The 223,558-nt window shown below is 38.2% G+C and overlaps 6 protein-coding genes across 7 annotated transcripts; 3 read left to right on the top strand and 3 right to left on the bottom strand.

Annotated features, from left to right (window-relative positions):
• Positions 1 to 8,273: 8,273 nt before the first annotated feature.
• col24a1 (collagen type XXIV alpha 1) lies at positions 8,274 to 93,890 on the top strand. Its single transcript, XM_088426162.1, has 60 exons — positions 8,274 to 8,835; positions 15,428 to 15,498; positions 22,638 to 24,004; positions 27,378 to 27,431; positions 33,338 to 33,391; positions 37,601 to 37,654; positions 38,137 to 38,190; positions 41,044 to 41,088; positions 41,533 to 41,586; positions 42,470 to 42,514; positions 43,414 to 43,467; positions 43,793 to 43,837; positions 46,368 to 46,421; positions 46,962 to 47,006; positions 49,105 to 49,158; positions 49,641 to 49,685; positions 49,939 to 49,992; positions 50,131 to 50,184; positions 50,508 to 50,561; positions 51,237 to 51,290; positions 51,368 to 51,421; positions 52,147 to 52,191; positions 52,608 to 52,661; positions 53,445 to 53,489; positions 57,228 to 57,281; positions 58,225 to 58,278; positions 61,213 to 61,266; positions 62,307 to 62,360; positions 65,647 to 65,700; positions 65,767 to 65,811; positions 67,266 to 67,310; positions 68,641 to 68,694; positions 69,225 to 69,278; positions 69,361 to 69,414; positions 69,630 to 69,683; positions 71,071 to 71,124; positions 71,463 to 71,570; positions 72,537 to 72,590; positions 72,681 to 72,788; positions 73,989 to 74,042; positions 74,671 to 74,724; positions 74,876 to 74,932; positions 75,634 to 75,687; positions 77,537 to 77,590; positions 77,883 to 77,936; positions 80,494 to 80,547; positions 82,263 to 82,370; positions 83,781 to 83,888; positions 84,001 to 84,108; positions 85,986 to 86,039; positions 86,167 to 86,229; positions 86,418 to 86,471; positions 86,596 to 86,631; positions 88,179 to 88,214; positions 89,474 to 89,500; positions 89,765 to 89,830; positions 90,614 to 90,782; positions 90,880 to 90,989; positions 91,433 to 91,669; positions 92,640 to 93,890. Exons 1-60 carry the CDS (start codon positions 8,783 to 8,785, stop codon positions 92,784 to 92,786), a joined length of 5,166 nt encoding a protein of 1,721 aa, XP_088282288.1. The 5' UTR covers positions 8,274 to 8,782; the 3' UTR covers positions 92,787 to 93,890.
• Positions 93,891 to 94,567: 677 nt separating this feature from the next.
• znhit6 (zinc finger HIT-type containing 6) lies at positions 94,568 to 111,917 on the top strand. Its single transcript, XM_088426461.1, has 10 exons — positions 94,568 to 94,958; positions 96,825 to 96,890; positions 98,227 to 98,333; positions 99,262 to 99,347; positions 100,686 to 100,789; positions 106,685 to 106,753; positions 106,940 to 107,020; positions 107,099 to 107,179; positions 108,278 to 108,402; positions 111,209 to 111,917. Exons 1-10 carry the CDS (start codon positions 94,843 to 94,845, stop codon positions 111,442 to 111,444), a joined length of 1,071 nt encoding a protein of 356 aa, XP_088282587.1. The 5' UTR covers positions 94,568 to 94,842; the 3' UTR covers positions 111,445 to 111,917.
• A 4,467-nt stretch (positions 111,918 to 116,384) lies between these two features.
• Positions 116,385 to 118,797, bottom strand: ccn1 (cellular communication network factor 1). The gene is made up of 5 exons (XM_088426333.1): positions 118,576 to 118,797; positions 118,257 to 118,476; positions 117,800 to 118,144; positions 117,503 to 117,705; positions 116,385 to 117,384 (listed from the first exon to the last, which is right to left on the bottom strand). Exons 1-5 carry the CDS (start codon positions 118,621 to 118,623, stop codon positions 117,082 to 117,084), a joined length of 1,119 nt encoding a protein of 372 aa, XP_088282459.1. The 5' UTR covers positions 118,624 to 118,797; the 3' UTR covers positions 116,385 to 117,081.
• Positions 118,798 to 125,928: 7,131 nt separating this feature from the next.
• On the top strand, positions 125,929 to 182,963 carry ddah1 (dimethylarginine dimethylaminohydrolase 1). Its single transcript, XM_088426054.1, has 6 exons — positions 125,929 to 126,504; positions 169,360 to 169,459; positions 171,333 to 171,406; positions 175,105 to 175,224; positions 179,810 to 179,953; positions 182,543 to 182,963. The coding sequence occupies exons 1-6, from the start codon at positions 126,211 to 126,213 to the stop codon at positions 182,651 to 182,653; spliced, it is 843 nt and encodes a 280-aa protein (XP_088282180.1). The 5' UTR covers positions 125,929 to 126,210; the 3' UTR covers positions 182,654 to 182,963.
• Positions 182,964 to 185,705: 2,742 nt separating this feature from the next.
• mpl (MPL proto-oncogene, thrombopoietin receptor) lies at positions 185,706 to 193,340 on the bottom strand. Its single transcript, XM_088426053.1, has 12 exons — positions 193,189 to 193,340; positions 192,986 to 193,106; positions 192,510 to 192,685; positions 192,096 to 192,253; positions 191,407 to 191,557; positions 190,158 to 190,272; positions 189,857 to 190,026; positions 188,613 to 188,755; positions 187,790 to 187,949; positions 187,033 to 187,114; positions 186,822 to 186,909; positions 185,706 to 186,721 (listed from the first exon to the last, which is right to left on the bottom strand). Exons 1-12 carry the CDS (start codon positions 193,292 to 193,294, stop codon positions 186,257 to 186,259), a joined length of 1,935 nt encoding a protein of 644 aa, XP_088282179.1. The 5' UTR covers positions 193,295 to 193,340; the 3' UTR covers positions 185,706 to 186,256.
• Positions 193,341 to 195,495: 2,155 nt separating this feature from the next.
• Positions 195,496 to 213,795, bottom strand: tie1 (tyrosine kinase with immunoglobulin-like and EGF-like domains 1). Of its 2 annotated transcripts, XM_088426481.1 has the most exons (24): positions 213,502 to 213,795; positions 211,890 to 212,186; positions 211,688 to 211,798; positions 211,438 to 211,593; positions 209,382 to 209,513; positions 208,170 to 208,310; positions 207,938 to 208,066; positions 206,677 to 206,822; positions 206,433 to 206,577; positions 206,198 to 206,356; positions 205,939 to 206,079; positions 203,747 to 204,049; positions 203,101 to 203,391; positions 201,579 to 201,772; positions 201,314 to 201,460; positions 201,173 to 201,236; positions 200,958 to 201,068; positions 199,623 to 199,813; positions 199,328 to 199,441; positions 199,009 to 199,079; positions 197,863 to 197,903; positions 197,616 to 197,712; positions 197,441 to 197,540; positions 195,496 to 197,298 (listed from the first exon to the last, which is right to left on the bottom strand). In XM_088426481.1, the coding sequence occupies exons 1-24, from the start codon at positions 213,545 to 213,547 to the stop codon at positions 197,227 to 197,229; spliced, it is 3,399 nt and encodes a 1,132-aa protein (XP_088282607.1). In that variant the 5' UTR covers positions 213,548 to 213,795; the 3' UTR covers positions 195,496 to 197,226. The 2 variants fall into 2 exon arrangements, with proteins under 2 accessions (XP_088282607.1, XP_088282608.1); XM_088426482.1 differs by lacking the exon at positions 203,747 to 204,049.
• Positions 213,796 to 223,558: the final 9,763 nt, after the last annotated feature.

The following is a 223,558-nucleotide window of genomic DNA, read 5'->3' as shown; positions in this document are numbered from 1 at the left end:
CTGGGGGTGCCTGTGCCACTGGATCGCTTCGCGGGGTACCAGCAGCTAGCCGCGCGGATAAGTCCTCCACGTGAGTAGCTAGCGTGTTAATCGCACCCATAAGCTCTCGTAGGGACTGATCGTGCTGATCTACGAGCTCGCTTTGGCTGGCCAACGCGGCTCGAATGCGCTCCTGGTGTATGGGGTCCATGGTGGTCGGAGTATTCTGTTACGTCGTAACACCCAGCACTCGACAGTGGACCACCACAGACCAGACACCGACGAATACGAACTCAATAAAAGGGATTTATTAAACGAAGGTTGCACGCACAGCGTGAGAAGGGGATAACGTAAACAGGGAAAAGTAGCAACTCAAATACAGAAAACTCAACCCGTATGTAAAGTCCAACAAAAAGTGACATAGAAAAACCTATGCGAAAGACGGCGAGAAGCTAGTAGTCCGACCGAGGGGGAAGCCACCACCCGGAGGAAGCCGCGAAAATGTAAAGTAACAAACAAAAGCAGACACGGGCAAAAACGCACCAACAAAGTAGCAACAGAAACTCTTACTACACTGATACTCAAGCATACGCGGAAACTTGAACGCAGGACCGAGTTGCAATACTCCGACGGCTTCCTCCAGCTCCAGTCGCGTTTAAATAGTCCGGTGATTCTAGATGGAGGTCAGGTGCGCGGCTGGTGGCTCCGCCCTCCCGTCAAGGACCCACCTGCTCACGAAGAGAGAGAGTGAGGTGGAGGAGCAAGAACGTAACAGGAGATGGTTGATGCATTTAGTGTAATCCAATCAAAATTAAAGCCAGAAACTGAAGAAATCGTAAACATGAACACTGGTTATTCTAAATATTTTATTCTATCCCATATAACAGCCCCTTTTATAAATCTTTGAAGAAACAAAACCAACGGTGCAGATATCTTCTCTCATAGAATCTTTCTAGCTAGTCATTAAACATCAGCAAAAGATTTGGATATCTGTCCAACAATTTGTATCAGAAATTCCACTGTGCCAAAATGTATTTTAAACATTGAAGGTGTTCCATAAAAACCATCTGGCACATCATATGGAGGTGAGATGGGAAATTGCACAATAATTAATGGATTTCCGCGAATGGAAAACACTTTTGAAACATCTTTGGTGCATTAGAAGCACCTCAAGCTTTTGTTACTCATACATTGGAAAGATTTTGCAGAAGATGATAATGATCCTTTATCAACAAGCTCCCATGCTTGATGATCGTGTTACAACAGGTGTCATGTCTCTTTGAATGGTGTATGACACAACTGACATCCCTCCAGTTATCTTGCTCCTTTAAGCCATCATAATGTGGAGAATATTGACCCAACAAAGGGGCTTTTGCAGGGGTTGACCTGAAACGTGGTCAGAGCAAATGTGTGAAATATTTTAGCCCCTCTTAAAGTGCAGGAGAAGCAGCAGCAAAACAGTGTGAAGTTTTTTTCAGCTTGGGCACTTCCGTCCGTTTAGGAGAAAAATTACTGTTCTGAACTAATCGCAGAGTTTAAACTACGTCAGCCAGCACCTGCAAAGTCTCCTCTAACAGATACATTGTGTTTCAACTGGGATCCTCTACATTCAAAATCTTCGTCCCAACTCTTGTCTTGTGTTTCATTTTCTGTTCAATGCTTGTAAATTGCATTTCACACTTATCAAAATATAATGAATGATGTGCTTTCCACAGACAAAAAAGATAGAGCTTTTTCTAAGGGTCATAAACAAGACTGCAATAATTCTTACATGCTAGTTGCCCTATCAAATGTTGGCTTACACACAGCCTTGTGCTCTAGTCTGAAGAAACTATGTGAACTAGAACCCGGCCAGGTTGATTCCTGGCTAAGAGAATAGAACTAATATCTTGATTCACATTTAACATGTCCAACAATGGAAGTGTAATGATTCTTAAATTGGCATTTCTCAACCACTGTGACATGACGCCATGAGATTTGCCATACTAAACAGAGAATGCTCTCTGATCCAAACAAGCAGAAATTTTGGCTTTCCATGCTTTGAATTATTTGGTGTATATAGAGATAGAGTTTCAAAATGTCATTTTCTAAGTCAGGGATGTCAAAGCCATTTTAGCTCAGGGAGGAAAATCTATTCTCAGGTGGCCTGGACAGGTAAAATAATACTATGTGACTTAAAAAAGTAGTATTAGTTTTTAAGTTATCAGAATAAGTGGCAATTCTATGTAGATTTTTGCTATGCTGCTCCCAATTTGTTGCGAAAAGTGAGAGACAACTGTAAATATTTATAAAGCTGAATTAAGTAATATCCTCTTTGTCCTCTATATATCCCCAATAGCATTTTTCTTTGAATTGCATAAAAGTAATTCAAATATTCTATGATAATTTTTCCATTCCATCACAAAATACATATTTTGGAACACAGAATAAGATACGCCCAGCCTCTCTTACCACTACAACGCACCACTTCCGCCTCCCCAACACTTGAAAACGTGCCAATAACCATAATTAAGTGGTATCAACACAAAGCTGTGCTTCTCTGATTTCAAAATCCATTGGAATTACTTTGCTGGCGCAATTGGCTCAAGGGTTATAGGGTAGATTTCTAAATTGACACAAGTAATGAATTGTGTTACTGTAAATACACTCTAAACTACATAGACAAAACAAGTATCAACAAAGATTCATGCTGATGATCACGTTTTAATACAAGTTCTAATTTTCTACTCCCTAAAAGCAATTTACAATTTTTTGGCTGAATCAAAAACTTCTGACCATTGCAGAGAAATTACTCTGGCTAATATTTGCTATATTACTGAGGGAAAAATCACCACTGGGGAACACCAAGAGGCATCTATTTCATTGAAAAGGTGCCGAGAGCCAGGATACCCAAAGTCCTCTGGTTAGTGTGCGTGGGGGGAACATTTGGGTGACTCAGAAGCATAAACAATTTTTCAGTTTACTAACACAACAATTGGCAAAGTGTACTTAGTGCTTAATCGCCAGCTGAAGCCTGTCCTGGTAAATTTCCATCACAGATTAAAATGTTGAGTTTTGTTTTTCCTTCTTTCTCTTTTTCTTCTCCTTCCTCCTCTTCCTCTCCTTCACCCGATTGAATCTTTAATAGCATGTTTTTGGAATTGGATTTAGAAGATTTTCCTAGTGAGAGTAAAACCAATAACTTGTTTTCACTACTTTTAGTAATCCACACACAGATGTTTTCTGTTTGATTTTCTCAATTGTTCATGTAGTATTTAAATACGCTTATTTTTGGTGATGTAAGTCTTTGTCAATTCTGCTGTCAGAAGGGAAAAATATATATGATTTAACAAGAACAACTGCATCCAAAGGTGTTGGTTTTTGCTTAAAACAGTTCAAGAATTTTTTTAGTGGAGACTACGTACACACAACTATACATGTCAGGAAGGGGCAGAGGTTTTGCACAGTAATGCTTACAATCAATCCTCCTTTTCATTCATTTCTTGCTCCGCAATTAAGTTCCTCAACCTGTTTTATGCTTGTTTTGATATAACCAGCAAAATAAAAACACATTTGGGTGCTTAAAAAAAACAAAACAAAACACATACTTTACTGTAAATGTACACTGGGTACAGTTTAAGTCCCTTTACCAGGAGACAGGAAACCTGCTTTCTCATGTCTGATTCTATTGTAGAGCAGAATTTAATAGATAATATGGAAAAACATCATCCTGAACTTGATTTAGGATAATGATTTATCATGGGTACTGCACATTGATACCTGCAAGTCCTAAAACTTGATGGGTCGCCATGCTAGAGTTGATTTTTCTGACTGAGTCAACATATACCATAAATACCATATATAACATATACCATACCAACATACCAACATATACCATACCAACATATACAGTAAATCAATCATTTAGTTCAGCCTCATGTTGAGAATTGTCATGTCCTTATGGTTAAAGCACAATGCAATCAATACATAAAACATAGAGTATATGGGACTCCCATTCCCAAATGAACCATCAACTCGCTAACGAGGGAATGTTTCAAGTGTCAAAGCGAATGAATATGTCATGGCAAAACCAAAATGCAGAGCTAAACACCAGGCAGTGCCTCCCTGTGAAACGTGCGTTCCTTCCCCCTGCCTCTCCCCACGTGCTCCCCAAAGGGACTTTCACTTTCCACACACACACTCAAACTTCCTCTCAGCCCGAACACCCACTTCACCCTGGACTCCCCTGGCCCCTATCCCTGTTTTCCCATGGTTGCTTAAACTCTGCAAAAGCACCTCGCCACATAAACACTCTCAACACTCACAAGCTTGCACACACACAGTTGAACACACACGCACACACACACATACTCGAACAGGGAACATTGTTTCAGCTTTTGACTGCTCCGTATTCTACCATCTGTTGAGCGCTCTCCCAGCTGTTGCCCACTCTCTCCTCACTCAGCGAAATAACAGGCCTAAAAGCCAGTCACATGCACAGGAGAGAGATATTACAGTATATGAGGCACAGGCTAATTAGAGACAGAGGCTGCTCCTGCATGTAGCCGGTTTGCAGGTAGAGTCAGCTATTTACCTGTTCCTAACGACGTATGCCAACCTCCCTGAGTCATATTTAGGTCAAACTGCATGACAAATGAACAGTTTACAGAATGGGGACACCTAACCTAGCTTACTGTAGAAAAGAATGAACTCACATATGGCTTAATAAAACCTCCAAAATGTCAGGCTACTGGCCCCTTACAAGACATTAACTTTTATGTTCCACCAACTGAGGAGCCTTATTTCCTTTCACTTTGTTTTTTTTTCTTTGTCAGTATACCAGCCCGATTGACGTTGGCTTCACGTTGGTCAAGAGTGAAAGGAAGTTTCCACATTTCCACATTTGCAAGGTGGAAAATATTCACTTAATGACAATTTGCTGAAATGAGGGTTTAGATTTTACAAAATGCGTTAGGGAGAGAGTATCCAGGTAACAATTACATTACTCTCTGGAATAAGACCAATCACACTTCCAAGTCAAGTCACCAAGGACAGGCTAACAACATTCTGTAAGAAATCCCAAGAGTTAGTTCGAAGTGGAGGAATATTACGGGGCTGACTTTTGGCAGCTGACTTGAGATAAATTTCCACTTGAGGACCCATTCAAAAAAACTGCCCTTGATTGACTAGCACGATGTTCAGTGCGCAGTCTGCTTTTAGTTATTTGTGAGTTCTTAACCCATCAGTGAACCTGAAATTTAAACACGATTCAATCTCACGATGGTGGTTGACTTTCTCGTTGTTTTTCATTTCAAATTATTTTCACATGAATAAATGTGGAGTAAACATTTTTGACCTGCAATCTTTTTCAGACATATTCACAAATGTAAATTATAATGTTATGTTTTTAGCAATTAGCCTATAAGTTCATTTGAACATATTACCAAGTATGTTCAAACTCATTAAAAGTTACATTTGAATGCGTTTTCATATATCTTTGAACATACTTGTAAATACGTTTGAACTCTCAAGTTTGTGTGAATGACTTTACCAGTCCAAAAATAATGTCGTCCACATTGGCCGCTGCAGGCTTCCGTACGCATAGGAAATAATGCCAAGAGATTAATTAGTTCCAGACAGGCTCAAACTGTGGACATCATAACACTGTTATTATTTATCCAAGCAGGTATGAAGTAAAATATAAAATAAAGTAAAAATAAGCTAAAAACAGAGATGCCCATTAAAATATTTGGAATACTCACAACACAACTATGAATAATACAGAGTACAGATTGTGTATTATGCTTCATCATGTAAAAAAAATTGTGTTTAGCATTCAAAGGACAATCAATCACAATCCTGTCTTCCTTCATTTATTCACTACGGTCTATGTCTGAGAACAGCAAGCTATTGCATGTCATTGAGATTTTGGCTCAGTTACATAACATTTACTGGCTATCCCAGTGGCTAAATTCTGAAGCCTGCTAGACGGGAATACAGTATTATGTTACAGAAGGCAGTCAGTATACAACCATCTGCCCATTTCTCAAGAAAGAAAAAGAGAGCAGATTTTGATTGTTGGAAAGCAGTTGCTCTTAGGAGCTTAGTACTTGCTTAGTACTTGTAGAAAATGCTTGATTAAACTCATTTGACCCTTTACCGTCTTTAGTTTAGAAAAAGTAAGTAGCAAATCAACCACCACAACCTACAAATCTATGCAGCATTAACATCGTATTTATTATATTCTTGTATTTTTTGGATATCGTTCATAGTTTGTACCAAAAATGTACAGTAAACGATAATACAGACGTACCTCATGCAAATTACACAAAGGCTACCACAACCTTTTACATGCTCTCCGACACTCTAGTGTTGATTACATTTTATAAAACCATTTAATTTAGCTACATTTTATATTGTATTTTGTCAGGTCCAGGCAACAAAGAACATTTAATGAATGAAGACAAGCGGCTTTAGATTCGTTTTGCTTACAGTCTACAGTACAGTATTACAGTATTACAGTATTACAGTTACAGTCTTGTACCGCTTTCACCACACATCCTGTTGAGCCCTCTTTTATTCATTGGAGTTGCCCTTGTCCCAAAATGTCGCCTTCGTAAAGGTTTTGGGGAAAGCACATATGGCGGCGGCCCGGCAATCAACACACAATGGTAGTATGTGTGTGTTATACTATTATCAGTTCATACAGTAGCGACTCTTCTCTTCTCCAAGAACATAGCAGCCATCTACAGATCATGAAGTCGCGATGTCTCCTTTCTTTTTGTGCTTGCTGCTTCCAGACAACATTTTCATGATTCCAACAAGGCAATAGTGGTGAATAAATGCTTTACAAAACGATAAGAGTAAATATGGGATAGCTAATGTACATTTATTCTAACATATTTCAATAATGTTTTTACATTTGTTTTACAGTAAAGGTATTTATTAAACATGTAATAAAAAAAAGTGCTTTTTACAGAGGTTGACATTTTTGAATATAACTTTAACTCATTTCAATGTGCAACATTTTGGTTTGTTCTGCGTGATGGTTTGAATGCTGCTGTCTAGATAGAATATGTCGAAACCAAAACATCTTGTCTTTTTGATTCTGGAAAAGGGCAAAAACATCTGCTTGGATCATTACTATCCTGAGATGCTAGCTGATGGTAAAGCCAAAGTGAGGGAGCAACTCACTCACTTAGAACCTTCTGGACAAAATGTTTGTAAGCAACACAAAATGCAGGCCTATTGCTGTTTACAGTGCTTGGCAATCTTCACTTGGAGTTTCCATGTCCCTTTAACCTCTGGTATATCACTCCTTATTAATGCATCAAAGGCAATTACACACACTATCATTTTCCTGTGTAGTACTGAATTAAAGGCCGCTCTGTCTCCCAGTAGTGTCCCAGAATTTCTATGTGACCCATGTCTGTTCAGTGAGCTGGGGGAGGCTACAATTAATGGGAAAAGGGAAGTGGGGTGCGTAGGTGGAGTGGGATGGGCAGCTTAGGGATCCACAGAGCTCTGTTTGTTTTAAACTCATGTGTTCATCTGGAGATGGAACAGTGGAAGTGGGTCAAAGCTTGTTTGATTGAGACAAGGTGGTTATATCACGATGCTGTGTTCAGACTTGACTAAACAAAAAGGCTCATAAACTTTGAGTATATACAAACAAGTTTGACAGCTGATAACTAGTCAGTCAACAAAAAGAGGCAGATAACCATTCATATTTACATTCATTACTACAGGGACATTCAAATCAATGAAACAAAAACATTTGTTTTAGAAGTTTCCAGTTCTCTTACTTAAGCAATTGGGCATGTTTTGCGGGCTGTATATTCAATGCTTATGATCCCACATCTGGATCTACTGCATACCCTATTGTAGTGAAATACAGAGATGGACGTCTTGGAGCAGCGGCAATCGTTTTTAAAATTTACAATCATTTGATTTATTCCTTTTTAATAAAAACGGTCCAAAGCTTACACACTGTCCCTTTAAAGGATATCCATCAATATTTTTAGAGGCTTTGGTCAGCCCCAAAATTTGCAAAATCATAAACACAGAGAAACTAGAATAAGCTCTAAAGAGTAATTCTGGGGGGATTCCAATGCAATAAATTCAATTGATTCCCATCCCTGCTTGCTCGTCCTTCCATCCATAATTTATTTATTCTTAAACAAACAGTTACAAAGTAGTTATTTTTAGAAATCCATACTTTCACTCCGGTACGTGTCTTCCAATCAAAGTTGACGGGATGTGTGCACATGCTAAAATTCAGTCCATAGTGCGCACATGCCAAAATTCTATCCGTGATGTCACAAGGCAGATCTCGGTGAAATCCAACACCAGCAGCTGGTAGGTAGGAGTTGTGTCGGGCTGAATCCTGTCCCATCAGCGCAAGTCAAGGCACATAGCGCAAACCACCGCCTGGAGGTAAAGACGCAGCGCGCAGCCTGAACAGAAAAAGCCTCTCAAAGGCGTCGGATGCTTCTTGAATGCAAAGAAGACAGACACATCGACAATCGGACCTGATAAGTGCGCGCGTTAGCGCCTTTGTGCGTCTTTGGTTTTGGATTTAAAGGCAGTCAGCTTCAGTGCGCGCGGCAAGAGCGCTTCGGCGCACAAGGGAGCCGGCAAAGAGCAAGGAGAGCTTTCTTGTGGACTGTCACACGATGAGGAATCTCTGAGGTGGCAGTAACATTAGTCCGACCACTTGACGCTTCCTTTAGCTGCTTCCAAAGGGTTCGCCCATGAGCAGGTATCCCTTCGAGAGCGATTCTGTTTTCACCCAGATTTCTGCTGCCTGGACAAATGCATACAAATGCATTTAGGAGCTCAACGGACAAGGAGTGGACACGTTTCCGCGACAGCAACGTAAGTGTGCTTTTTAGCATGCAGATGTCAAATTATGTGCATTTGAAAGTGTTTACGCGACAGGCCAATGATTCGCGCCTGTGTAATTGGAAACATTTTCTGCTCGTTTGTTGGCGACTTTCCCTTGACAGGCTGCCAACTGACTGAACATAGTTCAACTTCATGCACTTACAAGACTCAGTGGAACCAGTTTAACACTACAACAGACTTAAGTCACGAAACCATTCATTCTTGTCAATACATTTTAGCTCCGTTTTTGGAAAACGGTGCACTATCAGTCATCTTATATGCTGCAAATGACCCCCACTTAATGATTTCCATTCACAGATATACAGTATAGGTAATTTGAAACACTTTCATGTTTACAGTATGGGATTTCCTTAACGCTTTCAAGAAAAAATGCATATTCAGCATGCCTGATAGAGGATGTAAAAAAAGAAAAAGAGGTGTAACAAAAGAAGAGCAGTAAAACGCTTTCTTGAACCGTCATCACAGGTGTTTGTTATTGATGTCCAAAATTGACCAAGCTGCCCCTTTTTATGATAAACCGAGAGTGAATCCTTGCAATGTCTGAAACGACATTGTTTTTGTATACCAAATGGTCAATGCTGTGATCAATTCTCTCCAGATGTGAGCAAAAGGTGGTTACAATGCTTCATCCACTCTCTCAGCTGAGAGATTACCTCTTGACTTTAAGGTGGATTTGAAACTTCTCCTTTTTGCTGCTTCTGAATACAAGTGAGAAGCATGTTGACTTAGCAGCCCCTTTTGAATTTAGTTTAGTGTCTGTGCATTAGTGGTTTACTGAGCTTTAGACAATCAACCGCTGTTGTGAGCATAGTTGCTACTTGCGCCAAGCACTGCTTGCCAGGACCTATTAGAACCATAAATTGACTTCATTGCAGGAGGTCAAGAGGAGCATTGGTACTTGATCCTGAATTGTTTGAAAATGTTAAACCTTTGCCTGTTTGGAACGGAATAAATCCTGAAGTTTATTCATCTATATGCATTTTGCGAGTTTTGGACTAAATGGTGCACGTAAAAAAGAATATAGGCTGCCTTTCATAAATTTAAATTTAACATGTAGCCAGTAATTTCACGTTTGTAGGACGAACGTTATTAAATCAAACTGAATTAGCATCAAATACTCACATTCAGTAGATTCATTCATGTTGAAATAACATTAAGCAATCACAGTTCTACTCTATGCTCTCGTGCAATGATGGAAGACTTGGCAAATGTGTTGTTTGCAATGGCAGCATCACTCATGGTACAGTATATGACATCTCTGCCTTACAGTTCTGAGGTTGTGTGTTTGAATCCTGGCACTGGCCTTCCTGTGTGATCCTCTTGTGTCTGTGTATGCCATCTTAGTTCCTACCACCATTAAAATACACTGTAGTCATGTCACTCACCACAGTAATAATGCTGGGTTCCTCCTCACTCCAAAAGTGTGGTTGCTTGCTGCATCTGAGTTTGTTTACCTCAACTTGTGTATTTCCGGTGAGTTGCTTGCAAGACACACAGATTTATATACACACTTTTGAGTCTGTTTATATACACAGTGTTATTTTCACCATTAGGACAGAAAATAACATGGGGAGTAAATCAATGCAATCGAACTAGGCTTGCTTCGCGATTGGCAACATAAACTAGCCGCCAGTGCCTTAACTTCTTGCTACAACGAGTTATCATGTACATGTAATTCCTGTACTCAAAGTATAAAGCATTAGCAGAATGCAAACCAATGTTCCTTTCAAAGGACATATTCCAATCACCTTTATATGCACAAATCTTTGGGTTAGAAAAGGGGTATCAGGACTCTTATTTGGGGTTTTAAAGACCCGAATGTGAGCATATTCAGATTTTGGAGCATTTTTGTGGTCTTTTCAAATCTGAATATTGCCAATTGAGTTTTGGAAGGATTTTCGACTCAATTTAAAGGTTTTCACCAAATTGTTGTTTGGTGTGTTTTATTAAACCAAATCTATAAATAAACTGCTCTACCTAAAATCAATTAAGTTCCTTGAATGATCTTGTCAACACAACCCAAGGATAAGGAATGATTTAAACACCCTATTTTTAGGCTGTTTTGAGGGGACAACCCAGTTGTAATAAAGTGAGCCATTGACCACTCTGCCCAAGGCACTGGAAGTCCAAATAGCGAGTTTGGATTTTGTCACGATAATGTATTGGTCCATAGCGTGGGGTTGCTGGGCTTGGAGAAAAAAGTCAAAAAAAGCAAGTGTGAAATGTGAGGGAGTCGCCACAAGGACAGTATGAATTGTACTTTCCTTGTGGAGTGACACTTCATCACCAAGCTGCCGAATTGCTCTTGTCAATTAGTGGACAGATACTTATCTGAATGTGGTATGTGCAGTGGGCACATGGGCAAACACAAATAACCCCCTATCTCCACTGAGTTGACAATTTCTCCAAGCAATCAAGTATATGACTCTTAATTTAAAGCAAACGTGGTTAAGCAGCATTTAACTGTTGTGCTGCATGCAAATGGAATAAGAAGCTGCCAACACAAATGAATATAGTCACAAGTGTGGGTGCATTTACACACAGATTAAAAGCAATATCAAGGGAAAAAAATGCATGACCAAAACAGTATATAATGCGCTTTTAGAGGTTCTCCATAAACCATGCTTTCAAAGACCACAGCTTTGGTACCTTTTCTGCATGTATGCTCACTTTCTGCGCACTGATGTCAGAGAAGATTTTGGCCTTTTTCTGATTGTATTTGAGGTTTCTACTTTCTAACATCTGCAAGTCTACACGCAAACGGAAAAGGGTAAACCAATAAAGACTCCTGTAAATTTACTCACAGCCCTTTCTCTGCTTGCCGTCTTGTAGACTGAGTAAATCTTTACTTTGGTCTGCACTGACCTCTTGACTTCAGACATCAATTTAAAGAGAGCCACCATACACTCAGCAGAGTGGATACATCATGTAACTACTCTATTAAAGATGACAGAAAACATCTCATAATTTTTAGTCCAATAGCAGATCGAAATTGGGAAACATGTTGACAGGACTGTTAATACTTTCATAATATAAAATCATAAAACAATCAGCATGAGGCATCAGCATTCTGGTGTCAAGTTGAAAACAAATTAACGGCATACGTACACATTGGCTACAGATCAGTTATTGGCTAGGCATGAGAAGATAACAATGCAGTACATGCTGCTTACACCAAAAGTATTGTTCTTTTGTCCATCAATTTTTGAGGGCTGCTTATCCTCACAAGGGGTGCAGGCTTGCTGGTGCCTATCCCAGCTGTCTTCGGGCAGTAGGTGAGTGACACCCTGGACTGGTTGTCTGCCAATTGCAGGGCACGCAGAGACGAACAGCCATTTATGCACCCAATCACACCTAAGAACAATTTAGTATGTCCAATACACCTGCCATGCATGCCTTTTTTTTTCTCATCTCTGTCTTGATTACCAAAAGTCTTAGTCTTGTCTCAGTCTCAACTCCAAAAAGTCATGACCACCAAAAAAACCCAAAACAAAACATGATTCATTTAAGTTGCTTAAACACTAAAATGAAGGCACTGCAGGAAACATGTAACATGAGTTAGTCACTGTACAGACGCTCCTCTACATAAGGACGGGTTACATTCCGGGCGCCCGTTGTTAGCTGAATGTGTTGTGAGTTGTTAATAATCAAGTATGCTGAAAAGAAAAATGTCAATCAGAACGTCAAACTGCCTGCATCAGTTTATTCTTTGTTTTGTGATGTCACTGCAAAAGAGTTGAGCTTTTTAGGGCATCAGGGGGGAAAGATGTACTGGGTAGAATGTATGTTTACAATGGCAGTTGGTATCATAGAAAATGCGGTTCATACAAAATATAACTTACAAGTAAATCTTTATCTCCAATTGTTCGTAAGTCGAATGTTTGTATGTAGAGGAGTGTCTATACTTAATTTTGCACTGCTAGTTAGCCTGTGGTGGCTTGTCATGGTATGTACGATTTAAGGCTAAACTTTTGTGTACAGTAAAGGCTAAATAAACTCGCTATTTTCCAAAATTTGACAAAGGGAAATAGTCAAAGCTTTTGCAGAACTCACACATCTTTTGTGTTGACTTTGAAGCACATGTGACAAAACTTAAACAAACCACACAATATCTGCTTTGGTTTTATCCAAATCAGAAATTCTTTGCAACAGAGGCTAAGTGGTAGGACATGTAGACATACAATAACTTCATTCTCCTGACAGATAAACTGAATAGAATTACTACCTTTTCATTCTGGTGGTTGTAAAGCGAACTTTGCTCATTTGCGAAGTCAATTCAAGCACTGTATCTTCTGTCTCTGGCTGAAATAAACATTGTTGTGGACCCAAGCACATTTGATGGGAGAAAGACACATTTCTGTCACTGAAGAAAGACACATGACTTTTACTGTGTAAGAATTCAGTGAAGTGAGCGAGTTCTAGGTTGTGATTATTTATAGTCTTGACATGATACCCACTCCCCACATAGTGGTATTTCCCTCAGTCAACAAAACCGTGTTTGGGGAGCTTTGTCTTTCAGTGCAAGGACTGGGAAGCATGTCACATACTTTTAATAATGACTCACTACCATCAATTCCTCATTGTTTTCAAATGACAGAATTACAGTGTATGTTGGAGGCGTCACTTTGTTTCCTGTCACTCTAAGACAGAAAGTTTGCCAGCACGGTTTGGTTGTGTGGATATTTCCACAACCTACTGTATGTCACTGTAGATGTGTTGGATCCTGTTTGGTGAGGTGGGGTCATGGGTGTTCAGGGTTTCCTTAAATAGCTCTAAAAGTGACGGCGGAAAAAAAGTCTGCCTGAATCAGCATCAGAAGGTCCCCCCCTGACAACCCAAAAGGGAATGTTAAATTATATTTAGCTTTTGTTCCCATTTGAAGTCTGGTTTTAATAACTGACAATTGAAGAACTTAGAGAAATGCCCCCCTTCATTCTCCTCTCAGCAGATAAATTATTGTAATACCACATATTGGTTTCTTCTGTTGTCTTTTCATACTTTGGATTAAATGTCTGTGTTCCTGCACATGGATGCCAGACTACATTCTTGATGGAGAACAGGTTATAGTGTGTTTTTCGCATTTACATGCATTTTCATTCTTATCCAACACTTTCCCTCTCCTCATCTTTTGCTTTTGCTTCTCTTTCCATCCCTTAAGTGTGGGAAAACAAACATGCTGGACTGTCTGAGGCTCTCTGCCGAATTGGGCCACACAAACTCTTGCATCTTCCGTGTTTGTAAGGCAGCGCCCATGCTGATTACCGCTGTCACAATCAAATAGCTGTTTGACTCACTGATACAGAGCAAAACTGACATTTTTGTCTCAGGGTTTCATCTCACAAACTGACAGAAGCCGTGACTGATTTAGTGTGAATGTAGAGTAGACTGACATATATTATAAATGCCTTGGTAAAGCATTCAAACTTCTTTTGAAAGCTATATTATAATTTGGCTCTTATTTCACTGAATATGATGAAATTGTACCCTTGCTCATTTACATTTTTGTTTCACATTTAAAATGTGGAGCCATGATTTGTTGTGTGGTTGCACCAGTTAGACATGACTTCATCAGGACATGAATATTGGAGCATGCTCAAATAACAAATTCAATCACAGCAGCCTTTTCGAATTATCAAATCATTTCATTGACGGTACATACGTGTTCTAAAGCTGTTTCCAAATTTTAGTCAACAGAGAGATTGACGATTTAAGAATCGTCCTCGCAACAGATTCTGTGATTGCGTTGCAGCATTAAGGTCAGCATCCTAAAGAAATATTTAATTTATGAAAAATATTAAATGAGGTGCCAATGTTTGCTATGGTGACTCTGTTTGAAGGTTTGACGTTCAAGAATAATGAACAATTTGATGCACCGCGCTGAGACATCTTTAACACAATGGAACTCTCCTGTTTGTGTACATTATACTTGAGGGACTAAGTGGTGAAATGAGGCCTGAGGGTAACCTATGTTGTCTCCCATATTTTCAACTACAAAGAAGTCCATAGATTAGTTAATTTTATAGGTGCTATGGATGGTGAATTATGATCTCACCTTGAAGTCATTGATGCAAAATGGAGTGCACTACTTTGCTACAACCAACAGGTGCACTTGAGTCAATCATTTGCATAGTGAGCCCCCCCCCCCAGGGACCCGACTGGCAAGCGAATAGAGAAAATCTGCATATAATTGAGATGCATTGGGGAAAAGCAAACATGCTGTTCTCAATATTTACAGTTGAACAAATATGTATGAACAAAACTGTATGAAGAAAGCTACAAAGATTGTGGCTCTAAAGAAACATATTATATATCTTGTCATTTCACTCATTTTGCTTGTAATTTAGTGAGGAATTGACTTGATTCACTTATGCCATGATAATTTGGGGCTTGCTGGAAACTCTTAAGTTTAAGACTTGAGACTTACTCATGACTTGACATGACACTAGCATGAGCCGCTACAAAAAAAAAACAAACAAAAAAAAACTGAGATGATTTTGCCAGTAAGCTTGCAATTTTAACTGTGATAGAAATGTTGTAATTATTGTTTCCATGTCCGTTTTAGGTGGAACATTCTCCTGCTCCTGTCAGTATGCTCTGCAGCACTATCTGGAGAAGAAGACTACTTTGCTCAAAGTACGTAGCATATAAATGGCATTTACATTGCATTTCCTGTCAATGCAATTTAGTCAAATCCATTGTCAGCGCCTATTCAATACAACATCTGAAGTGAATATTTTTTAACTACAGTAAATGGTTCAACGCCTAAAGCTGACAAGAAACTTGAGTTGTTTAACTTGGGATGATTGAATACATTAAATTTCACCCCCTCACAGTAGATGTTCTGATTTATGTTGTCCTTTGATTTTTAATGAACATAAGATATTTATGAACCGATGACTTAATCAGTTTCAAGTTTCATTTCCTCTTATGTAAGGTTGCTTGAATTTTTTTTTTTTTTAATCACCATAAAACACAAAATAAGAAGAAAATGATGAATAAACTCCAAATGAGAAAAAAAAAAGTTTCATAATACGCATTCATGCAAGATCAAACGTAATGGATTGAATAATTGATAGAATCATCGATACAAAAGATATTTGAGAGTGGCAGCCCTAATTTTGATATTGAACACAAATATTCTGCCCAGCCAACTGGCTAGCAGCGATTCTTAAGATTTACTATTTATAGTAAACTTTTACCTTTCAATTCACAGCTTCATAATGATATATGTGTAAATTAAAAATGAAGTATTGTAAAAATAAATAAATAAATAAAAATAGAAAAAAGGAAACAAAAGGTTTAAATGCCAATCATAAATTAATGAAGGGGTGGGGAACTCTGCTCCATGCAGTTCACGATGGTGCAGAATGATCGGTTTGAGTGTTAGGATGAGTAGTTATTCTACACATTTCAGTTCACTCACCAAACAAAAAATACCAGCAAAGACATAGCGATACAATAAGAATTTACTCTTGAAAGACTGGCCAAAAGGAGCAACTGCGGCTTCCTTGTACCGCGGACGGCTTGCTGCATGCGGCGTATTGTTGCCTGTTGTTAATCTTCGTGTGCCTGGATCGCTGTCCTGCATTCTAATTGGCTGGTAAGATTTGTCTTTGGGTTTAGAAAAGTTGGATATTTGCCATGGAGTCCGTACTGTGCAGTGCTTGTGTAAGTCGTCATGTTGGTGCCAATGGACTTCCCACCACTGACTGTAGCTTTCATGTATGTCCGTGGAAGCCCGGGGTAACCGACCCGTGTAGACACTACTATTTGCCCAAGTTTTGTAGATTCCGCACTATTGTGCCTTTAAAGCAATGGCGAATTGTATTTGTATTCACTCGCTCTCTCACTCCCTTAGCGTATGCTTTCAAAATATGGAACACTGTCGTGTTCATCATGCTGCCTTCACGTAACACCAGTTAACGGCAATTCTTAATTCTACACAATGCAGCTTTAAAGTCACTTACAGACTCTGCTTCAACAATATTCCATGAGTAGAGCTTTTTGTTCGATGCTTTGAGGTCAATAACTTTCTATTTGTCTTTTGATGCTGCTTCTTTTACTTGACAAGCAGACTGGGCATGTTTTGTGATTGACTGCACTCAATGGGCTAAACACATGGGAGGCAATATTGCTTATTCAAGTCATTTAAACAGGGCCACAAGGCAATCATGCTTTCCTCCCAGGGAGTGACAGGCGACATTCATGCATGTCAAAATTTACGCTTATGCACGTAAAAAAGAACATTTGTAAAATATTTAAACCGGCCTCTTAACAGACAACACTGATCTCTATGCATAGCAGGAGGTGAGTAAATGCGCAGGGACCTTCTGCAAACTGCAAGATGCGGGGTGAAAAAAACAATAGCACCATTATGTGTGACTACTAAATCAATGAACACATCAAATACCTCCCCATGATCACATTCCAACATCTTTTTGGATATATAAGCTTTTGTTTATTTTTGGGGAAGTTTTATTCTTATTTATCAGTAACAACCTGCAATTTGCAGACGTTCCCTGCGCACTTATACTCAGCTCCCGCTGTGCATAGAGATCAATGTTGTCTGTTCAGCAAAGAGACCGTTTTAAATATTTTGTTATTATATATTATGTTTTTTTTTTTTTTTTTTGTCATTGTAGCTAGTAGTTTGCATTGTTGTTGAGAGAGCCATCATTGTGCTTCAGATAACGATTTGACTGAGATGTATTGATCGCAAAAGTTTGAATCTGTCCTTCTATTTTTATTTAAGCGTTAGTAATGTAGCGTGTCCTTCGGGAGGTATTCCAACCACTTTTTGTTGGATGGGAAGGAAACACAATTTGTACTTCTTTGGGAGCGGAACAGCCAACAGGCGTTTAGTCTACACTCAGTCCAAACTCTTCCTCTTGTGGCCCCGCTCGTGCGTTGTCATCTCGGGACACCTATTTCCACTTCATCTTTTACAGTACATTGAGGGTACGGATTACTAAATTGAGGGTACAGATTAGTAAATTGAGGGTACAAATTAATGCACATTTTAGGGCTAGGGTTAGTTTTAGGTGAGGGTTTTTTTTTTTCATACCCTGGAAACTGAGGGGCTCTGTACTACTGCTTCAAAAAGTGATGTGCAATTTGGATGCACCTTTTTTTCTGTCCTTAAAAGGACAGTGTGTAAGATGTAGAGCATTTTTCATTAAAAAGGAATACATTAAATGATTGTAAATTTCAAAAACTCGCAAATGAATGTGTTCTAAATGACCATATATATATATAGACACGGAGACACTGGCGTACTTGTAAAAAATGCACCTATGCAGTGTGGTGTGGATGCATTTATTTGAACAAATGAGGCAGTGTAGACTGTTTCCCTTAAAAAGGGGGGAAATAATCACAGATGTGGGCATTTTACAAAACTTTCAGCCATTCAGTCATTTGTCATCATCCTAGACACTGTCAGTTGGTAATTTTTTTTTACGTTTCTCATCATTCGTCAGCGAAACGGCCAGATGCCCAGCAGAACCAAGAGACAGTCCCTCAGCCAGACGGAATGCCCAACTTTTCTTGCATCACACCTTAATAATCTTTTTATCTTCAGCCGCAGGTGACTCAGGGGCAGAGGCTAGATCATTTTCCTCTGTTCCTCCCTCAACATGTCAGCTCTTGCTCTCAGTGCCTCAGAATGCACATAAAAGCCACCTCAATAACTTCTCTATGATTACTGCCAATGAACTTACAAACCTTTTTCTTTTTCCAATGCACTTCTCAGTGCTGTCATCTGTTTTTTTTATCTTAGTCAAAGGCTCTAAATAGATTAAACAATCTTAATATTCGAGTACATTCAAGTTGAAGCACTCTGAGAAAACAAAGCAATCAGCGGAGATGAAAAGAAGTTGTATAGTCTGTTGGTCTCATCTGGTCACAGAGGTTAGAAATTGGAACACATTTATTTATGCCCTAAAAACAAGTGACAATCTATTTGTAAGTGAAAGAATTAGTGAGACTGCAGTGCAGAAGGGGGGGTTTGATGTTTTCACTTAAAAGCATATGAGCCAGAACAATGTGCCCATTCAGTTATAATCCTCACAAACTCTTGCACAGGCAATCCACTCTCAAATAAGTTTTTAGACAGATGTTAACAGGAATATTACTCTCTTAAAAAAACAACAAAAAAAGCCAGTTCTAATTTCTTTAAGCTTCATATTTGGAGCATGTTGGGCCCTATTTTCAAGCCCAGTGTAAGTTTCATGCAAAGTGCAGTCTCCGTTGTTTTTGTTGGTATTTTCAAAAGTGAATACAAGGAGAGAGGCATGTTTGTACTATTGTGGGAGTGAACACAGCCAGCATGTTTCTCGGCCAATTGGAGCAGCTCCCCGGATTCCTTTTAAATTCAGCGTAGTACACACAGTATTTGATATCGCAGGAGCAGAAATAAATTCTGTAGTCCATGTAGAAGTTTGAAGTGCTCAAAGTAGGGTAAGGCAATGGTTAAGGAACTGCCAAGCAGGCTTTCACATGTGTATAATGTAAAGCTGGCCAGCATGATCAATGTCCAGCACAGTAAATTAGATATTTGTAGATGCCCCTGCCCACCTCTCCATGCAGCTGTTCTGTGGCTCATGGGAGTGTTTTAATATAGTACAACAATAATCAGTTAAACTAATTTCTAAAATAATTTATATGATTTGATGCAAGGTTGTTTACATATTTATGAATGAAATACACTGACATCTGCCACACATATCACAAGAGAGCAGAATCGGTAAAAAATGGTAAAATTACCTTAATCTCGTTACAGAGCCACAGTTTAGACCTAAAGTCTAGTCTTTTTTTCTGTCACTGAATTGTCAAGTATACCGGGGGACGGTAAAAAACAAAAACATCCTTACACAAATGTCAGTTCCAGCATGGCACAGTGTGGTCTGCCAAATTTGCAGACACAATGTACTAGACTTGCCCCAGGATAAAGATAAAAAAGTGGGAATTTTTTTTTGCAAGTGCACATGTGCCTGTTCACGCAAATAGAGCCTTTGTGTTGAAAGTACTGAATGTGCATTTATGAAACAGATGAAAGCAAGGACACTTTGTGTCTCATATGAGGACTTCTAGCTACCAGCTGATCGAAACATTACACGCTCAGGGAAATCAAAATAGGCAGAAAACAAATAAACTGAGGACTTAGAGTGCCACAACAAAATATGTAAGTTAAAGTCTTAACATTGATAACTTGCATTTTCAATGGCCTGGTAACCCAGGTCAATTGTGCTCCACTTGAAGTTGCATTGAACACATTGTGTCAGGTGTGGGCTTAAGCAGAGCACAGTTAATACCCATTTGAATACTGTGTTTAAGCCACAGACTTTAAACCTAGTTAAAAAAACAAAAAACAAACATCTATTATATTGTCCAAACCTTTTGCAGATTGGGGATTTTAAACATTTTCAAAATGTCGTTGCAGCAAGAAATATCACAAAGGCTTTTGCCAAATTACAACCTTGAAAGAACCGTGACAAACTCTGACATTGTTAGAAATAACCCCGAGACACGAGTGGGTTGAGGACCCCGACACGACACGCTGGGTTCAGCTTGAAGGATTTTTTAACAAAAATCGCACGGCAAGCGTGGGGAAAAAGGTGCAACAAAAGGAGAGACCAAACGTGTCTAAACGATTAAGTAGTCTGGCACAAGGGGACGAGGTCAGCAGGAGGACAATCAAAAAACTAGGAACAACAAAAACATGATAAGCCAGGGATGTGACAGACGTGAATGTGCATTTTGCCTACAATCAAAAAATTTTGGCCGGTCAACAGGATAAGGGGCTTTACCTGGTTGGCCTGTGTTGAGGTAAAAAAAATGTATTAAGATGCTATTCCTGTTGTTTTGCCCCAGGATTATTGTAGGATTATTTTTTGGTATATCATTGTTGTAAGAATATATGTGTGAATGGATGAATGTGAGGCTTTGCAAAGTGCTTTGGTCACCGTATGGTGTAGATAAAGTGCCATTTAATTTTGTGGTAAAACAGACTTATGGACTGAAGTAGGCAATGTTTGAGAACCATCTCCAAATAAGCACTGAACAATGTTAGTCAGAAATGTTGCTCAGTATTACTGGATTACGTTTATATACTAAAGTGTATGTTTGCTTTTTTTATAATCTAGTTTTACTCAATTATCAACTAATCGAAATTCAATTTCAGCAGTTGTGTCTATGAGAAGACACTTTCAAAACCACAAAGAAACAATAACTAACTGGTTCTAGTTTGAAAAGTATGTGCATAAAATCTTTCACACAGTCAGAAACAGATTTGATTTGCCGTTTACTTGTCTGAACTTCACATTTCCTTTTTAGCGTCTCTCTGTTGCTCCATAAATCACTCGTGATATTACGACTGCCATCTGGTTTGAAAGATGGCGAACAGTCTCTAGCTAAGTGAATTTGTAGGTCTGCCATGTGTTTTAGCTTTTATTTTGAAATATGGACATATTTACCAGCTGCAACATTGTGACCACTTGACCACTTGCATAGTATAATAACCAGTAAAAGAGCTACATTGCATGCAACAGATCTTGTCGAATCTGCACAGCATTGTGCACAAAGAACATTTGACAATGTTTCCCTTTTACGTTACCACAGACATTAAAAAAGGGTCTTGGTCTTGTGCAAGGAGCTTCTTGAAAAAATTATGAAAAAGAGGGTTATAAATTAATCTATGCATGTATGCTTAGTCATTGATACCTATTATCATACATCATAATTGTATGGGTACCAGTAATGACAATGAGAGCATAACTTATCCATCCATCCATCCATCCATCCATCCATCCATCCATCCATCCATCCATCCATCCATCCATCCATCGCCACTTATCCTTAACTCATGGCTTTGTAAAACCCTGCAACACTTATCACCCTTCTGCCAAAAACAGTAGACTGTAATGTCTGTATTACCAATAAAAATACCTCATGTTGACCCTAAGATCTCTCCACCGGAACATGCACTCAAACTGACATACAAGTGCACACAAGTTCAACCAGTCAAAATTTGATCTATTCTAAGGTATGCACTGTGCTTCTACCCGAGTTTGCCTCTCTTGCATATACACATGGCCACCTCCGCCAGGGTACTTTTAAATATCTCCCTGACACATAGAAATGCGCTGGCAAACGCTCTCAATTCCCATTTTTCATGAGAATTTATTTCCCCACCTTCCTTCTTAAACTAGCAATTTATAATGAAAGTGTCAGATGACACATTTTTCTATTGATCCAACTAAAGGTCAATATTTATAGACTGCAAGAAACCCCCTTGACTTAAGAACAAAGTTGTGCTTGTATTGCTCCTTGTACCTTTCTCAGTAATGCAATGGAGCAAAGATTGAATTTAAATATTTTCTCTCTCCTTCTGTGTCTCTTTGTCCCCCCCCATCTTTCTCGTTCTCTTACTTCCCCCGCACCTCTCTCAGAGCCTATTTTTAAGTAGCACACTTTAAGTTATATTATTAAAAACAATGGAAACAAAAAAAAAAACAATTCTAACCACTCCTTTAAGTACATTTGATACTGATATTTCTTGATTTTTTGATGGAGTACAACAGATGTCAGATACTTCAAACTGACGTCTACAGGAGTTTCTTTTTGAGGTACTTTTATCTTGTTCCAGTATTTTATACAAGATTGTCTACCACAAGGGCCAAGTATATAATGTTTTTAACGTATGACCCTTTTCTGGGAAACTATTGAAACAAAGCATGTCTGCCAAATTCTAATGTATTCTTTTTTTTTTTTTTTAGGAGTGGATATCCTCTATCAACTTGGTCTCACAGTTCAGCAAACAACAGACAATCCATACGAACGAACTGCCAAACCTTCAACCACATATACCACTGTTCCCTCACGTATAAATCTCCCTTTTTCTGGACATGGGGTAACACTAGACTCCAACGCAATTTATGAGGCTCCTCTGAGCAGTCTTTTTCCTCCGCAGTTTGGTGAGGAGTTTTCGGTTGTCCTAAGTGTGAGCTCCTGGCGAGCAAACAACGCTTTTATTTTCAGTGTCAGAGATGGTAGGGACAGACTGCGTTTTGGCATTCAGCTCCTGCCACACAAAGTGGTCGTCTACACAGCAGAGAAAGCCGCCGTCTACTTTAGTCATGATTGGCATGATGGACACCAGTGCCCTTTTGCCATTGGTGTCCGAGCACGTTCTGTGTCCTTCTATTCAGATTGCGGAGCAGTGCACCAGCGGGAGCAAATCCTGGGGGGGTTTCAGAGACTAGAAAATCTTGGTGGTATCTTCAGTTTGGGGAGGATGAACCCCAAAGCCGCCTCATTCAATGGTCGAGTCTGCCAACTAGACGTATATCCCGCAGCCCAAGCTGCTGCTCACTATTGCAACTACCTTAGAAAACAGTGCCGGCTGGCCGACACGTACCGATCGTCTTTAGCACATCGTGGTTTAGCTATTGAGGCAAAGGATAACCCCACTAGTACCGAAGCAATGTCCTCTCTTGGAACAGCGGAAAGGTTGTTAAATCCCAAAGAAGAAGTGCTCTCAGACAGCGTGTCCAAACGGTATTCAATCTCAAGCCCTATAGCAGAAGCTCATCTGGAAGACCAGAGCCACATTTCAGCCACCTCTGAAACCCTTGCTAAATCTACACTATGGCCAGATCGGACCAATAGGACAAATTCAGCTACTCACAGTGGGCAATCAGCTGTGGATTTTGCTGTTACTGTCAGCACACCCCAAAACATGTTGGCAAATGGAGCGAGACCCCAAGGAAAGTTTGATCAGTTTAACAGCTCACAGAACAACAGCAACTCTGTGGGCCAACAGCCTACTAGTGCCAGTCCAAGACAGAATTCCCCAGTGAGAAAAAGTCATTTCAAAGAAGGACTCAGAACCACCTCCATAACCAACCCCGGGAACTCAAACGTTGGACCTCAAGAGGCTCTGCAGCAACTGGAGACTCATCCAATGGCTGGTGACACCACTTTGCATCATGACATACATGTAGACTCCTCAGAGCAACACAATATGGATGGCAGCTATGATGATACCGACATGGACAGATATGACTACGGTTATGAAGAGGCAGACCTCTTGTACGATTACGATGACAGCTTACGTGGCCCCAAAGGAGAGCCAGGTCTTCCGGTGAGTGACAAACTTAATTTAGCTCATTCAAGCTTCAAGTGTTGATGTGAGCAATTTCAAATATTTGAGACAGATTTGGGGAAGTTACATTACAGTGTTGAACACCTTTTATTTTAACGTTATGTCGAAATAGCATCATCGTGATGTTTTTTACTGTGGACATTTTAACTTCAGTAAACGCTTGTCTTTTTACCATTTTAAACTGGAATAAGGTATTTAAACTGAAGTTTAAGGCTTGAGTTGACCATGATGACATGATCATCATCATGATCGTTTTGGTACGTGTAATAGAATAATAATTTAAGACTATAACCCCTGAATATTGATAAAAACATACATGAGCTCTGAATGCAAATTGTCAAAATAATTTATTAGATCCTTGGACCATTTCTAAATTATTGGCTGACATTTTTGCTTTGGCTTCGATTTTTATGCGTACAAGAATAACTCCTCTGAAAGATGGAGGTATACACTGTACATGTTGCTCTCCATTCAGCCGCATGATTTACACCAAGTGGATTGTCAGGATAACTTTGCCTTTGAGCATGATTTTAAAACGCAGATCTTCAGGCAGTGTGTAATGTTTCCATGAGTGCACGGCATCCGATATTTCATCGTAACAATGTAAAACATTTTGACTTAGCTGTCACTTTCCTTTGTATTGCCTGCAGGCTTTTGGGTGGGGCATAGCTCAACTTGCCCTTTGTTGTTTCAGCTTCCACGTTTTAGAATTTGAGTAGTAATTTGAGCATAGTTATAAACATATTAGAAACAGTCTGAGTATTAGATTCAGCTCATGTGACAAGAAAGAGATTTTGCTGTCGTGGAAATACAGTATATATTTGGTGATTGTCAGTTCTGGTAAGTTCTTACACATTCCTGTATTTTTATCATTTAAAAACAGATTTAAAAAAAAAAGAAGAAAACACGATAGTCCATAATATAGCAATAATGGTCAATAATAGAGTAGAATAATTATGTTCAAATCAGTATGCATCATCGCAGATAAGTGATGTGATCCCATGGATGCCAGCTGAAACATCTGACGCATTCAAACTTACACACAGGTGGTCCTTGGTCCTTATTGCGTGTGGATTTTTATATATGAAGTCACGATTTGGCAGAAAAGATTGCTTAATTGGCTTAAGTACTTGGCCTTTCCAACTGTAATTTTTGATTGCATGTCTTGGCTACTGTAACCTTTTGCAGGCCTGTTTTGAAAGCACGGGCAGTTAAAGTTCTGTGGCTCTGTCTGTCATGACCTCTGCCGTTGAACTTTGAAACAAGCTGGTTTCCTTCCCAAGGGGAAGTATTTGACTGCCTTGCAGGCATGTTTCCAAGTAGACTGCGCAAGTTCAGCGGTGTATACACAAGCTGCTCCCAGCCTTTGTAAATCTTCCACAATCATGAAAGGCGTATTTGATTTTGTGTAATACTTTCTTTTTATGTGACATTAGTTCAAAATAACATTAGCTTGAAAACTTTGCTGCAATTTTTCAATAATACGGAGTAATTTATTAATGGTCATATAAACACCAAAAAGCCGGAACATTGATGGAAAGCAAAGCTTAGCAGCACTTATTTTCAGATCTACTGTACACTGATGTTGTAAAAGCAAAATTGTATTGACCTCTGTTCTTTTGCAATCCACAAATATCCTCAGTATTACAACTACTACGTATGAATTAATTATAAAATAGTAATAAATTCTGGAGCAAAAATGATGGTGAGTGAATATTTTCAGTTTATAACTCAATATTTAATGATGAGTTCTTCTGTTCATGATGCCTCAGCCTTCTACAACATAGCTGGTTCCAAAGTTTTCTGTCCATGATCTCACGCTTGATTTTGCAAGAAAAAAAGGAACATTTTATTCTCTACTTATGCTCTTCAGGGATGCAGTAGACTCTTTCCCAATTGACTATGTGAGACACGTTGGACACTGGAGTGGCTGCGCAAGATGCCTCCTATTGAATTTCAAGCTTTTATATGACTTTGACCAGTCCGATGCAACCTTTAAATCTTTTAAATAAATGATCTAGGAGCATTACTAATACAATTTTTTTTTAAGGTTTATAAAAAGATTTGACGTTATTACAATTACTTTGTTCATTACACACTCTAGATAGGCCACAGTGAGAGTAATACTGATTTAAAAAAATGTCTACATTCAATTGTTTTTTTTTTATTCTTTCATTCATTGTCATTTTACCTCAGTAAATAACTTTGGGACATGTAGAGTCCACTCACGAGACTGAAAGAGTATGTAGTGAGTAATCACTTGCATAATATATAATTAGCTGATATCAGTTGAAGCTATTTTGTATGCTTAATCAGATCATTAATGCTCCTTGTAATCAACGATTTCATTCTGCATCTTTCCTCTCTGTTTGCAAATACAGTAGTAGTATTATACTGTGACAACTACGATACACTATACAAAAAGTCTGAATTCACACAGTGTTTTCTAATATTTTGGATCTGCCATTTATTTACAGAGGGACAAAAAGTATGCTTAAATGTGCTATAGCTTAATGCAGTTTTGTAGCTACCTGGTTCTGACGTACACTTGTAAAAGCAATATCAAATAAAACTCCTCAAACCTTTGGAGCAAGGGGCCACTCACACTCTTTACAGGGACTTTTTTCCATGTGCCTCACTCATAATCTAAACACAATTAAACATAACTACCATACAAACCCATAAATGCCATTGGAAATAAATTGCTTTTATTGCCCATGCTGGGCCAAGGTCCCGGCTCACACTTTCGTGCGTCAACAGTTCTATCTAAGGACAGGGTCAAGATGAACTAGGATTGCATAAATGGGTAACAATGAACTAAGAACATAATGATAACAACCTAATATATGATTCCCTTCACACCATTCAATCTAAATATTGATAGTTGTTTAAAAGAAAAGAATGTCACCAATGTAAATGGCATTAAAAGGAATAACAATGTAAATATTGCTAGGTATAAATAATGCACACATGCTGAAATGTAAATTGAATGATAAGTCACAATGATATCAGAACTTGTCAATGGGCCAAAGATCACAAAATACCGATCACAGAACTGGCTTCGGGGAAAGTTGAAACATTTCAAAGTCTGATAAGAACAGCCTCTTCTGCAAATTGTAACTTAAACCGTACTGCTGAGAGTCTCAGAAAATTAGCTCTTAGGTGAACACAGGCTCCCGACTTTGAACATGATGGCGCTTACATAAATATTGCACGTATTCACTGTGGAGCCCAAGACAGTGAACAGCATGTTATTGCTTGCCATTACCATACTCTAACTCTATTTTCTTTTTCCCCGTCTTTCTCTGTCTCTCTCGCTCTCTCTGTTTCTCTCTCTCTCTCTCTTATCTAGGGTCCTCCCGGTCCCCCTGGTTTGCCTGGTCCTCAAGGTGCAAGAGGGTCTAGGGTGAGTATCATTTATAAATTCTGCATGTTTAACCTTATTGCTGCATGCCCAAGCCAGATAAAGAAGGAAGGTTACATTGTCATACCAGATTCACATCTGCGATGTACATGCGATCTGTCTGTTTACACTTGTTTTTATTACTACTCTCTTTTTGCCATTGGGTCACTTTTTCAATGTTACAGCCTCTACTCACATCCATTCTCACAGGTATCATTTGTGAAAATACCATACAGTGAAACCTAGATTCAAGAACATACCATAAACTCTGGACTGCAAAACATATCCGAATAAAAGCCCATCGGCTAAATGTAGCCGTGAAACTAATTCGTAGCTTTTTGGGCCGATTGTATATATCCGTTACAAGTCTTCAGGTTATAAGGGGGGTATTTGCAAAGAAAGAGCTCACACAGATGGATAAAAAATAAACTATTACCTTAAACACTATTAGACATTTTTTTTGACCCAAAGCAATGTGGAACACAGGTATACATAGTGTCACGCTACCTTTCTCTGACACACGAGGTCACACGAGGCACATTCGCTTATGAGTTTAAACCAGGGTTGCACTGCAGAGATGGCTGAATTTCTTGCTCTCAGTTGCTAAACACGCAATATGTATGCTTCTGTCTTATTGTCTCTTCTCTCTCTCTCTCTCTCTGTCCCTCTCTCTCTCTCTCTCTCTCTCTGTGTGTGTTCACTGTGATGTGTTAGGTAAATTCGGTGGTCAGATGTGATGAAACCGGGTAACTTAAAAATTCCAAAATAAAGCTCATCACATTCAAAAATGCAGGTTAAAAAACATGGGAAGAAAAAGTAGCAGCTTATACTGGAATTTATGGTAATTCGCTGTGTGCTCTAATGACTAACTTTACTGGATTGAAGTAGAATTAATCATTTGCAGGACCAGAAACAGCTACCAGAGAGCCAGCAAGGTGCTGACGATGTAACTTCAGGCACCTAAGCATGCCATATTGAGAGGCTAAGCTTGAAGTCTCTGATTTTCTACAGAATCTGACAGCTGATTTTTGAAAAGAAAAAAAGATTTAAAGGATCCCCTGACTGTTTGCAAACTGAAAGAATATGGTAATTTGCAGTGGCAGTCTATGACTTTCACACGTACACCTTCTGTGATGTCTCGAATAAATACACCTGATGCACACACGTACACATTACTGGGCTACACAGGCTATTTTCCTGAGCATTCAAACGTCAATAAACCCGCATCAGCAATAAAAACTTGTCATTATACGTGATGTTTTCAAAACTTAAAATAATGTCAACATTCTAATTTAAAATAAATATCCACAAAGTTTAATATAAGAACATCATTTTTAATGTTACTATTAATTGAATGGAAACAAAATAAAATAACGCAAACGATCAATCAGTGTTTTCAATACCTCCTGATTTTTCTTTCTCTCCCTCTTCATTGTGGAGCTCTCTCTTTCCCTTCGCACTGACATGTACAGTGTATCCACTCGGGTGTCCCCCAAAGTTTTTAAAAGCACAGTAGTGCACTGAGGAGCTCAGTTGACCTTCAAACTGAGATGTACAATACTGTATATCCACTCGGATGTCCCCGAAAGTTTTTAAAAGCACCCTAGCACGTGTGTTCAGCCGTGCTTTGATGTCTCATTGCTGCCTTGATTAAATAATTGAAGGCAGTGTAGCTCCAAACACCAAATCGATCCTTTGGAAACAAAAGGCATTCACAGCAGAATAATTTGACGGCACAGAAGCCGTAAGCCAGGGGTACAGCTGATTGTTCGTTGACCGGAAATGGCGGACAAACACCTTCCCTTCGTGGACAGGTTAGCTAATAGCTATGCTACGCCTTTAATGCAGATTAGTCACGCTAACACTATTGCGTAGCTTGGTTGCTGAGGATAGCACCGCCTTCCTGCAGTGGGCATTCTAGATGGTGATCTTATGACTCGATTGGCTATTGCAGCAATCTATTAAAAATATGGGCCCTAGCGCTTAGGGCGGCAGGCAGATTTCATACAGTCTCGCGACACAAGTTAGATGTTAGATGATTTCTAATTGGCTAAAAACTCCAATATAAGATTACAGCATTTGAAGGATCGTAACCAAATGGATAGAATATGAAATGAAAAGAACAGAATATGGAGAATAATTTTATATACAAACCATTTCAAATATATGTTTCGTAAAAAAAATCTGTTAAAACAAATTTAAAATTAAATGGACTTTTATTATCATTATTATAATTATTATAGTTTATTATATTTATGATAATGTCAGGTTATATTAGGCCAGCAGAGAAGGCCTTGACGGTCCACCACTGGAGCAATTTTCGCTTGAACATTGAACTGAGATTCCACTGCTCTGTATTGTTATCTGTCGGCCAGCACCACCTTTTAAGCCATATATTTTTCAGGCTTACGTCCTATTATGATAATTTAACTATGATCAGGATTACTTTGCAAAGACACATGATATTATGCCTGTTTTGCTTCTTTTCTCCTGCCCACTTACGCTGATGGACATGAGAGCAAGCTGGTCAAAAGTGCAACATGTCTACTCGTAAAATGTTGGGGAACACATGGAAAGCCTCTGAGTCATGAAGCAGAGACAGACTGAGGCTTGGAGTTATTATGTGGTCGGAAGCTTAGGGCAGCGTGCGGTTCTGTGGTTTTGTCCCAGCTGGCTCAGCATATTGTGACAGACTCTGTTCGGAAGCGTTATCAAAGCCTTTGTAGTGTGCCACAGCATATGGCAAAGGAATTCGTCATGGAAACAAACAAGTTGCTTTGAAGGTGCCATTAAGGCATAACAACAGCGTTCTTACATGCTGATAGTGATTGATTCTGTCATCAAGGCTTAAATGAAGTCTGTGGTCATTGTTTATATGGTTGTGGCTCCTATTTGAAACAAAATTGATTGCTCCGTCCTGAAATCATTTACCATACTTTACGGAAAACGGTAATAGTCGGGTCTAACATTATCAGTCTAAACCTTAGTATGATAAGCTCAAAATTCAATTTAAATGCATGTTATAAACCGTGCACAACAAGGTTTATACTATCGTTGCCCTAAAAGAACCTCAGTGGTAATTACAAATGTATGTTACTGTAATTGTTATGATTCCCTAAGAGGGCTGTTATGACTTGGAACCCATATACATGTATTTTTATTATGTTATATTACGACATACTGATTTTACAAAAAAAAAAAAAAAAAGATGAATAGTTGTGAAATCAGAAGTTAGGCAAAAAAAGTTATTTCTAAATTTACTTTAAAAACACAACTGTAAAAATGCTTGCAAATATCAGGTTATTGAAAGTGAAGACTAGAATTTAGGATTTGGACATCTGAGCAAGAATCACGATGTCAACAAATAAAATTTGTCTTAGCGGGCCATATACACATAAAATGGTGTGGCGGGCCAAATATGTTATTATGTTATATGTTATTAATTAAGATATCAAATTATAGTTATTTGTACTCACAATGTTGAACATAAAAAAAAAAATAAAATGTTTTCTCTTGGTGATGACAGGCGGTGCGGTAAATGTGTTAAACACCAAAAACAGTTTTTGACATTCTGGGCTGCACTATATTGTGGAAATACATAATGAAATACCCTCTTTTATAGGAAAACATTTACAAATACTGAAATTAACAAAATGAAAGAGAAAGAGCTTCCTTCCAGGCCCTTGGTTCTAGTGGAGAACAAGCCTGACAGGAGGGATACAGATGTGCAGGAATGTAGCGTATTTATAACATGTAGCTAGTGTGTCTTTCGATGTGTGTGTGTGTGATAGTGGGTTGGTGATTTTGTGTGTGTGTTTGAATTATTGCATACTTGAAGTTAAAGGAAAGAAATGCCTTAGGCATACCAAGAATATATGTGAAGGTAATACATTACCGGTAATTCGATTTGAATAAACATAATTTAGACAAAGAGTACTATAAAAATACAAATATTTAAATAAAATACTCCACACAACTTTATTTATAAATAACTTTAAATTGAAGTGCCATACATAATAATAATAATAATAATAATAATAATAATAATAATAATAACAATACATTAAAATACTTTTTACTTTAAAAACATCACATTATGAGCATGTGACAAGTTAGTGATGTGAAAACACTTTTCCAGAAAATGGTCTCTTTATCTTCTTTTACTTTAATGTATAGGACGTCCAGGTGCCATTGATTCACAATTTAACATATTCATAAAATTACTATTCAAAGAACATACAGTAACTGACGTGTCGACTGACCACTATGAGGGCGTCGTGGTGCTGGAATTGTTAACATCATCACCCTGGCTGCCGCTGATGGTTGAATATCAACAAACAATAGCATATTTGGCAAGTAACCTCACATTCCCCATAATTAGCAATTGAACGAACTGTTCAACTCTAGTATCGCATTAAAAGTTATTTACTTCAGCACTGGTTCCTCCATATCTCCCCCGGGATGCATTCTTCACCAAAGAGATTCCAGTAAAGCTGTGCAATACTTGAGATACTTGTGAGTAAATATTGGTGCCAGTAATGCAGATGCTGAGACCAGGTACATTTAGGTTAATTAAATATGGTATTTTAAATCATTTGTCCTATTAATAAGATGCTTTATTTTTCCAAGTCAAAGTTTCTTGTTGCATTTTTAACCATGCCATAATATTCTCAATGTTCTACAATAAGCATGCATACAAAATAAATAAATAAATAATTTAAAGAAAATGTGGGGACGGACATCAAGATTGGAATCAAAGCAGGACTACACTCAGGTACACATGAAACTGCAATTAAAAATGTGTAACAATCAAGCAAAGTGCCACAAAATATGGAGCAGGGAGGGTTGTCAATTATATGCTTGCACCAAGAAGGGATTATGTAAGGGATCCATGGGACTTTATTATTGAGTCTATCAATACTTGATTGATTGATCTACACAGCTCTAGCTACTGCCAGCTCCATTTTGGAAGCAAGGCTGATACTCTCTGAAAATACGTCTCGGACTGACAAAATTTAAAGCAGGGGAAATAATACAATGGAGACGGCAAACATAAAAGAGAATGTGAGTATACGTGTGCTGAAAAAAGCTGTTGGCTTTTAGAATCTGAAAGTGACCAAAGTACACTTAAAATATGTAAGTACAAACAATAATATGCTCAGAATGTAAGTCTATTCTTTTATTAGTGGTTCATTATTACTGCCCTTATTTCTCTATTACTGTTTTTGTTTTGTTTTATTGCCTACTTTATTATTTTCTCAATTATGGAATGTAGTCTACTCGCGGAAGTGAACAGAACAAGAATTACTTTGCATGTGACAGTAAACCTCTTGAAGAATCTAAAAGATTTATTCAGCCATCTATCCACTAGCTTCCGCTTTATCTAGGGTCATGTCGTTGGGGCAGCAGCTTGAGCAGGGAAGCCCAGACTTCTCTCTCCCTGGCCACTTGGTCCAGCTCCTCCGGGAGAATCCCTAGGTGTCTCCAGGCCAGCTGAGAGACATATTCTCTGACGCATGTCTTGGGTCAACTCCAATTTTGGACATGCCCAGAACACCTCCCCAGGGAGGCGTCCACGAGGCATCCTAACCGAATGCCCCAACCACCTCAATTGACTCCTCTGAATGCGGATTAATGAGGTTTATTTGAAGTAAATTGGTATCCATGTAACAGCACGTGCTGTAACCCCCTTCGCATACTTATAAAGAACAACGATAATTAAGTAGAAATGGTATATTATAATATAGGTGATATCATCCCATCAGGATCTCTCCAAAAACATGCCACAATCATGCCTTCATGTAGCAGCTGCTATTCATTACTGTATGTGAGTCTTTTACACTACTTGGCTGTGATCACTGACTCTGCATAACAGTGCGTTTACCTTGTTCTTGCTTGGACTGTTTCAGGGTCCCAATGGTCCACCTGGAAAGCCTGGACCAGCAGGACCACCTGGACCAAAGGTGAGCGTCCTTCTCTGATTGTTGTCAAATAGTGTCCTGACAGTGTGAGACATGTTTCCGCATAGTATTTGGAAGGGAGTCAGACAGATGGGCTTCCTCTGAGTCTGGAGAGACTAACCAGAAATGCTTCATGCCAGATTCAGTGTCAACAATGCAATCCACCCACATCCGATTTTTTTTTTTTTTTTTTTTTTTGCAAGAACATTTAAATGATGTTTACTTGAATTTAAATGTACTTTTCACATACACAATGAAATGATAAAGACTATGTTAATCATTACATACAAAAGAAAGGCGTACAGAGAAGTTTTGGAAAAGCAGTATCATTTGACAAATGACAAGACATTGAAACAGCCTGAGGATGTGCACTTGACTGCTTTGTAAAAATGTTTCTGTTGTGACATTGAGAGCATTGATCTCTGCTGAATGTACAAATTGCTTGACCTGATTGTTGAGTCTCAATCAGTTTTAATTTACGAGTTATGGGGTTACTTTGCATACATGTATACTATTGGTAATTAACTATTTTTCATGTCAGGATTAAACAACTGATCTTAGTAAAATTTAGCTTTCATGTTCTGCTCTTTTTCAATAATAATAAAAATATTACCCATTATTTAAGACCTCCAGGGAATGAAAAATGACAGGTACGGGACTTCTGTCAACACGTCGCAACAGTAACTCAACACAATAATTCAACACACCAATAAGCCTAACTACGAAACATTATTCACAAAGTTTCTAAATCCTGCATGTACACAAACAGAGGGTCCTGCACAGCACAGACATGCATACTGTACATATGTATCGGTAATTTTGAAGCAAAAATGGTTTGTTTTGTTCACAGTGTACATCATGATAAAGTTTAACAACTTATAGAAAGCCCATCCAATTATTGTGGCCTGACATTATCATTTGCCATATTTGTGAATGCATCCATTTGTTGTGCAGCCTTTGTGATGGGGTTGGGTGCTATGCTCGTCAAGTTTTCCACCCCTAATCTAGACACACATTAAGAAAAAGTGTCATGTGAGCAGGCAAGCTAGGGCCTGATTGCAGCTTAGTTTGTTTTTCCAAGAGCCAGAATAGAAGATGGTATTTGACTTCAAGAACTTTAAAGTAATTTTGAGACCATATTTTTGTTGAATTTTCTTTAATTTGGTATTCGTAGCATCCCAAAAACCTACAAAGATTCTTGAAATACAAGTTTTAGAGACATTTTTTGTGGCTGAATTTCCCTTACCTTTTTTATTCCTTGCTGTTACATTTAGCAGCAGTCTGCTGTTAGTCATCAGTAAGACTGAGCGTTTGATTCTTTATAGCAGGGGTTTCAAACTTAATATTATTGTGAGTCACATTGTAGTTATAGTTTCTGTTAGAAGTTATGTGACTGTGAAATCAAATACATTTTATGTGTGTTCATCACACTTGCAACTAGATGAAATAAGAGGACGGTAAAAAGTACTCAAAAGAGAGATCGGGAAAAAAAAATGCTTGTTTTCCGCCACTTCATTATTTTTAAAAGCTGATTACAACTTGCAAATTTGGTGTTTCAACCAGAAACCTGAAATCAAATCAGCATTTCGCAGGACACATACAATGAAATGACGGGCCTAGAGTTTGACATCTTGCCTTATAGGATTTATTTTCATTAGGGTCTTTTGTGAGCCTGAACCCTCTGTCTAACTGAGGTGGGGTACACCTTGTATTTCTCACCAGCCATTCGCAGGAAACAACATAATGAAGAAGCATTATTGACCTTTTATCAGCCATGAACTTTGCTAGCCATAGCTTTATTGAATTAACTTTAGAAACTCAGTCAAACTTGTATTAAATTAATTTACAATGAATACCTTGCTGTTGACTGAACGTGACGTCACGCGCTCAAGGTTCATGTAACAATCACGGTTCACTTGTTTTTTTTTTTTTGTTTTTTTTTTTGGGGGGGGGGTTGTCATACGATGTTGAGAAGCTAAGCTGTGATTGGTTGTTCCGTGAGTCCCGAGTGCATATGATGCCATTTTCAGCAAGTGGCAAAATACTAAATTGGGCCACAGACAGATGTGATCAAAAGGCATGATAAGAGGCCAGTCCAATAACATTTATGGGCACACCAGACATTCTTCATCAGCCAATTACACCAAACAAAGTAGCCATTTGGTAAGACTTCTCACCGTGATGGTAAATGTATGAAAATGACACAATCAAGCAAGCCAGCCAGGATGTGGTCAGGTTGCGGTGACTGTGGCTCATCCGACGTCAGCATCATTCCTCTCATTTTACTTGTAAAATGAATTGCTCCATCTGTCCCTCTTTTCATCCATTTAATGCTCCTTCTGTTCGGGGTTGTGAGACGGTACTAGAGCATAACCCTGATGAATTAGCAAACCCCTTTGAATTGTTTATCAATCAGCTACATAGCAATTAACTCATTCAATCACAAAAACACATTTTTATGTTTTTCAGAAGTTTAGACTCTTGGGGACTTCATATATTTTTCAATTTTTTTTAATTGAATACCGTACTTTCTGCACTATAAGGCGCATCGGATTATAAGGTATACCTTCAATGAATGGCCTATTTTTTGGGGGAAAAAAAAAAAATCGTATATAAGGCGCACCGAATCTTGAGGCGCATGGAATCAAAGCTACAGTAGTGGCTGGGGCTGCATTTGCATTCTGTTATGTATCCACTTGATGGCGCTGCGCTCAAGGGAATGTCAACTCAATGATCAGATAAGTCACTCAAACTTTATTCATAAAATATAAGCATTCTCACAGCTCTGTTCACACCAAAAATGAATGAACAGCAGTTTTATTTTTTTCCAGAAGTAACGTCAGTCAGTTGGTGTTTTCACGACACGATAGTTCTAAGGCTTTTAGGTGCGCATGGAATCAAAACTAAAGTGGTGGCTGGGGCTGCATTTGTATTCTGTTATGTATCCACTAGATGGAGCTGCGCTCAAAGGAATGTCAACTCAATGATCAGAGAAGTCAGCACATGATATGATCAATAAACCAGGCGCACTGGATTATAAGGCGCACCATCAACTTAAAAAAATGTGACTTTTAGGTGCGCCTTATAATGCGAACAAATATAGTACTTAGGTTGCTTTGTGCTTTAGAACAAAAAGTACTCAAGTACTTTAGGATTAAGGTACTTTAATACTAAAGTAATTCATTACTAAAAGTATTGGTTGATTATTGAATATTTGATTACTTTAGTACTTAATCATCTGAAGTAATTGATGATTTAATTCATTTAGTACCAGCCTTTACTTGACCTTTCTTTGGCCAACCACTTGAAAAAAAAAGTACCTAGGATTGAATATCTAGAGTAAAAAAGATGTCTTTGGAATTGAATGAGTTAAGAATGGAGCACTAAGTGGCAAATAATCCCACACCAGCTGCAATGGCCTACTTAAAGTTTTTAGACAGTATTTTTCACACAAGGCTGTAAAACGACCTGCCTTAACAGACAAATGCAATAATTGTTCATCTAATGCCCCAGTGTTTTTTTTTTTTTTGTGAATCATTCTCCGAGCCAAGCCTCCCTATCTGTGGGCGGAATGAGGGATTGTGACTCTCTATCCCAATGCAGGAAAATATATCCAGCTGACATGAGTAAGAGGTTCCTGAAATTTAACACTGCTCAGATGTTTTAAACACAGATTGAAATGTTTTGATATTGTGCTTGTAGCACTTAAAACATTTTATTCATGAACATGTTCAAAGACTTCAAATCTTATTGACCTCTGTACGCTGTGCTGGAATTCTACCACCCACATTTTTATATGCCTTAATTGCTGTCAGTCAAAAACGAGAATATCATGCTTGAAGGTATTCAGCCAAATGTAATGTGGGGTGTCAAACATGGTTTAGACAAATCTGAGCAAGATGGGAGTCTTCGACATTCAAGTCAGAAACAACTATGTAATGGAATGGTGTTCATCCCAGTTGATCATATTTTTGTAACATTAGCAGCATTAGTTGGCGGAAGTTTCATATGCACGGTATAATAATATTTATAATAATATCTAAAGCACAGGTGAATGACAAAGCATGCTGACACAATTTTGGAAAAATGGATACACAGATTGAAAAAAAACAATAGCAGAATTTTACTAGCAGCTATCAGAATAGCTCTGATAAATATAAAACAGGTTTTGGTTGCCAACCATGTCCTTACCCTGTGATCTTGTCAACCTAGGGTGCAAAAGGTGACCCAGGGCTATCTCCAGGTCAGGCTTCACCTGGAGAAAAGGTATGGAATTTGTCAGCGGTGTCTGTCTAGACTCTTCGATGTCTGTGGGAGGCCCTCTTGCATTTTCCTTTATACACTCCCATTTGTCATAGATCATAACGTGTCTTTTTTTTCTTCCAAATGCAATAAATACTTTCCAGTGCAACACAGCTACACGCCGTCATGTAATTAAGAATCCACAGCAACTTTCCAGTGCGTACAATAGATTGATATCTTTGTAGCCACAATTTAATTCTAAACTACCACATCCAAACTTTTCAGTTTTTTTTACTGGCCAAAAATTACGTCTGTCTTATTTCATCGGAAAGCCATGTTAAATTACATTCCCATGTTGAAGCAGAGTTTTCTTACATATTCATCAGTGCACCTTTGCTCGACTCTCCAAATTCATTCCCATATACATTACTTGAATATATAGTATTGTGTTTATTTTTTCTAAGTGGCACTTTCTCTCTATTTTTCTCTTTGATCTGTTCCAAAAGGGGGACAAAGGTCCACCTGGTCTGCCGGGTTCTGATGGATTTCCAGGTTTGCAGGTAAGATTCAGTCAGTTTTGAAATGCAGTAAATTAGTTCGTGCTAAATTCTGCAATGCCTCAAATGTCAGGCACACTTTCTTTTAAAAAAATGAAGGCCAAAAGTATGGGTGTGTCCAATGAATGTTAACACAGAAAAGGAAAAACCACTGTGCATTCAACGTTACACTGGCGTGGCATTCACTGACCGCTCACAATGTGGGAGATCTGATACACTCTTATCTTAACCCCCTACAAATATATAAATTACAAATATGAACACAAGAAAATATGAAGAATTTACAAAAAATGAGATTTATGCTGTTTTTGTTATAGTTTTTACATTGTCGCCAGACTCTTGGTGCGTCTTGATAACACGATAACAGAGAAAATTCCAGAACTTAAGCCCCAAATTAAGAGTGCGTCCCATACACATGTGCAACCTATATTTGGTGAATTGTGTTAAATGCTGTAATGCACAGCATCTACTCCCTAATGAAGTTAAGTAAATGAACAATTTCCTTATTTAAGGTATTGTTTTTTAGTTTGCATGAGCTGTTTTATCGGTTACAGTAATATTGCTCGTACTTTCTGTAGCCTTTGAGTTAAATACCAGGCTCTCTGTAAAACCTGATATGCTTGGAGATCATGGTCAAAGGTCATGTGAAAGAGGAAAGACACACACTCTGCTTAGGGTCAAGGGATCAATTACAAGCACAATATACCATAGAGTCCTAAGCCTACATGACAGTCAATGCGGTTGTAAGTGAAGACCAAGTTCAAAGTCTGGCACTGCTGTCTGCGCTTTTGGGGTGCTCATTGGAGAGAATTACTTTGCTTATTAAAAAAATGAAAAAATAAATAACAATAATGATGATGATAATTCATTCACTGCTTTTGACAGCTCATGATTTCAAAGATCCATTTTTATCAGGTATTGACAGCCATACAAGTCAAAGACATTAAGTTTATTATTGTCATCTTAGAGATGCTAATTAACTTATTGTCATATGTGATTCAATTGATATGGCCCACTGTTATTTGAGATTTGCCATACAAAATGTATTCATCATGGCTGTTGGTGAGCCGGATCTAAATTTAATTGAACTTTTTACATTTTTTTTTTAATGTATTTAAAAGGTTTTTCAATCCTACCGATCTGCTATTTGCTGCAGCTGTCTATATGTGTCTCTCCCTTTTTCTTCATCAACCATGACGAAGCGCAAACAGCTGGACAAGACTTTGAAATAACAGATTAGCAAAAAACGTGTAAGCTATGTCTTATGCTTGGGTGCTCCTTATGTTAAAAGGAAAGCGTTGTCAACCACTGTGACTTCAAAATTGAACACACACACGCACACACCTACTTTGCGTGATGTTGGAATGAATGGACTTATAGCCAAGTGATTTTTCAGTAGCGCTATTGTGTTAAGTACTGTGCTTAAATTTGAACAAAACTATTTCATGCTTACTGGTAATCTTGCATGACGCATTGTCAGGGTCAATATCTGTCTGATGCCGTGGGTCAGGGGAAACTTGCAGGATGTAATAATGGTTTGACTTGGCAGCTTGCCCTTGGCACTGCAGTAGATCTACATTAAGTAAAAGAGGAGGTTTAGGAGGAAGGAGGAGGAAGATGGAGGAAGAAGAAGGTGGGAGTCTTGTTAGTGACTCACAAGATCTTAAAAGAGTTTGCATGTGGGTGAGTTGGGGGGAGGGTAGTGACAGAAAGGGCCATTTTTATATTTTCCATCCACCTCAGCGTTCAGAAATCGTGCTGTGATCGATTTGTGCCCAGGTATTGGCTGGTGACCCCGCTTTTTGCCTTAAATCAGCTGAGATAGACTCCAGTACATCTGCAATCCCCATGAAGATAAAATATACTGAAGATAGATAGATGAATGCATGGGGTGAGTGCAGGGTTGTGGTGGGAGAGCTGGGGGCGTGGCACTGTTGTGGTTGCAAGGCGCTCTTAAAGGGATACAGAGGTTTAAACATGGACCATTGGATTATGCACTCAATAACAATAACAACAACAACAACAACAATAATAATAATAATAATAATAATAATAATAATAATAATAATAATAATAATAATAATAACAATAACATTCAAATGCATTCGTAAGCCCTGCATGAGTAAAAAAAAACAAAAAAACGGGTTCTTCATTTGATATAACATGTACAGTTACAGGGTTTTCAAGCTTGCATTGGTAGATCACATGACATCGCACACTAAGCAAACAAAAGAGCTAAAAAGCAAAATAGATATGCACTTATGACACAAGTTAAGTAGTTTCACTCAAAGAACGTCTATTGATAGGGAAGTTTAACAGTATTTTTTCTTTTTATACCTATTCATTTATGATGTGAGACCCGATATGCATGTTGCAGTGGACGATTATCAGGAGATGTCATTGCTCTTGCGGTTATTACCTTTGACGTGGTAACGTTGCTCTCCCTATGTTCTCAATGATTAAGGCAATAAAACTCAGTTACAGTAGTTGGTTATTCTATATGATTGCGAATTATTGCTATTATTACTATTGCTTATGGATGTTCACCGGTACAAGTATAAACCAAGCTAGACTTTTACTGCAGGCTTGTTTTCGCTGGAGTGAATTTCAGTGCAATGCAAATGCAGAAAGAAACATTTCATTTTATGCAACAGGGGGATTTTTCAATGAAATAATTTTTTTCACACTGGGGTTGTATTCTTGCACAGGCAGGTTTCAGTGTAGAGGAGTTTTACTGTAATCAACACATGTAATGCACAGAAGAACGACTTCACTTGATTCACAAAGACGATTTAGTATGAAGACTTTGGGTGTGAAAATACTCTCAAAATGCATTTGCTTTATTCCATTCTGAAGGGTCCAAAAGGTTATCCAGGACCACCTGGGCTGTCAGGAGAGCAAGTAAGTAATTAATTTATTCGGGTATACAAAGCTAAAGTTACAGTCAAAATGTAGTATAGTTTGGAGCTACCATAGTTCAACAGTTTATGAGTCAGACAAAACGTTAATGTTAAATTACTTGAGTGTTTCAATCATCTCTAATAATTTAGTCTTTCATACTTAGTGCCACCCATGTTCATTTTTGGTGAGTAAAAAATAAGTCGTTAAAAAAAAAAAAAAAAAAAAAAACGTCTTTAGCAGCAGAAGCTGATTATAAGCGTCGTGAAAAGGAAAATGTAGCTAATGTGATTGCCAAAATGGAGCCTGTCTAGAAAGAATGCTTGCTTTATCTCAGCATTGGCAACACTGGTTTAACTTTACGTTTCTCTTTCAATTAATCCAACGATCTAATCTACCATTTCACTGTTCATTCACACCATCCTTTACTATGTTTGTCTCCTGCAGGGCGTACCAGGACTTCCTGGGGAACCTGGGTCTGCAGGTTACCCTGGCAGGCAGGTGCAGTGAAAAATACCCCCCCCCCCCCCAAAAAAAAAAAAAAGAAAAAAAAAAGAAAATATATATATATATATATATATATATATATATATATATATATATATATATATATATATATATATATATATATGTATATATATATGTACACACACACACACATATATTTTTACACATATGCATTTAGATTCCTAGGTAAAAACATCAAAATTGTACATACATATTAAAAATTGGTACCAAAATAGTAAAGTAAGTGCTACGTATATATAATATACATGTAGACAATCAGAAAACATCATAAATAAAAAATAGGCTTATTTACCCTTGAGTGGCGCTTGTTATTCCCATATTCCCTAGTAGGGGTAGCCTAGGCTAGGCTAGCTTCGTATTTCATGATCATCTCCAAGTGTATCTCCAAGTAGTGACGAGTTGCATGAAGCCATTGGCGGAAACTGAAAATAAGTGCAATTACCTAAAAACGCCCGCAGATGGAGACATAACAACACAAACACAGCAACCCCCTAGGGTCATCATAGTTGTTTTTGTCGCAAAGCAGGGAAAATACTGTAAAGAGGGGATGAAAAAACTCAGTATTCCACATCACAACATGAAAAAGACGTTAGACAGGGACGCTGTAACCTGGGGCTCCACTGTACTTAAAATACGTAAAAAAGTCACAAACAGTACAAAATATGCATTATACTGTGAACAGTGGTTTATGAGTTTGCAAGTAAACCAGATGTTTGTTTTTTTTAATAATTTTGAGATGACTTTTTTTCCTCATTTTTCTCATGCAGATCAAACTGCAAATTGTTTACTTTTCACTCAACTTGTTTTTGCTTGTTTCCTTACAATATTCTCATCATGCGTCTTTTCGTTGTTACAGGGTGCTGCCGGCCCGGAAGGCAACCCGGGGCCTAAGGGAGTTCGTGTAAGTATTAGTAGCTCCTCATATTATGTCTTCAGAAACACTTAATACCTCATTTCCTGAAAGGATTAGCACAGTGTCAGACATTCAATCTTGTTCCAAAGAAAAAAATGGAAGCTGCAGTCTGCTTGTGGTTCTTCAGGCTGGAAGGCAATTTTCTTGATTCCCTCAAATATCATTTTAAAAATGCCTCCATAAGGCGGGAACACTAATTGGGGAAATGAAAAGAGTGTTAGTGTAAGCTACCAATGGCTCTTGGTACTGCCATACTTACTGTAAGCTACAAGACATGAAAAAAGGTGCCTGATGAAACATGCAACATCTAAAAGGAATAGAACGCACATTTGCAAAAGAAGTGATGTACAGATATTTAATGAAAAGAACTGGAGCGAAATCAGTTGGTCCCCAGTGAAATTGTTTACCTTTTAAAGAAAATGGACATCTCTAGTGACAATATCTCGAGTAACAATTACAGTTGTGTATGTGCATTTACTTAAGACAATGCATTGATCAATCATTGGCAGCGATTGATTTTCCCCTGCATTTATTCTGTGTACAGGTAACAGCATACATGGGTATCATGACTTTTTATTTTGTCTGTAGTGTAGATGTGCAAATTTTGTATGAAGACTATATGAAATCAATTTTAGTCGTGTTTCTTATAGATTAAGCACATCATTATTTAGCCATGCTTGTGAGCAAAGGTTAAATCCAAAGACTATATATGAATGCATAATAATGTGATAGATTGATTGATGGAGATATATTGATGGATATTGATAGATTAAATTGATATTTTTCAACTGATATTTTTCAATTCATTGTATAATAGTACAGATCCTGAACATGTATTTAATTTTTTCATTATCTGAAAGTTTTTTTTGCCTTCTGACAATTTCCAGGGTTTCATTGGGCTTCCTGGTGTAGCTGGGCCACCAGGACCGGAGGGAGAGAGAGTGAGTAAATAGTTTCTAAATAAGTGCATTTGACAAGTGTTTTTAAAGACAGACAAAAGTGAAGCTGAGCTTGTCAAATTTACCTTAACTTCTTAATAACGCTTAGAATACTTTGTTTCATGCCACTGCTCTCTAAATCACCCTTCAAAAGCAGTTTCTGGGGAGAGGTGTACACATGATTCTTTAAGCTCAAAAAAATATTCTTGAGAAACTGCAGTTAATTAAAGTTTGGGAGAGAATTAGAACAAAATAAAAAATGTCTTCTACTTTGATGATCAATTTTAAAAGTCATTGAATTATTGCATTTCTTCTTCTTACTTTCTAGGGCATACCTGGTCCTCCGGGAAAACCTGGTCCCAAAGGAAGACAAGTAATGCACATAGTGTTTTCTTCTCAAAATGGAGGTTGTCCACTCTATTAGGCTGCTTTCTCTGCGTAATGACAATTAACGATGCAAAGTCTCTGTCACCGCATGTTTGTTTTGCATTCACACAGTAATACAGCCAACCATACTAAAATGTGCTACATGATGTAGCTCTTTTTTTATTGGTCACAAGAATGTAAACAAAGAATGTTTTCTGTTCAGAGTAGCGAGTGAGGAGTGAACAAAGGCAGCACAAATAAACGCAAAATAGAGCAAAGTGGTGCTTGAAAATGACCGATAAATAACTAGATAATGTAAAATAGCAAATAAATACAATTAAAATAATGAATTCACAGGCTTCGCATATCAGCACTTTCGACTTCATTAGATTATCCATGTACTTGGGTGGTAAAATGAAGACTCGTCGCTATCAGACATCTGGTGGATGACAACAGGAAACAGAAAACCTTTACCAGCACAGCTACAAATTTTCTCGGGTATTTTTTTATAGGTGGACACACGGAGAAAAGAGTATTTGCGTTGTAGGAGTGAACATAGCCAACTTTTCCTTTGGCCAATGAAGGAAGCACCACTCATTTAGCACCTCAATTTAGCACCTAAGAGGCACACATAACATGCAGAATTAGATCCACTGGGGTCCATTTAGAAGGTTTGGAGTGTGTGAAGTAAATTCATAAGGATCTGCAAGCAGACTTTCAGTTGTGGATTATTTTTAAATTGGCCAGAATGGGCTAAATTCACTGCTGTAAACTTACTTAGAATGCCTAGTTTGTTGGTTTACGAGAAAAAATTTCAAAGTAAATTCGACACGCGGCAAAGCAGCCAGCAATGCCAGCGATGGTGGTAGTCGATCAGAAAACAAACAGCAGAGACACGGGGTTGCGCTGCAGGGACGACTGTTTATACTCGTATACTTTGTTCCTTAAACTCAATTCAAAATGCGTATATTTTCCTGCACGCAACCGAACACAGCTGCATGCACACGTCCGCATTACCCCAAAAGGCTCATGAATATTCAGCATGAAGATTTACTTGGACAGTTTCATTGGTCCACTGTGCTGGTTTCATTGATCAGATGTGACGAGACGAACACTGGTACTAGTGAGGCATCCATTTAATTGATTTCTATTATGATTCAGAGGTTTTCATGCATGCTTTTGCCAGATTTATAAAGAAAATACAATATCTACCACATGTACCAGTGTAGCGCTGAGTCTCAATCAAATTCAAATTCACATTGCACCACCTGCACCACAATTTAGATGACTTTCTGTCACCCAAATGCCAGGTATGCCATGCACAGGTGAAATAGAATGATTGGGGTCTTTGGAGCTCACATTAATAGCTCAATAGCTTTAATAGGTGAATATAAATATCACTATGAGTTTGTTTTATCGATACAAGCCATGTTGTTCAGTGACATTTTCAGTATGGCTTGAGTTATCGTGAAAGATTGTAGCCATTTTGCATTGAGATTTGACAGACTCAAAGAAAGAGCCCCGAATCAGTCCTTAAAACTGGAACGTCGATGGATTGTGAAGTCATTGGTCTAAACGGTATTGGTGCTGGATGTAATTATGTCACGTCAATGACATTCCATTTTGGTGGGAACATATAAATATTTATGTGTACTGATTGCTGCTGATGCTCACTCATGACTATCCTGCTAGAACGCACAATTAGAGAAGAATATTATAGAGAAGGATGTTAAATATCTCCCAAGGTGCCTTTAAACATTTCAAAAGATAAAATAAAATCTGCACTGGGCCAGTATGCGCTTTATTTAATGTTGGATGCCTCTCTCTCATATGTAGAAAATTTAACAAATGGACAGGATGTTGAGTATTTTTTTTTTTTTGTGCAGATTTTTTTGTCTGACTTTTTCCAGATCAGAGTTTGTGATCCAAGGCAGCCCACAAAATCAAAATGCATTGGCTAGTCTGGCTTCAATCAAACTAGCGGTGCTTTATTTAATTATTATTAAAATAATGCGTGCAAAATAAGTAAGGACAAGTAGGACTGGCTTACTGTTCTCAGTTTGGGATTCTAGCTTAGTTCCAAAGCTTTTGTGTGGAGTTTGCATGTTTTTTTTTTTTTTTCAAGCTATTCTTGTTTCCTTTTTGGCATGCTTCTTAGGTTAATTAACGATTCCAAATTGCCCAAAAATGTGATTGTGAGTATGAATGGATGTTTGTCGATACAGTATATGGCTGCTGCCCCCCACACCTTGCCCAAAGTCAGCTGGGAATGGCTGAGGCTCAACGCTGACCCCAGTGAGAAAAGATGAAAAAAATGGATGCAAGGAAAATGTTTTTTTTTCTTTTAACTTTGAATTTAAGTGTGTTATACTTATTTTACGCCATTGCCTATAGACTCATATTTTTATGAATCCAGTTTGATGATCAAAACAGAGGTACACCATGCCAAAGGTTATACCGACGGTATTGAGGCAACATTGTGTGGGTTATTTACACTCATGCATAATTCATACAATTTTGAATGTGTTTCGTCATAGGGTGTTGTGGGTGATGTTGGTGAACGTGGGCCAACTGGTCCTGACGGCATTGAGGTAAGAATCCCAGTACCTCTTGGCATGCTTTCTTTTGGCCACCCTCTTGTTTTCAGACACAACGGTAATCAAGTACATGGACATTGAACTGATAATGTCTGTAACAGGCTCATAATCTGTTCCATTGAATCCCAAAGATGTTTGATAAATTTGAGGAACTGTATGAGCTCTGTGTGGGCCACACAAGTTCTTTTGGAGCAGACTATAAATAACGCTTTAAGATCTTATACTGAGCACTATCGTGAAGTGAATTGGACATCAGATAAAAGTAAAAGATGGAAGTAGTCCAAGGGCAAAAGCTTAGCAGATAACCACTCAAATTAGATCAATAGAATATCAAGAAGTGGAGAAGAAAAGATTTAGTAGCCACATTAATTATTTAAAGCTAATGTACTATCCACTATATAATATTATTAGATGTTCAATACAATTCAATTAGTTAGATGTCCTAAACATTTTTTGAATCCCAGGAAGGTAGAATTTGCAATACTTTAAGTACACTGTCCTGTTTATTTAGGATGTTGCTGTGATGTTTCACAGGGGCCTGTTGGTGGGACTGGTATTGCCGGCTTTCCGGGCCTAAGAGTAAGAATGCGTTTTGCAATTTTGTGATATTTGAATGCAGTATTACATCACATTACATTGTATATTCTGTATTCACTTGTTCTCTTGGCAGATATATATGTATTGAATTGATGCTTGTCACAAATTTGTAGAATTACCTGTCATATTACATTCTTGCTCCATAATTGAAAAATGTTCAACGTTGCTTTTTCTTGGTTGGAATTGCCAATACATTCAAGCAGCATATTTTGCACCATTACAAACGCAGTTTGAGCGATTGTCAAGATTACACTCACGATACGCGCGTTGCCATCAGGGCTTGGCTCGTAAATAATTTAAAGGTACTCGAGGAGATATAATTTTGGTATGTATCCAAAATAAATCGTCAAGAAGAGAGAAAGAGAGAGTTTGTGGAGACCCACATAAGAGCGTAAGATATCAAATGACTTTTCCTGGAGAGGTGGACATCCATTTGCACCTGTAATGAGACAAACATTTTCCCCCTTTTTTTCCTCATGTTTAGCAGTGGCTCACCCTCTCTAAGGAAATGTGTTGTGTTCTGTATATTGGGGAGGCCACTTGATGCAACACCAGTCTGTGAAAAATCAAAGAAAAAAAGTTGGTCCATACACAAGGGATAGCATCTGCATCTTTTATGACGAACATTCAGAAAAATAAGCAAAGCGTTGACAACAGAGTTCAAGCCCACAGCCCCGAAGGAGTGTACTTGTTCGAACCCGACTGTAAAGAAAAATACAACTGCAAATACTGTATCTTTATTTATATGTTTGCTAGTTATCCAACCTATTTGCCTTTTGACTGACCGGCCAAGAAATACTTTTTTTCACTCTGTCCTTGACCACCATACTTAACACATTTTCAGAAGAAATTTTTAGACAAAATGCAAGTTTTTGCATACCCATTATCTGGGTAACTCAAAGACAACGTTGTAACATGACACTCAAACATGACAGCATAATTGTAATATTCTAATAACCGTCAGATTATTCTTGAAGATGAATCGGGTTCCGGTTTTTACATGGCCTTCACTTGGCCTCTAACTTAAACGGAGCCTATATTAATTCTCCATAATAGATGTTTATTTATGTTCTGCACCTCTTTTTTATAAACAAACTCTTACCTATAAGTAGTTTTTTGTAATCATGCTGTACATGTAACCCAAAATACTTCCATTTCCCTCTTCCCCAATTGTGATGTGATTTACAGTCGATCATCTTTACACTTGAGTGATCTTTGCACAAGTCTGAACTGAGAAAAAAAAAAAAAACAACAAAAAAATCTAGATGAAATCGGAGACACTTTTTCATTTTCCAATGTTAGTCACGCCCACACCGGTGTGGATTTAGTTTGTTTTCATTCATTAATTGAAACCCAATCATACGAAATGAAGTAATCAGAATGAAAGCAGAAACAGAACAGCAAGTGTTCCTTCTGGAATGTATTTGATGTCTCTGCCAGTGTGTGACGCTACACATTATGTAATCAGACACCAAGTTGTCAGAAACAAGAATTTTAATAAAGATAATGTTTTTGTTAAAAGGTCAGTTTGGTGACACACTTATATTTTTGCCCCTTGATCATGCAGCAATATAATTATAAAGTAGCTTTCTTGTCACTATTTACGAGAATCATCGTCATTTGTTATGTACACACATACTGTACATGAAATCTGACTAAATTATTTTACCCATCACACAAACAGTCCCAGCAAACACAATTTAAGTGGCACATACTGGAGCAGGGGTATACTTAAATGCCTAGAATCCCTAGATGGTAGTTAAAGTTATCAATGTCTTGCTCCAGGCCATCATTAGTCGGGTGTCCAGCAGATGGTCTTGAACTGAATCCCCACGGTGGCAAACAATAATCTTAGCCACTCGGCCACAGCAGAATCATGCTTAAACCCACAAAAGAACTGCATAAATTGTCAGCAGAACTTGGCCAAATAGTGAGAATGCAGTCAGTCACATAAGGGAACAGGAAGATGCCATCAAGAGATCTGGGAAATTTTAACAAGTTATTAGCTTTTAATACAAGTGAGTTGCAGAGGATCTGATTGGATTGAATGATACAATTTTGTACCGCCGTCTTTCTGTAGGGGGACCTGGGCCCAGAGGGTCTGCGGGGACTGCCTGGCATGGTCGGACCTAAGGTACACAATCATTATTCAGATGCTTCTAAATGTATTCAAATTGTTTGGCTAAAATTGCATGCACTTAATGTACAGTATATTACAATTATATGTAGTATATCATACAATTTATGGTATTCATTATAATTTTTAATCTAGATCACTATTTTTGATCACTGCATTTTTTACTAAAATCAATTTATACGTGAAATTTAATCACCTACATCCTAATATTAAACATGAAAGCACATCATCAATCTGCAATTTATTTATTGTGACTAAGAGCAATGAACCAGAGCCAATAATACCAGCTACTCCTTTAGAAGAATTTGGATGCTACCCACTTTCTCTCATTGTTGCAATATTTTGTATTGTTTTTTAATCATCATGCTTCTTTGAAAATACTTTTTTTTTTTAAAATTATTCATTGATCCTCATTCTAAATAGTTTGTTTTGATCTCCTACTATTCATTCATCCTTTTTTTGTCCTCCCTTTGTGGCAGGGACCAGCCGGACGAGCTGGCCTGCCTGGACTGAAAGGTGATCAGGTGATCTAAATATTAATATATTTGCAGTGTATTTGTATGTGTTGTGGCAAAGACAGTAAATGGGTTATAGTGTTTCCTTTTTTGCAATTCTTTTGGGGCCGACAAGGTGCAGCAACTTAAATCAATCGATATCAGTGGTAGAGCTGTATGGTAGCCAGGGGTGGTCAGGGAATAAATCACAATACCAGGGTTGATTTTCAGTGGTCTCTGTGTTAGGATTGTGTTGTTATACCTCTAATGCTGTGAAATTTAGGGTGAAGTGGGCCAGAGGGGTGAACCAGGAGAGATGGGTTTCCAAGGTGATAAGGTATGTGCAATATCAAATAATTTAGCTTTGGGAGTTTAGATTATGATGCTACAGCAGTCAGTGTGGACTGTGGTGCATATGTGATATGTCTGTGTGGTTGTGTGTGTGTGCATGTATGTATGTGTGTGTCTTTTTAAGGGTGTTCCTGGTTTGTCTGGTCCTCCTGGTCCAAGAGGAAAACCTGGACCGGCGGTATGTTTGAGCCTCTATGCCGGTGTATGTGTTTTCATGTTTAGTTCAGCTTTTTAGAGACAAAGCTATGTAAACACATGGGTTCTGGACAGCTTTTATCAGCGTGTAAACCAAAGTTACTATTCTACCAAAGTTAGTATTCAAGTTGTAATGTAAACATATCCGTATTTGGTGCCCTTCCCTAATGCCATGGTTGATGTACAAATGTCTTTGTTTGAAGGAGAGACACTTGTTGCCATTACAAGACCATCTTGAAAGATCTTGGAGTGTCAGAAACACAAAAATGCAATTTCAGGTTTACATGATCTCTGTCTTTTCAACAGGGTAGAGTTGGAGAACTTGGACCTCAAGGCCCACCAGGACCTCCAGGACCTGAGGTACTTTTAACTTTTTTGCGGGTGAGAATAGTTGGCAAGGATTTTGTGCAGGCATGTTTATAGACAAAAATTAATTCAGATTTGTAAATAATACTCATTGTCCTGGGAATACTGAATTATTTGTGTACAAAATTAGTTAAAACTATTTACAGTATATGTACATATACAGTAATTTCTACATTCCAGAGGTAAAGAAATTCAAACTACATCATAGTGCTGAATTATGGTGCATCATCAGGGAAATTCAAATAGTAAGATGAATGAATCAATCAATCAATCAATCAGACAGCCAACCAAACAGTCAATCAATCAACATCAAAGTGAAATTGTCTAAATTCCAGTCAAAAATGAAGTCAGTTTTCATCTAGATAATTTCATCACAGATTAGATATCAAGTACATGTATCTCACCATGTCATTTACATACCCTACACATGTTAGTGAGAGGTGGAAGTAACTTTGGCTGTGGAGCTGAGCTCTTTGCTGAATAGTTCGAGGAAATGCATACAGGTCCTGTTAGCTTCGCTGCATGGTTTTGCATGGATTTGTTCTTGCAGAGTTTTTTTTTTTTTTAAATCTCATTTTCTTTAATAAGCCCCGCCTACGTTTTGTGAAAGATGTACAACCTGTCTATCAAGAACCTAATTAGCTGGTCTCATGCTCTGCTCTGTTTCAGGGGTTTCCTGGAGACATTGGAGTGCCTGGGCCCAATGGACCACCTGGACCAAAGGTATGGTAACATCTTCTCTGTGTTTCTGATTTGAACTCAGATAAATCATATCATTCATTAAGTGTGTTCTATTTTAGGGTTTGCAAGGTACGAGGGGTATCCAAGGCCCGATTGGACCAAAAGGAACGCAGGTAACAAAACTCAATACCTTAACCTAATTATTTAATATTTTTACTGCAATGATAAGTGGATAACTCATCCCATCCAAAAAAAAATCTATTCAAGTACAGTGTGAAGAAAGATAAATATCAGATAAGAGACCCTGTCTCACAAAATGTCTCTTTTGGCTAAGCTGTCTTTTGGGACGGGTGCCACTGGATGAAGTCATGAATCACACTGGGTGCTTATCAAAACAAAGCTGAATGTTTTACAGTCCTTGGGGGGAAAAAAAGCTTTTGGCTGCTGTATTAGTGGTGAATATTCCAGCTTCCAGAACAGACTAAACACTTTCAGTGTCAATACCTAATAGCATCGGCGAAAAACATAGAAAAGAAAACACATCTGTTCTGGTTGTGTCCTAAACTGTCGACACACTGAAATACTATTCTGTTATGATGGTTGATCAAATGATCAGACTATTGTAAGACACCCACTCAGAAAGCAGTATGCAAGCCAGATTTCACTGTGTGAGTTCAGACCAAACGTTTGTACTGCAGAAAGAAAGTTGGTTGAAGTGATACTTCAAACATCCTTTATTTCAAGAAATATGATAGCAGGGTTGTGTTTTCTTTCTATACTAATTGAACAGAGCATAACTCTTTATTCTACCAGCCGAATTTGCTCCAGTGAATACTTTTGTGTGTGTATGTGTCTGTGTTTTTGCATATCTAAGTTACATTTTACTGTGTGTTTGCAGGGTGAAGAAGGACCCCTTGGCGCATCTGGCAATGCTGGTCCAAATGTAAGAACTGTCAGATGATTTCAAAATCCAAGGAATGCATTTTACACTTACAGTGACATTATTGCATTCAATTATCAGACAATTTTCTCCACACGATTAAATTCCTATAAGCCGAAAATAAGTTCCAAATTAAGACAAAAAAACAAAATATAAACCACAGAGCACAAGTAACAGAGCACAAATATGAACAGTGAGTGGGTATGTTGTGCACAGATACCTACAATAATGTGCAAGATACCTACAATAATGCGCAAGTGTGCATGGCAGGTAAAATAATAGAATAAACTATGATAAACCAATCAAGAGCTGAACAAGTGTGCATGGCAGGTAAAATAATAGAATAAACTGTGATAAACCATTTAAGAGCTGAGGCATCTTTTAATCATGACTTGAAACGATATGTTATGTAATTTTAGGGGCGACCGGGAAGGAAAGGCCACATAGGTGAACCTGGTCCAGATGGCCTGCCGGTGAGTCTGTTTGAATAATCTCTTGTTATCACAATATTTTCCAAGTAAAATTTGCTATTTCTAACTAGATCAAAGCCTCTTTTTAATGGGTGGTTGTGTCATAGAAATACCGTAATGAGGAGGTCATTTTCTAACCGCTATAAATCTGTTTTGATTGCTGTCTTAGAAATGCCATCAAATTGTTATTAATTATTAAAAATAATAATAATAACAACAACAATAATAATAATAATAATAATAATAATAATAATAATCGAATCAATATTAGTTAAAAAGTCTGCAAATAGGCAAATCCGTGGTGCTAAACGATGCATGTTCACTGTCGAGGGCTGCGTTCTCTATGCGCTTGACATTTACTGTGATTCTCAAATATTTATGCATGCTCTGTAAACACTGCATGATCCTATTTTTCCTAAATGATCCATTACGTATAGCATTATCTGAGGGTAAATGTGATATAAAAGTATGTCTGTTAGTTATGTTGATAGCATGTGATAGGAAAGAAAGGAGGATACTTTCATTCAATGTAATGTATATAGGTTTTATTTTGAGCTGTTTTTTGCTATTCCAAACCTTCTTTTGACTAGGTTTTTATATGTCATTAGTTTTCCTCTATTGACATGCTTTTAAAAAATACAAGCAACACACATTTCCGTCTTTTGTCAGACTTGGTTTGTCACTTTTGCCTTGAGCTATCGTAGCAGGCGGGATGGTTGCAATAAAAAGAACTGTTCTAATTGCAGGAAGCTAATCAGTATACTGTCGAATGTTTTCTTCTTCCAGGGAGAAAAAGGGGACATTGGAAATGTTGGAAAAGTTGGACCACAAGTGAGTTGCTTTCTCACTTGGAATATACAGGACTGACAGTAATTAACTCTTATCCTGTTGTACATTTTTATTAACACTGTCATGTGGATATAATGTGTAAAATATGTGGTGTGTTTAAACTTGAAAATGCTACAGTAAGTAGGCTACTTTTACTAAATGTGTCAACTAATAAAGGAGGGATGAATACACAATGGATGATTTTCCTTAACTTTTAGAGAGCATTCAATCCTTCAAGGAGGCCCCTTAATGTTAACGTTTGCGTTCTGCACATTGTAGGTAACCAAGCCCACCAAGTTTAACCATAGTCACTGGAGTACACATATGAAAGGTATTAAGTGGCTGGAAAAGAGAGAACACTTTGGAGCTCGAAACACATGGAGGCCCAGATGATGTGTTTACGTCACGTTACAAATAAAGTGGGTGCATAAGACCTGAGAACAACTGTAACTGGCTGTTGTAGGTTAGGAAGAGGCATGTACACATGGCCAAGTGTACCATAAAATGTTTCAAGGGAAATTTACCGAGACGATTTTTTATTTTTTTAAATTGAGTTAGCTGCTGTATTACAATTTTAGTCCCTCCTGCAGCATCTGACAATGGGTCAAAAAAGGTCAATGTCTTAAAGCAGGAGTGCACTGAAATCTAGTTAATGTCGCACTATACTTTCATTTTCCGTTCAGCAACTCATTTTGCACTTATGTAAATGTATGTGAAAACGTTAATGCTTATAAACTCTGGCAGAGTAAAATACTAGCTTTCAGTCAAGCTCAGATCTTAGAGATTCTGTCATCCAGGAACGCTTTAAAAACATCACCAAATAGTATTCTACAGTATATTCTACTGTGTCCCACTTCTTGTCTTAATTAAGGGATTTGTGGTCAATTTTAAGAAAGCATTCTGCTTCTTAATCCATCACTGTTTTTCCTACTTGCATTCAACAAGAAAATCCCCTTGCAATCGTGCTGCATAAATAACATTTGGTTGCTGTCAGTGGTTTTTGCTGAGCTTGGGAAGGCAAATTAATCTTTTTGTCCATATCTTCAGTTTTGTCTCTTTGCTTCTTACTCAATTAGTGTGTTTTGCTAAACGACCATTCAAGCCACTGTCTGGTTGACACATTAGCTCGTGTTCATTTGAGCACTAAAAGTGAAGCAGTTATTGAACCCAACAGTGGGTATAATAAAAAATTGCAGTATACTAGAGCTGCCAAATAAAGCGATAACTCTGGAGATGAATTTAAATTTTACAAAATGTTAAGAAAAAGCGGGCTTGGTGGATGAGTGGACAATAAAAGGACCTGAGATCAATTCCAGCTGGCTCGGGCCTTTCTGTGTGGAGTTTGTATGTTCTCCCGAGACTGTGCGGGTTCTCTCCAGGCACTGCGACTTCCTTCCACACTCCAAAACCTGCATGGCAGGTGCATTAGACATTGTAACTTGTCCTTAGGTTTGATTGGGTGCATGAATACTTTTTTGTCCCTTTGTGTCCTGCGATTGGCTGGTTCAGGGTGTCCCTTGCCTACTGTACATTTACAGCTGGGATAGGTATTAGCAAGCCTGTGATCCTTCTAAGGATAAGGACTGTACCTGGTTCTGGAGTGCTGGAGCCTATCCGAGCTAACGTCTGGTAAAAGTTGGACCACACCGTGAACTGGTTGCCAGTCAGCCCCAGGGCACATATACTGTAGATATGTTACACTATCTGTATTTTTATTTTAAGCAGTAGTAACAGTTGTAGATGCATTGCTGATCTGTGTCAAATTCAATACTTTAGCATGTATAGAAGTAAACCCCTTGCATCTATTGTACATACTATTATCATTGAAATTTGCTGGAAATGATAATAGGCCAAAAGTGCAGTATATTGCTATGTACAGAGATTTAATTAAAAATAACCTGGAGTTTTATCAACTTCTGCCCCTAAATACAGTTTATTTTCTACAAAAGTTGACAAAACTCTTGCACACTAAAATCAAACTGATGAAAACATACAGTAGAAAGTTCTTATACAAATCTTTTGCGATTTTATTTGGCAATGCAATTTCTTTCTTGCGAAAAGTAGACTGCATCCTTGATTGGTCACCAATCGATTAGGTATGAGTCTGACTTTGATTGTTTTTGGGCTCTTTTTTTTTTAAATAAAATTACCCGGAGAAAATAGATTCGTACACTATAGTGACATACATGTTTCTTTTTTTTTTGTTTTTGGTTTTTCAGGATACATTTGTTCACAGGTGCATCTGATTATACTCACAACAATTCATAGTGAGAAAATACAGTAAATTGGATTCATTTTGGCTGAATTAAAGAAGACAATATTCCAACTATTTTGGTTGGCCAATTTTGAGCCTGTGGGCTACAGCAGGGCAGTCACATGAGTTATTATGAAATCATATGGTTTTGTATTATGTACTTGGCTCTGTTATCCGACTATCGTTGCATGTTGAGCCTTGTCTGGGAGTTCAATTTATCTTTGAGGTATTCAGTGTAAATTCAGATTCTGCGAAATACGTAAAAACACTCAGGAGTCACCGTGTCATTTTCAGCACAAGAGTCTCTGGTGAACATGCTTACGCTGGTGCAACCACAGTCCACCTCTCAGATGTGATCTGGTAGTGATTAAGATCCTCTGATAACTTCTGTTAGAGTATTTTTTCCCCTCTCTAACACTACTTTTGCAGTAGTACTTATTTGCCACTAACCATGAGGACTATTGTATTGGCTAATTTTCCACGCTGTCACCACACATCCTCGTACCCGTTTGACAGTATTATGTTTAGTCTTTTATGCTTTCTATTCTCTATGGACGGTAATTTGAAGCCTGTACCACTTCCGTGGACTTCTACTATTTGGTTTGACATATAAAGTTCATTCGGCCTGGTGAATGCCTTTGGTCTTCAAGAAGAAGCTTGAGTACATCAGGATATAATGGTTATGTAGACACTATATTCCAGTACCAGATAAGTTGTGGAAAATTGATTAAAGGATGGAACACTGTCTGGTTTTGATTCATGTTTCTTTGGGGGACAAAAACCCAACACGGTGCATGCCAGGAAAATGCAGTTGTAAATATTGAGCAACAGAATCAGTTCTCTCAAAAAACTAATTATTCTTTCTTCTGCTTGTGGCAAAGTACTGGTAACTGGAAACAAACATTTATGTTGCTTTGAATGAATTTTTCTGTTGCAACCTGGTATGAACGTACTAGTGTCACAGTTAAATGTTGCCATTGTGAAAGTGGCAAATAAATCTGTGACCTGGTCAACAAGCAGCCACAGAGCTACAAGAATTGTTCTAGTTATGCTCTCCGTCCAGGACTTTTTCTTCGAGGTGTGTTGTATATAACCCTGAAAATTGTCCTTATTATGTATATAAATAGAATAAAGTATGTGTATAATCAGTCGTCATTTTGCATCTCATGAGTTTATTTTTGCTTGAATGTGTTCTTATTTCTAATTAATTGCGTCATTCATGAAATCATCATGAGCTTATTCCGATCTTAAAAATGAATTTGACTTGAATACTTCACACCTTATGGGTCAAATCACAGATTTATCCTTTAACGAGCAGCCCTACCATATTGCTTAGCAAAGCATTGCATTGCAATCTATGACCTCTTGCATTCCAAGTGTCATAACAGGTTGGGAAATAACTCTGAGATGAGGGAAGATCAAACTCACATTGGCATAGCCTACTTTCTCTGAATGTCTTGAAAAATGTTTTCTCTCTCTCTCCCCAGGGTCTCGTAGGCCTCGTAGGGATCGCTGGCGTGATCGGAGGGCCTGGTGAAAAGGTAAGGAGTGTTTTTAACAATCATTCTTGCTGTCAATCAACATCAGTGGGTTGCTTGTCAGTGGCAGGCCCTTGTAATTAGGGCCGTGTTAAGAAACCATAAATTGAGGCCCCAGAGGAACATGAAGACATGTCTTAGATAAACAGTCAACACTCTCACATCCACATAAAAAAAAACAATATTGTTGTGGGTGTGACACAATTATTGCCCCCCTCCCACGCACTTTGGTTTTAAGGTAATGTTAGAGGTAATGTGACAGGATAGTTAAGGATAATTCGTAAGGAGGAAGCGGGACTGGGTTACTTGCAGAGATGTATATTTTTCTCCCAAAAATGACTTTAAAGAGAATGGCTCAAGGACATTTTACCCAGACTGAGGTTTCTTCAAACTTTCTTTTTCTAACTCCTCTGTATTTTCTGCCTGTAAATCTTATCCACCCCTCCTTTCGATTCAGAAGCGCCCTGTGTGTCAGAACATGTTCTGAAGCCGCTCGGCTGTCAGTCAATTCTTCTCAAACATAAAACCTCCCCCTCGTTCGGTCTGTCAACGCCAATCACACCTTGACAGCGTGAAAATTCCTTTCATGTTATGCAATATGCATACATTTATTTCAGTAAGACCTCCTGGAGATTTTCAAATATTCCAGTCATTGTTTGACACAAAGTTGCTACGACGTTGCACGGCATTACATTTTCAAGGAGCAAACGGGTTTGAGCTCTGCGCATTTGTACTGCTTCTTGATGCCAAGTGTGGATGGTATTGACCTCACTGACCATGGTGTCACCATGCCTTTAAAAGTACATGCTTACGCTAAGCCAACCAGCTGTGTCTGTGACCCTCTGAACTCGTTTCTGGGAAAGGATGTAAATCAGTTTTCTTTATCAGTCCGGTCATCGTTTGATCATCCCCAGAGTTCTTTAGGAGTATTTGTTTCTTTTTCCAGGGTGACCGTGGCCCCACTGGTGCAACAGGTCCAGCCGGAGAGAAAGGGCCTCGAGTGAGTATCTTTACATTTGTCTGAACTTCTATTTTTCTGAGTATATGACCAAATACTGGTAATGGAATTATTAAGATCTTATCTGAAAGTGACACCATTTTGTGCATGTGTCTGTGGCTACCAGATCATGTAAGGCAAAAACATGTTATTTGCTGGTTTTTTTTTTTTTTTTAACCACCATATTTGCTCCAACATCTAAATGCAACCTTATTATGAGTCCTGCCTAAAATGACCTCCATTGCATGTGATCAGTAATTTGTGAATAACTTTTTCTCAGCTGCATATTGTAATAAAATACAATTTGTTTTTGAGTGCAATGCTTTGTGATGACGCTTTGTTACTTCTAACGCCAACCGTTTTTTTTTTTTCAACCAAAGATTGTCCACGAGCCAAAATAGTCACTTTGTAGCGAAGTCATTGACAGATCATCCCAATTTACTTCAGTGAACCTCATGCATAATTCTGTGGGGAGTAGGTTTCTTGCATTGTTCACGATCCAGGACCTTGAACTGACTTCATCATAGAGGCTCTGGGCACCAGTCCTGACCTACTTGGATGAAAGACTGGCTGAATGATCGCTGACTGCTAGTGGGAATGACTAATCTGTTGGCTGAACGACTTGCCAAATGATAGAAACATTACTTGCGTATGTGTTTTACTCTGAGTGTGAGCTTTGCGTCTTATGTAAGGATAAGTAGTAATGTTTTTTTTAAGGTAAAATGTGAAAGGGTAGGTTAATGTGAATGCTTTGAACAGTACCACCACCATTATCCCCTAAATTCCGTGAAAAACATTAGCCATGACAATACATAAGCATTTTTGCATGCTTCTGTATTTGTTGGCCAATGTTGTCTTTTGCTATGTTGCCTCTAAGATTGTGTATTATTGAATTTCAGTGCTTACTATACAATTTCAATGTTTTCTGCTCAGTAATAATTTCATGTCCTGATGTAGTTTACTCACACATAATATTTGGAATACTTATATCATGCAATTTTTTTTGTTGCAATTCACATTATGAGCTCCGATTTTGGGGACAGCTTACAAAAGTTATGCCACAAATGTTAGCATATCCAACTTATTAAAAATGGGTATCTTTGGGCAGGCCAGTCTCCACCAAGCTATGGACTCTGGTAGAATGAGGGCTTGTCCTTGGACAAATATTGGGACAAGTGATAAGTTTCAACAAAAAGACAGTCTAAACTTCTATTTAGACAACATATAAATACAAGTGCAGCTGTTTGTTCACTATTTAGGTGAATTTGTTCGGGGCACAGGCAGGCAGAATATGAGCTCTGTGGACATGTGTGGTGGATGTCAGATGTACTTCCTTCACACTATTTTCAGTGGTCATCAAATGCTCTTAAGTTGTTTAAATCATCCCTGGACGGCGCAACTCAATGGGAGGCACATGAATGATTGAGGGTAATGTCTGGTCTCCACGTACCCGTTTTATGGTCCATATGTTCTTCCGCCAACTAGACTAGTGCATCACTAGCTTGCTGGATTCAAAGGGAATAGAAAAAGCCTCTCTGATTAGCCCAAGATTGAAGATAGTTCTGACCATCACAATAGCGGTGTAGCCTATGCGCTCGCATGTCCATTAGACTTTGCTCATTTGAGAAATATTGGGTCTCTCTCACCTCCATGCAGAAATAAACCACATGGCTTGCAGAATTTGATTTATGTGTTCATCATCAAAATAGATGCACCCGTACATGGCCAAAACAGATAGAGTGCTAATTAAAATCACTATGAAGGACAGGGTCAATCCAAAATGTGTATTTTTATGACATTATGGCAGGGGTGTTGAAGTCAAATGGACATGGGGCCAAATGAAAAAATTAACTGCTGAGGGCCGGACTGATTGACTGTTCAGTAAGAAAAATTAAAAGGACCGCACAGTCTCGTGAACCTTATTGAATCTGCTGAAAACACGACAAATATTTTACTTTATGATTGCATTGGATAAATCAAGCAATGTTTTCGTATGCCTCTGTCAACTTACTTTATGTAAGAATCCCCATAACATGCACATTAAATGAATATTAGTCAGGGACCCATAAATATATTTTCTCAGGGAAACTGCAAAAAATAGGCTTAATTTTTCAAAGAAATGAATAAACTCAGCAATTTTCTTAAGTGAAATATTTTTTAAACCCTTTTTTTAATTGCTTTAATTTATTGATATCTAGGTGAATCAAGAATAACTTCAGGGATTCATTTTTCACCGGGGTACTCAAACACTGTCCATATAACCTACCTGACAGAATCACTTTTCGCCCACCATACGTTTTTTGTAAAATTCTCTTGTGTAAATGGCCGGGTTGATTTAGTGATATTGTACGCCACAATAAAACTGGCCCTGATAGCAGCCTTGCTTTTTTTCTGAGCAAAGCCTGCCGAGATTTTGATTCTTCCACCTTTTGTAGCTTGTCTTATCCGCGTGTTTCATTTCATGATGCCATCTAAGATTATACTTTCATCACCGACACGCTTTGTCAACACAGAAGACACACGGGTATTACAGCAACCTCTGTGAACATGTAATATGTAATCTGACTCCCACTGTTTGAAACCCTTGATTGTCAGTGTCCCCCTTCCATTTTGCCATTTTTGATGGGTATCTGAAAGTTGACTTTTTTGTTGTGTTAGCTAATGATTTCTGATGGGTAAAGAAATGAAGCCACCTACTGCTAGCCACCAGTGCATTGTGGTAAATGTAATATTGGTGTATGTAAAAAAAAACCTGCGGCCCGCAAACCACGGTAGGCCTGTGGGGAGGTTCTACTAATAAATCAATATCATCAGTGCCAAAGAAAACCTTCTTGCAGGCCGGGACTAAAATCACACATGGTCACCCAAGTTGAAATGTACAGTATTATGGAATATGTATGGAATGTGACATATAATTTTCATGTTTCCTTAATGTAGGGATATCCAGGGTTGCCTGGGAGTCCTGGCGACATCGGCATGCAAGGTACACCTGTAAGTGCCATATCTTCATTTCTACTAATTTATTTTTACCATTCACACAAGTGTGTGTGAAACAAATGCATGTGTTCCCCTGTTTCATTCCTTTTATAAACCATTTGGAGTGGCTTATACTAACAATAACAGTATTGTTTATATTGTGATTGGCTGACAACCAGTTCAGGGTGTCCCCAGCCTACTGCCCCAATCAGCTTTGGTAGGCACCAGCAAGCCTGTGACCTAGTGAGGATAAGTGGCTATAGAAAATGGATGCATGGTGGCTGGAGATATTGTTTACAAAAACAATAACTTAACCACAAATTGGAAAACTTAACTTGTTGAAGGTTTGTTTACAAATCATTGAACTAAAAAGGGTAATTTTACATTATGTATACATTTTGATGTAACCTACTTTTTAGTCCAGGTGGATATGTATAGATGATTTAGAAGATGATCAAATATGTTAATCTTTCCATTGCTTATTTCAAATGAACACAATATATAATTTATCGTTTACAGCCTAGGAAGAAGCCAAATTAATAGGGTCAGGTAACTCTCAAATGTTGCAGTTATAAGCTCTCTGTCTTAACACAATGTCAAGGAGTCAAAACACTCGTTTAACAATTCACAATAGTGAACAGTGTCCTTTGAATAGCCAAAAGTGGTACGTAATTGGGTCTTGCAACAGGCCGTTGCAATGGCCCTGTCGAAGCCCAGAGCCATGAATGAAATTCTGAGCGGAAACAAATGGTTGCAGACCTCAGCTAACTGAAACAACATTGTCGAGTACGATGAGCCAAAGTTCTGACTTCCGACTGCTGTTAAATGTTAATGTTGCTTCTAAAGCTGGCTATCATTAAATTACTGTATTAATTATATATCATGCTAGGTGCTTATGTATTATTCATCTTGTTTACCTAATTTTAATGTGGTATGTAAAATCGCTGAACTGAAATATTATGTACAGTAATTTATGTTTCTCGTTAAAACCTTTTCACCATTCTTGCAATTTTATGTGGGTCTTTTTGTTTGTTTGTTTGTTTTTTGCCTCACAGGGTCTACAGGGGCAGCCAGGGAGTCCCGGCAGTGCCGGTGCTAAGGGCCGTAGGGTAAGAACTGAAGTCTCTGGAACTTGCCAGTTTGATTATTTTAGGGGGGGGAACTTTAGTTATTTGTGGAAATTTTCACTTCTTTGATGATTTTGAGATCAGGTCAACGTCAGGTCTACTAAATATTGTTGTGATGCGGTCATTAACCATTTTGAGAAGAAAAAGAATGAGTGACGTTGAGTTGAGGCTCAGAGCTTCATTTAATGGGGCCATTACAGTGGGCCCCCATGTAACGACATTAATCTGTTCCTCGGTTGGGGTTGTAAGGCGAATTCGTCGTATGACGGGCAATCCAAACTATGTTAAATAGGTAATGCGTTTAGAACCCCAGGTAAAAACATCAAACTTGTACGTACATATTAAAAATTGGTACCAAAATAGTATACTAAGTGCTTCGTATATATAATACACATGTATACAATCAGAAAACATCATAAATAAAAAATATAGAAAGGATTTATTTACCTTTGCTGCTTGTTATGCCCATATTCCCTGATACGGGTTATCTTCAGCATCGTTTGCATATAAATCATCTTCTTACTTCTCTCTTTAACATCACTAGCAATCTTGGGACCCATGACTAACACTTTCAACTTTGAATTAAGCAGTAAAAGGCACTATAAATACAGTTTTGTGACCACTCACAATTGAACAAAGCTTTACCATTATGAAACAAGTGAGGCCAACCAATAGCAGACCACCATCTCTGTGAGGAGACGTCGACAAATAGCAGACCAGCACTGTGGTCATGCGTTGCATGGGAGCAGTTAGACGGCAATAGTAAATAAGTGCAATTACCTAAAAAAAACGCCAGCAGATGGAGGCAAAACAACACAAATACAGCCAAGCCCCTAGGGTTATGACAGTTGTTTTGGTCTCATAACTGGGAAAATGTCATAAAAAGGGGATGAAAAAACTCAGTATTATACGTTGTAACATGAAAATGTCGTAAATCAGGGAAGTTGTAACACAGGGTCCACTGTACTTTATCTAAATGAAAAAAGTATTTTGCCACCATCTTGTGGCACTTCTTGGCAAATACAAAGTTTATTTCTGCAATTCAAAGTAGGGCTCAGTCCCTATTTCTTGTGAAAAGTGGGTGAACACTGTGTGTCCGACGTTATCTTATGCGGGCCACATACCAAACCGCATACGTTAATTAAATGGCACTCTACAATTGCAAACAAATTATGACAATGAATCAACTAGTCCTCTCATATGTTCTTTATGCCATTTAAAAGATCATGTTAATGCCCTATATTTTTCTTGGCTATTAACATCTGTCCTGTAACATTGGGTCTTACAACTGTGATGCCACACACTTTTTACGTTTTACGTGTGAAATGAGATCACAGCCAAAAAACAAATGGTCAGCTTCAAATGAGAACTGGTTATGCCAGAAAAGATCAATTGCATTTGCTCTTATCATTTGCTGTTCAGCTGGCTTGAGTTTGTGTAGTCTGAACATTCCTCAAACCCAGCAAACGTCTTTCTTGGCCTCTTCACACCAAAAGATAATAAAATAGAGAAAGAAACAATCAAAACGGTGCTATTAAACTCAGTTTTAACTGAGAAAACACACTGTATTGAATTTAGGTCGAAAATTGCACACTCTAGAAACAAAGCATTCTCGCGATTGGGACTTTAAAAAAATACCACCAAAAAAAAAATATATATATATATATATATATATATATACAATATTGAATGAAATAATTAAATGTACTTTTTAGTAGTCATAGTCTCTTCTGATTCTATAACTTGATATTTGTTAACATCTCTTCCGAATTCCCTTGCAAATGGCTGGAGACCAGTCCAGGCTGTAATCTACGTCTTGCTCACAGCCAACTGATGAGGCAAGCAGTATGGAAAAATGGGTGGATGGCTAAACTGTACATTCTAACACATCTATTTACATATGTTATAGTTATTTTACAAATTGTAAATTTTGTTCTAACTCTATTCCAAACTGCACTGAATTCTGTGCTAAAGTTACTATCAAGGGTTTTGTGCAGTGTTTGTCTGAATAATCATATTAGACACAGAAATGTTTAAAACAAAAATTCTCAGTGTTTAACATGTATAAAAACAATATTAAACATTAAAGACACAATATTTTTTTTGCCTTCATTGAGAACCATTACCTCTCAATGGCCATGAAGAAACACATCGATAATGTATTTCCAGTGTGAATGCTTACTGCAAGCTTGCTAAAAATTGAATAACTCCAGTATCATCTTCTCCAAAAGTCAGTAGGTTCAAAGTGGTGTGACTACTTAATAGTAGTACCTCCTCAGAGTACACTTTCATTGGCCTTTTATACTCTTTATTTTGCTGTGAGTGACCTTTATAAGCTGTTTACTTTGTTACCTTTCGGTTAACATTTTGCCAAACAAAACATATGGCAGTACTTATCATGCTGGGGCTTTTGTTGTTTGTTGTTGTTGTATATTGTTACTGAGCTGCTCTACAGGAGCTCAGACTATCAGTGTGTGTGTGTGTGTGTGTGTGTGTGTGTGTGTGTGTGTGTGTGTGTGTGTGTATACATACATACACATATATATATATATATATATATATATATATATATATATATATATATATATATATATATATATATATATATATAAATTTCCAGTTGTAAAAGAGAATTTATTCATATGTTGTAATAATTTCTTTTTAGATAATTTTCTTGGAAATTTGAAAGCCTACAAAATTGACTGGATGTCTGAGCCTTCAGGAACATGCCGAGCTAACAGCACATCGCGATGTTTGGAGATTTGTAATCATGCAAACATGGTAGGGCACCATTGAAGGACGACACACTCAAGCTGATACCAAGACAATCAAAAATTGTCATGCAAAGTTCATCGCCACAGGATCAGTGGCTGATACTCAAGCAATTTGGGCATGTTTCTGTGGGGTCAGACGTCCAGCCACTTTTATCGGCGTTCAAATTTCAAACTAAATATTCCATCTGTAATATACACAAAAACTGAATGGAAGCAGGTCTTCTGAAGAAAGAGATTTAATGTACTGTAAATGACAGAAAACATTTTTTAAAAAAATCATACTGAGGAGATTCCTAAACTTGACAAAATATTGTGATTTTTTTTTATCTGTTGCTTTTACTGAGAGGCGATCAAACAATTTGAATGTTTTGGGGGATTATATTTCCAGTTGGGAGTTCTAGTTCTAGTATTTTATTTTGGGAATGTGTTTATGGACTTGAACGTCGCAGCTTGATGCAAAATGTTCATTCTCTGTGTCACTGTGTCATCCTCAGGGGCCCCGAGGTCCTGATGGCCCACCCGGAGAACCGGGTCCTGAGGGCACCAAGGTAAATACACACCAGCAAAATATGTTGGCTATCCTTATACAAATGATAAAAACATTTTCATTTCAGGGAGAAATTGGTGATATTGGGGTCAAAGGGGAACCAGGATTTATGGTAAGTAATCGTGATTTTGTTGCGACAGTTTAGTAAATTTACTAATATTAGTTAAGATTTCAAACATCTTAATTATTCTTTTAAATGTTGACGCTCCTAACGTAATGATGAAAAATAGAAGTGACTTCTGCAAAATACCAATAATAGTTCATGATGAAAGACTTGAAATACATGTCATACAATTAACACAACATGTTGCTCAGTGTTGCCTGGGGTTGTGATTGGCCATTGTTCTTTTTCAAGCCAAAATAATGGAGTTGAAAATATTTTTCAGATGACAATAATTATAATTTATTCAAAGAATTGATTATTATAATGATCCAGATGTAATTGCACATGCCTATTGATAATATTTAAGAATGAAATGCAGTAATATAAAATGTTTTCTAATTATGACCCAAAATTGCAAGATGTGCCATGAACGTGGAGTATATTTGCGCCAAAACACCTGTCAAGGCAAAGCAAGATCTGCCAAAATCTCAACAGGACACGACAGGTTGGATCGGCGCCCTCACGAAATTGGGGATGCGCTGCTTTTGACGCGTTCCACGCAGTCCACTCGTATTACCAAAATATAAGATGTTTGGAGTAGCGGCCTGTCTGTACCAGCAAGCCTAGAAATACACAAGGATGTGTTAAATCCTGCTAGAAGTTGCATTTTTCTCAGTTTTTTTTTTTTTTTTTTAATTAGCCATGATGATGTCTTAAAGTCAGAAACTGACCACCGTTGTGATTTTTGGAGCTTGAGACAGTTACATTACAATGTATATGTAATATGATTGAGCCTGCATGCAATTTTTATTATTGGAACTTGTTTTGTTCAGAAAACATTGTAAAAAGCTTGAATGGGTCACATAAAATAGAGAGTAGGGACGAATCTGTCCTGCAGGCCTTTATTTTGACACCTGTGAACTGAAGCCAAGAATAATAATAGTCATTTTAAAAAGGCATGATCCTGCAGCATCATGATTAACAAGTATGTTTCCTTTGAAGATGCATATTTACATCCAGGACATGTTTTAATACTGTTGGAAACCATCTTCCCAGCTCAGTATAACAGGCCTCTGTAAAAGCCAAGTGAGACTTAATTGTTTGTGTTTCCACTGCTGTTAGCTTTAACTCAGCAGGTTGCAGCACAGTATATCCAACTGCAACTAAAAACTTTAGCTACTAGTAATTGCCTGTTGTCACCTAAGGGTTTAGCCTCTTTTATGACTGGCTGCAACCTACACTAAACGGTGAAAACGTTATCATCAAAGTTGCTAATATATAGCCTACACACAATTATTACTCACTCATAACATGGCTTATACTTTGGAACACTTCAGGTAAATGAATGATTTAAGGATCACGATGTGCTTCGTTTTATGTATTGGTGTAACTTGTAACTACGCTTTCAGCATTTACTTACAATATGTCACATCTCTTTAAGCACATGTTTTTCCTCTCTGTAGGGCAAAATTGGTGTTCCAGGAGAGAGAGGCCTGCCTGGGAAGCCTGTGAGAAACATTTACTTATATTTACTCGCAGTGAACTTAATTACTGTATGTGTACTGCAACTCATTAGGAATCGCTAAATCAATATACATTTAAACTTGGGGTTCACAATTTATTGGCCAAACATCCATCAATCCATCCATCCTTTTTCAGACTTCTGCGGAGGGTAAAGAGATCAGTGGGCAAGATGGTTGTTTATTTTTAAGGGCTCACCCGATCACCGATCCCCTTTGAACCATAATTGTCCAGAATACATACGTTAACATATAGAAATGATCTAAGTGTGATTTGAGTTGCTGTATAATTGCTTTTTCGGGGTGTCTTTACTACTAATGAAGATAAAAAACACCTGAAACCAGTTCCATTAAAAATAATATAACTAAAGTTGTGGGACATTGTGGGACTATTTCATTTAGAAATACATTTTCAAAGTATGTTTTTACCTGTATCCACTCAGGTTCAGACACAACTGATTCAAATGATCAGGATTGAACAGGTTTCAAAAACAGGGTGGATTGTGGCTCTTGAATTGGATTTGGCACCCCTGACAATATGCAGTTGTTCTTGTTTTAATTTTGAACATTTAAAAAGAAAATGAATCAAAACACAAAACAAAACAAGTAATCGTGTATTGTTTTTTGTTTTTTTACTACAAAATGTTTCAGACCTCATATCTACAAATATGTAAATGAAAAACACATTTTTTTGATGAAAAAAAAAAAGAACGCCCAACAGTTCTACTGTCCCTGGTTAGATAGCGCCATCTAGTGATTGAAAAAAAACATCCCGTTTTCTGGATGTCTGGAATTCCTCCTATTCTACTAAATAATACAATAATATAGTTTTCAAATGGAGCTACAGAACCTTTAACTGGTTTTACATAGACGTTATGATGAATGTTGTGGTTCCCACTACCTCAGTCTCTTCCATTATCACCATTTACTCAAGCCAGCTAACCACAGCGTCTTTATCCTCTCACTCAACTCAATGAATGGAAACTACTGTTAATGTTTTTCAATAGATAGGGCTATGACTAATGCAGTGAGTTTATGAGTCTACTCAGTCAATATTAGAATCAAAACTGTTTCAAATTAGTACCCTGTCTCAGCTTGGCAACACAATGTCTAGACTTCAACAAAGAGCCCCTTACATTGCAAGAAGGCCCATATGGCATTAACATCCTGTGTGCGTATCAGGCAGAACTGAAATAACGAGTACATTCTTCGTGTTTGTATTTTGTATCTATAATTTTGATGAGCACGTGGAGAAGAAGAGTCTGCTTTCTTCTGTCTGAATGCACAAGTTAATGATTGATGCTGTGCGTGTCTCCAGGGTAAAGCAGGTATTCCAGGAAGTACAGGGGAAAGGGGACCCCACGGTGAGGCAGTAAGTATGCCTTCTTTCCCACTGGCACTAATTGAGAAAGGCATCTGGAAAGCATAATAACACGTTGTGTTGATGTGCAGCAAATAGTCAAAGCTTACGCATGTTTGTTTCATGCCACTTATGAGCTGCGGGGAAACAAAAAGCATCGTTTTACATTTGTCTTTCTTTTATACTCTGCATTGCTGACACATACGGACCTCATACCTCAGGCCTCCCGTCTTGAAGCGCTGCTCAAGTTTTTTAATATTCCTGGAAGTCAGCCGAGCCCTCGGGGAAATCAAGAATGTCAAACAATCAAATATTTGTTAGGGTGTGAGGTTTCCATAGCGCAAGGGGAGGTATTAGTTATGGGTCTCATCTTGCTTCTGTCGATGTTATCGTGTTCCTCTTCCACAGATGTATTCGTGACTGTTTGTGTTTGTTTGGCCGTTCCCTGTTAGACTTGTGTATTATGTCTGTTCCACTGATGTATCCCAGGTTTAGCTAGGAAGTCGAGCAATAGGTATTTTACAATGTTTATTTTCTTGTAGGGACCCAGAGGACCTCTTGGAGAGGCAGGACCTGATGGAGAGCAAGGGCCTGATGTAGTTGTCTTAGACTATTTTTCAATTGATTCATGATTTGTTGACATTCATTTTTAATGCCTCTGTTTCTCGGTTCCCTCAGGGTGGGCCTGGCGTAGAGGGGGAACCAGGTGTTGTCGGAGAGCCAGGGTTAAAGGTCTGTATAAACTCACTGTTATTGCAGGCACCTCTGCAAGCCTAAAAAATATTTGCAGATTCATTCTGTTGCACCCTCCAGCAATGGAGAACAACCTCGAACCTGCTCTTATGATTTGTACCTGCAGGGAATTAGTTGTAGCCTTATTGAGTATAACACACTGCTCATTGCAGGACTACATGCATGTAATTAAAGTTTGTGTTGTGCCTCCTTAGGGTGATGTTGGCCCTCCAGGAGATGAGGGAGAGCAGGGTCAAGAGGGAACTAGGGTGAGTACATTTTCAACTATCGAATGTGTTTGGTGTATAAATAACCTTCCCTTTCTAGTCAAGTTGCTATCGAGTACTTTGCTACTTTGCTTTCGCATGTCTTCACTTAATTTTTTTTGTTCTTTGTTTAAATGATGTACATTTAGTTATTTTAACCATGCCTTGCTTAATAATCTTAATGGACTGTCAGTATGATTCTTTTTTTGCTGGTAGTACTTTCCAAATAATTAGGCATTCTTATAATTTGCTCCAAAATCATACCTGCGGTTTGTTTATTTATAACATATGGACAAATGCAGTCATAGTCACCTAAAATTACATCAGTTCTTTTTGTATAATTTGCCATAAAATCAGATTTATATTTTGTTTGTTTAGTCATAATATATGGACAAATTTGCAATGAAATAAGTAAAAAGTAAATTGAGTAGATCAGGGGTCATGAATTTGGTGCTCACAGGTACCAGGTAGCCCGCAGGCCTGTTCTGCAAATAGCTTTACAAAAAGCGTATAGCATACAATTAGATATACAATATATTTACATTACATATCACCCATGATTTATATATTTGCTACAGTTTTTTGCTGCATATTCAAACTTCAAAACAGTCACTTTTCAGAAAACAAAAAAGTGCATGTTGCGCCACTATCATTGCATGTCAAAAATAAAAAGGAGGGGGGCTGAAAAGTTGTTGCAATTAATTGACCAAATTTAGAGTTAGAGGTTTCCGCCTGACGTCAGCAATATATGGCATCAAACAATAGGTGGGGGCAATCCATGTTATAAAATTGTTGGCACTACCACAAAGAAATCACGACGGTTTCATAGGTCTGCCATGCACTTGTTTTCACAGTAACTGTAACTGAATTACAACATGTTGCAAGTTATGCAACCTTGAAATCCTCTAGCAATTTTTGAGAAACACTGTAGAGCTGACACAAGTAATAATGCACCAGTCATTCTATATTGCTGATTCTTAAATGCTGGCTGATGCTTAATTTATTGCTCTCAATAAATAAAGAACAATTCATGACTTTTAGCATTTTTGACATCACATGGATCTTTGGTAACATCTACATATTGTGCATCTTTACATATATAGAAAATGACGACACCCAGCAGGTTGTTCTTTATTTCTTCCCTTAATATTTGCAGCCAAATAACAATTCGGTTACTCGGCATTGTTAAAAGTGGTAGTCACTTGATTATTACCTCGTTTTTGTAATTTGTCGACTACATATAGCTTAGACCTCTTAATAAATGTGGATTATTTTACAAAAAACAAAATGTGGGTACATTGCGGTTGTTTTAAAACCATGCATTTCTACTTTGAGTCGACTTTCCAACGTGTACAATTTTAATAGCATTTTATGAATAATGTCTTTGTAGGGCCCAACCGGTCCACCTGGCGAAGATGGTCCTCAAGGGAAAGATGGACCCAAGGTACAAAAAAAGTCTAATCATATGCACCCTCATTCTAGTCCTCTTTTTTATATATTACAGCTCAGAACTATTTTTACTAGACATGTTGTCCAAGTGTTTTTATTTGCCTTTTAATTTGTTTTTAATCATTGAAGGTAAATGTTAAGGTAAATGTTAAAATATACAAAATGCACAAGTAAAATACTCACTCCATGTCAGAACTTGAATTTTGGAAAGATGTTGACTGGATCAATTACAACATATAGCCAGACTTTTTATCTAATTAGAAGCCTATTAGTAATAATTAAAACAATACTGTCTCTCTGGATTCATTTGATTCATTCTGGTCTCTTTTTCAGGGTGAGCCTGGTGAGTGTGGGTCAGCAGGTGAGCCAGGGGACAAAGGAATAGAAGGAATCCCTGGACCTGCAGGGCCACCTGGACAACCAGGGAAACAGGGCTTTCGGGTAAGTTAAAGTTAAAAGTCTCTAACCATACTAGATGGCTAAAAACAAAACCCGCATACCCTATGAAATAAATACCAAAATAATATAATATAGTGTTCATTTAATGACTCAATGCGTGCACATTTGTTTTCATTCAGAAATTCATATTAGATTTTGTTATATTATAGCTAAAAAAAAAAAAATTAACATTTAACTGTTCAAGCCAAATAATGCCACTGTGCCCCAGCAGAGGTCGCCCTTCACCACGTTTATGCTTATACAACTGGAATGCGCAGTTCTTGCTGTCCATCAGAAGCACTGCAAATGATTGCTTTCAATGTATCAGGAATTTATATCAGGAATTTTTTAGATCCAGATGCCATCAAGAAGGTCAATGTTGTCAAGGAAAGATTATAGCTTCAGGACTTATACGCAAACCGACCATAACATTAAGACCATTTGCAAGGTTACATTACAAGAATTGTACCTAAAATGTTCCTTCGCAAAGGTCATTATGTTTATAGTTTTGTTTGACATGATCAAAGTGTAATTGGTTTTAAAATATTTTCATTTTTGCCAGTATTGTATAGTTTGCAGTCGTGCCGAACTGCATTGCATTGTAATGAGAACTGTGTAGTTCTCTGTGTAGTTTGGATTGCCTCAGTTTGGTAAAGTCTAACAGATCTTTCATCATAACTTGCTGTCATTTTGTTTTGTTCAAGTGTATTCCCACTCTATTCAATGCAGTTCCTTGGCACCAAGATACCACAAGACAGAGACAAAAAACGTTTTTTTAATGCTTTGGTCCTAGCACAAAAGCAAAAAAAATAACAAATAAATAAAGGTTTTCAGCTAATAACAAGAGGTGGGACCCCCCCCCCCCCCCCCCCTTTCTTCTTTGTACTGGGGAATTCACATATGTCCACTCATTAATTATGTTTGATCAATAACTCAACTTTGTATTCTGGTATTTATGTTGTATTACAGGGGCCTGAAGGAAAACCAGGATCCCCAGGACACAGAGGACGGAGCGGAAAGAAGGTAAAAAATTAGAAAGCATTACTAACAAGCACCATTTTCTGTGCTGATCAAATATGATTCTAACGAAACTAACAAAATGCCTTTCTCCAGGGTGAGAGAGGTCCCTCGGGTCTTGTTGGTGAACCTGGAGACCGGGGAGACATTGGCCCACCAGGCGAGACGGCGCCAAAAGGTGCCAGAGGAACTCGTGGGCCTCCAGTTAGTTCCTACTTTTCTCCATCTCACATGGTTTTCAGTTGTTTGGATATGTGAATAACTGAGTGAAGGACTCCTTAGGTATATTGTTTTTGATGTACACATCATAAAACAGTGATGTTAAACTCATTTTAGTTCAGGGGCTGCATGGAGGAAAATGTATCCTCAAGTGGGCTAGGCAGGTAAAAACATGCTATATACTGTAGCTTGAAAAGAGAGTCATGACATCATGTCAAATACATTGGTGTTATGTGCTAACTGTTGAGTTGTAAATATAGTAAAATTTAAAAGAAAAACAAGACTAATTGTTTATAATACAGCAGTGACCAAAGGTAAATGTCTGGTAATGGCTCAGATGGCGACCCATGCCCATTGTGAATCTCTTCGGGGCTATCAAAGGATTTTTTTGCCTGATGATCATTAGCACGACAAAGCTAGATGCTAATGCTAATGTTAATGCTTATTAATTGTTTATTTCTTTTTTCTATCAAGCAAAGAAGTGATAAGACAGAACCACGACTGAGTGAATTCTTTAACAAACTCAAAGGCATTGCAGTACGTATTATATACAGCGGACTAATGGCTCATCATTATTATTAATGCTTCATGAAATCCTCTCACATTAAACTTCCTTTCGGGTCAGACGTTTGACACCCCTCTCATAGTACATTATTATTACCGTACACCCATTTTGGCTAAAATTAACCATATACTGGACATGCTGTATCTTGATAAAACACTATAGGAACTAGAATTAAAATCATGTTTTATTGCACATTGTATAACAAAAACGCTCACAAGGAACATAATTATTCAATTTTACTAATATTTACCAATTTTACTTCAATTTTACCTCATTCCAACAAGCAAAGCTTTCTCATTAAAGTATCTCTCGCAAGTCTTGAGAGGTACAAATGCTCAACATTTGTTTAAGGCTTGAGAGAAGAAGAAAATAAGAGGAAATTCCAGGTGGAAGGAATCCATTCTTGAGAATCAATTTCTTGACATAAACAGTTTTTTTGTCCAAACCCATTTTGAACATGTTGTGATAGGTGCGGAGAAAAGATTTATCTGCCCATCGTAAAACCGCAGCATGTGCGCGTGATTGAAGCCAGGGTTATATTTAGCTAAACCGCAGTACAAAAAGACCATTAGCTCTAAGCCACAGTTTATTTTTGTGTGTTTCTTTCAAAATTTTTTAAGGGTCGGCCTGGCATCATGGGTATGGAAGGGGAACCGGGATTGGCAGGATACACGGTGAGTTGCTTTCCCTGTGGTTTTATAAGAACATATTTGCACAATGTGCAAAATCACACACATAACCTTGCATAAATCTCACGTCTCCGCAAAATTGTGGATATTGATGATGTGACTTGAGGAAAATGTAGTCTGTATTGTGGTCACAACATATTATGCATACCTTCTTGTTTCATGAGCAGAATTTATTTTCCAAATAACCTGATCGACCCTGGTTTTCATCAGTATGGTGGGGGTTGTCCTGGTTTGTCTCCCTATATCCAGACGTTTGGTGGCTTCCCTAGTTCATAGTTATTATGCTGATTAACTTAAGCTAACATGAATCCAAATGACAGGTTTTAGATCTACATTATGAATCTTTAACTCTTGTTTATTTTATTTTTTTTAATAATCCCCTATATATGTTTGTGTTAAATTTAGGACTCATTTTACTTAAATTTCACCTCTAGTGCTTTGATGACGTCTGTGAGTAAAATTGCAAACCGTTAAAAAAAGTCAAGCGTTATATGTAGCATAAATGATTTTTATGTTGTAAGGTACTAGATGGTACTAGACCTGAATGTTAGACAATTGATTTTTACTAAACACTTATTATTCAAATTCTGATTAATTGTATGTGCATGTCTAGGGTCATCCTGGTAAGCAGGGGCCCATTGGACCCCCAGGGCCTAAAGGTGAAAAGGTAACTTGGAATGAACACCTTCCATTTTTCTAATTTTAAGCTTTGGATAGACCAGGTCAGTGCTCTTCCAAACTCATGAATCCAGAAGTAAAAGTTTAAGTGTGTGTGCATGTGTGTGTGTGTGTGTGTGTGTGTGTGTATTATATTTTAGGGTTATCCAGGCGAGGACAATAAGACCCCAGGACCATCAGGGCCCTTAGGTGAACCAGTAGGTCTTGCTTTGCTTTCAAAATAATTTCTGATCTGTTAACATATTGCATTCCTTTAAAACATTTACAGTATAAGTTTACATCACAGATACAAAAAAACCCTTGCAACCCTTCAATTAAAAAAAGTGTCATGGTAATCAAAACAAGGCTTTTTGGTATGATAAGTAACTTGCATTTTTTATGCGACCTTCACTAAATGTACAATAATTGTATTGTGAATGCATTGTAAATTCTGCTTCACAATGACAGTAAAAGCCCAAATGCCCACCATGCCGAAATGCCAGTGTTTTAAGACCGATTCAAAAATTGCACAACACCGCCCGTGGCATTTCGAACCTAATTTATCTGGCAAAGCTAGTAAATGGACTGAATATGTAATTAGCTCGTCACCTTTAAAACAACTGCCACATCAGAGCTTTATGGTTAAAATGATGAGGCGTATAGTTTTCACATCTCTACATTCACTACCAAAAAAGAGCAATCTATATCGTAACATAACAATCAATTTATTTAATCAGTGTCATTATTGTGATCATTTACAAATCGAACCTTGAAGTGGGTTGCAAAGGGTCCATCGGTTGGACATCCATTAGTCATGGATCTAATTATTTAAGTGGTAATATGGTCCTTAGAATATTTTAAGCTTAATTAGTTCAATAAACATTTAAGACTTATTTTGAGTACATTTGTTTTTGAATAGGGGGCACCAGGTGAGAGGGGAGATCGTGGTGAACCAGGAGATGAAGGATATCAGGTAAGAAGAAAAAAAAAAAAAACAGCATTGACATGAATGCTTGACAAAAGGGATAGCCCCATATTGAATTAACAATTTCCCAGAGATGAAGAGTGGCAAAACCATGTACACTGTACCTCGTTTTTCCGGCCATTCAAAGACCTTTATCATAGTAAATTCAACGTTATTGTTCACACCTGTTCAGGGTGTCCACCGCCTACTGCCCGACGTCAGCTGGGCATGCGACCCTGATGAGTATAAGAAAATGGATGGATGGAGTTTTTTGGTACCGACACTTTTAACCAGGGATGTTAATTGTCTCGTTGACTGAAACCACGGCTCTCACCATGTGGCTGCCTGGCCACCTTCATGATGTCGTTCTAAATTCGACATAAACAGTAATTCATATCAAGAAATGTAAGAAGTTAGTAGCAGAAGAAAAATGCCCCATTGGGTAGCATAAATTCATCCAATGCACATGGTTAATTTCTTTAGAAGGAAGCTAACGTACTTACAGCTGTGGCCTCTCCACCGGTGAAATTGTTCCTAATTTTTGGGCAAATCCACTCTTGTATTGGAAAGTTGCATGGCGCAGTCCTCTGTGAAATGACGATCATTAGCACCTGCTGGTTGTCCGGCCGTGTGCTCATAGACGCTCATTTTCACCACTTCAACATCTTCTACAGATCTACAAAATAAGAATGAAATTCTTAGAAATGCAACCATGAAGGATGTGTTTAAAGTGTAGATAGTTCCAAACAGTTGAATTTCTATGATAGACCCTTTAAGTGCACTGTACCAATAGATGCATTGTTCTTGTGAAGACTTTGTATGTTAAATAACTTATTCTGCTTATATCGTATATTTATTTGATAATTATGGTGCTACTATGCCAGGTTCAGCTCGGACACAAAATATTGTGTAGCGCATCATGCCTCATTCCACTGGTAACCAGTTGTCCGGTGGTTATGATAAAATGCTGTCTTAGTCTTAGTTTCCTCCTATATTCCAGTAACTGTCAACAAATCAGTGCAAACATCATTATCCAAACTTTTTTTTTACTCTATCCCGACTGCTATTGGAAGATGGCTGTGTTGTTTTCCCTGTGCCGGTCCCACAGTGTAACTTTGGAAATGAGCCATTAGAAAAGCTCAGCCTCCATTCGGTCTGCCAGAAGTACTAATCTAGTAGGACTACATTTTCCATGATTTTTAAACAGAGAAGGAGGAAGTAGCTCTCGTCTTCCGGTAAGACAATAACGCAACATGTTAGCAATTAGACATGGAAGCGAAAGCTAAGATAGGGAGAAATGAAACAAACTGAAAAGCTGACATCTGTTCATACCTACATATATTTCAAGGCACACTGTCAATATTAGAGAAATGTAAAAGAGTGTTTTAATGGTTTGAACAAAAATCAGTACTGTAATTCCTTAAAAAGATGTCAATATTAGAGAAATGTAAAAGAGTGTTTTAATGGTTTGAACAAAAATCAGTACTGTAATTCCTTAAAAAGATGTCAATATTAGAGAAATGTAAAAGAGTGTTTTAATGGTTTGAAAAAAAAACAGTACTGTAATTCCTTAAAAAGATGTCAATACTAGAGAAATGTAAAAGAGTGTTTTAATGGTTTGAAAAAAAAAAACAGTACTGTAATTCCTTAAAAAGATGTACTTTGTGTATTTAATGGCAACGGACATTGTCATTGCACATATAGGGAAAATGCTTAATGACATTTTGAAAATGAATTCTGCAATGGACGGCAATGGTGCATGACTCAATACGATAAATCATAAGACAATTTTATCACTGGCACAAAGTAGCACAGCAGCCTTAGATAATCAAGGAAAATGTGTTATTTTATGTTTCAGGGACACATTGGTACCACTGGACCTCGTGGGGCTGTAGGGCCACCGGGCCAACCGGTAAGTCAGTAAACCTCTTGCAACACTATGTAGAGGAAAGTACAAAATAATTGAACTGATGTATGTAATTGCAATTTAAATAAATGTCTCTTTAAATTCACTTTAACAATTTACTTTTTAATTTTATTCAAAGCAGTTTTCCATATTATTATGAATTATGTCTGTAAGGGGTACTGGTAACTATTCTAGACTCACTTATAGAGTGTATATGTATCACTATTTATTTTATATGAATGTAAATATGCTTCTGTATGAAAATAAAGCATCCAATTATTTGTATCCCTTGACTCAGGGATCGCCAGGTATGCCAGGGAAACCAGGTCACAAAGGAGAGATGGGTGCTGCGGTGAGTTTGTTGAGATTCCTTGGATGTAGAACAGAATGGAGGAAAACAGAAATGTGTTGCAGAAATAAGCACCTTAAGGTGTGTAACACCTAAGGGTATGTAAAATCTAGTGAGATTTGTTTAAAAAAAAAAACAACAAGAAAAGCAATAGCAAGTTCAGTAACATGCAGATAAATGTGTTCTATCACATCAACACTTTTTAATATAATATTTCAGGTAGTTGATAATTATATTACATAGGGAGTGCTGTTCAGATGGAGGCCGTCATGTTTCAAATCATGTTTTGGATGTCGGTTTGCAACTTGTGTGTAGCCAAGCGGGTTTCTTGTTTGTGTGGCAATAGCAAATAAAAATGGAAACAAGAAGAGAGAAGAGAAAAAAAAGAACGTTTGTCTTCCAATCATAACTAAAAGAAGAAAAAAAGATGGGGATTGTTGTTGCCTGTTTTTAACCCTCGTTGTGCCTTCATTGCTGTACTTGATGTTACCCTCTTCTGCATTCTACTTGAGTGTGCAAAATGTTGGAACATTTTGTGGGATTTTCACTATGGAGCCGGCTATGTGAAGCACTTGTGGGATTCGTTATTCGTTGCCGCCCTTCCCGCCTTTAGTGCAGATAGATTGCCCACCTTTGGCTGTGGCGTCCTTGTTTATGTCCTCGGAGGCCCGGGGTAACTAATCGGTGTTGACATATATTTGTTATTTGAGTCTTGTTTGTGTACTGAAACCAATGGTGAATTGTTTTTATATTTTGTTTTGCTTTGTTCTGCTCGCTCTCTTGCTTGCTTGGTATAGGCTTGCAATTGTCCCCTCTGAGACACCAAAGTGTGTGTGCTGCACGCGTGTTGCAGCAAGCATCCCTATAAATATTACTTTATACACAACGGCTTTAAAGGAGGAGTTTGCATTAAAAAAAAAAACAAAAAAAACCCACTTTGTCATCTATATTAAAAATGCGTCAGTAGGATTTTCTTGAAATGATTGCTCTGGCCCAATCTATACCTTTATTTGCCTTGCCTTGACACCAAGCCTTGACAGAAATTGCCTAATGTTGAGACAGAAGACGTGACCGAGGGATGTTGTCTTTCCTTTGCCGTACAAAAATAGCCTATAAGAGAGTAAGTATGACTAAGGGATATTGCCAAACATCGACTGTGAAAGCAGCCTTGCGGGATGTGTAAAGTTCCCTCTTTTGGATTTTTTTTATGGAGTGCACATTCCATAAAATACATCAAACCGGTAACATTAAGTGCTGTATTTTCAGAGATAGAGCAGCTGCGCTCAATCATAAAAACGGGTGCTTCTTGGTTTGAATAAGTAATGTTCAAACGTTTTAATAATAAATGTACAAGCTCAAAGGAAAAGTGCCACAGAATCTTCTAAATTGCGTGTAACATCTAGATTCAAGTACCAGGTTTCATGATCACCTTGTGATGTCAAACCCAATTGTTTTGAGTTTAAAGGAGAAGTAGAGTAGCTGGCCTATCTGTTCTTGTATGTTTGGAAGTAGCTGTATGTTAGGAAGGGTTTAAACTTGATGCTGTAGATGAAGAAGAATCATTTTACTGCCTGGACAGAATATGCCGCTTGACTAAGTACCCAAATGTATTTTTACTATGTCACCTGACACTAGTCCATGTCAATTTCTTTTCTTTGATGCTTATTCTGTTGTGTTTCATGGCTTAGCTCAGTTTTGTGGGATTTTATTAAAAGGGAATGGGGCAGTCTACCCTCTAATATGAGACACCCGATGGAAATAGGTTTTAGCTGCAGAATGTGGAGTAAAAAGACAGAACAAATTAGAAAAGTACAGCCAATTTCATGGACATCCTGAATTCAAGGCTCTCCTCCTATTTACAGTGATCTGTATCTGGGAACTGTAGATGTTTTTTTCCACCTTTTCAATCTGTTTTCTGAACCTATTATTGTCCTAAAATGTCTGATTATATAACGTAATCTCGCTTTGAAATTACTAACCTCCTTCGCCCATTTTCACAACATATTGTTCATGTTAAATATGACTCAAAAAGTTCAAAACAATCCTAGTTTTCATCACAATTGTTTATCTAGTTCAAATACTTGGGAACTCTGGATTCAGTGTCGAGTAAGGTTTTCTTGTGTCAAAGAGAAACAATTGAAGACATTTCGAATTGAATTAATATTGTGTTGGTTAGCCAGAAAACAGGAACGATTGATTAGGTCCTGCAGTGTGGATTTTCTGTGTGTCTACAATATTTACTCCTATTTACAGTATATAATTACAAACTATAAGAGTGTATTTGATGGTTGCAACTTTGTTGAAGACTATTCTAGTATGTTACTTGCTATGTTGTTGTTTTTATTTGCAAATCAAACGTTATTGATGAATCCAATAAAAGTCATTGTCATGTTATATGGGTTCTGCACATGGGTCATATTAGACACAGTCTTAAACTCTTGAACATTTCCATTTTATCATTTTAGTATATGTGAGATACATAACCATGTGTTTTTCTTCATGTCTCGGTAAAGTATGTTTTATTTGCTGCTTGTGTGGGTGTGTGTGTGTGTTTCTTCAGGGCCCTGCAGGGAAGAAAGGGGCACGGGGATTGAATGGAGCTCCTGGAGTTGAAGTGAGTAGCACACCTCACTTTGTTCAGTGAGAAATCGCAGAAAGAGTAGAATGAAGGCCACTATTAGATTATTGGTTACCACTATATGCTTACATTGCTTACAGAGGGCACAGGTTTGCAACAATTAGAGTTTCACATAAAGGAAGAACTAACTATTCATACAATGAGTGTAATATCTATTGGCTAGAAGAAAAGTAAGTACAGTATATTATTGCGCACCTCTTCAGGTCTGAGCAAGGTTATTGTTGATTAGCGTATGTTGTTATGATCACCTCATGAAAAAAAACAAACCCAAATCAAACTACAAACACATCTGGCAAGAGTTTACCTCTTGTCATATAGTTGTGCTCATAAATCTACTACACATACCCTGGCAGAATTTGTGATTTGATTACCACTTTTCAAAAAACAAACATGAATGATCAGGCGAAACACATTTATCATGTGTCATGTGATTTAGTTTAAACTGTACCCTGGGGTGCGCAAATCAAGTTGATGTTCTCAAATTAGCACCACAGGTTCTTTTTTTCATGTCCCACTGACGTCATAGATGAACTAAAAGGCTTCGGATACCATCTCAGATTTTTGTTTTTCACCTTTATTTAACCAGGAAGAAATCCATTGAGATTTACATCTCTTTTGCCAGGATGTCCTGGAGAAGAGTTTACAGAAACCAAAATTTGACAAAGGTTCAGAGGGAGAAAAGGAGGAGAATATAAGAAAAGAAAAGAAAGAAAATAATAATAAGGAAATAACCAAAATGATTAATAACAGCAGCAATTCAGTAAATTATTTGCATGAACAACTAGTAACAAGGACTTTGGAGACAGCATGTTTAAAATGAGCAAAAGGTATGGGAGAGCTGAAATTCAAGTGGGCTTGCAAATCGTTCCATGCCCATGGACCAAGATAAGACAGACTTTTTCTCCCTATCTCAGTCATAATAGTGGGAACCTCAAAACGCAGCCAGCTGTTAGACCTGAAGTTTAAAGAAGAATGAACCTTAATAAATTTGCAGCAGATGTGTTGTGGAAGGGTACCAGAAGCAGCTTTATAAGTCATGCGATACTAGGCTTCGGTTGTTTAGGGATGACAGTCCTGTGAAGGATTATAGGGTGCAATGCTGGGTTCTGAAGGATGAATTTGTTATAAATATCAGTGCAGAATTCTAAATAGGATCCAATTTCATTTCTTTAAGAAAAAAAAGACATTTGCAGTGGCTTTATCTGATCAACGCAGCCAGCCTGTAAAGCCTCCAAACGCCCTTCAATGAAAAAGTCTTTATGATTGAGCCACAAAATTTTTGTGTGTAATATCCATTCGCAAATCATACTGTAAAAATACTAGCTTGACAAATCCACAATGGGATCTGTTTGGCAGTCAAAATCATGGCAGGTAAAACTGCTAATTGTAAGAGAACTTCTCTTGATACAAAAAAATGTCTGAACTGAAATTCAAATCAAATAGCATTGCAGATGTTACTTGACGTTTTGAGGTTGGATTCAGCACATCAGGATACGAGTACAGAGACAAAAATGCTTTTCAAGTGAGAATTTAGTAGTGTAGGTTGGAGTTGACCTTTCTACATACATTCTCCATAGTCCAGATATTACTGTAATTCAAATGTGATCCAAGTCTAGTTTACAGAAAACTGAAAATTCAGACAGGAAGTGGGTCAATTTTGTCTTTTTGATGTTTTTAATGACATTTTGCAGGGGCCATTTGGTTTACCTGGACCGAAAGGCATGAAGGGTTATCCTGGACCCGATGGTCCATCAGGACTCCATGGCTTACCAGGATTACCTGGAAAACAAGGAAGACAGGTACATATGGATATCAGTGTATGCTAATGGTAATGACTACTCGGAACCATAGAACAACAAGTTTATTCATGTAACATTGCTACAACAGTGGTGATGACAGCTACAATTCCTTCATAGAAATTCTGTTTAGTTCATTTAAGCATTCCTTCTGTGCATTATATAATATTACAATAGATCTTCTCAAGGACTGTTTTAGTGTTGCTTGAGCTTGATCTATAAAACAGACATGGTAAGCATTTGACAGTTGACAGTTGAGTTGACAGAAAAAGATTTGAAGCCAATAAATTAAAATCAAGCTGTAACTTTCAGTTGATGTTCTCCGATCTTTCTTTGTAATCCTTCTTGTACTTTACCCATGCATATACTAACTTCCTATCAACTTTGTGTGTGGATGTGGGGAGAGGGAGGGAGGGAGAGAGATTGAGAGAGAGAAAGAGAGATCAAATCATAGGTATAAGTTTAAATAAGCATGAGTGCATCGTTAAAATGGACAAAAAGGGACAGATAGGAAGACGTCCAATGCATGGGTTGAGAAACTTTCCACAGGGATTTATCAAACACTGTTAGGTCAACAGTTACGCAGCTAACACTTCTTGTTTCCTTATTGGAAACCAATTCACAGGATCTCCACTGCACCACTTAACATTCTGATGCCTCATCAATTCGCGGCAGCAAACCCATAGAGGTTTTGCTGTGTCACAGCGGCTTTATTACTATGTAATACGCCTGCTTGAATTTGGACGTGTCCTCGGCATACATTCCTGCGAGGACCTTGGTCAAGTTTAATTAAATCACATTGTCCAATTAAGATGAAAGACACTGTCTGGTTCTTATGCAAGAACGTGTCAAAGCACTTTTGGGTTTCACCTTACAAATTCCAAGCAGGTTCACTCAGGCTTATCCGTTTTCATCATGTTGATCAAGGAACAGAAGCCTTATGCGAAGCGACGAACCACTCAATCTGTTATTCTAATATCACTCGCTTTATTCTGCCTCACCACACTGCTGATGGAGCTGCCTTTGGTCTGCAGCGTGAGAAAACAGCTCTGGGATCAGGCAGACCATTTTATTGCTCACTTTGGAAGCTTGTTTTCAGGAAATATTATGACCAAGAGAGGAGACCAGCCGACATCAACACTAGTTTAAATTTAAGAGTCATGCACATCCTGAATGGAGAAACTGTGTTTGACTGTAGCATGTTTTAAGCATGTTGATAAATCAAACGAATATATCATTGTGACCTTTAAATTTCATTTTCCACTCAGTATACAACAATGCAACTTTTTTTCCTCTAACGTTTCCTTTTTGGGTTAATTGTATTCTGCTTAGTCATACTGTGCACTGTATATTATTTAGGACCTGGTAGTGTTTTCCTAGTTGAATATTTCTCCCACTGTTGACTGTTTTCAGGGCCAGCGAGGCTTGGTAGGACCAGTTGGTCCTGCTGGACGTCCAGGTCCTCGGGGTAGTGTTGGACTCCCAGGACTACCTGGAGAACTCGGACCACCGGGTCCAAAGGTGAAAATATCAGCATAAATATTTGACCTTCTATATTTTGATCATTTACAACCTGTGTTTAAAAAATTAATATGACATTTGACTGGCATTAGCAATTCTATTGTTTGTCCAGGGCGAGATTGGTCTACCAGGAGATCGGGGATTGGTAGGGTTCAGAGGGCTTGAAGGTGCTCCAGGTGACCAGGGATTGAAGGGTGAGACCGGACCCAAAGGGCAACCAGTGAGTACCTTTGTCACATGCTGCATGTTGTGCTACAGTGAAATGTAAGTGTCTATTATTTGATATAAAATGAAATTTACCACTGTATGAAAAAACATAATAAACAAACATAACAAACAAAACATAAAATCTATATTCAGTAGGATTAGACGTGTAAGTGAAAGCTAAGATAGGAAGAGATAAAAATGAAACAAACTGATGATCTTCATTGAAAGCAAAAATCTATGCGCGTACGGGGTAGTGGAATATGTGGCAGACATCAGAGCCAAGGTATGCTATACCATACTGAACATTTTTCATTTGAGACAGCTGTGCCACAGATTTTATACCAAGAGACTGAAAGAAAAGTCGCCAGAGCCTTGACCGGGTGTGGCATTGACATGTGATGCATGGACAACAGAGAGCAAAGATTTTGCAAACCTCTGTCACATGGCTGCGAATCTGAATGCAAAGTTAAACTCCGTTGCTAACAAATGGGCCTTGACCTGCATGGATCTGGTGATTGTCACTGATAGTGCTCTTGATAGGCTCTCAGGTACACAGATGAACAATTCGGCACTTGTTTCAGGCTTTGCCAATTTTTTCCATTTAGCTTCTCACTTGAATCAGTGTATTTTTATATCTTATTTGTCATGAACTTGCTGAGAAATATTCATCATTTTCATTTAGGCATCAGTTTTTCACATGATATTTTGGTACCACAAGTTCCTGTGAAATGACAATGTATCTTCTACCTTTTTTATTAAACAGATGAACTTTTTTTTCATCTTATTTCATACAATAAGAGCTACACAATTATATCCAGGCTTAAAAGTAGTGGTTTTCCACGTACTCTTTTTGAAGGAAAAGGCATGCTTTGACTGCTTTTGGTATTCTGTATTGTTAAGCGGGCTAAAGCAGTGTGATGATTCTTTGCACATCTGTAGATTGAAGTAGAAATAATTTTAAATTTAAACCAATCAAATTGTTTTGAAATGAAAATCAATTGTGCGTATTGTTCAATCAGTTGACAACTGCATAAGTATCTATATCTAGATTACGTTGTTTGATTTATACAACTATTGACATTACAGTATAAACTGATCATATACCTTTAAAAGTATTTTTCCCATATACGTGGTGTTAAAGGGTTCTCTAAATATAGCTTTTAGGCTCAAATAGCAGCGTGGCAAGAAATGTGTTTGAGACTTTTCCATTTTAAATGGAGTCAAAAAATTATCTTGCGAAGACCTCAGATGGAAACACTTCTCTTTGTAAGGCCAAGTTATGTAAGATCCTCACACACCAGAGACCCGGAAAAAGGTGCTCCACTTTACTTATGTAACTTTTCAAGAAAAACAACATTCAATCCATTGCTCTTCTCTGCTCTGCCTCGTTTTCGCCATTGATGTTCATGTAACAGAGAGCAGACTTCAGCCCTTGGGTCAGATCCTTTTACACTATTTAGTGAATAGAGTTGCTTGGCCGAAGTTGTTGGCTCGAAAATGGATCTGTCTAGAGGATGTGGATGACTGGCTGTCTAAACATTGTGGCTGCCACCCTGGACGACAGACAGGCCTCAGACAGAGTTGGGTACAGACACTGGACCCCTATACAAGTGTGTGTGTGTGTGCGTGTGTGTGCGCGCACACACATGAATGTTGGCTGGGACTACTGTTGATCCAGACATTCACCATTCTGCCGGTGCCCTACTTATTGTGAAATGCAGAGGGGTTGTTAAAAGGACACCATACTTTAATTCTTCTGGGTTGGCAGTGGCATTGGCAAAAAAAAATCAGGACGTACAAACATAAATTCATACATATGCACATTTTTGTGTTTGTTATTTGAATGTGTAAAACACCCCATTAAAAATATTCTGAATTGTATTTTGCCAGGGGGATCCAGGTCGTCCAGGCATGCTTGGTTTGCAGGGTTTTCCTGGCCCAAAGGTTAGTCTAAGGAAGCGTAATCTGCTCAACCATGAAAGTACAAGAGATATGGTCACCTTTTGCAGGCTATAAAATGATATGTATTGTAACTATAATATATGAAACCAAATATTCATTTTTGCATTAGGGTCCAAATGGTGATGTGGGATTGAAAGGTTTCCATGGTCCAAAGGGCCCCATGGGTACACTGGTAAGTTCTTGTTCAAATAACATGAAACTCAGACCAGATTTCATGCATATTATATCACCTTAAGGTTTGCTCGATGAAGAGTACTGTTCAAGAAACCTGTTTTGATCAAAAGTAGTGGGAAGATTCCCTTGCTAATCAATCTAACTTTCATTGCATAAAAAGACAAAAGCCTAAAAAATGTGTTTCAGGGATTTGCTGGACCAGTGGGGCCTGAAGGAAAGATGGGCCCTATGGGAAAACCTGTAGGTTTTTAATTATTTATTATATTCTTAATCAACCAAGTTTATGTTGTTGCAAGCAGATGGATTTGATGTTGAAGTTGGGTATGAGGTAGACGTAATATGTGTTTATTTTCCATTTCTACAGGGGCCACGAGGTCCGAGAGGAAGCAGCGGTGAAATGGTAGGATCTGATTCCAATCTGTAATCATAAAGTTAAAAAACTGAAAACTTTGATTACAATCGATACCATGTGTGATTATGTCATAATTACACTCTAGTAAAAGATCAAACATGATGTCGGCATGATGATCACTTTCTCATTGCAAAGTCAAATGGTGCAACCTCAAATCAGCTTAAGGCTGTAAATTGAACTTTGAATGATAAAGACTGATGCATCATTGTAGACTGCACTGCACTGGTAGCTCAAATTTATTTTGTGCACAATAAGAGTAATCGTGAAAGAAACTGGTCTCTACAGGCGCTTCTTGTCGGCCCTTGCTGTATTTGCAGACAGCTATGTGCAAGCACTGTTGCAAATCCTTGTCAAACGATTATCATAACAAACCAGTGTGTCCGCAGTTACTTTATCCCAGGGAATAGTAATGCAAGGATGAGTGCCCCTGTCCTGGTCTGTCAAAATATACATTATGTTGTATAACACTATACTTTGAGGTAATTGTATCTCTCTGAACTTGTAATTGATTGATAACATTTTAACTCAGAAGTTTTTTCATCACAATCAACAAAGGTTCAATTGTGGCAACAGCATTAGTTGTGTGTTTATTAGATATTCCACCTAAATTACAAAGGCTTTTTCAGAAAAAAAAATATTTAAATGTGGACTCTCCCTACTCCTTTAGGAGGTACACCCCATAGGTGTGCCTGTTATGGTTCGTCCTGCCTACCGTTCAGTCGATCACACACCCTTTGGTAAAACAGCTCATTAGTGCTATTCTTGCTGTGAAATGTAATTTACGGAGAAAAGGTCAGAACCATGTCAGAAATAGATGATGCCTCAAACATCATTCATACTGTGCAGACTCAGGTTTGTTTCGGGATAAATTAGGCAGCAACAAACTTGAATGTATTATGGACAAGGATTTATTCATAAAATCAAAGGGGGAATATTACTCATTTAACTATTGTCAGCTGTAAAAACATAATATTTTTTCTATCTTTGTGATAACTTCATTATTTTTTATGTTTACTTTAAACATTTGAAAACGCCTTTTGCCACTTGCTGCTCACTGAAAATGACATAAGCAGCATTCAATCGCTGTCAACTCTTGTCTGGGTTTTGTCATGTGATACTAGCAAGCTGAGACATGATTAGGTGTGACATGATCCCAAGTACATTTGATGTCATTTTCAAATTCTTATGTTTCTTTGACTAACCAGCATACTGTATAAGTATATACAGTAGGAGACCAGCACAATTTGCCTCCTTTTCTGTTTAGACCCGTGTATACGGTGGTGCTTATTCCTCTCCTACCAGATTTGCCAAAGGCACTGTTTGGACACCCACACAATTACATGACGAAAGAGACTCCCCTATATGTGTCCAATTTTGTCTGTCAAGTTTCTTCAAATTTTGTCAAAGCTTCATAAAGACTTTCAAGATACATTTCAGATTCACAACAAAACCTGGAATATTTGATTTGTGGAGTGGTAGTTTTACTATTTTTCACAGTTTTCATAGCATTTTCACTGCAATTTGCTATCTTTTAGGGACCCCAAGGACCACATGGAAGTCCAGGACCCAGGGTAAGTTGATTTATATGAATATGTCAGATGAATTGTCAGTTTGAGGGACCAAAACTTTGTGTGAAAAGTATAAAACTTGATTTGATAAATTTAATATAAATTATCTTCATTCTTTTTTTTTTTTTTTATGAAGCAATAGAAAGCACAGCTACATTGATTGAGTGAGAGGCAATGCTTTGCGCAAACTAACACTTTGAAACAAAAATATTCAATCAAATCATGGCGTCTTCTCAAAGAAAATAACATTGCAATTTAAAGTTGTTGCTCTTCTACATGCAAACTAAGTAACCCAGATAATGCACGTTGAAGAACTGTTGACAAGTATATCCACATTCACAATGAAATGCTTACGAAGCAACTCTTCTTTGTAGATAAGAGGATCCTAGCCCAGCTGTCAATTGGGCAACAGTTCCTGAACTGCTTGCCATCCAATCAAAGGGCACTATTGTTAATCTTTATATAATTTGAATGGAAAATAAACTATTTCAATAAATGGTACAATTCAGTTAAATGCAGTGATTACAGTCATGAAGCTGCTAGGAAGACATAAATGGAGACACTTCACGGTTCCCTCCTCCTGCCCCAAGTCTTTGTCGAAAAAAAAATGGCAGCAACACTGCTAGCATGACTTGTTCATGATGGAGCATTTTCAAAAATGAAATGTTGTATTTTTTGGAATGCACAAGCTGTCCCATGACAGAGCACTTGCCAATTCCTTCTTTTTAAGTTTTATTTCTAACCGGACTTAAATAACTGGCTAAGAAATTATGATAGTCTATTCTGTGACAGCCTCTGTAGTTCCCATTGTGAGCGATGATGTGTGTGAGAAAATTATTGTTGGATCCCTAAGACATGCCTTCCTTTTCTCTCTGTCTGTAATTGGCTAGTTTTATTCACTTCCTGATGAAGAAACAAACAAAGTAAAATTCAATTTGAGGCATAAAATAGTTAAGAGCATGACAATTTTCCTAATTCAAAAAACAACAATTTAATAACCTTCTAATGTCATGCAGTTGGTTTTGATATATACAACAACAAAGTGTTATCTTGTGTTGTGTGTTGACTCTTGTGTGTTGCAATGACTATTAGTGAGCCTTATACTGCTTGGTTGAAACATTGTAAAATTCTTCACAGTTTTATATTGAGAGCCACCATTCCACAGAAAATCTCTGCTAATTTACATATTTTCTAGCGGTGTTTCAGTCTAGACTCGTACCTCATTTTTATTTATTTTTTTAAAATGTTTCTCTCTCCCATAGGGCCCCCCGGGTGCTCCAGGTCCTACAGTAAGTAAATAAGATAATACACATGAAAGGCAAAACGCCTTTGTTAAATTTACATATCCCTATCTTACATTAAATCCACTTTCTTGACTGCATAGCAATAACAGAATGTTGTAAAACAAACGCATGCTCGCATTACACAAAGGAAACGTGGGTATTTTTCATTAGCAGTGGTCCGTTTTCCCTTAATATCATAAATGTCTAGACTTTATATATTTTCATTTAATAAAAATAATCATGACAATCTTATGATCTTGATCCCACCAGAGGCAACTATATGATGACTACGAATTCTTGACCATGTCCGACTCTAAAGATGGCCTTGAAAAAAAGGTGAAGTAGTTAAGTAATTCATTCATTAAGGAAAGGTTAAACGCAGGGTGACAATGGAGGACAAAGTGGCTTTGTAAATGTGCATTAGGGATGGGATGAATTCTCGCAAGATTAGACACCATGAGATTTGTATTTATTTTTTGCTTGTTGGATTATGAATGCAATGAAAAACACTGGATTTGCTTTCATTTTGAAGTTCTTCCCAGAAGCAAGTCACAAAAATGGTAACTTGTCGCTTGAAGTTTCCACTGCACAAACTATTCCGCCCTCCCAGTGTGAGCTGGGAGTCGTGAGTCACGAAAAAAAAGAAAGAAAAACACAAAGTTGTTCTTAATTCGATGTTTTGGTTTTCCAGTTGAAGAAATAAATGATATTTTACTTTTTTTTTTTAATAAAAAAATAAATAAATAATATGCACACCATCACAAACTACAATCATTTCATTATAATAGCTCAGCTGCAGCTTAAAAATGAGCCTGAAACAAAAGTAAAGCTCCTGTTTATGTTTATTTGCATCTAGATTGTTAATTATCTGACAGCCTACTCAGTCAAATGAAAACTTGGAAAACTTTAACATTCATACTGGGCATTATTTGGTAATTACTAATTATGACAATTTCATTTCATCAATTTCAACCACGTGAGAATCTGGTTTTACTGGATTTTGTATCTCGTCTCATCCCTAATGATTGTGATTAAATCAAATACAAATCTGTATAGATAGTGCATTTAGACATTATATAAGACATTGTTTTCATTAACTTTCTTGTCATTTATGACCAGGGTTTTCAAAATGCAGACATGAGCCTACCAGACCATAATACGGATATTTTCAAGACTCTTCATTACTTGAGCAGCATTATTGAGAGCATCAAAAAGCCTGTAGGAACCAGAGAAAATCCCACTCGCGTCTGCAAGGACCTGTTGGACTGTCATCACAAGCTAAAAGATGGTGAGAGTGGATTGACCATTTGTTTGTTATAACATTTAACTTAAACATCAAGCTCACTTGTCTTCTTCCTCCACTTTCTCTAAATGCCAATTTCAAGGGTGGTTCTGGATTGATCCAAACCTTGGCTGCACTTCAGATGCTTTCCAAGTCTTTTGCAACTTCACTGCAGGGGGTCAGACCTGTTTACATCCGCTGGTCACTAATAAGGTAACAATAAAATATATGTACGTTGCAAACCTTAAGATTAAGTGTGTTATTGTTTTTATTGATTACATTTTTCAAAACTCAAATACATAGATTAGCTGTCCTCACAATTTGGGACTGAATCAATCTAGTGGACACATAAAGCACGACCTTCATGCCCAGTCTAAAGCAAAGCACGCTCTGATTGTATACATGGGTGGACCTTTCTTTCTTTTGATATTTTGTTTGTGGACTACCGACTTGTTTCCAGACCAATGAAAGCAACATAACCAAAGTACGGTATGTTTACAAGAAACTGCAAAAAGATCTCACCTTGCAGATGATGTAAAGTTGGCCCCTGTTAAGTTGGATCTTGGACTGCCTCCCACCCGTATTTGCCATTTTCACCCAAATGGACCTGCAGTTATGAACACATATTGATGGCTCCTCTGTGTGTGCTTTTACAGTTGGTGTTTGGTGTAGGGAAAGTCCAAATGAAATTTCTCCATTTACTAAGTGCGGAGGCCATCCATACCATCACACTCCATTGCCTAACGGATCCTTCCAACAGCACTACAGACAGTTCCAGCTCTCCTGATCCCATGACAAAAGAGAGCAGTCGTCTTCGGTTTCGAGGCTGGAACAATGAAATGTTTGAGACTGACACACTACTTGAACCATATGTACTAAAAGATGAGTGCAAGGTAGGACTGCATTTTTTTCTATTTTGGTTCTGTAGTTTGCCTTTTGTATGCCTTTATACCGATGACGTATTTTGCAGAGGTGGGCATTGAACTTGTTTTTTTTTTTTTCTGGTCCATCATTTACAGACCATTGGTACTGTGGACCTCTTCGTTGATCCATCTCTTTAGGAAGTTTACCCAAACTGTACTCATCGATCTGGTCACCAAAATATTAATGACACTTCTGTCTTCACTTCTGTTGCTCCCCCCCAAAAAATTAAATGTCCGTCATCACCTCTGTCACTGCCAAAAACTAAAAACAATTATACGTCAGGAAAAAAACTAAATAATCTAAACCATACTCACTACTGCTTGTGAGGCTGGAAAGGTGAGTTACAACAAAATGCATGGCATTATTCAAATATTCTGAATTTCAGTTTTCTAAGTGTATAACATGTATGGGCAACGAGACAGGAAGGTGATATAAATCCCCAGGCTTGTTCTAATTAGAAACTGTACTATACCGCATTTGAGTTAAAAGTCATTTTTGTGATGTTACTGTATTGCTTGATATTCATGCCACAGGAGATCGGTGGGCTTCTTACTGTGAAAATAGTGAAATGAACTGAGCCAGTTCACACACTCAACTGAACAGAGTCCGCCAATTTTTTGTACTGGCAGCGCAAAGCAAATCCATATTATAGTCAAGTAACACCACAAATAAATTGGCAAAACAGTTGGCTTGGATTTCCATCTACAAAAAGGATGCGATATCTAACAGGATGCCTACTCCGACAATTACAATAGACAAATAAAACCCAGTTTCCAACATTCTTATTCCATACTTATGTTTTTGTAACCTGTTCTGTGTGTAGCTGTCTATTCTGTTTTTTTCTTATGCTTATTAATCTTCTGCAGTGGTTATGCTCTACTATATTTTAAATATGATATAATTTATGTGTTTTCTCCTCCTTCAACAATTGTGTTTCAGATCCAAGACGGCAGCTGGCATCAGTCACATTTCCTCTTCCATACTCAGGAGAGTCACCAACTACCTATTGTAGATATAGAAAAACTTTCCACACCACATCCTAATGTTCAGCATCATATTGAAGTTGGTCCTGTCTGCTTTCTTTGATTGCCATCCTCTGCTCAATTGACATTGGGTTTTGCCTACAAATTTGAATGCCACAGTATCTTTTCTGTTTTGTGGTCAAAATTCAGCCAATACCAGACTTTTTACAAACTCTCATAGACCCACTTTATTTGTATGGACCACCCATGCCAACAGATAACAGTAGCTGTATTTATCTAATGTGTATATTTTTTTGCTTGTTTAATTGTTGATCACACGGTGCTCAGGTTGGCTGTACAAATGATACATCACAAGATTGGTCTTCACTGTGTCAAACACCTACAAACACCCCCCCTGGCCCCAGACATGCCCAGACCATCCTAGACCCAACGAAGAAGTGTAAAAGGCCTCTTAAAGGAGAGCTGTACGACTATAAATCTATATGAGTGCAATAGCATGTAGATGTTATGAAATTATTTCTCTTCAAAGGCTATATGTACATTGTTATCATGATATTTTATTGTTGGTCCTACACAGTTGGACCAGCTCATCTTGACAGATGGTGCTCTACCTCTACATTGCTTTCTAGAATGGTTTATTTTACTTAGTCTTTGGTGCTTTTGTGTATGTACCGGTTACATCAAGGTGTAATATGTTGTAAAAGTACTTACTGTATGTTGAGTTGGTCGCTTTTAATTTATGAACCGTTATTTAGTGCGCTACATATTTTTGTAGCTTTGCTTATGTGTGGTAGGTTCTTCAGGTGGATCCTATCTGGTGCTGCAACAAAGAATGAGTCATTAGTCGGTATTTGCATTTCCTGTGTATATTTTGACATCATACTGTATGTTTATTTATATTCTATTTTCATTTTTCACATTACTGTACAACAGTAAGTTATACTCTCAGAGAATTATCGGTTCGTCCACACTTATAGAAGTATTTATGTGTTCATGGTGTTTTTCACCATTCACACCTGCAACTGTATGTTTATCACACTGTTACTTCAGTTTTTTAAGTGAACTGGCAGCTACAATGGGCCAGAGTCAGAATTCATTTAAACGCAGTCACCATATTCTTAAGTTATATTACTTTAAGCAAAGTATGATTATATGAATTGTCCGAATGACAACAAGTTGGGTACATATGTGTAAATAAAAATTATGACAAATAAATGGAAATTTTATCCAACAACAATTTTGTGTCACATAGCCTTTGTGTTGCGTCCTCTTAATGAGGCAGAAATGACACATTTCCCTTTACACCAAGGGTCGATCAAGACAGGGCAAGATTCAGCTCTCTCAGCAACGTATAGAATGGTTGCAGAGGATTCAGGGGCAGTTACTCCCTTCTATTAATACAGAGGGTGGCAGGAGCTTTTCTTAGCTGCTCAAGGAACATACTTCTTTTGTTTTTAAGAGGACCCAGCAATTTTGCTGAAAAAACAATTCAGGGATCTCTTCTTCATCATCTGGGATACGTTTTACTTCAGACCATCCTCTTGTTTATCATGAACTCCTGAAAACATCCTATCCAGGTCTAGATGGACGCTGGAAAAATAAACATATATATATATATATATATATATATATATATATATATATATATATATATATATATATATATATATATATATATATATATATATATATAATATTCAGATAGATAAAAAGTGCTGGTGCAGGTAAAATTCAAGTTCAATTTGTTCATCAGTTCAGTTTCTTTATTGCGTGTGTGTCCGCATGTAAATTGCGCACATGTATCAAACTGTACTCACAAATCAAATTCCCAGGAACCCTGTGACAGCTCTTTTCCGGTTCAATTTTGCTTCCGGTTCACGCAACTTGCGGAGACACACGTGAAGTGTTCAACTCAGGCGTTATCTCTTTTGTGTTTTTTGTTCAACTCCATTCCCATTTCCATTCGTGTAAAATGGCATCTTGGTTTTGGTTACGTCTCTTATGAAAACGATTGATTTTTGTTTTTACGCTGTACGTTTTGTTTTTAAAAAACAAATAAACACAAGAAATAGCTCCTCCTCACCCACCATTGCAAAGTGATCTTTTCCGGTGTCCGACGGAAGTGGTGTTGTGGTCCTTTGCAAAAGTTGCTACTCGTCATGTACAGTGGAGTTTCTCCATCCATACAAATAATGTCAACTGAGGAGACTTCAACCGGCAGAAAAAACCAAGACGAAGAGATGAAGGGGACGAAAAGAAGGATTTCTCTTTCGAAGTAAGTGTACGGAACTCCAAAGACGGAACTTTTGTTAAGCAGACTGCGTTTTATCATAAAGACTGCTATTTCAAATAACGTTTTCTTTTTTTTAACCCAAAATGCTGGTTAGCATTGAACAACTACAATAACAGCACAGTTAGTCATAATTGGGGTTATGATGGAATGGACTGAAATTACCCCTCGCGATGGAAACAAGGGGCAGCCATTTTACGTTGCCACAGTAACATAGTTCATATGCCACAGTTACACATATCGTTGAAATTACTGTTATCGAACTGTACAGTTTGCATCGACCATTCAGAGTACATTTCTCGAATAGAAACATGTGTCTGACGTTACGTTCTGCAGCGTTTTTGCTATGTACTTGCAATGGGCTTTGGTTTCATTTTACTGTTGATGATAAAATGTTATCCAGACGCGTTGTAAGAGAAAATTACCGGGTAGTGTTTGTTTTTTTTCAGAGTTTAAATTTACATGTCGCATTTATCCCGTATCATTTCAAGTTACTACGAGAAAGAAAGTTAAGTGTGGCAACGCAAAATGTCCAATGCGTCAAAAACACATTAAATGTTACAATAGTGTAGCGTGTATGGTGTGACTGGAGAGAGAGACAGAGAGAGAGAGGGAGAGAGAGAGAGAGAGAGAGAGATTGGGCGATCAAGAGAGACTCTAACTCTAAACCTAACCCTCCACGCAAATATTCTCCAGATCTGTTAGGTTTCGGGGCTGTCGCTGAGCTGAGCAAAGTTTCAGCTCCCACCTAAGAATATCTATTGGATTGGATTTACTCCTTGGTCATCCTGGCTCTGTGCTTCGGATTATTGTCATGTTGGAAGATTCAGCCACAACTCATCTTCAATGCTCTGACTGAAGGAAGAATATTGTTTCTCAAAATTTAACGATGCATGGCCCCATCCACCTTCTGCGTAACACAGTATAGTCGTCCTGCCCCATTTGCCGAAAAGCACCCCCAAAGCATGATGTTTCCACCCCATACTTTACAATCAGGATGGTGTTTTTGGGATTGTATTCATCTTTTTTTTCCTCCACACACAACAGGTGGAGTTTACACCAAAAATTTCGATTTTTGTCTCATCTACCCACATGACTTTCTCCCATGTCCCCTGTGGATCAGTCAGGTGGTCCCTGGTAAACTTTAGACAGGCCCACACATGTGCTGACTTTAACAGGGGAGCCTTCTGTGTAATTCATGATTTTAAACCATGATGCCGTAGTGTTCTACCGATAGTAGCTGTGTAGTTCTGGGCTGACTCCTCTCCTTTTTCATCATGATGGATGATTCATGAGGAGGGAGTTTACAAGGTGCCCCATTCTGTGGTAGATTAGCAATCATGTTTATCCTATTCCATTTTTTAAAAATTGCAACAATAGATTTATTCTCACCAAACTGCTTCCCAGTTACTCCTTAGACGTTCCTTGCTTTGTAGAACTCTTACTATTTTGTGTCTGGTGTCTCTAGAAAGGTATGTTCCATGGATGGATGGATGCTCCTCAATTTTGGATGTATGGATGGATATATGTGCATGCTCGTGTGAGTGTGTGTGTGTGTGTGTGTGTGTGTGTGTGTGTGTGTGTGTGTGTGTGTGTGTGTGTGTGTGTGTGTGTGAGAGAGAGAGAGAGAGAAGGAGAGATTCTGTGACATGAGATTGCAAGGTTGTTTTTTTTTGTTTTGTTTTGTTTTTTTTAATTCTAGCTGCTTTCTTATGGTGCCAACAATGAGAAACACAAGCTCCATGTATTTTTTCCCTCATACAGTAGATGTACGAAACAAAACATTTCTATAGTAAGGTATATAAATTGCTTTATGACTTGTTTAATTCAAGTTCCCAATTTTCCCAACAGTTGTGGTGTGTGCAGCTTTGGGGAGGCCAAGTACAAGTGCCCTGCCTGTCTCACAAAATCCTGCAGGTAACTGTTATATTGGGTTTGGAGTTTCTACATACTACAACTACAGTCATGGAATTGTAGCATCTTGGGCATGTTGTTAAGAAAAATATTATCTTAAAGTTTTGCTCCATTTACATCCTGGAATCCACGTTAAAATCCCACCCTCATTTGAGATCACAAACTAAAGTTTTGATCCAGATTAAAAACAGGATTGGATAACATAATCTAATATTTCTTTCCTCTTTGAACAACCCAATTTCGAGAATTGATTCAATCTGGTCCGGACCTCTATAAAAAGTCAGCTGGGAACATATCAACCTCCCCTGCATTACTAATAAGAAAATAATAATAATAATAATTGATGGATCAGTAACTATTTGATTCTGAAAGAAACACATTTCTAAGTTGTATTTCATTTATTACAGATTCATGAAGATTTTAAAGTACATTGAATTCCAACGAGTAAAGGAGGTGAATCCTCATTCGATTGATTTCCACTCTAAAAAGGGTATTGCATGATTAAAGGAAGCTCCTTCACTCACCATAACAAACAGTGCCCTTTATGATTATTGAACCCTTGGTTAAGATGCTTTCTTTAGCTTCTAATAAATTAGGTTTTTCTGGTCCAAATGAGATAGGACCAAAATTGATTAAAAACATAAGAAGAAATTTCCAACCTTTAACGATAAATCAGTTAAAAATAAGTAGCGAGACATACTTTCAGCTGCCAGTTGTGTAATATGTGTTATAAAAATATCTATTAGTTTTACTTAATACAGCATTTTAGACTGGCATAAATCCTTGTATTTGTTGGTTCTATATTTGTGATTCTGCTATAACATGCCCCTCCTGTGGGAACAATCCCTTGACTTCTGTTGATGTTGAAACATTTATCACATAATCCCCAAAAATCTGATGCCATATTGAAAGTCATGCCTGAAATTGTTGGGCTCCAGTCTTAAGCTTCTTTCATAAAGGCCTGTAATTGAAGGCATCAGTCAGCATTCTTTTTGCTTCTTTTATTTTTCATTTCTACATTGTTCTGACTTAGGTTAAATACCTGTCTCTTATCTGTGAAACTGCTGCTCGCATCAAACTTTTTTTTTTTTTTGGGTTATGTAAGCAGTATATTTCAGAATGTCATGCCACCTCTAAGGTTAAGCATTATCTGCTCTGGGATTTGATTTGATTGTATTGGAAGCTGTGTTTTTTTTTTTTTACTGAAAATAATTCCCGTAAAATAGAAATGACCTGTTCCATGGCTGAATATTTACTCAGCTTTTACTTTAATCATGTGGTCATTACATAACAATTTTAAATGTGTGAAAGTGATTTTGTGTCTATCTTTGTCTTGAAGTTTGTTTTGCGTAAAGAAACACAAGAAAGAATCAAGATGCAGTGGTGTCAGAAACAAAACTGCCTTTATGGACCTCTCGCAGATTGATGAAATGACTCTGCTCAGTGGTAAGCAAGTCTTTATTCCCAAGATTTACTCAATATATGTGGCTCTGGAAAATAGATGGATGGATTAGGTGTGGCATGAATAAATTAACAATGTGATCAGGCAAGTTTATATTACCATAAAAATATCATACAATTTCTTTAAAATGACAGTACATTAACTTAAATAAAGTGAATAGGGCAAACAAAAGTACAAATCAGCGCATCCTCGAGATGCAATGATTAATCATTACCTTAATTGAGAACCATTTTTGATAGTCGATTAATCATTTTGAGATCTAGTTTATTTTTAAATTAGCCAAGTTCTCAGTATGTCAGCTTCTCACCAGTAAATGCAGTCCTCCATGTAAGCAATATAAATTTCTAATATAAAACATTAGAAAGGATTTTTGTTCTACTGTCGAAAAAACTGTACCCCCCCAAAAAAAAGCTGGATCTCTGGACCAAACCAGTGGCTGAATTTTAGTAATCTCCTTTTTTTAAAGATGAAAATCAAAACTTAAAAAAAATAAAAAGAATGTGATTAATCTACAAAATACTTGTTAGTTTCAACTAGTGCAACCCTGCAACTCTAGGGCAGAAGAAAAGAAACAACAGCATTTCCTCGTTACTGACAAAGGACATCTGATAATGATACATTGCATACCGATAGAAACTATCTTTCTGCTATCTGGTAGATTCATTTATTTGTATGTAGTTTGATATTGGTTAATATATGTATGTTCGCATTGTCCATGAACATTTTTTGTTTTGTATTTTATGTATGTGACAACACACCCCAGGGCACGGGGATTTATGGTTTCAGTCCACGCTCTAATTTTAAGCAATAGCCTTGTCTGAATATAAGTCGAAGGACCAGCCAACCTTTGAAGGAAAGTTTCGAAACATGCGACAATTATCTGAACTACTTATGTTCCTTTCTTATTGGTAGACTACAGGTTCCTGGAAGATACAGGAAGATTTTCAGGTGGTGCCCAAAGAGACAATCTCATCTGTGCTCCTCATTTTTCAATGAAAGTAAGCCCTTTTGTTGTTTTGAACATACATTTCAAGTATTGCACTTTAGATGCTGAAAAGGGGCTTACATCTGAATGGAAAACAGAATTTAAATGCATCCTAAAGTTACTGCACTGGTCACTATACTGTAGTACAATAAAGTTTTACATTCGGCTTACAATATTACTATACTGTATTCAATTTGGAGTTGTTGTTTAATTTACTGACGAATGGCATAGTACTTTGGGTTGTCCACACTTTTGACAGAATCCTTGGATGGTTTATGGATGGCCACCAAATCTCCAAAAATGTTGGGCTGAATTAATGAGGTGCGAGATGGAAGGCCTTTATAGCGTGCCAAAGCTGTCAAAATAACCTTTGCAAAATAAAATATGTGGAGTTGTTAATTATTTCCTACCAAGGCATCAAAAGAAGTTGAACATTCATTATTATGTAATGAGCATATGTTTGTTGATTCGATCAAAACATATTCCTTTTAAACTGCATTTACGATTGCACAGAGTAATAGCTAGATGCAGTATATATTTCTTTCAGATCCTATAATTCTGTTGAAGAAATCACATCCATACTTTGATTTTTTTTTAATGCTTGAATTCATTAATGCTTCCTTGTGACAGCTTAAGGCAAGAAAGGCAAGGCAGCTTTATTAAAATAGTCTATTTCATGCATGAGATAACTCAGTGTGCTTTTTATGTTTGAAATCTAAGGGGTCAATCAATCAATATTACAAAGCTTCTCCATCCTCTGAGAGGAAAAAAAAGCAGATAAAGGCTTAGCACATGATGTGCTTTTAGATTTGGCTTCCAGACCATTGGAAATGCAGTAATATGGTAATAGGCTTGCCTTGCCCTATCTTTTTAGTAAATCTGTTTTACCGTCTCTCATTGCCTGCCAGTCTGAAGCCATGAAATTTAAATGAGCATCAGAAAGTTAAGTATTTTGCCCTTTTAAACTGTGAAGGCCCTGAAAGTTTAACACAGTCAGGTTTATTGATGCAGAACAGATGTTTGGTATTTAGACGTCTTTGTCTAAGAAGGCTACCTCCACCCACACTCTTTTCCACTGAACTGAAATGTCAGCCAACATTTGGTCTCAACAACATCTTGCAGCTTTCTCATACATCCTGTCATATCCTATCTAACAGTGTATTTTGTCACAATCTGCCTACCGTACCATCCTTGTGGGCTTTTTTTTTTGTTTGTTTCTTTGTGTGCCATTTGTAATCTTACGACTGCAGCCATATAAACACTTTTGTGTTTCTCCCTGTAATGTTGGCCACATTGGTAGCCTATACAGTAATGTGTGCATTAATCTTCAATACATGCTCTTGTTGCTCAGGCAAAGAAGTTGGTAGCGAATGCCAAAAAGATGAACATAATATTGAGAACCCTCCCCAGCACATTCACCAAGAGTAAAGAAAACTCCACTATCTTCATTGTAAGGTAAGAAGGCACTGCTCGGCGTAGCAATTTTTCATACAGAGGAATTTAACACATCACTGGTGTAGCATTTACAATATTTGTGAGGGTTTGTGCTCAGGTTTAACACCACACATGTATGCATTGTTCTCACCATCATAGGCCCATTCTATGATTACTGAGAATTTACATCAGTCTTAAGAATTAAGGAATAGCACTAGTATTTTTTGAGGGTAAAGGTAGCAGATTATTGCTGGCGTCAGGCCGAACCCATGTGTGTGTGTGCGCTGTACAAATTATTTTTATATTAGTGTTAAGTCATTAAGGTAACCACAAGGAGGCAGTCTTGCAAAGCCCCCTGGATGAAGTTATACTCCTTTGAAATTACTTTAACAGAAGAAAAGATACATTGATCTTCTTATGAATCAGTATGACGTCCAGTCAAACCACATCTGTGCTTTTGAAATCACTCAAACAACTAATACGCATACACAGCATTACGATGCACAGTGCACACAAATTTCAGGGCACAGGAAGATTGACATTTCATGCACCCAATCACACCTAAGGACAATTTAGTATGTCCAATATACCTGCCTTGCATGTTTTTGGAGTGTGGGAGGAAACCGGAGGCCAGAGCGAGGTGGATTTGAACTCTGGTCCCTGAACTGTAAGGCGAACGTGCTAACCACTGTTACACTGAGCCACCCAGGATTGATTCAATCGGGTAATATATTGCCATCATTTAGGGTATTTAAAAACTGATTTCTGTTTTTTTTTTTTTTTTTTTTTTAATCCTTCTTTTTATTAAAGTGGTCTGGTTAAAATAAACGCATGAGTCAGCTATTCTGTGACTCAACCAAGAAGCCTCTAAGCACCAATACTACTGAGATGAGACACTGTCTTGACAATAGAATAAGAATCATCCAACCACTCACCGCCCAACCCACACTGCTTAACAGGGTACACGTACAAAACTACTTGGAGTTATTATGCTTAAATAGCACTTTGCTTTTTACTGGACATTAACATTCATAAGCCTGAGTGAATTTCACATTCATATTCTTTCTTTCGGAAGCTTTATTGACAGCCTGCTAACTACAGTACTAAGTTTGGGTTTAAGCACACAAATCGTGTCACTCATTCAGCCACTAGGTGGTGCACCAAGACAACAAATGCAGGAGGACATACTTCAAGTCTTTGCGTACAGTGTTTTTGGTTTAAGTGCAGCAAAGGTCTACTTTGAAATATCCATCCATCCATTTTCTAGAGCCGCTTATCCTCACAAGGGTCGCAGGCTTGCTGGCTCAGCTGACTTCAGGCAGTAGGCGGGGGACACCCTGAATTGGTTGCCAGCCAATCGCATGGCACACACAGACAAACAACCATTCATGTACCCAATCACACCTAAAGAGAATTTAGTGTGTCCAATTCTTTTGCCATGCAAGTGCCATGCATGCAAATGGGTGACCATTGAAAAACTGCGTGTGTCTGCAAGAAAGTTACTTGTCGATCTATCCACCCAAAGATGTATGTAATTATACTAATTTTAAGGAAATTGCATAATGATGTTCATTGTCATATATTTATCCTTCTTATATTTTTCCAGTTTTTCTTTTCTTATTTTTCTTTCTAAAATGGGCACCTGTTAATTTTGACGCACACAGTTCCAAAAGGGCCCAAAGAAAACTCGGACTAGCGATGAAACGTGAGATGATGACACGGGATATGCCAATCTTGCAAGTGAAAAGCAACCATCTGACAGTAATGGAATGGTCTACATGATTAAATGTCTACTAATATTGAGGATGAGCAATTCAGAAAATTCAATGATGTGTATTGAATACATAGAATAAGAATAATGTGATTTGATTTCACAATACAGTCCCGAATTTGGACTTTGACTTTTGAGAGTCAACTCAATTCAGTTATACTTTATTAATCCGTTGGGAAGGTTCCCTCAGGCAAATTTGGTTTCCAGTACAACATGGCACCACAGCAGTACAGAAAGAATGAAGTGCAAGATTTGCCCAATTTTCTCAGAATTACTTATATATTCATACTCATAGACATCTGTTTATTATTTTTATAGTGTAAGCAAAACATTTATTACATTTCATCTGTTTAACCCTTGTGCACACACTTTGCAAACTATACACGTTGCGCTTTTCCCATATTTTTAAATGGTTTTAAAGGCGTGATAATTAAAGTTATTTATTTTTCCGTCAACCACTCACATTGTTCAGTGGCATCAGTTCTATCCATACATATGTAGGTTAAATTTATTAACACCCACAAAAAAATAAAAATGGTATGGTTTTGTCTTTGTCGCCTGTGAAGCGATGATGACACTTTTAAGACAAAGCCATTAACTGGTCTCTACCACCACCTTCGGTTTTGAGGTGAAACACAAGTCAACAAAGAATCTTCTGTTTGCTGACGTAGTTTGACCGCCACCCAACAGAGTGTTGCAAAAATCACAGGAAACTCAATGAAATAAATCCTATTAAAATGCATCTCAAAACATTTTATAATAATGGTTTTATATGGTCCAAAATCTGGAAAGTGATTATTGTTGTACGCAAAATCTCACAGCTGCAATCACATAGAAATGTCTGAATCGTTACACTTTCATCTGCTGGAAATTTCAGCTCCCTATTGTTTTTTCCTCTTTATTCTTTTATGATATAAAAAAAAATTGAAGGAATATCCATAATTTGTAACATCGGATTAAACAAGGGTCAAACAAACAGCTCATCCGCCAACACTTGTTTTCAGTCAGGTTTACCTGTGAATAATAGGCGGCGCATCCTGATCAGCAGCTCATTCCATATTTATCTCTTTCTTTTGTTTTTTACTTTTCATGCTGTTCTCGCCTTGGATTTGATCATTAACGGTGACACTGGCATTCATCCCAGGTATGCACTTTGCCTGAAATGACTTGAATACATTTTCGGACAAGCCCGTTTTTCCCCCCATTGTATTGCATAGTTTCCATTTGCTGTAACAACAGAATAATGATATCACACCTGGTGCCCCACCCTCATTTTCTTGCATGTAGAAACGCATCAAGGCCTCAACAGAAACAGTATACGTGGATACACACTAACGCTGTAAATGGATCACTATGCTGCTTAACGCCTTAGTTCCTCTGACTTGAGAGTAAGAGGAGCTGTTAAAGTCTACTCATAGTTGTGTAAGACATCTTCTCCCAGATGTGTTTATTCTTGCCTTAACATTGGCTTCGGTTTTGTTCGCTACAATGTCACCATGTAGAAACAAGACTTTATTTAATTAATATTTTATTCCTTCAAACCAAGCACACCCATTTTTTTTTATTTAATCAATAAAGGTTATTATTTTACTGTTGCAAGTCTCGCACACATTTATATTTAAACGATTAAGAACATACATGTGTATAAAAGTTGGGATTCCTCCCTTCATCCCACAACAGATGCTGGTAATTTATAATCCAAGACATTACCAATCCAGTATAGAATTCTTTGGGTGAATGCTCGTAATTGTTTGGTTAGTTTTAAATCAGACGCCTCTCCTGGTGTAACCTTCTGGATTAATTCAGGTTTCAAATTAGAGCTGTTCAATACTTTTTGGTATCAATACCAAACAAATTCCCATACCAGTTCACCTACATGATACAAAGCTATTTCAGGTTCATAAAATGTGATGGTATTTTAAATTATTTGTCCTGTTAAATTGTTTTTTTTGTTTTTTAACTTTCTTGTTGATTTCCCAACCATAATACATTATTGTTAAAGTTGTACAATTAACATAAATATTTAAGAAATAATAATTGAATTGGGGCCGGGGCAAACATGGAGATTGGAATCGAAGCAGGACTAACCTCATGTCAACCTCAAACGGGAAATAAAAATGTGCCTGAAAACACATGTATGCGTATGGTGAAAACAAGTTAAGCATTTAATTTTTACGGAAGCATTTCAGTTCTGCGCATGAAAACAATTAAGTGGGGGGCAGAGGGATTCAGTCTTGCCTGAAAACATGATCACGTATGAAAGCTCATTTATAATTTATAATAAATACTCCATTATATTGAAATATCTCTTTTTGCATAACAGTCCTGAAATGTATTACCATATTTGATTAACCTAAAAAAAAAATTGTTTTTCTTTGACATATAAAACCGATTGTCTTTTTTTCAAGTCTGTCTCTTCAGTTATAAATGAGTTTTGATCACATATAATCTTTTATGTTCTGTAATTATTTTCTAAATGAAATACTAGACACGTACATACAGCAAAATAACATGTGCTGGAATATTATTTGGGAATGTTTATATGTATGTGTGTGTACAAAAAAAAATATAATATATATATATATATATATATATATATATATATATATATATATATATATATATATATATATATATATATATATATATATACATATACACACACACACACACACACTTCATTTTCTTAACTATAAGCCGCAGCAATAAAAAACAAAAAACACTTTTGCCATGGATAAGCCGCACTGGACGACTGCACAAGCCACAGGTCATAACAACAGATGTTTATACAAAAAAGATGGTATATGGGAGTTTTAATATTTGTTTTAATTTATTTCATTTGTTTTTTAATTGTCTGCCAACAGCAACATCCTCTCTTCAACAGACTGAACATGCCGGCATGTTTAGTGTAGAATACTGCTCAGTTAAATAGCAGTTCAAACTCAAAATCAATACTTTCATAGCATCTTCTTCTGTCTCCTTTGTTTCATTGATGGATTATTTTAGTGAACAGAAACCCACTACACACATAATTCATATACAGTGGTACCTCGGTACTCGACCATAATCCGTTCTGAGGTGGTGGTCGAGCACCGATTTGTTCGAACACCGAAAGCAATTTTCCCATAAGAAATAATGGAAAGTATGTGTGCACAAGTAAATGTGCACAAGCAGTACATGATAAAGATAAAGATAAATAAAGCATTATAAACCATTTTGTATAATTTACTTACGTTTTGGAGAGTGGTTGATGGCATACAGGAATGGATGTGGAGAGGACGGGAGGGAGTTACTCCTTCCATGATGACGCTAGCTAACTGCGACGCGAGGTACACCGCGTTCATATTTTGCTATAATTTCCTTCTTCGGTTCAATAGTGGTCCTCATTGTTTTCCTCTTTGCCTTCCCCTTATCACTGTCTTTCTTTGGACCCATTATTAAGGGCTAGAGCAACACGAAAAAGTTTAAATCCGGGAAGAAATACTCGAACAAACGTCTTACTCCGCTGGCGGTCTGAGTTGAACTGGCGCTTACCCGCTGGCCGAGAAGGGCCGAGGAGCGCGTTCGGGTCGGCTCGGCTCGGCTAGTCGAGCACCGAAAATCTGTTTGAGGTCCGATGCATTATCTACTTGAATTTTTTGGTCGAGCACCGATTTGCTCGAGTATAGAGGCGGTCGAGTACCGAGGTACCACTGTATACAATCATAAATATATAACTACTATCATATAGACTGTATACTATATTTCAAATTTACACATCACAAACTTTTATACAAGGTCTTATTTTGATTCTTGTACAAACCAGTAATTTGTGTATTTGAAACCAGATCACATAGTGATTATACATATTTGTAATAATATGCTTTTAAAACTCATTTTGAGCACAGCCCATTGATTTGCGTCTTTTCAGTTCTATTTCATAGTTGTTGGATGAACTGACACCTTGAGCAGATGCACACATATCCTTGACTGGTGGACTGTCTCCTGTCGCTAGCAAAAAAAAAAAGAAAAAAAGAGGCAAATAAGCCGCACCAGACTATAAGCCGCAGGACTCAAAATCATGAGTTAGAAGTATAGTACGAATGTATATAGTTATTGTTGTTATTAGTATAATACTTAAACTAACTGAACTTTGTTTAATTTAGGGAAAACATGTTTCTGTGGCATTTGAAGATTTTGTTCCCTCAGAGTGGCACAGAATTCAGCCAGAAAAGGTAAGTTTCATGGCTAAATTCCATTGCCAGTATAAGTAAGTGCAGGTGTAAGGTGGCCTGTAATCTATGTCATTGTTTTCAGTTCTGGCCTTGATTGGGCCTTTTGAATTAACATAATACATGGATTAGCACTCATATGACATATTTTACTGTTTTTTTTTCAATTATACTTATTTTTCATTTTAGGGTCTGTGATAGGCTAAGTCTGGAAAAGATCTTGATGCCTTATATACACCCGACAATGTCAGACCCTATAGTACGCCAGAAGTAAGTCTTTTTTTTCTTTGGTATAGTTATTATCTGTGTACATCATAGCGTTGACCTATATGGAAAAAAATGTTTCAGGTTGAAGAGGTATGCATCTGCCCCAATTGAGGATGTCAACATTTTCATGAAGACAGAAGGACGACAAGCAAACTCAGTCAGGTGAGCCTGAGTGGGTAATGAGTTTTTACACTGTGTTTCATGGTACATAGCAGGGGTCACCAACCTTTTTGAAACAGAGAGCTACTTTTGTTGGAACTGACCAATACAAAGGGCTACCGGTTTATTTGAAGACACTTGTGTTTTTCTTTGAAATTATTTTTTTTACCCTTGTCCTTTGACAAATGAGAGACCTCTGATAGGGCAGAAGCTGCTTGTTTACCAAACATGTTGATGCAAGCTAGATAACACTAGCTCACACCTGAAAAAACCTATTGTGTCTCTCAACTTGTCACACTTAACCAGCGACTAAAATGAATTAAATTTAAATAGTCACTGCTTTATCAGTGCTGATGTTATTTATGTGTTTTTATTTGTTTGTTATCTAAATAAAATTGATGCTTTTACATGAAGTATATTCACGCGCTCTGTTTTAAAGTATTTTATTTTTTCCATTAAAAAATGCTTTGTGCTGGTAAGGGGCTACTTGCAGAAAGACATTTTACACAGAGGGTACATCATTGAACAAAGGTTGAGAAGCGCTGGCTATGAATGCCACATTCTGGAAGAGTGCTTTGATTGGCCCGTTGAGTGGGTGTCTGCTTGGGCAGTTCACTGTCTCCTTGTGCTTTTAACAAAATAAACAATCGCTCTACAACTGTCTTTGTATTGGCTTTGACAGGTTGTGGGGATTGTGCCATTTGCACCGCAGTACAGTCTTTTGGTAATGACAGCTCTGCAAAGTGTTTTTGAAACATGTTGAGCGTAAAAGCAAACCACATCTCCCAAGAATCTAGTTGACTATTTAGACAGGTGATGTATGACCATTCCTAATACTTGACAAGACTACTTAGAGGCAAGACAAGACTCATGTCATCCCAAAAAAGGATAGCTTTTAGGTGGATGGCAGCTGCTCCGCTTGACTTCGGTTTCTACTTCAGTCCATTTTCCTTAGAGAAACAGGATCACTGCATCAGAACTGAGCTTTTCATATTTCAATGTCTTACAAGACAGATGTTTGTCAGATTCACTCGATCGCTTAACCTGAGTGTTTTCATCATGTATTATTACAAATTGGTCTATTTCTTTTCTCCTTGATAGGTACCACAAGTTGGACATACAGAAGAGTCTAAGAGATAACCTGCGCAACAAAACACTGATTGAGTATCCTTCACTCCATGTGATACTGAGGGATCATTGGAATGACTTTGCATTGGAAGAAACAGGTAAATAACAGAAAAATGAAAAACAAGAATTCCTCTAATCCTCTTTGTGCATGCTGCCATCTGGAAAAAAAATGACTTGATGCTTAAAGCATCACCGGATGCCCTGCTTCATTGTATTTCTCTTGCCAAAAAAAAACAAAACAAAACTATGGTCTGCACAACATCACAAGGTCCAATTGAACATCAGCAGCAAACATGGCCAGGGAGAGGATCAAATACGGCTCACTGTTGAATTATCATGTGATGTGGAATGACATAGAAGGGGCTGTTGTGCCCGTGTCACCTGTATCCGCTCTGTGGAGTCTTACAGGTCATCATCATTTAGAAAATGTAATAATTTAAGCCAACACACACGCACACACACACGTGGCCCTTGACTGTTGTTTTGCGGTAATAAACAACACTTGCCCTTTATCGTATCGTTACTGTCAGGGCCATTCCGGCTGAATGACGAATTAGGTTATTCTTGTCTGTGTACGTGTATGTTTTCAATGATAAGCCCTAACTGTCTGGCCATTTTGATGTAAGTCAAAGAAACATTCATTGCACATGCCATGGCCTGGGAAGCTGGACAGGAAGTGATAGCAAGGTATCAGATAGTGGGACAGTGGCTTATATTGCAAGGATAAAGGCTTTAGACTTAGAGGCTGTCAATCCCCAGCATACCAAGCCTGTTGCACGCTGTGCGCAACGCTGAAACCGACTGAGAACATGACACACAGTACACTGGGTTCAGCAACTAGATTTCATGTGTGCTTCTGCTCAACTGTCAGCCTTTGGTTTTACTCAGATTTAAAACTTGAATCGCTGTTAACGCTTTCAGTGGCAAGTGTTATCTGAAAAGGCAACTTAAAGAGTGCCAGCCGATTTTGAGTATTTTGACGTGTCTATGTACACAGTGGTGGTACCATATAAAAAATTGGAGCCCATTCTTCACCTGGAAAAAGTAAGATTCTACCTTATTCTCTTCTCTAGTAATCACTGTTTGAAAAGATGCCTTTTTTGCACAACTTCGTTTCAATCTTGAACAAAAACAATAAAAAAGACATTTTAAAATGCCAAAATAACAGTTTACGTGTATATATATCGCCTTCTCTGCTGGCCTAACATAACCTGACATCATTATAACTATAATAATTATAATAACTATAATGAAAGTCCATTTCATTTGAAATTCATTTGTATTAAATATACAGTCTATATTGGATATATATATTTTTTTATTTATAAAATTACTCTCATTATTCTGTTCTTTTCCTACCATATTATATCCATTTGGTTACACTTCTCCTAGTGTTGTAGTTTTAAGTTGGAGTTTTTAGCCAATTAGAATTCAGCTAACTTGTGTCACCAGGCTGTATGTATGTAATCTGCCTGCTCCCGGAGGCTATAATAGCAAATCAAGTCATAAGATGCCCACTAGACGCCTCAAGTTGAACGTGACGTGAGTGGGTGCTCACTGCAGGAAGGCGGTGCAATGCCCAACAACCAAGCTACGCAGTGTTTTCTTTGCCTGGTTGCTTTAGAGGTGTAGCGTAGCTATTAGCGAACCTGCCCCGACTTGGCCTTATTTCCGACTGGGCTACCAGGGGCGTGAGCTTCATATTCAATTAATAGTAAAGAAATGAAATGATGTTGTTCTTATATTAAACTGCAATTTGTAATTCGGACTTCATAAAATTTCGTGTATTTTTACTTTAAATTATTTTTTTTTTTTTTAAGTTTAGACAACATCACGTTTAATGACAAGTCTGAATGAATATATGTGGGCTCCAGTCTATCCCTGTTCTGTTCCGGGCACTTGCCATTCCATCAACTGTTGCAGGGAAGATCAAAGTGTTCTGTACTGGACAAAACATGCAGTAGTATGGCATAGAGTCAGAAGCTATTTATTTTGTTTGTTTTTTAATCATGATGGTCTAGCTCTGTGTGTGAAGACTCATTCTGTTTCATCAGTACATAAACAGAAATACATAAATGTACCGGAACACAAAGTTGTTTGTTTGTCACTTGCAATTGTTCTTCTTTTGTCACTGAATTACACAATGCCACTGGACAGACTTCGCTATTATAATACTGAAGTCTGTGGCCAATGCTTAATTCATTCAACTGACAAGCCTAACCCTGTGTTGGTCACTTGGGTTTTTCAAACATGATTGGTCATGTGGGGTGTTTGCACACCCCAATGCACACAAATATGTTTTTTAGGGTTATTCATACAACTGAATCAACAATGTTCAAAACTCCATGGGCCGATGCAGGGTTAAGTGTTAAGAGGTCGTATTTCGTATGTAAGGCTATGAAGCCAAAACAGTGATGATATGTAAAAAGGAGAGGCAAACACAAGATTACAAAAGTTTTAAATAAAAAAAATTAATTTTTTAGGCAACATTTGTAATGATTCCTTCCTCGTGTTAAAAAGATTTTGGTTTTTGATGTACTTAGTTTTTCCATCAAAAGGTCAAACGTCAAAATTGTGTGACTATTTCATTAACCATGAGTTAAACAAACACACTTTAGTTTACACTTCCCAGCCTTTCTTTCTCACATGTCCACCCTTTTTCATTACATAACTCCTTGCTTGGCATTGTGCCCCGTCCTGAACACCAGCAAGGGGCCAAACCATAGCGTCATCTTCCCCGTCCTGCCTGAGCTGTCATTTTCTGTTTACACAGGATTCTAGCTGTGCATGAGCAAAATCATCACACTGAACATCTGCGTGTTAAGTCGGAAATGTCGCTAACTTTCTATTTCAAGAACAATTACTTGCTTTCATTTATATACAAATGTGGCCATATTGTTTCAGCTGAGTCTGCGTCATCCAACGATATGTCTGCAACAAAGACTGTCGCTGTGGACGGCGCAAGCAAGGACCTCCCACTTTGGTCCTCACCCCTGCATTGTGCTCCGACCACAAGCAGTAACTTCTTCACAGTGACACAGCCCATCCCTGAATCGCCGCCCCAACAGGAGAAAAGGCAAAGGAGAGAAGTAGGGATGGAAGAACTTGAAGAAGGGGAGATTGCAGATAGTGAAGAATGAGAATGAAAGAGGATTGTGAGGAAAATAGTGATAAAATACCATGTGATGTCATCAAGCAAAAAGGAAGAATGAGCTTGAAAATTGTACTGTATCACCTAAATATCAATCTTTCAATCAAGTGTTGATGACTGTCTGATTGCCAAAGAACGTGCAAAGGTGAGAATGACTGAAACTTCAGTTGAAAATACTTTTTACTGAAAATTGGCAACAAGTCTATAGTCACTATAAATTAGACCAATTAACTATTTTTTATTTATTTGTTTATTACAAAAACAAATATGACCAAGGAATTATTTTAGCCTTTTTACAAAACAAAAAAGAAATCAGCATCATGTAAATGAAGCGCGATCTCTGATTTGTTTGCAGTTTGTGTATTTTCATTTTGTATTCCCAAGTGCGGGTCTTACCTGGTCATCATTGTAAATGGTGATGAACTGACCTACCTGGTTGAATAAAGATTTTCAAAAATGTTATATTTGCCATGCTTTCATTTTGACATTGAAGGTATGCATCATGATTTTGCAACCCTAATACAAAAAAAAAAGGGGGGGGGGGGTGTCCACCCAATCGGCAATCAAATTTAAAAATAGGTCGTATAAAAATATATACCTCAAAGGTACGCCAGAACTGTTTTTTGCGACACCATTTTCTGTACAGACCTTTCTTGCATGGTAGTAGTTTCTTTTAGCCTCAATCAACTGGACCAAACAACCAATCGCCTTTAACCCCAAATGGTTATGGAAACAACATTAACTAGCTTTGGATAATGCTTTTCTTGCATACGTACACCCATTCATCCATCCATTTTCTAGAGCCGCTTATCCTCACAAGGATTACAGGCTTGCTGGTGCCTATCCCAGCAGGCCTCGGGCAGTAGGGACAACCTGAACTGGTTGCCAGCCAATTGCAGGGCACACAGACCAATTCACGCACCCAATCACACCTAAGGACAATTTGGTATATCCAATACACCTGCCATGGAGCCGCCCGCATATGTACGCAGTGTTGCAATTTTAAATACGTAATGTTAATGTATTGCAATGTGGATAAGGCATAACACAGCAGTACTTCAGAAGGACAACAACAACCAAAAAAAAAAAAACATTTGCAAAGACCATCTTGACTTGCGACTCCAATAGCAAGTCTCGGCGCATCACCTTTTGGCTGAGAGGCTGATTCTACATGTAGGCTTAAAAATACTGGATTTCATTAAAGATGATATTAGCAGAGATTTTCCAAAATAGCACATAGCCCATATCATACAAGAATATTACCTGTCACTACAAAAAATCTACAGTTGCTTAATCAAAATGTTAACTAGTAGGAGGCAGCCAAGTACAATACTTCCTCAGTCTGCTTGTCAAGAAGCAAAACAGGGAGTTATTGACCTCATGGTAGCTAACTGGTGGCTTCACTCTCTCCATTGCAAATGACTTTAAGGACACTGTTGTATGTGTAATGTACATATGACATTTTATATGTAACTAAATGGTAGTCGCTTTTTGTTGACGTTAAATGGTAACGGCTAGCGAGCTAATACTTAATCGTGATTGCTAACCGGTTAGCATAGTCAAATTTTGTAGTCTTAAAATTCTAAAAAGAAAGCTTTTTAAAGTCCATCTGCTTTTCCTGCATATCATGGCCACCTTTAACCAGACCTTGGGCCAAAAGCTGAGCACTCGAGCTGAGTCTATCACTGCAAACTAGTCCTGGTTGTCCTGACTGCCAGATCGCCTTTAGAATGCGGCAAATATATCTCTACGATACAGTGAAGTTTGCGGACAACACAGCCATAGTGGGATTTCAAACAACGATAAATTGAAGAACGTGTGGTGGAGTGGTGTAAAGATATCCTTCACATTAATGTCAAGATGATGGTGGGAGAGGACTGATAGACTTCACCAAGTACAGATGCTCCGTCGCGAGAGTAAAATTCTTTGATCATTGCCTCATCATATTAACAGCTTACAGTATGTAATTTCAAACCAAACCGACACACAAGATTCACATTTAAATGTTAATCTTTTGATCCTGGTCTCATTTTTCAACAACTAATGCAAATGAACCTTGACTTTTGTGACAGGGTGTCCCCTGGTTTGCACACATGCTGTACATGCCGTATTCTTACCTAATGTTAGTCGAGTACAACTGCAGCGCCAGCAATAATTGACCGTCTAGCCCGTTGGTGGGGCCAATGTTTATGGATGTGTTTTTACAGCCAATGCTAACATCTTTTGGTTGTGAAAACCCTGTTGACGGACTTTGAAGTCCAAGCCTGTGATGACGCATTTTCCAGCCGTTTGCAGTTGGGCAATGATCTCACATCTGAGTGCATCCCTTCTCTCAGGACAACCAATGAACCTAAGACCTCTAACCGCTAAATCTGAATGAATGATGCTATACAACATTCAAACTTTGCTGTGACTTATGGACTATGCTTGATCACTACTCAAAAGCAGAGCCCTGGATTAAACAAGACATTTCAGCCATGCTTGTAGTTTGATCAAAGTTTGATCAATCAAGCAATCCAGGGAGGAAAATGCCTGCCCCTAAAATTGGAAATATTGGAGTGAGTGTTCAATTATGTTTAGGTTGAAGTGAATTTTCATTCTGATTGATCAGAGGTTTTGGACACTGATGTGATGCTAAGCTTAATTACAATACACAGCGAAGATAAGTCAAAAATCTTCTTTACAATAAAATGGTTCTTTGCAGTCCCACAATTCTACTCTGAATTAAGCAGAAAACTCAGAAAACCCAGATTTTGTAAACAGGTAAGCTGTTGTTGCGGGATTTGTAAGATTTGAGCAACTGTAGTGTAATTTTCAGTCCATAGTTTGTGGCAAAATGGCCGCCCCGAGAGATGAAAACGGCAGAACTGAGTATATAAATACATATTTTTTACTTGATTTTCCTGAATGCCATTTATTGTACTGTACAAGAAAACTTCGTCGAATCCTTCCGCCTAGAAATGTGACAAACACAGCAGAATCCTGGTCCGCTGAAATCCAACGAAGCCAAGATCGAGCCTCAGGACGTTTCGGATACTATCCCATTTAAGATCATGCTGAGTTCTATATTAAATGAAAGAGACCAATGCAAAGTTTGTTTACGTGTTGATTTTGTAAAACAAATATTTTTGAGAAAACAAATCCGTTTTGTTGTTTTTTTTTACTTTCTGACCAAGCTAATGGGAATACTTGGAGCCCACCCTGCGCATTTCAAATAATGTTTTCTTTTCAACCAGCAGATGGTGCTTTTTCAACATGACTTTCACTCAAAACCTTCCTTTCTGCCTTTCAGTTCCTCAGAAGTGCATATCAGCTTGATTGAGTGTATAGACTTATAGGTCTGTAAAAATACCAACGTTGATGTTCATTAACCTCCAGCATGTTGTAATGCCAATTCTTCATCCCGCTGTAACTCTTTGGTGTTTTCATATTACATAGTGCAAGATCAAGTTTTAATGTGTATGCATTCGTCCTAGAATACTTTGAGCTTAAGGGATGAGGTTGCCACTGAGATATTTAACTGCTTGGGCGCCTGTCTATGAAAATGTGTTTTTTCTTTTCTTTTTTTTTTTTTCCCTGTGCCCGTGAGCATAATGGAAGTTAACTGCATAGTTGAGCAGGACCTGAATGATCTTGAGCTGTCCCCAAAGCCAAAGTGAAATAGTTTTGCCTTCCCAGCTGCACCTAAATCGAAAAGGATCGCTACGGATGACTGATAGGACTAATCGCATAACATTCAAAAAAACGTTACATAACCAAGTTTAAGTGTATTGTGTTAACAAGGCAAATGGTTGCATGGCACTTTGTAAGTATAAGGCACCGGTGAAAACGTGCCTTTGGGAAGTAGCATAAAGGCAAAGTGCAAAAGCAAGACTCTTGAAGTGTTATGACTATAAATCAGGGCTGCAGGGGAAGCCTCACGTCTCTGTGATTAGGTAAACTTTCAAGTCTTTCATGTGAGCAATCAGTAAAACTTAAGTGGGCACATCCTGTGCCGTATGCAGCTCCATCAGAGACAACGTGTCATGATGCACTCTAATGAGAATTTCCCCAGTCCGATCAGACCATCCAAGAATGCCTTCTACAAAGAAATATGATTTATAGTTTGTAATTAGATGAAATGTGTCTTGTGGAAGCCAAGTGAGTACAAGGGAGTGTTTGTATATTTTTAGACCGTCCTAGCTAAAGTGAACATGCTGCTCTGAAATACTTTCCAACATCTGCCGCCCATCAGGATGTCTGCTTTTTGAGCCACTACTGCATTCCTGAACCACTCCCAATACCTGGATCAAAAAAAGACAAGCCTAACCTGTGGTAACCCCTGAGCTCTCACTACCCCACTTCAAATCACGCTAGGTATTTAGCACCAGGTGCGGGGCTCCACCATCATTTTTTTCCTTCTCACTCAAGAGACATAAAAGTAACAGACATCGGAAGCACGGGTTCAGGTAAACAATAAAAGATCTGGCGCTTATGCGAAGGTATCGACACAAAGCATCTTACGTTAACTACAAAAGCAACATGTCACCCATTTCAAAAAACTTTTTTTTAATGCCTGTTGATGAAACCAAGAAACGGGATAGCTCATGAATTAGATCAACGATGGCAACCTTCACCTATCGGGAGCAACACTTAGGACTCGGCACAACTCGCATAGTCATTACACCTCGTGGACCTTATCCCCCCTCTCACAGTCATTCAAGTGTCAGTCTTGGCCAGATCAAATGAAAAGATCTCGCTTAAGAATAGCATTCCAAAGCAATAGAAAGTCAGCCGAGAGCCTCCAAGGTGTTATATAAGAGATCAGCCCTGCTCGGTGTCTGAGAATTTGTGTGCAAATTGCTCTAACAGCAGCAATTGCTTTGGAAATGTTGCGGAGGAATCGTGATCGTGTGTGTTGCGCTTGAAACCCAGCAAAATGGCACGCTGTCATATTTCATAAATAAATTCATTTTATTTGAAGCATATAAAATTAAATCATTTTACAATTTATTCCAGTATGTCTTTTAATATCCAAATAAAGTAGCTACATTTCCATAGATAAATAATATTATTAAGAATGCTAAAAAAAAACAAAAAAAACATTCATTCATTCTTTGACATGTTTCGTTTTGTCCTTTTCATGAAGGGTGTTCGCTAGCTGCCACAAAACATGAACGATAATGCCCACGTCAGGAAGTCATGAAACCACGCACCTGATAAACAAGTTGCGAGGTTACATTTGTGGGATGGTCTGCTAATTGATCTTACGTGTGCGCATATGTACATATGCGCTCACAAGTCTACAGTTTTGGCCATGTCAGATGTTGAAGATCAAAATATACACAGTGAATGGATATCAGCAAATAAGGTAAATGTACAAATGTTAATTACATCTTGCTCCATAACGAAGCAGGCATAGATGCTCCCTTAATATGAAGCCAATCTTAGTTAAGAGTGCTGATGTAGTCACAGCAAACAGTGCACTTCATAAAGTCCTCCTGATGTAAGCCCGCAATTCCTTAGGAATCTAGTTACAACAAGAAGCCGGTCGTTGTTTTGGCGCCTTATTTACACCCCTGCGTTCATCTGGACGGCCACTGGCTGCCACTTTTCTCGCTTGGGGGTTAAGGAAAGTCTTCAGCGATCAGTCTCTGAACTTGTGGATATCGTTGGAGAGGCGATAGAAAGGGTAGGAGGCTTCGTTTGCGTGGGGGCAGTTGTAGGTGCACTTGCAGGACTCGATCATCATGATGTTCTTGTTGAAGGTCTCGCCATCCTCGCAGCGGAACTTGACTCGGATGGTTCTGGTGTCGTGGGGGCTGCAGCAGCGACCATCCACGCAGGCTCCGCAGTACTTGGGTCTGTACTTCTTCAAGCTGGAGCAGCCGGCGTAGGTGAACTTCACTGGCTGGCTGGACTTTTTGGTTCTGCTGCATTTCTTTCCTTTCTGCAAATGAATGGACACAGTGGGACCTTAGCCAAAGAGTTCACGCCCTGAAGAGACCTACTCTTACTATGCAAGGCATTACACAGTGCGGAAGTGGCTGAAAGTGGCTGAAGGTTACCTTGAGACTAGAGTACGGGGACTGGGTGCATGGTCGCACTTCACAGATTCGAGTCTCCTTGACCAGCTTGCACTCGCTGTTGTTGTTGGTGACTCTGGTGGAGATGCCTGTTCCACAGCTCTTGGAGCACTGAGACCAGGGTGTGGTTTGGATGATGCACTTCTGGTTGTCAAACATGTGAATCTCAGCTTGTGGCCTGTAGGCTGTTGTGAAAAGAAAAACGACAAATACATCTCATTAGCAAACTTGACTCACACTTTTAGGCCGTAAAGATGACGTGTAAGTGTGCTTTCTTACCAGCGAGTGACTTGAGTCCCCCTTTGACTATTGCGATCAGCTCATTTCTCTTGGTAAGGTCTCTTTCCAGTTCATCGAATGTCTTGTCTTTGCCGAAGATCTTCTCCAAAATGTCTGTGTCCTTTCCATCATCGCACAGCCATTCTTCACAGCACTGGCCTGGTAACTTCACCAGCCTTGGGTTGGCACAGCCCATGTTGGGCAGTGAAAGCTCTTGAGGGCACAGCGGGACGCATCCCACAGCACCGTCGATGCATGTGCACTGGTGTTTACAATTTGGCTGGAAGCTTTCACCGTTCTGGTAGATCCGACTGCTGTACTCGCAAGGTCTGCCCTCTAACTTGGCTGCAGGAGGGAGAAAAAAAAAGGTAATGTCACTCTTCCGCAGTGCTCAAATTTTGTTGAAATTCGTTCCAATGCGAGGAGCGGTGGGTGCATACACATGTGTTCCACATACCTCGACAGATGCCACGAGTGGTAGCAGCAGCAGAGGTTGCTCCAAAGTTACACTCCAGCCCTTTGGTGTGGTCGCAGGGCTCAGTTAGACTGCAGTCCTCATTCAGCTGCCTGGCGCAAACTTTGCAACAACCGCAACCGTCAAGGACCACGCTGACACCAGGTGCGCACTTGGGCATCTCCATTGGGCACTCACACACAGCTGAGCAGGAGGAGAAAACCTGTACACACAAGAGTAAAATTACATTAGACTGTGATCTCCCCTTCAAAAGTTGTGCTCACTACCCTCTATGTGTTTAGTGACAAACTAAATAACCCACCATGTTGATGCTCCCCAGGAAGGTAACGGCAACAAAAATCATCATCATCTTGGAAAAGTTTCTTGCGAGCAGGAATCCTGGTCTTGGAAGAAGAAGAATTGACCAATTCTGTCCTGTTGGACGTGAAGTATTCCTTCTTGTAGTCTTGCTGCGTTCGCTTCTGATCTCTGGAGGTCCAAAGTGGGCTTAGTGAAGCGCTCAGTATTGTCTGCTGAGCTTCGGCTCCCTCCTCACTTTTATACTCTACTAGGAAGCTGACGTCGTCCCCGGGCTGCCTGCTGAACTGTTCCCAAACTATGCCAGGAATGTTTCTCGGCCTTTTTCCATCCAAGACATAAGCTCCGCCCTGTCTAAACTGTGTGCTTTTTTTCCCTGTCTCCCTCTCAAATGGATTTTTTCCCCCAACGATGTCCATACGAATGCACTTTTTCCTCTCACAGTTTACCTTCTTGTTTATCATAAGGTCCTTTCACATTTTTGCTATCAAAGCGGACTTCAACTGCCTGGGGTGGGGGAGACTGAATGAGTTATGAAAGATTCGTTTTCATGCCATTTGTGTGTACCCAATACTCAGCTTTATTTCAAATGTTTTTTTTTTCTCCAATATCATATGAACGTGGGTTCAATTCTTTTCCGGTTTAGCGATAGGCTATTCAGAATGTGACGACGTCATCATTTTCCTGCCTTGTCATGACGTAATCTCATAATAACTGTTTGTTAGACGCACATTTATAAGATGTCACCGTGGAAACTGTTTACAACAGCAGCAGCTTTTTCACATGAGAATCTGGACGTGCGGGCTGCAATACGTCTAAGAGAGTCTATTTCTGTCTCCCCGTTGCCTTTATTCTGCGGAGTTAAGCGCTTCCAGATGCGCGCCACAACGCAGACGTAACTATATTACCATATTTGGTATGGCAGTAGCCTACATTATTAACATATCCGCCCACCCCTTCTTTTGGCAAGCAGACGGCAAAGCATTCCTGACAGCTTAAAGGCTTGTTAAATATGTTCTTCGTGCAGGGAAATTCCTTTGCTTTCATTGCTTGGGGCAGTTGTAACTTTTCATGCCATTTCCGAGGGGGGGAATGTAGGTCCCGTTACAGATAAAGCCATTTTCCACAACAAATGGAGTGGTGTTGGTGAGATTGACACAGACTTCGTTTGGATTTAGATACGTGCATTAATAATGATAATAATAATAATAATAATAATAATAATAATAATAATAATAATAATAATAATAATAATAATAATAATAATAATAATAATAATAATAATAATAGATCAAAGCCCATCTGTGCAAAGAGCAACACGAGTTTTTGTTTTCCGTTATGCCTGGAATATGTATGACTAGTTTTCAAGAGTGTAATAGTTTATTCAAGAATCATCACTCAGAACATAATCAAACACGGCTACATGAGCGCTCCCGGTGAGTGTTTGTTCTCAATTTACCCATATGACGCATAACAAATTGCCCACCTATATATGGGCACGATGTGACTAAATCTGTACCGTGTGCGATGTCATCGAGGTTGACACGTTAAAACAACGGCTCAAACAAAAACTTTTTCTCCGACCTTTATGGCATTGTATGAGCACGTTTATTTTACAGACACTAGATGGGGACATTTAGGAGGATGGTCGTTTTTGATGTCCCTTAGTTGAACGTCATCTGGCGACCTCCCGTTTGCTATTGTTTTTTGGTGAAACGCAGATCCACGAATTGCGTGGTGCGCGAGGCTTCAGACTGGGGGCGTGTCTCTGTGCGTGTGTGTGTGTGTGTATGTGTATGAAGATCAGTGAAACCATGTCAGCACATGGTTTCCTTGTGCAGAGTTTCTTTCGTATGGCCTGTTTGGGCAGCCATATTTTTATGTAGTAAACTCAGTAGGTAGTCGACTTTAGAAAATACGGCTTCCAAAAAAAAAAGACCCTTTTCTTCTAAGAGGAAGGTATTCTATGATCGTTTACACTGGATGAGCCAGTCTGACTTTTAATCAATTCCATAGCCCACCACAAACACTTATGTTTTGTGTAAGTGCAAACAACAAATACAGTAAAAGCAAATTTTTCTATGTGCCAAATTGCCCTCGTGTCATTAAATATATTTTTGTAGAATTCAGCTCCAAAAACAATGCTCAAGTGTCTTAGCAGGAGCTCATTTACAATCACTTCTGGCATCATTTTGAGGTTAGCCATGTTCTTATTTTGCTTCCCTGTGAAAGTAATGCATTTGTTTGATATTGACTATAAGAATTAAGTGTCTTTACAGTCAATAAATGTCTTGTGGCAGAGTATCACATGATCAAAGAATACTGCAGTCTTGTGGGTGTTTTATGATGGGAGGCTAACACTTGACTCATGTTAGCAGTGCAGCAGGCTACTAGCTAGCTCTACTGTATCCCATAGGAGTTCATAATAAAGATCAAATTCTTCTTTGTAATTGTTATTTAAGGTTTATATGTCCTCGGTGGTGATATGTGAGTCCAAAACGGAATGTGCAAGACCAGATGAAAATGAGAAATGCTTTAAATTAAACTTTCATTTCAATGAATAATTTTAGGTTCTCTCAGCTTTTTGAATGCAGTGATACACTTTAGTTTTTATATGTACAGTTGTGGACTCAAAGGGTCGATTTTAAATGGAAAGTGGAAACAAATATTGATCCTAAAAATGGGTCATCATTCGCAGTCAGTGGCACTATACTTTCTGAGAATCACTCTCCTTCAGTGACTAGGTTCAGTAAAAACTGGTCCCCATTTATTCCATTTCTCCATGTTGTTCTTGAACTAACATGTTTGGAGAACACAGAATAGCCACTATCCCCAACTCTCTCTGAAAGTACTTCAGTTTGCTCACTATGACTGTGCAGATGGACTCGGGTGTATTATGTCAATTTATCCAATTGTTTAGGGCTCAGATTAAAAAGGAAAAAAAATGTAACTGTAATGGAATCCAGTTACTTCTTTTGTACCCTGTATTCCTTACCACTCAAGTCTCTCCCTTAACTGTAGCTATGCATTAAGTATGTTATTCAACTTCAATAGGGAAAAAATACTGCCTTTTTAAAATCAGGTCATTCTGATAGGAAAAAAGGGCTTTTTTTTAAAGTGGAACTTTCTGCTACAACTGTCTGGAAACATGCCTGCCATTTATTCTGACATTAATTCTTTATTTAAACAAATGACAAGATGTCAAACTGTGAATCTCAGTGGAGTAGTTATTATGTGAAGTCTTGACTCTTTATGGAGTTTCCCTCCGCCTGTCTTGTCTGGTTTTTGCATAATCTGTATGACAACTTACATTTCACTCATCCAATTTTTTTCCAAACATCCTTTTGTTGTCTGCTTAAAGGTCACATTGAATAAGTTGTGGCCATTTGTGTATGATAATACACAGTGTGCAATGATAGGTAACCATATCCTTTTCTAATCTAAAAAGTATCTTCAACAATATTGTTTCATTTCATTTACTCTGTACAGCTACCAATCGTTGCAATTGCTTACAGTTTAACGTAGTCCATCATTAACTGTCAAATCGTTGCTACGTTACATTAGATTGAGCATCTCATCACAGTCATGCCAGACGAATACGAATCAGTGCTTCTGGTGCCTCTTCATCTCCAGCTGGTGGAGTGGGTCTGCTTTCACTCATTGCTTTCATTGCGACACAGTGTGCCAGCCAGGTGGACCGCAAGGATGAGGGTTTTCCTTTATTTAAGTAAGCCGCATTCCTCAACATAAAGGAAAAAGTGGGGGGTCCTTTTTTGTTCCACATCTTTCAATGATGAGAAATGATGAGGGAAAAAAAAAAAAGAAAAGAGTCCAAGTGTCTGGGTGGGTGCAGGTGTTTGTGTCAGGAGGGGCTATGGTTAGTGAGCTCTCGGATTTAGAGGGGAAAAAAAGGAATGTGGGGCTCCTGGAATGTTTCAAGCAGTCGAAGATAATTGAGGGAATCTGGAACAAGAAAAGACAAACCAAGGTCCCGCAGTGGAAGAATGTGCTTCTGGGATGTCTGAAGAAACATTCCGTCTATGCAGACCCGCATCACTGAGCCCAGAACCTTCCTCAGATGTACCTTTGGGAATACAAACTCTTCTTCTTTTCTTCTAACATGAGCATAATGTAGTCTTATTACTTTGCAGTACATATCACGTTGCTGGACCTGATTGCTGTACTCCTTCGTCATGTTCTTTCCTGATATCGCTTGCAAAGGTCTTTGTTACAATTCTAAACACATTGATGTGTTTTTCTTTTTTTCTTCACTTTTTATTTTAAAAAAAAAAAACAAAAACTTTAATTTTTTCGTAGATTATATCCTCCAGATTGTGATGATCAGTCAATCTGTCCATCCCTTTGGTCGGCCCGTCTGTCTATCAATCTCCCAAAAGGTCTGCCTCTCAGTTTGTCCATCTTTCTGTCTGTGGCGTGTTGACTCAGCGGTTTGTCAAATTGTACATATAATCGCCAATCACTTGTCTGTAGGTCTAACTGTTCGTACGTCTGGCACTTGGTCTGTCTGCCTTCCCGTTTGTCTGTCATTGGGTCAGCCCATCTGTTGGCCTTTCTGATTCTCGGTCAGTTGGTCTGTCTAATAATTGGTCCGGCGTACTTTTAGAAAGTCTGTTGCATGGCCAATTGGTCGGTTCACTTGTCGGTCCACCAAACCTCAGTTCATCCTGTCAGTGGGCCTGTTTGTCGCCCTATCCATCAGTGGTTGATACATCCGTCTTTAGATACATGTGGCAGTCTATCAATCAGTCAGTTGATATTTCTAACGGTCCGTCATTCAGGCCATGTGTTGGTTGGCTTATAAGTCCATGAAACCAGCAGTCCATCTGTCCATTCCATTGTGTATGTCAGTCCTTTGGTCAGTCTAGCAGTGAATCTTTCCATCAGCTTGTCCATCTGTCAGTCTGTCGATCTATCAATCTGCCTCTCAATGCAGTAGGTTTATCCGCCTGTGGGTCCAGTCAATGCGCCTTTGTGTCCCTTTAGCCATCGATGTAATTTGCAATTCTGTATAACAACAATAAATCATACTTAGACACGTTTTTTTTTTATATTTTGGTAACATTTAGAGGTGAAATAATTTAGCCTTAAGATACAAATTTTCATCGCCGACAGGTAATGACACGTTTTCCAATCACCGCAACTCCTGAACCGTTGCCCTAACAACACAATCTCAACTGATTCTGAAAGCAGACAAGTGGGGCATTGTGGTGATATTACATAAATTACAGTGCTGTCAGGTTTTGATGAGTCACGGAGAGGGAGGTGCTGCGTCTTGGAGGCATGTTTTTCAAATCGCCGCAACTCCTGAATGGTTTGCGCTGCTCTATTTGTAGTATTTAAAGGGTTAATGGATAAATCCACAACTAATGAATTGAAAACTATTAGGCATTTTCATTACAAGACTTTGTAAAACTCAAAGTTGTTAAAATCCTCAGAATTTCAGCCTTTCAACTGTAAAAATGCTACGCTCTCTGTAGTCCTCAATGAAAGCATTGCAGGCATTATTGTTGTAATAAATACAAATACAATATCTGCTTTTACTTTGGAAAACAATGCTAGACAATTTTGCCTGTTGTCTGAGATGCTACCAACCAAACCAGGAACCAAGGATGTTTTCATCTAACTTACACTGATACAAAGTACCAATACTACTAGTACTTTAAAGCTCAATGACAGATATGGTAATTTAGAAGAAAGAACAATGTTTTATTTCTGATAAAAGGTGTCACAATCTCTCTACAATAGATACAGTCGATAGCTTCACTGGTAAAGCCAGCGGTTTGAGTATTGAAGGAACTTTGCTTCCACAACCATCTTAAACCTTTGGAATCCCACATTCTCCACAAATAAGAGTGGTAAGCTAGCAAGTGTATTCATTTCTACATGTGCATTTGTTCTTTCCAATGCCCTTGGATCAGTGCTCAATTTCTGTCTTAGTTTGCTGCAAAATTGGCTCGCAACTGTTTCTACTTTTCCTGTACAAATAGCTTCAACGTTTTTAGGCTTATTTTCTACGTTTCACGTTGAGGTGTTTTTTGCAAGCTCCTAGAATATAAACAAAATACTCGTCTTACCACCTCTTCCAAGTTTTCATCTGCAAACTTTGCACTCCCCAAAGTTTGTTTTTTCTTCACTTTTACAGTAGCTTTGGTGAGAAGCAGCCAAGTTAACTTTTTTTTATTTTTGTCAGATCTAGAAGTGATGCACATGATTTGTTACAGTATCAAATCACAGAAGTAGCACGGACTTTAAGCACATCTTATTGTTTTGTCACTCTTTGGTGTGTTGGTAGCCTTCATGAACATTTGATACCTTGAATTAGGCTGGCCCTATAATGTCCTCTTTTTCAATTATGGAATAGATTATTTTAAATCATTAAACTACACAAAAAATGGCAGGTGAACAAGTTTATGACTTTTTTTTTTGTTGCAGCTGTAGTTATTCAGTTATGGGACAAAATGTGAAAGGTTTGCTGTATGAGATTTACATGACACATGACACCAAAATATAATTGCACAATAACTGTATGACTGAGTTGACACATCTCTGACTGACAATTATCATTATTAAGCAAAATATTGGACAGGCCTCTTAAAAGTGATGGTAAAAGTACCCACACAGTGTGATTAAAAAGTACATATGCTTGTTTTGTAAGGGTCAAAAAGTACAAGCATTGATTCATTCGTCTCCTCTACTTGAATAAGAGTTAAAATACCTAATGAGATTTCCCTAAATACTGTTACGGACATTGCCCATTTTGAGCACACTTGACACAGAAATATTTGTCAGCAGCAAAATAAAATCAGTTAAACAAGTCTATTGATGGGGTATATCTTTCTTTGAAATTTTTGCCACTCTTAATGTATTATATTTATTTCACTTGTGTCATCATCTGCGAAGGTTGATTAAAGCAGTAAAACATCCAGCCATCAAATTGTACTTTGTCCTCGCTCTCTGATTCACATGTGAACTGAACCTTATCTTTGGGGCAAAAGGCAAGTTACATTCCTTACTAGTCGCCAGCCAATTGCAGGAGCGGCAATTTAAGCATATTTTGACTGAGTGAAAAGTACACAAATCCGTTTTCAAATAGGTGATTTACTGTGACATGTTTTTGACTTGTTAATTCAAAATAAACTGTGCAGAAACATTTGTTTTATTTAGACATTGACATATAAACTTCATCAACATGGTTTTAAAAGTGTACCGTATTAAGGGAGCTAAGCCCTGGGTCTGATTGATGCAGTGCTGTTAGGACGGACACTGTTTGCAGGTGCATTGTTGATTGAAGCCAATGTTCAAGAAGCGTGTAAGCAGCTGTCACTTGTTAGACTGAATGCCTCTCAGAGGGCTGACAGGCTGTTGGGCTACACGTGATGGTCACTGCGCGTCACCACGACTCGCCTGGGGGCTCGAGCGCGGCTCACTGACACTCACTGAAGCAGCCGCTTGTCTGTCAATTAAGAATTAACCCCAACGTGTCAAGGTGGTCATTAACTGAGACAGGCAGCCTTGTTAATAAGTAAGCCAGGCAGCATCGTAACGGCTGATGCTCACTGATTCGCTCGGCTGCTCTGCAGGTTCGATTGTTTCCCCCCATTCGAGTTAAGGGGAAAACATGGCCGGTTTAATGGCAGATTTTGGTTGTTACACCCACGCTGTTGTCCGGGGAATTCCTGCGTCTCTGGCCAAAGAAGCGCTCCGGAGCAGCCAGGCTGAGGTGGATTTCAACAAGGCGCAGAGGGAGCATGATGCTTACGTGCACGTCCTGAGGACCACGCTCGGGCTGGAGGTGCTCGAACTGCCAGCCGATGAGACGCTGCCCGACTGCGTGTTCGTGGAGGATGCCGCTGTGGTGTGCGGGGACACGGCGCTCATCACCAGACCGGGTGCACAGAGCAGGAGGAGAGAGGTAGGGAAAGTGGCAACATATGCTTTGCATCATACATCACTGTCACCCAAAGTAACAATGAATGTTTATGTGCGGAGCTTTGCTTGGCTCGATAACCGTCGCCAATCACAAATCGAAACACATATTTAATTGCATGGACTGTCTCCTGCTTAAAATATTTGCATTGCATTCACAGTTAACTCCACACTTTGCTATAGAATGTCCCATGTTAGTGTGTTAAACAGCAATGAACGAATGTAGGCACAGGCAACGCCCATCTGACAGCCCTGTGCATATGATCAAATTTGACACAAAATGTGGTGCATTAGTTTTAGTGTGCTTTTTGAACAATGATGTGCGTTACTCCAAATGACTACTGCTTATGATGATCGTTTTCTCTATATTGCATAATCTTTTGTGGTAGTGTAATCTAAAATTATTTGTTGTCGTTGCTAGACTTAATGCTCACAAAGTAAGTGCAAGTGTGTGAGAGCGAGCGTGCTTGAGAGAGGGAAATCCAACAATGGGGGAAAACGGTTGGTCGGCTTCTGTGAAAGTGGCTGTCAATTCAGATCAGAGTCACTTTGTTTGGCACAGTGGCTCTGAGGGGCCCTGGCCTCATTGTTATGTTTATGGTAAAGCTTTGGTGATAGTGCCCTCAGCACACCACATCTATATTTGCAACTTACACTCACGGTGTAACTTGCATTTATATTAGAATAGGCAAAAGAAAGGTGAAATTTTCGTATCAGATGGCATGAATTAATTAGTCTGGAAGTCAAATATACTGTAGATAAAACAAGTGTTAAGACCTACTAAAAGGGTTCAAAGTCTTAACTTGCGAGGCATTACAATACTGCTGAATGTAAATCTTTAGACTTTGGTAAAGAGATTTTGCTGTCATTTTTCCTAATGATGCAATAGGATTATCGTTGTGCTGTAAGCACTTTCAAATTGTTTTCAAACATTGGGCAATTGTTTCTGGTCGTTGTAATGTGAGAGCTGCTCAAAAAGTGGAAATGTTTTACAACTCCGGAATCACACTTTTAATCAACATCATAATACTTTTGCATACTTGATTATTACACTTGGGGACTTTTTGTAAAAGCTAGCTACCTGCATGCATATATTTGCTTGCTTTCTTGTGTTCATTTCAAGTTAAGAATTAAGTGTGCCATAAACACAATATTTGACATCTGTATTGAATAATTAATCAACAGCCATTTGCAGTCAAAACATCAATACTTCATGTTAATAGTTTAATGTAACTTTAAGCTGATACCATAAATTTCAATGTGATGTATGAAAGCTTTCCATTAAATGTCACATGAGGAACAGAGTTTGGATCCAGGACCAAACTGAACACAAGTGTGAAAGTATGTCACTACACTAAAATCCAATACCACAATGTGGTAAAATTGACTCGGAAACAAAGCGCAAAGAAGTAGATTGGAAAGCTGACTTAAACTTGGAATCCAAAATGTAGGAAGACTTCTTCGCATGACCGCTTCAGAGCTTGACTTGACATTCTGTCAGTCGGAACTTACAACTTACCAGTAATTGGTGTCATTTATCAATCCTGTATGACATGATAAAGCAAGCTAAAGAACAGCAGCAACTGCATGAGATGCATACTTCAATGCACAGACCGATCACAGCAGTCAACACAGGACCCTATATGACAAATGCGATAAGTACATACAAATGACAAAAGATGACAATTGCAAAAAACTGGTCTGCTGAACTGTTATGTACATGAAATATTTTGGGTGCTTGGTGGGGTTTGAATTGACTGGCATCAAAACCATTCCATGTAGTGTACACATGATCATACATCACTTTTTTCATAACCTGAGTGATAGGTTTACTTCACTTTGCTTACTGTATGTGTAGTCCAAGCTTTTTATTTAGAGGGCCTTACATGGGGGATTCCCCATGGTGACGTGTTGTTGAAGTGCTTTGTCAATGATATGGCCAATGAGAGCCATACTTCAAGGCCCAAGGCAAATGGATAACAAAATTAATGTCTTCAAAGGTACCTCAATGTTATCTTCTATGCACTTAAATGTTCCTGACAATATCGGGATATTGTTGACATTAAAGTGGTCTGATTTTTGTGCACTGTGCAACACAACATTGTCAACAGCCACCAAAAAGCCATCATTGATTTTTCAATCAATAGATCATTCTTATCTTTATTTACAGAGTCTTAAGTCCAGGACTAGCTAAAAGAAAGAAAAAAAAAAAACACAAATACAGAATTTTAAAACCATGGCACATTTTGGTGGCAATACTGGAAAATCAAACAAAACCTCTTGTGGGCCAGCCTCCAGGCGTCCTCCCAATGAGATGTGCCTGGGATACTGTACTTCACCTGGGTGTCATCCCAACTAAATGCTCAAGCCTTCTTATTTGGCACCTGTCATTGCAGAGAAGCAGCGGCTCCATTCGAGTAGTCTGAATTTAGAGGTGCTTGGACTAGATGAGGCTAACCTGGACTCGTGCCCCCTTTTTAGTTTGGGTTTTTGCCCTATGCACTTATGTGTGTGGGGAAAGGAATTGTCAGAGGCTACAAGTCCATCTCCAGAAGTCTGGATGTTCCTGCGTCTTCTGTTTGCACTGTCGTAAAGGTATACAGGTACACAGCTGAATGCACTGGAAAGAAACTTTCACCAAAAGTTTGATTCCTGGTTAAAGATCCTCAATCCATCAACGACAGCAGTCAGAAGCATTTTCAAAGACAGTTTAATTAAAGTAAATCACTCTGCACACTTTAAAGCTGACAGCCCAACCCAGTTGCTGTTCCCACTGATAACTTTTTGAACAAACCAGGCTGAGTCAAATGTATGTGCGCTGTGGTTCTGACATCACTATGTCTTGACCAGAATTCATGCGGACACAAACGGGGATTCTTGAGGGTGTCTAAAATCTCAGTTTATATTTAAAAAAGAAAAAAAAAAGTTGATTTATAAAAGTTGGTCATTCATAATTAATGTGGAAATGTGCTATTTGGTCTTGTAGTTTTTTGTTTGTATGGTGTGAGTGTCTGTGTGTATGTATACACTTACCACAGCTAACAGGAAATGTATGCATATTGTTTAACTATTCAGTATAAAGATTGTTTACAGTGCATACACGATCAGTGCATACACAATCATTAATTTTGCTCCTTTTCGATGAAAACCATTTGAAAACTGTAAAATGTATGTAAGTCACTTTATATTACAAAATTTGATACAATTTCATCTCGTTCTCATGGACCTCCATCTCGTGAAAATTTTTGTGGGATTTGTGTCTCGGCCCATCCCTACTGAAAGTCAAAAGGCATTCACTGCGATAACAAATTGTGGAGATTTGCGTTACTCTTTTTGCTACTGGCTGCTTTGACTGTGTGCATGTGACTGTGAAATCCAAATCATTTTAGGACATAATGTAGGGTCCTGTGTCAGAAAGCTTGGTTTCCATTGGCGAAAATGGTCCTTTCAACAGCAAAATAAGCCAAAGTACATTTTAATAGAACTTAGGACAAACTGTAGGAGAGTATTGAAGTGGTCAGCAATGAGTTAACATCTTAATCTAATAGAGAACCAGTGGAAAGCTCTCAGTACAGCAATTGTTAAGAGACTGGGCTGGACTGACAATTGAGAAAAAAATTTGGCTTTGGACCTCGCCAAAGATGTTGATTGATTCAGATTGATATCTGTAGTGTAAGTTGATGATTTTTGCTCCCTCCAAATTTATGGCTGATCTTTTATAGCACTTCCCGTTTTAAAAGGCACCCTTCAAATTTGAGTGTTTGAGAATTCCAGTTGTGTTCTCTCTGTCGTGAGTTCTTTTCAAGTCTTTTGAACAGATTACTTCCTGAATGGATTTCTCCTATTCTCAGTCATGACCAATCAGCACATGAGCATGGGGAGAACATGCAAACTCCACACAGGGGCCGGTGCTAGAAGTGGACAGACAACCTCTGCATCCCAGGTGGTTGTGCTAACCAGTCTGTCACAGTTGCTCATCTTTTAAATGATCTTGTGCGCTTAAATAATTCAATGACAATTGAATTTTTATGTCTTTTCAGTGAGTAAACATGAATTCCCAGGTTTTTAGTTTCCGTCAAGTGCAGGTAATCAAAGGTCTCAAAATGGCTGGCACTGAATGAGTTAAAAGAACTGTCATGCCATCACTGGATAGAGATGTAAGGATGATGTTGATATTGACAGGAAACAATTGATTTAGTTTAGTTTTTTTTTTTTTTTTTTTTTTTTTTTTTTTTTATCCCCACCAAAGGTTCTGCCATCAAATATTTTGTGGACAGTGTCAATAATTATGTCCAGTCCATTTTGAAGTTTTTTTTGTGGAATAATTAGGCTTGGCCTTTGTTCTCTCCTGCTCTCTTTGTGTTACTCCAGTGGAAAATTAAATAATAAAGAATTTGTAATTGCTCCTGTTGTCTGGGAGAAGTGGTGCCATATTCTGATAGGGGAACAGGGGATTTGTGGCCATGACTATTTTTTTTTTTTAATTGTTTTGACTTAAGCGGCCTAGTTGATGAATGTAATTAATGTCGATGTTATGTTGGCAAAAGCCTTGCCTTCATTTACAATAGTCTTGGCTTGTAACAGTTGTTTTAGCTCTCACTTGTTTGATTCATTTATTACATTTAGTTAAATTCATTCTCTTTAGGTATTTACAGTGTATGTAACAAATTGCATTTTATTTTTCTTACTGTCAACCGACTTGGGGATCAAACCCGTGCTGCACTATATTGCCGGCACATCACCTTCTTGGAAGCGGAGAGCGCTTGCCGCTGAACTAAAAGCCTCCAGCTCAGCAACCACTGAGCTCTTTGATAGTGCCGGGATACGAGCTTTTAATAATGTTACGTACAGTTGCATGGCTCAAGTTGGCATCTGTTACAGGGAGACTTGCTGTTACTGGAAAATAATAGTCATTAAAAAGTCGTTAAGTCTGCCATTACATGTAAAAGCTTTGGAATGATAGAAGGTGTGCAGACAGGATGGAAAATTGTGCCCTCCAGACACAATATTTAGGTCATGTTTTTGTAGATTACATATTTAGGTTCAGTCCTCCTGAGTTTATGTCTTTGGGAAGTCCTTTTTCCGGTCGCCCCTCAGACTAACTATATTCAATAAACATCTTGTTTTGACTAGACAGACTGCAAATATAAATTCCTTGCCATCCTTGTCACTTGTATGACGTACCTTTTATAGAACTAAAATGTTTTCCTTCAGGGAGGTTTGACATGGATGTGAGACTGTACAGTGGAAACTATATGAATCATTACTCGGGAGTTTGTGAACTCCCAAGATGCCTTCATTGACATGGAGTGGTTATTTTTGTAATGTGTTAAAAAAACAAAACAAAAAAAAAACTAGAAGGCGATCAATGCTGTTGTTCGATTTTTATGCACCTGCTTGTCTATCTGTACTAATTTGTATGCACACCATTTGACATTTCATTAATATTCATTTTTAACTAGGGTTTACATTTGATGAGTCATTGACACAAGTACATTGTTAAAGAAAAAATAAAGCGATTCTAGTATCTGTTTTTGGTAGTGATGTCATATTTGATTATGGGATGATTCATTTCCTCCAGGTGTGCGCACATGACTGTTATCGTAACTTAATTTTCTTTTTGTCCTTTTTCTTTTGTTAAGATTTTTTTTTTGTGTTGGCCCTGACAAATATGAATCTATCCGTATGAGCTTGAAAGAAAAAACGTGCATCCCAAACATCAGGATTTTCAATGCTGCCTTAAGATATGACCCAAAACCTAATTCACACATACAGTACATGATTTATGACATTGACATGTCTGTTTTTCATCCAAAAGCATCATAGGGTAAAATCATGCTCTATAGAAGCACACATGTGACCAATTTGTCCACTCCTAGTGAGAAGCCTAAGGGTAGAAATTGAACTTGTAATTTTTATAGTAATCAAACAACTTTTATTGGTCCAATGCCTTTTTTTTTTTTTTTTTTTTTGGTCTTAGAATTGGAACTGGCATGTTATTATTCACCGATACCACCATTAACACTAAATCAATGCCTCTCCCGATACAATACCAGTGTCAGAACAACAGAACCACTGCCAAGTTTTATCATGCAAATGTAAAAACAAAATAAGCTTTGAAATCTAATAATTATAAAGTACACAATGTGAAGTATATGGCAGTGACATATGTCAAGGACATCCCCGCCTTGGGGGACACGTGCCATGGATCATGTGCCAAGACTGCAAAATTAACAGAGCAGACAAATCCCTTCCCACACACCTACGTGCACTTCCGTCACCTCGGAAGACGAACTGTGCATGCGAACAGAAACTCCTCTCAGTCTCCGAAGATGACGTGACCTCACTGAGCCATCACCGGGGGTGTGTGAATGTCTGGTTTGGTATGTGAGACCTCAGGAAGTATACCGCACATGGTGGTGTTTGGGGGGACGAAAACTCACTTTTTGATTAGTAGAAACAAAAAATGCTTTACTTTTATTTGGAATGAATAAAATAAGTTATTAAAAGTTATTAAATGGCTTGCATGGTTGGGCATGTCAGCCCGAACGAATAGTATAACTCGTAAATAATATTTCGATGTGTCCTGACAAGTCTCAGCTAATGTAATGAGCAATTATTTGAATGCCCTTGAGCAATTAGTTTCAGTTTATTTTCAAAAGCATCCTTGGCAATGATTTCCCAAATGAAAGTTGAAAACATTTAAACTGAAAATACAGTGTAACGTTTTAAACATTTAACCCTGCTCCATGAACATAAAACGCCTTGTTTTCAGGTGCCGCACTTGTTACCTTATAGCTGCCTTGTCCCCTTCATGATGTCAGCGGGCCACACAATATGTATCCATCCGTCCTGATGACTGCTCAACCTTACGAGGCTCGCGAATGATGGAGACTATTCTAACAGCGTAATACGTTGTCAAAACCAGGTGTTTTATTGACATTAAAATGCAAAACAACACCAATGCACCGTTCCCATTACCGCACGTTCCTCCTATCAAACCAGTCCCCGTGGGAACCCAGTATTCATAACAATAGTTCTGACCACAAGTGAACGATTTATTGGAGATGGGGATCGTCCGGTTGTGCGCTCCCAAACACACGTTTTGGCCACTTGAGCATTTTCTACAGTAAATCATAGCTAATAAATGAAACTTAGCCGTTTACTTGGCTGACTCGGTGCAAAATCTCTACTCCTCAACTCCGGAACCAAAACGAAAGTAAAAATATGTGGATAAGGTTGCCATGGATTTTCTCTTGCATAAGCGGTACAGGGAGTAAAAGTTGACTTTTCATGTTAGGGCCCCTTTAAGGAGCCGTTCGCCCCTGCACCCATGACCAGCATTCTTTTCTCCAGAGGGCGTCCTATTAGTATATACAGTAAGTGCCACACGTTTTTCTTTTTAAAGCACTGCAGCAAGTGCAAAAAGAAATAAAAGGCACATGGAGGACCAAGTGGAGAGAGAGAGGGAGAGAGGGTGAATGGGGAGAGAGCCAGAGTGGCTGCCAGAGAGATTGTGTAGACATGAGTGGCTACAGACTAGATTTGATAGATGTGATAGCTTTTGTCAAAACATTTCAGATGCAGTGTACACACGTACAGTATGCTAGCCAATGCGTGTAAAGTGTTCTGTCTAATTCTATTTACTTGCGCTCAAAAGAAAATAAAAAGTTATTTTATGAGATTTTTTTGGTGTTTCTAAATAAAGCCACATTTGGCACGATTCCCAATATGCCTAAAAGCATTTGCTCCTTAAAATAAAAGGAAGACGATATTAAACATTTAAAGTATGACGTAAATTATGTATGTAGTATTATATATCAATTGCTATTTGGCCCGTATGGATTCTTACGTTGTCGTTGGAAGTGGTTGTTGCCCAACAAATTCTCTTTAATAGCTGCGATGTCCTCAAAATGCACCCTAGGTACAGCCTATCTAGCAGGTGAAACGTGTTAGTACTCGACAGTTTGTGGGAGTCTGACAAGAACTTCTATCTTGAAGTTGACATGATGGTGTTTTTCCCATTTGGTGGTTCAATGTGTTACTTTTCCAGAACTACCCTCAAATATTGCCCTCTGTGCCTATAAATGGTGTGCTTTCCAATGATATCATGCCCACTAAAATGATGAAATACAGCACATGATCAGGCTTTCTTGTAGGTGAGGCTATTTACACCTGTAATTACAACTGAAAGAACAAGGCTGAATACATTTTTACTTTGGAAATTCCTCACAAGAGCGCCGTTAAGTTTCAAGTTTGAACATGATCAATTGACGTATAATGTTCTGCTGTATTACATTAGTTAGTCAGAATTAATCACATTCAAATTCATGTGAAGTGGGATCCAGCACACACTTGCCCCAATTTGCAGTGCCTTTGAATAACCCTAAATACAATTTAGATGTTCTAGTGGACTTTGCCTTTGAGGTTATTGCTTTCTAGCAGTGCCTGAAAGATTTTGTGGGAACACTGATTATTGAACTGTGGACTGTTCATTTCCCTCCAACTCGACTAAGGCTTCCCCAAATTCAACTTTATTTTTACTTGTCGTCTTTGGTTAGGTTATATTGTGTTTTTCTTGCTAAGGCCTCAGTTTGCTGCCTGACCCCATAGCTCACCCATATGAAGAAGAGATTGCTGACGCAACAGCCAGTTCTTTAAAATAAATAAATAAATCCCGTTAGTCCTTCATGGTTGCCTTTTGGTCTTTGCCAGCTTATCTGATAGTGTTTCTTTTCATCAAATTTGAAGAGGAATTCACTCCGTTTGTTCTCATCCTGTACCTTCCCAACATCATGTAAGTTTTAAATGTTTATTATTCTAAATTCCTCTGTACCCATCCCCTGAGTGAAAGCTCTCAGCGGCCCATAATTTGTACTCTAAAATATGACAAATGTCAGGAAAGTCTGCTAGAATAGGTGGACTTTTCACGATTAATCAGATGCACTTTAAATGGCCTCAGTTAAAATTTGAGTGTGATTGGTTAGTAGAGACATGTTCCTGTTTATTTATCTGGGTGCACAATTGTTAAATTAGTCATCCCGGTCTTGGTCAGGCCCATTTGGCAAGCATCAGTTTCAATTCACAAATTTCTTAGGTGTCTGTAAAGGGGAACTAAACAGAGTAACTTTAAAAGCAAGAATACGTTGTATGTGTTAGTACTAGTTAAAACACTACACTATGATTAATAATGCAATGTAATGGCTGCAAAATCACCATCTGCTGCAAGCTGAAAGTGACTTCAAAGCAATATTTGCTTCACAGCAAACGGGAGCCTGACACACACACACACACACACACACACATATATATATATATATATATATATATATATATATAAACAAACCTGTCATACATACCATGGTAGAAAACACGCAGCAGTTATCAGAGAAATCATAGTGTAAAAGTGTTGTACATTGTCACGCAGTGAAATAGATCTGCAAAAAAAAAGATTAACCTCGGTTCACAACTTGCTAAGAATATGTAGAAGGTGTTTATGATCGTGATTGTACAGTAACCTTTGTACGTGAAATAGCAACAATAAGCTACACAGAGTATTCTAAGTCTGAACTAACTGTAGAGTTTCTTTAGTAAATAATAAAGGTGCTCTGGCATTTTTGCTGTGCCGGAATTGTCAAACACACGTCACATTCCCGCAAATTCGCACACTCGCGAGGGTGAAGACACCCTAAGATGGCAGACCAATGAGCAAGAACAACAAGGCAAATTGAGTATTTTTTTAAGAGCGGAAATACTTTGTAAACCTAATCAAAATGCAATATGCATTTAAAATATACTATTAAAAGTTTTTGAGATTCTTGGAGGTTCTTGGACCCAATGACCCCATGGAAAGACTTTACTGCTGTGTGCCAACGTAGGTATATCTTTGAGTTACCATGATGATCCAAGCCTCTGAAACAAAGGCAATGAACATTAAATGTCTATTTTCACCCATGGGTGTTGCAGCTGCCTTTTTTGCTGGGCAACTAATGTGTATACTGGTGCGTAGGCTTCTCTGGGCAGTCACACTGCAACAGCATCACACACAAATTTTCACCAGTCAATACTTGGACTGAGAAATCGAGCACTGATTTGACTGTTCCCAGAAGGTAATCATGCTGATGCTAAAACACGATAATGTGCACCTTTTGATTTTGACATGATTCCATTGCTGTCGGTTGGGAAAAGGAATTTGGCAGCTTACCAAAAATGCGTTGGTTGTTTAATTTCACATTTGACCAGTGGGCACACCTTAACGTTTGTATACAAGAAATAAGAATACCCCCCCCCCCCCCCCCCCACTTAAATAATCTCCAACTTGTTGGTACATTGCAAAATTTGCAAAAACGCTTTCCCCTGAAGACATACCTTCCTTTCAACACCTTATTTCATGTTTATATTTGTTGTAGACACTCTTGTTAAAACATCAGTTCTACTGTGTAGATTTCTTGATTGATTGTTGGATGAAGTCCTGCGTGTGCAAGATTAAGCAAATCTCCGTCATACCTACTCCATCGTCAATAGTCCAAAACCCTGCCCTGGCAATAACATGGTTTGACAACTGCCTTATTCTCAGAACACATCACCAAAATTGTTTGACTGCCGGTAATCCCTCTGACAGAAAAATACGTTGTTTTTTTGTTTTTTTCTTTTGGTCTGTTTTCTCTCATGTAAGCGCCCACTACAGCGCAGAAACAGTATGCGTGTAGCTCATTTAGATTATCCCAAACAACTTTGTTGCAATGGCTCACCTGTTTGTGTTTTATTTCATCAGTATTTCATAGATGCTAACGTACAGTATTTGTTAAGAGACAATACTTCAAGTTGGCTCTTTTCACAAATCACCGTTTATTTGGATTTAAGTGTTAGTAAGAAATGTTTTAGTCTTCTTAAAATTCTGGGTCCAGTAGTATTTTCTAAATACTACTGGAAGTAAAGGTAATTTTTAGATTACATTAATAACATTTAATTGGATTTTTTTTTTTTTTTATATATATAATGACAGTTAAGCCTATTAGTCGACGATTATTAAAATCGATTATTCTGTCGATGAATCCAAAATAAAACAGATGTTTAACAATGCATTGTTTTGATTAAATGCTAATCAGTTTGCTTTTATGACAGACTACAGAAATCAGAATATTTAATGCTGAGAGTCTGAAATCAAAAGATTTTAGACAGTTGCAAGTTAAAAAACAGCCTGATAATGATCCTGATTATTTGAATCAGGTGTGTGAGGGAAAGAAACCCGGAAAACAGATAGGACAGCGACCCTTGAGGACCGAGTTTGGACACTCCTGTTTTAGGCAGATCAGCTCAGAAAAACGACTATGAACACACTGCCGACTACTACATACCTTCTGCACATACATTTGTAGTGCTCCTCCATGCTATAAGTGGCTATTGTCACTGTTCCTACCATGTGGTGCCCATTTTTCGCAATGCATTGGGGATCCCTGACGTTATGTCCATAGATTTATTCATACACAAAATACTGCTTTCATTTTCACTCACGACGGATCTTGGTATGGTAAAGCGTACCTTGGACCTGCTATCAGCTACATTTTTCATCATAATGTAAATCTTTTCTTTCAGTGAGGATGGTTCTGTTGAATTTCCTCAATCGTTGTTTTTGTGTATCCTGCCAGCCAAACTTGACTTCCAGAAACAGCCGCACAGTGACATATTGACATAGTGTGCCTCCATCCTGACTAATGAAGCCAACAGGAAGCAGATTTTTTTTCTTTTTTTTTATAATTTGGATTTGGGAACATTTTAAATCAATTCTGAATTGCAGTTAATGTGAATCCCAATTCTTTTGTGATATATATATATATATATATTTTTTCTTTTCATGCTCCTACTGCTCAATTAATGTGGCCCTAGTTTTAACCTTGAATGGGCGGGATCATGACAGTTGTAGGGGTGGTACAAAGACATTTCTCTTCCCTTTTTATTTTTATTTTTTTTTACGCACTGTTATATTACTATCACTCATGCACTTGTCATTCCTGAAAATGTGTCTCTGCAGTCATTCTAGATGGGTTTTTTTTTTTTTTTTCTATGCTTCTTACCCTTGCAACTTTCTGAAATTCCTGTAATCGCTATGTGATAATACTTGCCAGCAGTTGTCAAAAAGAGCTCCATTCAAGGCTATGGCCTGCGGAGCTGCTAAGTTACTATTCATCAAAATGCGTGGAGAAAAATAAGCTCTGTCTGTAGGGTATTAATAATAGATGGGCATCCGTAAGCTCTCGGTGTGTTCAGTTTTGAGTTCTGGGTACAGGTCTGAAATGTCTGACATGCCAAAGGCTGCATTGTACAATATATCAAACACTGTACTTATCAGTGAGTAAAATACAGTCTGTCGTTTTTTTTGTTTTTGTTTTTTGTTTTTTTTTGAGGAAACGTTTGCATTTTACTGGAATGCATTTGTTCATCACAACAATGTCTGTTTTTCATGGGTCTATTAAAAATAGTTACAGACTGTACGCACGGACCCATTCATTCATTCTCAGACATTGGAGGTGAGACTTTATTTTCCACTTGCGTGTGCGTCAGGAGACACTATTTGGCACGTAGGCGTTACAATGTCCTCAGCATAGCAGGTGGAGGTTGGAGGCCTATGACTCTTTTGCACTTATGTGTTATTTGTCTGAATGTGTGACACCAGAATCCAACAATGCAGATAGTACTTACATGTCTGGAAATTAGTTTTAATTTTCCTTGCAAATAAATGCTTTAAACATTTAGGAGTAACATCTGTCTGTATCAGATAATACTTACATGTCTGGAAATTAGTTGTAATTTTCCTTGCAAATAAATGCTTTAAACATTTATTTAGGAGTAACGTCTGTCTGTATCTATCTCTATCTCTCGCTCTTTATATCTTCTCTCATGTATTTTCACAAAACCAGGTTTATTTCTCAAATGAAAACCAAGATCTTGGTATGTTCTAATTCTACACTTAATACCTTTTAAATTGGTGTATAATTCAGGGTGGTGCATCAAAAATTGACAGTTAAAGCAGTCTAAATGTCACGTTCAATTGACATTGCACATGCAGTGTCTGAGAAGAACTTATTGCCTTGTATTGTAGGAACTTAAAAATGTATGCCAGGACTCTTTAAAATATAGTTTATTTGGTGCACACCGACATAATGAAAGATGCCACCAACACGCTATTTTGTCAAACTTAAAAATCAACGCACCAGTAATATTGAATGGTGTTATAATGTCTATTGTGTCTATTGTGAAGAGAACAGAAGAATGATTTAATTGTGTAGTGCTACTCTGCATATGACAAAACTCTTGAATCTTGAAATAATGACTTTTAGTTAAAAAAATAAGTGCCTTTCTTGATTTTTTATACATGTACCAATATCTATTGTATAGTTTTCTGGTTATTAGCATTCATTTGTAGTCGTTTAGTTGTATTGTGCTCATCTAACGTAAAACGGAGAAAATATCTGGCCAAACTGAACCTGAAAATTTTAAGATAAAAATCATCTCTATATTAAAAAAATAGGTTGAATAAGCAGACATTTAAACCTAGACCATAGTTTGGACCATGCCATTTAAGAGATACTGTGGAAAAGCCATATGTTTGTAGACATTCACAAGTCTGCGATGGATGAAGCTTTGTGTGCACGTGTGAGAGATCCGGGGAGGCACGGCAGGTATGAAGATTGGGCGAGGTGGTGTGTGTGACCGAGTGTTGTCTGCTCTCAGCCGTCACAGTGTGGTGTGATGTCCGCTCTTAGTCTGTTCTCACGCCAACACACGCTCACCTCTTCTCCAATATTTACTCGACTTCGTCATACGCAGAGCATCTGCAGAGCCAGCAGGAATGAGCTGAGGCTCAAATGATTCATCAGCTCATTTAAGTGACTAAATAGTTATGTAACTTGAACATTTAGGCCCAGGCTTTTTAAATATTTAGTCCAAATATTATTTTAGTGGAAGTAGTTTCAGGCAAATAATATTCCTAAAATTGAACACCCCCCCCCCCCCCCCCCCGTTTATCTTTTTTTTTTCATATCCACTTATCTCAAATCTCCACCAGCGCTAATTGCTATTTAAACGTGTCAAACTTAGTAGAAAGGTAAATACTATATATAGTACATAATGAGAAAAGAATGCTGTTTGTTGAAATGTTAGTATTGCAAGCCATTTGCGATACTTTTAAATTGATACATAATTGTAAAATAAAAAACCGACCAACATAGTTTTTTTTTTTATTTTATTTTTTTTTTTTTTCCCAAATTCTCTTACAGAACTGCACACTCATAAATTCAAACCTGCAACACTGTTTTTATTAGCACTGCAATGTGACACTGGCTATTAGAGGCTTTGGCTAGGTTCGGCAAGCCCATGTTTGTCAGAATCAAGCACTGAACATCTAGTCAGCATAAAGCAGTCGGTCTCAATTAGTGGGCTCCCCCTGGAGTGGGGGTGGGGATGACCGCAAGGAACAGGCTTAAAAGTTTGCATTTAGGCTTAAATGTTAACATTTGGTGATAGATTGTGGCTTTTTTTTCTTCTGTTCATGTTAAAAATGAACATGTGATACTAACACATTTTTTAATACATAATGGCCATATTTACAGTCACTGCAGCATGTGGGGGAGAGCTAAATGGTTTCTCTTTCCTGGGGGCTGGGGGGTGTTGCAAAATAATTGAGAAGCGCTGGCATAAAGTAAGAGCAATCATTTGAATGAGCTCAACTGCCAATGTAAATCCCAGTAGGCCATCACTGTTTACCAACTTTAGGTTTGTTTAAAAACAATCTTAGAGGACACTGCTTGGCCCAACAATCCGAATGGATCCCCTTGAAGCTTGGCAAGATATTTTTGAGGAGTTACACATCTTTTCCCACAAGTGGACTTGTAATAAAATACAGAAGGCTACGTTATGTAATATCCTGCATGGATGGTGTAAAGAGACATCCTTTACTTTGTAACAGTTGATTTATTTCCCCAGCAAATATGATGGTAGAATTTAATCTTGTATGATTTTAAAAGAAACAGGCCTTGAGGGGGACCAATGCACAGTATGGTTGAATAACACCATCCTCCATTGTAAAAACATACAATCATGAGTTAATAATGGGCCATACTATGCTGATTCTACTGTATAAAAATAGGTTGTTTTCCTACTTGTGAAAATAATTTTCCTTCCAGTGTTATGCTATTGTACTGTACAATATTTTGACCCACAAATTTGGAGCGATGTGCGAGCTAATGTTCCTACCAGCCACTCTTTATTTGCAATGTGAAATGTAGCACATGACTGAACAGTGTTATTATGGGGCTGCAGTGGACGACTGATTAGCACATATGAATTACGGTTGAGAAGTCATAGCTTAAAATCCGGACACTGGCCTTCCTGCTGGATGCTCTCTCCAGGCCTCAGTTGGTTTTCTCTGGCTACTCTGGTTTCCTGCCACATTCCTAAAAACATGCATGTTATGATAAGTTGTTTGTCTCAGTGCCCTGTCATTGGCTAGCCAGCAGTTTAGGGTGTACGTACAGTAATGCCTCGCTATTAAGCGCCTCACCTATCGCACCCTCATTTATTTTATTTTATTTTTTTTATTTATTTAAAGGACCATCACCTCATAGCAGCACAATGCACTAGAGCACTCCCACGCTCAATCCTAACGTGTAGCAATCTAACAACCCTAATACCCAATCTTGTTCGAATGAAGGCACTTTTTCTTAATACCAAACCACTGCTTTGCTACATCTGGCACTATATAAGGATGTTAGGCAATAAACAGACTAGCCCAGTAGGGCTGTGCACTAATATCATACTAAGATATAACTTATCATATATGTGGGTTGTGGGCAGATACAACAGAGATGACCTTTCATGCAAAAATAAGCAGGGAGAGAGGTGTTGGCAGAATGCAGAGTGACCTGGCATGGCAAAATGGGCAGGGGGGAGGGGACGGTTAGCGCGCTCATTCTGAAGCATGAGTTGAGAGGTTGGAGACACACTGAAAGCATTCTGCTATGTGTTGAAAAAATAAAAATAAAGTCTGTTATACCTCCGTATACTGTACCTTCATATTGCAGTTAGGAGATCATTGGACATGAGAAAGAAAGGAGGTTTTTACAAAACATATTTCACACAACTTTTTATGCACGGCCAGTGTGTGCGGGGGTGACACTACTTTGCAGTTTTCCACCTTTTTCGCAGGTTTTTTTCTGTCCCCATTACCTACAAAAAAAAAAAAAAAGATTACTGTACACACTTTTGGCTCACATCTTTGATATTTTTCATCACACTTGCCCCCTTGTGAGTTTAAGTGGTACAGAGAGAGGATGGATGGATCATCATTACAATACAGCAAGCAGCACCAACCTTTTTGAAAAGGAGCGCTGTCTCTTTGGTCCTGAGTAATACAAAGGGCTACCTATTCATGTGAAGCCACAGATCATGTTAATGATTCCTCACAATAATTAAAGAACAGCTGTAGTGAATATGTAAAACATGTGTAATGTAAAAGTAATATGTAGTATAATTGTTTATGATTTTCTCGTAATTTTACGATTTCTGTCACGAGAAAGCTATTTGCAGCCTACCTCGTGCCCATAGACACGTTGGTGCCCATTTCTATCCAGTTTACCCAATTTATTAAAAAGTAATCATGGTGGATTCTAAAGTACTATTGTACTGTATGTATGTATAAAACTATTTAATTAATTTCGATTGATTCAATGTCTTTCATATTTGGGAAAACAAAAATTTTCTCCTGCCATCATGTGAACCTTAAGTTGTCCAGGTTGAACTTCCCCTTATGTTCAACAAAATATGATAAATTGCTCTGTCAAGAGTTAGTTTTTTTTTTTTTTTTTAAACAATGAATGAGACAATACATGGAAATGTCTCCAATTGTTTGTTCAAATCGTAGTTCCAGGAACCACAAAATAAGAAGACTTGCCAAGTTACAAAAACAATATTTTCCCTCAACCCTTAATGGATACATGACTGTGGCCTATGGCCACCTCTGGCAACATGCACAGGTCATAGTTAAGAATGAAAGGGAAATTAGCTCTGACAGAATGACAAGCGCCTCCGCTTATTAGCGTTTACCATAAACTCATCTAATTGCTCCAGGGCTCTGAACCCACAATAAAAACTCATCCGCTGGGAGCCAGGAACAGCGGGAGGTTCCAGCAGACGTCCGGGAAAGTTTCAAAGTGTGGAGAAGGCAGACAGACACTCACATATAAGCATAATTTAGTACTTTTGTTGTTCTCGCACCTGCTGTGCTTGCTATTGGCTGTCACTTTTTTTTCTTGTCTTTAATTTTCCTCTCAGGTTTTTTATAGCTGGGACCAAAAGAACACGTGTTCTTGAGTGTAAGCATCATGCACTCATGAACCCATGACATTATGTGTGATGAGAATAAATGAGTTACTGTACCTAAACACTTGCTGGCATTACTAGAAACAGTCTTGGCAGTTGATCACAGGTCAGGGGCTTCTGGGTCAGGACACACACTGACTAACTAGATTCACGTTGGCCAGTTGATGCTCTTAGCAGGTGCTCTAAAGCCCCCCGTTTTGGACAAGAGAAAACATTGGGTTAATCACATTAGGAACAGCTTGGTCAGTTGTTATGTCTTTTGTTCAGGAGAAAATGAGCAGGATTTATATCTAGGATTCACCTATTTCATTGCTGTACATATGATATTTACAATTCAACGCAATCTATAGGTTATAGAACACAGGTGTCGAACTCCAGTTCTCGAAGGCCAGTGACCTGCATGTTTTCGAACCTTCTCTCTCAAACGCACCTTTAAATTAAATAGAATCATTACAGAGTCATAGAGTATAGAGTCATTGCACTAATTTGAAAAAATGTGACAGGTTAATAGTACAGAATCAAAGAAGCTTCCTCAGCTGACATTCATTGCAACCTTTAACTGTGAGGTGGACCTGCTAACCACTCTATCACCGAGCTGTCTAGTCTCAAAATGAGACTTTGCAACAGAATCGTGTGACATATCATTATTCAGTTGCATGTTAACATCATTTGTAGGTTGTGCTTTTTCTGTCATTACGTGGCGCTCTAATACACTGACTGGCTTTCTCTGAATCATGCACCCATTAACATGAAGTAGCTGGTGTTTTGGAAGTCAAGCCCGTCATGCTTTTATATGGGATGTCATACAATCCTCACAAATCAAATCATCACATCAGTATTTCCAGTATTTCACCTCTGACCTCAGCGTTGGCCCTCATTGCCCACATGCTTACTCACGACTCTCCTTTTCTCTGGTTACCATCCGCCCACTTAATCCTATTGTATTTCCTGGCGACTACTGTCTACCACAAAAATGACATCACACTTTCGAGAAGGCACATCCTTATTGAGTCTGTTATGCAAGCAAGCAGTCACAGCTGAGTTGCCAAGAGCTTACTTAAACTACAGTGGTGGTTGAAAGTTTGGGCACCCTATGTAATTTTTTGTATTCATATGTGTTGTTGGAGCTGTGGCGGGCTCCGTCGCATTTGTTGATTGATGAACACTTTCAAAAGTTGAAATGCACACAGTACCTTTTTAATTGCAGATACATTTCCTGTGAGTTAATCAGTGTAGAATAAAGTCCAATCTAATGGTGACTTCCGTTGACTTCCCATCTACTCTTAAGCCTGCCCTGTTTGTCTGCCTACATCTTGTTGTTGTCATGCTGTGAAAAGCAAAACATTCCTTTGAATGTTAAATATGCCCATGACCTTTTTAAAGAAGAATAACTAACTTCCTGTGGTTCGGATAAATACGGGACAAGACTTATAGCTTGCCCAGAGTGTGAAACGGAAACAACGCAGCTTTACAGCTCAACAAGCCACTCACCCTCTACACCTGCTAACACTTCCTCTGCTTCACAGCCTTGATGTTTAGATGAAGAGTTCAGACAAAGGTAACCAATGCACATTTAACAATAAGTAGCAAACTACGTGTAAGTGTATCGCGTAAGTGTATCGTGTAAGTGTACGTGTAATTATCGGTAACATGGGGTGGTACAATACATGTATTCACATGGGGCTCCAAATGTGGCTAGGGGACAAAACGACCATTTCGCATCCCCCACTTCAGGCCCCTCATTAGCCATGTGGGCGCCTGATGATTGAAATCATCATTTTTACCCCAACTCCAGATATCTTTCAAAACATTTTGACCCAGTAAAAACTGATTATCCATTTCCTTCACAATGAAGTAAGCCTTTGCGTATATGATACTATTTTTGGATACTTAAGCGCTAAAAGTGTGTATATATATATGTATATATATATATATATATATATATATATATATTTTTTTTTTTTTTTTTACTGTCTATTCATCATTCTAGCAGTAAAAACATGCATGTGGGAATGAACACAGGGAATGTAAAACAATTTATTTCATGCAAGTTAACCCTGTACTCCATATCAGCAGTACATTTTACTTGCTAATACTGGTGGCGACGTTGCAGTGTCAATTTCAGACCAAGTTCATGTTTTCTGAACAAGACCCTTGGAGGCGGTCAGATTGCTCTACCAGGTTTGGGTGCATGTATGATCTCTTTAAGAAACCAGTTCAACACCCCCACGTTTTGTCCGTTGTAGTCTAGACTAGACATAAACAACTCTGCAGATGGACGAACTGACCAATCAGACAACGGGAGGAAGTGGACATGGAAACTAATCAAAGAGACTGGGGGTCTGGTCAGAGAACTAAGCTTAGAAAAATCTTCCTTTTTAGAGGCTCCCCCCACTCTTCATGCTTGTGGTCGTCGCTGTCGTTTCAGTCACAGCACCTGCTTTCCCCATCATCTTTTCATAGCCATCACACTCACGCGCAGTGAGCACTGTGCAGTTGTATGGCTCTCTGACTTCAAACATGAGCCACTTCTGGAATGATAATGACAGAAACATGCTTGGAAAAATAAGATTGTCCTCCAGAAATACACACTACTGCTGATGTGTGTGTGTGAGTGTTGCTTCTCAGGGCACACCATGATTGATGGTTGTTCACTGCTACGTTTTTGCCAGCGTTTGATTGTCTTTGGCTGAGTGAAGCAGTAAGAATAGGTTGGCAGTGCATTAACAGGAATTCTTTCATCCCCTGAAGCACACCTGCCCTGTGTCTAAGCTAAGACACACATGCACACACCGGGAGCCTGTGAGACATTCCCAGTGCGCTCCATTTCACATTCCCATCCTCTGACAGCATGTCTGCTTTTATATGATCATATTTAAGGTTAAAAAAAAAAAAATCCCCTTCAATTTGTTTTGTTTGACACCATTTGGAAAAATCTTTATGCACAGCCTATTGGTATATCTATTTTTTGTGATGTCCCTCTACCTCTTTTGGCGCTCTCATTATTGATGTTTGGTTTATGATCATATTTGATGTCATTTTAAAGCAAAGCTTTTATTTACCTAAATACAATTATGGAAGCTGTGCATTTAAACATTTTGTACTGGCCTTTTCATTTAAACTTGACCTGAAAAACAAAAGAGTTGCAATGATACTCAATTGTAATTTATCAAATGATTACACACAAGTACATGAATCCAAATGATTCTGTATAGTAAAATATCCATCTACTTAAACATTTATCCAAATCCATATTTATTGTTTACATCACATGATACAAACACAGTAAATTTGCAAGTGCCTTTGAACATACAGTATTTGTAAACGCTAAACGCATAACAATTTTCTAATGTGCATACAGTCGTGACATTAAGGGAAGAACAATACCCAACTGACATTATAAACCATAAAATTCACTAAATAATATGGTTTACCCAGTTTTTGAATGTATTGGTATAAATTAGGCCAAATGTTTAACTTCCACATGCAGAGGTCCATACCCAATGGCATTGTGGGGGGAAAAAAAAACATGCTATGGTTTTAGCATGTAGCTGATAGGTCCTTTCAAATGTATTTTCAAACACATTTGAAAATGTTTTAACACATTTGCAAGTCAATAATGTTTACTCCACATTGTCAGCTCCACATCTTGTAAACTAATAGAGTTTGACCATTTTTTGCAATACGATAAACTCCCAATTCCACATTTTAAACTTAAGCTAAATGACTGACACGTTATTTATAAACACATTGAAGCTGTTTTTCTCCTCAGTCGCAGAATGACGACAGGCTATATCACACAAACTATCACATATAACAATTTATCTGCAGCACAACGTCAGTCAAATCGTGCTTGTGAACATTTTGTTAATTGCCCCACGCAGCATAGACAAAGACAGAAGTCATACATTTGATCACTGGAACGTTCTTGTCATGGCCTCGTGGTTTCAAGGTCTCTTTCAAAAATATCTCTGTGCTCTCTGAAGTAGTTTACCGTGTCATGCCATGGTGCCGGGATGTATTATGACTCATTGCGATCTATGAATGGGTGCAGGAACACCTGTTGAGTTGTTATTATTCAAGGTTTTGCTTTGCTTTTTTTTTTTTTTTTTTGCCTCGTCATGGAGATTCCTGTTACTGGGGCTCATGCCCCTGTTTTTATGTGCTATGCCCCCGGACTGGCTAAGAGGGTGGGAAAAAAGAGGTTTCTGAGCGGTTGTTAATTTTGACACTTGTTTGCGATGGACGCTTCCCTTTGTCTCTCCTCGCGTTACAAACCTCCCCTCTTGTCCCTGCTCGTAGTGTGTCGTGGTGCTGGCAGGTGCCTCCAACAGATTGCGTATTAGTTAATATAAAGGCACAATTTTAAGTGATCGCAAAGACATGTTGGGCATGGTAGAGCCCCTTACTACAACCCCAGGCAAAAATTATAGAATCAACAGATTTCTGAGGACCTTCATGTAGTTGTTGAATTTGGTAGGGGAAAAAGAAGATCAGAAATGAAACAAAACTAACCATTTCAAATAGCAACTTTCTGGCTTCAAGCAACACTAAAAGAAATAAAGAAAACAAATATTTGGTAGTCGCTAACAGTTACTTTTTTAGACCAGAGGGAAAAATATGAAATCCCTCAATTCCAAGGAAAAAAAGGATAGATTCACCCTTTAAATTTCTGTTCCCAAAACTAACACTAACATCAGATTACATCTGCTCATTAGTCTGCAGTTAAACGGGAGTGATCCTGCCTTGGAGAGCTATTGCACCAAGTGAACTGATATGATTCATAGTTCCAACGGAAGAGATGTCACTTGAAACAAAAGAGAGGATTATCAAAAGAAGGTAAATCATCACGCAGTGTTGCAAAAGATGTTGATTGTTCAGTCAGCTGTCTTTGAAATCTGGACCATGTTTCAAGTGACATCTCTTCCGTTGGAACCATGAATCATATCAGTTCATTTGGTGCAAACATGGAAAGGTTGTTTAAGGCAAGCATACTGGTCGACCCAGGAAGATATTGCACACTTTTTTTTTTATCACATCAGTTGTAAGGGCGTTTGAGGATGATTACATCACTTTCCAGGATGACACACATCCTTTTGAATTCAATTTATTCCTTTCTAATGAAAAACGGTCTAAATCTTACAACATTGTCCCTTTAAAGACAGACACATCAGATCAATATCATGACCTGCAAATAGTCCAAAACCCGGGCCAATTGAAAATCTTTGGAAGTTGGGGGGGTTCTATTACAAGGCTCGAACCTGCAAAACTCATCTGGCAAAAGCAATCAGAAAGTTGATGAGGAGTACTGTAAGAACTAGTGGTGAGTTAGGTGCTCTCTTGTTGTTGTTGTTTTCCATGATTCCATATTTTATTTCCTCAGAATTGAGTGATTCCATATTTTTTTCCTTCTTCCTGGTATTAAAAAAAAAAAAAAAAAGCAACCGCCACTGTCTGCCACATCTTTTTTTTCTCAATTTCTTGTAGTTTTGCTTAAAGCCCAGAAATTAGATTTTTGGAACGACTTCAATTTTTATGTCATGTCTTTAAAGTACTTTTTTTTTTTTTTTTCTACAAAATTCTACTACTGCATGAAAATCCTTAGGTGTTTTCCATAATTTTGCCAGGGCCCAAAAGAAAGAAAAAAAATTGATGGGTATAAGCTGTTCAAAAAGCATGCTTTATAAACTTGTTTTATACACCCCCCTTCAAGTCAAATAAAACTTAAATTTGCCCACTTACAGTATGTGGCATCCTCCATTCTAACGCTGCCACTTTCACTGAGAGAAATTAGTTAATCACCTTAATTCTATTTCTGAATGCTCAGCTTTGGTGAATGTGGACGGACCGGGATAGGGGGAAAATTTGAGGCTCCGGCAGGATTTTGAACAATTTTTCAAACCACAACATGAAAGTAGGAAGAGAGCAGGCAAATTTTCCACCACACACGAAGATGTCTGTAATTTTGAAACATTGCATATTCCCACTGTGCAGAACCTGCTGCTTTGGTGGGCCCAGAACAACAACTAGTTTAGCCAAGCTGTCAAAACGTTATCTGACTTTTCCAGAGGCAAGCACACTGAGCATTTTTTTTTTTTTTTTTTTTTGTCTGACTGGGAATATTACCATGCAACAAGGTGCAAGCCCTCATCTAGTCCACATCCATGTGCTGATGTTCTAATGTGTATAAGCTGTCAACTGTCTGTATAGACTGTTTAAATGCAAGCATCTCTGTGATTATTATTATTTTAAAATTACTGCTATGTTATTAGGAAAAAATCCAGATCACTGACAGACACGGTTTGTTCATAAGCAACATCTTCCTGGGAAACAAACACAATCCACCTTACAAAAACCTTACATTCTTCACTTGGCAGTTTCCGAGATTATGCAACCACTTGACCTGAGATACCCTAGACCTGGTTTTGCTTACTGATTTTCTTCAACCTGACTCCTCAAGGGAATGTCAGTATTTGAAAGGGAAAAGGAAAACAAAATAAGCTACGATGTCAACAGAGCATTTAGAAAGCTCATCCACTGCCAAACAGAATAAACTGGGATCAATATGCTATACCACTGCACAGTGCCATGCAAAAATGTTTGCCCTCTTAACTCATCAAATGAATGCCCTCAACTGAAAACGATTGGTACATCATCCAAAATCATTGTACATGGACACATTGGCTCCAAAATATATGTGAATGTTTATAGTAATGACAACAATTAGATTTTACATGGCTCACTTGGCAAAGAAAGAGGATTTCAGTCCTGTCATATCTGTATTCTTTGGTAGGTTACAAGATACAAATGCAATTCATTTTGAGAGACTTTTTGTGAGTTGGTCACCATTTTCAACCATTAGGTGACAACAGAATGGCCAAGCAGGCCAGGAAACAGTAACGTATTATAATGCTTGCCTCCTTCCTTCAATGTTGTAATCAAGCTGATGTTGTGCAACAAGAAGTCCACGCACATAAAAAATGGGCATCGTTAAGATGTGCCAAATGAAGACATAAAATATGCATAAAATCATGACTTAGTCTTTCAGGGAGTGAATTTTAGTGCTGGCATTGTTTCTAACATACAGACCAATTAAAAAGGTGCCAGTGTTCAGTCAAGTCAAGTGTCCTTTTAATTATTAAGGACAAAAACAAACCATTAAAAGACATCTGGCCCTCTGCTAAAATGTTACTGCCCTCTAAACCTAATAAGTGGTTAGATCACATTGCAGCATAAACTGAAATCAAGCATTTCCCCAAATCTAAGAAAACTTTTAGCCCACTCTTTCTGCAGAGCTAGTTTATTCAACAAAATTTCTTTACTTTGATTGGCCTTTGGTAAGGCCATGGGAAAAGGCCTTTCACCTTTATAGCACGTTTCTCCCTTCTGTTCTCCAAGTACTTTACACATACTGCTCGTCTACCTAATGAGGACACAGCATCACAATCAACTGGGGGTTATTTATCGTGTCTGCGTACACTTGAGATCATACATGCACCCAAACCTCGGTCTCTGATGGGAGACGACTACCACTGCTGCCCCCGATTGTCCTTCAGTCCATTAGATGTTTGTGTCATTTTGCTTTTTTGATATGAACGGATATGAAACTGCAGGGCGTGGGTAACAATGACTTCCCAGTTAGGAGAACGTAAAGAGCAGCAGCGTTCGCATCTGCATGTGCCCACGATTTTATTCAAACCTAGCTCACACACACATCAGGGACTGACATCAATGAGCTACAGTATCTCTTGGTTCATCACTGACGGAGGCTTATTTTGCATAACCAAAATGAACCATCAAAGAAAAAGCCAAGTCATCTTTTCTAACACCTTGAATTGGTGATTTCAGGGCTAGCTTGTGTTATTTGTATTGAGTCATGACTTTTCTGCTGTAACAGGTTGTGTGGTGTAAAGTCAGCGACATATTTTCCAGAAACAGCTTCAAACTACAGTGTTACGCCTACTAATGAAACTAATACGTTCTCGAAACCATTTTGTAATGTTAATTTGTAGATGGAGGCACTTTCTAAATGTAAATTGCCTAATTTGTTCCAAGCCCAACAAACACCCCTAAATCCTTTAATGTTAATTGTAGTAGTTGGCAATGTGAATGCAGTTCATTTGTCTGCCTTGAGATGGCACTGGTGTGTTGGTGGTGCATGCAAGGAACTTTGTTTAGATCGTTTAGTTGTACGTTTTTATATTTCCATTGATCTAGGCATCAGTTACAAGTCCACAAGAGCAATGATATCTATATTTGGATAAATTTGAGCATGTAAGTTTACTTACGTTTAATATAAGGTCATGTGAAGCACTTCCTGTGTTATGTTGCTCTTTTGCTAACGTACAGTGAGACGTGACGGCGCACAAGTTACAACCGATTCTAGAGAAAAGTGCTCACCGGTTTAACAGTGGCTCAAAGTGGTGTGTTTTCATGTGAATATGTACAATGTTAGACGGAGCTAATGTCAGGTTTATGTTTCTTAGTTATGAGATGTGGAAAGTGCAGATAATGTAAAGCTATAGTGCAAGACCACAGTAGACATCAGTACAAAGAACTCGTGTCTCTAAAGCCAGCATATTAATACATTATAAAAATGTATTAACTGTACCAAATATTCACAAACATATTAGAATTACCAGCTGTAGCAGTGAAGGGGAAAGTTTGTGGCTTGTGATGACGTATGACCTTAGTCTTGTTTGAGCAAGGGCTGGTCTCTCATTTCACATTATTATGCACCAACAATTTCCGTCTTTCGTATCCTGTATTTTCCTTTGACAATATTTAACGTGACAATATTTTTCAACAGTTTTTGTAATGAGAGGTCCCACTGTCAAACCCTTCTTGTCTAGAAAACAAACGTGTGCCCATTATTCTGTACGCCATTGCTCTGAAACCTAATGCGCTAATCATGATACATAAATAATGCTCCGATAGAACTGGCAGTCTCACTTTTGGCATTGACCAGTGGAAGACAAAGATGGAATGGATTGTTTTTACAGTGACGTGCGTTTCACGTGCTGTCTTGAACGGGATATCGTTTACTTTTTTTACTTGTCACAGGATGTGCAAACACATGGTTGAGCATTGACAATGGAACAGCTGGATGTTGATCCAAAGCGTTTTTTGTAAGAATAAGGACATGATTGTGAAGCCAAGTGTTGTCAACTTTGCCAAATTTTGTCAATGTACATTTTCCTTTGGCCAGCCCCTCGGGAATCTCTCCTTCCATCTGTGTAATCCTCTCAGATTGGATCTATGACATCAGAGCGTGATAACAAGGGAGCCACCGACAGACATCTTTGGGAAAACTCCTGAATAGATTGGGCCAAAAATCATAACAAATTGTAAGGGATTTGGAAAGCATTTGCAATGATCTCTCAAGTCATTTTTTTTTTTTTAAACTTTCCTCAGGGATGACTGTGCAGGACATTTGGTCTTGATTTCCACTGCTTACAGCAAAAAGATGTAGTTGGCAATCCTCTGATCATCAAGTTGGTGCAAAAGTTTGTCTTCTTTCATTGTTATTTCTTGGTCATGGTTCAGACTTTCAAATTCATTCATCTCCATTTACTAAGCACTTTTTTCATCAATTATATTTTTAATCTTATTTATTATGCCTTTGCACAGATATGAGTAGTTTGAGAATTTGTTTTTCTGTCCATTTACCGTTTTTTATTTACATACTTCAGTGCATTATGCAACAATCCAGCAGATTCCTCTATTCATCTAGACTCTAGATGAATAGAGGAATCTACTGTTAGGACAACTCCCTCTAGATTCTAGAGGGAGTTGTCCTAACAGTGTTAACAGTGATGGAATAAATGCAATCAAATCAGCTGGCCAGGATTAGTCATAGGTATCATGTGCTGAACCCGTCTGAAAGCGTGCTTTAATCTGTTTTATCCAGAAACTCAATGCACAAGAGGAATTAAAGGCAAATGAGAGATGGTGGAAACACAAATACAGTACTTTATTCTCTTACTGAGTTTTTCTTTCTTTTTCAGATTCCCCCTTGCATCATAACGGTGTTTCTCAAATAGTGGTGTGAGTCCCCGTGGGGTACGCAAGGCCGGGGGGGGGACACAAGGATTTGTTTTTGCCACGTGAGCTGTAATTGTAATAAAATAAGGATTGGTACTTTTTTTTTTTTTTCCAGGCTTTTGGATGCACTTGGGTTTTTCTGCTTAGACAAACCTTTAACCTGTATAAATGCTGTAAAAAAATAGTTGACAGTTGTCTAAAGTTTTTTTTTTTTTTTTTTTTTTTTTTTTATTGCTTTTTCCTTGTCAATGTTAAAAAAGGATACAGTTTTAGGTATACTGTACAATTTATCGGTAATCTTATTTATGGTCATCTTGGCAAGTGTGTGTGTGTGTGTGTGTGTTGAGGGGGGGTGCAAAAATTTAATTGAGAGGCATTTTAGACCTGTTAAAAAGGCTTTTCTACTATCTAGGCCTGCTCTTTCAGTTTCGGTATTTCTATCAGTTAGAGTCAGCAATAGCAAAGCCACCAGGACAGCTTTCTTAGTTCAATACGCTAATTATCATTTTACAGTTGCTCTAACCTTTTGATTCCTGACATTCTTTTACGTGGATATATATGCAATATTTGAATTGAAATGGTAGCAGCCCTTTGAGAATGCTGTGTGTATTCTTGATGTAGTGTAGATGCCTGCCTCCTGGCTGTTTGTTTGTTGCACTTTATGTTGATGTTGCAAATTCCATACAACCATCTATTTTCTAGAGCCTCTTATCCTCACAAGAGTCACAGACATACTGGCCCCTATCTCAGCTGGCTTCGGGCAGTAGGCGAGGAACACTCTGAACTGGTTGCCAGTTAATTGCAAGGCAAACGGAGACAGCGAAGCACAAACCTTCGTAGGTGCTATATTTTTTTCACGTCAAAATAAATGTTAGTCTATAATCGTGTAAACATTACAATAGTAAATGTAATGTCTCACAGTTGTCTCAGAACTTGAATGGTGCAATGAAATGGGGGGAGAAATAAAACGGATCACAGCAATTCTTAATCTCGGACTTGGTCCATGTTGAGCACTGTCATTTGTTTCATTTAAAGTAGCATTTAACTGCTTGGGGTGAACAGCTTCAAACATTCTCCTTCCCCTTCTTTTAGTCATTTGTCACAAATGGATGGTTAATTTTGTTTTCTTTCTGCCCTGCAGTACATCAAGAGTTTCACACCGTGCATGGAATTTCTGTTAAGACCAGTGGTAACATGCCCTCAGCAGGAGCTATACAAAGCTGATACTCCACTTATTTTGTTGTGCATGACGCTGAATTGTGACTAAATGAGTCATTACTCTTATCAGTGCACAAAGCCGGCATGTATCCCTACAGTACTTGTGTGCCCATAGCAGTTGCTGATTGGGTCGTCAGAGGCTGAGTAGGCACATGCATGTTGATGCATGTCAATTTGGATGACTCTTTGAGTTTCTTTCTGCAATGTCCTGTGTGTGCAATATGAATGAGACGGATCAGTTTTTTATTTTTTATTTTTTATTTTTATTTTTTTAAATACTACCCAGGCCACTAAATTAGATATGTATCCAATCTTTTGACATGCAATATCAGTCGGAACGGCCTGGGTGCATTCATCTGACTCACATGTAACAAACAAGTAACAAACGGCACAATTCTGCATTCAAAGAGCTAAGCAGGTTTGGATAAAACAAAACAACAAAAGCGGACGAGGCGGCGACAACTCAATGTAGAGAGCGTGAGGTGGGTTTTTCAATTGATCTTTGAGCGAGTGACCCGCTAGCTCAGAGCAACCTAGAGAGACATTACTGGTACTGCATAAAATGCCATGACAAAAAAACCTCACCCTTTCCCTGTTTAATTTCTTCCTTAAAGTTAACAGATTGAAAATATTCTGCCTTTGCTATGACAGCTATGCAAGGTACCTTGCATACCTTGCATAGCAAGGTACTTACATTAACTTGTTAAGGGCATCCTCTGTCTCTGACATCACAATGCCCTCCATGCGCATGCGGGTCAATTTTGGGCTGTTGAGCATTCAAAGACAGGTCGCATACAAACCGAAGTTTATCTGGAAAAGTGAACGCCCTCACAAGTCAGAATTGAGCACTAAGCCCTGCAGTGGGAACCTAGCCTAATTACAGAGGTGTAACCTGACAAGCCACACCCACTTTCTCGAATGAAACAAAGTGGGTCTGGAAAGACTCCCATTGACCACTGTTCAGCCTGCTTTTTAAGTAACTAAGCTGTCAAATTTGTTGATTTGCCACATTTCTCGTGAGCAACTGCAGTTTTTAGAGTCCCCTTCACTGACGCTTATGCTACAAAAATGCGTTTACTTTATACAGTAACATGGAATTACATCATTCACTACTGTTTCTCTCCGACTTTTGGCATTGAATTAACTCCGCCTCCATCGCTACACGACCATGCCCAGACTCATTTGTTAGGCCCGTGATAAGTCTGCCAAGCAGTTAGTTATCTATCCATTGGAAAAAAATAAAGTTAATTTTTCATTTGGTGTTGAAGTAATATTTCTACTGCTCTCTTTTTATTGATGGACATATTTTGTCCATTTTTTAAATATATATTTTTTTCAAATGTTTAATTCCCTTTTTTTTTTTTTTTTTTTTTCCCCCACTGTTGATCTACAGAGGTAAAAAATTGCCCACTCCCGGAATGTCAAGCCATTGATCTTTTTTTTTTTTTTGACACTTCAGAAAGGACAAAAAATGCTTAGTCAACAATGTTCTAGTGGTATCGATGTAATCCTACCTTCATGGTGCAGGCTCTTTAGAACCTTCAGGAGAACAGCAGTATTGGAGTAAGGCAAGAAGAATTCCAAAAATGTTCCAGATCAGACCTGCCACCAGGAGGTTCACTGTGTTTGTGTGTGTTTCTGGCGTGGACCAGTGGAATGGAATGATGTTAGCTCAAGTGGTAACCCAGGAGCTCTCTTTTAATATGCCTAAAGCTTTCCTGATCCAACGCTGATGTTGCCATCTCTGTGTGATCGTAAAATCTCACCGGCTGTGCAAAGTATTCTCCACAACATTAGAATACCTAAGAATGCACGAAATCTGAAGGTCATATTAGTTGGCCCTTATGAGGGAAAAGAGCATGTGAGTTTGAATGGATCTCCTTTGCAGTCTCTGGGGACAGCATCAGGTATGCATCCACCAGTTTATTTTCATAACTTCTACTGTGATCCTGACCAAATTGATCCTTGCATTATTTAAGACTGCCATCTGTGCTTATGTTTTTTTCCCCACCAGCACTTTCAATGTCTGCTTATTTGGGTAAACCTTGCCCCCAGTTTTCATGCTCGATGACTTGGAGTTTGTGCTTTGTGTCTTTATTGGCAAATATATACATAACTAAGAATTTGCACACTATAGTTTAATGAAGCATAAAAATGTCCAGCCTCAGTCATTCAATAAACCCTTGAAGAATTGACCACTCACAGCAATCACAATGGCCCCTTCTCTTTTTATCACCGGCCTGTAATTATGTGCTCCAATGAGGGACATACAATTCCGATACTCCCACAATAAACACACACACACACACATGCACACACAGAGTGCTTGATTATGAAATCTAATGGATAGCCTTGCTTCGAGAGAAAATTCCACAATTACCCTTATAATTGCTTTCCCAAGTAAGGACTGTAACACATCCATCCATTGGCATTTATACCTCCCACCTTGCGTACATTATTACTCTATTTCTTACTTTGAATTCTGGCCATTGAAATAGTCTGTGAATAATGCAAATGAGGTTAGTGTTGATTCAGAGACTAAACCTCGACATATAAACATCCATACATCCTGTACAACCTTATTCTAGTTGTTGGAACAATGACAGTTTCTTTCTTTTTTCCCCCTTCAAACGGAAAACATGTTTTGCCAAAATTAATGTGATAACATTGAAGGACTGCCAGGTGGTATGCTGATGACCCCATCAGAAAGGCTTTTTGTCTTGCCATGTGACGTGCACTTGTAAAATAATGATTGGCATCATTTATTTATATATTTTTTATTATTTCTGGCACTGTGATACTTATTTTTTTTTTCATGTTACAGACCAAACCTAACATGTATAAACACTGTAGAAAAGTAGTTGTTAGCTCAAGTGGTAACAATGGAAATGGCTCGCCCCCCCCCAAAAGGGTAGTTTAAGATATACCAATACAAGCTTTATAGATATTAAATTTTGTTCGCACAACCAGTGGGGGTGCATGAAAGGTTTTCTCTTTCCCAGGTTGTGATTTGCAAAAAATAATTGAAGCACCGCTGTAGCCGCTTCCAGTCGTTTGATTTGCTCCATAGAGTTTAAATCTGGAGATTTAATAAGGTGGTTTAATACCTCCCATTTCTTTCACTTGATGAGCTCATTTGTTGCCTTAGCAGTATTCTGGGTCATCCTTGTGATGCATGTAAAAGCTCACCAAATAGGTTTCTTTAAATTGACTTGCTTTTTCTGAAACTGATTTTGCCGCTCCCATTTTGTTGTTCATCACTGACTATCGTGAGCCTTTGTCAAAAGGAGCAATGAAAGCTCAAAATCAAAGCTCATTATATTCCCTTGGTTTTAACTTTATTGTAAACACTAAATGCTTTTAGTGAATGCTTTGATTCTGGAATCTTATTGTTTTTCCTGCTTCATATTTGGCACTTAGAATACATCCTCTTGGTTTCAGGGGTGAAGGGAAGTGTTCATTTGTTGATAACATCGCAAATGTCAGGAGAAAATAGTTTTTTTTCAGTGCTTTTTTTTCAGGAACAAAGAGAATAAACTAGTAATGTGTCTTAACTGGGATCAGAAATCCCAGTTTGACTGCAAGAAGGTGCAATACTAATTTTTTTTGCAAAACTGTGCTGATAACTGCTGCAGCAGGATTAAATGATTACATCAATCCCTTTCAAAATCTGTCAGCCGGACATGTTCCAATATTGTGCTGCATTTTTTTTTTTTTTTTTTTTTGTGAAGCTTTTAGGGTTATTAAGTTTACTCTTGCACATGGTCTGCCGGAAGTTTGAATCTGTTTGGACAAGGTACAGAATCAGCGAGCGTGTACATAAAAACATTTCACTCAGGTGAGACAGTCGTGAACCATATATTCGCTCACACTTGGATCTGGAATTTGCACTGCAGAGCCATCTGCAGAGTAGAGTGAAAACATTCTCGCATAGGCGACTTGTTGTTTTTCACTCTCAAGTACCGCCGCAGTCAAGTTTGCACATAAGCTTGCAAAGAATGAATGACTAAATTTCCATGTCGAAGCAAAGGCAATGCTAGGGGATATTTTCCTACTGCATCTCTCACCCAATGAGGTCACACCATCCAGAATCCCAAGAATGTCAGGAATTACAATGTTTTAAGAGCTTCGAGCAGCACTAGATGTTATCAGATTGAAGGAGGCTGATTGAAAGGAGTGAGGTTGTAATGTGATGTGATCCACTACAAAGCTGAAGTGAAAGATGGGTTGTGGTGGTATGCTTCTTTTCCTCTTTGTTATTTCGTTTTGGGGACAAGCCACTACGTGATAAATCTTTTTCTTGGTGTCAATGAAAATAACTCACATGGTAAATATAACCTTACCTATTTGTGTGTTCAAGTTGATTACATAGAATGTATTGACTGGTTTAAGCGGTTCACTAAATAGATGTGTGAAAGTGGTTTGTGGAATTTAAATTATGATAAAGAAGGAAATGCACAGCTGCAAAATTTCTAGTTCAGCAATTCTAATAACCATTTGGGGGTTGTCTGTTTACAACCTTGCAGCAAAAATGTCTCCATTTTGTCAAAACTCACCCAGCTAAATTAGGCTCCTCATACTGTATGTTGGTTCCGCTGGCCATTTTTGCCTGTGTTTTCCTTTGCCACAAACATGTCATTTTGGTCTGCTGATATTTTGTGTTCTTATGAATCCTGATGCCTTACCACACAACATAAAACCTATAGAGAAAGAGTAGAACTTCACAAAGACAAATGTATCCCTACAAGGTTCATAAATGAAAAATTCCTTCATATTTGAAAAGACCAGTGACTGATGTGTGGTTGCGTAACCACCTTCTCTGCGTTGTATGCAGTGTAAGCAAGAAGGGATTCAAAAATGACAGCCTAATCAACGCCCTTCACAGTGGTTATACAAATGTATCGTTCCCCGTGCCTGACAGTTACACAAGTGTGTTTAATTATTGCAACATTCTTTACAAGGTCCTTGCTTACAATCTGTCAATCAACTGTTGGATCATGCAATGCCTGGTATGCAACAAAAGACACAGAATTCTGCTCTGTGGATGGCCTGCCTTTATCATTCAATAGACTAGTGAAAATGGCTTTGAATAAAAATCTGGGACAATGTCATGGATTTAAAACATCATATGGAGTAACAGCTAAAATCCTCTTATCTTGCAATCTTTGATGCATTTTAATTATGACAAAAGCGACCCAGTTATTTTTTGAAAGACGAGACGATCAGTTGTCCAGACAAACTGAGTGGGTGGGAGACCACGGTTGGTAGTCTTTATTTCTTCTCTCTTTTATAGGGATCAGGCAGAGATGTTTGCTATTCCCTCAAGTGTCTGGAAAGTGGGTTGTTTCCATTACAGTCTGTCTCGTTTCACTGCAGCAGTGGTAATGTTATTGAGTTGAAGCTCAGGGGTGTTCTGTGGCCTTGTGAGCCCAGTCCATAGCAGTGCACCATAGAAGAGGCCATCATAGACACACATATGGGTTACATTTGGAGCTTCAAAGACAAAGTTGGAATGGGCTAACTACTGGCAAAGTTATTATAAGGTGAGGGGAAAATGGATAGGGTCGACTTTAAACGAACTCCAAATTCTAAGAACGCTGCACTTGTCCAATTGATTCTGCAAATGGATTTATATCTCATCGCATCCAAATGCTCGGCAATAATCTCAACATTACCGCCTGGCGAAATTCATGGCCTCACTGAGACGATGCACGACAAGACAACAAACTAAATGAGTGACTTTTAGACAGAACGCCTATATATTTTTAGAGCTGTTTGATACCACTTATTTTCAGACCGATACCAGAACGACTACTCAGCTCTCATGTAGTCAGAGATATTGATATTGACTATTACTTTTTATACAAAAAATTCACGCCCAACCCCCCCAAATTTTTTTTTTCAATTTTCAAGATCATTTTTTTCTAAAAAAGCATTTTCCTTGAATTTTCATGAAATCAAATACAAGTTTCTATTTTGTTTCTAATTTTTAGTTCATGATCCTAAATTTTATTTTAAGAGAGTACCTGATACTAGTATTCGCTTCAATCACGTGTATCAATCTCTTGGAATAAGGCCAGGTTTTGGCTCAAAATCCATAGGTACCGGTACTTGGTCCTTGTTCACCCCTCCATGTTTGTTAGGTTTGCTTCATCTCTATTGGCTCAACTTTATGTCTGCTGTAATCTTGTGGGTAAAATTATATTATCTAGAAAATACTTGCCTAACTGCTCTTCTTATAAACGCTGGGTAAACTTGCTTCATTGCTTTATCTTGCTCTTGGTGTCATAAAATGGAACTGTCTTTAAATTTAGCCTCCCAATGACTGTTAACCAGTTTTTGCATATTATCTGTGATTGGATGTAGAGAGAACTCTATGATGGCGTTTCCTGAAAACATTACCTTATTTCAGGCATAAGTCATATATTGGACACCAGTACCATAATTCTTGATAAGGTGAAAACATCAAATCACTTCCTAAAGTTTGCTTTCAACAAATCCTTGAAAATAGACTGATTTATAAATGTTATAAATATGTTTTGCATAAGAGTGTTTGGTGGGTGGATGGAAAGACAAATAGTTCACATGGTTTTGTCTTTCAAGGCAGATGGCCAGCTCTGTCTCGGCTGGTTAGCACCTGACTGCATGCTTCATGCAATGATGGAAAACAACTGTCCGGAAAAGCCTGTCGTTGCCAATATTTGGGAAATCTCTTGGCCCATTGTTCTTTTTTTTTTTTTTTTTTTTTTTCCCTTTCAGGATTAGAACATATAGTCCTTTTCTTAGTTTTCCACTTCAGACCCTTGCTTGGATCTCACATTACAGGGCTGTTTTGGGAAATCCCTCATAATAGGCAGTTAGTCTAGCCTTTGCCGGGCAAACCCTCCATCCTTTTTTTTTTTTTCCCCACTTTGGGACTCATCCATCAAATTCTTTTGAAAATGTGGGCGTAACTATGTGGTATGATGGTGTTTTTTTTTTTTTGCCCCCCCCCCCCCCCCCCCCCCCCCCCCCCCTCCTTCAGTGGAATACACTCCAGGGTCCAGGCTGTTTTTAGTATTCCAAATCAAGCAAAGAAAATCAACCCCTGGAACATCTGAGCAATGATAAGAATGTAGTTATGAAAATAGGCATCAAGATATTTCCTTTTTCCTTGGCAGTTTGTTCAAAAGCTTTGAAAGGTGTTTAGAAGTTTGAGGTTATATAAGTTTGTAATAAACAGGACAAATAAAAGATAAGCCTTTTGTTTCAAATAAAGAAAAGCCCTCGCCAATGCCTCTCACATAACCAGTGAGGTCAGTACTCTGACTCTACGTGCGTTCCTCTCTTGACAAGCTTTTGGGTTCCTCTCGCTCAGAACAGCAAAGCAACATGCAGTGAGGGTAGTCCCTGTGTGGGATGAAGGTGATCAAAAGGGGAAGCCTTCAACTATAGCTAAGTCTTGACATGGCTTCCCTGTCTGTTGATCAAATGCTGTCCTTAATTGCTTTCTTGAATCCTTCCTGGAGTGCTCTACTCTCCAATGAACACATCAAAACACATTTCTCCACACATGGTAGGTCATGCATCAAGATTCATTATTTCGAGCCATCCTTTTCGACTATGTTTGGTTGGACATTCTCTTCTGGGCCTCTCAAATGTTGAAATAACTTTTAATATGTGGGGGCCTTTGGTATTTATGCTCTGGTTTTGAGAGGCCTCAACTGGCAGATCTAAAACAAACAATGGGGATTCCTTCTCATAGTCTCAATTGATTCGTCTCTGGTACATGTGAGAAGGGTGCCAAGTTTTGATTCTGTAAGGGCAATAAGCATTGGTTAACCACAGCGTTCGGAAAGCCTGACCGGTTATGGGGAAAATAACTCCTTGTGACAGTTGTCAGGCATTCCACTTTCCATTCATTTAGTCTTCTAACACGACCATATGTGTTTCCAAAAACCTTCCCTGGCAGATGCGCACTGAAGCGCACGACACTTTTTTTCTGTTACTGTTCGTGGATGGGGGGAGAGGACTCAAGTACAGAAACGGGAAAAGGCAGGTTAGCTTGATGCATACTTGGCAAGTGCAGGTGCAGGAGTTCTCGGCAAAATGCACAGACGCGATACAGGATTGTGACTTAGGGGAAAAAAAGGCAACAACCTGAGCAGAAAGTGAATGGCAACATGACAGCAATAGTCAATATGGTGCTGAGGTAGGGTTCAGGAGCCGTGTTTGTAGGCAGGTGAATTATAATTACTCACACCTGGGTTCTGCTCCAGCTGCTGTTTCTCGCCCCCTTCTCACACACACACACACACACACACACACACACACATTCATGGGATGGGATGGGGGGGGGGGGCAGGTCTCGGTTGAGCTTTTTAACAATGCGTAGTGATATCCTGTGCACCTGCCCCCATGTGCACACAATTATTCCTTTGTTGCTGGAGGGAATTAGGTCTAGTGAGGTGTGCCGGCATGTAGCAATAAAACACATTCATCCTGCACAATTATTGTCTTGTTTTTCAGAGCAATACGAATGAGATCAGTGTTTTAAAGAAAACTGAATGGTGAGGCAGAAAGCATTATTGCACTCGGTATGCAATACGACTGAATTTAAAAGGGTTATGCAAGCATCTCACTAAAATAATCAGCAGTATGTTGCACCGTGTGAAATCTTTTAAATGTGAATGTTCGACTTCTGAACCACGTTTCCATTTAAATGGGATATTTGCATTTTAAGGTGATTTTAAAATTTCTTACTTAACTCATCCGCTGCCTTGGATGTTTGTCAAACGCATCCAGCTAAAAAATCATCACCGTTGACTTCTAAATAAGTCAGATATGTTTTTCTATACGTGTTGCTCAAGATCAGGATTTTGCTGAGCTCTGCAATTAACTATTTCAAACAAATAACAGATCACATTCAGAAAATGGGCTAAAATATACAACTTGTGATTTACAGTACCATTGGCCACCTGGTTCTCCAACTTCTATTTGGACAGGACCAGTCAGGTCTGAAAACTCACATCATGCAAAGTAATGGGCAAAAAAAAAAATCTTCCCCAAATTGTGAATAAACATACAATAAACACAAAATGCACCGCTCCCCCACTAGAAATAGAAAAATAACTACTGCAAATTAATTTAAATAAAATCTGACTGCTTTGAATTATGTATGGATATTAACAATGGAAGGACAGACCTTCTCTGGAGTGAACAAGATTGAAATCCAAAATAACTGCAAACTAACTGCCAATAACTGCCTATCCACTTGATCAGATCTGTGTTAAGTCTCTTAATTACTAAATATCGGAAATAAGATCAACTTTTTTTCTGGACAAAGAGGACAGGTTGGTTGGTGCTTTTGCCTCAGAACAGGTCTTAAAAACCGTCAAATCCTTTAAAAAGGCTTACTGTAGAGGTAACTGGGAATAAATGAGTCAGCAATAGTGCGTGTGCGTGTGTCAATATATGTAATATAATGTGTGTTTGTGTGTGTGTGTGTGTGTATATATGTATATGTATGTGTGTGTGTATATATAATATATATATATATATATATATATATATATATATATATATATATATATATACATACATACATACAGTCCTCACACGAAATCCCCAAAAGTGTTGTTGACATTTGACAAAAACAATATTGGCCATCTATTGTCATGAAGCAAGGCAGAGCTCTCAGTGATGTAGGTAAGTTTATTGTCTTTTCGCTTGGTTTTTGAGGTGCAGTCATGAAAGCCAACAAATAGAGAAGCTGTGCTGATGGGAAAAGATCCCTCTGGTACTACCAGGCCCCTGCCTCTCATTTTTTTTTCAACACCTTTTGCCTGCTGCTCTTTTGAGCCATCACAGACAGCAGACGTTCTTTACAGGCTTTGATTGGATAGAGCTCTTTATTTGCTCAGATTCACATTTCTGCTTATTTTTGTAGTGCTTGACCTTGCTTGCCACTGTGGGTTACTCCACAGTAGCTAATAAACTCACCTATGAGCTATTTGATTGGGCGGGGCAAAAATTTAATTAAGGTTAGACAATGACACTACTGTGTTTGATTACATAGTAACTTGTACAAAATGATTGAAATGATGTAACAAACTTATCTGCTCGTTCTCTGAAATAGAGGTACTGTACTATCATCTTGCTGTAGCCAAATTGTAGCAGAAACTCATTTCAATTTTATTTATTTATTTTTCACATCAAGACAAAAGCTTTCTGCTGTTAGCTTTATATTTAGTCACAGGTACATTTCTCTTCATCGACCAAAAAAATGTGTCCAAGGACCATAGCGTTAATATTGCTCCTTGCAGTCTTGATATCCCAGGAGTCCCAAATGAAAGGATTCTGACAGTGCTGTGCGTTTGGCTGAAGTGGCTTTTTTCCTTAGGCACGCTGCCAAATCCTTGCGGTCGATGTGGTGTCAGGGTCTCCAGTCTTGCAAGTGTTAACTATGCATGGTTTCATATTGACCTACTTCTCAACATTTATGTAATGCTGTTAAGCAAGGTTGGGGGTGTTTTATGATGGGAGGGTGTCATGGCTTGGTTAACCACAGGTATGTTCCAACATACACCAAGGATTTGTTTGAATTAGGCAAGGACATGCTATGGAGCGCCTGCTTTTGCATACTGCTAAATGAGTTGTTGGCATTTCAGAGGAAGAAAATCTTCCTGTGACAGGGTTCTTGTTTTTCTAGAGTACTTTTTCTTTCATTGTTTCATCTTAAACTGAGCAAAAAAAGATGAGCGCACAGCTCATCTTTTTTTCTCATCTGATTTCATGTAGGTGGACACAATTAAAAGGCCCAGTTTTAATACAGTATAGAGAATAATTTTGTTAAGAGATTAAAAGGAAACTGGCAGTATAGACAAAATGTTCCAAGAACTCCACAGAAAAGCTGATGCTGCTGCAAAATAATGAGTCAATTGCAATAGAAAGGCTCGAATGACTTTTGAGAATGCTTTTCTCCTTTTCTCCAAATGCACTGTGTTCTAGCAGACAGACGGTCCTTTTTAATAGAATGTGATCTCCCTGGTACCTACCAGAGAAATGAGAACGCATAGAAAGGCTACATAGAAGCCTAAAATGAAAGGCTGCTTCTTTTTGGTCCATCTCCCTTATCCTGAATTGGAATGTGTACTGCAAACCAACTGGCACGACATTTCTTGAATTAATTTTAAAACCTTTAAAACGCCTTTTTCATTTAAAGCAGGGTGCAGGCTAACCTTGTGTCTCCTAGCCAAACTCCCAGAAGAAACAGAAGACTGGTTTTATGGAGGGGGTCTGCAGAATGAGTTGGCATCCAGGAAGGGTGAGCTATTGGTGGCCTTTCAAACTGAGAAATAATTGTGCTGAAGCTTGCGGTGCCAGTTGGGGCATTTCTGAACCTGATACAAAAGATCAAAGAGCCTGGGGAATGTGCTAGACAAAAAACGAGGGGATAAACAAGGAGATTCCGAGAATGCAAGAATGAGATGATAAAACACGGCTTTTCCTTTGGGAAATATTGAAGTAGCAGTTATAAGCTCAGTTTATAAGAAATGAGAGATGATGCAAATGCAGAATGGGGATGGATGTAAATGCAGAAATGTCAGCAACTGAACCGTGGGGAAATGTCATGTTTAACAACTTGAATAATGCACTATAATTTATGATCCATGATTTAAATGGCTTAGTATTTTTAAATCAATACACTAGCACACTGTAATTAACATTGATATATTGTTTTGACATTAATAGCTCTTTGTTTGATGGCCACGCTGTGCCATGCTAGGTGCTTCGCCTCACGAGGGCAATTTCTTTTCCATGCTTTCAGTATACATGACAACTTGAATAGTCAAGAGCTTCGACCAGACCAGCTAAAAGCACATTTAAACTGTGGCGCAGGTGGTGTCACACATTTTTATGTTCATTTAATCACAGTGATGGCAGGCATATTTCTACTAATGTGTTATGTATGGATGATTTTTGATTTCGTGAATGTCATCGTATTTAATTCAAAATATGACGACAGCATGCATAGAGCCCACTGAATCATTGTAGAAACCAATTAATTAATTTTATTTTTGTTAAAATCACGCAAGGAAGCACAACGTTGATTGGAGGGCTGGGAGGGGTCAGAAATGGACATAAATGATCAGGGTGGAGGGTGGCCCTTGTCACAGCGATGTTCTGTGATTGGCTTTTCAAATTTATACCATTTGCAAGTGGAGGTCCTTCGAAACATGTTTTCCACAATTTGATCTTCTGCTTGGACTCTAGCGCGTCTATCAACGCTATGTAAAGATATTGAGTCGAGCCACTTTCATTGGCTCTGACTTAACAGTTAACTCCCACAACAGGTAGAAAAATGACCTTTTCTACCTGTGTCTGTCTTTAGGGGTGGGTACAGACTCCACTTTGCGTTATGCATGCACTGAGCATGAACATTAGGACCCCAAATAATTATGTTCAATTTTCTGGGCCTATGTGAAGATGCAAATGTTCTTGACTGCATCCACAAACAAGACAGCACAGACAAGAATTTTGTAAACATGGGGCTAAAAATCCTTTGTCTCTTATCTCCTCCGTTGAAGTCAGGGGAAATTCCTGGCAGTTTAGGTAAAGGAACCTGTGCAGTGTCATAGATATTTTGGTGTATCTACTATACTAGTAATGCAATGCAAATTGAACAATTACCGTTTTTTTTTTTTGGACTATAAGCTGCAACTTTTTCCTCATGATTTGAGCCCTGCGGCTTACAGTCCAGTATGGCTTATCTGTTGTTTTTTTTGTTTGTTTTCTTTTTTTTTTTTCTTTTTTTTTTTTTTTTGCTAGCCACCAGCAAGCAAATGTGTGTATCTGTTTGATTCAACTTAGGGAGCAACTCTGAAATACATTTGAAAAGATGTTACACAACGGCTAAGCTCAAAGAGTTTTAAAAATATATTACTAAAAAGAAAAAAAGAAATGGAATTTGAGTGTGGGTAAATTTGTGATGTGTAAATATTATATACATTACACAGTATATATGATTGGATTTATGTATTTGTCGGAATTATGTGCAATGTATTTTTATGTTCACCAAAATAATCTATCAAAGGGAGATAAAAAAAGATGCTATTGAAGTGTGATTTTGATTTTGAACTGCTATTAAACTAACAGTATTCCGTTAGTGTTGAACGTATCCATCCATTTTCTATAAATATGTTGGTACTAAAGATGAAGTCATGTTCAGTCTGTTAAAGAGAGGATGTTGCCGTTGTTAATTAATAACAACAAAAAAATACTAATACCAATTTTGATGGGTGGTGCCACATTATGTCAAAAAAATTAGCATCATCTGTTAAAAAGAGTAAACCAGGTTTACAGCTGTTGTGACTTTTCTACATAAAAATTATGATTTGTAATTACATGGAAACATGTGCACATTCACTTTAGTATCATTTGGAAATTGCATGGCAGTGTACCTGTATGACCTAATGCTGTAGCCTTTCATAAATAAGTGGAAGCAGGAACATTGTGTAGGCCAAGAAGCACAATGAACAGACTGAGGTCATAATGAGATAGGGCTTGTGGAAACACTGATGCTCTCAATAACATGCCTGGCCTTGGAAACTACTCCTGTAGGACCCCCCCCAAATCAGAATAGTAAAATCACACTGGGCGGTCAAGAACGAGAGCAGATCAGCCATGGAGCAGCCAAACAAAGACCCGCTCGCCTCAAGGTCTCAGTTCATGTAGAGGACACGCATTTTCCAACTCAGGAACGCATTTCACAATATACCCAAATATCAGTCTTGTCATCTTTTCACTACAAATGCTGAAGGGAAAGAAAAAGGACGACGACCCGGAACGTGATGGCAGGATAGTGCGTTTTCAGTTCAAATTGATGCTGTTTTTATCTGGAATCAACACTTTATAATCTGTAAAACATACTTATGAAATTACATCATTTTTTGGCTCATTACAATGATGTCATCGCAAAGAAAGGATTTGTTTCATAGCATCTGGTCTCACAGGAACCAACTTGCTGTTAAGTAATCCAGCAAAAGCTTCAGAATGATTTTCTTCCTCCTGTTTATGACTTGTTGATTGGAACTAAACTGTATAACATTCACCGTGAAGATAACAAATGTTTTCTTGGAGCGTTTCACAGATGACTATTCCATTGATTTGTTTATCAGTAGATGATTTATATATTTTTCGGTTTGTGTCCTTGTTTATCCAGACAGAGGCAATGAAAGCTGCCTTGAAGAATCTGAATCTGAACATTGTGGAAATGAGTGATGAGAGTGCCACATTGGATGGAGGAGATGTCCTTTTCACAGGTAAAAGAAGCGTCCATATGATGCAATCAGTGTATACATCAGGCCCAAGATGCCTTTTCAAATATGGAAAGACATTCCCATTTAAGTTTCAGTTTTCATATATTTATTTGTGTGTGTGCGTGTGTGTGTGAGGAGGAGTGGTGATTGTCAATAATATGTGCCTAATATATTTGCCTATTACCCCTTTAAATTCACCTGTGTGTCATTTTTTCTTATGTTATTAGCATTTACTTGTAGATGTTTATTCATCAATAACTTAGGGATCTATTTAACACGTTAGTGACTTACGGACCCAAATTTAACAGACAAGCTGGGCAAAACCCTCCTCCACACATCTCATTGCTGATAACTTAATGTGATTATATTCCAGCCTCTTGCTTTAAGCAGATATGCCTTTGTGGCTCAAACACATATCGGGACATGGTGACTTATAACGTTTTGTGGTATGCAGGATGTGATTTTTATCACACTCGGTGGTTATGCCCAATAAGTTTTTAAAAGCTGAAAACAGAAGTTTGCGGGTTTTTTTTTTCCTCTTCTGTTTATTGTTTTTTGTTTTTTTTCTTCAACCCAAATTTGGCAGGTTACTTCACAACATTTCCATTGTGTGTGTCAAATTAAGAAATTTGTGTTTTCATTTAACAGACACTTTCACATACAGTCTTCTCTTTTCATACTTTAGTAATAGACTGGGCAGGTACAAGTTGACCAAATACATGGATAATTTGGTTTTACTGCAATCCACACATACAGTACTGTATACAGAATGTGTGCTCATGAAGGATATACAGTACTTACATATAGTCAACACGGTCAGCAATCATAGCCTATGGATCCAACGCAAGCAAACTATTCTGTGTCTGATAGTTGGAGTCCTCTGTATTTAAGCACTTTTAAAATTCCACAATCCCACATTCCACAGTGTGACCTCAATAACCCTCTGCCTCGGCACACTAAGCAAAATTTCCCCTGGACATTATCCATAGTGAAAACATTACATAGCATACTATGTCAATTAGTGTTTTACCAGAAGCAGTATAATTCCTCTGGCAACCTTAGCGTTCCCCCTGATGACAATTTGAAATCAAGAATATTTTGGTATATTAGATTTTGTCTCCAGTTCAGCGGTTAAAATGTGGGTCAATGTATTTACTGGTATGAAGCCCTACTTAATTGGATTTTCTAGACAATGGCGCTATGCTCCTGTTTCATTGGTTCACATGGCGCGGCTCAAAGGTCTTTGCAGACATAGCTCCAGCTAATGGCAAATAAAGACTCAGCGGTCATAGCGCTAGCCAATCCCAGGCATTCCGAGATCTCGTTTTGTCCCCTGCCATGTTGGCCGCATTTTTCTGTGGCCACTGCAGTGTTCAGCAAATAGTTCCAAGCAGCATTTTGTCGGTTTTGTTTTTGTTTCACAGAACCTTGTAGATTCTTCTTAGGAGATGTCATGTGCACTAAATCATCGGGGCACCAGGCCATTATAGCCACAGAAATGAAAGATGGCTCAAAATATAAAGTAGCTTGCCCATTTGCACCTAGGCATCCCACCAGTTTTGTCCATAAGAGGATTTCTGAAGTTGTAGTTTTCTGACATTGCTCAAAAAGATTTTGGACCATTCATCATAACAGAGGTGTTTGATCCACACCAAACTTTTACAAGAATGCCTTTATAGAATTTACAGATTACACCTAGTAAAAGTCATGTTGGAAAGACACCAAACTCTTCCCACTATTTGACAAGTATATAATTTTTTCAAAATGTTTGAATATGTTGAGATAAGATTAAATTATCAAGTGTATCCTCCAAGTGATGAAGGTTGAGAGTATCTTTGCTTGAGCCGCATTGATCTTTTTTTGTTCCTATCTGCAGGTAGAGAATTCTTTGTTGGCCTTTCCAAACGGACCAATCAAAGAGGAGCTGAGATCCTCGCTGATGCCTTTAAGGTCAGATAAAATGGTGCGCGGAATTGAGCAAATTATTAAAGCAAAGATATCTAGATGACCTGTGCAAAGGAAGAGAATAAGAAAGGAGAATAAGATGATTTATCCTGACATTTCTATATGCTGTTTCACAACATCAGTACCTCCATACCCTTTTTAAAATAATAATTTAGCAGATTCCATCAGACACAGGACAACGTTATTATAAGTTAGAATTGTGACCATGTGTCATTAACTTGACTCAACTTCCTATTCATGCTCCACCACGTAATCTGTTCTCTACTTTAAATACTCTTTTATCTTGTGGCTCTAGAAAATAGATGGATCAATCCTAATAAACAAGTCGCTGATTTTCAAGGAAGTTAAGATGTTTGTTGTTTGGGTCCAAACACTTCATCTACTGTAGTTGATATGAGAAATACCTATTTGGTGTATGATGAAAGAAAGTTGCCTGTTTACCTCTAAATAGTGACAAGTATAGGATGTTAAATAGAATTTTTTCCCCCTCCATTTCTGAGGTAGGAGGGAACCAAACAAAAGACTGGAAATACTGAGGTATTGACATTTGTTTTAATGTATTAAGAAGTTGCAGCTTGATAAGTATTTAAAAAAAAACAACAACCAGAAAACCTGTGTTGTGCAGATTATGCAAAAACATTTTCAAATATCCATAATTTTTATTATAGTTTTTGCTTGTACGATGAGGAAAAAATATGTTACATTAGTCCTCATAGCTAAGGCGATGACATCATTTAGTTGTTCATCTTGTTTTTTTTTTTTCCTTTATTCCATTTACCTGTCTTGCCCTCTAGTTCAATTTCCCCTTCCATTAATCTCTGCCTCTGTCAATTTCCTTTCTCCCTCTACTGTTCTCCATCAATTATGTCCCTCTTGCAGCCATGCACTTAGGCTTCTCTCTTTCCTCCCCACTATCACTTGGCTGCAATCTGCTCATGTCTTTTTCATTTTCTTGAACTTCTGTTAAGAACATTCTAACATACAAATCCATCCTATTGGCACTAATGCCCTCAAAATGTTAGTAATCCAGTAATAAAGACTTAGAATTTTCCATTATGCAAAAAGTGACTTTTGATGCTTTGAGATGATTCTGGAATTTGTAATTGACAATTGACGCAGGCACCTACCTGTTGAAGTTCGAATGTTTAAAATTTAACACTTGATTGAATTGCACATTGACACTTTTTTTTAAATCGGTCTGGACTTAAAATTGGTGTCAACATCAAAAATACCCTCACAAAATGATACTATATTGTTTTCAGGATAGTTTGAGGGTATTCAGAAACACCCACTTTTGAAGGTAAGAAAGTGTGAAGCAATGAGGCAAGTCTAATTATTTAGAATGAATGAGATGAGCTTAATTACGTTTTTAGCGTTTATTGTTGTTTTTAATATGCAAAAGTGATGTCCACAAAAGAGATGTTAACATAAATTGTGTTGCCAGTTGAGCATCTTTCCAGATGTCACGACCGATGAACATTCAGTGATTTAGACAAATTGTGTCCGGGTACTCTGCTGACATCACACCAAGTTATTGAGGCGGTTTATATTGCACAGCAGAAAAAGAGATATCACAACACTTGTAGATTATTTACTGATGATTCTGAAACAAATTGGAACATTTAAAATGGACTATTTTTTCCCGATTAAAAAACATAATAATAATAATTTAATAGTAAAACAAATCAACTTGTCTGCAGAGTCCCTTTAGACTCTGCACCAATCCATTTTTCTAGTCATTTACCCTGTCCAGGATCAATACTTGGGTGATGCATCCTCTTCCAACTGACTTTGTGACAGGATGCTAGTCAATTACAGTACTAACACAAGGGGTCAGACCACCATTCAAAATCACCCCTTTGGAGCCCTTAAATGGCATTGCTATTTTTACACTGCGGGGGGATTCTGGGATACTTTGAAAAAAGCTACGAAATCAATTCATACTCAATGAGCTATTCACCTTTCGCTATGCTTGACTGGTGAGCAGAATGGGTTATCGTTTGCCTTTCAACTCAGTTTGCCCCTGAACAGTATGACGTAAGCAATGCCAAAGATAGGTAGCTGGATGTACTTTGACTTAAAATAGTTTGTCAAATGCTCTGCTTGCGCACGAGCAATTTCAGGTAAACCCTAAACTACACGTGCACGATTCTGCAGCAAAATAACGTAATGAGGATTAAAAATTCAAAAGTTCAGCAAAGATCAGTAAACTGACCGTTGCTTTTTGTTTTTGTTTCCATCTCTCCTTTTGTAGCTCATTTTAATTCCTGCTGATGCATTTCACTGTGGTCTATACTTTCTTTCACATTTCAGCTTTATTGAAGTTTCAAACTGCCTTGAACATGTTTCAATATAGGCCAATTACTAATAAGCTAATTTAAATATTTTATTATGTTCATTCGGCATTTTAGCCCATCATGCCACGGGGTATGGCACAGGTCAATAAACTATGGGGTTATGGGAAATCAGATGCTAGTACTATGTTATATTGTATTTGCAAGTATGTTGGCTTGTATTGGCAAGTACATTTGAAATTTTGAAATATACTGTGAAAACGTTACATAACATAAATGACATACATCAAAGTATAGTTTTTAGGAAAGGATGAGTTGATATTTTCCAATAAATGCAGAGGTTTTCACATAATTAATGTTTTGCCGTATAGCATATCTGACAGACTGATTCTGAGGCCTTTCAATCCCTCTATTAATCAAAAAGAGTAGGGTTGCATTCCTTTTGGCCAGTAAATCAAATGAATCCCAAGGAAAAAAACAGAAGCTACTATAATTCTGCAGGTATAGAATACATGTTTTAAATCATGATTATTATGTAACTACAGAGAGGATAAGTACTTCAGAATGTTTTTGCATAACTGACGATGTTCTTTCCATTTATCCCCAAAGCACCGCTTTTGATCTTTAAACGTCAACAGAAATATCAAGGAAAATTGTGCAGTGTAAAAATAAGTACAAGACTGAATAAATACTACATCAATAAATTGAGAAATATTTACAACAATCTCCAAAGTTTAGATAGACATTGGGGGGGTTGATTTTGCCATTCACTCTTGTTTTGAGACCAATAATTGGCTTGCCACATTTGACTCATCTGACTAGGGACAATTATAGAGGCAACTTCATTCTGTTGTTGCACATAAACAATTTATGGCATTCATAATAATGATTCATCATGCCATCTTCATATTGAAGGACACATTTTAAAAAATATTGTAGATTGTAGAGAATTATTGTCACATGTATAGCAGGAAACCACACAGTGAAATTCTTACTCTGTTCAAATACAACATAACGTGGACGTCCCCAAGATAACACCCCAAGAAGACTACGTATTTCCACAGCCTGTACATACTGATGTATTTGTACAGTACTGTATGTACGGCATGCTATCTTCTAGTGATATACTGTCAAGGTTTATAAGATGATATGACAGATGGCGTCCTGCTCAGACGATCCAGAACTTACACCACACAGGAATTAGGATCGTCAACAAAGAAATTATATACTAAAAACAAACTAATTTGTCCTTGCATCTATGCTGGGGTGATAAATCACGTATCTCATTGACTGCCATTGATGGCTTTCACTGGGTTAGCAGTAAATAAGTTCATGTAAAAATATTTGACAAAACATATACCTGATTGTCCCTCTATTGGTGTCTTGCAGGATTATGCCGTGTCTACTGTCCCCGTGATGGAAGGGCTGCACCTGAAGAGCTTCTGCAGCATGGGGGGACCGGGCCTCATTGTCATTGGCTCCAGCGAACCTGCTCAGAAAGCCCTCAAAGTATGGAATTTATGTATGTGTGTAATGTGTTTATGGAAATGGCGTCATCTCATTGTGATGATTTTGCCAACTGTCATTATAGGAACAGTTGAATCATTGTCTTGGCAGTGTGTTTTTCTTCAACTGGCACTGCCTCTTTTTTAATTCCTTGATAGCCTCTTGGCTCAACCCTGTTGATGTGTGTTTTTCCTCTTGACCGAGTGGACAATCTCAGTCATCATTTACCAAGCATTCAAAATGCTACCTTAATCCTACATTGACAATGAATGCGGTAGGAGAAGCCAGTGGTACTTGCTGTGGTACAATATGTCATCAAATAGAGAGCTTGAATGTTACCACAGAAAAGCCTCCTGACTCGATCAAACTGCAATACAGCAATGGCAAACATTGCAGGAAAAACAGGATTTGATACGCTCTGGCTGATTCTGTTGGAAGTGTTCTGGTTCACATCGTTCAATTCCTTGCAGCTGGATAGGCAACAGTTCCCCTCAGTGCCCCCCTCAGATAAAGTTCCCATAACGCTTTCTTGCATGTGCGACAAAGACAATTTAGGTATTACTCCGTCAAAATGGCTGTTCTGATGAAGGTCATCGAAATAATAACGCTCGTGGTAGCCTCAGAACTTCACACAGCACTGTAGATCAAATGTTTAGGGACGTTGGCCCTTACAGGTATATTCATGTTTGGCTTGGTCAGATTCCCCTAGGCCAGATTCTTTCATCACATCCTTAAAAAAACAACGCTTGGCCAAGTACTACAATTATGATGAATACTAAAACACATAAAAAATAAATCTAAGTTCAACACAAGTGTTAATCAAAAACCGAGGATTTTTTTCCCCCTCTGCAGGACACATCACATTATGCAGTTTGGATTCAATTATCACTGTACCATTAATAAAAAAAAAAAAAAAAAAAAAAAAAAAAAGTCATTTGATTAAAATTGAATACACAGGGAAGTTAATACTGCAACAGCATTGTACTTCATTTAAACACAACCAAACTATTCTTAAAATGTGTGTGTGCACTGGAATAAAATTAACAATGTGCTGTGAAAGGCATTTGAACACCTGACCGAAGGTTGTATTTTTAAAATGTAATATGCATACATTTTCAAAGGTTTTTCAAAACTGTATTTTTTGTAATTGCTCTATGTATATAATAATAGAAATATGCGAGTCTATTTGCGATAATGATTAAACATCAATGATCTAGACTATAAATCTCTGGATCGTTGTAATGTGCACTGTATCCGATGTCCGTATATTCAGCCATCCCTTTTCTTAGCTGCTTATCCTCACAATCGTCATGGGCGTGCTAGAGCCTATCCCAGCTGGCATGGAACACCCTAAATTGGTTGCCAGCAATTGCAAGGCACACAGACAAAATAAACATACACGTTCACAACCACACCAAAGGACAATTTCTAGGGGTCAATATGCAATGCACCGTTTTGGAATGTAGAAGGAAATCAAAGTACCCGGAGGATACCCGCACTGGCACGGGGAAAATATGCAAACTCTAGACAGGTAGACCTGCGTACTGTCGTGCAGATATCCATAATGCCGCCTAGTAACTAATATAAGCCTAAAAATACATACGGACTAATTTTAAAGTCTTGGATCAACTCATTAAGATTCCAAAGAGTTTATCACCCCAGTAATGAGGAATAGTGATGACCAAATGTTTTCATGACAAACCTCTGGTCACACCTTACATCATCCCACATGCAGGAGTCTGTCTTTTAATGAGCATGCAATACTTTTGTGGTACGCATTATTATATAATCACTGTTCAAATACATTGGAATAGACTGTTAGAGTTGGATGGAGTAAGGATAATGAGGCACTTTTTTTTTTTTTAACCTTTTGATGAGGTTTCAAAATGGGTATCTTGTTAATTCTCAATGATCATCAGGAAAGTTATGGTTTTAACCACTGGATCTATAATAATGAAGTATAAGACTTCATGTGCTTTGTTGTTCTAAACTCATGTAAATATTTTTATAAACTTGTGCTTTCCCAAGGATGAGAATGCACATTGACCAGATGGATTTCATCATCTGTCAGTCCCTTTCACCACAATCTTCTCCCATGAAGTCATTCCCCTAAATACCATATGAGGTTGCATCACCCTCTCACTTTAGCTTATACCACCAAGCACCCCTTACTCAGCCCAGTCTCAGTTATGAGGTCACCACTGAATTCTGTTTGGGGTTCCCCTGGAGGATGTTTATACTGTGTATTACTCACTAGCATAGCACGGTGCAGTGAAGGTTTCAAACGAACTTGTGAATCACAACTAAAGAGTGATACGGCCTCAAACGTTCATTTGAAACCTTTTTTGATGAGCTATACTCACATGTGACGGTGGGGACTATATTTGGCATGTGGCACAAGGATCCCCTGCCTGTTATGTTATGTTATGTTTCCTTGAGTCAATTATAGTGGTTCCCAAACGTGGCTAATTTGATATCTAACTCCTTAATCAAACCTATGTACGGTTGATTTGACTCTCACAATAACACAACCGCCACAATAACAAAACTTGAATTTTTTTTTTAACACTTCATAGAATTTAAATTAATCTCCAAAGTTAAGCCCTCACTAATAAAATGTGTTATGGCTTGGACTGGCATTTTTTGTTTTTGTTTTTGTTACTCAAATTCCTTCCTTACACCCTAAGCATTTTTTGATTCATTTGCTTGAAGAAATATATCTGGATTTTTTTTTCCTTCTTCCCTGACTCCCCCCAATAACTTATTTGCTTTATTTGGGTGGGTCCATTAGGCTGCCCATTTACTTCTCCGTGAATTGCATGGCATTCTTCCAAATTTGAAGCAACATTATGCTCTATCCACTGCCAAGCTGTCCTTGTAGAAGCCGGCAATGACTGCATTTTTAATAGGAAACACAAATCAAGTGGTTTATACAGCTCAAAAGTGGTTTAGTCAGTGCAAAGAAACGGAACAAACAGAAATATTTATCCATAAGAATTGCGTGAAGACTTCATGCCATTTTTACAACTTGACGTAAAAAAATGTGTAGATTGAATAAATGTTGTCATTTTGCGGCATGTTGGGAACACAGCATAGACAGTGGCTGTGTCGTTATCCATCCAAACCCTTCTTATTGTAGCTTTTGTTGTATCAAAAAGCACATGTTAAACAAAAAGCAAGATGCAGTAACAACTGTGTTTTTTGGTGGAGTCAACATTTCGCCTCCCATCTACCTCTTCTAATCCCCTTGTGTGAGAGGCGGCTTTGACGGTCACGCACATGACGATTGTTTTCATTTAGCAGCCACCCCTACCCCCTAGTGACCTAGGAATCTGTCTGTTCGCACGCACAAACACACTCAAACACAGACTGTTCGGTTTCTAACACAGTGGAGTGTATTACACAAACTTATTTTTATTTCCTTCATACTTAAGGTTGCTAAAACTATAGACACTAGTTGTCCATTAAGAAAAAATATTGTACATCCTCACTCTTTAACTGAAAAGTAGTTATTATAAGATATTATAAGATATTGTGATAACTGTAAAGTTAGTTTTGATGTACAAACAAAAAATGATATACTTGATTGCTCTTTCAATTTTATCCTTATGCTGTGACCAAAGCCTTTGTAACAATGGCATGTTTCTTCTTTTATTCACTTGAAGTATGACTTGTTCCCAGAGGGGGAAAAAAAAAGTCACTTATCACAAGCCAAAGTAATTTTCGACGGGGGAAAAAAAACGTACCCTTTGAACAGCAAGCACGTTTAACGTCTGCGTTTTCTTTTGATGTCAGACACATGTTTGTTTACAAATTTGTACAATAATATGGTACAGACCAAATATGTACTACGCTGTGTATATAATGAAGACCAGAGTGAGGTTTTCCATGCTGCTGCTATAATTTCAATCACAGGCCATGGGATGTTTCATGAAAACATCTTTGCCCCATGGTAAAACACAAACCCCATTACACATGCACTTTTTTGCCTGATGCCACATTTATTGAAATCCAACACTACAAAACCCAGACATGAATCAAACTCGTATACTTTAATTATAAGTGTCCTTCCATCAGAACACAAATCATCCTAACACATTTTTTTGTGTTTTGAAATAAATGTTTGATTGTCTTTCTGTCTGTTAGTGCACATGCACACACATACACACACTTTTTGTCTCAGTGGTATCCGTCCATACATGTTCTGATGTTCTGCTCATAAACATGGAGACACCTGCTTCTCCTCTTGTCATAACATCCTCACCCATGACCATCCCCCACCCCCAATTCCCATTTGCATCATGGGAGTCATCCCAATCTCTGTTCTGCTCCTCCCAACCCACCTTCACCACTTGATTACATAAATAATATGACATCTGCTGAAGAAGAATGTCTGCTCCTGCGTTCTCCATTAATGACCCCCCCCCCCCCCCCTCCTCCACCCAGACCTTTGAGTGGTTTCGCAGACGTAGTGTTTTGGCCTTGATTTATTTATTTTTTCCTCACTGTCTGTCTTAGGCCGGAGAATTTGTGCAGACTCTTGATGGACTGTTATCTATTTGTGTTAATGTCCTTGGTGTGTTTCCAGATCATGCAACAGATGAGTGATCATCGTTATGATAAACTGACAGTGCCTGATGACCATGCTGCCAACTGCATCTACATGAACCTGCCCAATAAAGGACAGGTGCTTCTGCACTGTACGGTGGAGGATTATCCAGAAAGTGTGAAGGTAATATTTAAGGATGCACCAAAAATCTAAATTAACGTACTCCAGTTTTTTGTACAGTAAAACAAAGATTTTGTTCTTGTTTTTTTTAATCATTGACATTCTAGCATATAGAATGGAAGACAGAAGCCTTATTTGATTAGGTATTGTAAACATAAGTGACCAGATGGACCGTTTGTTGTAATGAAGTAAAATCCAAATATATCTGCTTTTATAGATTCATAGAAAATCCAGAATATTTAAACATTTGTTGTTATTAAGACTTTTTTAGTTGAAAAGATCCAACTTTGTTTGAATGCGCCGCATACATAGTTGGTGGCTTGTACTAATGCTGTAGACTTGCGCTGTATTATACAATGACAGTATGATTGATTATTTTTTTAGGACCCTTAATCAGTTATTGCAAGTGCATTGTTTAATTTTTTTCGTTTTTTAAATATTTATTCATTTGATATGATTGAAATTGAATTATCTGCTGAATGGACCCAAATGAGTCCCTGCCACAACATCACACAGTATGTTCAATTGCCAACAGATGGCAAATATGTAATTATTATTAACATCAAAATGAGATGATGTAAATAGAACCAATGCCTACTAATTAACAGACTGCTCATTTGAAGTGTTGGTCTCTTTTCATGACACTGCCAAGGTCTATAATGCTATCGTGCATATGTTGTTCAACTTCTGACACGAAGGCTTCATCGTTCATTCTCTTGCATTCCGTTTTGAGTTTTGCAATGTGTACAAACATACAACCAATCATACAACTGAAAACACTCTAACTTACTACAATAGAAATAGAGTTAGAGACCGCAGTGTTAGCTTAGGCTTCTTTGGAACATAAGCAGATGGGTGACTTTTTCTCTGTGACCTTTTTCCTGGCTGTGAATTTCTATCTGCGCCCTGGCATACTTATCTAGTTGAAACCAGTCAAACAGAAAAACACTCCACGCCTGTGTTGATCTTTCTGGTATCCAATAAATAGTTCATCTGAGATCATGCAGTCTTTTGGGACATTACTAATACAGTATTGTTAAAATCCATTCATTCACAAATTGACCTACTATGACCGTACATACTTTGTGGTTTTCCACAATAGTTAATTTTTGCTGTATTATTGTTTTGGCCTATTAGGTGTGTGTGTGTGTGTGTGTGTGTGTGTGTGTGTGTGTGTGTGTGTGTGTGTGTGTGCGTGTGTGTGTGTTTGAAGGTGCTGGGGATCTAAAAAACTTAAAAGAAGAATCCCATGAAATTTAATCCAGTTGTCTGCAGCAGACATGTACAGAACTTAGACCTCAAAATGTACTCGGTGGTTAAAACCCCAACCCTGCTAGTTATTTTTAGAAGGAAGAATTCCGAAAAATGAGCGTATTTGGATTGAGATCCGCGGCAAAGAGTCAGTTTTTCTCCCAGAAGATAAACTGAAAAGACTCACCAGGAGCATGAAATCTATTTTCTCTAACATTCTTTCAGCTTTGGTAACGCCTTGAGAGACCATCTGGCATCATAAGAAATGAATATTTCTACCATGATCCAGTTTTACAAAGTTCAGACCTACCAGGAATTTGATGGATGTGTAGTATAAAAAGTGGAAAAATATTAGTGGTGGATACACATAAGCAGTAAAATACCAGCTTTTCTGCAATGCCGTTGCATGCTTGTCATACAGCTGAGCTAAAAATTAATGTAACCTATATGACACAAAAGACTAGTGTTCCTCCAGCATTGCTTTGAAAAATTATTCCCTGTTGTCAGTTTAAAAAGCTTGTATCCATGAGTTGCTAAGCTCGTGATACAAGCTTACAAACTTACAAACTTTTGCCATGGAAACATGACAAATCGCTTGCATCAATTAGCTCCATGTTAAATAAAACGATTCCAGACTACACTGAGAAGTAATGAAATACAAAGACGAGGGCTCAATGTGTTGGGCACACTTGGGGAGAAGTAAAGCGGCTTGCTAACAATAGTTTGATGCAGAATCCGAATGTCATGCTTAGTCTGACTCACACAGTCCAACCTAAGGTTGCGTTAAAGTTGGTGCTTTATTAGGATAAGAATTTTCAATTCAGAGAGGTATTATTGCATCATCATCATCAACCAAAGTGTTAAAAAGAAAAAAAAAAACAATAGATCCTCAGAACAATAAGTGGCCACATAACATGAGTGCTACCCAGTGTGGTGCGATGTAATTCTATACTTCTACAGAGTGAAGCAGCAAAATTTATATTCAATGAAATCATTGCATTCACCCACCAGTTTTCTTAATCATTGATTTTGCTCGTTTAGATTGTACATTATAATCTTTTATACATTTCCCAGATAAAGTTATTCATCCATTCATCCACTCATCCATTTTCTACAGCCGCTTATCCTCACAAGGGTCGCAGTTTTGCTGGTGCCTATCTCAGCTGACTTTGGGCAGTAGGCAGGGAACACCCTGAACTGGTTGCCAGCCAACTCACACCATTCATGCTTAAGGACAATTTAGTATGTCCAATACTGCAATGCATATGTTGGGTGTGTGGGAGGAAGTCGAAGGATAAAAATAACAGCGGTAGTATAATTAGTTGTATTTTCTGTCCACAGGTGTTTGACAAGTTGAAAGACTACATGCTGATCCCCGTGTCCAACAGCGAGAAAGTGAAAGTGGACGGCGCTCTAACGTGCTGTTCTGTGCTCATCAATAAAGTCAGATAATTGAACACAGCATCTGTCATAAGAAACAGATTCTAAGACTCGGTGAAACAGTCATTGTCACTGGATAAGTAGATTTGGCATTTTTGTTGTCGGGAAAATAATTATATTGGGGCAGATACATTTTCTTGCTCCCAAAGTTGACAAAGTTTTCTTTAATGAATCAGGAACGAAATATTTCCGATTCGGGTTCCGTCACTGAAGTTAAAGATGCAACACTTTTTGTCATCGTTGTTCTTTAATTCATTTTCAAATCTAATTCATAATGACTGTGGATTATATAACATTGCTCTAATAAATCACTGGAAGCCTGTATGTATAGTTTGCCTTGATTTGACATACTGTATGTTATATTTCAACACTGTTTAGACTGTGCTGCTTCTCAGCTTGGCTGTGAGTGAGAGCTGAGGAAATGACATCAGGAGGTGATGCTTGCGTATGGGCAGGCAGGCAGTGATGAAGCATGGAAAGAATTTGGTTTGTTCTGTTCAGAGGAAAGGCTTGCGACGCCACTAAACATTTACGCTTAAACTTGCTCCATCTTCCTCTCCCTCACCTACAGTGCCATTATCTGTTGACTCATAGACCTGTGCTATCACACAGTCTGGCGAACACTCTTAAAAGTGTGACAAGTGTAAGGAGTTGTGGCTGCAACGGCTCAAGTACAAAATGAAAGCATCGCAAGCAAGAGTCATTCTCTAATTGTTACTCTGCAACTGTTTGCCCAATGGGTGAGCAGTTTTTATGACCCTGGCTAATTATTTTGTCTGAAACAGGCATTCAGTAGCTCCTCACTATAACACTTTTGCCCTGCCGATTCGAATTAAATGGTTTCTTTTTAGTATTACATTTAGCCTCTATGGCTTTTTTCCACTATGGTGAGAACCACTTGATGTGTTCACTTTGTTTTATTTTTATTTGTTTTATGTATGTGGATGTTTTTGTTTGAAGTTTGTGACAGATAAAGGCACTGGTATTTTAGTAAGTGAAAATAGGATTCAATCTAATTACATAATAAAATAACACCTAACATTCAACGGAGTTGTTTTCCTGACTTAATACTTGCACTATTGATACTGAAGTTGGGCAATCAATATGTCATAACACTATGTTTTTTTTTTTTGGTTTGGTTCATTAGTGATGACAAGACCTGCAATAAGTGGGTCGCGACAGTTAAAAACGTATCCAAAACATACTGCTGCTATCTAGCGGCAAGAAAATAAAACTGCAGAAAAGTCACAGAATCGTTAGGCAGTTACGGAATAAATACAGTAAATTAAGACAGGATTTACTGCACAGGTGATGGAGAGATACATAATGATAAACAAAGACGATTACTGAATAAATATAGGTTCCAGGGATTAATTTTACAAAAAAAAGAAAACTGCACATTTCTCTGTTTTAGTCACAAATGTATTAGATCCAGAAAACCATAACCGTGCAATGTAAATAAACTGCATTGGTGGCGAATACAACAAAATATTTAAAAAACTTATATAAATACATGTAGATATAAAAACCTTTATTAAAAACGAACCTATGCAAATATTCAGTGCACTACTATATTGCTACGTGAAAAACTCAAGGCAGTCGTGATTTTTCAATCATCTTCTGCCCTCTAGTGGCTTTATATTCATAACGCAGCAGTGATGTTTAACTGATTTAGCTGATATCTGTACTGTATACAGGTAAATGTATGCTGTATATTACGCTCATATAATAAAATTTAAATGGTCAAAATTAAACTCCCCCTTGCCATAAAAGGAAAAAAACGGGGTGGCCATAGGACGAAAATACATCAGCAGCATGAAGAGCACAATCTGCTTATTTGTGGAAGTAGAAACAGGAGGAGCAATGTCTAAGGTTTTCAAAGTGACCTGCAGCAAGTCACGCGTTTGCTTTTCCTCAAAGTGCCAGCAACAGACTCTGTACCAAAGCTTGGCATCCTCAAGTGGAAGCTCTGTTCAATCTAAAACGGTGGTGCCCCTGAATTTCAGGGTTGGCTGATAGATGGTTGAAGAACCCTTGTGCGCTCAATAGTTGAAAACAAAGTACATGCAGCAACCATTACTCTGGAGATACTCTGGAGCATCGGTGTCAAAGTCAAGGCCCGGGGGCCAGATCCGGCTCGTCACCTCACTTTTTGTGGCCCTTGAAATGCTGATTTGACTTCAGGTTTCTGACCAAAATACCAAAATTGCAAGTTGTCTTTAACTTCTATAAATTTGGGGGAAGAAAAACAAACATTTTCTTATTCTCCAAATCTCTTTTGAACAGTTTTTGCTGGCTTCTGATATCAAATCTTGGTAAATGTGTGATCAACACACTTAAAATGTATTTGAATAAACAGTCATTCCGGCCCTCTGACACAAACTATCACTACAATGCGGCCCAAAATAAAAAATTGTTTGACACCACTGCTCTGGAGAATGTTCCACTGCCATATACATCCTGCCAACATGACCAGTGTGGCAATGTGTCACTGATGATCCAAGGTGGTCATGGCATCAAGAGGGCTGCACAGACTTGATAACATGACTGCTGTTAGGTGCTATTGTCAAAGCATATGCTATTTTTTTTTTAATTTATTTCCATTCAAAACCGTTTTAGGACACCAGTGCAAGTGAAATATCTGCTCGTGAAAGGTTCACTATATTCCAGCCCATTCGAACACATCTAATGTGTAAATATATTTCAGACTAACAACTCAAATTGTTGCGCACTTGTCAAACACCATCTTAAAAGGACAGTGTAAGATTTCGACGTTTTTCTTTCAAAATGATTAAATGCTTATAAATTTAAAAAAAAAAGACTTCCATTTAAATGTGTTCTTAACGACCAAAAGTATGTTTTAATTATAATAGTAGGTCTAGTTATTAAATTATATTACATAGGGGGTGGCATGCCTCCGGAGGCTGCCAATGGACAATAGGTAAATGCAGCACCTGCGTATGAAAAACGCTCTAAATCAGCCTAAATGATCCGTGATGGAAAACCGTCTAAATCTTACACAGTCCCTTTAAGTGCTACACAATAACCAGCTCTCAATCTGGAAACATTGGTACTGCTGCCTCTTATAAGATACTTATTTGTACATTCATACATTTTAGTTTTTATACTGCGGAATGTCTGTGGCTGGACGATGAGTTCGTAAAAAAGCAGTTACAGCGTATGAATTTAACTTCAGCTGATGGTGCTTAAGGGGATCAGTAGAACTTTAAAAAAAAAAAAAAAATCCCAAAGCATCACGGTCAAGAACGCAAGGCTGCAGATGCTGCCAATTGCATTCACCACCATACTAAGTGCCAATGGACATTGTGTTTCGGAGTGCAAGATAAAACAGTTATCATACGCTGTGCACAAAATTTAGGGGAAAACAATTTCTTCAACTGCCATTCACTTGCAGCCCAGTAAACTTGATGTTTGACATCTAAAGCTGTCATTGGCAGATTTGCAAAGAAGGAGTTAAAATATGACTAGAATATACAATGTAAAAAGTGAAGAGAGTGAATGCTTATCCAAGGAACTATTGCTGCGAGCTCAGAGCTACACTGTATTTTGGCAGGTATACATTGGAAATTTGCTTCACTGGTTATGGTGATCCAATTAGCTGCAGGATAAGTTTGTATAGAGGTTTCCCGTCCCTTTTTGTCCTGTGTCCTTGTCATGTACTCCACTAAAGGCTGTCCCTGAGAGAGGCAAGTAGGAATGGTTTATGAAGTTGGTATCCAAACAATCAAGGACACAGCAAGAGTGACATGTTTTTGGAAGAAGCTCTCCCTCCATCGCTGGTCCTCTTATCTCCCCAAGCTGCTCGCAGACATACTTGTTTCCTGTTGAACAAATAATGACACACTCTCTGTTCAGAGTCACATAGTCTGGAAAGAGTTTGAGTTCTGTTCTAGGGTTTCCCTCTTCCTGGTTTCCAGTGTGGTGGCCCTGCTCTGATGACAGAAGCTGCGAACATTCCTGGCATGTTTTAGTCATTCCGGAGACCTCATCCTGAGACATGACCTCCACTATAGAGGAAGTCACTTCTTCAAAGTATTGCTTTGCAGTAACTGGCGGGTCCTGTGATTGGAGTACAAAAAATGTATATATCGTATATTTCCCAAGGCATGGAATTCCACAATGTAGACTATTCAAAGTGCGCATATGATTTCTATATTACCCATTTTTGCAAGTTGAGCTCACTCAGAAAGCCTTGAAGGACCTTGTCAAGGTTCGGCACTGGTGGCCAAAACCATTGCTTGATCTTGCTATGAACAGCATCACAGAAATTCACATATTAATGTAGTGTACAGTTTATTGTAATATTACCCAATTTAAGTACTAAATATCATATTGAAATTCATAGTGGAAGATAAAATGTGAATTCTTACCGGAAGTAAGTAAACCCCAATATTATGAGGATAACAGCAGTTACTAGCAGTGTGGCAGGGATGCAAGTCATTAGCAAAGAGTCTGTAAAAGTCACAGCATTGTTTCATATCGCTGTCTAAAGCAGTGTTTCTCAATTATATTTTACAAAGCCTCCCCTAGAAAAGCGAACCCCCCCCCCACACACACACAACACTGCGACTATAAACATGCTTATTTTCCATAAAACTTGTATAAGTATACCTGAAACTGCATCCTTTTTAACATTAACAAAAGAAAGTAATATAAATCAGCTTTCAACAACCAATAACTTTTTTACAGTGTTTATATGGCTTACAGGTTAGTCTAAAACTAAAAAAAAAGTGCATCAAAATGCCTGAAAAAAAAGAGGCAAGTGCTTATTTTGGTTGGATGGATGGACGGACGGACGGACGGATGGATGGTCTCAAGTAATAGCTAAACCATAGGTGTCGAACTCCAGTCCTCGAGGGCCGGCATCCTGCATGTTTTCTGGTTTTCTTTCCCCAACACACCTGATTCAAATGATTAGCTCATTAGCAAGCTCTGCAGGAGCTTCAAAATGATCCCAATCATTTGAATCAGGTGTTTTTGAGGGAAAAGGTTCGAAAACTTGTAGGATATCGGCCCTCGAGGCCTGGAGTTCGACACCTGTGAGCTAAACTAATCACTTTGATCACAGCCAATCAATGCTGCCTAAAAGCTTACTAGGCCACAGGCAATGCTGTAGACGGTGCTTACCTATGTCAGCCGGAGTTTTCCCGGTGAGAACGTCGGACCATTCACTCCATTGACCAGAATAAACGTATCCGTTTGGTTTAGTTCTTACTTTCACTCTGTACTGGATACTTGGGGGAACCTCCAGACATGTGCCAGTTACTGGGCCCTTGGGGGAAATGAACTGGGGAAACACATTGATCTTGACTTTCCAAATATGTGAGTTAATTGAGTAGGTTATTACTCAGGGTAAAACATACAGTCAAAAATCTTGATTCAATTTGTCACTCGGTTTAAGTTTACCAGTTCTAAATACAATGCATGAAAATGTGTAGAGATTTCAATGATGTTCTGCATTGTATCTGTTTACAGGTGAAAACTGAACACGTGCACGCGCTACTGCTACGTTGCTTTCCCTATATGTACAACGGTTAAAGCAATATAACTTATTCACAGTAGTTGGGTTGTGGTAAGGTTGATTTATCCTTTGTTAAGATATCTTGCGTGGTTTTGGGCATGTGTTTTTGCTAGGTGATATATTGGTGCAGCTTTATGTTAGGGGACCAAGCTAATCTTGCCAATACTGACTAGCGTGCATTCGACTTGCTTGTGGTGCTGAGCTGTATCTGCGTCCCAAAAACTTTAGCTCACCGGTGGTGCTCTGCTTTGACAACTGAGAAATGTATTTGAGAAATGCCCTACTCCCCAACATTTTCCTCCTTTTTTTTTTTTTTTTTTTTGTCTAGGTAATTTAACACTGAATGCAATTGGAAATGTAGAATGCAGGGTAATGGTTGTGAAAAACAACACAAGGTGAGTATGAAACATATAAAGCATCTCATCTTACCAGCCATGCTATGCTCGCTCTGATTTGGCAGCCAACTTCATATTGCAGGTGGGATGACAGAGAAGTGAGAGGAGCTTCCCACTTCAAGCACAATTTATCTTTTTCCAGTGATCCCCTCAGATGGGCTGGAGGGTCTGTTTTAACTAAAATCAAAAGGTACACTCAACTTTATACAGAGTCATGATATAGTGTACACTTAAAGAGAAGTTGATATATTTATAGTATTTTCTGCACTATAAGTCGCACCGGATTATGAGGTGCACCTTCAATCAATGGCCTATTTTAAAACATATTTAGGGCACATTATTATAAGGCACACAAAATAGAAGCTAAAGTAATCGCTGCTGTTGCGTTATGCATCCACTCGACAGAGTTGTGCTAAAGAGGATGTCAACAAAACAATCAGATGAGGTAGTCAAAATTTATTAACAATCAGAAATTATGATTAAAGATGATTTGTGGGAACTATCTGAAGAATGGTGGAAAATACCTCTTGATTACATTAAAAGTCTGTTTAGAGCAATGCCAAGATGAATCAAGAAAGAGTTCAAAAGAATATACTGTAATTATGATTCAATTATATATAGAACTTAAAATGTTTAATCAAATTGCACCCTTAAAATATATTTTGTCAATTTAATAACAGTTTATGAATTCATTTTATAAAATCACGCTTTCTTGGACAAAATTTTGTCAAAAAACTTGACAAAAAATTGTACCCATTTAAATTGCTTTGAACCTGGACACGGCGTTATATAAAGTTTAGTTGTAAAAGATACATTTATAACTGAAATGCAGAGGTAAAAATTGAAGAATTTACATAGCAATTAAGTTATTTTAATTTTTTCGTTCCCCCCCTCAGAATGAAGTCGCTGTTTATGCACTGCATAAGGTGCACCAGATTATGAGGCGCACTGTCAGTTTTTGAGAAAATGGAAGGCTTTAGGTGCACATTATAGTGTGGAAAATACTTTTTTTTTTCCTTAAACAACTCAAACTGTTTAAATGTTTAAACTGATTAAATGTGACAACACTTGTCAGACTACAAGTCTAAAGCTTTATTTTCTCATCACTATATTAACTAGTTACTGTCAGATCTCTTATGCTAAACATTGAATTTACGTTTCAGTCAAAGTGCTGGAAAAAAAAAATCAATGAGAACAATTTACTGTATGTTCCATTATCCTAAGCTAAAACACATCCAACTTGTCAATAAAATCAAATAAAAAATGTAATTGACTTACTAATGTTTTTCAGTGTGAACTCTTGGGTGTAAAATGTTCTGCTGAGTGGAACAGCAGCGGCGCTGACTTTGACTCTGACTTTTCTGGATTCATCTCCTCGAAAACTGCACTGCTCAGTCAAATTCCGGTCAGGCATACATTCTGTCCAATCAGTCCAACCCAAAGATTCGCTAGAAAAGATTTATATAAGCAAAACACAGGAGGGAGTGCCACGTTAATGTTTACGTTGGTCCAAATAAATAAATGTTGTATTAAGGCGGCTCTACGCGTATTGACTGAATGATAGGATTTAAACTGCTACCTGAGCTGCTGCTTATTGAAAAGTGTGCAAACATTTGGTTGGCCGTATCTGCTGCTGTTCCACTGACAGGTAATTATTTGTAGATCAGACGTGTAGCACATAAGTGAAATGTCATCTGTAGAGAGAAGAGGCTTACTTTTGAATGATTGTAGAACAATTCATCTGCTCTGGGGATTTGTCCACAGTTATCTACACATCTATGAGTTAATGTTTCTCTACTGGTATCTAAACATCTATGTGTTGAAGAACTCCTTGGATTTACTGTAATCCAGGTTGAGGTGGCTCACAATTAAGATTTTCAGATACGTTCTCAAAAGTGTTCACAGATTTCAGATAAAAGCTTGACTTAGATGCAACAACTAAGGTTGTTTTGGGTAAAGTCCGGCTATTTGCAAAGTTTGAGGAAAAGGGCTCTGCCCAAAATCTATGCACCCCCAAGGCCAAAATTATTCATACATTTAAAGGGCTATCACACTGGTGTGGCTCGGTTTTCCTCTCTTTACTTTTGTCACTTGAGTAGTGAAACTACTTTCAATTTTATCCATTTGTTATTGCCAATCAGCACATAACATAACGGACATGCTATTTGTACTCAGGGTTATAATATTACAATATAAGTAACCAGCATAAGTGTGAGTTAGTTTTTCCTTGAGTTGTGCCCACGCGTGTCACTGCCCAGGTGCGTATTTTCATTCGTTTGTTGTTTACTAAACAGTGATGTTGTCGTGATATCTCTGCAAAAGTAGATGCATTTATTCATTTATTATAATGGTGGTGAGTTGCATATGCCGCCGATCACTGGATATTGGGATGTCAACAACGGCTTCTTACGATAACTTGGGAGTCCCATCGTCTATGATTGATTGACTGAATTAATATAAACATACATATCAAGATATTTGAAATAATTCTGTGGAAAATATAAAATGTTATCTATACAGGTCAGTACAATGGAAAAATATGACCTTTTCTTTCTCGCCCAGGGTAAAAGGGCATGTGCATGAAGTATCTGTGGTGACTGTGCACATGCCTGTCAATTTCTGATTCTGGCACATGTTCTTTTCCAGCCTGACACAGTGATCGTTTGCACATTTTCAATTCCTTGAAGTTCGAAAGAGATTCGATCACCCCCAAAATCCAGTAACTAAAGTGCACATGTCATTTTATGTTTCTGATCTAATATTCAGCCAGTTATTTTGTAAATGTGTTAATAGGATCACATTTCTGTATTCCCTCTTGATTTACACACCTGCACTTTGTGGCGCCACATCCCTCACAGGTTCTGACCAGTGGCTCCAGTGTCCTGCACTCTCAACATTGGCACACTTGACTGCAACCTGGACTTGGACCTCTTCTCCTGCTACTACAGACATCACTGAGTTATCACACATTACGATTCCCTGTAAAGGCAAACAAACAATTTAGGGTGGAGAATTTAGACACTCAAAAGCCATTTTTCCATGTTAAAATTCCTTTCACATGTATTTATCAGGTCTGGCAGTTTCAGAAAAGTTAGATTGAGGCCTATTTTCTATTGTGCTTTGGTTTCCCTATCTATAACAGTTCCCAGGTGTCTGACTAAAACGTCTCTGACCTTTTTTGAATGCAATACTCAAAGGGCACTTAACATACATGTTTGGAATTACACACGATTAGGGAAGTTAGGATTAGGAAATTTTGGCAAGTGCAAAAAAGCACCTGCTCATCTCCCTGAGACATGCGCAGCAGATGGAATGAGAGACAAGCACTCACTTGAAGATCTACTGTAATTTCGTTAAAGGTCACTTCATCACAAAAGACAAACTTTCACTAACACTTTTTGGGAAAGATGGCTACTCTAATTTCTTGGTTGTGTAATTTAACACACGCTTCAGAGACCCATCTATTTGTGCATTTAAATAAAGATTTTTTTTAGTATTTTATAATACTTGTTAGTACCTCTTTGGTCCTCTCTCCAAGCCCTTTGGAGGTGTATCGGATCCTATATCTCAAGTTATCCTCCCAGTATTTAGGCACATTTGTGAGGCATGAAACCTGCAGCTGTCCAGGTATGCCATTTTGATGTAGAGACACATTGAAGGGGGCATCCAACAGAACTAAACAAAAAACAAACAGAGTTACGGAAAGTAGAACAATTCTTAGTCCACAAGCATTTATATAGACATTTGAAATTTGGAATCAAGCCACTCTACACTACTAGACAACTGGATTATGATTTTTACTTATGAACAAGCCAGTCATGTAACCTGCTGGAGCCTGTGTGACAATGGCACACGGGCAATATTAAAATTAACAATATAAAATGAATTGAATAGACATAAAGGGACAAGGTGAAGGAAATGTATTTCTTACTGTGATCTTCTACACTGACGATGCGACTGTAGATTCTGGTGTTAGTGTTGAGCTCCACCACTTGAAGGTGTATATCCACAAATGTGACAACATCCAAATAAGGAAATGAGCATATGTGGAGCCACGTTCCTTCTTTTGTTCTCTCGGCCATCAATTCACATCTTTTCTCCGTGGATCTTGAACATGATGAAATCCATAATTGCTGCATTTTCTTGTATTAGTATCATAACAGTGAATTGGCAAATAAAACATACACTGTACATTTTTACTATGTGTGTGTATGCAGTAAGTCTACTGTCAAAACAAGCTTCAAGATGAAAATTTCATCAAATTAAAAACAATAATGACATTTATTGGTTAATGCTATTTATGAAAAGCCTTCTAATTTATAATAGCACTTGATAGGAAGCAGTCAATTCTTTGATGATAATAAGTCAGCAGGTAATGGACCCAATCAGTCTCTTTAGGAAACATACTCGCCAATGCTGTAGAACAAATCATAAGTCTTGTTGTGTGGGGTTTCAAAGAAGCAGGTGAAATCCTTTTCTGTCCTTGTGAAACATTTTGGATCATCTTCTTCCTTCAGGAGAGAAATATCTGCCCCCAAAATGATTACGGTCAACCAGGAAAGGTAGTTACACAATATATTTTAGCATATATTTTTGATATTATTTCTTACCATCTTGTGTAAGATGATTGCCAGCCATATTGCAACATATCCAGTGCACACAAAGTACTTGCATCCATGTGCTTAAGAGTATCTTCCTCATGTTGTTCAATTTCATGAAGAATTGAGGTACAGTAGTTTGATAAACCTGCCAATCCCAACAGTAAAACCACCACGTCTGTACTGTATGTGATGGTTGTCATGTCAAGAGTGTTTAGACTCAAAAGGGTCTGGAGGGGTGGGGTCAACCGGTCTAATGTGACAAGACGGAACTTGTCTGCGTGTGAGCGCATGGTCCCTGCATGTGTGGTAAAGCAGTAAGTGCTTCAACAGTATAATAAAAGTTGCCATGCAATCACATTTAAGTAAACAAGCACCATAATAAATTGCAATTTTTAATGTTGACAATAACGTTACCTATGAAGGGTTTGAGAATATAACATAAAGATGATTGATTGGCGTTGGTATATATATATATATATATATATATATATATATATATATATATATATATATATATATATATATATATATCAAATTGCATGCAATATGCCGACCATTTAGTTGTTTTATTACATTTATTTGTTTTTTGTTTATTGCAGGGCACACAGAGACCAACAACCATTCACGCACCCAATGACACCTAAGGACAATTTCGAGTGCCCAGAGAGAACCCACATGGGCTCAGGGAGAGTATGCAAACTCCAGAGCAATGGATTAATTTGAACACTGGTTACTGTTTTTCATTTTTCGGGGCCACTTTACCTTCCATTATCAATTAAGCCAGGATGGGTTTAGTACTTTCAAGTCAACAAATCTCCCGGGATCACACAAACCATTGCCAAAATCCCAAACATGACAGGACTGGACCTGCGCTCTCATGAATTTTGGAAATCTCGGTCCACTCTATGTTACCAAAATTTCAGATGCGCTGGGGGATTTTTGTGCATCGGCATGACTATAAATCTGCAATGCAGTCTACCAAATTCCCAAACAGGAAAAATGAGACTTGAGCCTGAACAAAATTGAAGATGCACTGGTATTTAGCACCCTAGTTCCGAATCGGCCATGGACTGGTGCTGCTTCAGTGGCTATATCTGCCTCTTGAACCGCTACAAACTGATGGTTAAAGGTGTCTTCCTCTTGTTAGTCTATTGTTAGAGAGTTCTCCCTTAGCAGTTATCAAAAGTTTGCGGCCAGGTGGTAAATTGTGGCGTAGTGGTTAAAAAAAAGCTGTTTGACTATGACCAAGAGGCCCCAGGTTGAATTCCTTCTTCAGGCTGAGGGCTCCAAGTTTATGGCTCAGCTCATCTGAGATGTGCCCTTGAACCTTCAGCTGCTTCATAGAACTTGGAAAGCTTCCCACTGCTCCCATGTGTCACACATTTTGTGTGCTTGCTGTGTTTACCTATGAGATGGGTTAAACACCCAGGTCACATTTTGTGAATACATGTGGATTATGTTAAAAAGGGTCATGGTTTATACAAGAAGTGTCATTTAAAACCTGCTTTTCAGACTTTGAAGAGAAACCGTGACCTTTGTAAACAGTCGAACTTTTTTCACTGTACCTATGATCAATCATATCCAGGGAATCAACCGTCAGCATGATGCTCTTTTACAAACATTGCTTTTTGTTGAATGAAAATGAGCTATGAGGTATACAGTAAACACGACGGGGCTTTGTAGGAATAATCCTTGAAAGTTGAGGGTTTGTTTAGTTGCCTTCTTTAAGTAATGTCTCACAGACATGAACCTAATACCTTGTTTTCTTCTTCTAGTTGAGTAGTGGTTTTTGCGGAAGTCATCAGGAAGGCTGCTTTTGACAGACTCTTCCGACATTGTATTTTGTTTATGGAGACAGGAAACTCAATGACACATCAGCTTCAGGCAACAAAGGAGATAAGTTTGGACCCTCGAAACGATTCGCCCAAATGTTCACTTTAAGTTATCGACTATTTTTTATTCAAATTTCTTTTCCCTATAAAGTCCATAACATGAGGGTCACATAATAAATCATTTAATAAAACTGTTAGTAAATTTTCACAATGACAGATATTCCGAATTTATGATCGTAGCCTTGCACGCTCTTTAGGCTACATTAACATTGGTGCATTAACGTTGGTCCATAAATGCTGGTATATTTATAGTTAAGTAACAATAACATACTTCCGTTATGACATGAGTGAACAGTATTTTATGTCACTCATCTCCACTTTTGTGTGTTTTTCCTGGTGAATAATGCAGGGACACAAAAGCTGCCATTAATGTAGAATGTCCCATGACAGAAAAACTTGACAGCAAATGAAGTCAGAATGGTAGTAGTTTACATATCAAAACCTTTATTCAGTGAGCGCAAATTAAAACATACAATACTGCACATTCATACTGAAGGATATTCTAGCACATATTGTTAATTTGCATACAGAGAGTACAACATGTACATGCTTAAACATTTCAGGTCACAATTCAAAACTGTGGAATGTTTTGACAAAGTGGGTAGGACTCTAATAAATGATTTGCTGATTTATATGTCTTACTGTGTTAACATAAAGAAAACGTTTGCCCATAACCAAACTGAGAGGAACCCTCATCCATGGATCTTAAATGAAAAGATATGGTTCCAGCCACATACAAAGTTTCAATAGCCTGTTCTTTGCTCTTAGTCAAAAAGCTTTTGTTATTCTCTGTTACTGGGAAGCCAGTTTAGTCAACCAAATGTCTGAAGAAAGCACAAAGTACTATACAAGTGAGTCATTCTAAATTATTGCCAAATTTGGAAAATTTTGACTGATGTATTGGAAAATACTGTCACTCCTGTATATCACCCATGAAAATAAAATCACATATCATTAATAAAGAAAAACAACCAAAACAAAGATACACATTCAGCATAGTATAAGTAGAAATGTATGTTGCATTTCACAGGCAATGACACCCCCTAATTATTAACCCTTAACAAAAAACAATTAAAAAATATATATTTTGAAAAGAGTGCAGGGTTGCAAATATTGACCTAAACTACAGTTTTAATGTGAGAAAAAAGAACAAAAACACACAGGGAAATAAAAAGATTGAAAAATATCCCTGTTGATGTAATTTGAAAGAGGAACACAACATTTTCTTTACAATGCTAATTTCTATGCACCCTCAGTCGCCGAAACACCTCATTCTGACTAATTTTGTGTTTGTGGAATATTAATTGAGAATTAAAAGACACCTTTGTTTTATCCTTCTCAGGGGGCAGCCATTTTGCCACTTCAACAGGAATTGACATCACATGGGCCACCGTCGGGGTCACCTGTTATCTCTATTTGATTATGTGACATTTGCAGGCTGAGCCAATAGGCAAAGAAAGCTGTGTTTAGACTAGTGGGGATGTAAAGAACATACATTATTACTCTAAAGAACATTTTTGATATGACCTCCCTTTTAAAACATTCAAACAGCCATTAGTGCATTTGTGCTAACTGGTAACATTCAGGCTATAGGATTCTTTGATACAAAAACAAAAAGCAAAACAATAATATATACATACAGCATACTGTACAGTAGTTCATATGGCAGTGATAACACCCAAAGTGTATTGAAAAAGCCTGGTGTTAAGTGCTACATTGTATGTTTCCAACAGTCTGAGAACGGATTGTGATTCACTCCATGTCTGCTGCTTTGAGAGAACAAATAAGGTCCAGCATGAGCACCCCACAGACCCTGTGGTGTAACAGCAAGCCACATAAATCCATAACCTTTGACACCCAGTCAAAAGTGTAACATCTCCAACAACAAGAAGCCCAATGATTTGACTCTTCTAAAAATGAGGGGTCGCTCGTGACTGCCTCTAGTCCGAGGCCACGCTCCACATCTGCTAATGGCTCAGATACCTTCACGCAGTGTCCTTTCACAGTCCTCCACCTATAACTGAGTAGTTTTGAACGAGCGTCTGGATCTCCTATCTCCACGGTGAGCTGCGGGTAGGTGGCAGTAACGTGGTGACAATCTTTTGGGCTTCCTCTTGAGGTGACGTGGCATGCCAGGGCCTGGGGGGGCTGGTAGTCAGGCCTCCTCCGCAGTCGCGTCTATTCCAGCGTAAGTAAAGTTCTCGAAAAGCGCCATGTTCACATAGGCCTGGAAAAATGACAATTTTTACCATGTTGAGTGGTGGCGCTTCTTTTGTTGCTTTAATATTATTGCATCAACAAAAGCAATCAGATTTTTTTATAAAGGTGTCACAAAAAAAAACTACAAAGGAGACAGGCGTCTTCTTTACCTTCCTGGCCTCTTGCATCCTGTTGAGCTGCACCGAGACTTGGGAGAAAGGAGGTCTTTCATACGGCCGATCCCTCCAGCACTGTTTCATCAGCTCATACCTGGTGAGGGACGGATCAAGTTGACTCATACAGTCAGGGTAGCAGACTGAATGCAGCAGGTAAAACAAAGCTTACACTTCATCATCACAATTTTTGGGTTTCTCCATTCTGTAGCCTTGTGGAAGTTTTTCATAGAGCTCAGCACATGTCATACCACAGTATGGCGTGCCACCTGAAAAAAAAAAAATAAATAAATAAATATATATATATATATAATGCAAAAAAGCTGTCATAAAATTGTTTAGAATCCCTAGATAATATGAATGTCTGTAATTAAAATGGGACTGATTTTTAGAATTCATGTAAGACTGTGTTTCCTTACCGAGGCTTACAATTTCCCATAAGAGAATCCCAAAAGACCACCTGAGAGCAAAGATTATGCCGATTAAACAATGCATCTGTTCAGAATTTAAAGTTCTGTGGTAAGTAAAATGCAACAAAAAATGCAATAAACATCAGAACTGGTGGCAATCTTCAACTGTCTCACAATTCAATTTGATTATGATTTCAGTGTCTAAAAATGGGATCAGAATCAATGTTCGATTTGAAGCAATGTTCAAATCCAAATTATTTGGGTCTTTTTTTTTTTTTGGACATGTATTAAGTTTTGAATTGTAAGGAAGGTGCCTTTTCCCACAAAAACAGTGTGTGTGCCACAACTGCTACTCTATTGGCATATAACCCACTAGAATGTTAAAACGGAAGACTTGTTATTTTTCGTAGTATTTTTAGTAGTATTATTATTTTTCGGGTATCGTAGACATAGCAAAAAATCTCAAAGTAATTTCACCCCGTCATTTTTATTGAAATGTGCTAGCTTTGATAGATTGAAAGAACACCCACATTGTTAAACTATTTAAAGTTATTACCATCTAATGCAGATAAGGGCCTTTTTGTCTCTCTGATTTGATTATGTTCGACATGCATTTGAACGAATCATCGAACACTAACTTTGGAGACTTGTGTCGCCTCTTGTGCTTAAAACACTTTCAAATCCATATTTTTTTCTTAATTATTTCCGTGTGCTCATTTATTCAAATATTGTTTACAAACTTCTGTGACTCTACAGTCAGCTTTCACCCATCTTCCAACTTCTTTTTCAGTGCCTATAAATAGTTTCCAGTTGACATACTAACGTCTGCTATGTTGTACCCAAGATTTCCTGGTTGTGCTTATCACAATTGACACACTATGGTCTTCCCCCCAGTGGTGGGAGGATGATTGGTTGTTCAGTCCCAACAACCGTTTTCTGTGGTAAGCAGAGTTGAAAGCTCTCACGTAAAATAAGATATTTTAAGACTCACCACACCAGCTCTAAAAATGTCTTTTGATTTGAAGTTTCAGCTATGATTTCCATACCAATGGATACATTAAAAAAAGTAATTACCTGGGTTTACGCTGTAAATTTGGTCTGTTGCGAAAAAAAAAAAATCAATTTTTGTTGTTGGAAACAGTAAATGTTACTCACACATCACTTTTGGTTGTATACACACTGTAGTTCAGAGACTCAATGGCCATCCAGCGAACAGGAAGCCTACCCTGGGAGCAACAGAATATGATGATCCTAAATTCTTAGTGACATAAATATTGTTCTCACATATCAACAACAGAGTAAATACCTACCAATCTATTCACACATGTTCTTTTGACTTTAAAGTTGCTTTTCTACACACGTTACAGACACATGACTATGCAGTTTTTCGGTAATACCAGTCATTTTATCCAACTGGCCCACTAATATAAAAACTTGATATGTTAAAAAATCAGTTGTATTCAGTCATACATACCATTGTCTTCTTAACGTAAACCTCCTCGCCACGGGACAGCCCAAAGTCTGCAATCTTTGCCACAAGGTTGTCACCAACAAGAACATTTCTGGCAGCCAAATCTCTGTGAATAAACTGATTTTAAATGAAGAAAGAAGTTATTACAAGGAAGACTGTAAGCAGGATCTATTGATTGACAACACACTACTAATAAGGACGTGTGCTCTTTTGAAGAGCTGCAAAGAGATAGTGGTTTGAAATGAGCCTAATAGTGGCATAAACGTTAAAACACATATGTACACATTCACCGTCTTACCTGTTTGTCACTGAGGTAGTGCATACCAGTCGCTACATCAACAGCAAACTGCAGTAACTGTTGAGAGGTGAGCGTAGAGGCTGTGCCATGCTCCTTGGCAAATGCAGGGTCAGTCTCCAAAACACGGCTTTTTCTCAAAAAGTCAAGAAGATTGCCATACGGAGCATATTCGATGGCGATATAGAGATAACCTGGAACAGGTAAAAAAAAAAAAAAAAAATAGTAATAATGATCACTTGAGCAAAGTAGCAACCATAACAGGAAAATTGATGAGTCAACGATAAAAAACAAATTATTGGTCAAATCTGTGAATGGCAGACAGCCTTGACAGATTTTCTTGTGAAACAAAAGGAGCCTTAAGATTCTTCATGAAAGCTTTAAAGATCTTAGCCTGACTCTCTTTTAACAGCTGGCAGCGCCCAGCTCCAGTGACGAGCCAGTGATTCATTTGCCGTAAATATTGTGGTGTCTTTTATGTCAAAACAAAAAGCAATTATTAAAGCTCTTTTTAAAGTTAGCCTGAGTTAGATGGAGTCACTTTTCAAGTAATAAATGTGTTATTTGTCACACTCATCTTCAATCTTGAGGCATTTTGGATGAATTTTGACACAAGTGAGCCAAGGTAAAAGGGGGTCAAGATTTACATCAATACACATTCAGCCATATCTATAAATCAATGCATTTTTTGTACAAATTGAGGAATACTAAATGAATAAATAAATCTAGACAGAGATATAAAAAATAAAGACAAAGGGCTCAAAAAGGCCAATGAGTTGTTTGATGAGTCAAAAAACAACTACCATATTAATTTGAGGACTGATTTGGTTCTGTATTTTCTGTAAATGGCTGTAATTAGTCATTTTTTCAAAAATGGTCAGAACCAACAAGAAAGCATTCGGTGTAGATGAAGCGGAAAAACAACAAACCGCGTGCCCAGATCAGTCAGAAAAGGGTCAAGAAAATGTTATACAGTAAGATAAATAGAGAAAAGATGTAAGAATCCAAGACGCCAGTGGATATTTTGATTGCATCCAATGTGTTGGAATCCATGAGCAGACGAAGTTAAAAAATGAACTTGTAGAAAGAGCCTATTAAAAAATCTTCGCAATCTAAAATACCTTGATTGTATGCAACAGTTTTTATCTTGTGTTTCTGAGATTATTTATACATGGTGAGACAAACAACCAAATGAATAAACAGTTAATCACACAATGTGAAATGGTTGATTGTGATAAATCATAAACACAGCTTTGCTTATTTTTCACCATGCAGTAAAGCGGTCCACACATTCATTGTAGAGGCCATTAAAAAGCCCACCGGCTGTCACACACTCACCTCTATTTTCACAAGCGCCAATCAAGTTGATGATATTGGGATGCTGGCCGAGTTTGCACAGCACTTCCAGTTCTCCTGCAAAGTCTCTGTGGTCATTTTCAGAAGCGAACTCTGAAGAGAGATGCGATGCAGACACAGTGTTGTTACGTATTATATACGTACACATTATATCCACATGTGAAATACACCGTTGTATTTGTTTAACTGAAGGTCACCTTTCAGCATTTTTATGGCTGCACTCATCTTGTTGCCATCCTTCTTGATCATGGCTTTGATCACCTAGTTGTGACATTATTGTTATCTCAGATAGGTGACCACAAAAGTGAATGAATGAAGAACATGGCAATTAAGCACACCTGTCCAAAGTTGCCCTCACCGATGACATCTTCAAACTTAATGTCTTCCCATTCCAGTATTGGATAAGTAAGAGGTTCTGGGATGGGCTTAGGCCTTCGGGTTAGGGTCAGTGTTCCAGAGTTAAACTGCAGAATTGTCTCCTCACCCTATAGATGTCAGCAAAGTTGTGTGATTTAAATACAAATATTTTAACAGCGTTTAGGAATGCCTTGATTATGTGGAATTCAAAATACACCAAAACACACAAAATCATTAGTTCCTTACCGATCCAGACTGGTAGGTGAATGTGCGGCGGCGGTTGAGTAGAGTTTTGCGGATGAAGAAAAGAGCAAGCAGCACAAGCAGGATGATCACACATGTGACAGTCACGGAGCCTACCACTGCCACCAACAGCTCGTAGTTGTCCCCTGCAGGTCTTCGAGATTCACCCTGGGTGGTCGGCGTTAAACTTTCCACATCTTTTTTTTTTTTTTTGGCAGAGGAACACAGAATTGAGACAGGGAGAAAAAATAAGGAGCAGATGACTTTAGACAGATGAGATAAATGGACCTTGTCGTATTATCCCGAGTACATCTATCGGTCTGGAATCTGTCTGGGTGGTCCTGTCTAATACTTGGAAAACATAAAACTGCCAATGAATGCAGTCAAGATACTTGAAGGACAATTTAGCGTGACAGCTAAGTACATTTGTTAAAATCAAAAATACAAAACTGCACAAAATCTCTTTTGCTTTTGCCTTTGTGAATCAAGTGTGTTTGTGAATTTGGTAGGCAGACTACGCCTCACTCGGTGTCTCAGTGAATGAAGCGAGACTTGCCCCATGGCACAACTGCTAAATTGGTTACAAAAAGTAAACTAGGGTTTTGACTACCTAAAAAGTGGTGTATTTGTGACAAATGTGGATTAAGTGTGATTTTGGTGGGTTTGATGGAGGCGCAGGCAAACATTCTGCGTTCCATGACATGTGTAGTGAATGTCATTGGATTTGATTCATAAAAGTGACAACAGCATGGGAACAAATGATAAAATTGTTATCTAAAATCTTCTAATAATGGCTGGGGGTGGATGAGGGGATTACACTATTCAAATCGGCATATGACAATCCCTCTGAATTGTTTTAGAAATAAATACATAAAAAAGAAATACTGATGTATCAATTAATGTATCATTTAAAAAACATTTTAACACCCCTGTGATAGCCCAGCAAAGCTATAGGGGGGTGCATGTTTGTGGTTGCAAGGCATTCTCCGCTTGCAAAAGTAACATGAATGGCACACACAAGAGATCTATATTTACACTCTTCTTGTGCTTTGCTTACCCTGATGTTTTATGCAAATGAGGGATGATGCCAGAATTGTTTCTAACATGCATGATGCCAGGCACACGCCCAATCACACTTAAGGACAATTTTGAGTTACCAATCCACCGGCCGCGCACGTTTTTGGAATGTTGGAGGAAGCCGGAGTGCAAGGAGAAAACCAACACAGGCTAGGGGAGAACATGCAAAATCCACACAGGAAGCCAGAGTGAGCCGGATTTCAACTCTAGATTCTGAACTGTGAGGCGGACGTGCTAACCACTCCTCCACGAGCCGCTGTTATGAAGTTAATCAAAGACAAAATGTTAACTTCTTACAACTGAAAATGGCTACAGTATCTCTTTAACTGATCTCATCAGCATTTTTGAATGCAATGGCAAAATGTACCAGCGAGGTATTAACAATACCGACATATTAACACTGATTTGCCCGCAGAGGAGACTGTTCTATGGAATCTTACAAACTTACCATCTCCTTGTGTGTTGGCTTGAACAAACTTGCTCCACTCTCCTGGCACCTTGGAAAAAGCCCTCACTCTGAACTGGTAGAGTGTGCTGCCGTTGAGTGCCGTGACATCTTTGGTAGTCTTGTTCCCGTCATCCGTGTCCACCCAAAGGTGTGGGCTCCCCTGGCCGACTGGCTGGTACTCAATGACATATTTCATCACGCCTCCATTTACGTCCTCGGGTGGCTGCCACCTCAACTGGATGGCTGAAAGGGACAGCGGCAGTGCCTGGACGTTCCGTGGGGGTGATGGACCTGAGACAAGAACACATGGCACTTGTTAGGACAATTAACAAATATCGGGTCTAGTACATGGGCTTCATAGTGTATGATTCTTCAACACTAATCTCTCATGGCCCAAGTATTCAGAAAACACATTGGGCACCCCACTACGTAATTTAACCTCAACGCACACAGGGTTTGTGGGCAGCAGCGAGACTCAACAAGCAACCAGCAATTACCAGACTTGCTCCATTAATCTAAGGACCTCTTCTACCCTCAATTATTTGGTAGAAGCCTACACGTTTGCAAATACATCATGCCCATCATGAAAGATGTATGATTTATTGCAGCTTTGCTCCTTTTCAACCTGATTCGAATCACTAGTTACCCTGGCTGTCGATGCGGATGTGGTAGGGTTTGGAAGGAGGCCCCTGGCTGCCACAGTTGATGAGGTGCACTACCACTGTGTAGTCTTGTTGATACTCCATGTTGTAGAACTTTTTGGACAGAACATTTAACAAGGTGGTCTCTTCCCGGAGTTTTTCACTGTGGGGCGGCGGACCGAAGAGCTGCACTAAAAAGCCACTGGCTGTGTTGATATTAACGCCAATGTTGCTGAGCAGTCGCCATTGCACAGTGACATTGCGACCTTCCACCAAGCTGATGTCAATCTCGGGTTGAACTGTGGGCTCTGCAGTGACAGAGAACACAGGATGAGGGGGACCTTGTGCATTTCATCTGAAATACTTTGATCTAAAGTGTCTGAAGTGTTCTGACCTATATCATTTTTGTTACAACATTAGTAGCTTTATTCTCAGTTATCCCAAACTTAAGACGCCAAAGCACTCCAACACAAACTATTGTTCATCAGTTAATTTGTTATAATATTATTATTTGTCAAGTTTATTTTTCTAAAATGATAGTTTATGTAAAGCTGTTATTCAATTTTGTTTTGTAATTGTTTGTGCATTATTACGGTGTATTTTATTTGTTTCCCTGGGGACGTTTTGCTTGTTGTCACACTTCCTGTTTTGGTCTCACGTGCGAACGTTATGTCGTGATGAAAAAGAAGGACAAGTGTCGGCTGATTTGACAAAGTGGCAAACCTAACAAAAAAAAACAAAGAAAAGGTGTTGGTCAGGGGAGGTGAAACAGGGTGAGAATGGACTTGCGCCAGGACAGTAATTATTTTCGATTCCTCGCCATGCTTCCTCGCCACCTTGTCTTTGTGATTGGCTGCAACGTCAATGTCAACCGATTACATGCTTGTTTGTCCTCCAGGCAAAGCACAAACTGTGACAAGTCGGGCTAAAACAATCCAAGATGTTGAATATCCCCAGTTTTGGGCTTAGAGCAGCAAAAAAGTCTTCCCAGCGGTCACGAGACACCACACACAGCAGGAATACTATATCTGTTCATATTTTCTTTGGAACCATGATGAAAATCAGTCCTTTAGTCTGTATGTGACAAAAAAGCAAAACAAACAAAAACAAAAAACCTGGTTTTAAGGAGGGTGACAGAGAGTGGTTAGGACGCCCGCCTCACAGTTTAGAGTCCCGACATGATTTAGTTTACATCTTTCTCTGGCTTTTCTGTGTAGAGTTTGCATTTCTCCCACTGCCAGTGTGGATTCTCTCCGGGAAGCTTCCTCCCGCATTCCAAAAACATGCATGGGAGTAGTATTGGACGCGATTAATTGTCCTTGGGTGTGTGAATGCTTGTCCGTGCCTGCATGCCCTGGAATTCAGGGTATCCCCCGCCTACTGGCCTTAGACGGCTGGAATAGACACGAGCAAGCCAGGGACCCTTGTGACGATAAGTAGCTATAGGTAATGGATGAATGCCTGGATGGATAGGATTTAACGTCACTAAAAATATCTTGAAAAAGTGATAAAAACTGTCTTCCAATGTTTACAATATGTTATATGAGCCCATTTTTACAACTCAAAACAAATGAATGGCCGCTGATCAGACCATTATGAAAATAGATACCTGGATGGCTATCTCCCTTGCATCTCCCAACTATGGTCACAGTACCGATGACATAAATGTTGTGTGCCCGTAACTTTCTTCTGGTTTCTATAAATTGCACGAAACTTTGGCTGCATCTCCTCAAATACCTCCAAATTAGGTACGGTATGTCAATATGAAATAGAGTGCAAGATTTCAATATATTTTGGGAAGGTAAAGATTAGTTATCACTCTATTGCGATAAACATAGACAAAAACATAGACCAAAATCATAAATTTGAAAAGGGGGCAACAGGAGGAATTCCACTTAACATTATTCAATACAGGGTGTGGACAAAACATTGTTAACCAACCAATGTACCGTTTTCTGATAGGAGCACAAACAGCCCGACATGATGCAACTATAACTTGAAAAATGCCTGACATGAGTCAATTGTCTTACCTACCTTGAGATAGTCGAGTAATTATCCTGTAGTATTTACTAGTTTAATATTATGCCTCAGGTTTAGATCTATTATGTATTTGTAGCCAGGCACAACATAAATGTAATGACATGTCTTGCAAAATTAAACAATTTTCTGTCACAATCTGTTTGTCTGTTGGCCTTACCAGGACACTCAGTCTCCATGATTGCCTCCGGTCCTGGAGCCCCTTCTCCTCCCGCACCAGGACGGGTCAGCTGGGCCCGCACACGGTAGCGTGTTGAAGGCTCAAGATTCATCAGTGTGATGGGCTCTTTGTCACTGTACACTGGAAGGAAGTACAAAGTAATGATGAGACTACATGCTATGACTGGCTCAGTAAAGGACGATTGAAATCATCTAAGTAGTAAGAATAGATACAGATCTCATAATGAATGATTCTTTACCGATTATGGAGGACCAAGAATTTCCATTTTCAACAGGTTTGTAGAGAAGTGTGGTGGAAACAATGGGCCCATCTCCTCTGTGGCAGTCCATTGGCATCACAAGTAGCTGCTTGCTCCTCTTTTCCAGCAGAATGGGAGCAGTGGTGGGTATTGGTGGTTCTGAAGAAGAATGAGATAAAACCTGTGGCCACTTTCTTTACTTCTCCATTTGTTGGTTTTTGAAATGTGCTCAGACCTTTAACAGTAAGATTAAATTTACGGGAGTCCTGGCCTCCATTGGTGGACACCCTGCACTCCCATAATCCCCCTTGTTCAGCACTCAGACGTGGAATCTCAAACATGGCTATGCTTTTATTAGAATCCATGACAGTATGTGATGCCTGAGAGTGAAATATTTGAATGGTGAAGACATATGGCATGTTAATCACTGAAAATGCAGTTAAACTGAGCATGATGGAAAATTGTTTGAAACGTTTTACCTTGAGCACAGTGCTGTCCACCTTGCGCAGCTCAATGCTGTTATGACTGGGAAGTGGATTGCCTGTGGCTGAACAATAAATCTTTGGGCTTGAATTTAGATTCCACTCCAAATTACTATCCAAGTCCAAAATCTCTGGAGCCCGGTCTGGTGAGAGGGAAGAGAAGTCGTTTCATTACAAAAGAATGGACAAGATGAAAAAAAAAATTCACAACAAAAACATAATACTGTACATTTTTGACCATTGGCTTCATGAAGGTAATGCTATCATAAATCATTTAATTTTACAATTAATCGAGAATGTAAAAACATCTTAGTATTTCAGGATTTGTTAATGGATGATAGTTCTGTTTGTGGACTGCTATAGTGCTCCTACCAAAACCAGGCCAGGGCCTTAATATCCGGCCACTACCAGCCCCAAGTCTGGATGGATTTTAAAAAATAAATGGTGAATTTGGTGAAAAGGCCATTCTGTATTGAAATGCCCCCCCCCCCCCCCCCCCCCCCCCCCCCCCCCGAATACAATGCCTTCATACTGCATACTTGAAATTGAACAAACTGGAAATTGCAAAGAACATGGATAGATGCATGAGTGGATGAATGGACGGATGGGTGTATAGTAATGATATATTGAAAAAAATGAGCAGAGATCCATGTTTGAGTTGAAATTTAATTTTCTTGTTTTATGTGAGTCAGAATTGAATCCCAAATTTATTTTAATAACTCTGACTCTATAGTAGCTCATCATCAATTGTCACATATTGAAGAAAAAATGCTGTTGGTCTATTCATAGCCTCCAGTTTTACGCTGGTCTACAAAAACAACTCAATTTGGGGTCTGTTGTTGCATGCATGAAAAAAAAAACCAATCAGACATTACACAATCAGATATTACATCCTGGTTTGGAGGTTTGCTTGTAGGAAACATCTGCTATTATTAAGGACTTATGAAACAAGTAGTAGTAATAACTTAAATAAATGCTTGCTCTTTCGAGGAAATTTATATTTGACAGTAATATTGATATTTGACATTAATATTAAGGAATATCATGTCAAAACACTTTAAATACACACACACACTCACACATATATTTTGTGGCAGCACAAGGGGACCTGTAGTGGAGGGATGCTACCTGCCCTTTCAAAAGCCAATGCCACACCCCAAAATGGCCGATATTCTAAGAACTACATCGCCCAACACGCATAATAAAAAGTGTTACAAATTAAACAATTGTGGCACCCTCAGGCAAACATAAAACTTACCAGATTTCTCACAGTTTTGCCCCCTCCATCCTGTGGGACACTGACACCCACTAAAACGATTGCATACTCCTCCATTCTGACATCGACAACTCAGCCTGCAGTCTGGTCCATACATGTCATTATGGCAGGCTGACAATTTTTTAAAAAAAGCACATAAATTGCATTAAAGTACTGTAACACACACATATATTACTTTATTGAAGTATATTCATCAAAGTTAAATTGTGCTTACCCTTCTCACAATGGTTCCCATACCAACCACTACCACAAGAACAACCATAAGGGTCTGGTAGGCAGAACCGCAACCCTTTGCAGTCCAGCTCTGAGTTGCATGACTCTTGGCAGTTTCGGCCAAACATTCCTTCTCTGCAGGCTACAAACCATCAGAGTAAGATTTTTTTTTTTTTTTTAACTACCAAGAGATTAATTTCAGAATATTTCTCAACCAATAGAGCCTGATTCACTAAAATGGAATTTTTCACACGGACAGATGTAGAAGTTGATCAATTGACTAAATAATAAGGAGTATATGCAAGGAAAATTTATTGAGCAATTTGATTTATCAAACGTGAGAATAACTTCAATGCTGCTTTTGTGTCTTTAAAAATGCAAACTAAGCGTGAGGTTGAGGACACAGGCAGAATTATAGCCAATTGGGAGTAGAGATCTCCACAGGTGTAAAGATTTGAAATGCCAGAAAGAAAAATTAGAGTGATATATATACACAGTCGATTCGGCACTGAAATATTGGAGCTTCTTAGAAATCTAAATGCTGACTTGGCGGCTGTTACGAGAAGAAATCATGCCTTATCACTGCGGACAAAACTCCTTCCAACTCCGCATTTCCTTATATAAGAATCATTTCACTGGTTGTGGCTTCTCCCAGACAATGTATTCAGTTGTGTTGTTTTTAAACGCAATATTGCCCGGAAAGGGCAGATTCTCTGCCTGCGCTTACCATATTAGACTTAGGGCAAATTCAATCCAATGATATATGACTATAGATGTTTGCTGACCTCCTAAAAAGGGCCAGTGCAATAGATTTTCTTTCAATAACTATGCAATATGTTTGCTTGCCTCTTGCAGTAATGCTTCCAGTTCCATTACTTCAAACTTTATTGGAAATTGCACAGCGCTCCTAGAGGTTCTATTCTAAAAACCCTTAGAACTACCAAAATTGCATGACCCTCTTATACATATGTTACAAAAAGTACGTGCAATAAGTGAGTGAACAAGTTTGTTCGGAAAACTAGTGAATCAGGCCTAATAATGGAATGTTCAACATTTAGTACATTAAACAAGTTTATTATGTCAACTTTTGAATGTCAAATTTACCATTCAGACGCAAGACATTCTGAAAATATTTCATATTTTATAAATATTCACATTGCTTTGTGTCATTACATCTTTCACCCTTTGTGCAAATACAGTCATGAGTACCAACCTGTCTCACAACGCATTCCCATAAATCCAGGAGGACAGATGCAGTCTCCATCCACATCATGACACATTCCACCGTTGAGGCAATCTGAGCAGTCCTTGTCACAGTTCGGCCCCCATTTCTTAATTGGACAAGCTACAAAAAAAGTTTCATTTAAACGGTCAAAACATCATTCTACTCAAACCCAAATGCAATGTTGTGATTTCATTTTATCTAACAACATTTGATTCTGGCCTTAAGTATATAAACTAGTGCACAGTATTTTGGCTGCTTACAATGCAAGTTTATGAGATATTCACCAAATCAAATTATGACATACAACGCACAAAGGAATTGAATAATAACAAGGAACATGAAATCGTACAGCAGAACAGATGGCGGGTGGAGAAGTCTGACTAATGTCTCTTAAGAATAGTAAAGTACAACATTTGGGCGTATCTTGCAGAGATTTTACACTTCATTCATTATTCACAAATCCTGCTTTCTCTGTATTTCCTGAAATTCCACAAGCGTTATAATGATTATCAAGGGAGTTAAAGTTGGGCAATGCGTAGATTTAAACCGTAATCGCTCTACTACATAGGCATAACACCTGGCACATATGCTGCGTGCACAATTTAAGTATTAGTTTAGTTTAAATGTGTTTATACTCAGAGGTGAGCAGTTCTTCTGCTCTGACGGACTACCCATCAGCAACCAGCCTACATTTTGCCGAAGGATGGCCAATTGAGGAAGACATTTTTCAAAAGACCAACAGTAGTTTCATCTGTCATTTTAGTCAGTTGTTGTAACTGTCACCACCTGTGTCACTTGTCAACATTGGTAAAGGTGTTTCAAATTACCCAACAAAAACTTCTAAATGTTTGAGAAATATTTATTCTGCCATGTACTTTGAAGCATGGACTTGTAAACACAGTTTAAACGTATAGCAAGCATACACACATGCTCCCAGGAATAACTCGCTGAGTGTTAAAGATTTAGTATCCAACAGCTATTTTTAAGAAAGAAAGTGTTTTTAATGTATTGAGCACCTTTTTCTCCTCATTGAATATAGCCGGCGTGGCTGGTATGTCAATGTTTGCGCTGATTCAGAGTCATGGTGTCATTAAATAAAATGTATATGATACACGATCTTGCCCAACACATTTATTGTACAGTCCTAAGGTAAAAAAAAAAAACAAAAAAAAACAAAAAAAAAACAAAACCATGTTTAGGAATACGTATCAAGAGATTTTTTTGTATAATTTTCCTTTTCAAATATAATTTAAATGAATAAATCGCTTGCAGATTGTTGAACAAAGCATTCTGGGATGCCTGGAAGGTGACAACATTCAAGTAACCAATGAACACATTGCAAAGTAACATGGGGGTGTCTGGTGACGGAAGTTATATTAAAAGTGGCATTAATAATTGACTGATGGACTGACACACCAATGATTACAGTTTGGTTACATTCATAAAGATGATGGACCAGCGATGAGGGAAGGGTGTCACAACCCGACGGGACTGTAAATGACATACCAGAAAAAAAAAAAAAAAAGAGTAGCATGCACACCTCTGTTTTTTCTTGTGTTTGCCATATTTACAGTGGTATAGAACTGCATTGCATGACAAAAAACTTTTTACAGACCTGCCTTGCTTAATTTAGTTTACTTCATGTTGATACTGGGAAAAAAAGCTTATAAATTAAATTAATCAATTTACTCTCATGTATCATAGTGAAACCAATGGGATCTTTTTCACCACAAGTCACATTAGCATATTCTGATACATAGTTTTTCAGTACTTCGGTTTGTGACTATGTGCGCAATGGAGGAAATGGAAGAAATTTACAGCCAAACAGTTTAAACCAACTCATTTAAACCACTACATTACTGATTTATTGAACGTTATAGCTGTAAAAGGATTTTGTGGCCTGGCTATTACATGCATGAGCAAAGTGTGTTGCCTGAGCATCTGTCAGCCATTAAACGTTTTGCTACATTTGGTGCTCAAGGTGTTCAAATCCGTTATGATGGATGTGTTTCTGTTTCAGCTGACGTAATAGGAGCTAGCAGACCTCTGACAATGAGTCTCATCCAGGCTCCCTGAAGAGGACTGTCCCCCACATAGCTGGCACTGTAGATGCCTTGATTGGCCAAAGCTGCATTCTCCACTGTCAACACGGCGGTGCGGTTGACCATGTCGTTCCAGTGAGTCATGTAATAGTAATTTCCTACACAAAGTACATCGTTATTGACATAGACATCAGTGTATCCTGCAACAGGATGTTTTTTTTTTTTGTCAATGTGTAAAAATCACTGGCTTACCATTGTACTTCCAGGTTACATCCCTCTTTTGGGAGCTCAGCAGCACCATACTGAGATGAACTGTTTCTCCTTTATTCGCAGTTATTGTCAGATGAGTTGGGACAAAATTAGCTATGAATAACACACAGACAAAATTATTTCCCCAAAAGTGAAATTGAAATCAGAAATCTCGTTCTGAGATTAAATCAAATGTGAGACGCACCTCTGCCAAAGTTGTTGATCATTGTGACTGTTTCAAGCGGAGGAACTTTCTGAGCTGATTCACAATAAAATATACCAATGCTATCCAAATCTCTGAACTCTCTGGCCACAACTTTCTTGTTCCTTGGTTTATGCAGTTTAAAGTTTGGCATCTTTGGGAAGATGAGAATTTTGTTGTCTCTCTTAATGTCCAGTTCCACATGGGCAGGTGTGCGCTCTCCGTTAATACATGAGATAGCGAAATGATTCACTTGGATGACCTCTGCTGTAGATATCATTGTTAAGTCAATTACAGAATCTGTAAAACAAAGAGTTTGTTGTTAAAAACAAATACTGCCAAAAGTAACATAATTGAATTTAGGATAGGATCTGTGCAATTGCTTCACAAATTCTAGACTAAAATATTCCATTTCGGGGCAGCACAGTGAACAAGTGGTTAAATTGTCTGCCTCACGGTTCTGAGGTTCAACCTTTGAATTTCTCTTCTGTGTACAGTTTGAACGCTATCTGCAAGTATACTGTATACTGTACCATGGCTAACCCACTTATTGAACTTCCTTTTTTATTTAAAAATCAGAATAAAGAAGGAAGATCAAATTTGATTGCTCAAAAATCAAATTTCAAATTTCAACTGTATTCTAAAAAAAAAAAGAGAAAAAAATAGCTGATAGAGACCATTGGTCTGTCAGCCTGTTTCTACCATTTAATATGAAATAAATTATCATATTAAAGTTTGTAGATAAGTAAAAAAAATCTTTAAAAAGAAAAAAATACTCCTACAATTCCCCACATCCCTCTATTTGACAGAGAGACATCTGGTGTGTTTACGTGTATTGAGGATGTTTATAGCAGAATTTAATCATGTGATTAATAAACCACAAGATTTTGACCATTTATAAAACATAACAATATCAATTAAAGAGCTCTTATAAATGTTGTAGATTTATGTTCATTGTTGCACATTAAAAAAAAAGTATCCTCAATTCATAGTTGTACAATGTACATGGATACAACTGATTTAATTACCAACTCCTCTTGAATATGATTTCAGTTTTCCACATTGTATTAAGGTACAACTGATGTCCGAGTTGAATACAAAAACTCTAAGGTACTTGTTTTTCTTTTCTTTAATGCAGTTCTTGTAACTTACACTTATGTAGCTACTTATATATTGTAAGTATAGATTATATAGATACTTATATTGACTATGTTATGACAAAAATGCAGCAATAATCAGTAAAACAAATCGTGTCTTTAAAAAAAAAGTTAATATTCTAAAAGCACTCTTCATTAAGGAGTTTGTCTATACTGTAGTGTAAGATATTACTTGCAAACCTCCTCGAATGCATAACGAAACAAGTCAAACAATAGAAGTTTATCCAACATTCCTTAAGCCCAAGAACCACATAACAATGCCAGGAAACATGGATGAGCTTCTTTTCTCTCAAGAGGGTGCAATTCTTTGCCTGCGTTTTCTTATGACTAAACAAACCATATTACAGTACTCTAAATTTTAGACCACACATTCAAGTTACTAATAAAACAGTGTATAAGTCCATTAGGGTACGTAAAAGTTTGATAGGATATTTTAAATTGTTTATTGTTTTTCTTACCTGACAAATCCACGATGCACAATAACCACAGGCACACGATCTTCATTGTTTGTAATCCTCTTTGACAACAGGTGACAGATTGTAAATAGTCCCCGCGTTTCACTGTAAATCTATTGAGTACTGCGTTCAATTGTGTACGTCAAAAGCGGTGGCCATGAGTCGCGGCAAACGGTGCGCGTTTTTTACGCATACTTCGGCGGAATTTTCCACAAAAAAGAATCTTCTGAAAATAAGTTGTTAAAAGTATTAGATAACGGAGCTCTCCTGCAGGGATGGAAACCGAACAGATTTGACTTGCAGTGCGGCTCCGTTTTTTTTTTTTTTTTTTTTTACTGGGTGGGAAAGGAAGGAAGAGCGTCACAGACAGCCGCCTGCCGCTGGCGCTCCACATCTCCTTGTTTCAATTCATGTATTTATGAGTTTAAACTTTGTCTAATATGTCGATATTTTTGTTTAAATTGTGAAAACATATGTTCCTGTGAATTACTTTGTTCAAAACATGATTTGACGTGTTGATTACGTAAAATTTAAAAATGTTTCTCACATTTATTGTAAGATATGGTTTATTTAGCAATTCGTGTAAAAAAAAGTTATTTGATTAGTTCTGTAAATAATTACTAAAGTATTACCTTAACAGCTGTTAAAGTTTTTCACAACATCAATAAAAAGGGTTTGAAATAAAAACACTTTTTGCTGCAGCACGTTTTTCTTTGGACAGATACTGAAAATAAGCAGAGGATATATTGCAGCTGGTATCATGTTTTGCCAAATGCAACATCTTTGTTCTTTCACTTCAATGAGCTTGCTCCAGTCCCTGCATCTTTAAACTCCTAACTCCCACTGCCCAAACTCTCAGGAAATAATGAACAATATGGTTGTTGTGTCTACTATTATGTTGACTCTAATTTTTTAAAAGGCTAACTTTGAAATATCAACTCACACACGCCTTTTCTCATTTGTACAGCAATAAGTGTGAGACTGATTTTGTGTTTTCTTTACGTTTCCTTGCAGCCTCAGACAATTAACTATGAGTTGACTCTACTCCTTATTGTTTCAGATTTCCTGTTTTCAATTTCAGGAGTTCACTTAGGCTTCTGCAGCTCAAAGGGAATCCTTAGCTGGGTGATGGATTACACAAAAACAAAATGTAAAAGAATCAAATTTTGTTTGCAGTATAATAGTTATTGCATTGCATTGTGTTGTATTGTATTTGACTATGCAACATAACCCATAATGTGCTGAATCGGCAAAAGGTAAAAAAAAACAGTAAAATGATGCCATACTTGATATACTTAACGCCAAAAAAAAAAAATAATAATATCTGGTCTTAATGTAATAAGGTGAAATTAACAAAAACACACACACTCACACACCTCTGCATGCACTCTCCGAAGAGAGTAGCTTCATCGTATACCAGCGAGTTTCCATCACTCATTTGGTAACACAAATGATTTTGATATCCCCATTTTGTCTTTGTGATGTGCACAACTTACTGATAAGGGGAACATAGGATGTAATGTGACATTGTAGCGTGCTTCTGGAGAGTCTATAGGAAGCCAAAACGGAAGAGACCAAAAGCTGGGTCAGCACAGATGCTTCAACCTCTGGCTTCACACTACTGCATTATTAGCATGAACGTACACTATGTTTTCATATCTAAGACATTACTGTGGTGCTATTCACATCATGACATCATCATCGTGAATCATACAGCAGCATTTTTCTCAGTTGAACCTCATTGCGTTAAAGCATCCGTGTTGTTTGCATATTCGCTTATTGCATATCGCATATTTGCTCGGAACCATTGTCAAGCAAAGTTGTGTGTGTGTGTGACCGATATGCTGTATATTTGCGCGGTATTGTGTCCAATTCTTGTACATTCTACATCAAAGGGAAAACTTTGAAAACAACATTAAGGAGCTGAAATTCCACCCAGATGTTGACGTCACCTCTTAGTTATCACACTTCTCTAAGAGTGTGCAATCCCTTGGCTAAAATACCTCAAGTATAATGTGGAAAAATGAGTCCAACATTTGGATACAATCCTTTCTACACAAACACACACACAATACAGATGATGTCCACTACCAGTGGAACGCAGTGTGAAAAGTAGCTGCTCTTAAAATCAGCACCTCTAGATACTGGACAACGAACTAAGCTGGAAAATGATAGCGGCCATTTACAGGTCAATCAATGATGACCTTCTGTATAACTTGGAAGAGTTGAAGAACCATGGGGTCTGTCTTAGTAATCTTCTTGGCAGAGTGACAATTTGATGGCAGAAAGTACATCCAAACCTTGCTCCAACTCACACCTCATCTATAGTATATAGATAGTAGAGTATATAGCTGATTCAATGGGATGTATTTCAATCGTAAATTATAAGGAGTCCACTCATTTAACCCTTGTGTTAAATTATGTCAAATCCTTTGATCTTTACATCAAAGGAATTTCACATCAAAAGGAAAACATTGAAAGAAGACACAAGGGAGAAGGAATTTAACACAGATGTTCACAACATTCCAAAGTTCATCCCTTAGATAAAATACTGTGAGAATGTTGTGGAAGAAAATGACCCAAAAAATGGTCAATATACTGTACAAGATTTAAACATGTGAACAATGTTCAAAAACCTTTCAAAATTAATCTATCATTTGTTTTAAATCATCCCAGTAGCAAGGATACCTATTGCCAAGGGTCAAAGAGGTGGGGGGTGATCTCCAATAGATTACGTCAATAGATGTGCGTCCAACAGATTGAGACTCCAATGCGCAGCTAGTGCATCCAATTTAAAGAAAAATAAATCCACTCACATTTGACTGAACATGAAATCACATGTGCTCAAAGCTCAGCCAATGACAAATCACGGTTTACCTGTTTTCTGGGTTTGGTTTAACTCCAAGTGTTGTGCCATTGGCTCTAGGCATGGATGGCTTCTGAGCACAGATGCTGCTGTACCCTGCACAACACTGATGACATCCCTCCTATGCACTCGGAGTTGTGTTGATCAGTTGTGTTTATCATTGCTCAAGTGGCCAATAAATATTGCAACTTCTGAATTAACAGTGGCTTAAAGGGCTCACTTCCATCACCTTGCCCCATTTGTGTGAGTACCTTTATTCCGTGGCCCTAGCATCATAAAAGAGAGGTCTAATCTTGCCAAAGATCAACTAATTTATACTGCAGGAGAGCCTCCAAAATGTACAGCAATCATTTGCTGTCAAAACATAATTGGCGCCAACATTATAAAAGCAGTTTGATCATCCGTGTGCCCAAAATATTTTTCAGCATGTTATCAACAGCAAAAAAGAAAATGTCATTTAAAAGGTACACAAAAAATAATTTTGTCACATTCTCTGCTTACTATGCTTTGTGTTCAAGAAGGGGTTCTCCATTGGTGACTCCGGCCCCTCGTGGGAGGAGTCACTGGCCGCACACCTGACGGCAAAGTCATGAAGGGCTATTTATGTGCGGTCGAAGCAGGAAGACAACACCGGGTTATTCCTTCGCCACTCCTAGTGTTTTTTTTTTTGATTGGTGTTAATCTGCTCTCTTTTTCATCTGAGTTTTCACCATTTTAGTTGTTACTTTATTTCCCAAGCTGTTCTCCTGCAGACTCCGCTCCCTCGTTGCCTTGCATAATAAGATCATTGACTGTCGACATGTTTTGTCCCACTTTGGTTTGCACTTTGTAATTTCTGTTGTCACTACTGTCATTTTTTGAATGTATACCACACTTAGCGTGCACCTTATTGTTTTTTAAACTTTTTTTTTTTTTAATTGAAACTCAAGTCCTTTGTCTGTTTGGGGTCCTTACTTTATTCATGTCATGTTATTTATGACAACTCGGGTTATTATATGTTTTATATTATTTCATGTGATGCATTTTTCTTTAAATGTCACATTAGAATTTGAAACCTGCATCCCATTTAAAAAAAGCTGGGATGGAGCATGTGATACATCACCTATTCGTCTTTCAACACTCAATAAGGATTTGTGAACTGATGAAGCTTCGTAAGTGGAATTCATTCACATTCTTGATTGATATACAACTTCAGTTAGTACAACCTGGAGACTGTTTTCTTTGTACCTTACTCAACTTTCCCACACTTTTGGCTGGGAGGTTTGTTGGAGTCATACAATTCAAAATGATAGAACAATAAATAAATGATAATCCACAAATAATGTGCTTAACCTACTGTATCTTGTGTCCTTTGCCATGTTGTAAAAAAAAAAGGATTTGATCACATGATTTCATTCGTGAAGGCAGTCTGTTAGCATTGCCTGTTTACATTGACACCATTGCCACTGTGCAGCAAAAATCTTTTAAAACACTTTGGAAATGCTGTCGGTTTGTCAAGCACAAACTTTCCAAAGTGTGAAAGTGTTTGTCATGCTTACTGATATTGTGTTGTGGTTGCTGTAGGGCAGGTGGTGATGGCAAAGCTGAGGTTTCCATGGAGGGAAAGTAACAACTCAAGCAAGAGAGCAACTTTGTGAGAAAGTTTGTATTAAATTCCCATTTCCCTTCATTGTGTGGTGAACTGGCACAGCTCCACACGCACTGATCCTGAAGGGTGCAGAGAGCCTATAGGCAAGGGTGTCGCTCACACCTTCCAAGACCCCTGAATGGAATGTATGATGTTGTTGGGACTGAGCCTATGCATTTATCAATTCCCTGAAAGACAAGCGTCTTAAATCGGATTTTCCTGAAAGATAAAGATCCATAAAACCTTGATAAGTCACTTGTTTTGAAAGCTTTCTTTCTTGATGTGAAAGTAAACTATTATCACAGGAACATTTCTCTTCCATTTACACTAATTATGAATCAGGAACCCATTTGTGCTTGTTTAAGTGTTTAAAGATAAAAAACTAAAGCACTTGCAGTTAGTTGCATTAGAGGGACAATCTAGTCTTAAATGGTGAAAAAAAGTCACTTTAAAAAGCATTATAAATTTCAATAACATGCAGATAAATGCTTTAAGTTTTATCAACATGTTTTTTCATATATGTAATCATAGGTTTAGTAATCACATATAACATGGGATCAGACAGAAGACCACCATGTTTCAGGCCATCTTTTAGTTTCAGCGAGCTGGTGGAGGAAAACTTTGCGAATGTAATTCAAAATATGTTTAGAATGTCAGTAAGCATTTTGTGTAAAGCTGATTTTCCAGTTTGTATGCCAATAAAACGGAGAATAATAATGAATAAAAAAAAATGTTTGTTTGCCAAGTGGAACTAAAAACAGGAGAAAGAAGTGAAGAAGAAGTAAAAGAAGGAGGAGAGTTCCGGTCCACGCAAAAAGCAAAAAAAAAGTAATGCAACACGGTGCACGAAAATTGGTTTAGGAGTATATTTTATCTTTAATTAGATGACCACAGTTGATACATGCATTTGAGGTCACCTACAAAACAAATAGAAAATTCCCTCAGCAAAGACATTGCAATACAACTAGAATTTACCTTGGGGCGATGAAAAAAGATGACAAAAAATGAAGTTGGAAATTGTTCGATTTTTGCTGTACAGTAAAACAACGAAACCTGCATGTGCAAAATTTTTTGTCATTTGTGCTGTGATTCTGCGTGCGCCGACATTCATTCATTGTGGACTAAACCCATGCAAAGCCTGAAATTGTATCGATTGGATCACTATTGGCTGCTTGTGTCTTACTTAACATGATAGGGCACAAATTACATGCTTGCTTTTCTATGAAACTTTGAATGAGAGGTAGTATATGTACACTAAAGTGCAATATATAGTGGGATAGTGACATATTATTCTTTTTAGTTCCCACATGGTAAAATTGTGGAATAGTGTACCACTTGGCAAATTTTCTGTTCATTTTGTTGTGTTGAAACATTTCACGAACTGCATGTGCTTATGCTTTTGATACTTTCCAAAAAGTAATTTTCCAATTTTCCTGTCCCTATAGAAAGAAAATAACCATTGGAGGTGGGCATGCTGACCCGTCAATGGTCGCCAACCTCAATTTGCCAGTGTGTTTCCCATAGAGAATATAGACTATGAAAATGGTGATGAGGGTGATGTGGGTCCATCAGCAGATGCAAAACAAGCTGACCTGTCAGTCTGACGACAAACAAACCCAGGATGTTGACGGATGTTAATTTTGCACCTCTTCTAACCTCACAGGTAGCTGTACTGTATGCAGACACCCAACTCATTACTGATGTTGTGGAAAGACTCCGGATCAGACTAATCTCAATCATAACAGCATAGAGACAACCTTTGGCGCTAACATGGATAGAGGGCGGAGGACCCCTCCAGGGGGACCATGTGTGATAACACATTTTCAGACAGTCAGCAGACTGTCAGGCAACGCAGGCAAAAGGAGCTAGGGCGGGTGTGAGTACTGTTTTCCCTAACACCTTAGGAATGGTGTGTGGGTATAATATTAACTTTCTATGAAACAGAATTGGGCTTTTGTTATGCATACATTTCAAATACAGCTGCCCCTACAGAAATACAAGTAACAGATTAAATTTGATAATTATACTTTATTGTTGTATAGAGTATGTATGTATGTATGTATGTATGTATGTATGTATGTATGTATGTATGTATGTATGTATGTAATGTATGTATAATTATCGTACATGTATTGAGAGAGAGAGAGAGAGAGAGAGAGAGAGAGAGAGAGAGAGAGAGAGAGGGAGAGAGAGATGGATAAGCTATTGTTGCTTGTTCGCAGTATCCAGAGAACTTGAGCCATACTCAGGAAGAGGGACTGCTGCTCTAGGCTGATATGTGTGTGAAGGAAGTGGAGGCAGTACAGGGGCAGGAGTCAACCTACAGTCAGGAAAAGCATGTGGAGGTAATGGCAGTCATGGAGGTACAGGATGGAGAGTCTCAGCTCCTGTGCGAAGCATAGTTTCTTGTTGTACTTAAAGCCACAACTATGGCGCTCAGAAAGTCATTAAGATTTCTCTCCATGAGAAATACAATGTATGCATGTGCTCACTGGCAGCAAGGTGTTGACATTTTATATTCTTGAGCTGTGAAGCGAGTAGGAGAGTTGAATGACTTTTTTTGTTTTTCACACTTTATTTGATAATGAGTTGTTCTGACAGAAACCAATTACACCATTAGTAAATCCCACCAATTATTTGTTATTATCAATTGAAAAAAAATGATTCCTTTTCAACCTGGATGGTATCTCCTGAAACTCAGGTGCTATCCCAGGGGTCTGGGAGCTTGAGGGTTCTGCAGAGAATCTTAGCTGTTCCCAATCTATCACTCATTTGCACAGAGATGTCAGATATTGTTTCTGGTATCTGTTCGAGCCATCCATTGTTGTGATATGCTGCACCATCACAAAGGCTCTGCATAGGATACACCAGGGATCCTGTCTGATGTGATAGACCTGATTTCTATGGATCTTGGGTTTTAACAGCCTGTTCTTGCGCTGCCCTGATTAACTCTTCCATACTGTAGTTCAGTCCAGCCTTTTCCAGGTTTTTTTTATGTTTTCTTAATGTCAGTTTCTTGTCCAATAAGACAGTGATACATGCCAGACAGGGGCTTGTCTTTCCATAACAGTCCATCTTATTTGACCTCTATTGCTGGAGGCCTATTGTTTTCTGCTGGATATCTATCTATCTATCTATCTATCTATCTATCTATCTATCTATCTATCTATCTATCTATCTATCTATCTATCTATCTATCTATCTATCTATCTATCTATCTATCTATCTATCTATCTATCTATCTATCCATCTATCCATCTATCTATCTATCTATCTATCTATCTATCTATCTATCTATCTATCTGTCTATCTGTCTGTCTGTCTGTCTGTCTGTCTGTCTGTCTGTCTGTCTGTCTGTTATTCTTAAAAGAACATTTTTATTGACTTTTGGTACTCTAATTCCGCAAATATATCATGCACCTGTGTATTAGACGTATCCTTAATTTTCGAGTCAAATTCTGGTATTTTCTCTATGACCATGAATAGGACACATCAACAGTTAGATGTCAATGTAAAAACTATGGCAAAACAAAATAAATCTCATCTTCCTAATTTCTTCTACTTATATTAGTAAATTATGGTATGCAAATGTTTTGCCGGCCTGCTGTTGTGTGTGTGGCATGCAGGTCAGTATGCTGGGTGATCAAATGAAATACACTGTCTTCGTGCAACTGGAGGAGCATTTGAAGTGGCGAAGGAGCGTTGGAGAGATTTCCACAGAGTATAATTAAAGTAAATGTAAACCCTACCGCCTCCTCATCCTGTTTGATTGGTTACGAGCTCTACTCTAGGTCAACATGTGAGGGCCATTAGCCCGTTAGCACAAACCTTGTGGCAGCCTCACGGTCTCTAATTTGCTCTGCTACAAGAATCATTTTATTCTTGAAAGTTACTGTAATATTCCTGTTCAAGTATGAACTCAGTTGTTGGTTCTGTCTGCTTGCTTGAAACCATGAAATTTGAACCGCGATATAGTGAGGAATCACCGTTTAAGCTACTGCCAATTACCTAATGTTACAATTGTTTGCACATAATGCACTTTGAGTAACGTTTCACTTTTAAATAATCCCAATGCTGAATCTGGGTTATAATTCTAGAAGTATTCAAGACTATTGCAAAATATATTGCAGGACTTTAAAAAAAAAAAAATCATAGTGTTTGCGCTTTAAGAAGGTCATTTTACTTTTCTGATGGATGGAAATGTTCTTAAATTTTCTATACATTAGGATCTGTTTCCTTCCAAAAATATTGAGATTTAAAGCAGATGTGAAGTTGCCTTGTTCACTTCAGAATATTTCCAGATGGAGAGGCCATGCACATATAGACTTGGGGAAATAAAAAGAGGTGGTGGGTGGTGGGTTGCAAACAATGTGAAGCTGTCACATTATGAGTTTCACTAAGCTGTTTACATATCACTTTGGAGCCACAAAAAAAGACATGATTTTAACTTGGTTCAGTACAGATGGTCTCTTGGTGATATTTAATGGTCACATTGGGAGTTGTTTGTTATATGCCTCTTCCTCAAGTCTGCCACTCTATTGTTCGGTACAGTATGACACGTGTTGTCATTTCCTCCTTTATAGGACTTAGCAGAGCTGTCCTATCTTCCTCTCAGAGACGACCATGGCCTAAGACCCCCCATCAAATATTTGAGAGGATAAATAGCAAACATCCCTTGATATCACAAGCATGGAAAGCCCCTGTACACTCTCCCCCACACCTGCTGCAAAAGATCCTGCAATTGTTTACAATGGTCTCAAAATGCTGTTGTCTGCAAGAAAATACTTTCTGATTAAGCTTATGTGACCAAAACAAATTAAAGCATGGTGACAGCACCCACAATAAAAGACCATCATTGATATCAAATAAGCCACTCAATTGCCTCTTAATGTTGATAAGAAACCCGCACAAACAAGTAAGTGTGTAACCTTGAGTTTCTATATCTATTTCTGAAAATGTGTCTGTAAGCAAGCGTTTTAGATTTTAGTCCCACTAATTCATAACCCAGATTTCCTCCAAGTTTCTTAATTTTCCCTTCTTTTAGTTAGGAACTTTTAAAGGTATCGTTTTTCTGGAGATCCCCTACTATTTATGTATATTATATTTGTTGTTAATTGATAAAATTCTGCTCTTTGATTTGTAGACAAGATATACTTTGATTGCTAATTATCAAAAGCAAACAGCAAAATGATATTGTGCAGGCAACCCAACAAAACAATGTTGACTAAGTTTTTACAAAAACACAAAAGAAAGAAATCGACTGAGGTATGATTTGATTCCAACTTTCATTCCAACCAACTGCGTATATGCATTGTAGAGATATGTAGGCTTATTCAGAAGGAAAAGGGAAGAGTGACTGAGTGGGTGAGACAAAGATGGGAGCGCATCAACGAGTGTCCAGGAAGTGGCCCTATTGTTTTCAGGGTCACCTGGTTTTTCCTTTCAGGAGCCACCCAATGTCTATTCTGTCCCCAAAGTCTGTACATCTTAAAACAACAAAACCTCTTGCTGCACAAAACGGTATCTCATCCGTTTTCTTCTCCCTCAGCTGAAAAGTATTAAGAAAA

Source organism: Hippichthys cyanospilos, chromosome 10, assembly GCF_059441005.1.
Source record: "Hippichthys cyanospilos isolate Australia breed blue-spotted pipefish chromosome 10, RoL_Hcya_1.0, whole genome shotgun sequence".
NCBI classification, from domain to species: Eukaryota; Metazoa; Chordata; class Actinopteri; order Syngnathiformes; family Syngnathidae; genus Hippichthys; species Hippichthys cyanospilos.
This window is presented reverse-complemented; position numbering and strand designations above follow the sequence as displayed.

Excerpts from the sequence above, each read along its gene's own strand:
- tie1 (XM_088426481.1), bottom strand. The coding sequence starts at position 213,547 with ATGAAGATCGTGTGCCTGTGGTTATTGTGCATCGTGGATTTGTCAG. Across the intron at positions 206,080-206,197 it reads TTCTTGGTCCTCCATAATCG|TGTACAGTGACAAAGAGCCC; the intron begins GTAAAGAATCAT and ends ACTTCCTTCCAG. Across the intron at positions 197,541-197,615 it reads AAAAATTGTGATGATGAAGT|GTATGAGCTGATGAAACAGT; the intron begins GTAAGCTTTGTT and ends GTCCCTCACCAG.
- col24a1 (XM_088426162.1), top strand. The coding sequence starts at position 8,783 with ATGCATTTAGGAGCTCAACGGACAAGGAGTGGACACGTTTCCGCGACA. Across the intron at positions 71,571-72,536 it reads CAGGGAAACAGGGCTTTCGG|GGGCCTGAAGGAAAACCAGG; the intron begins GTAAGTTAAAGT and ends GTTGTATTACAG. Across the intron at positions 86,040-86,166 it reads AGGGTTTTCCTGGCCCAAAG|GGTCCAAATGGTGATGTGGG; the intron begins GTTAGTCTAAGG and ends TTTTTGCATTAG.
- mpl (XM_088426053.1), bottom strand. The coding sequence starts at position 193,294 with ATGAAATTGAACAACATGAGGAAGATACTCTTAAGCACATGGATGCAA. Across the intron at positions 192,254-192,509 it reads CGTCAGTGTAGAAGATCACA|TTCTGTTGGATGCCCCCTTC; the intron begins GTAAGAAATACA and ends TTTTTTGTTTAG. Across the intron at positions 186,910-187,032 it reads TTGGGGTTTACTTACTTCCG|CAAGATCAAGCAATGGTTTT; the intron begins GTAAGAATTCAC and ends TGCTGTTCATAG.
- znhit6 (XM_088426461.1), top strand. The coding sequence starts at position 94,843 with ATGTACAGTGGAGTTTCTCCATCCATACAAATAATGTCAACTGAGGAG. Across the intron at positions 96,891-98,226 it reads TGTCTCACAAAATCCTGCAG|TTTGTTTTGCGTAAAGAAAC; the intron begins GTAACTGTTATA and ends TTTGTCTTGAAG. Across the intron at positions 106,754-106,939 it reads ACAGAATTCAGCCAGAAAAG|GGTCTGTGATAGGCTAAGTC; the intron begins GTAAGTTTCATG and ends TTTTCATTTTAG.
- ccn1 (XM_088426333.1), bottom strand. The coding sequence starts at position 118,623 with ATGATGATGATTTTTGTTGCCGTTACCTTCCTGGGGAGCATCAACATG. Across the intron at positions 117,706-117,799 it reads GGGACTCAAGTCACTCGCTG|CCTACAGGCCACAAGCTGAG; the intron begins GTAAGAAAGCAC and ends TTTTCACAACAG. Across the intron at positions 117,385-117,502 it reads CCCCGTACTCTAGTCTCAAG|AAAGGAAAGAAATGCAGCAG; the intron begins GTAACCTTCAGC and ends ATTCATTTGCAG.
- ddah1 (XM_088426054.1), top strand. The coding sequence starts at position 126,211 with ATGGCCGGTTTAATGGCAGATTTTGGTTGTTACACCCACGCTGTTGTC. Across the intron at positions 126,505-169,359 it reads CACAGAGCAGGAGGAGAGAG|ACAGAGGCAATGAAAGCTGC; the intron begins GTAGGGAAAGTG and ends TTGTTTATCCAG. Across the intron at positions 169,460-171,332 it reads AGGAGATGTCCTTTTCACAG|GTAGAGAATTCTTTGTTGGC; the intron begins GTAAAAGAAGCG and ends TCCTATCTGCAG.